This window comes from Ursus arctos, unplaced genomic scaffold (genome assembly GCF_023065955.2).
Source record: "Ursus arctos isolate Adak ecotype North America unplaced genomic scaffold, UrsArc2.0 scaffold_10, whole genome shotgun sequence".
NCBI classification, from domain to species: Eukaryota; Metazoa; Chordata; class Mammalia; order Carnivora; family Ursidae; genus Ursus; species Ursus arctos.
Window position 1 is genome coordinate 362060 of NW_026622764.1, and position 237820 is coordinate 599879.

At 55.4% G+C, this 237820-nt stretch overlaps 5 protein-coding genes and 2 long non-coding RNA genes across 10 annotated transcripts; 3 read left to right on the top strand and 4 right to left on the bottom strand.

Moving 5' to 3' along the window:
• The first annotated feature begins 41209 nt into the window (after positions 1 to 41209).
• On the top strand, positions 41210 to 47143 carry LOC130542694 (uncharacterized). Its single transcript, XR_008957410.1, has 2 exons — positions 41210 to 41444; positions 41551 to 47143. It is a non-coding gene; the product is annotated as an uncharacterized LOC130542694 (long non-coding RNA).
• A 7891-nt stretch (positions 47144 to 55034) lies between these two features.
• Positions 55035 to 90836, top strand: GAS6 (growth arrest specific 6). Of its 3 annotated transcripts, XM_026488745.4 has the most exons (15): positions 55036 to 55301; positions 55554 to 55720; positions 66910 to 66934; positions 68355 to 68417; positions 74202 to 74324; positions 74999 to 75121; positions 78348 to 78470; positions 79578 to 79699; positions 80114 to 80232; positions 80599 to 80788; positions 82372 to 82536; positions 83604 to 83772; positions 86975 to 87147; positions 89147 to 89375; positions 90365 to 90836. In XM_026488745.4, the coding sequence occupies exons 1-15, from the start codon at positions 55223 to 55225 to the stop codon at positions 90517 to 90519; spliced, it is 2025 nt and encodes a 674-aa protein (XP_026344530.3). In that variant the 5' UTR covers positions 55036 to 55222; the 3' UTR covers positions 90520 to 90836. The 3 variants fall into 3 exon arrangements, with proteins under 3 accessions (XP_057162908.1, XP_026344530.3, XP_044236103.3); XM_057306925.1 differs by lacking the exon at positions 74999 to 75121 and having other exon boundaries at positions 55035 to 55301; XM_044380168.3 differs by lacking the exons at positions 55036 to 55301; positions 66910 to 66934; positions 68355 to 68417 and having other exon boundaries at positions 55648 to 55720.
• LOC130542695 (uncharacterized) lies at positions 81903 to 85308 on the bottom strand. The gene is made up of 2 exons (XR_008957412.1): positions 83363 to 85308; positions 81903 to 82707 (listed from the first exon to the last, which is right to left on the bottom strand). It is a non-coding gene; the product is annotated as an uncharacterized LOC130542695 (long non-coding RNA).
• A 12520-nt stretch (positions 90837 to 103356) lies between the features above and the next one.
• Positions 103357 to 134216, bottom strand: TMEM255B (transmembrane protein 255B). Its single transcript, XM_044380190.3, has 9 exons — positions 134139 to 134216; positions 130279 to 130421; positions 126394 to 126456; positions 116655 to 116744; positions 108768 to 108848; positions 107913 to 107998; positions 106568 to 106727; positions 103805 to 103948; positions 103357 to 103500 (listed from the first exon to the last, which is right to left on the bottom strand). Exons 1-9 carry the CDS (start codon positions 134182 to 134184, stop codon positions 103357 to 103359), a joined length of 957 nt encoding a protein of 318 aa, XP_044236125.3. The 5' UTR covers positions 134185 to 134216.
• An 8027-nt stretch (positions 134217 to 142243) lies between these two features.
• Positions 142244 to 157272, bottom strand: GRK1 (G protein-coupled receptor kinase 1). The gene is made up of 7 exons (XM_026488698.4): positions 156574 to 157272; positions 154764 to 154891; positions 152117 to 152274; positions 151506 to 151589; positions 148806 to 148930; positions 146556 to 146757; positions 142244 to 145517 (listed from the first exon to the last, which is right to left on the bottom strand). Exons 1-7 carry the CDS (start codon positions 157270 to 157272, stop codon positions 145219 to 145221), a joined length of 1695 nt encoding a protein of 564 aa, XP_026344483.3. The 3' UTR covers positions 142244 to 145218.
• Positions 157273 to 164859: 7587 nt separating this feature from the next.
• Positions 164860 to 171751, top strand: ATP4B (ATPase H+/K+ transporting subunit beta). Its single transcript, XM_026488717.3, has 7 exons — positions 164860 to 165018; positions 165420 to 165548; positions 167490 to 167603; positions 167737 to 167936; positions 168905 to 168961; positions 169559 to 169657; positions 170176 to 171751. Exons 1-7 carry the CDS (start codon positions 164907 to 164909, stop codon positions 170335 to 170337), a joined length of 873 nt encoding a protein of 290 aa, XP_026344502.1. The 5' UTR covers positions 164860 to 164906; the 3' UTR covers positions 170338 to 171751.
• A 13-nt stretch (positions 171752 to 171764) lies between these two features.
• On the bottom strand, positions 171765 to 214850 carry TFDP1 (transcription factor Dp-1). Of its 2 annotated transcripts, none has more exons than XM_048215656.2 (12): positions 214800 to 214850; positions 213994 to 214067; positions 195192 to 195258; positions 185927 to 186033; positions 182847 to 182968; positions 181610 to 181775; positions 181087 to 181230; positions 180605 to 180673; positions 178654 to 178805; positions 177993 to 178159; positions 176980 to 177058; positions 171765 to 173043 (listed from the first exon to the last, which is right to left on the bottom strand). In XM_048215656.2, the coding sequence occupies exons 2-12, from the start codon at positions 214003 to 214005 to the stop codon at positions 172896 to 172898; spliced, it is 1233 nt and encodes a 410-aa protein (XP_048071613.1). In that variant the 5' UTR covers positions 214006 to 214067; positions 214800 to 214850; the 3' UTR covers positions 171765 to 172895. The 2 variants fall into 2 exon arrangements, with proteins under 2 accessions (XP_048071613.1, XP_048071612.1); XM_048215655.2 differs by lacking the exon at positions 214800 to 214850 and adding an exon at positions 214705 to 214793.
• Between the last annotated feature and the right edge of the window lie 22970 nt (positions 214851 to 237820).

Here is a 237820-nt window from a genome sequence, read left to right on the forward strand (position 1 = left end):
CACAAAACTGTTGACCACAGCAGCGGCTCCCTTTTGCGTTCCCACGAGTCGTGTCTGAGGGTTCCAGCTTCTGCACATGTTACTTTTCTCACTAAAAATAATTATAGCTAACCTCAAGGGTGTAAAGTAGTATCTCGTTGCGGTTTTGATTACATTTCCTTAATGACTAATGGTGTTAAATTTTTTTTTATGTGCTTATTGGCCATTTGTGTATCTTCTTTGGAGAAACGTCTGTTCCAGTCCTTGCTTATTTTAAAAATCAAATTGCTTGCTGATGAGTTGTCAGAGCCCTTTATACACCCTGAACACTAAACCTGGAACAAATCTACAGTTTGCAGATTTTCCACTGTCCTATAGGTTGTCTTTCTACTTTCTTAATAATGCCTTTTGATTCACAAGTTTTTAATTTTTAGGAAATCTGCATATCAATTTTTTGTTGTCTCTGCCTGTGCTTTGGTGTCAAATGTAAGAATCCACTGACGGGAGGCCTGGATGGCTCAGTCGGTTAAGCGTCTGCCTTCAGCTCAGAGGGTCATGGTCTCAGGGTCCTGGGATCGAGCTCTGTGTCCGCCTCCCTGCTCAGCAAGGAGCCTGCTTCTCCCTCTCCCTCTGCTGCTCCCCCTGCTTGTGCTCTCTCTCTGTCAAATAAATAAATAAAATCTAAAAAAAAAAATCTGACAAATTCCAGGTTATGAAGTTGACTTCTGCTTCTTTCTAAAAGTTTTGCAAGTTTTAGCTCTTATATTTAAGTCATTGACCCATTTCAAGTTACTTTTTTTTTATATAGAGTAAGACAGGGGCCCAAATTCATTCTTTTGCATGTGATTATCCAGTTGTCCCAGCACCACTGATTGAAGAGACTGTATCCCCAGTTGAATGGTCTTAGCACCCTCACTGTAAATCAATAGGTCCTCGGTGTTCAGGCTTCTCTCTGGGCTCTCAGTTCTATTCCCTTGGTCCATAGATCTGCTCTTATGCTGGTACCACACAGTTTTCATGACTGTAGCTTTGTAATCAGCTCTGATATTGGGAAGCGTGAGTGCTCCAACAATACTGTTTTGGATATTTGGGACCCTTATTATTCCATATGAATTTGAGAGTTAGCTTTTCCATTTCTGCAAAAAAAAGACACTGAAATGTTTATAATCTGTGTGTGCCATAGGATTGCATTGTGCCTGTAAATCACTTTGGGAAGTGTCCTTCTTTACAATATTTTCTTCCAGTCCATCGACATGATGTCTTCTTTAGTTCTTTCAGCAGTGTATTTTAGTTTTCAGCCTACAGATCTTTCAAGTCCCGGGTTAAATTTATTCCTAGGTATTTTATTCTTTTGGGTGGTACCACAAGTGGTATCATTTTCTTAATTTTTGTTTTGGGTTATTCATTGATGGTCTGTAGAGATACAAAGTTTGCTGAATCTGTTAATTAGCTCTAGTAGCTTTTTGTGGATTATTTGGGATTTTCTATATATATGGAATCATGTCATCTGAAAATAGAAATAGTTTCACTTTTTCCTTCCCAATTTTGATAACTTTATTTCTTTTTCTTGCTTAATTGCTCTGGCTAGGACTTCCAGTACAATGTTGAATAGCAGTGGTGGAAGTGGGCATCCTTGTCTTGTTTCTGATCTTCAGGGGAAGGTTTCAATCTTTACCATTGAGTATGATGTTAGCAGTGGGGTTTTTGGTAAATACCCTCTATCATGACTTCTATTTTTAACCTGAGCGGCGTTATGGTTTTTTCCCCTTTATCCTACTAATATGGTGTATTACATTGATTGGTTTTCTTATGTTACACTTCCCTTATGTTCCTGATAAGTTCCACTTGGTCATGGAGTTTAATCCTTTTTACGTACTGTTGAATTTGGTTTGCTAGTATTTTGTTGAGGAGTTTTACCCCTATATTCATAAGGGACATTAAAAACTGTAGTTTTCTTGGGGTGTCTTTGTCTGGCTTTGTTTTCAAGGTAATATTGGCCTCATGAAATGTGTTAAGAAGTAGCCCCTCTTCCATTTTTTGGAAGAGTTTGAGAGGAATCGGTGTTAATTCCTTTTTGCAAGGCAGGCACAGTGCCAGCAGGCCTTGTGGAGATAATATCTGTCTATTTGGAATCACTTGAGAAAGCCTGGAGATGCCACCCGTGAACCAAGGGACAAAACACTTCAGACTAGACAGGGAGATCGCTTATCCAGTAGGGAACAGTATCAGGCTGAGAAGACCCAAGGCTGAGGATGAGGTCCATACTAACATGTGAGGACAGTGTTAATGCTGGTGCTGGGGAGGCCAGCATGTGAGCTGTGATGTGGGGGCTTCCATGCTAGCTGCACAGGCAAAGGAAAGCCGGTATGAGGACAGAAGGCTTTACCAAAGCCCTTTACCACCACCACCACCCCCATTTGCTGGCGGCTGATTAGTCAACATGCCATGCACTGGATCTTTCCTGGGACAAAAGAAAAAGAAAACCCTAGAAACATTTTCAGATGACTGCAGGCTTCCTGGCGACAGCAGCTTTGCATGCAGCATGGCGGTCTGCTGTGGACTCCAGGCAACTGGGGAGAACTGACAGGTGGAGTTGCTCAGACAGGGAGCGGCCTCTGTCTGCAAAAGTGCACCTGGCACAGGTGTGGGCTAATGAATTCTCAGCTGGCCCTCAGGTCCTTCCTGCCATCCCGTGGATGCACCACCTACTCTCTACTTCCTTTGCTCCCCAGCTCTCCCTGCTTCAAGGTCGGGTCAATGGTGAGTTCTTTAGCAGCCCGCCAGGTAGGGAGAGAGCAGTCAGCCACATGTCTCTGAGTCGTGACCCCCAGACACTGAAGAGCATCTATACAGTAGGAATGGCAGTGCGCTCTTTGGCAACGGCAGGTTCTCACTGCAGAGCTACTTTGAGTCAGGTGGGTGTATAATAGCGCAGGACAGAATCAGGTTAACAAAGGACCCAGTGTCCGCGAGGAATCAGGTGAGTTAATCTGCCAGGAGATTAGTCCTTGCACTGCAGGAAGGAGTGAACACCGTGAGACCATGAAAGGATGTGTTTGTTTCTCAACGAGTAATAACTGATCTTGGAGAACTCTGTCACTGATATGAGAGCAAGATCAACGGCATGTTCTGAACTTGACTGCGGAATGTAGGCTGAAGTTACATACTCACCCTGTGAAGAGCCTTAAGAAAAATCTCTAAGCCTATTTTAAGACTTCTGCCGTTAGAAGGACATTGACCGGACCTCCTGTCTGAGCAGGAGGGTCAGGTGGTGGCACCTGATGCAGAAGCAAGCGCAGGCCGAGTCCCCACAGGGCCTGGGGGTTCAGGGCTCAGAGTGAGCTGTGAGGGCATGGTCAGTTCTTGTCACTGTCTTTCCCCAGACCAGAGCTATGCCGGCCCACAGCAGACACAGGACAGTGAGGACTGTCAGCTGTCAAACAGACCCAGAACCTCAAGTAGGAGTGAATGAGAGAAACACCACCCCTGCTTTTGAGAGCTTGCTGCTGGAGACCGAACTGTGTCCTCCGAGTTCACACGCTGGAGCCCTCACCCGGTGTGATGCTGCTGGGGCGTGGGGCCTCAGGGACAGCATTAGATGAGGCCATGGGCGGGGAGCCCAGTGGGGACCAGGACCCTTACAGGAAGCGGGGAGACCAGAGCTTGTTTGATCTCCCACGAGGACATAGTCTTCCCTGCCAGGAGCACATCTGCCAGCACCTTTAATGTGAAATGTTGGGGTCAGGGAGCAAATGGTCGAGAAAGAATTCTTGAGATGTCTTTGGTGCAAAAAGATGTTTTTTTTAAAGCATGGGGACAGGACCTGTGGCCAGAAAGAGCTGCACCAGGGTTATGAGGGGTGACTGATTCTATACTTTCAAGTTGGGAGGGGGTTAGGGATAGTGCAAGTCTCTAAGGGATTTGGAAGCAAGGTTTCCAGGATCCTGAGGGACTAGATTGTTGGGAAAAGGTCATTTATTACCGTCTAATAAAACCTTAGTCATGAGCCCCTTCAGATGTATATCAGGGGGCCAGATGCTTGGAGGATGATTGCTGACATGTATCTTGTGGGGGCAGAGATAAAGGAGGTTTCCAAAAGAATTTCTGTATGTTAAAGAAGACTCACAGGATCTTGGAGGTCACACTAATGTCAAGCTAAGGTTACCTTTTGCCCTTAGTATTAACATAGAGACAGCTGAATTCCTGGAGGATGGTCACTCTGCCTTCCCAGGTACTTGTCAACGGGCTGTAAGTTATAAGGAAGTATAATTTTTTTCCATATTTCTTTTGCCTTTGTTCTCCACATCACCTTGGTCTTGGACTTCCATCCTCCAGGACCCTGAGAGATAAATCCCTACAGTTTAAGGCCCAGAGTGTGGTATTTTGTTCCTGGAGCAGAATGAGTCAGAACAGCGGTGTCATGAGGACCCAGGCCATCCCCAGCCAGAGACCCTCAGCCACACTGCACTTGTGGTTCTCCTCAAAGGACAGACCAGAGGCAAAGCAAACAGTTGAAAGAGAAAGCATTTCACAAAGGGAGAGTTAGATTATAAGAGGAAGCAATTTGTTGAAGGAAGAGGAGGAGAAGGAGGAGAAGGAGAAGGAGAATAAGAAGAAGAAGAAGAAGAGGAAGAAGAGGAAGAAGGGAAGAAGAAGAAGAGGAAGAGGAAGAGGAAGAAGAAGAAGAAGAAGAAGAAGAAGAAGAAGAAGAAGAAGAGGAAGAAGAAGAAGAAGAAGAAGGAGAAGAAGAAGGAGGGGGGGGAGGGGGAAGGGGAGGGGGAGGGGGAGGAGGAGAAAGAAAAGAAAAAGAAAACACTATTTTGACTGTGAATCAAAGACTATGTTCCAAAGGATTTCTGTCAAGTTACTTGTTGGTGATAGTAATGCCCTTGGGCTTGCTTTCTCAGCCAGAGTATACCAGCAAAAACAACTCTCCTTTTTCTATCAGGCAGATTGGGTTCAATTCCCAACTCTTGAGGAATGATTTTCAACTTTGAAATTTATTCCAAAAAAATATGAGTCAAATGTGAAGATAGAATGATGTGTTCTGACACATACACTTCTTAAAGAAAGTTACTGGAGGATGTGCTCCAGATAAATGAAGGAGAAAATAAAGAAAGAGGAAGACTGGGATCCAAAAATAGTGGATCCAACTCAGAAAAACTGTGGCAGGAAGTGCAAAGAGGACAGTGGCCTCCTGAGTCTGGAGCAACAGTCCTGATGGGGGCAGCACAGGGTGCCAGGAGGGGCTTGTCCTCATGGAAAACCAGTCAGCGGGCTGCCCAGCAGAGGGGGGAAGGGGACTAGAGGCTGTATTAAGAACACACAAGCAAATATGAGAACATTTCAAGGGGAAAAGTTAAAACTATCAGAGGGACACAGCAGGGGGGCTGTGTTCACAGAAGGAAAAATAACCCCCCACTTCCCTGCACAGCTGGAAACAGTATCTATATACTCATGAAAAGGTAACAGTCCTTACGGACGTAACTAAAGATAGCGCTGTGATGGGTAGTAAGGAGGGCACGTATTGCACGGTGCACTGGGTGTTATATGCAACTAATGAATCATCAAGCCTTACATTGGAAACCAGGGATGTAGTGTATGGTGACTAACATAATATAATAAAAAAACATTAAAAAAAAAAGATAGCACTGTTGTAGTGACAGTGGGAGCACAGGAGCAGGCACAATGGAGCTAAAACATCCATCATAGCAGGGAGTAAGCAGGTGTTGTCTGGAATCGTAAATAAAGAAATAAAAACAGAAGCCTATGATTCACTGGTATAAAAGTAATTTCAGAAGCAACGCCCTTAAGTGCAGAGTAGTTGTGTCGCACGAAGAGACCTAGGACGTGATTAGGAGGGGAACACCTGAGTGTCAGCTCCAGGTACGCTTTTTGATCCTGTTTCATTCTACAGTGTGATTTGTGTTATGTATGTACAATTATATTAATTAAAATGTAGTATGATAGATAGTTAAAGTACACAAAATAAAATGAAGCGTCCAGTTCCAGCAGGAGCACAGGGAGGCGACGAGAGGCTGGGGGAGGGTCAGAGTAGCGCTCAGTGTCACCATGCATGAGCCCTGAGCATGGGGTCACGCCCAAATCACAACACAAAACCAGAAAGCAGATCAGGGAAAATATGTGCAGTAAATATGACACAAAATGTTGGTAGTTATAGATTTCACATCTGTCCAAGTATTTATGTTCAAAATCACTGTGCGAGGGTTTTGAGCACAAAGAATCACACACCCAAATAGAGGCTACCCAAGTGGGAAGCAGAGGTCCGATAAACACACCACGTGGGGGAACAGAAGACCATCACTAATACCTGAGGAAATGCAAATAAAGCAGGTTCTGCTCTATTTCCATGGCACTCTCACTGTGGGCTCAGGCCAGGGGCGAGGGCGAGGGTAGATGTGAAGGCATAACCCTCGGGATGCAAGATGACAAAATGGACAGAGACTGTAAAAAATTCATGCCTTCTGACCAACTAAACCCACAGGGAACTAATTTAAAGAACAAATAATAAAGCTATATGCATGCAAATATAAAATAGAAAACAATTCAAAATATCCAGCATTAAGACAATTCAGTAAATCAGATATACCTATTGTATGGCTTCTTATCATTGGTAAGTGGTAATATGTAAATCCGTAAAGATACAAATAAAAATTTTCTTATCTGAAAAAAACTAAGTAGTGTATGAACAATATTGAAATTATGTAAATGTACGTATACATACAATTAAATGAGAAAGAACAGGGGGAACTAAAAATACATAAGACTGGTAAGAAAGAGTAAGCAACTTTCGTGTCTCCAACATTTTATTTTATTTTATTTTATTTTATTTTATTTATTTTACAGAAAGAACGAAAGACAGAGAGTGGGGGGAGGGGCAGAGGGAGAGAGAATCTCCAGCAGACACCCCAGTGACTGCAGAGCCAGGCTCGGGGTTCAATCTCACGACCCTGAGATCATGCCCTGAGCCAAAACCAACAGTTAGATGCCCAACTGACTGAGCCACCCAGGCACCCATGTCTCCAATATTTTAAGAGTAAAATGAAATTGTCCTGTTCATTGAACTACACATGTTAAAGCTAACATATCACTTACTCAGTAACTCCATCTGTTACAAGAGGAAACTTGTGATCACAACTAACAACTGAATTAACTGGAGTAAAAATTCAAAGTTGTAATTCAACTCTGCCCAACTCATCAAGCAGAGAATTACAACCATCTCCAGATGTCCTGGTTTTTATTTTGGGGGGTATTTTAAAGATTTTATTTATTTATTGGACAGAGAGAGAGTGTGAACAAGAGAGCACGAACAGGGGGAGCAGCAGGCAGAGGGAGAAGCACACTCCCTGCTGAGCAGGGAGCCCAATGCGGGACTCGATCCTAGGACCCTGAGATCATGACCTGAGCCGAGGGCAGACATTTCACCGACTGAGCCCCCCAGGTGCCCTGAGATGCACTGTTTTTTATTCAGTTTATTTAAGCACAAACAGCTGACGCATTCTCCCAGCCCAGCACCTGCCCCTGGCAGCCGCCAGCCTGCTCGCCGTGCCAAGGAGCTTGGTTTTGCACATATATGTATTTAGGACCCACGTACATTCCACGTCAGAGAGAGCATGTGGCATCCGTCTGTCTCACTTACCTCACTGAGCGTCACACCCTTGATGTCACAAATGGCCAGACCTCATCCTTCGTGAAGACAAGGTCTCTGCCTCTGGAGTTTTATGCCCCCTCGCTAGTGCCTCATTCACCCTTGTTGTCACCCCTGCAGCAAACACTGCTTTTCACTGAGCCGCCCTCTGGGGAGGGAGCAGCCAGAGTAAGACAGGCAGCCGTGAGGCCGGCCCTGCTCAGCCCGTGTCTGGGGGCTCTTTCTAACCCCTGGTGTCCCTGCTCCTGCCCACACTCTGTGGTAGGGTCACAAGGGACGGACAGGGGTGGATGAGGGTGGACAGTTAGGTGGACTGGGTGAATGGAGTGGATGAGGCTGCAGGCTCCAGCCGGCAGCGGCTGCTCCTTCCTCTGTCCCGCTGGAGCCCCATGCCTGCATCTCCCTGAATCTCCCTTGCAGGAGGGTTACCCCCAGCACCTTCCTATGGGGTCTAGTAATTCATTAGTAAATATCTGTCAGGTTAAATCCCACATCCACCCAGGAATAAAGACAGCAACAACATTTCAAGTGGATTTTCTGCCCTAAGCCCTTCCTGTCTTGGTGGGCTCCTCCTGCAGGCCGGCTGACGGCCGGGCCCTGAGCAGTGACAGGCACATAAAGGTAGCCGCACAGGGACCTTAACGCTGGTGGCCTGAGCAGCAGGCTGTCCAGGGCAGAGCTGCAGAAGAGGGATTGGCGGGCTTCCCAGAGGAGGTGAGGGGGAGGCGCTCGCATTCCATTTACGAAATGATGTGTGTTTTTTTACAAAGCAGTAAAAACTAAAGGATGAAAACTCTCATGTCTGCATTTTAAAGTTTAATTAGATATAGCCTTTTCCTAAGCTGCCCTGCTGGGTAGCTTTGCTCTCTTGGAGCTTGGGGTGAGGCACTGATGCAGGGCAGGCCCTGGAGAATTGGGGGTCCTAATGAAGAAGAGGGAACACAGGGGGTAGGGCTCTACCAGGAGGGTCAAGTTTCACAATGAACAAAAACAGAAGCCTCCATCCTGGAGCATATGACTATTTACTTGAAGCTGGGGTGGGGGGAAGAGGGGGGCAGCAGTAGAAGAATTGAGGCATATTGCGACATACTGTATTTAAAGTGGATTTTCCTGGCATAAGAACAGTCATGCCTGCTTTCTGGCACCAGGATTGCCTTAGTCCAGAGTCTTGGACGTCGACATTTGCTAGCGCTGCGGCTTTTGTCTGGGCACCCACCCACCACTTTGGGCTGCTGGCCCCAGGGACATGGGGTGTAGGGCTCCTGGCCGGGCCCCAGAAACCAACCAGAAGATCCTGAAGCCTCTGCGGACGGCCTCACTGCGTCCTGAAGAGCCCGCGGCGGGACGGCTCCCAGGCCAGAGTTTACAACCAAGGCCGGGGGTGTGATTTGCGGTGGGCCCTCTAAGATGAACCAGATGCATTTTTAAATGCTCAGCCTCAATAGCGATAGAAATATTTGGGATGATCTTAGGAATTTATTGAGCATTTGCCACGTGCCCAGAACTAAATAAGCACTTTCCACACATTCTCTCCGTTAGGCCTCAACGACGCGGCGGAGCTGCCATTGCCATGCTCGGGTAGTTGCTCCATCCTCCAGCCCCCACGATTGTGGAAATGAGAGATAAGAGCCCCAGAGCCTCTTGCTGGGACCCACCCTTCAAAGCACTGCCCGGCTTAGGGCTCTCATGTTACACCGGGTGGAGATAGGGGATCAGCCCAGGCACACGCAGGGACCTGAGGACACTCCGGAACCTGGCTCCTTGACAAACCGCAGTGCAAAACCAGTGACCACTGGCAGGAGCTTCCAGCACCCTGGAGCCAGGCCCCAGGAACCGCCCCGTGCCCCTCCAATCAGCCTGCGCTGCAGCACTGCGGCCGGCACGGTCCCCGCCGCCACGCCACCGCACCTGCTTCCCCCACAGCCGGCCTGGGTCTCGCAGGTGAGACGAGTCAGCGGCCGACGGCGTCTCAGGACCCTCAGGGCCGAGCCAGGGACCCAGCCCTCTACACCTGCACCGAGGAGCGGACTTGTCCACCACTATGGCATACACCTGCGGCTGCAGGTGCAGTGGGATCCAGGTCATCCTGTGCGCGCCGCGTGCCCTCCCCTTGCCCGGGAGCCCGCAGAACAGCTGCCCAAGTCCCCCAATGCTCCGATTGGCCCAGCCCGCCCACCAATCGCCATGGGCAGGGGAGAGGGGTTCCCTGATTGGCCGGACCTGGGTCACGTGCCCACCTCGTCGGCAAAGATGAAGGGGAGGGGCCAACATTGCTCCAATCCTATGAAGGGATTCTCTCCAGGGGCGGGCCTTCCGGAAGCAGAAGAAGGGCCGACGCAGGAGTGGGTCACCTGGCAAATGGTGCTTTACGGTAAGCCGGGAGAATGTGTCCCCAGAGTGGGGCCCTGGGGTCAGAGGGGGTGTGGCCCGGGGCGGGGTCCCCGGTGTGGTTCTGGGGTCGGAGCAGGGGGGTCCTGGGTGGGCTCCTCGGTGCGATTCTGCGGTCGGAGCAGGGGTGGGGGGTCCTGGGTGGGCTCCACGGTGCAGCCCTGGGGTTGGAGCGGGATGGGGTCCGAGGTGGGCTCCCCGGTGCGGTTCTGGGGTCGGAGCAGGGGGCTCCTGGGTGGGCTCCCCGGTGCGATTCTGGGATTGGAGCTGGTGGGGTCCGGGATGGGCTCCACAGTGCCGTCCTGGGCTGAGTGAAGGCAGAGCGGGCAGTCGCTGCTCCAATGCATGGCTTCCTTCAGTCGGAGGCCGGTGGCCACACTTCCTTCCACACGTTTTGGGGCCTCAGGCACCGCTCTGGAGCTGGTGCAGCGGGCTTGGACCCTGGCCTTGGGTCAAAGCAGCCTGAGCTGGGTTGTGCTCGGTGACTGACAATGTGCTCGGATCAGCTGGGACTCTGTCCCCATGAAGCGGCCTCCAGCTGCAGGGAAATGGGGACCCCCTACAGAGAGGATAAGGCCCCTGGTGGGGCTCACTGTGTCCACAAAGCACCTGCTCAGATGCGACTCAATTCATCAGCTTAAACCAGTCATGCAGCCAAACCAACTTGAGTGCGGAAGCAGGGAGAAGTGAAGTCCTTTGAAGGACAGACCAACCAGCCTCCTGTATGTGCAGCCCTGTGGGCAGCTGTCCCTGGGCACTGGGGGCCAGCTCGCCTGGCGGAATCAGTGGCTGTTGGAGACCCTAAGGCTGGATTTACCAGAGGGCGGCGTGGACTCTCACCCTGCGTTTCCTGTCCAACACCATCACCGCAGGTGCGGCACGGCCGAGCCGTTCCTTCCAGACACCAGGCTTGTTATCACCATGGCTTTGGTACTTCTGCCTCCACAGAGCCCGCGCTCTGCTTGGATTTCTCCAAAGAGCCCCCACCCCAGCTCCATCCAGACCTCAGGATAGTGCAGGTCATTGCATCCCGGAGTGCCTTCCAGGGTGGGTCCTGCTGAGAAGGCTGGCAGCTGCTGTGGGGGTGCAGGTGTGACCCACACCCTGGGCCATAGATCCCGCTCACCTCCTCCACGTGGCAGGTGGAGGCCCAGCCACACAGGAGCCCTGGGCCTGGGGACTGTGTCCCTTCTGCCGCTAGACTCTGTGGTGCCTGCTTTCTTTCCTTTTTTCTTCATTCGCACACTTCTGGCTGATTTCACTTACAGTGTGAGGTTTCTTTTTACCATGGGGAGGAGAAACTGAATAAATAGCAACCCCCTGGTCCATGACATGTCTGGAAATAGCAAAATTAAGGAGTTTTCTTTATTTTCCCCCAGTGGAGGATAGTAGCCGTTTTTGTAACCTCTCTCGGAAATGACAGGTTCCTCAGGTCATTGTGTAAACATTAAGTGCTAGTTGAAACAGTTTCGACTACTGGATTCAGAAGGAAGAGAAAAGCCGAGACAGGATATAAAACCTCCGTTTGTGTAATTCACCAAGCTCAGTTGTCCCCTCTGGTGTAACTGTCCTTAAATCCTCCACTGGGTAATTGAATCCTGCTGTAAGCCTGGGCTTTGCTCAGCAGACACTTCTGAGTACTACCAAGACTTTTGTAAGCTCTGCTGTGAAGTTTCCAGATTTTACAAGCACTTTCTCCACACAATAAATAAGATGTTGAAAGAGTTGGCATTCTCCGAAGGCCTGTTGTTATTGTAGCTGCCCCAGTAACTTCACATCAGTGAGGATGGCTTAACACCATGGTGTGGACATCAAAATGTATGGCGAACCTCCCCAGTGGGGCTGTCCACCCTGTATCAACCCGGTGATGGGCCCCTGTGTTCTTTCTCCTCCTTGCTGCTTGTTTCCTAGGAAACTGCTCTGCAGTTTGAAACCACAAGTGCAAAGAAGAAAGTCACGGAAACACAGCAGGATTATCTAACTTGTTTGTCAAGGACATACTGGTCTTCCAAAATCCTTTTGTAGTTTTCTACAACCCTGTTATAGGCCAAAAACTCAGCAGCCATCCAGATAGTCTGGGGAAGATGAAGTCAGTAAGGGACTTCATTAATTGTTCCACTGGCTTTGGGTGTTCTGATGCCAGGAAAGACATCCTGATTGAAAGCATGATTAGGACATGCTTGATGTCCTTTGAGCTAGAAATTTTCTGAATTGTGCTCTCAAGGGAGCAGAGACTGTCACCAAGGAGGAAAACTTAGGTGGCTTTTTAAGTGCAAACATAATAAGTAACTGGTTTATGATCAGCCAGGAAGTAAATGCCCTTAATGGTGTGTCTGTATAAGGCTCAGCAGATACTTCTAGGACTGCTGAGCACCGGAACAGCAAGTCTGTGCTGGTCGACACTCGTGGTGTGCCAGCCTGTTCATCCTCCCACCCGGGCTGCCCAACTCCCCAAGCACTCACTCTGCATTCTTATCCACCACAGGAGAGCACATTCTTTCCAACTTAAGGATTTGTTTGAACCAAACATGAGTTCTGCTTCTATTAAACACAATTAGCACATAAACGCCATGTACAGACATGGAGAAAGGGATTAAGGAAATATGCTATGTTTACTTTGTGGATCCAACAGCAGACACCTTTAACCCTTTGATGTGCCAAGAGTCCAAATGCTTGGCAGGAAGGGAAGGAGAAACCATATTGCTCACCAGCTGCTGGTGGATAAACAGCAGCTGAAGGCCTTCCTTCTGGCAGGAACTGGCCATTCTGCTGAGGCCGGTGCTGTGTGTAGGTCCCATAGCTGAGGGCCTTCAAGGTGTTGGACTGGTCAGCACAGAGCATGGTGGCTGCAGGTCTGGGCCTGGAGTTAGACTGGCTCAGTGGGGATCCTGCACCTCATACCAAGACACAACTTCAGGCGAGGCCTGACCTTGCCATCTATGGAAACAACTTCACAGGGCACTTGAGCAGAATAACGGGCTGGTGCATCTCAGACACAGGAACTGTGTCAGCAGAGTACAAAGCTGTAATCGCTGCTGTTGTGTGTGTTATGACCATCACATGAAGATGAAGATCCTTTGTCCAAAAATGGAACATGGAGAGAAACTGTTCCTGTGAGCCTATGAGATATTTAAGGTCAGACAGAGAGCCTAACAACAATGTGTGGCTTGTCTGCATGTTAGGAGGTGGCCCATTGGGAAGGAGGGTGGAGCAACTGGGTGGGCTCCTAGGACAGCACAACATGTCTGAGGTCTGTGTGGGAAGCTGCAGCCACCAGTGGTAACCAAGGGCCCGAAAAAAGAAGGGACATCCAGAACATTCTTCAAGTTTGCATTTCCCCAGTTCTGTCTGAACATTTACTTGGTTCTAGAGCTAAAGATAGCCTTGCCAGACTCTGGCCTGAACTGAGCCAGTGAGACCCTAGTCCTGCCCTTCTGACATCTAACCACACAACACTGGTTCCTGTGACCTGTTCCAGCTGCACAAGTTGAGCTCCAGGTTGTGCCCAGACAGCTGACACTCAGCAGGCCATGTGACCAGCCAGGTAGGTAGCCCTCCTGACAAGAGGAACTGAAATTTTAAAAAACCTTAATGGATTGGCTCAACAGAAAAAAGGAAGGAGGGGACAGAGAAAAGAATCAGTGAACTAAGAGAAAACAAAACCATCAAATCTGAATAACATAGTGAAAATGGGCTTAAAAAAAAAGTTAGAGACCTATGGGACTCTAACAAAAGATGTAACATTCCTGACATCAGAGTCCTGGAAGAAGAGGAGAGAGAGGATGGGGCTGAAAAAAATACAAGTAAATAAATATATAATGGATTAAAACATCCCAAATTTGTAAATGACATAAACCTACAAAATTAAGAAGCTGATATAAATTCCCAAACAGGATAAACACTAAGAAATCTACACCAAAAGATCAACATTGTCAAACTTCTGAAAACTGAAGACAAAATGAACCAATATTTTACCCATAAGGGAAAAACAATTCAAATTACAGCCTCTCTCTCATCAGAAAGCATAGAGGCCAGAAGGAAGTAGCCCAGTATTTTCCAAACACTAAAACAACTGTCAACCTAGAAGCCTGTATCCAGCAAAAATGACCTTCAGGATTGAAGGGGAAAATCAAGTCATTCTCATTTGAGGAAAAACTAAGAAAATTTGTCACCAGCATACTTACCCTAAAAGGGTGTTTAATTTTCCCTAGACCAAAAAGAAATGATCCAAGGAAGAAACTTGAACACCAAGGAAGAAGAAAGAACATGGCAAACAAAAATACGCATAAATACAATAGGCCTTCCTTGTCCCCTTGTGTTTTCTAAATTGTGTTTGACAAGTGAAGCAAAAATTATACCACTGATGTGGAGGAATTAAGACAATGACATTGTAGACAGAAGAGGGTAAAAAGACATGGAGGGAGGTAAGATTTCTATGCTTCACCTGAACTGGTAAAATGGTGATAGTAATATGCTGCAATAAGCTAACCATCTATAAAATAGCATCTAGAGGAACCACTAAAATGGCTATACAAAGAAATATGCTTTAAAAAATTATAGATAAATCCAAGTAGAATTCTAGAAATTGTTCACATAATCCACAGGCAGGAAAAAGAAAACCGAAGTGAAAAACAGAACAAACAGAAAACAAAATAAAATATCGGGTGGGAGCACTAACATGTCAATAATTACACTAAATGTAAATGGCTTAAGGAATGAAATACACTGAAAGCTTGGAAGAATGGATTAAGTACTAGGACCTATGTGTCATCCAACAAAAGCCTCACTTCAAATATAACAATATTGGCAGATTGAAAGTTAAAAGTGGAATAAGATGTATCATACGAACATTACCTAAAGGAAAGCAGAAGTGACTATATTATATCAGATAAAACAGACTTCAGAGCAAAGGAAATTGCTGGAGAGAGGGAAAGAGAGAGACAGTATATAATGATAAAAATCTCAATCCACCAAAAAGACACAGGAATCCTATGTGTGTGTACAACAGAACTACAAAATAAGTGAAGCAAAAACTGATGGAATAAAGGGAACAAAAGGCAAAATCCACAATTCCAGTTGGAGACTTCAACATACCTCTTTCAGCAACTGGTGAAAGAACTAGACAGAAAATCACAAGGACATAGAACTCAACAACATTATCAACTAACAGAATCAACATTTATCAAACATCCTGCCAACAACGCCAAATACACTTTCTTCCCAAGTGCCCTTAAGACATATATCAAGGTAGGCCACATCCTGGGCCATAAAACAAATCCCAACAAATTTTTAAAAATTAAAATTATACAGAATGTGTTCTCTGGCCAAATGGAATCATTAATAGAAATCAGTGACAGAAAGATAACAGGAAAACCTCCAGGGGCGCCTGAGTAGCTCAGTCGTTAAGCGTCTGCCTTCAGCTCAGGGCATGATCCTGGCATTCTGGGATCGAGCCCCACATCGGGCTCCACCTCTGGAAGCCTGCTTCTTCCTCTCCCACTCGCCCTGCTTGTGTTCCCTCTCTCTCTGGCTGTCTCTATCTCTGTCAAAGAAATAAATAAAATCTTAAAAAAAAAAAACAACAACAACAGGAAAACCTCCAAACACTTGAGAACTAAACACTGAGTTTGTAGATAATCCCTGGTCACAAAGTCTCAAGAGAAATTTAAAAAATACATCAAATTGAATGACAACATGTCAAAATTTGAGTACTATAATTAAAGCAGTGTTGAGAGAAGTTAGTACTAAATACATCCTTTAGGAAAGAGGAAGTGTCTCATAGCAATAATTGGAACTCCTACCCCAAGGACCCAGAAAAGGAAGAGCAAAATAAATCAAAAAAAGGAAGAGCAAGAGAAGGAAAGAAATAATAAAGGTAAGAGCAGAAATTAATGAAATTAAAAACAGGAAAACAAGAGAAAAGCAATGAAACAGAACTAGTTCTTTGAAAAGATTTAAAAAAAACAACAAATAGACAAATCTCTAGCAAGACTGACAAAGAGTGAAGACACAAATTACCAAGATAAAAAAATGAACAGGGGCTGTCCTCACAGACCCTGCAGACAGCAACAGGAGATGAAAGGAGTACAAACAACTCTACATAAATATGACCACTTGGATGAAATGGACCAATTCATAAAAAAATACAAACTACCACAACTCACCCAATATGAAATTAGATAATTGGAATAGCTCTATAACTATTAAGGAAATTGAATTTGTAATTTAAAAACTGCCAAAAGTAAATCTCCAGACCCAGATGGTTTCACTGGAGACTTGTACCAAATGTTTAAAGAATTAACATCAGTTTTACACAATCTCTTCTGGAAAATAGAAGAGGAGGAAAAACTTGCCAACTCATTTTATGAAGCTCATATTAACCCTACATTAACACTAGACAGCAGTACAAAAAAGAAAACTGCAGACCAGTGTTTCTCATGAATCTAGATGCACAAATCCTTAACAAAACATTAGTACATAGAATTCAGCAATAAATAAAAAGAATTACATGCCAGGAATAAATGGGGTTTATTCCAGGGATGCAAGGCTTGTTCAATATTTGAAAATCATACAGTGTAACCCATCATATTAATGGACAAAAGAAAAATCACATTGAGCAGGAAAAAACATTTGAAATCAACACCTATCCATGCTTCATTGGAAGCAATTCATATGAATTTGACAGTGTTGCAGGATTCAAGCATAAAATAAAAAAGATAACTGCATCTTATCAGTAGAAATTCACCTACATATATATGGTCAATTCATTTTCAACAGAGGTGCCAAGAAAATTCAATGAAGAAAAGGGTATCTTTTCAACAAATGGTGCTAAGACAACTAGATATTCATATGGAGGGAAAAAATGCAGCATTGACCTTTAATTCACACTATACACAAAAATTAACTTAAAATATATTACAGCCCTAAATGTAAAATTAAAAACTATAGAACTTATAGAAGAAAAACCTTTGAAGCTTTGGAGTGGACAAATATTTTTTAGATAGGACACAAAAGTCATGACCCATAAAAGAAAAACTTAATAAATTATACTTTTTTGGAAAGATACCATTAAGGAAACAAAAGAGTAGATCCAAAAAAAGGAAAATTCTTTGTTTATATTTCCACCTATGCTGAAAATGCACTGATACAATTTAACAAACTTATCTGACAAAAATATTGATAAATAGGGGCGCCCTGGGTGGCTCAGTCATTTGAGCCACTGTCTTCGACTCAGGTCATGATCTCAGGGTCCTGGGATTGAGCCCCGTGTCGGGCTTCCTGCTTCTCCCTCTGCCTCTGCTGCTTATGTTCTCTCTCTCTCTCTCTCTCTCTCTCAAATAAGTAAATGGGTCTTTAAAAATAAATATTGATAAACAGAAATAGAAGGAAACATCCTTCACGTTTTTGCTTTTCTAAGTTGATGGGAACCTTTCTTGAGTATGTTCTACTTGCCAGCGGTTATTCTCCTTTCCTGGCTGTACATCTAAAGTCATAAATCCTCTCCATGAAGACAAGCCTGCCTCCACCTGGAAGCTGCCCAGATGTGTTTGCTCAACACATTTCAACATCTCTTCAGACTCTGAGATAAGCAAGGGGAAAAGGTGGAAGAGGAGCAGGTAATTCATACTGCATTATTAGGCCAACTGGCCAGAGCAGACCCTCCTCCTGGGAGACTGGGGAGGCAGGGTGGGCACCCTCAGGCAGAGAGCACCAGCAGGGGCAGCTTGCACTGTTGGAACCAGATAGGAGTCCTGGACCCTGAGCCCAGCTGGTCTGGAGACCACCCTGGACTTCTGCCACATAAGATCATTATAAGGTGCTTCAAATTGAACATCTGAACCATGCAACACTGAAAGACTCCCTGACTTTCCCTTAATAGTGCTAGACTGTGTTGGTCATAGAAGCAGTTCAGGCTCCCAAAATCTAGGAGAGGAAGCAGCCGTGAATTTTATACTTGGCAGAACTCCTGAAAGGATCATGAAGTAGGGGCAGGTGCCAGCAACCTTGGTGGTGAAGTGTTGAGCTTTCCCAGTATCATCAGGGTGATGGCAGGAAGACCCTCTATCTCTACTGTTACTCAGCATTGCAGAAGTTCTACCAAAGGTAGTAAGACCAAAAAAAGATATAGGAGATACAACATCCAAAAACAAAAAGGAAAGGAATTACCACTATTTGCACATGACATGTCTGAGAATACTGATTTACATATATTATATATATACATATATGTGCATGTATAATACATTCTGAGACACATTCTCTCATTTCACCATGACACCGTTTCAATGAGGTAAGTCTTCCCTTGCACATTTTATGAAAATGAAACCCGAGGCCTTCAGAAGATTATGACCAGTGTTGGAAAAAATATCGATGCAAAGGAATGAATTTGGAGCCCTATCTTACACCACTCACAAAAATTAACCCAAAATGGGTTATGTACATACACCTACATAGACATCATGGACATATACCTACAACGTCCATACACATCATGGATATACGCATGTACATATATAATGGATAATTATCCAGCCATAAAAAACAGAAGGAAATCCTGCATTTGCAACAACGTGGATGAACCCTGAGGAGATTATGCTAAGTGAAGTAAGCCGGAGAAAGACAAGTACTGCATGATCTCACTTATATGTGGAATCAAAAACAGTCCAGCTCACTGGGACACACTGTAAATCGGTTGTTACCAGGGGCTGGGGAGGGGGGAAATGGGGAGATGCTGGTCAAACAATACAAATTTCTGGTTATTAGATGAGTAAGTTCTAGGGATCTGACACATAGCATGTGACTGTGGTTGACGACACTATAGTACATACTTGAGATTTGCTGAGAGTAGATCTTCAATGTTCTTACCACACACACACACACACACACACACACACACACACACAGAGTAACTTTGTGAAATGATAAATGTGCTAACTAACCTTAACGTAGTCATTGCACAATATATACACACAATCGTCAAGTTGTGCACCTTAAACTTACACAGTGTTGTCAATTATATCTCAGTACAACTGAGGAGAAGAGACTATAATGACTTGTCCAAGACCCAGATCTAGCAATTGGCGCACTGGAACGCAAGCACGGGTCTGTTGATTTCCAAATCAGAGCTTGGAGCCACAAAACTTCCTCAAAACACCCAAAGAACGGACTGAAGTTAGTAAAACTAGGAGAGGAAATGACAATGACGGATAATAAAATTAATACACGAAGCCAGTGGTGCTTCCAGATGCTAGCAATAACCAGCTGGCGACAGTGCTGAGCATGAAGAAACACTGTCAAGTACGCGGATGAGTTAGGTCAAGAAATGTGCACAAAGTTTACGTTGAGGAAACAATACGTTTAATAAGGGACCGTAAGAAAAACCGAAGTTGAGAGATGTAAGCATAGTATCAAAAACAGATACCAGAGTTGGGAAGGTCCTTATATGTAAAAATATAAAATGCATAACAATATGAAACCCCACTCTGCACACATTTGTAAAGCAGATGAAAAAGCATCAAGCTTCTCTAAGGGGCATGGAGAAACACACCGCACTCTTTGGACCCTTTATTTGTTGAAATATTTGGTCAGATGAGTGAAAACACTGGTTACGGTAGGGAATTGTACCGGCGAGAATATATTTCAAATGTTTCACTGTAACCGAGTGTCCACGGGAGCTCCTGTGTAAGGGATGGCAGTGAAAAGGAGAAGCAGATCTAGAAGTCCCACCGTGGGCTACAAGCCAAATCATGAAAATTTCCAATAATGAAATGCCATGGAGCCTTTGAAATGGTACTTTAGAAATCTTAGTAAACTGGTGAAGTGCTCATAGTATTGCTAAGTAGGAAAAGCGTGTTACAGCACCTTATATTGCAGGAACACATTTTTTAATGAAAATATGTGTCTGTGTATTTATGTATTTACATATTATTAAGATATCAACATGTGTGAAGATCTTAACAGTGTATTATGTCTAGATGAATTTTATTTCCTTATTTGTGTTTTCTTGTATTTTTCGAATGATCTGCAATACACATGGATTACTTTTATAATTAGAAAAAATTATAAATATTGTTTGAATTTTATAGTGCCATCTTGTTAACTAGTTAAATATTTATACTAGTCTTATATTTTTTCAATATTAATGGAAATTATGGTGCCACCTTTCTATAAGATATAGAGAAGTCCTATAATAGTAAGAATTTACTTGAGGCAGGAGATTACCCTAGGTTTTAAGTTAGATTTTAAGGGGCTTGCCTACATTAAAAAAAAAAAATTTCCCTAATAGAATGAGTAGCCTAACATGCCAACTTGGCAGTGTTTGGGGATGGCTTTGTACGCAGATCAAGGCAGTCTGGGTGTGTGGGGGGGGCGAGAGCCGCCTCTCCATTCTGAATGTCTCTATCCACCTACTTATGTCCTTTATTTGTTGTGCTACCTGTGTTTGCATGGAAGAAGGTGTGATTCTCTCTTTTCTTAAGTTCCAAAGTGTGGAGGGGTTATGCAAAGGGTTTTAGGTGGTATATAGATAGATCATGTTTTTTTTTAAAGTTGCTAAATTATTTCCGTGCTCTGTAGGGAACAGCACAGCCAGTACAACAGATCTGTGACTTGACAGACACTGCTCCAGGTGGAGAAAAAATGTAATCTAATAAAGATGCATCAATTACATAATAGTGATTTAAATGGTATGGGTATGGCAAAACTGACACTTGCATTAAGAAGACTGATACTTGGGAAACACTGCCGCATGATACAATGCTTGGGCTTCGTGTTCTAAATGTAGTGCTTTATATTTGTGTTTTCATTGCTTTTAAATACTTTTCAGAGTGCTTTCTATATGTGTACCTTTTCTGTTTTAAGAAGTTAGTCAATTTCCCTCTGCTTAGGTATGTTTTTATCCTTCTTTTTCTTAGTTGGTTTCGATATTATTGCAATATGATACACTGAGATTTTGTTGAATTTATTAAATGCACTGTTACATCCTAGATTCGGTTATGATCACCTTCTTCTAATTGCTACCATCTTGAAATAGCATAAACTCCACTTCAAAAACATATGTGGGGTCCCCAAACTCCAAATGGGTAGGTGGGGATCACGATCTGGTGGGACTGGTGGGGCTGAGGGACTGGGGCAAGTTTGGACAATCTGCAGCCACGTCTGACACACCTGCTGGCCCCGTTGCACACTGGCTTCACGGCGATGGGGTGACTGGGTGTCAGCAACGCGCCCAGGAATTCTTGCTGCGCTGGCGCCCATGGCATTACGTTTCAGAGAGGCCGGATGGAAGAAACTCCTCCCTTGTAGAAGGAGCGGGGGAGGTGTGACACCTGGACCCCGGGGTTGAGGGAGCTCCACTTAACAGGAATGGAGGAGATGAGGGGCCAGGATAGGCCTTCAGGGCAAAATCTGGAGAGCTGTCTGAGGCGTGCTCTGCTCAAAGCAGCTATTGGGGAGATGGAGAGGAGAGGTGATATTCCAAAACTCCATTTATTTAACATTTTCCAAAGTATTCTCATTCCAGAAGTCTAAGGGACGAATTCCAGAATATTCAGACCTCAACTCTCATTTCTTCATGGTGTTTATATGATCCTTTCTCTTTTTAATCTACAAACTTGACAAGTAGGTGCCTGGTGTTGGAGATGGGGGTGGAGCCTTTCTTTTAAAATTGGTTTTGGGCAAGGCTCACTGCCTGTAGTATCAGTGCCAAGATTCACTTTCAGTCAGGAAAGTTTCTGGAATTCACTTTTGAATTATTCATTTCCACATTGCTGTAAGGGCTTGAAAGTTATATCTGGGTTGCAGCGTGGCCCTGCTTGCATGTGATGTGATCTTGTGCAAGCACTGAATCTTGCCTCAGTTTCCTTATTTGTGTGCTTGATACACGGCGCCTGCCTCCCTGGGTTCGGTGAGGTTAAATGGGACAATGTTTGCACACGCACCACGAATGGGGTTATTACTACCACGATCAGTATCGCTGCTACCGCCGCTGCCACCACGCTCCAGTCGGCAAGGGGACCTCTGTGAATCCTTTCCCCCGTGTCTTCCGGCTCCTCTGGCGTTCTCCTCATTACATGCTTCAGCCTTGCTTTTGGACTGTGATCCACATGGCGTCTTTGCTTATCTTTTAAAGTACCTATTACGATTACAAGCTTAGTATTTGAATACCAGTAACCTGTCTTGCCTTCACAGGCATTTATATTTCTCTCTCTTTTTGAAGTAGTTAGTGTAAATCCAGATATACTTGAGTAACAGTTTTTAATTGGTGTTCCAACCCCAGCTCAGTGGCCCTGTTCGTCTACCTTCCCCCACCTCCCACGGAGCAATTGTTGGTAACTGGACCAGAGATAGTTTTTTTCTCTAAATTTCCCCATTATTTTTAGAGAGTTCCTTGCTAGACTTCGTTGGCTGTCCTTTCTTTGAGATTTTACTCTCGCTTTGTCTGAGTATTTAGCCCAAGGAAAGCTATCCTTCTGCCCATCTTCCTGAAAGTCTGTCTTTCTTAAATGCTACAAAAGGGACCCACTCCAGTAAGGTCCTGAGTATTACGGACTGACAGGTCCTCTGTCTTTAACAGTATGCATATTTGGAAGAAGGTGAGTCCAAAGCTGCATGTCTGTCCCTCAGCCAGAGAGGCAGACACCAGAGACTATTGTTTGGAAATTTATGAGGACTTTGTTGTAGCGTGCAAATCCCTTGGCCACCACAGGCAATCTCATAAGGAAAGTATGCACCGAAACAATGGAGGTGTTGGAAGTGGTTTGCATTACATCCAGGAATGATATTAATAGACCAAAATATTAATTCCCCCGCTGAAGTTTATCAGGGGGACATGGGGATGATCTGGCTCCCCCCACACCACGTACTTTGGCAAGTTGAGATCTTTCTGTGTCTGCTTATCTGTGCAGAGGGGAAGTACACAGGTAAGTCATCCATCCTGCTCTGAAGACAGGAAGGGGAGGGGACCGTGTGCAGAGCCCGGTGCTCCGCTGGGGACCACAGGCCCTCACGGGTTTGTGCAGCAATTTACCATGTGGTAGAGGAGGCAATGCACATGGGAGGTGGTCGACATGCCCGCGGGCAGAAGCTACATGCAGAGAGAAGCCAACATCCTATTGGGAGTTTTCCAACATAAATTGCTCAGTATAGGAAATCAGGAAAATAAAAAACAAATGGAAAAAAAGAAGAAATCACTTGGAGTCCCATCACCCAGAGAACACCATGGTGAACATTTCTGCCATATTTTCTTTGAGGACTTCAGTATTGTAGCACAAGAAAAAAACCTGCTCTCATATGTCATGTATACGATCTTACTTGCTTTGGAACGGAGTTATCACACAGGACAGTACGGTAACTCATGGATATGCGAGTGCACGCTGTTCGCTCCTGATTAGTGTCTGCGTTTATTGTGCCCTTGGTATGAGGGCTTGCCACACAGCCCACCTAATAATCTTCTTGGACATTTGGGTTGTTTATATTTTTCACTATTACAAATAATGCTATCCAAAATGCATAATTTTGGGTATAACGATTTTTTCCACTTTTTGAATATTTTCCTTTGAATTCCTTTCCCAGAAGTAGGATTTTGGCACAAGGGATGTGGATGTCTTTAAGACTCTTGACACATATTACCTGGCTGAACTTACACCAAGTGCTTTTAGTTAAATAAAACATTCAAATGCTGGAACGTTTGTACTCTGTTGGAGGGTTGTGGGAGCAGTTTGTTCTCTGCTCTGAAGGGCTGTGCAAACAGTGCCGAGTAGTGCATAGCTTGGTGGTTCAGAGGGGTCTACTGTGAGGATGGGTTTTCCCTGTAGTTACGGAGCATCTATTTTTGCACCCAAAGTATGGGTGCTGGAAATGATGTTAAGAAAGAAAGGGTCCGAATCTTCAGTGGGCGTAGACACCCCCCCTCCCCAGGAAGTTCTGGCCCCGTGATGGCGAGGTGGGCATTCCATTCTGGAGGAGCCCTTGAGGTGCCGAGCCCCTGCCTGCCTGGTCAGACAAAGCTGGCATGGTGACAAGTTGGGAGGGATGTGCAAACCTGGAGTTCCACGGCAGGAAAGGCTCAAAGCGTGTTTACTACATTGCAACGGAACGTCAGAGAATACCCCTGAATACCTGCTGGAGTTTATCTCCATCCCATTTCATGTTGCACAGAAAACATGACTCTCCGGAAGGGTGACCATGTTCCTTATCTTTTTCCTGGACGATTGGCTCTAATTTTCCATTATTCATTACTTCTAGGTTGGATGGCTTAGAATATTTATTTCCTGAGCCGACCCCACAGGCTCCAGGGAGCAGGACGAGGGAGGGGGGTTGTTGGGGCTGCAGAGGAAGGTGGGAGGGCGAAGGGCAGTGGCCACATCACACATAGAGCTGGGTGAGACCTTTCTGCTCCCCTCAGATTTGAGATCCTGTGATCTTCAGGGCCGGGTTCCAGCTGGCCAAGCCCCTGGTGCAACTCGGCCTGTGGTCCCTAATTTCAGAGAAGAGGCTTTCATCTTCCTCCAGCCTGTGGGTGGTCCTGATGAAGCTGACTTTCACCATCTCGGAGCCTGAGGTCCAATTAATGATGATCTATTCTTATTTCAGGCCTTTTAAGTTTGGAATAAGAACCCCAAGCCCCCTCCCCCACCCTGAGGACACAACCCTCGGTTTGTTGACAGTTCGGAGTATCTGAATTCCTGCTTCTCTGGGAGGAAAAACAAGATCTCCACATCAAGAATCTAGCCCTGTCTGCATACGAGAACTCTGCACACTCTGCCGTCTCATGCCCCAGCACCGAGGCTGCCCGCCAGCCCCACACCTGAGGGTTCCACCTTCCTGCCAGCGAGAATCACACCGAATCCGACCATCTTCTCGGCACCTGCTGCAGGCAGGGCCTTAGGAACATTGCCCTGAAAAACCTCCGACCTCAGGTTCCTGGGTTTCATTTCCTCAGTCTCTCTCTGTCAGTAATTCTCAACCCCCTGGTGGGGCCTTTTGCGCAGGCAACCCTAGGGCTGCAGACAGGGTCACTGGCAGGATGGAGCAGACACTCTCGATCTAGAAGTGGCCAGGAAATTGGGGCCCCTCACTCCTGACACAAGCCCCCTCCCCACCGAAGAGGGGACTCGTCTACATTTAGCCAAACAGCTGCAATGCCACATCTCTTTCCAGGGAGGAAATGATACAGGATCCAGATCGGGCCACGCTGCCTCCCGAGGTCTACAGTGTAGGGCAGAACGGTACAGGTGACTCTCACAGCACAGCAAGGGACAGAAGCCAGACACAGAGTGCAAATGGCACGCATCCATGTCCCTGGAGTTCGAACAACACGGACTCATCAGTGATGGAGCCGTGAGCACCCTGCCTGCCTCTGGCGGGAGGTGGGGGCTGGAAAGGGGAGCAAGGGGACCTTGTGGCAGCAGGGAGATTTCCTGTGTCTTATCGAGGTGCGGGTGACACAGGACGATCAGTGTATCACCATGGCACCACACGCACACTTTACCTGCAAAGCCCTGCGTCCACCAGGCTGAACGGTCCAGGACTGGGAACTGTGACGGGACTTAAGCAACATGCCCAGACTCAGACCCTGCGAAGAATTTCTGGTATTCTTTCCTCCTGGTTGGCTTCTTTCAATCAAAACTTAATTCTACTTAAAGCTCCAAATTGTCAGAATTCTTTGGAAACAATTTCCCTCCAAACGCCTCTCTTCCTCACCTTTGCTTTATTTACTTAGGCCCATGCTTTTAATAACTGAAATGTATTATGGCCTCTAAAATAGCTTTTCCAGCCAAGTAAACCCATGAACCTTGCACCATTTTTGTTGGGTTGAAAGCTAGCAGTCTCTGCAGAGCAGGCACCGAGCAGCAGGGAGAGTGGAGTGTTTGTGTCCTGCTGTGATTTGTCTGGCCAGACACCCCTCCAGCCTCAGAGCCCCGCTCCACCTTCCAAACGTCACAGCCCCCGCTGCTGTTCTCTCTGTTGGCTTTTTACTGAAAGCACAGGGTCGACACCTCTGCCAGTCCTGAGCTCACCATGTTGGGGTGTTTTTCTAAAAGCGGGGCTCTGTGGGCAGGACCACGGGCAGTGGGTGAGACAGCTGTGTGTGTCTCCCCTCCGTCTCCCCTCCTCTGGGAGACGGCTCCTGCTTTTCTTTCGGGGGCACACCTAGTCCAAGTGATCTGAGCAAAGGCCAGAGAGCAGAGAGGCCCAGGTCCAGGCACCTGCCAGCTCTGTCCCTGGGCTTTGAGCTACACAGGCCAACTAAGAACTCACATTCCCCATAAGCCGCCCCAGGTTCCTGCACCGGCCAGCGCACAAACTCATAAAGAATTAACTGCAGCTCGGCCCTCATGCCAGCCCAGAGTGGGAACCCCCACACTAACTCCTGGCCACCACGGAGCCTTCCCCACACCTACAATTACGCCACAGGTACCACGAGTAAAGCTGCTGCCGGCTTTTGTGTGGATGTTTTCACTTCCCAGAGTAAACACCAAGGACTGTGCTGTGATCTGCTCGGCGAGTGTGTGCTCCACTGCGGAAGGGGCCCAGGGCCGTTCTCCAGAGCTCCCGTGCACCCTGACCTCCCACCCACAGCTGACAGGAGACCAGCTTCCCGTTATCCCCGCCAGCATGTGGCCTTGTCACTGTTTGGACAGGTGTGCAGCGATATCTCATTGCAGTTTTAATTTGTATTTTTCCCTCATGGTTAATGATGGTGGTGAAGTGTCTGTTCAAATCTTTTGCTCCTTTTCTGATTGGCTTGTTTGTTTCTTGCAGCTGAATTTAGAATGTATTTTGGATTTAAGTCATTTGTTAGAATTGTGATTTGCAAATACTTTCTCTCAGTCTCTAGTTTATTTTGCATCCTCTAAAGGGGTCTTCGGCAGAGCAGAACTTGTAATACTTCCCTATTTGGGTGACTTCCCCCAGACACACAGGCCTACACCTTAATCTGTGCCAGCTCCAGCCGACCCAGCTGCCACACACTCACGCTGTCCTCTGCCACGCGCCGGCAATGCCGGGCACGTGCTTCCTGCGTCCAGACGACTCCAGGGGACGAGCACATGGAAAGGACCCCTGAGTCAAGCCTGCAGGGGCTCAGAGAGGGCCCCAGCGGCTGGGACGCTGTGCGGGGCTGGTCGGATGGAACGGGGCAGCCAGGGTCCCAGGCGGGAGAGGCCGGGCGATTGCAGGTCTGAAGGACTTGGGCGCACAGAGGATGCGGCAAATCAGAGAAGGAAGACTGGCCCACACGGGGAGCACCCTGGAGGGAGGACGCTTGGGCAGGGAGCCCCGAGCCACAGGAAGAGCCCCAGCCAATCACCTCGGGGCAAGGGAGAGCCACGGACAAGCTCTGTCAGGGCTAGCAGACCTGCCGGCCAGCCACGAGTCTCTCTCCTCTGTCTGCACACATTTTGCTCATCACTGTCACCCTGGGTGAGAGCTGGTTTCCACTTAGCCTCCCGCGGCATCCTCTCAGCTCACCATGCACATCCCCTCGGGCTGCTCTGACCGGCCCGCCTGGCCGCGCTGCCCCCCATCCCAGTCCCACCTTCCCTGGCTGCCTCCACGTGTGCTGACCGTGACTCAGTGACTCCCCAAGCCCCAGTAATGTTGTGCTGCCTCCTTGTGTGCTTGGCCTCCTCACGCCACAGCCCAGCACCCCAGCCCTTGCTCCCTACTGCTCAGCACCGTGCTCCACCACTCACCCTGTGCTGTGCCCCATCATTAATCCTGCTCGTGCACACTTCTGAGATTAAAGACCCACCACAGTCCCTGGCACTCAGTAGGGATTCACGTATGTGCTTGTGTGGACTGCTCTGGAGGGCTCCAGGGGGAAGCAATGCGGTGATGACCCTGGATGTCCAGGGTTCTGCATTATGACAACCTGTGCGTGCTTTCCACATGGGTCAGGAGCCACAGAATCATTCAGCGGCTCAGAGACACGGACATGATGTCAGTGTTCCCCTGCTGATTTCCCTCTGTGGAATGCGATGGGCAAGGAGAGGAGCCAGCCCTCCCCCAGTGGGCCCCCGTTGGGAAGAATCTCTCCCGGTTCATCTGCCAAGCCAACTGCTTTTCCTCCTGCTCACCTCTCAGCAAAGCATACTTTTCCCACCACAAAAGTGTGGGATAAGGGGAAAGAATGTACCAGCCACCAGCCGACTCTCTCTGGAGCAGAAATCTTCCCATTTCTTCAGTGTTTCCATCCGAATCTAGTTGGTGCATCTCAAAGAGCGATAGTGACTCTGCAACTGACGGTAGAATCTCGTTGCTGCGCGACGAAGGCAAGTCTGGTGCGGACTGACGTGCCCTGGGTCGTCCAAGGGGGTCAGCCATCTTAGTGCCTCGGAGACACCCCTATAAAAACAACATTTCCTACAAAGCATCTCTAGGCCCCAAACCAAAGACTGTGTTGCTGGGCAGCTTGTCCAAACACCGTCTTCCAGGAGGCAGGCTCCCGTGGCCCCGTGGTGCTCTGACATTCGACAAGGTGGTTTCCAGCTGGGAAGGAGAAGGAGGGTCTGGAATTGCAAAATTGATTTGATTCTGGCTTTTCAGAGGTTTTAGCTGCATGACCTCGAATAACTTACTTAACTTGATTTTAATTATCTCATCTGTGAAATAGAGATAGAAACACTTTTATTTAAGGGTGAACACTGAGGGTTCAAAACAAAATATTTAAGAGATAAATTATTCAATAAATGATATTGATTATCCATTTGGGTAAAATAATATTCCTCCTCTTTACTCTTCATTCCAGTAGTGAAATACATTTCAAATGGACCAAGGATTTAGATGTGAAAGGACTGGGAGGAAAGCAAGCACACGGACGGGCACGTATCTTCGTAATCTTGGAACGAAGAAGGCGGCGCTAGGGAGGATCTGGACACCTTTCCGGATACAAAATCCAGAGGCGCTGAGAGAAAGGCTGATAAAAGTAGCTCTAGTAGCCTCTTTAAACTCTTCGTGGAAATAAACATGATATGTAAAGGAAAAGCTGGGGGGAAGCTTTCCATACACTTGGCGAAGAGGTAACTTTCATCACATAAAAAGCACAGAGAGAACAGCCCCCACGTCTAGCAGGGGCAGAATGGCTCCCACTGAAGCAGGCTGTCCACAGATAACAACCACAAGTGCCGGACAAAGTGTGAAGACCTGCTACCTGAGGGCCCTGGAGTGTGACTAACAAAGGTCCTTGTGCGATGGACCATCCATGCTTTGACCCTATCAACGCTGGCATCCTTCCAACGTTTGCAAACTATTACCATTGGACGGACACTAGACAAAGGGTCCATGAAATCTCTCTGATTTGAGTGTGAATCTTCAATTATCTCAAAAAGATTTAATTTAAAAAATCAAATTTTGTAATTTACAGGATTACAGAATAAAGGATTAATTCATATGATCATCTCAACAGAGGTATAGAAAGCATTTGACGAAATTCAGCAAATTCATACTTTAAAAAACAAACAAACGGCAAACTAGAAGAACGAAGCTGGAACACAACAAAGCAGGGGAATTGCCTCCGTCTGATAAAGGTCATTTAAAGATACACAGTTGATGCTTAACAGTGAAATAGCAGCTTCCTGCTGAGATAAGAAACAAGTTAAACATTGCTGCTCCAACCATTTCTTTCCAACATGTGCTGGAGGTAATAGCCAGAGGAATATGGCAAGAAAGAACACCAAATTAACAAAAACCTTTAACCCCATACACCATGTCCAACAGAAAATCACAAGGCTGTTAAAAGGCAGAAATCACAAGCGTCAGAGCCAGCTCAGGTCAGACCAGTAATTTAAAATAACCACACTTAATAAGCCAAGGGCTCTCATGGACAAAATCAACAATATGCAACAATAAATGAGTATGTAAAGAGAGAGATGGAAACTCAGAACGAATAAAAAATGCAAGAGATGAGAAACGCGGTCGTGAAAATCAAGCACACCCTGACGGACTCATTAGTACAGCGATGGGGAACGTGTCGGTGAGTTTGAAGCAGGCCCCAGAACATTTGGATAAATGGGTCGAAGAAGGAGCCTCCAGAGAAACGAAGAATTATCTTGATTAAGTGATACGATGTGTGGGGTGCAGAGGCAGTGGTGCTTGGGGGGCACTTGTAGATGTTTGCAGAAGAAGGGTCTCAAGTGCATGATCTACATTCCCACATTGTGAAACTGGAGAAAGATGAGCAAGTAAAACCCAAAGTAAGAAGAAAAAAGAAATAATAAATCAAGGGAATTGAAAACAACAACAACAAAAATACAGAAAATCAACAACACCAAAAGCTAGTTCTTTGGAAAGATTAATAAAACTGATAAATCTCCAGCAAGACTAAGGGGGGGGAAGACACAAATTACTAACATCTGAAAGGAAAGAGGGGCCATCACGCAGACTACAGATCCCATGGACATAAAGGAATATGATGGACAAGTCTAAGCCTACACGTCTGATAACCTTGATGAAATGGGCCAATTCTGTGGAAGTCACAGCCCACCAAAATGCACACAAAGAGAAACAGATGATCTCAATAGGCCATATGTATTATTAGAGAAATTGAATCAATAACTAATAAACTTCCAAATTAGCACCAGACACAGATGGAGCCACTGGTAAATTGTACCAAACATTTAAGGAACAAATGATACCAGTTCTTTGCAAATATGAGTGAGCAGAGGGAGTACTTTCTAACTCCTTCCGTAAGGCCAACGTTACCCTATTATAAAAATAAGAAAGGAAAAAGTACACACCACTATCTCTTACAAACATAGATGCAAAAATACCCAAGAAAATATTAGCAAATTGAATTCAACAATGTGTAAACGGAATATACACCATGACCAAGTGGGATTTATCCCAGGCATGCTAAGGAGGAAAAAATCATATGATCATGTACGTAGCTACGTAGAGATTTGATAACCCTCCAACTCTCGTCTATGAAAGAAAGCCTCAGCAACCTAAGAATAGAAGAGAAATTTTCAGCTTGACAAAGATCATCGACAAAAACCCTTTACTAGAGCTTCCCACCTAAAGTCAGAAGCAAGGCAAGGGTGTCCCCATCACCACTCCTAGTTAACGTCGTACTACAGGTCCTAGGTGGTGCAATTAAGACAAGGAAAGTAAGTAAAATTTATACAAATTGGGAAGGAAGAAAGAAGACTATCTTTGTCTGCAGATGACATGATTGACCAGGTGGGAACTCCCAAGCCACAAACAGTGGCTATGCAGGGTACGAGGTACGTGAATAGGTGGCCGTCTCCCTGGGTTCCTGGACGATAGTCATTGAATGGATGAGTGAACAAGAGGACCCGGAGGGAATTCAGGCTGAGGGCCAGGTCCGCGGTAGTTCTGGGTGGAGGGAGGTGGGAGGGTCTCCAGGAGCCTCAGAGGGAAGGAGGAGGGGAGTTCACATGGACTCCAGTCTCAGGGATCCAGTGGGCTGGTGGTCCAGGGTTGAGGACTGACTGTTGAATACAGGCCTGACAGCACTCCCTTCTCTAAGTGCTGCCCACCCTCAGGGAGAGGCGACGGCAACCCCACTTGTGGCCATGGCCCCCAAATTCCCCCTCCCACCCCACCCCAGCCTGGAGGCACAGAAACTTGGCCCTCAGAACTTTGGAACTGAAGCCAAGGCTGCTTCCAGCTGGCGCAGCCCTGAGCAGACCGACCACGGACAGCAGAAGCAACCGAGGACCCAGGACGTTTGTGTTCTCGCACAAACTCGCTGACAAGGAATGGTTTATCTGAGCTCCGGTTTGAAATGTGCACCAACCCACTTACCCATCTGAGAGGCAATGTGTAGAGTGGGGATGCACGTGGAGGTCTTTATGTGGCTTTTGTGGTCGGCAGAGGCATCCACACGGAATCCCCAGAGCCGTGACACCCTGCAGGCAAGATTGAGTTGAGGATTTTATTTTTCTTTCTTTCTTTATTTTTAAAGATTCTATTTATTTATTAATTTGACAGAAAGAGAGCAAGAGAGCACAAGGAAGGGGAGCAGAGGCAGAGGGAGAAGCAGGCTCCCTGCTGAGCAGGGAGCCCGACGTGAGACTCGATACCCAGACACCGGGATCAGGACCTCAGCCGAAGGCCTACGCTTCACCGACTGAGCCCCCCAGGGGCCCCCACTGAGGACTTTAAAATGGGAGGAGATCCTGGTTATCTGGGTGGGTCCTTAGGAGGGAGGGAGGGAGGCAGGAGGGCCGGAGAGGCTGCTAGTTTGAAGTTAAGGAAGGGCCACGGGCTGAGTGACACAGGTCCCCCAAGCTGGAAAAGGCAGGGAATGCAGTCTTCCCAGAGCCCCCAGAAGGAAGCAGCCACCCGATGCTCAGACTTCCGGCCTCCGGAAGCGGGAGGCAACGCGTCTGTGTTACTCTTTCGTTCTCGAGCACTTACTGCACGTCTGCTTGGTGCCAAGACAATGCCAGAGACACGAGCCACCCAGGGGAGGGCCCTGCACCCACGGGTGGTCACAGGGGGACACGTGTCTGTGGGGACAGGACAGCCTGTGCTGGACTCAGGTCCACGCTCACCGTGTGGTCTTGGGGCTGCGTGGGGGCGGGGCGGGGGTGTTGGGGGCCGAAGGCAGGAATACACAAACCTTGGGAAGAGACCTGCCGTGTAGCAGGCCCTGTCAGAACATCCCAGCACCCCGCGGCCCAGCGAGGGGTCCCAGGCCATGCGGCCCCGCTCTCCAGGTGCTGCCGCGCTCTGTGCCACCTCCTCGGCCATGGATCCCTGGGGAGAGGCGGGCGGGAACACCTTTCCTGTCCCTCTGGCTCTTCCTTCCTTTGTCAAAGGCCACCTCACCTGCAGGGTGACCAAGTCAGCCGGTGGGCTCCTGTGCACACTCCTGCCCTTCTGCCCGTGTTCACACACGCCTCCCGCAGCACTGGTGAGCCCTGATCCCGCTGCTGCCACGCTGTGCCCAGGTCGCAGGGAGGGGCCAAGGGACTGGCCAATGCAAGTTCTCCCTGCGCCCTTGCCCAGCTGCGGACACGGCTTTCCTCTGCCTTGGGGAGCGTAGCTCAGAGGGCCTCCTGCCCAGCCATAGGAAGATGAAGTCGGCAGGCTTCCCTGACTGCACTGAGCTCCTTCCTGCCCCTCGAAGCAGGTCCTGAGCACCCTTCCAGGGACCCTCCAGACAGGACCCCTGATCTCGCGACCCCGGGCTCCCTGCCCACAGCCTCATGCCTGCCGGCAGGGCCCTGCCTATCTCTCCTGGGTCCCAGGCTCACGGGCAGAGCAACTGTGACACGGTCTGTTGGGCGTGGATGGGGCTGGTGCCCATCCTGGGGCACAGGAGCCCCCCAGGGTGCAGCCACAGCAGGAGTGCATGAGAAGGACAGGCCCTGACCCTTGGGACCATGCCCAGGTTGTGGGTGTTTGAGGCTTTGCAAGGAGAGGGGCCAGAGCACAGCTGCCTCTGTGGCCCACTCCCTCTGTCCGGCCTCTGTCCCTATTCCCCTATTTTGAGCAAGTATGTTGAGCTGCAAAATGACACTTCCATGTGGGAAGAAACCATGGTCGGCAGTGGGCAAGAGAAGTTTCTCTGTTCTCCTCTCAGAGTAAAACTTTTGAGAAACGTAAGTAAGGCAGAAAGAGGAACCCTGTTCCCTTTTTAGGTAACACTGCTCATTCCATTTCTCCCATAAAAATCCCAACCAGGAAAAATCCCTAACCCTTGCAAGATGCCCATCAAAGCAACAGCACAAAATACAGACGTGAAGGGAGGCTGGGCTGTCGAGGAACGGAGACGTGCGTGGTGGACTCTTGAAAGGGAGCTCCAGCCCCTGGCCACAGGTATGGCCGTTCAAGCCTCTGCAACGGGCTGAAACAGATCAAATGCCGTGAAATCCAGGAGTTTATAACGATGCTATAACAATACCAGATGCTAAAAACTGACTCGCTTTCCTGGGAGCTGGTGAACCCAGGGGAAGAAGGAAGCATTTCCCTCACTTCCCAGAAGAACTGCCCTCCAGGGGGCCAGACAGCTGATGGAGGGCTTCTCTCCTCAGAGAAGTAGTACAAGTAATAACGAAAAAGGGGAGAATAAGATTAGAGCGCCTTCCCTTGCAGGCCCTCCAGTGAGATAGTGGGGTGGCCGCCAGGCCCGCGGCATGGAAAGGCCGGCGGCACGGAGAGGCCAGCAGCATGGAGAGGCCCACGGCACGGAGAGGCCGGCAGCCGGGGAGGCCAGCAGGCTGGGTCCTGGTGAGAGTGCAGAGCAGGAGGCCAGCGCCCGTCCAGGCCCGGCCCGCACACGGCAGCAACCCCACCCACCGCAGACAAATAAATCACAAAGGAAGGGCGAGGAAGGGAGACGGAAAGATGAAAACAGACTTGGAGGCCCTGGCTGGAAAACACAGCTACTTAAAAATGTCGCGGAGCCAGCAGGACGGGTGAGCAATGACGTCTGGTGACCTCCAGGGGTCACTGGCAATTATTCTAGGTGCAAATATGGAGTTGTGGAGCCTGGGAGTTGGGCTTAGCTCTTATCTTTCATAAATACTTTCTGAAATATTAGGGATAAAACAATATAATGTCTGGGACTGGCTTAAAATAGCCCAGTGAGGAAGTGGGTGGAGTGTAGACGAACCCAGCCACCTGGGGCTGGCATCATGGAAGGGCCAGTGGATGACAGGGCTCGCTCTACTGGTCTCTCGGCTTCCTGTGGGTTTGACTGTTTCCATAATAATCATCGAAGATGTGTGAATACCGGACTGCCCTGTGAATTAGTTCTCCCTGCAAAGATCTCTCAGCGGCCACTCCTGAGCCAAGAGGACAGGCTTCTGTGAGCAGAGCGTCCGGGGCATATCCTTCATCACCAAGAAGAGCGAGGAGGTGGTAGAAGGGACCCTGCCACTGTTTGGACCTCAGGCCTTAGCGGGACGTGAGTGTTCGGGGGTCCCCTCCGCCCGTCCGTGTAATCTTCGCTCCTCTTCCCTCCTCTCTACACTGGAGGCCAGTAGCTCTTCAGGCTCCTTGCAGTTATCTGGGGGAGTTCAGGAGGGAGCAAACGGAGGACACCGTGCACTTCAAACGACCTTGAGGGGGAGGCCGGACATACAGGTCCCAGAAACGATACAGAACCCAGTGGTGCCCAGCTCACGGTGTCCCCTCAGGCGGCGACTTCACCACCCACACCCCTACCCCACCAAGAGCAGAGAGGGTCCCCTTCCACAGCCTCCCAGGGAAGGAGCCTCCCTAAATCTGCTCCATCTGGCCCCCGCCGCGTTTATAAACACCCCTGCCCTGTTTAACAGAGGAAGTGATTTGTTATCACAAGACAGGCTGCCTGCTGGTGAAATCAGATAAGCGAGGTTGGACAAAAGCTTTTCCTTTGCCAGCATTCCCCGCTGCAGGCTTGGCCAGGGAGCCCGGGAGACCTGGGGACGCCGGGGACTCAGCAGAGAAGTCTCGGGGCTGCACCTGGAGGCCTTGCCTGGGGACAGGCTGCAGCTTTGTGCCGTGCACCCTGCAAGTGTCAGCAGGGCAGGTGGCCCCTTTGTTTACTGCCTTCTGTTGCCTTTTACTCTTATCTCAGAGCAGATTCTGGAGGCCTCAGAGACTTGGGCATGACGTGGCCCTGATTTTGCAGACTGGGTGGGCAGGCATAACCTCAAATAACCCCACAGCAGCTTCCCCGGCAAGGCCTCTGGACCGTGGATGTGGGCGGAGGCCTGGGGGCTGCCCAGCGGTCCCCACGGCCCAGAGGAGGGGCTGGGGGCCGTGTAGCACCGTGATGTGCCTTACTGTCCAAGACGCCTGAGCTCAAGCCCCACCTCCCCCACCATGTGGGTGAACCCAGGGCCAAATCCAATGACTGTCAGGAACATGGGGACCCGGCCCCCCTGCAGCAGCTCAGGGACCGGGACCCCGGACAAGTCAAGAGCCAGCATGTCCCCAGCCCAGACCTGCTCTGATGAGGGAGGAAGGGGGGAGAAAGGTCAGCAGGGAAGGGGAACAGGCTGCACCCATAACCCGTGTGCCGTCAGCCTGAATCTCAGCATGGTTTGCGCAGTTGTACGTTGCAAATGAATACAAGGAGCAAAGTGTCCCAAGGACTCTTTCGTCATCAATCCCTATGGAGCATTGAGAAGACATCCACTGTCCTAGCACACAATATTATTGTAACCGTTATTACGACGGTGATGGCTTTTTACCGCACAGGTCTACTGGACGGCGACACTGGCCCCAGGCCTCCCCCTGGGGCCCTGACACCTGGCCGTTGTGACCAGTGCCGGCCAGGCCACCTTGGGACCTGAGACAGAAGGAAAAATGTGCAGACACTTTTATGTATGTTCTAATAGTTTTCCTGGAGCATTGAAGTATTTGAGAAAGATACTGAACAACCTAAAAGGACGTATGTTAAAACTCACAATGTTACGTTTAAATATTTTATTTATTCCAAAAAGAAAATTTATTATTTAACTTTATCAGATTTATTAATTTTTTAAAATTATGTGATGTTACTCGCCATACAGTACATCTTTAGCTTTTGATGTAAAGTTCCATGATTCGTTGCGTATAACACCCAGTGCTCCACGCAATACGTGCCCTCCTTACTACCCATCACCAGCCTATCCCATTCCCACACCCCCTCCCCTCTGAAGCCCTCAGTTTGTTTCCCGGAGTCCATAGTCTCTCATGGTTCATCTCCCCCTCTGTTTACTGCCCCCCCTTCATTTTTTCCCTTCCTTCTCCTAATGTCCTCCACTGTATTCCTTATGTTCCACAAATGAGTGAAACCATATAATTGTCTTCTCTGCTTGATGTATTTCACTTAGCATAATCCCCTCCTGGTCCATCCATGTCAGTGCAAATGGTGGGTATTCATCCTTTCTGATGGCTGAGTAATATTCCATTGTATAGATGAACCACTTCTTTATCCATTCATCTGTTGAAGGACATCTTGGCTCCATCCACAGTTGGGCTATTGTGGACATTGCTGTTATGAACATTGGGGTGCAGGTGCCCCTTCTTTTCACTACACCTGTATCTTTAGGGTAAATACCCAGTAGTGCAATTGCTGGGTAGTAGGGTAGCTGTATTTTTAATGTCTTGAGGGACCTCCACACTGTTTTCCAAAGTGGCTGTACCAGCTTGCATTCCCACCAACAATGTAGGAGGGATCCCCTTTCTCCACATCCTCGCCAACATTTATTGTTTCCTGCCATGTCAGTTTTTGCCGTTCTAACTGGCATAAGGTGATATCTCAATGTGGTTTTGATTTGAATTTCCCTGATGGCTAATGATGTTGAATATTTTTTCATGTGTCTGTTAGCCAATCATATGTCTTCTTTGGAGAAGTGTCTGTTCATGTCTTCTGCCCATTTTTTGACTTGATTATTTGTTTTTTTGGGTGTTGAGTTTGAGAGGCTCTTTATAGATCTTGGATACCAGCCCTTTATCTGAAGTGTCATTTGCAAATATTTTCTCCCATTCTGTGGGTTGCCTCTTAGTTTTGTTGACTGTTTCCTTTGCTGTGCAGAAGCTTTTTACCTTGATGAAGTTTCAATAGTTCATTTTTGCTTTTGTTTCCCTTGCCTTTGGAGACGTGTCATGAAAGAGGTTGCTGTGGCCGATGTCAAAGAGATTACAGCCTATGTTCTCCTCTAGGATTTTGATGGATTCCTGTCTCACATCGAGGTCTTTCATCCATTTGGAGTCTATTTTTGTGTATGGTGTGAGAGAGTGGTCGAGGTTCATTCTTCTGTATTTAGCTGTCCAATTTTCCCAGCACTGTTTATTGAAGAGACTGTCTTTTTTCCATTGGATATTTTTTCCTGATTTGTTGAAGATTAGTTGACCATAGAGTTGAGGGTCCATATCTGGCCTCTCTATTCTGTTCCATTGGTGTGTGTGTCTGTTTTTGTGCCAGTACCATGCTGTCTTGGTGATCACAGCTTTGTAATATAGCTTGAAATCAGGCAACGTGTTGCCCCCAGCTTTGTTTTTCTTTTTCAACATTGCCTTGGTGATTCGGGATTTCCTGGTTTCATACAAATTTTAGGATTGTTTGTTCCAGCTCTTTGAAAAATGCCAGTGGTATTTGAATAGGGATTTCATTGAAAGTGTAGATTGCTCTAGGCATTATTGACATTTTAACAATGTTTATTCTTCCTATCCATGATCATGGAATGTTTTTCCATCTTTTTGTGTCTTCCTCAATGTCTTTCATAAGTGTTGTGGAGTTTCTAGAGCACAGATCCTTTACTTCTTTGGTTAGGGTTATTCCTAGGCATCCTACGGCTCTTGTTGTGACTGTGAAAGGAATCAGCTCCCTAACTTCTCTGTCTACGGTTACATTGCTCGCGTACAGGAAAGCAGCTGATTTCTGCGCATTGATTTTGTGTCCTGCACATGACTGAGGTGCTGTATGAGTTTTAACGGAATGGAAATAAAGGCACCAATAATATTTTCAAAATGGGCTTCTGGAAAAAAATTAACCATCGACTGAAAACAAGACGTGAAAACGAGCGTGTGGATGTACGCGTGGCGCGTGGGAAATGCAGCGGCGCTACTCACCACAGCCGGACAGTGGACACCAGCCAGATGTCCCTCCGTCACCGAGCAGACCAGATGTGGTCTGTCCACACAACAGAGTGCTACCCAGCCGTGAAGGGAGCACAGCTCTGGCGCAGTCGGCACCATGGGAGCATCTGGGCAACGTCGGCCGCGCGCAACAAGCCACCCAAGAGCCACACACCGCTGAATGCTGTTCCGAGAAGGCCCAGGAGAGGTGAGTCTGCAGACGGGACACAGACGTGGGGCTGCCAGGCGCTGGGCGGGGGCAGGGAGTGGCTGCTCGTGATGGAATGTTCCCGAACTAGGGAGAGGTGCCTTGTGGATTCACTAAATGCCCTGAACTGTTCATAGTGCAATGACTGATTCTATGGGACTCCACCTGAATGAGTTATTTTTTTAAGATGTCTCACACACAAACAGGGAGTTGAGTTAGGATTGGCTGGCTGGTCGGCCCGACGGCCGACCCGGCAGGGACAGGACACAGTCCCAGCGGCAGGGTGGAGATGCCGGTCCATGCACAAGGTGGCGGTGCCCCCGCTCCACCACCTGTGGCAGGAGGGACTAGAGAGGGACGGCAGACCCCACAGAACTGGATTCCCATTCTGTTCAGCTGCTTCAGCACCGAGTCGGGCCTCTGACCCACACTTGTGCCATGAAATCAACAGAAGCAAAGTGCGACTGAAGCCCCGGACGCACAGCAGACGGTGGAGTCACAAACACAGTGGTGGGGGAGCCCCCGCGGCCCTCTGACCCCACGGTTCCTGCGTCCAGTGCCCTGCCCAACGCTGGGCACGTAGTCCCCTCACGACTTTATCAGGACTCATCGTTTCCTGGGCCTGCACGCAGAGAAAGGCAAATGAGCAGGGCAGTAGCGGAGAGACAATGTGTTCAGCCCCGGCCCAGAAAATCCAGACAGCTCGGTGGGCGTGGCCACACCCCTACTTGACAGGGGCGCACAGGGGAAGCGCTCCTCCTGCGTTTCACACGCGCTCCAAGAGCCTGCCATGCGCGGAGCACGGTTTCTTGCAGAATCTCTCTGCATCTTTTGACCTTCGCGCAGCCCAGAGGGGCGTCAGCCCCCCAGGGAGGGAAGCGGCCAGCGGCAGGGCACCGGCACAGGAGGAGGGGAGGGGGGAGGGGGAGGAGGAGGGGGGAGGGGAGGGGGGAGAAGGAAGCAGCAGCAGCTGGCGTTTGTCGCCTTGGCTCCAGCCTCTGCGCCCTCACACACACGAGCAGATTGAACATCCCGAACCGGCACGGCCTGTGGCCGCAGCGGATCCAACGTCAGCCAGTGTGTTTGGTGAAGTCCCCGGACATCACTAGCTGATTCCCGTCCCCAGGATGGGCAGCTGTCGGTGCTTGCCCCAGTCCCGCTGCGCCCTGCGCTCTGCCCGACCCTGACTCACTGGCCGCGTCCCAAACCCTGCGCACCTGGAAGGGGGGCAGGCCTGCTGCGCGCCGAGGACGAGGGGACCTCCGCGCGGCCTCTGAAGGAAACGGGAGGCGCTGGCCTCTAGGATCGAGTCGCTGCCGCTTGTAAGTAACAGACTCCAGGGGGTGAGGTGGACCCTGGGACGTGCTGCTGTCCTTCCGCAGGAGCCGGGCCGCGGGAGCCCGGAGGCAGGGGCCGGGGGGCCTGCACCTGCTCGCAGCCCTGGGGCAGCCCAGCTGCAGGTCTGAGGGGCCCCGAGCACTGAACAGGAGCAAATTCCACCTGCACATCGTCCATGACGGGGTCACGGGTCACGGGTCACGGGGGTAGGGTGGGGGCGGGGTCCTCACTGTAAATTCTAAGAATTGGACCACGCTCTTTGGTCCCATCTGGAGTGTCTTGCAGACGCCATGGTCCACACATCTATTCTCGCGGACTCTCGAAACTGCAACAAGAGTCCCCTTATTTTCTGTTCAGCCTCAAGTAAAGAATTGTCCGGCAGACAGACCCTCTGTGGAAATGAGGGGTCTCGGCGTCTCCACGCTCACGGCCGTGAAGTCGCTACCTGGTGACGTGTCAACTCCTCGTGAGGGCATTCGGCCTGTAAGCGGACTCTCCTGTTGGCTGAATCACGATTTGGCCGCTGGTACGGGGTCCCCACGATGCGTTCCGACGTGTGCGCTGGACGAGGGTCACTGTCCACGTCAAGAAGAGGATCTGGCCTCCCTGTCACGCTGGGGTCCCCTCCCGAGCTCACCCCCAGGCCTAGGTCACCAGCCGAGCCAAGTGCCCTGTCACACATTCACTACTGGACATGAATCGCGGACTCGGACCCTAGGTTACATGTGGACTCACAGACCTTGTCCAGCGAAGAGGCAAGTAATTTCTGCCACCAGAAAAGATAACTTCTATAAATATGGATGTATCTGTACAGTTACTCCTAGACGTTTATTAAATAGATATTGAAAATATAATAGTAAAAAGTATGTAGATATTTAAAACACCTTATTATTTAGTCATATAACTAATAATGAATAAATGGAATTAGCTAATATCAAATAAATAAATAATTAAATAAATTAGTATTAAATAAATATTTATGGTGGGGGTTTTTATAAATAACTATTTAATAATCATTAATAAATTAAACTTTATTATTTAAATATTAATATAAATATATCAAATATAAATTTATATATATTTAATCTTTTTTTTTATTTGAGAGAGAGAGAGAGAACACAAGCAGGGAGAGCTGCAGAGGGAGAAGAAGGAGAAGCACACTCCTCACTGAGCAGGGAGCCTGAGCAGGACTCGATCCCAAGACCCTGGGATCACGACCTGAGCTAAAGGCAGACGCGTCACCGACGGAGCCCCCCAGGAGCCCTGTGTTTAATATCTGTAATGGCCTTGAAGGACATCACCCAGTTTGTGTCCGACCCAGCAGCCTCGCTCCGACAGGTGAGCACCCACTTTCCTGAAAGCCTGTTCCAACCAGCTGTGCCGACTTGCTGGTCCCTCATTAGTGAGCTGACAGATCTCTGACACTTCTCATTGTCTGTGTCAGGTTGTGACACTTGGAAACCACACTTGGTCACGGACCCGTGAGACGGAAGGACAGACCATGACCCGAAGGCAGCTTGGGCCGGAGCATCCAGAGATGGGTCCACTCCTGGCTCTGCTGTCCTCGGGACGTGCCCGGACTGTCCCTGCTCTGTATCCTGCCAACCAGTGGGACAGGCTGCATGTGCCCCCACGGGACATGCTGAGACCCTGACCCTCCGCAGCTCAGGTGCAGGGGGTGTGCTCACTGGAGCGGGTGAGCGGGGTGGGTGCTAACCCGCCAGGACAGGCGTCCTGAAAGAGGGCAGAGACACCAGAGGGAGCCTGAAGTTACGTGCCTCCAAGCCAAGGGCTCCAGCAAGCTGCAGGAGCTGGAGGAGTCAGGCAGAGCCCCTCGAGCCTCTGGAGGGAGGACAGCCCTGCAACACCTTGATTTGGGACGGGTGGCCTCCACCACCGGAAACGCACGCTCCTGCTGTTTTAGGCACCCTGCCCTCCCGCCCGCGGCTGTGGTCCTTGGCTGCGGCGGCCCTGAGACGCTGGCGGGTCCCGTGTGCACGACCTTCCTGAGGTCATGGTCCGGCTGGCTGTGGAGGGGGGTTGCAGGTCACCGAGGAGCCTGGAACATCACTGCCGGGTGGCCGGCCTCAGAGACGACAAACCAGGTCTGGGGGGGGCACAGCTGGGTCAATGTCAAAGCTCATACAGCTGCTGTCCAAAGTTATATTTTCAGATCTTTTCAGCTCTACGCCAAAGCAGTTTTTAAATTTAATTAAAGCAACCTCAGCAGGCTGGGCCCGTGTCAGCACTTGTGGGAGACACGCCCCTCTGTTCGCTCTGTCTCTGTTGGAGCGAAGTGACCGGGACTTATACCCACGGTGCACTGCTGTCACGAGTGTCCTCAAAGCTGAGGTCATGACACGCTCTGGCCCTCCCGGATGGCCTGCTCACCGCTGTGCAGTGGTTGGAAGGGTGCTGCCCCCGCAGGGCTGTGCCAGGTTCTTCCCCCTGGAAAGATGCGCCGGGTGATGTGCAGGAGGGAGGCACGAGCTGACTTCATCCCACCGGACGCCCGCACCTCCCTCCCACATGGACTCTGACCCCGGCCCCGCACAGGCCCGTCTACTTGGTTCCGCTCCCTCATCAAAGAAGGGAGGCTTCTGAGAGTTTCGGGGACTTGGAAATTCTCTCGTGAATGCTGCTCTCCCTTGTTTCTATCAGGGAAACTGCGGGAGAGAGAGCTTCATGGCCCCAAGTGCTCCCAGGGAGACCGACAGGCGCCCTCTGGAAGCCCACCGTCCCAGAGACGACGGAGGACGACAAAGCCCCAGACGCTTGGGCGGCCTCGTGCGCTGGGCTGGGGCTCAGAACTCACTCAGGGCTTTCTGCAGAAAATCCAAATCACCTCCTGATTTTGGAAAGTCAATGAGCCAACTCTGCGTCCAGAGGCAGTTGTCCTACCGGCCTAATTTCCTAGATGAATAAACGGAGTCACATGACTTTCAAAGACCCTCACGGCTCTTGCAGACAGAAGATGGAACAATCCGAAAAGTAACCAGTAATTCTCGCCAGCAAAGAAAACATCCTAATCACCTTTGCAAGTAGGGCTTTTCAGCCTGAGACATCTACCGTGTCCCACGTGCCCCACACGGGACGGAACTCAGGAGGGACGGCCCAGGGGAGGCGTTCCGTGGAGCCAGGGCAGCGCTCCGGGGGCAGGGCCTCCTCACGGCCGTGCCCTTCCTGTGTCCTAGAAGTCCCTCTCCAGGCCAGAGCCAGTGCTCGCCCTCGGAGGGCTAGCGGACACGTGTAAGCGGTGCTTATGATTACTGTGACACAAAACACGGCAAGTGCAGACACCGCTGCACATCCCAGGCCCGTCTGCAGCCTGCAGGCCCGAGGGCCAGGGTCTCTGCACACAGGGCTCACGAGTGGGTCCCAAGACTCCGGCCCCTCCCTCCCTCTTACAGCTTTGCCCCAGGCCCTGCGTTCTGAGGCTACAGTTCCGACTCCCCCAGAAACACCTGCTCACGGCTTTCCGCCAGGAGGACACTTCCCGAGATACAGCCTCTCTGTCAGGCCTGTGAACCCGAGTCCCCACAAGAGTCCAGGCGTGCCCTGCCCTGGCCCGTCTTGGTGGACTGCACAACCCTTCACTGCCCCCTCAGGCCTTGGTTTCCCACACTTCCCACGGGCTCTCCCACCCAGTGGGTGTTCTGTCTCCTTCCTTCTGGTGCCTCAAAGAAACTTGAACTGTAAATTCCTGAGGGGATGGCACTTGTGTTTTGCACGTGGAGAACTCCGTCACAGTCAGCTGGGGGCTGGAAGGATCTGCCCGTCCAAACCAACACAGTCCCCTTGGTGCTTCTGTTCCCTATGGTGGGCTGGATGGGTCCCACCTGCCATCCAAGAAGGTCCAAATGCCCCCGCTGGGAACACCACCCCTCTCCCTTCCTTCCCTGCTTCTTCTCCTGGTCAGACGCACTCGGGACGCTCTCTGTGGGACAGTCTGTGAGTGGGCTCGTCTGTGTCGGGCGGGGCGTTCAGCACCCCCGGCTCTGTCCTCAACGTGCCAGTGATGGTCCCGAATCACAGCGATACCGAGTGACGCCCCCAGGGTCCCCTCTGGGCGCCTCCACGAGGACTCTGCCAGCACACGTGCCCTTCCTTCTGCTCTCTCCCCGATCTTCCCCTGACCCCCAGAGGAAAACCATGTGGAATGGGAAGGGGGTCCAGAGGAGGGAGGCCAGGCGTGAAGGGAGGGCCGGCAGTCGGAGGAGCCCAGGAGGCCCAGCAAACCGGTCTTAAGACAAATCCAGCTCATGTGGGTGTGTGTCTGTTCTGGTTTGCCCAGCCTGGGAGGCCTGGGTCACAGGCCACACACCCTAACACCGACCGGCAGCCGTGAGCGCGTCAGGCTCGGAGTCCATCCCCTTGGGCTGCAGACTCGGGTTAGCAGTGGTCTGACTTTCGTCTGGGGCAACCCGAGGTCATCTTTTCCAGGAGCCACAGGAGCGGAGCACCTTGTCCTCAGAACATTATCAAGAAGCCTCTTGAGCTGTCGTGTGCCCAGAATGACGGGCTTTGCGTCTTACTGGGACGAGCGCAGCCCCCTTCTCAGCTCAGGTAAGAGGACTCGAGCGAAGCCGACCCGAGCCCACCCGTGAGCACAGTCTCCGAGTCCTGAGCGTGGTGGCAGCACTCCCGGCGTCCTGTCCTGACAGACAGCACCTGACTCCCCGAGATTCCACGGCTCCATGTCCCAGCTGTGAGCCCAGCTGTGGCGCGTCCCTGCTCTCAGCATGGCCCTGGCCCGTCGCTGGCCCGAGAAAAGGAAGGCAGGTACGTGGCCACGCTGGCTGAGCCCCATCTCTGCGTTGGGGAGGCCTCATGTGGCCCCACGGAGTTCTCTTGGCCTCAGTGTCTTCCAGCTGCGTTCCACCAGCCAGCACGTCCACGTCAGAGCAGATGCAGCCTCGGGGGCGAGGAGTCTGGCGCGTCCACGCCGGAGCAGCCGCGCCGGGTGCAGAATCCACTCCTGCTGAGAGACGAGAAAGGCTCATGGGAGGGACACGCTCCTGAGGGCTGTCGGCACAGACGTAAGCCCTTCACTCGTGGAAAGAACCGGCAAGATGGGCACGTAGAGAAAGTTACTGAGTCGCACTGAATGTAACACAGAAAACACAAGAAGCGGATGGTCGCGCTGTGCCCGCGGAGACGCAGGAAACACCACGTGACACCGGTGCCCCCACCCCAGCCCACGGCTCCGGCACCGCAGTGCAAGGCCTGCCCTGCGGGCTCGTTCTCCTCTGGGGTGGGCCGTTCCGGCTGCTGGAGGCGTGTTTGCAGCACCGGGCCCCACTCAGCACCCCGCCAGGCATGACTCCCAAAACCACCTGCAGACATCTCCCTGTGGCCCCCGGGCTGCCCGCACTGAGATCCCTGCACTGACGCTGCGGGGCGTGAGCAGACGCGTGGGGCGTGAAGAGTGCGCTCCCGCCTCGGGGCTCCGCGAGTTAGATGCCGGACACTGACTTCGGCCGCGGTGGTGATTGCAGGGTCGTGGGACCAGCTCCCCCACCCCACAGGGCTCTGCGCCGAGCGTGGAGCCTGCTTAGGGTTCTCTCTCTCCCTCTCCTCTGCCCCTCCCGGGTCACGGTTAGGGTAACAGGAAGGGTTTCTGCCGGAGCAGAGACTGACGTCTACTCTGAAACCTGGCATTCGACGACTGGTTACTTCGTTACCACAGTAGCCCAGTCCCCAAGACTCTCACTCTTCACAAGCCTGCCCAGCAGGGCAGTGTGACGAGAACAGTAAGAACGGCGGTCACCGAACGGGTAACGTGGCTGAATGCTGACGATGCCCAGGCCCTCGACCAAGGGCTCCACCTGCATTCACGGTTCCCGTTCTCAGGACAGCGCTATTGGCCCCTTTTATGGACGGAGAGACTGAGGCAGGGAGAGACGGGGTCTCACAGACACAGGACCTCTGCCCCCCACCCCCGACCCACCAGCACACAGACCTTTGATGAGGCAGGAAGGAGGCTGATTGTGCATCACGGGAACCGTGAGATAAAACAACACACACTAGAGAAAGCTGTCGGGGTCATCGCCCAAAGAACGGGGTCGCCGGAGATCAAGAATCTAGCTTGCCACCGAGCTGGCGGGTTGCTAATGACACCGGCAAGTGTGTGTGCGTGTGGCCCCGGGCCACGGGTCTCTCATCTGTCGGCTGGGGAGAATCCCACGTCTTCCTGCCTCCTGCCCATGTCGTCAAGGTCAACAGCAGGATGCATAAATCAGGGGACGTGGAGATCTGCACAAATGTAAGGCATCACGTTGCTGAGGAACCAAGCACTCCCAGGGCTCAAGGGGCCCGACCCGCCCACACTGCGGCCTGCCTCTGCCCCAGGCAGGCAAGAGCGGCCGGGTTCAGTGGGGCGACCGGCAGCCACGTCTCAAACATTCTAGGACAGCACAGGCTCCAAGTGTTGGCACCCGGCACCCTGGAAAGTCCCGGAAATGTCAGTATTTCAACAAAGAGCGACCGGACAGATCACACTGCAATACTGGGGGCCACAGGAAGGGGGGGCCGAAGGGGGTGAGGCAAACCCCGGATGCGCAGACAGGTGTGCGAGCTTGCCCCACGGGCGGGGTCCGGGCGTCCACAGGCCCTGCGCGTCCTCTCCACACCAGCAAACAGTGAACGGCTGCTCTGAGCCCCCGGGCGCCTCCCAACCGCCTTCCCGGCTTTCCTGCAGGCTGATGTCCCAGGCCGCCCACTGCGGTCTGCCACCGGCCCTCTCTGCGCCTCCTCTGGGGCCAGGTTGCCTTGATGCCGAGGAGACAAGGGCAGATCCCTCCTGGACCCTTCCTACAGTCAGACGTGAGGGACCCGCAGCAGAGCCAGACCGAGAAGGGCCCACAGCAGCAGGGTCGAGCTACTTTCCCTCAATCTAAGATCTGCTGCAGTGTACTCAGTTACTTCCCTAACTGTAATTACTGGAGATGCTAACTGGGTACGGAAAGGTGACCATTTTCGAGTGGGCCTTGCGAAGTGTATCTTTGTCACAGTAATAAAAGTGAAAGTGTACACAAGGTTGTGTGGGGCTCGGAGGGAGAGCAGAAGCCGGACGAGGAAGCTCGCGTGAACCGTCATTCCGTCAGACGGTCACTGCAGCAAAGGGCAGAGCAAACCCCACAAAATCACGCTTGCATTTCCAGCCATTAAAACACACATCCAAGCCAACTTACATACTTTTCCAACAAATATTTTTATCAGCCAGAGGGGAACATTTTTCTGAAAAAGTTATTGTTCTGGAAGCTCTAAAAATGTAAACTTTCATATTACGGTGCACTTACCTGCACCTCCAATACAAACCACTTTTCTTCTAGGTAAGGGGCACCCATTGCAGTTTGCCTGCCGGCACTTTCCCTTTAGGAGCTCTTCCCTGCCCTGAAGGGCTGTTGGTCAAACAGCACGACCCAGTTGGAGCTGGACAGATGCAGCCAGGAGTGGGAGCGCGGCAGTGATCGCAGCAGGAGGCCTGCCCGAGGAGCCTCTGGGTGCAAGGGTGTGGCCAGCCTCAGCAGCCGCACGGTCCCTACCACTCACACAGGAAACAACAACTGCAGGACAGCGAGAAGCTGGGCCATGATGTCGCCAGAACCCTGAGGTCAGCACAGGCCTGGGCTGGTCAGTGACCCAAACCAGCACATTCCCATTTGCAGCGTAAGCACATCTGTGTTGGGTTTGTGTACATGTGGGACTGGCCCTGATACACGTGTCACTGAAATGCTCCAGTCTCAGGGCAGCTACCCCTGGGCGCTGACATGAGAGGGCAGGCGCATTGGAACGATGCTTTTCCCCCAGACCTGCAAGTCACGGAGGGGATGCCACCTGACTGTCCTTGTCTGTCCAGCTGCACCCACTCCCTGCCCGTGGTCCTCAGCCTCCACGAGGTCCCCTGTGCGGGCTACTTACTATAGCAGTTCTCCTGTGCTGACCTGAAGATAGGAATGTCTTTGGATTGGTTGGCAGGAGCCCCTCCAGCTACCATCTACGTTGTTAGACCAACAGAGACGCTGTCGCTCCTCTCTTCTCTCATGAGACCAGCAGGGAGTCAGGAGTGGGAGCTGCATGGCTATAGCTGGGCCAGGGGAGCACAGACAGGGAGCTCCCATCCACCATCATTTCATTGTCACACCATGCCCCAAGAGTCAGGAAGCGTATGCTATTTTGTAGATAAGGGAATTTTTTTAAGTCATCTCTACACCCAACATGGGGCGCAAACTCATGACCCTGAGATCAAAAGTCATAAGCTCTACAGGCCGAGCCAGCCAGGCGCGTGACAGGTAAGGAAATCTGGGGTGAGGAAAAGTGCTTTGCCAGAGATCACTGGAGTGGAGGCGGTACTCTATCCATCCAGCTGAAGGTCCCTCTCCTCCCACCGTGCACCTCCTTCCTGCCGTCTTTGCTGCGCACTCACCAGGACCAGGCCTGGGCCTCAGGCGAGTCTGAGGCTGTATGCTTCAGATGAAGGAGGAGCTGACCAGGCTACAGTAGGCCACCTTGCCTGGAAACAGATGTTGCTTCTACACGAAGATCCCTATGGCATTCCATAAAACCACTGACGTGGGAACATTCGGCACAAAATCCCTTGTAAGTCACAGGCTGCAAAGGGATCCCCAAGGGGACAGTGTGGGGAGTAACCTTCTTGGGATACTCCAAGCTGAGGGGGTCTGGGACCTAGGACTTTTGACGTTAAAACTGGAAACTTCCCTGAAAAACTGGCACAAGTCAGTCCCCATCAGGGAAGACCCCGGAGGACTTATCCATGAAAGGACTTTCATCTTCATGAGGTCTGACCGTCTTCGTTCACTACGGGAAGTAGCGTTTTCCAGACTCTGACCACAACCCACAGTAATAAGTATACTTTACATCTGATCCAGCCCACAGTACATATTGTAGAAATGAAGGACTCCTATCCAATAAAACTCTGATACCCTCTGTGCTAAAACCACTGCTTAACAAAACACTAAACTCTGTTAAATTAAAAACTCACCAGGGGTGCCTGGGTGGCTTAGTCAGTTGGGCATCCAACTCTTTATTTCAGCTTGGGTCGTGGTCTCAGGGTCATAGGATCGAGCCCCACGTTGGGCTCCACGCTCAGCAGGGAGTCTGCTTGGGATGCTCTCTCTCCCTCTCCCTCTGCCCCTCCCCCTGCTCTTGCTCTCTCTAGAAATAAATAAATAAATAAATAAATAAATAAATAAATAAATATAGTAAGTAAGTCTTAAAAAAACCCCACTAAACTGGGGGGTTGCAAAACATGCTTTAAAAAAAAAAAACCTTCATTAACATATGATGGGGACCTCTGCTTCTGGACAAGACAGAGTAACAGAGAGTAGACTTACCTTCCTGCCTGGAACAACTGAACCACCAGACACGTGCACTGGAAATTAGATAACAAAGGAGTGAAGCCTGGGGGACAGGAGATAGATGAGGTGGACCCTGGGAGTGCCCAGGTCACTACCTAGATGGAGAGGTGAGGTTGCTGGGCATCAAGAAGCCACCCGTGCAGAGCCGCCAACTGCCTGAGAAGGACGGGGTCGTGCAGAGAGCACTGCAGAGACCCCCCAGGTCTTCAGCTGATCATCACGAGGAGATGAAGGTGGGCCGGACTAAGCTATGATGTTCAGTACGTTGGGCGTATTACATGCATTTTTAACTTTTATGTTCAATTTATGCTGGGTTTATCAGGCTATAACCCCATTGTAAGTTGAGGAAGATTTGTATTAGAAAAGATGTAAGACTTCAACTTGATGACCTCAGCTTCTATCTTAAGAAACTAGATGAAGAAAATAAAATAAAATGCAGTGTAAACAGAAGAAAGAAAACTATTAAAATTAGATTGGATAATGATAAAATAGAAAACAAAAATAATAGAGAAATAACATTAAACCAAGAGCTGGTTATTTGAGATCGATACAGTTGTTGAAACTCTAGCCAGAATGATGCAGACAAAAAGATAAAAGACACGAATTATCAATATTGAGAATGAGAGAGGTATTGTCACTACAGATCTACAAATATTAAAAGAATATTATGACTAAGTTTATGCCAATATATGCAACAACTTAGAAGAAATAGCAAATGTCTTCAACGGCACAAACTACCAAAGCTCACTCATGAAGAAACAGGTAACCCAAACAACCTTAGGTCTGTGAAAGAAATTGAATTTATACCTTCCCACAAAGAAAATTCCAGGTATGCATGGCATTACTGATAAATTTTGTCAGTCATTTAAGGAACAAGTAACACAAATTGTACACAAACTCTTCCCATTAAACTGAATAGGAAGAAGCACTTAACAACTTATTCTATGAGGCCAGCGTTTGTTGGGTGCCAAACCAGACAAAGACAAGACAAGACAAGAAAATACTGTTGGGATGCATGGGTGGATTAGTTGGTTGGGCGTCTGCCTTCGGCTCAGGTCACGATCCCCGGGTCCTGGGTTTGAGTCCCACGTCGGGCTCCTTGCTCTGTGGGGAGCCTGCTTCTCCCCCTGCCTGCTGTTCTCCCTGCTTGTGCCTTCTCTCTCACGGCATCAAATAAATGATAAAACCTCAGAAAGAAAGAAAGAAAGAAAGAAAGAAAGAAAGAAAGAAAGAAAAAGAAAGAAAGAAAATACTCTCACAAACTCTCAAATATTGACAAAACAATACATCATAACGAGGTGAAGTTCTTGCCAGGGATGCAAGGTTGACTTAACATTTGAAAATCAATCAAGGTAATTCGCATATTAATGAGTGGAAAAACAAAAAAATATGATTGTCTCAACAGATGCAGAAAAAGCATTTGCCAAAATCCAATATCCATTTCTTTATATTTCTTTATTTATTTTTCCAATATCCATTTCTAATGAAAAAACTCAGAAAATTAGAAACGGAACCTCATCTTCATGAAAAGCACCTATGAAATTCCTACAGCTGACGTCATACTTATGGTGAAAGACTGAATTGGGTCCACCTAGCATCAGGATCCACTGTCACCATTTCTAGTCAACGTCGTAGCAGAGGTTGCTGGACAGCCAATAAGGCAAGAAAAGAAGTAAAAAGCATCCAGACTTGAAAGGAGATTTGCTATATTTATAGACAATGTGATCATCAATATAAAAAATTCTACTGAATCTACCAGAAAACATTGAAGCTAATAGTTTAGTTAAGCAAAGTTGTAGGATAAAAGATAAATATACAAAAAGCAAATATTTAAACTATCAGAAATTGAAATTGTAAAATCCCATTTACAATAGGATGGAAAAATGTGAAATATGTGGGATTGAATTCAAAGTGGATCATAGTTCTAAATGTAAAATTTAAATCTATAAAACTTCTTGGGACGCCTGGGTAGCACAGTCGTTAGGCGTCTGCCTTCGGCTCAGGGCGTGATCCCGGTGTTCCGGGATCGAGTCCCACATCGGGCTCCTCCGCTGGGAGCCTGCTTCTTCCTCTCCCACTCCCCTGCTGTGTTCCCTCTCTCGCTGGCTCTCTCTATCTCTGTCAAATAAATAAATAAAAAATCTTTAAAAATAATCTATAAAACTTCTTGAAGAAAATATTTGTGACCTTGGGCTAGGCAAATACAATATGAAAAGCAGTATTCATTTAAAAAATAATAACCTGTACTTCAAAATTAAGAAGAGAAAGAGCAGAGTTTCATTGTTTAATAGAATGAAAAACCAAGTCACAGACTGGAATAAATATTTGCAAATCACAATCTGACACAGAACTTGTGTCTGGAAGATGTACAGAACTCTCAAAACTCAGGAAAACACGTCAATGATTGGAAAAGCAAAGAGCCCAAGTAAAAGACAAGACAATAAAATTAAAATGGACATTTCACCAAAGAATGTATTTGGATGGCAATAAGCATGTTAAAATTTGCTCAGCATCCTTAGTTATTACAAAAATGCAAATTCAAGTCACAAGGGAATACCACTGCAGACCTGCTAGGATGGCTAGAATTAAAAAGACCAAGCTCGGCAAGTGTGGGTGGGGTAGGGAGCGACTCAAATACCTGCATAGTGCTGGTGGAAACATTAAATGGTAATTCACTTTGAAAAAGTTTGTCAGTTTCTTAAAAAGTTAAATACCTACCACAGTCCAATGTTACGTCCTCTACATTTCCTCAAGAGAAATAAGAGCTTATGTGTATACAATAACTTATACACAAATGCTCACAGCCGCTTTGTCGATAATAATCAATACCTGGAAACGAGCCAATGTCCAGCAGCAGGCAGGTGCTAAACAAGTTATGGCATATCCATACAACAGAATACTACTGACCAAAAATAAAAGGGGGGGGGGATAAACTATCAATACAGGCAACAAAGCAGGTGAATCTGAGAATAGATACGCCAGTGAAAAGCCGGGAAAAAAGTGCATGCTGTATGATTCCTTTTATGTAAAATTCCGGAAAATGCAAACTCTTCTACGGTGACAGGAAGTGGGCCAGTGATTTTGCCTAGGAGTGGAGGTGAGGGGGGCAGGGACTCGCAGGAGGGAAGAATTACCACCTTTGGAATTACCACGAGGAAATGTTTTTGAGTGATGGCAACGTTCCTATCTTGAGTGTGGGGGGTGGTTTTACAGATATATACCTTCATCCCAGGTAGTCAAAACTTGTTACACTTTATCATATTTCCGTATGCCTCAGTAAAGCTGCTTTAAAAACAAAGAAAACCTAACACGATTGATCTGGTCAGCACCCAGCGCACTCCCTTTTAAGACAAACTGGCAAGCGCTCAACTCAATTTATTGAGTGGAGACATCAGTGAATGGTCCCAGTGCTTTGAAACCATCATCACCCACAGATGTGATGGTGGACGGGAGAACGCAGAGCTTTCATTTCCCTACAAACACGTCTTTCCCATACCCCCACTTTGACCCCACCTCCACACTTCCATCCCACTTTATCCCTGGCTAGAGGACCCACTGGCTTTCCATCTCTGACCACAGACGGGTTGGTGGTCCATACAGAGCGTCTATCGCCCTGGGTCTAACCTGCCCCTTGTGGAGGTGAGCTCCCTCGTCATTGATATTTCAGGGTATATAATATAGGGCCTGACAACTCTTTCCAGTTTTGTTTTTATTTATTTATGTATTTATTTATTTATTTATTTGACAGAGAGAGACAGCCAGCGAGAGAGGGAACACAAGCAGGGGGAGTGGGAGAGGAAGAAGCAGGCTCATAGCAGAGGAGCCTGACGTGGGGCTCGATCCCAGAACGCCGGGATCACGCCCTGAGCCGAAGGCAGACGCTTAACAGCTGTGCCACCCAGGCGCCCCAACCAGTTTTGGAGATCATTATCCAAATTGTTCCTTGTCTATTTTCTATTTCCGCCTTAGAGCGAATTTTCTGCATTGGTAACAGAGTTAGCTTGGGTCAGACACTTCCCTTGCTCCCTGCACTTGCTTTCTGCGTCCTGCAGTGATCCAAATGGGCCAGTGAGTGTGAAGGCGTTTTATTAAACCAAGTCTCTACATTATGGGAGGTGCTGGGGTTACTGAGATACCAACTCAGTACAGGGGGGGAATGGGGAAGAGGGAGGAGGGGCTCGAGGGCCAGGCCAACAGGTCAAGGCCCCTTCTGGTAGGGATCACGCTAATGCGTGGTCACCTGAAGCAGTGAGTCCACGCCCAGCGTCCCTCCCAGAGGGACACAGAGAGGCCATAACACTCACTCTTACTGGGATCAAACTCAGAATTCCAAGAACTCTATAAACTCTCTTCACCAAACACACACAAGTGAGAAATGATTGCACACACTTCCTGAAATCTATCCACAGGCCAAGGGTCTGGAACCCTAACAGAAGTGCAATTAATTAGTTAGAGATCTGTGTAAATACACACTCCAGAATGCATCGTCCCTCCCAGATTTTTGAAACCAGCGCTTCTCCTTAAGAACAGCAGGAAAATTAGCGTACTGCTCTGAGCTCACGGCTTTGCAGGCTGCTTTCATCCCTTGCTGGCGGAGGGATCACAGGTGCAGATGACTTACCTATTAAATTGTTAATGCTCTTTGAAGAGCGCCCTCATCAAAGTTCACCTCCCCAATTTAACACATTAATGCTCATTAACCCCACCTTCAAACCTTGACCTCAAAGAATCCACAGCAAGGACATTCATTCTCCCACCACAGAAGGTGAGGAGAAACTGAGGTCCGGACTCTCCACGTTGAGCCCACAAGAACCATGAGCGCGCATTCCGGGGTGCGGGGGAGGGGTCAGCTCCGCAGCGGGCGCTGCGCAGGGCGGGGTCCAGGCCGCTGGGCTCCCTGCCCGCGTGGGTCCCCCGAGCGGGCTGCTGTGTTTTGGTTTTGTTTGTGTGTGTGTTTTGCCCGTGACTTTGCGAAACATCCCGGAGGAGAGACAGAAAGTCTTGGTCTCTGAGAACGAGCACAATGTTGCTCTCAGCTTAAGTATCTCCTGGGAAACCTCAAGGTTTTCAATGTCATCATTATGGGAAACAGATTACAAAAGGAAATAACTTCATCTCACGCCCTGGGCCTCGCTGGGATTCGGTGTGACCGAAGTTTGTCTTTTCTTCGGTGGTTTTGAGCCTTGAGAAAACGTGCTCAAGGATGAAGAATCCAAAAACGATGCGGTGGATTTGGGTTGGGGGTGGCGATGGTGGGGCGAGACCGGGCTTTGAATCTGGCACCTGCCCGGTCACCTCGTACCTGGCCGTGACTTCTTTCCGCTGACCCCAGCCCCGATTAAACACCCCAGGCGCGGATCTGGGAGCAGCTCTGGGTCCTGGACGCACCGCTCCAAGCAGCCACGTCCGGGGGACCCGTTCCCCCGGGATCTCTGATCTCCGGGGCGAAAACCTGCTCCCGCGCCGGGCGCGGGGGGGAACCGGCGCGCCCCGCCCCCGCGCGGCCCCGAGGCCGGTCCTGCCCGCGCGCCCCGCCCCGGCCCCGGCCGCGAGCGCCGAGGTGCCGCCGCCGCCGGGATGTGACCTTCAGAGCCGCCTGCACGGGATGACCGGAGCCACCGCCCCGCGGCGCCCGCGGCTCGCCACGGCCTCCCGGGTGCTCTGAGCGCGCGCGCTCCCGGCCCGGTCCTCGTCCCCCCGGCCCTCGCCCCGCGCTCGCCCCGGCCCGGCCCCGCCATGCCGCCGCCGCCCGGGCCCGCCGCCGCCCTGGGCGCCGCGCTGCTGCTGCTGCTGCTGGCCTCCGAGTCCGCGCACAGTGAGTACCAAGCGGGGCCGGACCGGGAGCCCCCCTCCCCCCCGCAGAGGACCCCGCCGCCCCCAGGTGCCGGGGCAGCGCCGGTGCCTGCTCCCCGCGTCCCCCAGGCCCCGCGTCCCCGGGCCCGCGCGCTGCAGCAGCATCCCCGGGCAGGCGGCTGGGAGGACGGAGCGTACGGGGCGGGGTTGACGGCGTGTCCCCGTTCCGTCCCCGCTCTCTCCCGGCGCCGTCCTCCCGCCCGCGTTCGGGCAGCCGTGATGCTACGGGCGCGCGAGGCGGCGCAGTTCCTGCGGCCCCGGCAGCGACGCGCCTACCAGGTCTTCGAGGAGGCCAAGCAGGGCCACCTGGAGAGGGAGTGCATTGAGGAGCTGTGCAGCCAGGAGGAGGCCCGGGAAGTGTTCGAGAACGACCCCGAGACGGTGAGCGCGCGGGCGCCTTGGGATTCGGGGCTGTTTGGGACCGTGGTGCGGCGCGTTAAGGCCGCCAGAGTACCTGGAGCGCTGTCCCCGCAGCGCTGCACTGGGAACACCTGATCCATGCGCATTGCTGGGGAGCCCCGGGTTGCCTCCCACGCAGACTTGCCTTCCAGACTGCGCAGTGAGCCACTCATGCTGGGGGGACCGTGCTGAGGTCATGTCTCACACCTAGAATCCTTGAACACCATTCAGAAGTGGTGGAAGCACAGGGTCATAGGGGACCCCCAGCCCCACCCTCAAGCTTCCTCCACACCTTTTGAGCCCCGTTCGTCCTGGTGACGCCAGGTGCCCCCACAGCTGTTAGCAGATGTGTAAGTGGGTCCTCTTGAGACCTTCAGTTATCTTCCCTCAGCAGGCCTCTGGAGGCAGCCACTTTATTTATTTATTTAAAGATTTATTTATTTGAGAGAGAGAAAGAGAGAGAAAGAATCTCAAGCAGACTCCCAGCTGAGCCCTGAGCCCTTTGCGGGGCTGGATCTCAGGACCCTGAGATCTCCACTCTAAGGGAAACCAAGAGTCAGGTGCTCAACCAACTGCCCCACCCAGGCCCCCTGAAGGCAGCCCTTTAAAGGAAATACAGAATATACAACGCCTCTATGTTTTTAGGATGTAAAAGAAATACGATGTTTAAAAACCCAAACAGCTTCTTACCCCTCCCCCCCATGGACTGGAAGTGAGATGTGGACCCCCCACAGCCCCTTGACCCTCCTCGAGGGGGGATGGAGTGTGTGCTTGAAAGAGGAACTGAGAGATGTGGAGTGTGGAACTGCTTGCCACAGCAGGTCCCAAAATACCACTACAGGAATAGGACCGGAGCGTATGAGGGGGGTGGGCAGGGGGGCTGGGGTCAGGGGCCCGGCCAGGGTGACCCGTGTATGGGGCCTTTCAGCAAGGTGCTCTTTGGAAGCAGCTGGTGACTCCAGGAGCCTGGCTGTGCTGGCTCAGGACACATTTCTATTAATAATGTCCTTGGGGAATGTGGGGCGGCAGGCAGCCAGCTGCAGGGAGCAGCCCGTGTGCACTCAGCATCTGTGCAGGGACCTGCCCTCCTGCAGGAGGGGACCCAGGGGACCCTGCATGGGTATCTGTCCTGGGGCAAATGCCTTTGGAAAGTGGAGTGTGGAAATTGGATGGACTCTGTACCATGAGGTCAGGGTGATTTCACAGCTGTTTTTTGTTCTACCAGAATTTTTCTTTTAAAGAATTCTGGGATGAGATAAACCTTGCATGCAGTAAACGGATGGCTCTGTGTGGCCCACATAGGCTTTTATTTTCACTTGTATTTCTCATCAGTGGGCATGACAACCCCTTTTCGGCCCTTTCTGAAGCAAGCTTGAACAGGTTGGCCAGCCCCGAGCGGTTCTCCTTGGGCAAGTCATTGCCATGGGGCCGCTTCCGGAAGGTTGTTTTCCCCAGGGCCACTGCCCTCCGAGTTCCCAGCAGAACGGTTTCAGTGCTGCTGTAAGGAACAGGGTTACTGATCTTCTCTGGCCTGTTTTCCAGTTTCTTTAATGATGAATCCTGGTGGCCCAATGAGTCATTCACTGCAGAGGATTGCTGAGGGCCTAGCAGCAGGGCCGAGTGCCTGGCCACCAGGCAACTGTGGGATGGTGTGATGGGGGCAGGGCGCTCCCCCAACCCAGACCTGTACAGAGACCATGGGATAGGGCTCACAGGGGACAAGAGTTTGGGCCAACGAGGCTACCACCCACCCCTACCAGCCCCTGCCCAGCCAGGCACACTCGCCCAGGACAGCAAGGCCCTGACCTGGCTTTTCCTTGTTGGATGGACATACTGTGCAGTAACCACAGTGTCCTTCTTCCCAGAGCTTTAATCCCCTCTCTGGTTTTAACGGCTTTTATGTTTTAATTATAACTTTATTTATAAATGTCTGCTACAAAAGCAAGAAAGGGAAAGCACGCTCATGATCCCGTGGTTTTAATGCAAACCCATGCTCTCTGGGCGAGTTCCTGCCCGGGACGTCACGGCCACCCTTGCGACCTCGGCCTGTCATCCCTACAGCCAGCCCAGCGTGGACTTGTCAACCTCTCTCCTAGCAAAGCCATCCATAACTTTCCAGGATTCTGTCCTCCTTACCAGCTCCTAGCTGCAGTAGTCCCTGCGTCTTCCCCTTTATTTACCAGTTTCCTAGGTCCTTTGGTGTCTTTCCCCAAGGTCAGTTGGGTTGCAGACCCTTCATTTCAACCTGTTCTTGAATAGACTGTAGTGAAGACCGTTTGCTCTGTTGTCTGGATTTGGCCCTTTGGCATGTGGAATGCTGGGAGAAGCTGGGCTAGGGATAGGGGTCACCCTCACCACCATGGGGGGGGGGGGGCTCTGGAAGCAGCCAGCCTGTCTCCAGTGCCCGGCTCAGCGGGAGCCATCCACGACCCCCAGCCATGGCTCTGGCTTTGGTGGAGTTCATAACACCGCTCTTTCCTGCTGATTTCCTGCTGATGGTGAAGGCAGTGCTGCCCCCCTGGTCCATTCCCAGGGTTCTGGGGGCACACTGGTGAGTGACCCCAGGGAGGGAAAGGGGGGGAGCTGAGCCCTGCCCCCCAGGCTGGGCGGGCTTGAGCACCTGGAGCCAACTCTGGGCTGCAAACGCACGTTCCAGGGTTCGGAGGCTTCTGCGAGAGCTCTGATTGCGTGCTGGGTGTTCCTGCCGGCTCTGGATTATTCCAGACTAGGCTCTCCTCCTCTTTGGGAAGGGATGTGACCCTCACAGCAGGTAGCTTCTAGCACAATGGCTCCTTCCTGGTTCCAGGGTTATCACACACCTATGCTGGAAAGGAAGGGGACCTGGGGGGCCTTCCTGACTCCCAGGCATCCTGGCCACCCGCCCGCTTCCCTCCTGGGGGCAGATGTCCCGGGGGAGTGTCCCAGGCGCCCCATTGTTGCCACCACCAGCCCTCCTCTGCAGGGCTCCGGCGGAGTTAGGTTCCCTGCTTATCTGTTTCCTCTCACGCGGTTACTCTCCCTGCCTGGCATTTCCCTCTCGCTCGCTTGTCTGTGGTCCAGCTTTCCACACAAGACCCCAGCTGTCTCTCCGGGCTTCTTCTAAGCTCACCGGAGGCTAGCCCAGCGGAGTCACCTTCTACTTAAAGCCTTTAAGGCAGGCAGGTGCCAGACGCCGAATGCCATCGCCGTAATCAGGCTTTGCTTCCGGAAAGGGTTCTGGACAAAAGGCTTAGCCAGCCCCGCCTGACCTGCCGCCCAGATGCGTTTCTCTACCTCACAGCGCCTGGGTGTCTGGCCCTCGCAGCCAGCTGCGGCCTGCTGGTACAAGAAAAACTCCAGGCCCTAGTTCGGACCCACCACCTCGTTCAACTGGAGCTACAGGCAGTAGGCCGGAGGCATACCTGGAGGGCCTCACAGCTCGGTGACCGCTGGCCTGTGCTTGAGCTCCCGCGAGTCCACCCCCAGTCTCTCTCCATGTCTGTCTCTGTCTCTGGGGGGGGACCCGGTGGTGGTGGTGGAGGGCTTTAGGGGCACAGTCAGCTTCAAAGTGCTGCAGCCCTGGCCTCCAAGGACACCTGTCTTCCTGAGACGCCACGTTCTTTAGGGACAGCTTGGGGACAGGCGTCCCTATGGAGACGAAAGCCTCTCCCTCAAGTCCCCTTGCTGGGGTGGCCTATGGCTGTGACCTCCAGGATAGCCTCTAGCTGCCCCCTTGCCCCCATGCCCCACCACTGCCTTGAGAGCAGCCCCCAGTGTGCACAGCCCCCCCCACACACACTCTTCCCTATGCAACCTTGGGGGTGCCCTGCGCAGGCCCGGCCCATCTCCTTCCTTGGGGTTCTCAGGGGAAGCAGCTCCTGCTCCCACCGACCCCTGTGGATTGAGGCCTTCCCTCCTGGCCCCTCTCCTTCTTGGGCGTCTGCCCCTGGAAGGCCCTGGGGAAGCCAGTCCCAGGGACTGGTTTTGCTTTTTCTGAGCTGGCTCCTGCTTCGCCCAGAAGCCGGTGGACAGGCTGGTGAGACAGGACCGGCACCCGCAGGCCTGCCGCCCCACTTTGTTGCCCCATACTCCTTTGACTCCCAGGAGCCTGTAGGGACTTACTGGGGTCTCCAGCCCTAATAACAGACCAGGCCCTGTGGATGGCACGTCGTCCTTGCCAGTGGGCCCAACATCTGCAGAAAAGCAATTAAAGACATTTTTGGAAAACACTGAACGTCTGCCTTTGTTATTTAGGAACAAAACAGCCTTTTGAGAATCCGGTACTTATGGCCTGTTCCTTGAGATTCCAAGTAGCTGGGGCCAGGCCATTGCAAACACTTCCCAGGCCGTCCATCTGCTCCGGCACCGCTGGCAGGCCCCCCTTGCTCTCCTCTTCCCTAAGGCCCGAAGTGGGGGCTGTTTCTTGATGCAGCCTCTGTCGCGGCCCAGGGGGTGGTGTCCGACGTCGGCAACGCTCGGTGCCCCCGCGGTGCGCGTCCAGGGGCCCCGTGCAAACCCGGTTTTGACCCTGACCCAGTACAGTTCGTTGAAAGTGTTATAACTTTTAGAAGTGGAGGAATTCGGGAACCACATCACAAATGATTTATCGTTCAGATGAGATATGACCTGTGACTAGTATTTGTTTTCTCAGACTTCGTTTTTCAAACTTGAGAATTGTTTGTTCCTGGTGTTAGTGCCCATGGTAATAACACACATTTTTTCCACATCTGTCCCCCAAACCTGCCATCTGACCTGGTTTGTGAGGGCCTGTTCTTGGAACGTTGAGCTCTGTGGAAATCAGACAGCAGGAATCTGCCAGGCCCTGGGGGCGGCCCGTGCCGACCACCGCTGCAGCCGCACGCGTGCACACGGGGGCCGCTGAGGCTGGGCCGCCGCGCGGCTGGCATGACTGACGGCTGCAGGTGCAGCCCTGGGCGACCCGGAACCTGTTAGGACGTTGCTGTTGGAGGATGTCGGGAGCCAGGGGTGTGAGTGTGTGCTTCCCCTGCCCTGTTGTGTAGCGGACCCTAGGTTCCAAGGCAGACCCGCCGTTTGTGACAGAAGAATCACCTTGGTCTGAGCTGAGTGCGTGCGGCCGCTGCGTTCCTGCGATGAGTGATCGGGGCTGCTCCGCGTACGCGCCGCGCTTCTCCGGTGCCAGACGCATAGTGAAACACCATGAGTTCGCGTGAATCCAGACAGGCACCAAAATGCACTTAAACTTCCCTTTCCTAAGCCAGGAACAAACTTCGCAGTAGCGTCTGTCACAGAATCATAGGCCGTGGTGGTGGGCCCTCATCCCAGATGCTCCTGAAACGGAGGCCCCAGAATTTATGTGGGGACTTACCCAAGTTAGCTCTTCAGTGGGAGGACGCAGATGGAAACTCAGGTCCCTGGGCTCCAAGGTCAGCATGTTAGCACTGAAGTGGCTGACCTTCAGAGGTGAGAAGTGTCTGCACGGCCTGCTACTCGGTGACTCCCACGTGGTTACATTTCATCCTAGAACTGATTATGAAAAGGGCCCCCAAACCCCAGCTTTCTAGCAGGCTGTAGCCACTCCCGGGGCCCCACTGGCTCAGGCCCCTGTCCTTGTCGTGCCAGTGTGTGTTGGGCACCAGGGGACGGTCCTGGGGGCTGTGGGGGCGTATGCAGCTGCAGGCCTCAACTTTCAGCCCTGCAACTGAGTGGTAATGCCCAGGATTTTGTCCCCACAGGAATTCCCAACAACAAGCATGCACATTAGCGTCTGAGGAGGGAGGAGGAACACCACGGCCTTGTGGAGTGTTTCCGGGGCCTACCCCCTTGCAGGGCGGGCCCAGAGGTGCTCTGGGCTCAACAGGGGCTGGGGAGCTGCCCAGCAAGGGCAGGGGTGCCGTGTTTCCTTCTGTCCTGTGGAATGCTTAAGCAGGCACGCGGTTTAGAGAATCTTAGGAGATGAATTTGGGAGGAAGAAAGGAAAGAAGGATTTTGCTTAGAAAAACATGCACAGACTGAGAGGTTCTGGCCTAGGGGATTGAGAACCCTTTGGGGTCATGCAGGCTGAGGGCCTGAGCTCGCCCGCTGATAGCAGGAATCTCTCTGAGAGCCGTCACAAACACAGCGAGACCTCGGCTGCGAGTTCCTCCAGGAAGGGCAAAAGCCGGAAAGCAAAAGCCTCAGTAAGAGCAATTCAAGTTGTCGTGACTTTGACAAGTTCTTCCCTTAGAAGTCAAGTTTGCTAGCAAGACAACACTAAGGTCAAAGGATTAGTCAGTTTTTCTCTCCCTTTCTCATGGAAAACGCCTTATATTTGTATCATGTAAATAAGCAAAGTTAATGTGACACACAAGTCTCAGCCTGCTTTGTTAAGTAGTTTAAAGATTTTTGGAAGCAAAAGGCCGTTATTTATTAAAGGAAGTAATACATTCTTAATTTACTGAAAACGAGCGGCCGCTGTTATGCTGTAACGTGTAACTGCTGTTACGTTGTGCAAATCCAGATAGAAGTCCTAGTAAGAGTCACGCTGAGCTGACGCAGGCGTGTTTCAGCCGCGCTGGCCGCAAGCGGCCCCTAAGTCCCCGACGCTTCTCAGGGCGGGAATCTGGGGGAGCCGCGTGCAGGGCGCCCCGCAGCATCAGTGCCAGAAGCTGTCTCGGTTCCCCTGGTTCACCGCGTCCCTGCAAGGACCTCACTGGCCTCTGAGGAGCTCAAAGAGTTAAAGGAGATTTGGACATGAAGGTATTTACGAGCTGTCAGTTGCCAACTTCTAGAATCTTCCCAGCTGCACGCGGTCCTGTTCATAAGCTACATCAGGGTGACCGTGCTCAGTCCACGCTCTGAGCCCAGGTAATGTTTCTGTCTTGATAATGTACATTTTGACCGACTAGGCTTGTGTGGTTTTTGACCATTTTTGGAAGGCAGCTCTGCTCTCCAAGTGTGGGGTTGGGTAGAGAGACCAGCACGAACCCCACCGAGCCTCAGAGAAGGCGTCGGGGAAGAAGTGCGCAGGATGGCCCTCGGAGGGGATTCCGGAGCTGTGGGCTGGGCAGGTCACAGTGTTTGTGGAGCTGGGATTCCAGAAAGGACTGTGCTGAGGTAGGGGAGGAGGGGGCAGGTCGACAGCCCACAGGTGACTGCCCCAGGGGGAGGGAGGGTGGGCAGCTCCCTGCTGCGCTTGACTTTTGCCCCATGGAGGGCTCTGGGGGCGCAGACCCTGCCAGGCAGACTGGGGTCCCAGTGGTCATGCAGGGCAGAGGCTGAGGGAAGGTTCTGTGCACAAATGGGAATTCTCAAGGATTTCACCAGCCACCTCTCTGCTGTGCTTTCCTGCGGTCCCCTTCTTAGTGAAGGGGCGATCCGGGTGACGACATAATTAAGGAGCAGAGACGGGGGAGGTCCTGTCACGGAAACACTGTCCTATGGTTTCAGCTCACATTAGAGGAAAGTGGACAGAACGTGTCCTTGGGCACAGGCTCCCGTGTTTATAACCCTCAGGGAACAGGAGCGTGGGAGAATGGCGTCTGACGGGAAGGCTGGGTTCGTTGGAGCGCTCCACTGTTTACACGGGGATGAGCTCTCGCAGGTGGGCTCTCGGCCAGGACCAGCGTGCTGAACCTCCTGGAGCCAGGCGCTCTCCCATAGATGGGGAGCGAGCACCACACAGGGCTGCTTCACTCACGGGCGGTCCTTGCCAGTGGTGGTGACGACTCAGTCGTTGAGTCTCACATGCACCGTGGCTCATCGCCCTCTGGGAGGGTAGGGCCCTTGGGATGAATAGCAGAAAGAAACCTAGGCAAGTGGCAGTTAATCTAAGGGTCTACGTTTTAAAAAATGCACTGGCAGTTTGGAAGCTTAAGGAACCATAGTACCGATACTTCCAAGTTTTGAAAGAGACAAGCTAAGAGCACTGATTTACATTTTTCTCCCAATGTGGTTATCTATGTTATAAATAAAATTAAGAATCTGGTGCCTTGTCCAAGTCAGTGAAAATTGTAGGACTCTGTTTTCCTATTCATTCATTCGTCCACCCATCCGTCCACACAGTCTTCTATCCCCCCATCCACCCAAGCAACCATCCATCCAGTCTTCCATCCATCCATCCATCCATCCGTCCACACAGTCTTCTATCCCCCCATCCACCCAAGCAACCATCCATCCAGTCTTCCATCCATCCATCCATCCATCCATCCGTCCACACAGTCTTCTATCCCCCCATCCACCCAAGCAACCATCCATCCAGTCTTCCATCCATCCACCCATCCGTCCACACAGTCTTCTATCCCCCCATCCACCCAAGCAACCATCCATCCAGTCTTCCATCCATCCACCCATCCGTCCACACAGTCTTCTATCCCCCCATCCACCCAAGCAACCATCCATCCAGTCTTCCATCCATCCACCCATCCGTCCACACAGTCTTCTATCCCCCCATCCACCCAAGCAACCATCCATCCAGTCTTCCATCCATCCATCCACGCACTCTTCTATCCACCCATCCAGCCACCCATCCAGTCACCTATACAGCCACCCATCCATCCATTCTTCCATCTATCCACCCACCCACCCGTCCATCCACCCATTCACTCATTCTTCCATTCAGCTAGCATTCATTCACCTGTTTGGCAATGGGTCCTGGGGGCCTTCAGGGGAACAGTCAACACCAGGCCAGTTACTGGGCAGACAGATGTTGTCCTTCCCCTCGGGGAGCTTCAGCTCCTAGCTCAGTGGCCTGCAGTTTTGCTCACTCCCTTCTATGTTTAACTGTTTAAGTAAAGCAGAAGCAAGACGCTGACAAAAATGATTGCCAGGTGACAAACGGCCCCATTTCCAACCCCGGTGGTCCTGGCTACTCCCTGCTCCTGACCCGCCCCAGCCCTCATGCAGCCCCATGCCAGGCCTTGCTCCTTATGTGGCCAAAAAGAAAGAGGGTAAGTTTGTAGGTCACTGATCCCTGGTTTTGAATCTGGCTGTCTGAACTGTGGCCTGTGCTCCGTGGATCGCTGTGGGGTAATGCTCATGAGAGTCAACCCTGCTCCTAACCTCAGGCCACAGTCCACGTGTGGCAAATTTGTGGTGCAGGTGGGGCCAGCTCTGCGTTCTGTGTTTGGGGCCCTTCACTCACGGAGATTTCCATAGGTCCTGCTCTCTGGTCAGAACTTTGGAGGACGATTGGAAATGTGTCTTTCTCTCGGGAGAGCGCGTAGAGGTTTCAGGTGTATCTATCCCAGCTTTGGGTTATTCGGGGTTAACCAGCTCTGCCCTAGGTTAGCAGCCACACTAGCTCCTCCCCACGCCAGATAAGTCAAGCACACAAACTAGGGTAAATTGTCACCAGGTTATGGCCCCGTGGTTTCAGAGCCCGCGTCCCCGTGGGTGGGGCTAACGGAAGGGACCCAGGTGCACGTGGTTTTTCTATCAGTGATGCTTTTCCACAGCAATAGAACTCATTATTAAACATATGACACATGACTAGTAATAGTCATGGTTTAGAAAAATATAATAGAGCTTTCTGGAAAGCTGTGATAATGCCACCATTTATGACAGCTGGGTGCTCTGCTCACGGTTCCTCGTTGTTTCCAGTCTGATTCTTGGTTTTCTGAGTGGACACATCATGCATCCGTCCTAATCTTTCCTTCAGAACCAGAGCCGTTCCCTTTGTGACAAAGTCTGTGGCCTTTGTTGTCCCTCCAAACCCAGAAGATGTCACTGCCTGCTTGCTCTCAGCTCCAGGGTCTTGGTCGGAGCACCCCTCCTCTCCTGCCTTTCCTGTCGGGGAGTTGCCAGTCCGTGACTGGAACAACACAAAGAAGCGAGACCGGGCGGTCGGGGCCTCTGACTGCTGGTGTGGAGGGTGCCCCCGCCCTGGCCAGACCTGGCCTCTGTCACATCTGCCTGAACGGGACCTTCACAACCTTCACACAAGCTGAAATAACAGACTTGGTCTGACCGTGACTTTTCTTTTAAAGGAGTTACGAGTCTTTTTAAACCACATCTTTACCAGAACGTTACTTTCTGAAACACATCTGAGGGCGTCTTAGCAAAGTGTCCCCGGCAGCACTGCCCAGGCTGTGGTGACCAGGGAGGGAAGGGGACACGGGGGGTTGTGCCAGACCAGCGCACGAGGCCGGCCAGCGTGCGGGCAGCCCTGGGATCCCCACTGCCTGTCACTGCGAATGCAACACCAGCTCTCGTCGGCGTGGTTTCGGGGGACTGTGCGCCGTCCCGAGCGCGTCCTGGCTTCCTGACCTTGGTCACAGGCCACAACATGTTGTGGACATCCGTCCCCTCATCTCTGATAACAGGGTTCACTTCACTGACCCTGCCGTGGTGACGTGGGTCGGCTGGAGCAACGTACACTCGCAGCCTCGCACCGTGTGCGGCTGACAGCCAGCAGCTGGTGGGGTCCGCTCGTGCGTCCCTCGGTTCCATCAGGGGTGCCTCTAGGGCCAAGCTGCTCCAGGATGGACCCTAAGCGGGAGACGACAGTGGACAGGTGGGGGCGGCTTCAACCAGCCCGTGGCCTGGCGTCTGAGGCTGGGGCCACGGACCCCGGCGACAGTCCCAGCTGCTCCCTGCTGCTGGCCGACACAGGGCAGGTGTTCCTAGTATTTGACACCAGCTTGTATAGTGCAGACCTCTTAATTTGCATTCATGGACAGAGAGACCCCCGCCGACACCCGCCATCCCTCATCCAGCACCAGTTTCTTTTACAAATCCAGTAAATGCAAATCAGTGCCCGTGTGCTGACGGTCCCACCGACGTCTGCACAGCCCTGGGAGGAGCCTGGTGTCAGTGAGGCTCTCGACGATTGTACTCACGGCGCTCCTCGTCCCAGGAGACCCTTCGCGCGGCACCACCTAGGTCCCTTAGGTGACGTCACTGTCGCTGCTTCCAGAAGGGCTAATCACATCTGCGGTTTTGCAGACACGATTCTGAAGAGGCCGTGTCAGCAGCCTGGGCTCTGCCCTCCCACTTCCTCTCCTCATGCCATGGTCTTTGTGGCAGAAAGTGGCTTTCTGGGTGGTTCTCTCCCACTGTTACTGGGCCAGCTGTGGAGAATTCCCCGCCTTCCTCAGACACCTGCCTCTCTGGGCGTCTGGTTCCGCCCTCTGGGGAAGAAGGTGAGGTCCCACTGCCCAGCTGGGCCGGGGGCTGTTTGGGGAGCCTCGTGCCCTGCCAGTAAACTGTTGCCCCTTTTTCTTCTTTTTCCACAGGACTATTTTTATCCAAGATACTTAGGTAAGTTCGCATCCCTGCTTCGTAGTTATCATAAAAGACTAGAGGGGGTGTGTGTGGCGTGTCAGAGACAGCTGGGCCGGCTCAGTACCGCTGCTCCTGGAGGGGAGGCTGTTTGATCACGCAGTGAGTTTGGGACTGCCTGGGGCATGCTGGTCACAACACCTGTTTGTGTCTTTCACACCATACGATCCAGTGCCATTGCTTGCAAACGGCTCCTCTGCTCTGACTCCAGGCTTAATTTACTGTTGGGAATGTGATTGACTTAGTGGGTCTCAGACATTTTGGTCTCAGGGTCTCTGCACTTCCAAACTTACTGAAGACCCCAAGGAACTTTTGTTCATGTGGGCTACATATGTTGATATTTGCCGTATTATTAATCAGAACTGAGAACAGTAAAAAACGTTTTTGTCTAATTTGAACAAGAGGAATGTATGAGCAGATACCCCTGGCCACCGAGCAGGGATGTCACCGTGCAGGTGGCCTCTGGACAGCTCCCCTGTGCACTTGGGAGAGAAAGTAAAAGCAAAAATGATAGCCCAGTCTAACCTGGACCATCAGAAAGAGACCCTGATTTCCCTGAGAACTGCTCCTTTAATTAATACCATTTTAAGAAATGTTTGGATGCATATCACTTATAACAAGATAAATCTACTCCAGGGTCTTCATTTTTAATTTTGTAAAGTGCATTTTGGTAAATTTTCCGCTGGCTTTATATCCTCTTAGAGGTTCCTTTTCTGGGTCTATATCTGGCAACAAGCAAAGTGGACCCATAATTGACCCTGAAAAGCCAGGAACCTGCCCACGTCCAGGCTCCCTGTTGGCCTGCACAGGCCTGGCTCCTGGGTACTGGGGGTTTGCTTCCAGAAGCAAAGGGGACCCCTCCCGGTTGCCCGGCCCCTCCTCCTCCTGGGCACGATGTAGTACCGGGGACCCTTACTGAAGGACGAGACATGGCCCAACACTGTTGCGTGCTATTTCAAGTTTCCGGGCCCATCCCCCGCTCCCGTGTGCACACCTGCTCCTCGGATGGGGTGGGTGCGGAACGTCCCCAAAGCAGAATGAAGTTCAGATTATGGGCAGTGTTTCCAAATGGGGGTCCACTTGAAGTTGAAGTTTAACTCTCTGGTCGTGGTCAGAAAACTCCAAGTGTTATCAGTGAACCTTCGGTGCTGTAGCGGAAGGGCCCACTGGAGAGGCGGCGGACGGACCTTTGGGCAGAGTTCTGCCTTTCCGGTGAAGGCATTTGCTTGCTCGCCAGTGTTAAGATGGTGTAATAACTAAAGCTGAACCGTGGTCCTGCTTCAGCGCCCAGTAAACGTGAATAATCTTTTCCAAACGTGTCTCAGAGACGAGTACTAGCTCTAGGCTCTGTCCTGTCTCCTGTGACAAGAAGGACGTGCTTTCTGTCTCTCTCTTGCAGACTGCATTAATAAATATGGATCTCCCTACACGAAGAGCCCAGATTTTGTTTCATGCGTTCAAAGTAAGTTTGTCTCCTTCCTGTTTTTCTCAAAGTCCTGTGGGTTTGGGTAACTTCAGGCTTTCCTGTGGTTTTCAGGGGTCTTGAATATTTCCATCATCCCAAGGAGTTGTAGCACCGGCCTGAGCTCTGCTCCTTTTCCACTGAACTTTCTCTCTTAAGCAAGTGAGGTTTGGTTTTTTAAATAGCAAGAAGCACGTGCAGTATGACATCTAACCCTTTCACAGGTGTGAAGCCCGAGCACGTCTCTGGCTGTGCTTCCTAGACAACCGGTTAGGCTCCCAGAATGTCCTTAGACCTGTCGACTCACACGCACAATCTCCTGGTTTTGCACAAACACTAGCTTACGATAGCTGTGCTCCCAGCTCACTCTGCCGCGTGCGGGGTGTCTACCAGCTCAGTGCCTAGAGTGCGCACGTCCGTGGCGCTCTGCCCTGGGTAACCAAGGTGCATTGGGGGACTTCCAGGCTACTTCCAGTTTTTTATTATTGCAAACCGATCTCACACACGTCCAAGTGTGTCTGCGGGCAGGTTCCCAGCAGTGGGACTGCGGCCCCCAGCCTGCCGGCAGCATTCACTTCAGTGCGGATCCAGCGGGATGATCGGCCCCGTCCCCAGGTCTTTGCCAGGCTGCCGTGTGGTTTTGCTTTTTGGTCTCTTTCAATATCAACAGTGAAGGGTGATGGCTGGTCTTTCTGTTTATGTTTTTCTCGCTAATGAGTGAAGCTGAGCTTTACGTGGTTCAGAGAACCTCGTGTTCTTTTCCTGCAAGTGATTTGTTCATATTCTTTGCCTGTTTTTCTCAATTTGTAGGAGCCCTTGATTTGCCGTTTGTCCTAAAAGTAGCACAGTTTTCCTCAGCTCATCTTGCATCTTTTTTTTCAGTAGTAATGTTATTTTAAACGATCATACAGTAAAACGGACTTTTTGCCTGTTGTCCTGTCGCATTTAAGCCATGTTGGACCGCCGTAGCCACTGAGCTGGACGGACTCTGGGCCTGGCTCGGGTCTGAGCGCCTCGCAGGGCGAGCTGCCGGGTGGGCCCCAAGCCCAGGGTCAGTATGCGCACCGCGTGGGTGGGGCGGCCGGGCTCTGAGCGCACAGCCCCTGCTGCAGAAGCAGGGCTCTTCTGCGTTCCACGTGGGGCCTGCCCCCTCCGGGTAGCCCAGAAGGCAGGGGAGGACCCAGAGCTGCTCACAGGGCCTGGATGGCCTGGCTGGGTGATGCTGCTGTGTCTGGACACCACCCGTCCGGTGCTGGCCACAGGCCGCGTCTGACTCGTCTCAGTCACAGGCCCAGGCCCCGGCCCAGACGAGCAGAGGAGATGATTGATTTACCTCAGGAAGGGCAGGGGAAGGTGGCGCTGCCGTGCGGCCCCCTGCTCCCCTCTGACCCCGTAGCAGGTGCAGAGCAGACTGGCCTCTGTGATTTTGGGTAGCAGTGCCTGTTAACTCAGGGTGGCCAGAACCCATGCCAATGCATCATGGGCAGCCAGAGTAAGCCCCCTCCCTCAGCCTCCCTGGGATCAACCTGTGACCTCGGCCTCCATGGGGTCAGCTTGTGACCTCGGACTCCCTGGGGTCAACCCGTGACCTCAGTCTCGGTGGGGTCAACCTGTGACCTCAACCTCTGTGGGGTCAACTTGTGACCTCAGCCTCCATGGGGTCAACCCATGACCTCGGCCTCCCTGGGGTCAACCTGTGACCTGGGCCTCCCTGGGGTCAACCTGTGACCTCGGCCTCCGCAGGGTTAACCCGTGACCTCAGCCTCCCTGGGGTCAACCTGTGACCTCGGCCTCTCCAAGGGCTGAAGAGACCTCACTGGGGACTTGGGCAGACATTAGGGAGTGGGGTCATAACAGTTTTAGCTTTGTGTCATTTCGGGTTTGTTTTTAGAAATTTTTTTATTGTTGTCAATTTGCTAAACCAATTTCTTCCTTTAAATTATGTATCCAAGTTGATTAGATTGTTTTAGTTCCTGGGTTTTAGACTGTGCTTTTCCAGAGATTATGAAGTTACCTAGTGCTTCACGCCTCCTGACAGCATGAGGACCGTTGTCTTCCAGACAGCAGCTCCTTGTTCCATCAGCACTTATGTAAAATCATCGAGGTCTTGCTCAAAGGGAGGCTGCAGCAATCCTGGGCCACGTCATGCCCACGTGAGACATCTCGTGGCATGAGAGGGACTCGAATCTGAACAGCAAAGATTGGCTCTGAATGGGCTTGAGCTCTCTGCTCCGGTGGCGGGCGGCCAGGGGTGCGGAAGGGGAGTTCCTGAGCTGGCGTTAGAGGACAGATCTCGTGCCATTGCCACGCTACGTGAGTTCCCGGCTGATTGGGATGCTGTCTCCCATGCTCGGCCTCTCCGTCCTGCCCCCTGGGTCAGGTGCGTCGTCCTCCACGGGTGTGTGACCACGTGCTGTCTGTGCCTGTCAATTCTCCAAAGCCTGAGGCACCCCACAAATACAGCGCCATCCTTACTGGGGACAAGCCCCGAGGCCTGCCACTCAGGAAGGACGCAGACCCTGCCCTTCCCCCCGCCCCCGGAGCCAGACCCCCAGGCCTCGGGACAGTGCTGGCAACTTCACGCTGTTTTCATTGGTTCCCTCCTGAAAACCGTCCAGTTCAGTGGCCATGAGGCAGCATGGCGTCGCTGAGGCCCGACTGTCCGATATAGTTAAAGTCGACACGACAGCCTCAAAGAGCCCACCTCTCAGTGCTCAGCCCGATGGGCTCCAGGGCTGGGGCTTCCTTCCCGCCGCCGTCCCCACCTTCTGCTGGTAAACCTCATGGCCCGGCCCCTTCCCTTTGGTGCCACGGGCCCTGTACCGGAGCCTGTTGTCCAGGTTAGAACCGGCCGTTACCCTTGAACTTCGAGGGTGGGGAGCAACAGCAGCTGAGAGCGGCGTCCTGTCGGGGGCAGTCCCGTGCCCGCTCTGAGCAGCACAGCCGCCTCAGGCTGAGATGAACCCTGTGTCCGGAGGCCCGGCCGGGCGGGGAAGCGCGTGGTTTGTCCTCACCTGCGCCTCCCCAGTGTGTCGACTCAGGCTGCAGGAGTGTGCCGGGCACTGCCGAGTGTCGGACACTCGGATGCGGCCCTTCCTCCCTCCTTCGGTCCTGCAGGGAAACACCCCACAAGTACGCGCCCCGGTGCAGTTCTTCTAGGGGTGGGTGTCGCGCGGGAACCTCACAGCAGTGCTGTCCCTGAATGCAGGGACCCCGAGGTTTTATGAAAGGAAGGTAGGCATTGTAGGCAGATTCCAAAGTTAACCAGGCCTCACGCAAATGCACGATTATGCACTTCTGAAATAACTCTTCAACCAAATATGTCAAGTGGGGACACACACCATCCCCTGCCCTCCCCCCTCGGGGGCCTCTCTAGGCTGATACTGTGAGCAAGCTGGCCAGGCCCCGGCACATGACCCCTCCTGCCCTGACAGTCCTTCATCTCTGGTGCTGGCGCTGGGCTTGACCTCACCCTCCCCGGCCCTTCCTCGCTAAAGAGCGTCACCTGCGGTGCAGCCAGTCGGCGGCCTGGGGACCGCAGGGCTGACCTGCCGGCTCCTGGCCGCTGTGGGACACTCTGTTCCCAGACCCCGTTTCCTCATTCCTGCACCCAATTCCTACTTGCTGACGGGTAGAAGGCATTTCCCTCGCTCTGCCAAAAACAGCTGTGCAAGTGTCACAAAGCCCTCAGGGACACTGTGTTTGGTCAGCACTTGCCACAGAAGGAGCCAGTTGACGGACGCGGTCCCAGTTGTTTGGACGCACGCCATTGCACAGAGTCCCCGAGACGTGGGGCCCTCGTGACAGGCCCGCAGACCTGTGTGGGACGAGGGGACACAGCACGGCGGAGCGTTGTGTCACGCCGACAAAGGCAGACAGGAGACCCGGGGGGCTGGGATTGCAGGGCCGGTGAGGCCAGGACGTGGCTCTGCTGGGAATCGGCTGCCGTGGACCGGGAGGGAGGGAGCCCTGTGGCAGAAGCGCGGAGCCGAAACCTGGCGTTAGGCTGGAGATGTCAGTCATTTTAAGAAAGAAGAGATAAATCAGCGGAGTGCCCACCTAGCCAGCCTCCCCGCAGGACAGACACAGGCCCGAGCTCAGCTCTCAGTGGCCCTGTTGGTTCGGGCAGAGAGAAAAGCTGGAGCACCGTCCCATCCCAGTCACCGGGGCGCCCACCCACTGCACGGTTTGCCATGGGCCAGTCACTTCGTAAATATAACGGAAGTGATTGTACCCGACGAGCGTCCTGTAGGACTTGCGGCCCTGGAGAGGGGGACGCGAGGTGAGAATGTCCTGCAGCTGGTCTGAGCCAGTCCCGGGTGGCGCGCCGGGCGTCGCCTGCCCTCCACGGCCTGGCCGGCCCCCATCCGTGCCTGGGGATGTGTGTCAGCCAGTTGGCCTGGGAAGCCACGGTCCACAGGGCTGCTGGGGAAGTGACCTAGTTGCCCTGCTCTGACAACAACCCAGAGTAGCGGAATTTGCCACGATTGTCCCTGCAGCTGAAGGGTGCCTGCCTCAGGATTGCGGTGGCCGAGGGCGCTCGGCGTGTCGCCTTCCCCTTTGCGCTGGCCCTCGGTTTGGACCTCAGCCACGGGCCCTGTGCTGTCCGGGGGCTGGACGAGGCACGTGTCCATGCTGAAGGACAGGACAGAAACGGGAACCCGCAGAGCCGCTGGGAGCTGTTTACTGTCCACACGGGCGTGACAGGAAGGCCGGGCACGGCTTGTCAAGCAACGAAGGCACGAGCAGACCCGCACGGGGCTGGGAGGGACAAGGAGCCGGAAATCTCGTGGGCCTGCCGTGTGAACGGCGCGGTGGGCGTGGTGGAGGCCGGTCTGCGCCCAAGGGCATCAGCTTCCTTGTTGAGGTTCCCTGGAGACCTGGGGTTGGGCGGGGGGGGGGGGGGGTGAGCTGCGGAGCCTCAGGGCTGGCCCTCTCCCTGTGACCTGTCGCTCCTCCGCCCGGCCGGCCTGGGGTTCTCTGCCCCTGTGGCTTCCGGCTGAGCGGCCCTGGGACAGAGGCGTCCCTCCCTGCCAGGCCCACCGGGCGCGGCCCTAGCCCGGCAGAGGATTCTCGGAGCCCTGCTGCCCTCCGCCAGCACCCTGGAGCGTGCCGCTGCCCGTGGGTGGGGCTCGGCCTCAGCCTCTGTGGTCAGCGATGGTCCCTGGGAGCTGGAGCCTCGGCGGCCCGTGAGAAGCTCTTCACACACCAAGCCCCGGCAGGCGCTCCACGTGACAGTCTCATCCATAGTCCCTGAAGCAGGTGGAAGTTGTTCAGTGATTGACCCTCTGGGCCGGGTACACCGACCCCGAGCAAGCGGGTCAGAGCAAGCCAGCTGGCGCCCCTCTCTGGAAGGGCCAGGGCAGCCCCCCATCCAGTGACAGGGGTGGGGGTGCTCCTGCAGCGGCCAAGCCCTGGCCGGGGTGGGTGTTGGCGGAGGTCAATGGTAGGGTTTGAGTGGACAGGGCGCCTGGCCTGGGAAGGTGGGGGCGTGTTCCTCATGCGACCCCTCGGGTTAGCGGGGGGTCTGTGGGTCTGCTCCCTGGGAGGTCAGAGCGTGTGGGGCCTGGGCAGGCCCAGTCCTCTCCTCCGCTGCGCCTGGCCCGATGGGCAGGTGACCACTCTCTCCGAGCTGACTTGGATTTCCTGGAACTGGGCGAGGGTCTGGCCAGCCTGTTCCACGACCGCCCTCCTGCCCGGAGGAGGCAGCCTGGGCCGCCTCATTGTGCTCGCCCCTGAGCTGCTCCCTCCCAGCCGACTGTTTGCTCCCTTCTTTTGATGCAGACCTGCCTGACCAGTGTTCCCCGAACCCCTGCGACAAGGTGGGGACCCACGTCTGCCAAGATCTCATGGGCAACTTCTACTGCCAGTGCAGGGCCGGCTGGGGCGGACGGCTCTGTGACAGAGGTGAGGGGGCCCAGCAGCTGTGGGAGCAGGAGGGGGGGGTCCTGGGGGAGTGGCTGTGGCCCATCCCTCTGTTGCCAGCCATCCACACCCCCGGGGACACAGGGGCCCTGTTCCAGCTGAGGCAGGAACCCCGGGCTGTCCAGGCTGGTGGCTCAGGGGCAGAGGGACAGGAGGGGGAGGCACACCCCCGGCCCCTCCAGTCCCCGAGAGCAGGATTACTTAGTGTGGGAAGGCGCTGCTTCCGCCTCCAAGCACTGGGTGCTGTCCAGCTGGAGACGCGTCGGGTGCTGGAGGCGGCCTGGCTCAGGCAGAACTGGAACGTAGGAGCCGCCATAGGGCCCCCCCGGGGGCTCAGCCTGTGGGGATGAGTTTCACAGCCAGCCTCCCTGTCTGCAGTGGGGGGGTGGGGATCAGGAAAAATGCCCCAGGACCTGGTTCACTGTGGTGCCGGCCGCCTCGGGGCGGGGGGGGCCCCGTGTGTGGGGCTTGGCCAAGCCGAGTCCGGCCAGATCCGTCGTCCGTCAGCACTCGCTCTCCTCCCGTGCGCACTGGCCGCCGCGGAGCGGGCACCATGGACCGTCACCGCCCACAGCGTAGCGGTGTCTCCCTCTGCCCTTGGGCCCACGGCGCGCGCCCTGTGGGCACTCCCCAGTCTCTCCGTGTCCTGTGCCCAGATGTCAACGAGTGTGGCCAGCAGAACGGGGGCTGCAACCACATATGCTCCAACAAGCCTGGCAGCTTTCACTGTGCCTGCCACAGCGGCTACGCGCTCTCCCCCGACGGCAGAACCTGCCAAGGTAACGCCCGGCCGCGAGCCTCTCCCTTGCCTCCCTGCCCCCCCCCCCCACTCTGCCCCCGTTTTGTTTGTGCAGTTGCCAAATTGCCAGAGTCAGCCCGATGGCCAGATTGCTGAATTTGGCAGTCACATCCATGCCTCTGCGAGAGGCCGCGGGCGCTGGAGGGGCGGGAAGAGGGTGGAGGGGCGCCCTGCAGAGCACATGTCCGGGCATGTCAGCAGCCCCGGGAGCTGCCCCAGCGCTCGACACAGGATGATTCACTGGATCTGTGGACCGGTCAGCCCAGCTGACGAGACCTCCCCCGTCCCCCAGGAAGGGGAGGCCGCTGCACACGTCTGTGTGACCCGCGCCCAGGACGGAGCCTCGGACGGAGCCCCGCACCGTGGGGCTGAGGCGGCAGTGCAGGGGCTTCCTCTGACCCAGCGGTGGCTGCCTGGGCGCCTGTCCACACTCACCCAACTTGCTTCCCCAGGGCCCCGCCGCCCGCTTCCCTCTGGCAGATGGCCACTGAACTAGGCAGAAGGCCCCACACCCCTTCTTCCGTCTGGGGACCCCCGAGGCCCCATGCCCTGACCACCCCAGAACGTCTTTAAGCTATGGCCGGCCGGGAGGCAACAGAGGGGCAGCCCACTTTACCGGGGGCTCTCTGCCTCCCTCCCCGCCCTCCGACACAGACCTGCTGACATGCACCACTGGTGTGTCCCTGAGAATCTGGGACCTTTCTTCAGGGCTACCCGCCACCTGGGGGTAGGACAGAGGTGCTGAGGGAGCAAGGGTCGTGCAGTGGCTGGGACCACGGGTGAAGCTCTGAGTTGGACAGGACGAGGAGCCCCTTTCCCAGAGCTGCCGGCCGTCACCGAGGCCAGAGCCTGTGCGGCCATGGCCGGAGGAAGGGGCATCTTTGAGAGCCGCCGAGGGCACCCCATATTGGGTGCATGTACTGAACACCGCGCCCAGAGGCATCCGATCCCCTCCCTGTTCTCTGCAGCCCATGGTTTGCATGTGGGGCGCCTGTGGCTGCCAGCAGAGTTCTTGGGGCCACCAGCCGGTGGTGCCAAGTGCCCACGGGAAGTCCTGCTCTAGCCTCCTCGGAAGCCCCTGAGTGACAGGAGTCTACTTCCCACCTGCTCACCGAATCTGTGATGTGTGAGACAGCCTGAGGGGTCCCCTGCACCTCGGTGCCCTTCCCCCAGCACTGCGTGCAGGACAACGGGGTGGGGTTCTGCACCTGCCGGTCCAGCAGGCCGAGAGGTGCTCTCCATAGCGTGATTGATTCACGATGAGCATGATGGCAGGTGCCCCACCTCCGCTGCCAGCTTTCAGGGTTTGCCTGCTGATACCTGCTCACACACACCCTTTCTCTTGACCGTCACCTATTTCTTTGGGGACCTTGGGACCCCAGACCCAGCCAAGGGAGGCTGTGGGGCATGAGGACCTTGTCACCGTGGTGCAGAAGAGCCTGGACTTCCCACTTTGTCCTCCTCGATCAGACCCTGAGATGCTGGGAAGGAGGGAGTGGGGTCACTGCACCCCATGTCTACAGCCCCCCAGCATCCTGAGACTAGGGGCTCGGGCCTCCCCATCATCTCTCCTTGGCTGGGAGGAGGGATCTCCATGCACATGGCAGGCAGGTGGACCGGCTGGGGCCCTCTTCTCGGAGGAGAGCAGATGAGGGCCCGGGGTTGGGGGGAGACAGGGAACAGGGCCTGTTTGGGGGCCAAGGGCTTCTTGGCCGCAGTGCACACAGTAGGATTGGGTCCAGGCTCTCTGTGCCCCGTGCCAGTGCCCTGTCTGCCACATCGGCTCTCCCGGTCACCATGCTCTGTGACGAACGGTCAGCAGCGTCTTCAGTGGGCGACGTGCTGGCAGGATGCAGGGTGGAAGGGCAAAGAGGCTGGGGTCATGGAGGCCCTCGGACGGTTGCTCCGTGGCCGCGGCTGATGGCCGGTGTGGGAGACAGGGTGGCATGGGGCTACGTGAGCAAGGGGGGTCCAGAGCTTTGTGTGCTGTTTCCTGTGGGGAGGGGGCGGCCTTGGTGGAACAAGGCAAGGACGGGAGGCCTCCCTGGTGCTGACGCAGGCCATCCTGCCGCGCCCGGGGATTGGGGAAGCGCGGGCTCTCGGGCCCTCCCGCCACAGCCTCTCCGCCATCACAAGCGCTGCAGGGGCTTTGGTGAGCTGCGGAGCCGCAGAGGCTGGCGGAGGCCGAGGGTGTCCCTGCTGCCGCCGTAGCGCCTCGCGGGCTGTGATCAGAGAGCTTGACGCTCACGAGGCATCCTTTGTGCGGGGCGGCTCATGTCCTGCAGCCCAAGTGTGAGCGCGGTGCCTGCCCAGAAGGACGGTGTCCCCCCTGGTGTGGCCAGTGCCGGTCTGGACCCCGCGCCCCACCTGCTGACGGGAGCGAGGTTCCCGAGCTCCTGGACGTGGGGCTGGCTCAGCCTGGCTCTGGGGCTGAGGTACAGGGTCAGCGGTGTTCACACGGGGCGGACGGATAAGTGAACCCAGTGGCGTTGCACACTGCCTCTGGGGGGACACGGGTTGTTGCCCTGGCTTTTTCCTATGGCCAGGCAGTAACATTTTATGGTTTTCACGTGTGAAAGTCCGTGTGTGCTGGTAAGATGCCCTTGTAACGAGTTAGGGTTAGTTGTGAGGCTCCGTGAGCAGGTGTTGGGTCGCCGTCTGAAGAATCCATGTTTTTTGAAGTAATAATTGCATTTTATAAATACTCCTGTCCCTGGAGGAAATGGGTCTTTAACTGCAGAGGTTTGGGGCTTGTGGTTGGAGCCTCAGAAGAGCCTCGGTGATTGACCGCTACTGTGGCGTTTGATCCCCATCGGAGAGACCGGGTGTGGGGGTGCAGTGGAGGTGGAGCCCAGAGAGCGATCGCATGGGGCTCCAGGGACACAGGGGGCACCTCCATTTGGAAGGCCCCCGGGGGTTCCTCCTTCACCTTCCTGTGCTCCAGTGCTCAGCCCTGGACAAGCACGGCCCTGTCCAGTGGTCTGAGATCAACCTTGTCACCTGGGACCCCGGTCAGAAATGCCCCTCACACCCCCCAAGCCTGAGCCTGGGGCTGCAGAGCAGAGGACGGAAGGAGCGGAGGAGGCCCTAGTCAGCCCAGGAGCTGCGCTAAGCGCTGCCCAAGTCAGGGGCTCACACTGCAGCACCTCTGTGACCGTGGCGACTGGGGAGACAGCCCTGGTCAAGGGCTCTGCTTTCTCTTGCAGATGTGGACGAGTGTGCAAATGGAGATGCCTGCGGGGAGGCACGCTGCAGGAACCTGCCAGGCTCCTATTCCTGCCTCTGTGACGAGGGTTATGCGTTCAGCTCCCAGGAGAAGACCTGCCAAGGTACCCCTGCACTGCTGCCCACGGGCACCGGCACGCGCACGCACACCATATGCCGCACTCACACCTGTGGACATGCGTGTGCTCGTGTACGCACCCATGCACACACAGCACATGCTCATGTCACACACGTGGATAACACACACGTGCGCACAGCTGCGAACATGTGTGCTTGTGCACACATCCATGTACATGTTACACACGTGGGTAACACATGCACGTGCACACTCACACCTGTGAACACATGTGTGCTCGTGTACACATCCATGTGCACACACCACATGTACATGTCACACACGTGGTAACACATGCGCGTGCACACTCGCACTTGCGAACACGTGTGTGCACGTGCACGCATCCATGCACACGTCACGTGCGCGGGTAGCACACACATGCACGTGCACACACCTGTGGACACACATGAGCTCATGTACATGTATGTGCATGCCCACGCATGTGCACACACATCACCCATGTGTGCATACCGTACACACATGCATCCCCAGGTGCCTCTTCATGCGATGAGGCACCTTCTCCAAACTGCTGCGGACACAGTAAAGATTTGAAGAGAAGGGGCCCCTGTGCCGCTGTGGCAGATGGACCTCCCGCCAACCCTCAGGTCAACCTGCTGTGTTTGGAGACAGCTGACGAGCACCCCGTGTCCGGGGGGCACCAAGAGGGCATGTTCTCTTACCAGTCTTCCTGCCCTTCCCTTCCAAGAGGGAGGTGGGGTGGCCGCAGCCTCCACACACTCCACACCCTCCTCCATCTCCCTGCAGGGTGTCCCTGGGCCCCTGAAGCAGCCCCAGGGACACCTGCCAACAGCACTAGACCCTTCAGACCCTCAAGCCAAGCACCGCGTAGACATGGTTTGTGCACTGACTTGGGAGCTTGTTCCTCCAACCCAACCAGAAGCAGAGGAGGAGACCGCCGAGCAGCCCTGCATGTGGCCGCAGAGCTGGGGGAGTGCAGGGTGGGCCCTGGGGTGGGTGCCTCCTGAGTCACATGCTCTGGAGCTCAGTTTCACGGCGAGCTTGCCACGAGCGTGATCGGAGAGATGGTGTGGGCGCTGCACGTGGTGAAGTTTGCCCGTCTCCCTTGTGGTGGCAGACGTGGACGAGTGTGTGGAGGGGCGCTGTGAGCAGACTTGCGTCAACTCCCCGGGGGGCTACACTTGCCACTGTGACGGACGTGGAGGCCTCAAGCTTTCCCCGGACATGAACACCTGCGAGGTAATGTCCTCAGGGCAGCCACCCTCTCAGGAAGACGGTGCCGCGAGAAGGCCTGGTGTCTGTGGGGCCGGTGACGGGACGGGAGGCGTGCCTGTCCCACGCATGAAATCTTGAGGGCGGCTCCCTACCCACAGCCGACCAGGTGGCCTGAGCCCAGAGCCCACGTTGCCCTCCCTGTCCTCGTGATCAGGCTCCAGGACACGTGCACAGAGCCTCCTGACTCCGGCCGGCCGACCAGCGCTCGGCTCGCACCTGCGGGTCTCCGGGCTGTAACAGACTCTCTGGGTTGTGGTCAGAGCCTGGCCAGCACAGCGGCGGAGGGAGGGCTCAACTGCGTCCACGTAGACCCTGTGGGACTAGGAGGGGCTGAGCCCGGGTACACCCCACCTGACACCCCTCACTCCCGTTCCACAGGATATCCTGCCCTGCGTGCCTTTCAACATGGCCAAAAGCATGAAGTCCTTGTACCTGGGCCGCATGTTCAGCGGGACGCCGGTGATCAGACTGCGCTTCAAGAGGCTGCAGCCCACCAGGTGAGAGGCGGCTTACGCAGAGCAGAGCAGAGCAGAGCAGACGGGAGCCGGACGGACGCTGGCCTGATGCTCCCTGGGACCGCAGACCCCCCGGCCATGCCCCGGGTAGCGCCCCAGCGGTCCTGGCAGTCGGACCAGTCCCTGCCCAGCAACGGCAGCACAGCTCCAGCTCTGGACCTCCGGCTCAGCATGGGTGCCCGCGTGGGGTGCCCGCCACTGCGGGGTGCTGCTTCTGGCTTCCAGGAAAGAGTCCCGGGCTTCCCGCGTACCTGTTTCTCTGCCCCTGCTGGTCTGGGTCTCCTGGGGCAGGAGTCCGCGAGCTGCCAGCCGGTGTCTCACCTGTTTGTTTCTCGTGTTGGCACTCAGGCTGGTCGCGGAATTCGACTTCAGGACCTTTGACCCCGAAGGTGTCCTCTTCTTTGCTGGAGGCCATCAAGACAGCGCCTGGATCGTGCTGGGCCTGCGGGCTGGCCGGCTGGAACTGCAGCTCCGCTACCTCGGCGTTGGCCGCGTCACCAGCAGCGGGCCCGTCATCAACCACGGCATGTGGCAGACAGTGAGTGTGGCCACCACTGCCCCCCAGGTGGACCGGTGTCGGGGGCTCCTGGAGAAGGGCCCGGCATTTGCTTGTGTGTTTGCACGCAGTTAGTGGACCCCGCTCAGGCCCCTGCTCCCGGGAAGTTCGCGACTGATGGGGCAAGAGCTGCGGTCTCAGCAGGGCCACTCCCCCAGTGACACGGGGCTGTGTCCCAAAACATTTCTGTTGGTCACAGCTGCCAAGAGCTGTGGGGGCTGCTGGTCACCCTGGAGCACACAGGATGCCCCACCGCAGAAAACTGTCCAGTTCAGAATGTCCATGGCGCTGAGGCTGGGGCCCCTGGGCTGAGGTCTGGGCATGGCGCCTGTCTCCGTGCGTCCGCGCCATCCCAGGACCCAGCTCCTGGGGCCTGGGCCCTTCCTGTAGAAACCCAGGCATGCTCACATGCAGGCGCCTCCTTCTGGAGAACGCCCTGCCCACCCAGAGCCTGACCTGTAGGTCTTGCTGAGACCCCTGCCCTGCCCTGCACTCCAATGCCCAGAACACAGCAGCTTGTGACACACAGGAACCTTCCAGAAGTTCAGAGGCCCCTGGTTGGAAATGGGCTTTTAGAAGTAAGCACTTGAGAGAGAAGAGCATTCTTTTTCTCTTTGGACGTTCAGATAAAATGGGAAATTCTGAATAATGTGGACGTTTGCTAATTTCCCTCCTGTGAGTCAGGCCCACTGCCTTCTTTCCTGGGCTCCTGAAACACAAGTATTTCCAGACCAGCGGGAGGGACACCAGCAGCAAAGCTCAGATAACACAGTAGAGCCGGAGGGACGCGGCCTCCCTCGGGGTCAGGGGCAGGCGCTCTGCATGGGCAGCAGGAGGGGCCCCGGGTGGTGCTGGAGGCAGTGCCCAGGTGAGAAAGCTGGGGACACATGACCTGCGGTCGGCACAGATGCCCACCCGAGGCATGAACCGGCCGCCCAGGGCGAGGTCAGCTCAGAGGCAGCCCTCCATCCTCCCTCTCCCCACCCCCTCCTTCTCCTACGGCCCCAACACAGACACCGTGTCCTCTTGACCACACTTTGACCCGAGCACCTCCACGTTCCCCACGTTAACCAAAGAGGAAAGTCATAGACTTCTGGAGGGTTGAGAGGACACACACACAGCGTGGAGACATGGGTTTTTTAATTCTCCTGCACGGAAAGGAGGAAAAAGTGCAAACTTCTAGAGTGAATCCACAGGCCCACGCAGCATCCGGTCTGTGCCAGGCACCAAATTACCTGCTGGGTTCAGAAACGTGCCCTCCTCCTGCCTTCAGCGGGGCACCCCAGCGCGTAGGGGAAGCGGAGCACGAAAGCGGGAGGCAGTGACGTCAGGTGGAAGCAGCTCCCGGCGGGGCTTAGAGAAGCCCCAGGACGGGGCCAGAGAAGTGGCCCCACAGGGCTTCACTTGGAGGAGGAGGGGTGAAGGAGAAGCCAGTGCTGGGGGCCCATCAGGGCCTGGAGGGGGTGCGCTAGCTGAGGGGAGAGCGAGGTGTGCAGGTGATGAACGTTGGTCCCTGAGCCTTCCTTCTGGAAGGCCACTCCCCTCACAGCACTGGTCTTCTCCAGATCTCTGTGGAGGAGCTGGACCGGAATCTGGTCATCAAGGTGAACAAGGACGCCGTTATGAAGATCGCGGTGGCCGGGGATCTGTTTCAGCTGGACAGAGGGCTGTACCATCTGAACCTTACCGTGGGAGGCATTCCCTTCAAGGAGAAAGACCTGGTCCAGCCCGTGAGTACCGTCGCTAGCCGCGGCCTCGGAGCCCAGGCTCCCGCGGAGGATAGGCGTGGCCTCGAGATGCCACGTTTAGCGCTCGCCGTGCTTAGGCAGCGGCTCCCCAGACGCACCACGGCTCCCTGTGAGACTCGCTTGCGTTTTCCTCTGAAGCGATAGTAAAAATGCCTATTTTGCAGTGGAGTAAAGCACAACGAAGTTATTCTTTAACAAAAGGAACAGTGAACTTTTTTGGACATTCCCTAGATCACTTGGGTGGGTAACCCTGCCGGGATTTCCACAGGGAGAAAGCCTGACGGGGAGGTCAGTACTAGTGGTCCCTCGCAGCCCTGCCTGGCCTCGGCCCCACCACCCCCGGATCCCTGTCACCCAGCATGTGGGTGGCGGGGGCCAGACTCCTCCACCCTGTGAGGGTGATTCCCACACAAATGGGAGAAACGGGCCATGGGCACGTTGAGGGTCCTCTGGTGGGAGGTGTGGGCCCAGTGCTCCCTGCAGGGGTGGAGGAGGACGTCTTGCACATGACCTGGGGTGTCAGACCCCATTGCGGGGGCCCCGTGGCTGCTGTTTACACCTCCTCGTTTTACAGATCCAGGCAGGGGGGATCCGGTTTGCTCCAAACCACGTAGCAAGGGCATGGCGTGCTGGAATTAAGCTGCCCAGCCCCCAGACTCACGTTTCTGGACATACCGGGCACCACCGTGCACCCTCGTCCACACCCTCGTCCACAGCCACAGTGGACGGTCAGCACTCTGCTCTGAGTGGGCAAACCCAATGCAGTCAGAAAAGGGGGGTGTCCATACAGGCTGCACAACATCCCTACCTTGCTCGGGACGAGGATCCACGTGAGTGCTGGGTATCCCGCAAGGACTCGTTCTGTCCAGCGAGGAGCTCGTCTCCACAGTAGAACTCGTGTATTTTGCAGATTGCCACATGCCTGAGCCATGCATCCTGTCCCTCTGACGGGGGTGGCAACAGCCACGTGGCCTCCCATCATGGTGTCTGGGAGCCCTTTACGTGGCTTTGTGGTCCCAGGAAGCCACTGGGATTTCCTGTCCTTCCAGATAAACCCCCGTCTGGACGGCTGTATGAGGAGCTGGAACTGGCTGAACGGTGAAGACACCACCATCCAGGAGACGGTGAAAGCAAACCCCAAGATGCAGTGCTTCTCTGTGACGGAGAAGGGGTCCTTCTACCCCGGCAGCGGGTTTGCCTTCTTCAGCCTGGATTACAGTAAGTCTCGGCTCCAGCGTGGGCATGGCCGTGGTCGTGCTTTCACGCAGGGCGTGGCGCAAACAGACACAGCAGGAAACAGCTTCCTCGGACAGCGGTGTCCGGGATGAGCTGATGACCCCACAGCCCTGGGGCCGCCGCTCAGGGGGCTGCTCCCAGTCAGGGTTTCCAGGGAGCCAGCGAGGAAGAAATGGCGGACGGGAGCAGACGTCCTCCCCGCTTGCTGGGACAGCTGGGTGGGTAGGCAGGCGGAACGTGAAGGATCTGAGGGGTGCTTGCCGATGTCCTCGGACAAGATGGGCTTAGGTTTGTCCGAGCTGGCGGAGCAGCTGTCGAGAACGTGCTTGACGTTGCAGTCACTAGAGCCTTGTGAGCAGTGGACAGGGGGGCAGCGTCCAGAGACGGCAGACGACGGCCTCGCGGACTCCAGTGAGCTCCGGTGTTGCAGGGAGAGAAGGACCGGAGGCCGACGGCCGTCCAGGAGGAGTAGGCGTGGTGCCGGCCCTGCAGTGCTGTCAGGAAGCCGGGGCTCTCAGCAGAGCTGGGTCTGGCCAGGCCGGCGTCGAGGGCCATGCGGGAGAAAAAGGACAAACCTGCAGGAACGGACCTTCTTGAAGTTCCCATGACGTCCACGCACAGCAGACAGGAGGTGGGGCAGGCAGTCGAGGGCCCCCGGCCCTGAGCCCACACCCAGCAAACGTCTGGCCACGCAGCTGTCGGCGAGAAGAGCTGCGGGGGCAGGGGGCTGGCCGAGGCCCTCCCACCTCTGGAACGCAGGGCCTGTCCTTTCTTAACACGAAACACAAGTCTCTTTTATTATCAAATTCACTTTACGGTAAAAACTAATAATGCTAACGGCTCATAAAGGAGCAGTCACTTAAACATAAACTTTACGTGGCATGAATTCATGTTCCAAATCCCCAGGCTGTGGGAACGCGGCTCTTGGATGCCGGCGTGAACAGCACGTGTCCGCGGTGACGGCTGAGCAGTTCTGTGGTTTGACTCTGGGCTCAAGGGGTTCTCCCTACTCTCTCCCGTAGTTAGGGTTAAAATTAACCCTGTCTCCTGAGCACTCACGAGCTGGAGCCCATAATTGTCACTCTGTCTGGAGAGCCAGGAGAGCCGTGTACCTGGCCCAGGAAGATGCCCAGGTGCACGGCCATGCGGGGTCTCTGGCGGGTTCAGTGGCCCAGGTGCCTGCCACGCAGCCCGCGTCCAGAGCCTGTCTGTCTGGTGGCTCTTGAGGGGCCTCCCTGCCCCCCGCCTCTGGCCGACGCCCTGGTGCAGGTAGGCTCCCATCTCTGGCTCTGCCCTGCCTCTCTCCACGTGGTGCTTGCAGCCCCTCTCTTCCCAAATGGCGAGCTGCTGATGTTAAATTAAGCACCCACACTCCCTCTCCTTGGGCTCATTGGCCAAGAGGGCAGAGGCCACAGCACCCCCTGCCACAGCCCCCACTGCACGCATCCCCTCCAGCACCTGTGGACCCCCCAGCTCGGAGGACATGGGGCCTGCTCCTCCTTCCTTCCTGAGACGGCCGTCCTCTCAAGACCTGGGACCGCCACCCCCCCTTCTATCTTTGCTTTGATCGTCAAAAGCATCACTGTGCCATTGAAGGTATTTCTGAGAGAAGAGCCGCCCAGTACAACACAGGTGTTAGTCCTTTAGTCTTCATGGGTTTGCAGGAAAACCTAGAGCATCGCCACAACGTTAACATAAAATCTCATCCTGTAAAACACGTGTGGCCTCTTCTCGAAGCATCATCCACGCTTCCTGTCCTGGAACACAGGCCTGGGCAGGATTCGCCGTGGCCGTGGCCCTTTACTGTGCACACCACGGTCTGCGTACGTGTCTGTGGGCTGGCTTTGGTCAGTCCTATGACAGCAAAGGCCAAAGGGTATTCAGAACCCTGTGCATTTTTAATACACCTCCAACGATACCATTTTATAACTCAGAAGAGCCTCATTGGGGTGTCACAGGGTCTGCACCCAGCAGCAGTTGGAGGTGGGAGACTCCACTCCCCACCGAGAGGCCCCCCCCCAGCACAGCCGAGGCCCTGGCGCCTTGAAGCACTTCCGACCACACCGTGCACCTGGTCCCATCACGGGAAAACTCAGTGCCAGGAACACTCCTCTCCTCTGTCGGAAATAAAGGCAAACCTTGGCCACAGAGAAGATCGCTGGTTTCTTTGGTTTTGTTTTTGGTTTTCTGGCTGCTTTTTCCAGTTCTACGTGCATTCAATTGAGCGGACAATTATCAGGAATGGACTGTAGCAGACCCCACTCAGGGTCGGGGGACCCGCAGATGATTCAGGGTGCTTGCAGTCTGGTGGAAAGTGCCAGGAACCCAGGTCATGGTTCATCTCGGCGCCAACCCACCTGCAGCAAGGGTGTCTGAGCTCCAACGGACGCAGCCCTGCTCCGGCATCACCAGCCCCAACGGGCTCCTTCGTCAGGATGTTGATGGTCTCTGAGGCCCAAGCTGTGGGGCAGAGGGAGTCTTCGAGCGTTGCTGTCAGCAGACGATTCAAGTGTATGGAGGAAATGTGCTTGTATTTGCCCCAGAGAACCACGATCCAGCCCTTTCTGCCGAAATGTGTTTTCTGGAACTCTCCGCGCGAGATCCGTAGGGACATTCTACACATCTTTCCCTCGGACGCTCCCACATCATATTGCATTACGTCACGTATGTATACATAAAGTGCCTAAATGAGGAGCTGCTCCATTGAGGCGGTAGAATGGCAGCAGTGCTGCGCCCGCGGCATGAAGCCGTGAGGTCTGAGAATGGCGCTCCTGCAGCTTGCCTTCTAAGGTCTTCCAAGCACGTCCAACTTTGTCGAGCCGCCCGAAGGGCGCAGGTGAGATGCAGTGGGGTCGAGGGCCGGGTGCCCCAGTGTGTCCTGTGGAAGAGGAAGGGGGGATGCCAGGGACGGGCACCGCGGCCCACGGGGCACACCTGCCTTTGCTCCCGCAGGCTTGTGTGGCCCGGTGGTCACACCAGGGGCACCAGGTGGGGCAGGCGCTGGGACAGCCAGCAAGGACGGGGGCCCACGCGTCCCCCAGTGTCAGCTCCCTGGGACAGGCTCTAGCGCTCAGCCCTGGTTCTCCCGGGGCCTCTGCAGCCAGGCGGGGCCGAGGGCTGCCACCCCCACTCACCGCGGCCTGCCCCGCCTGGATCGCCTTCTGATGTGCCGCCCTCATCGCAGCTCGGACATCCCCGGACGTCGGCACGGAAGCAACCTGGCAGATAGAGGTCGTGGCTCGGATCCGCCCTGCCACGGACACAGGGGTGCTGCTCGCGCTGGTGGGCGGTGACCACGTGGTGGCCCTCTCCGTGGCCCTGGTTGACTACCACTCCACCAAGAAGCTCAAAAAGCAGGTACCACTCGCCGCTGCCCCAGGCCTCCCCTCCTGGGCGGGTCCCCAGAGTCTGCCTCGGGGAGCTCTGCCCCAGCGCCGCACGGCCCTCGCGAGTCCAACAGCCACGTGGCTGAGGACACTGTGGACCTGAGGTCACCCGGCAGCCTGGGGGCAGAGCCGTGTGGGCGTGGCCTGGGAGCAGTTACACGGTCCGAGACTTCCCGCCAGACAGTAGCGGTTTGGAACAACGGGCGTCAGTCGCTCACGTCTGTTGTCAGACCGCTTCACTAACAAATTCAAATTTCTGGTTTTTCCTGCACACTCGATGTGCAGGCCTGGCCCGAACCCCGGGGTGATGCAGGCCAAGCCCTGAGTGCAGCTGCCCCGTGTCCAGCCGGCCCTTCACACCCAACCAGGTTGACCACCGCTGTGTGGGAACAGCCAAGGGGCAGAGGAAGGAGCTTCCATCCGCTCACCTCTGTCCAGAGTGGGTGGACCTGGCTGACCGGGAGGGTGCTTGCGCTTGGAGCCAGCCTTCCCCGCCAGCCCATCCAGCACTAGGCAGCCCAGACAGGGCAGTAGCAGGGCCGCAGCAGACCCCCCCGCCACCAAGCACCGGTCCACACACTGTCTGGACCTGCCCCAGCTGCAGACAAGCAGCAGAAATCCCACAGGGCGCTGCCGACCCTCCCGGGGCACGGAGAGCGAACGACGCTGTGTCCGTGCCCTGCTATCACACTGTCTGTCCTGTGCTGTCGGGCTGTGTGTCTGTCCTGTGCTGCGTGTCTGTCCCATGCTGTCAGGCTGTGTGTCTGTCCTGTGCTGCGTGTCTGTCCCATGCTGTCAGGCTGTGTGTCTGTCCCTTGCTGTGTATCTGTCCCATGCTGTCGGGCTGTGTGTCTGTCCTGTGCTGCGTGTCTGTCCCATGCTGTCAGGCTGTGTGTCTGTCCTGTGCTGCGTGTCTGTCCCATGCTGTCGGGCTGTGTGTCTGTCCTGTGCTGTGTGTCTGTCCCATGCTGTCAGGCTGTGTGTCTGTCCTGTGCTGTGTGTCTGTCCCATGCTGTCAGGCTGTGTGTCTGTCCTGTGCTGTGTGTCTGTCCCATGCTGTCAGGCTGTGTGTCTGTCCTGTGCTGTGTGTCTGTCCCATGCTGTCAGGCTGTGTGTCTGTCCTGTGCTGTGTGTCTGTCCCTTGCTGTCGGGCTGTGTGTCCGTCCCCTGCTGTCAGACTGTGTGTCTGTCCCATGCTGTTGGGCTGTGTGTCTGTCCCCTGCTGTGTATCTGTCCCATGCTGTCAGGCTGTGTGTCTGTCCCTTGCTGTCGGGCTGTGTGTCCGTCCCCTGCTATCAGACTCTATGTCTATCCTGTGCTGTCAGGCTGTGTGTCTGTCCCTTGCTGTCGGGCTGTGTGTCTGTCCCATGCTGTCAGGCTGTGTGTCCGTCCCCTGCTGTCAGACTGTATGTCTGTCCCATGCTGTCAGGCTGTGTGTCCGTCCCCTGCTATCAGACTGTATGTCTATCCTGTGCTGTCAGGCTGTGTGTCTGTCCCCTGCTATTGGGCTGTATGTCTGTTCCCTGCTGTCGGGCTGTGTGTCTGTCCCCTGCTGCGTGTCCGTCCCCTGCTGTCAGAGTGTTTCTGGTCCACGTTATGAGAGGCGAGTTTTGCTTGGTATGAACACCCAGTGCACGTGGGCCAGCACGGTCTCCTGGGGTATTTGCCTTTCTGCCCCAGCACCTCTGGCCCCTCCATTGTGGCTTATGTGGCATTTTCATGTTGAAGTAGTGGCCATGTCCTGTGTTCTGGATTACGGACACTCGGGCAGCACGTGCACTTAGATGGCTGGGGAGTATGGTGCCCCCGATGCCTGGCCTGGGATGGTGTTGCTGTCCCTGTCTGTCCTCTGTCCACCTCTCACACGTGGAAACTGAGTCCCACACCAGTGCGCACAGAACGCAGAGCCCGGCTGCAGGAGACCCCGCCCCCACGGAGGCCCTCGTGCTCAGGTGTGCGTCTCCCCGCAGCTGGTCATCCTGGCTGTGGAGGGTGTCACCTTGGCCCTGATGGAGATCAAGGTCTGTGACGGCCAGGAGCACCGAGTGGCCGTCTCCGTGCGGAAGGATGAGGCCACCCTGGAGGTCGACGGCACCAAGGGCCAGAGCGAAGTGAACGCGGCGGGGCTGCAGGAGCGCCTGGCTGTGCTCGCGAGGCACCTGCAAGGCTCTGTGCTCACCTTCGTGGGCGGGCTGCCAGGTAGGGCTCCTGCGGCTGCGCCCTTGGGGTGGGGGCACCCGCGGTTCTGACCACCCCCAACGTGCTGGCTCCAGACTGAGCCTGGGCGTGGCTGTAGAGGAAGAACTTGTATTTTAGCGGAAGAGACAATGCGGGGGCGTTTCTTGGCTGCCATCATGCTGCCTTAGTGTCTGTCGGTGCCAACTGAGTGGTTCAGGGGTTGAGGCTGTGGCCACACTTCCTGGGGACGAGCAGTGGCCCGAGCCTGCTGTCCCTGCGTCTTCCAAGAGCACCCGCCCAAGCGTGCATCAGACAGAGGCTCTGGCTGAGCCCGTGGGGAAGGCCTAGCAGCCGGGCCCGCGCTGGAGTCCAGGTGCCCTGGTCCCGAGGACAGAGTCACCTCCAGCCGCCGTGCTGCCCAGGAAGGGGCGACATACAGCCACCTCCAGAGACCGGGGACCCGTGTCTGAGCAGGTGGAGGGCGCTTGTCCGTGGCTGCGAGCGATCGGGGCAAAGTGGTAGAGAGGGGGTCAAGAGCAGCCGCTGACTTCAGCCCCACGGCCCCCACGGCTCAGAGCAGGTCTCCACTTGCCGCACAGGCCAGGGTTCCCGTCTTGGCCAGCAGACACAAGCTCCATTCAGTGTCAACAAACAAACCTTTGAAGACGAGGGGCTGGGAGGGTGGGAGCCCTGCTGCGTGAGTGACTCATCTGGGCCAAGAAGGAGATCAGGTTGATTTAACTGATTCGACTGTCTGCCTGAGCTTCCTGGGGGCCGGGCAGGTGTTCAGGGCCGGCCTGCGGGCACACGGCTGAGCTGCTGCTGTTCTGGGCAGAAAGGAATCCGTGTCCCCGAGGAGAAAGGCCAGGGCCGGAGAGAGAGGGATGGAGAGGGCCCTCGGGAGCCCGGGAGCCCTGTGCTGGGGGCCTTGGAGGATGGGGAGCCCTGTCTCCGGACGGACAGGGTGGCTCGCCTGCTAAGATGGTGTTTGTTCTTTCCCCACCGCCCAGATGTGCCTGTGACCTCAGCGCCAGTCACGGCCTTCTACCGCGGCTGTATGACACTGGAGGTCAACCAGAAGGCGCTGGACCTGGACGAGGCCGCCTACAAGCACAGTGACATCACATCCCACTCCTGCCCCCCGGTCGAGCAGGCCACCCCCTAGGCCAGCATGAAGAGCGCCGGTCACCCCCAGCCGCCCGCGAGAGCAGCTCTGGACGCTGGGCCCCCCACAGGCTGAGTTTCCTCTGAGACTGTTCCTTGCCTTGTAACATATATGTATATAGTTGAGGGACTGATGTTAGCCCCCCAAAGCCTCAGCCACGAGCCCCCGCGCGTCCAGCACGCCCAGCGCGTGGAGGCCAGGGGCTGGCACATGCCAGAGCAGACCCAGGAAAATAATTCTCTGTTATTTTTATTACCGAATGCTTCTTTCTGGCTTAAAAATATGGAAAAATAAAATATTTACAGAACCCTTTTTAACTGTGCTGTGGGCTCTGCTCCTTGCTCGCGGGTGCCCAGCAGCTGGTGTTGGCTGCGTGGGGCCCTGAGCGCTAGCCTCAGCTCCAGGCACCCTCCCCTGCACCCCTACCCAGCTCCTGGCTCTGGTAGCCGCTGCCCTGCTCTCTGTGTTGTGGACACGACTCAGGCAGAGGCAGGGGGCCTGGTCACCCCTCCTGGCACAAGGCAGGTGGGCACCGGCTCCTTTCTCCCAGACAAACCCATTCACCTCGCAGGCCCCAGTTTCTCTGTATGAAAAGGAAATCCCTGTTCTCTCTCTTCTGGGAGGCACTTCCGGCTGGAGCCCCTGGAATGGGCACACGCAGGTCACAGGGTGGGGCAGACCCTCAGCCCTCTGACCGCAGGAAGACCACCCTACGAAAACGCACAGAGGTCACATAGGCCTGGGCAGGGGTGGGGGGAGACCAGTGTCGAGGTTGGAGCCACAGCCAGGCACGTCCATCTGCCTGATGCAACAGTCACAGGAGGGCGGGTGGCCACCATCGCGGCAGGCGTCCATGCCCAACGCGCCAGAGAAGTTTCCGGGACCCACTGGGGGTTGTGCTCAATGACTGAGCGGCTCCTCCGAGACGGAGATTCTTGTTTCATAGACACCAAACCCCAGAGAATGTTCTGAGGCTGTGGGGCAGGTCTGGGTGTGTTTCCTCTCAGATGTTGCTCCGCGGGTGGTGGCCAAGTATCCCATAGTGCTGCCATTTCCCAGTACAGAGTGATCTCTGAAAGCTGCCTTGCAAGCACGGAGCCGTCTGGGTTTCGGTGCCTTGGGGCCCTCCAGGCAGCGGAACATGAGTCAAGAAGTCACAACCTGACCCAGAGGTGAGCCGGAAGGACAGAAGCCTGAGGAGAGCACCCAGAGCTAAGGAACACGCATACAAGTATCAAAGCGAGCCCTGCAGCGTGGAGGAGGAGAAACTCCCTTCCGGATTTCTAGAAAGCAGGGTATGGCTTCGAGGACTGCACGAGGGGCCCTGCCTGGCTGGATCGGCAAGTAGAACGGCCCGGAATGTGCCCTGGTGGGAGTAGGTGAGCAACCGTCCTCAGCCATGGCTGGCCCACCCTTCAAGGGGTCTCCAGGATTCTGGAGGGGCTGGCCATCTCAGACACCCACCAGGAGGGACCCCTCCCCAGGCCTGCTCACCTTGGAGACAATGGCAGCAGGCTGCAGATGCCGTGGCAAGGACACAGGAAGTCCCACAGGCCCCGGCAGACCTGGCCACTGAGGCCGACCAGGGGTCCCCGACACATTCACTGTGTCCTCGGCTCTTCCGGGCCTGCCCACGGCCACCTGTGCATCTGGACACCACCACCGCCTGCCTGGCTGTGTCCTTTCTATCGTTTCCCTAAACGTTTGGCGGCGTCTTACGGAAGTTCTGTTGACTCGGGACTTGAGAAAACTAGTCTAAGAGGGTCTTCAGCTGGTTCTCCACACTGGTGCATGAGAAACAAGGGACACCCACAGCCCTGTGGCTTCCCCACTCTCACTCTGCAGCCAGGGCCGATGTGTGTGCCTCCTTGTACCCTGGGGACCCCAAACCCAGGCCCCTTCCTTTGGTTCTGGGGTGGGCAGGCAGCTGGGTTGGAGCTGCAGGACACAGCCTCAGGTCTCCATGGGAGAGTGAAAGCTCGGTTCCTGGGGGCTCTGGTGTTGACCAGGAGGACCACGGCCTGCACGCCATCTGCCCAAGAAGCAGGAAGCCTCACCCCAACCCAGACAGCCTCCAGCAGCAGCTGATTACAGGTCCAAGAAGTGTGGGATGCGAGTTCTGCCTGTGGCCTCCAGGAGAGCCCCATGCTGCCCACCAGCTACCCTCATGAGACTTCAGGAGCCCAATGCAGCTTTAGGGCCTGATCCGTTTCTCAGCTTGTCACCGTACCATTCCCCGTGGTGTTGTCTGGTTTCCCTCACTGTGGAGGCAGCTCTGGAATGTTCCTGTGGAATGTTCCCCTGGCCAGCCCCCATCTCTCGAGGCCAGGACTGCTGGAGCTGAGAGCACACACACTGAGCTCCAGGTCCCCGTGGGCACACACAACAGAGGTCATGGCTCAAGGGCCTTCTGACCACCATGGGTTCGTCTTCCGTCCAGGGAAGCTAGGCACAAATGTGTTTCCTGCTGCGGTTTCCTCAGACTTCCACTGGGCGCCAGGGGTCATTCTAACGACTGCCAAGAAAAAGCTCACGGCCTGTAAAGAGCTGAATACCGCAGTCCATTCCCCAGTGGAGCCAGGCAGGAAGGCACCCTCACCACTGGCCAACCAGGCAGGGCTGGCTGCAGAGGGGTCTGTGACAGATGAAGCTCCATCCTGTCTGACTGTACACCACAGAGCTGGGGCTGGGTGACTCTGTGCGCCACGGAGCTGGGGCTGGATGATTCTGACTGTGCGCCACGGAGATGGGGTTGGAGTGATTCTGACTGTGCACCACGGAGATGGGGTTGGAGTATTTCTGACTGTGCACCACGGAGCTGGGGCTGGATGATTCTGACTGTGCGCCCTGGAAATGGGGCTGGATGATTCTGACTGTGCGCCCTGGAGCTGGGGCTGGATGATTCTGTGCGCCCTGGAGATAAATTTGGGGTGATTCTGACTGTGTGCCACGGAGCTGGGGCTGGATGATTCTGACTGTGCGCCCTGGAGCTGGGGCTGGATGATTCTGACTGTGCACCATGGAGATGGGGTTGGATGATTCTGACTGTGCACCCTGGAGATGGGGCTGGATGATTCTGACTGTGCGCCCTGGAGATGGGGCTGGATGATTCTGACTGTGCACCCTGGAGATGGGGCTGGATGATTCTGACTATGAGCCCTGGAGATGAATTTGGGGTGATTCTGACTGTGTGCCACGGAGCTGGGGCTGGATGATTCTGACTGTGCGCCCTGGAGCTGGGGCTGGATGATTCTGACTGTGCGCCACAGAGATGGGGCTGGATGATTCTGACTGTGCACCACGGAGCTGGGGTTGGAGTGATTCTGACTGTGCGCTATGGAGCTGAGGCTGGGGTGATTCTGACTGTGTGCCCTGGTGATGGGACTGGATGATTCTGACTGTGCGCCACGGAGCTGGGGCTGGATGATTCTGACTGTGCACCCTGGAGATGAATTTGGGGTGATTCTGACTGTACGCTGTGCTGGAGGAGCTGGCGGATCCTGATTCTGCCTCATGGAGGAGGACAGTAGACCATGTGATTTTGTGCTATGGAGGTGGAGTGGGGAATAGAACACGCTGTAGAGAAGAGCCACAGTACCTGTGTTTGTTTTTAGGGTACTATTGATAGGGAATGTGCGTTTTATGAAAAAGGCTCTTCTGGGTCATTTAGTAGCATCCCTGCCGTCTGGGGACTCAGGCCAGCAGTATCCATACCCCAATCCCCACAGCACTCATGACAATCAAAAATGTCTCCAGACGTTGCCAGATGTCCCCCAGATGCAAAATCATCACTGTTGAATGCCACTGCGTTACAGATAAAGGAAATTTGGCCTTACCTCACCTGACACAAGTAGAGTATTTATTTAAATCTGAAAGTCATCTACAAAGCACCAGATCATGTGGAACCACAGCCTGTGGGCCCCGTGGATCCACCCCCCTTCTGTTAGTAAAGCACACTGGCACACAGCCACACCCATTAATGACCTGTTGTCTACACCTGCACTGCTCCACAACGTCAGAGTTAAGTAGTTGCTACACACTTACTGGCCCTCTAAACGAATTATATTTACTATCTGGCCCTTCACACACCAGCATTGCTGACCCTTGTGACGGAGGAGTTACCATGACCTAAGGTAGAGAACTATTTCTTAAATAAAACACAAAATGCTCCGATGATGAAGGAAAAGATTTAAAAATTCAGTGGCATTAAAATCAAGAACTTCAAGAACAGAGTTAGAAGACAGACAATATCTGACTTCAAGACCCACTGCAAAGCTACCACGGTCAACACAGACCGTTATCACCAAAAGAACAGACAGATCAGTGGGGCAAACAGCCCAGAAACAGGCCCACATAAATGCAGTGACTGGTCTTTGACAAAGGAGCAAAGGCAATACAATGGAGCAAAGATCATCTCTTCGACAAATGGTGCTGGAGAAACTGGACATCCAGACGCAGACCTCACACCTTCACTAGAGCAACTGGACATCCAGACGCGGACCTCACACCTTCACAAGTAACCCAGAACGGATCATGGTGATGACGTGGTAGACACTGTACCAAAGACAGAATGGACAAGCTGGACCTCAGCAAAGTGAAAGCTTCTGCTCTGCAAAAGACAGTGTCAGAAGAAGGAGAAGACAAGCCATAGACAAGGAGAAAGTATCTACAAAAGACACATCTGTCAAGGCACTGGTACCCAAAATATACAAAGAACTCTTAAAACTCAACAACAAGAAAACAAGCAGCCCAAATAAAAATGGGCAAAAGACCTGAACAGACACGTCACCAAAGCAGCTGCACAGCTGGCCAATAAGCATGTGACAATGCTCCTCGCATCGTCATCGGGGAACTGCAGATGAGCACGACAGCGGGGCGTGCTGGCTGGCAATCCTGGTCTCCCACGTGCCCAGCGCTGGGGAGCAGAGCAGCAGTAGTGCTCACGCACGGCCGGAGGCGCGTAGAGAACCGTGCGGCTGCCCAGAGGCCGGTCTGGTGGTTTCTCACAAAGCCAAGCACACTCTTACCATCCGATCCAGCAATCACGCTCCCTGGTATCGACCGAAAGGAGAGGAAAACATATCCACACAAAATCCCGCACTGTGGCAGAGGTGGGAGGGCGGGCCTCTCGTCCTGGCCAGCCTCACCTTCTCTTCTCTGTCAGTAGCACCACCTTATACCTTTGCTTTAAACATTCTTTCTGCGTGTGTATTAAATTTCATAATTAAATCCCTTTAGGGCACGAGAAAAGGAAATACATACATTTATAACTGTTGCCACCTGGGAAGCCACTAGTTGAGTAAGGGCCTTGCCTCCTGGACTTTCTCTTCTTCCTGTAGGTCAGACATGTGCCCTAAAGTTCATGGGGCATCTCCACTCAGCGAGGGGTCATTCTTCACGGTGGTGGTGATGGTCTTATTCTTGTTAACTGGACACGTGCTATACTCCTGGTTCTCCTTTACACGCATGGTATCATGGTATTCTGCCCCCCTTTCATTGAGAGCCAAGTCACACACCACAATATTCACTCTTAAACAACGGACAGTTCAGGGGTTTTGTACATTAACAAGGCTGCGCAAGCATCACCACCATCTGTTTCTAGAACATTGCCTTCCACCAACAGGGAGCCCTGTCCCCTTAGCAGCCTCCAGCCCGGGTCTGCTGAGTGCCAACCACACTCAGTGATCGAGACAGAGGTGTGGTAGCTGAGCCAAGGGAGGGGTGAGGGAGAGCCCCCACGAGACCCACTCGGCGTGGTGCCCATCAGAGCTGCCAGCCAGGCCCTCAAAGCATCTACACTCAGGCACAGACTGGCCAGCGTCTGTCACTGTGAAGGCAAAGGCTTTGGCAGAGATTTTTTCCCTCAGGGAATAGTACCCAGAACACACTGCAGGCCCGGCATGGGCAGGCGCCATGTGCCAGGGGAGGTGGCGCTGCCCTGGGGACTGGGGGGTCAGCTGTGGTCACATGGAGCATGCAGGGTGTGGGGGGCTGTCCTGGGGACTGGGGGGTCAGGTGTGGTCACATGCAGAGTGTGGGGGGTTGCCCTGGGGACTGGGGGGTCAGGTGTGGTCACATGCAGCATGCAGGGTGTGGGGGGCTGTCCTGGGGACTGGGGGGTCAGATGTGGTCACACGGAGCATGCAGAGTGTGGGGAGCTGCCCCGGGGACTGGGGGGAGGGGACCTGGAGCCACCACCAGGCTGGGAGTTGAATTGTTCACATTCTTTGTGGCTGGGGCAAGGGATAAAGACATTCTTGTGGGCGAGAGCAAAAGTGTTGGCCTGGGAGTTTAATATTTTTTATCAGCTCTTGGGCTCCCAGGAAAGATAGAAGTGGGTTTGGGTGATGTGGTGTGAACAGTCTTGGGAAACATGGACGCCACTGCGTGGCTCTGACCCCGGTTGAGTGTGGAGGTCAGGAGCTGTCCTTGTGCTTTGGCGCCCGGCTGCCGTCCAGGGTTGGTGGCGCGGTTTGTCGGCCCAGGCCGCCAGGCAGCTCAGCGGCTCTCGGGCAGGACGGACCCCGATGAGGCGGGAGCCCCAGGCCCAGGAGACAGGACCTGGCTCCCTGCAGGCCCGCGGTGCTTGGGACCCACCCTGGAGGCCGTGGAGCCGGCCCTTCTTCCGTCTCCAGACCCCCACAGGACAGCAAGCTCACAAAACAGATCCGAGCCCTTGGATTGCCCAAACCACCTATCTTGGCCAGACTGTGCTGGTTCCTGAGCTCCGGACAGAGGAGCGATTGCTGGGGACTCAGGGCGCGGCCTGGGGTCCAGCCCTCGGTGCCCAGACAGTCGCCTTCACGCTCCCTGACCCCAGCCCTGCACGAAGAGGAGGGATTTCCTCTGAAGGACAAGGCGTGTTGTTGTTTCCCGTGTGCAAACCCACAGGGTGGGCACCGCCCACGTCTGCAAAGAGGAAGTCGTGCGCAGGCCAGGGCTTGGCCGGGAGTGACCCGGTCAGGGCTCCGGAGTCCAAGTTTAACTTGATCCCACTCCTAGTGACTGAACCGGAGACCAGGCTTTGCGTCCTTGTCTGTGACAAACAGCCTTCCTAAGGTCAGTTAGCGGGGCCGCACAGCTGACCCACCGCCTGCCCTATGTCCCAGTACAGCCTCCTCGTGCGAATGTGTGTTCAGCTCTTCAGAGAAAGCTCTCGATGTGCTCAGACAGCAGCGTGAGGTGTCAGCACTGCGCTGAGAATATGGCTGTTGGGCCTTCCTTGGCGCCAGCAGGGGGAGCAGGAGACCGCGTCTCCTTACCGGGTCTTTTTTTTTTTTTTTTTTTTTCCCCTCCCCTCTCTTCCCCTCCCCTCCCCTCTTCTCTCCTCCCCACTTCTCCTCCCCTCTTCCCTCCTCCCCACTTCCCCTCTCCTCTTCCCCTCCCGGCCCCACCTCTCCTTATCTCTTTTCCCCAGTGATGCAGGACAGTAAGTTAGGACTCTGGCCTGTCACTCAACCAGGATTTGGTCATCGCCCAGGTGGGTGCCCACCTGCTGCCCCAGGTGTGTCTCGGTCAATGGCAGTTGGTCTGCAGGAGGCAGAGCTGCGCCCCAGGCTCTGGCTGAAGGGCCTCAGAAGCCACCCGCCCCTGTGGTCTCTTGGAGCAGAGAGATTGGGTCTTACAGGTGTCTGCTCTGCAGGCAAGGGGGGCCCCATATGGGGCTCCCTGCACAGCTGACTGGGCAGCCTCTAAAGCAATCCTTGGAAGATGGCAGCTCGTAGCCCAGACACCTTGAACGGGAAGCACGTAGCCTCAGGGGGCAAGTCTTTTTGCAGGTGTGACGGCAGATTTGGAAAAGAAGCACACACAGACCTCAGTGAAAGCACACGCCCTACAAGCAGCATTTGATATTTGAGCCAAAGTGTCTTTCATCCCCGGCAAGTGCATGCGGAGGGAGCACAGCACTGAGCACAGAGCCCCTGTGCTTCCCTGGGACACACATATAAATGCGTCCACATACAACACATCCCCTTAAAACATGACCCTCACGCGGGCATGCAGGGCCAGATTCCCTTTGCAAAGTCATAACAATGAGCTCATTAGGGAGATAGGAAGACAGCAAATTTTGTCTAGTACTTGGTGACAGAATACCAGCGCAGGGAGGCTGGGAATATGGGATCTGTCTGGGGTCTGGCTTACACTCTGGGCAGCCGAGCCGAGGTGCTGCCGGGGGGCCTCGGCCACCTGGGGATCTGTCCCCACCACTGGTCTTGGCCTCTGCTGGCAGATGTGCCCAGGAGGGGAAAGAAGGCACAGAATTCAGGAACATTTCCCTGATGTCTCTAGGAGGTTGGCCACAGAAGCAGGGTTTATAGAGGCTGCTTTGTTTTTTAACAAACCAAAACTAAATTAATTTTCCATCTACCCCCGTGTGTCATGGAGCATAGGGGGGAGGCTTCTCCCCCGGGAGGAAGTGGGCTGGAGCACAGAGAGGTGGGGCGCGGGGAGGCTGCACATCCTCGGACAGAGGGGGGTCCCCAGGAGTTGAGGCTGGGAAGTGGCCACAGTGCTGCAAGGGAACAGAAAGGTGTCCTCAGTTCGTGGAAGGGCCAGCCCCACACGCAGTCCACATGGAGCACGACAGCATGCCAAGCACCACCAGCAGCCCAGAAAGAGCCCTCCTGGGGCCCGGGCTCCCTCCACACCCAGGGCCACCCGCCTGACCCAGGCTTCTTGATCAGAGTCCACCACCAAGGAGGCCGGAGGGAGGGCCCCATATGGGCCGCGGGGGCCCCCTCTGCACATGCCCTGCACCTGCAGCCACCTGCAGAGCCACCAGCCCCGGAATTCGTGGCTTCCCAGCCGTGCCCTTGCTGTGGGTGAGTCTTGCACCAAGGTGCAAACACGTCCAAGGACAAGGCTGCCCGAGCGTCTGTGGGTGCTCTGGGTTCCCCCAGCACTTCGTGTTTTCAGGGAAAATGAAAGCATCAACATTTTCGGTATAGTTCAGTGGTTAATTTTATGTGTCCACTTGTCCAGGCCTTGGTGCCCAGATGCTCAAACACTAGGCTGGTTGTTGCTATGAGGGTGTTTTCTAGATGCCATTGACAAATAAATCAGCCCAACCATTTGAAGGCCTTAAGAGGAGAAGACCGCGTTCCCGGGGAAGAGGGACACTGCCTCTGTACTGACTGAACCTGCAAGACCCATTCTTTCCTGGTCTGCAGACTATGTCTGTCCTACCTGGAGGTTCTGGGCTCTGTCTGCCTGTCTGTCTCTGTCTGTCTGTCTCTGTCTCTGTGTAGCAATATCTGTGTCATCTATATATGCACACATGTCCTAGGGGTTCTACTTCCCTGGGGAACCCTGACTAACACACAGAGACTCGAGTAAAAGTGATTCTGAGAAAAAAAATGTTGGGTATGGCACATATTTTAAGTCAATAAAATTTCCAGTTTTTCTCCACCTCCCAACAAACCTCTTAAATTTTCCCCCTTAAATTCTAATGGTTAAAAATACCTACTTAAAAGCAATATTTAGGGGCGCCTGGGTGGCTCAGTCATTAAGCGTCTGCCTTCGGCTCAGGGTGTGATCCCGGCGTTATGGGATCGAGCCCCGCATCAGGCTCCTCCGCTGCGAGCCTGCTTCTTCCTCTCCTACTCCCCCTGCTTGTGTTCCCTTTCTAGCTGGCTGTCTCTATGTCAAATAAATAAATAAAAATCTTTATAAATAAATAAATAAATAAAAACAATATTTAAATAAATAAGATAAACAGTCCCCTCTATGAAACACACAGGTTGTTTAAGAGCTCTGATGTCCTGGTGGTGCTGTGGTCCCTTTGCTCTCCACCTGCCAGGTGTCCAGGGCCTGTGAGAGGCCAGCGCCTCTGTCCTCTGTGGCTCCTCCTGGACCCTTCCCCACCGAGGAGGCCAGGGGCCCCAGGGCCTTAGCATTCTGAAAGATGAATTTCCTCACAAGCCATAGCTAAGCCCAAGAGTATGGCCAGAGTCATCAGCATGGGCTTCAGAATCCAATGGTTGGGGCTCTACCCACCTCTGTTTCTCCCTTCTGACCATGGGGGACAAACCAAACCTCCAGAGAACATTCTCTCTGGTCTGCTGGGCTCCCAGTCTTTACCATGAATGTTTCCACTAGCTCTCTACTGGAAACGAGCAGCTGAGAGACCACGGAGTAAACTACCACAGACCACGGAGTAAACCACCACAGACCACGGAGTAAACCATGGACCGTGGAGTAAACCACCACGAACCATGGACTAAACCACCACAGGCCATGGAGTAAACTATCACAGACCACAGAGTAAACCACCACGAACCATGGACTAAACCACCATAGACCACGGACTAAACCACCACAGACCACGGAGTAAACCATGGACCGTGGAGTAAACCACCATAGACCATGGACTAAACCACCACAGACCACGGAGTAAACCACCACGAACCATGGACTAAACCACCATAGACCATGGACTAAACCACCACAGACCACGGAGTAAACCACCACGAACCATGGACTAAACCACCACAGGCCATGGAGTAAACTATCACAGACCATGGAGTAAACCACCACGAACCATGGACTAAACCACCACAGACCATGGAGTAAACTATCACAGACCACGGAGTAAACCACCATGAACCATGGACTAAACCACCACAGACCATGGAGTAAACCACCACAAACCCCAGACTAACCACCACAGACCACGGAGTAAACCACCACAGACCACGGAGCAAACCACCACGGACCACGGAGTAAACCACCACAGACCACAGACTAAACCACCACGGACCACGGAGTAAACCACCACGGACCACGGAGTAAACCACCACGGACCACGGACTAAACCACCACGGACCACGGACTAAACCACCACGGACCACGGACTAAACCACCACGGACCACAGAGTAAACCACCACGGACCACGGACTAAACCACCATGGACCACGGACTAAACCACCATGGACCATGGACTAAACTACCATGGACCATGGAGTAAACCACTCCAGACCACAAAGAAAACTGCTGTGAATCATGAGGAAAGCCTGTGGCGGGCAGAGCCTCACTGGGACAGCTTTGCTCACACAGGGGCCCCATCAGAAAAGCAGACAGACACTCTTGGTTCTGGAATGCAGCAAAACCTCTGCCTCCCCTTTGTTTGCACACATCATGACACCGAGCCTCCTGCACATCCTGGCCAGGTGACCCCTAGAAGCAGGGAAGGTGGGTCCCCTTTAAGGTCTGCCTTTCAGTGAACGGCTCAACACAGCCCCCACCTGCTATCCACTCCCTGTTATGCAGGGGGTACTTTGCTGCTAATGACAGCACTTGGAACACTCCCTTTCCCTCTCTGTTGGTCATGGAAACAGAGCATCGGTTCCCCTTCTCTCCCCAGGAGACACATGGAGCCCCCCAATCAGTCATCTCCTTGAAATCTGATTGTTGGTGTGTTCCTGCCCGTGCTGGTGATGGAGGCCGACGAGGCAAGGGGAGGAAAGCCCAGGCCTCCCCCAGGGCCAAAGAGGGAGCATCTGTGTCCGGACGAGCCAGAGGCCCCGACGGTGGCTGAGGATGGAAGGGGGTGGACCCGTTTGCCAGCGCCATGGCGGAGGCAGGAAGTCCCCTGACACAGCCCATGCTCCTACAAGGAGACGCATCATGACCTGCAAGGGCAGGACACCCACCCAGGGCCCTGAGCTCAGGACCCAGAGCAGAAGGGCCCCCAGTAGCTGCCCGCCTCCAAGGACTGGCGGGTGCCCAGGACGAGTCAGGGCTGGCCCTTGGGGCGCGCCCAGGGCCTCACAGCCAAGCTTGTGGGAGGCATCAGATGGGAGCAGGAGCCCTGACAGGGTTGGGGGCCCAGCGCTTGGGGGCACGCCTCCCCCCACCCCGGAGTGGATGAGTGACAACCTGGGCAATCCAGCCTGTGCTTGGGTCCAAGTTTCTGCACTGGGGTTTGTCCCCAAAGGTGGCCCAGCAGCCAAGGATCCAGTCTCCCTAAGGCTGTGGATCTCCCGCTCTGGGCTTGGCAAACTAGAGGGATGCAGAGCAGAGCCCTCAGGACACAGGCCACGTCAAGGAACGTGGCCTTCACTGTGGTGGGCACTGAAGGGGAAGCCCGGAGGCAGGTGTGGGTGACGCTCCAGGGAAGATGAGGCTGCTGAGTGTGGCTGCCGGCGTGACGTGGGGTGCACCTGCCGTCCAGGGTCAGCGCTACGGGGCTTGCGGGCAAACACTCTCATTTCCTGACCCTTGGCATCATTCCACCCACGTCACAGGGGCAGAGAGGACACTCTCAAGCCAGGCCTCACACCCGTGGACCCCATGGGACCAGGACCTGCTGATGGCTACTGGCCGACGCTTCCTGGGAAGGGGAGGCGTCCCATGCCACAGCCTTGTGGAGACTTTGGGTAGACTTCTGTGTCAGGTCCCCTCCTGGAGATCAAAGGCCCCCCCACACACACCCAGGATGCTCAGCTACTAGCCGCATCTTCAGGGTGAGTGGGGACAGCACCCGGCCAGGAGGCCAGGATGTGCTCTGCCCTGCCAGCTGTCCTCCCTCGGCCGACCACAGGCCACAGCCGTCCTTGGCACGCTGCGACCCCTGTCCTGGGCTCCGGAGAGCCTCCTGCACCTGTCCCAGCCGCTCGTGCCACTGGACTGGGGAGCCCTCTCTGGACCTCACGGACACCCCAGGGCAGCCAGCCGGGCTGGCGTATGGGCTTCCCCAGGCCACACATGGAGCTGTGCAGAGACGGAGAAGCCAAACCCAGGACTGGAGGGCAAACTAGGCACGTGCCGCTTCAGGAACGAGGTCTCAGCCCCATCAAACAGCCCCCTTCCCACAAGAGTCCCCAGGCCCTCGTGTCTTACTGGGTTTGCCCTATGAGGCGGCCGCTTCTGTGGGTAAAGGCGTGGCTGGAGGGCAAGCTCCCACGGTTACCCTTGAAGAATGGCTCACAGGCCCCGGGCGGCAGGCCAGGACTCTGAGCGAACTTCCGCAGGGCCCAGACCTGGGAGAAAAGGCTCAAGGTCTGGACGACCCCAAAGGCCGGGTCACCAAAGCCACACAGAGCAAAGGAGGCTCGAAAAGTGGAGGGGTCGGGGGCTGTCTGCCATGATTCCCTCACATTGTCCCCAACCCCCTTGCCACGCTGGTCTGCTACCCTGTAACTGAATGGGGGGAGGGGAGGCCGTGGGCCCCCCTCTTCCCTCCACCTGAGCCCCCATTCGTGTCCCGTCTGACTAGGGCTGTCCTGGGCAACCACTGCCCGTGACGGGAGCACAGTGGCTTCCCCAGGGCGACACCGGGCCTACCTGGAGAGGCAGAGGGTAGGACGAGCAGGCGGGGAGGGTCGCAGGCGCCGGGCAGAAGCCCGTGTAGGCCAGGATCTGCTGGGCTGGGTTGTAGAGGATCTGGGGTGGAGCGGACGGGCCGTAGGCCAGCTGGGACAGGGGCACCTGCCGCGAGAATGGACATGCGTCAGCCGGCCACCCTGGGCTTCAAGTTGAAGGCCTGCAGAGCCCTGTCCTCCCACCACCCCCCTCTGATGCCTGCAAGGGGGAGGTCACTCTCTCGGGCCAGAACTAAACCCCTCAAAGCACGGCTTATTTTTGCTTTTTATTTTTCTATTTGTCTCAGGGACCTGCCAACATGCCAGGCTAGGCCAGGCTCTCTTTGGTGTTGTATTTGAAGAAGCAAGGAAACCGCTGGTTCCGGGGCGCCTGGTGGTGCTGCCGGCTAAGCGTCTGACTCTGGATTTGGGCTCAGGTCATGATCTCGGGGTCATGAGATTGAGCCCCACGTCAGGCTCCGCGCTCAGAGGGGGGTCCGCTTGAGATTCTCTCTCCCTCCGCCCCTCCCCACGTGCACGTGCTTCCCCGCTCCACTAAAATAAATCTAAAAACCTTTAAAAACCCACCACCGGTTCCTCCCCTCCAGGGGCGTCTGTTCTGGGGTGTCTCTCAGCCCGCCTGTGGCAGCAGGAGGGGCTGACTCCCCACAGGTGCTGCCCCAGAAAGCACAGCACAGGGCTGGGCCGCCTGGTCACAGGGATTTCTGGAGAAGTGCAAATAACACCGAAGACCCCAACCCCTCCGGGCCACGCTCGTGAGCTCACCGGGGGACTCCAACTCTCCAAAGAAAACAGGACGTGGGCCAGCCACCTGTCGCCCCACGAGGGGGCCGCGGGATGGAGCCCTCCCCAGAGGGAGGCTTGGGGGTCCCAGACCAGAGGTGCGTCCCTCCCCACGATGACAGACCTGGATCCCCTGACAGCATGGGGCAGGCCCCGCTGCATCAGGGAGGGGCCTCGGTAGCAGAGAGGGGGTCTCTGAAAACTCGTGGCTGCCCACTGAAGTAAGTGGAGGCAGGTGTTGAGCAGTGGGGGTGGGAGGGGACCAGCAGAGGGGGTGGCAGCAGAGAAAGCAGAGAGCACACCCATGTCTACCCGCATGGCTTGGCCTCGGAGTGAGGAGTTTGCTAACCCACTGTCACCTCCTTGGTCCCGCCCTGCCCGGGGTGGCCTCTGCACACTCTGACGGGCAGCTAAGGACGCCGGAAGAAAGAACGGGAAACTGGGGGCGAGACCCACAGCTTGACTGCCGCTTCATGACCACACGTGCCCAGCACCTACTATGCGCTGGCTATCCTGGGGGACTAGAGCCACGCCCACGGAGGGGTGCAGGGAGCATCTCGGGACTTGAGACCTGCTTTGTGGGGGAGCACCCCGGCTGGAGGAAACAGCTGCATCCCGCGGCCTGGGGGCTGGGCCCAAGCAGGGCTGGCGGCGGGGTGTTGTGGGCTAGAGAGGGGCTGCCGGACCTGACTCTGTGTTTGTGCCATTTCGGGGTTTGGAGAGATGAGCGGGGCTGGCAGTCTCCCATGAGGGAGCAAAACGTGTCGGCCTCGGCGGCCCCGCTCTGCTGGGGACACTGGGAGTCCAGCGTGGCTCAGGCCTCTCTCCCCGCACCTGCCCACCTGGCCCTGACTTGGCCCGGGGCCCAGCCGCGTGCATGAGGACTCGCGGCCCACATTTCTCACCCAGCCTGGGTTAACCGTGCTGCCACGTTCCCGAGGCCACCCCGTCCCCGGAGACCCTCCTGCAGCCCCAAGGCCTCACACTCTGCCTCTTAGCGCCCGCCGCGGGCAGGCATCTGGCGGCAACCCTGGGGGCCTAACGAAGTGCCTTCGTTCCTGAACATAGTCTTTAGATTATAAAATCCGTTGAACTTACAAGACTACCTGCTCAGTGGGTGTAAAAGTTTAAGGCATCTCCTTCCTTCTCTCTTAGAATACCCCAGAGCTTTGGGTTTGAGAAAGACAGCCTCCCAGAGTGGCACTTTGACACGGCTCTGTGGCCTCTGCTGACCGGGGGCCCTTCTGGGGCATCGCTCCGTTCCCAATAGGACGCTCCAGCAATTCTGGGGGGGACTCGGTTCCTAAACATGGCCGGTGACCAGCGTCTCCCGAGCCCTCGGGAAGTGCCAGCTGTGGACACTAGTTTGAGGTGGCCTGTGGGGACCGGTGTGCCTGTGTGTCCACACTCGCCTGTCCCAACTTAACCGGGTGCCCCGCTGTCTGGAGTCCGCGGCCGGCTTCAGGAGGGTGGTGCGGGCCACGCGGGAAATCTAGCTCGGAGCAAGCGGGTCCCAGGGAGAAGACAGGACAAGGGCGAGCGGCTCCCTGTGCAGAGGGAAGCAGCGAGGGCGCTGCCCAGGGAGGCTCGAGGGTGGGGAGGCTCCGCGGGCCCGGGGACTGCCGCAGCGCCCAGCCCTAAGGCTCCCGTTCACCCGTTGGCACGTCGGGATCACCCCTAATGTGGGCACGCGTGGACCCAAGCCCTGGATCCAAGACAGGAGGCTCGGGGGATCCCTGCGCAGCGGCGGGGGGGGGGGGGGGGGGGGGAGCGGCCGCAACTCAGAGGAGCTGCTTCTGCGACAGCGGCGACGGCTGGCCGTGGCACGAACGCCCTGCTGGTGGTCCTCGAGAGCCTCTGTTTCCCCACTTGTAGGTGAGGATGAGGAGGCCCACCCTGCCCACCTCGGCGGACGGGGCCCCCAGCACCCGGGGCCGCTCACCATGTCCTTGAAGGCCCCCAGGACGGCGGCCGTGAGGATGCCCAGGAGCACGCCCAGCACGTTGAGCGCCGCCGAGGCCCAGAGCAGCCGGTGGAGGTGAAGCACGTCCTGACAGCCGCGCACGCCCACGAACTCGTAGTAGGTGGGAGGGGGTTCCGTGCTGCCCAAGGACAGGCAAGTGTCACCCACGCGGCAAGGGGGTGACAGGGCAGGGCACAGCGCACCAGTGCTCAAGCCAGTGCTCCGACGCGGGCAAGCTATGGCGTCTGCCGTGAAGGCCCTGCAGACCCTGTTGGGGGGGCGCCCTGGGGCCATGGTGGCAAGGCTGTCCCCCACGGCATCTGGAAATCCCCCGGGGAAAGAGTCCAGGCCTCTGAGCAGGAAGAACCATCCGAGCCCGCCCCCCAAACCCAGGCCCAGGCAGAAGGGTGATGACTGGGTCCCCTCAGAGCAAGCAGCACTCATGAGCACGGGAGGGTGAGCCCCCGCGGGTCTCCGTCCTGCCCTCCCAACACAGGCCTGTGGGGCTCCATGCACAGGTGCCGGGGCCGGGGGCCTGCAGCCACGACCCACGCACGTGCTGCTTCTCCCGTTTGGGCTTGGAAATGGGATGGAACCCTCATTTGGGGGAAGGGGGCTGCTGCTAAAAGCCCTGGGGTTTTCAACAATTCAGGGGAGGGGTCCCCAAGAAGCAATCGCTAAAGTCCCTGCTGGTTTTAATGTCGGCGTGCCCGCTATTCACACAAAGCCGGTGCCCCAGGGCCTGTCCTGGGGAGGCCCCCACAGCGCTGTGAGCTTGCCGGCCGCCTGGGCATGTACTCCCAGCCCGTGTCAGAGAAGTGTGCCCTCCGCTGTCCACAGAGGACGGGAAGGGAAGCCTTCTAGAGCCAGCCGTGCGCCGTGTTCTCACCGGCCGGCCAGGCCCGGGGAAGGGAGCCCCAGCTGCAGCCGCTCCAGCCAGGCCCTGCTAACCCGGGAGAGATCCCTGGGAAACTCGGGACACTCACATCCAGAGACTCAGGCTCCCACAGAGCCACGGCCAGGGGGTGGGAGGCCATGCCCTCCCCCATCCCATACCACCTCGCTGAGCCTCAGTTTCTCATCTGTGACATGGCGTCAGCTCCCCTTCCTCACAGAGGAGATGGCGGGGTGTGGGGCCAGGGCCGGGGGCTGGGGGACCGGGGCTGGGGGCCCAGGGGGTCAGGAGGCCGGGGGGCTGGGGGCCGGGGGACTAGGGCTGGGGGCCTGGGAGTCAGGGGGCCGGGGCTGGGGGACAAGGGCCGGGGGCCCAGGGGGTCAGGGGTCGGGGGACCGGGGGGCCGGGGCCGGGGGCAGGGAGCCCCACCTCTGGCAGTCGTAGAGCTCACAGCAGTAGCAGGTGCTGCTCCTCACCTTCAGCAGGCATGTACCGCTCAAGGAGGGACAGGTGACCTACAAGCAGAGAGACCTTGTCAGGCGCCTGCCTGTCCTCACCCCAGAGTGGGCAGGGCTGCCGCCCTGGGAGCCAGGACCCGGCCACAGCTCCTGGGTCAGTCAGGCAGCTCCTCTTCCTGAGCCTTGTCTCCTGACCTTCCCCTCCCTCCACCCATTCCAGGTGTAGTGGATGGGGGGTGGCAGGGCCCTTCCCTGCTGGAGGGGTTCAGGACCCTGCTTGGCCTAGCCAGGGGGTCCAGGCAGCCATCGTTTAGTTGTTTAGTCGACAAGGAGAGGGAGGGGGTTCCAGACACGAAGGCTGCGGGCAGGGACTGATGGGGGTGTCTCCAGGAGGGACAGGTGGGGATGCCTCCAGGAGGGACAGGTGGGGATGCCTCCAGGAGGGACAGGTGGGGGTGTCTCCAGGAGGGACAGGTGGGGATGCCTCCAGGAGGGACAGGTGGGGGTGTCTCCAGGAGGGACAGGTGGGGATGCCTCCAGGAGGGACAGGTGGGGATGCCTCCAGGAGGGGGCAGTGATCAGGGTCAGATGGGGTCATGAGGACAGTGAACAGTGCTGCACCCAACCCAGAGGCGGGCTGCAGGATAGCTGGGTGTCACCAGAGGCATCTGGCAGCTGCCACACCACAGTGCCACGAGGCGTGGTGTGTCCGTGGGTCAGGAAACATGCTGGAAGCAAAGCATTCAGATTCTGACAGGGGCACAGAGAGCCTCTGGGGCCTGGATTAGCAGAATGAAGCCACCCACGCCACGCATGTCCCGCGTACCTCGGTCTGGTAGGTGTCGTGCACGTACCCCGCCTCGCTGGCGAAAAACTGGCATCTTCCCGTGGTGAGGGGCCTGGGCTCCTGGGCACAAAACACGCGCGTGGAATGCCGTGGTTTCAGCCCCAGTCAGGAGGCCCGGGGCACTGTCAGACCCTTCCACCCGCATAAGCCCCCCTTCCTTCCTCCCTCCCCTCCCTCCTGCCGTCCCCCCACCAACCACTCAGCACACATGCACCACGGCCCTATTCAGTTCTCCCTCCGCAAGCCTGTCCCCAGCGTTCATGGAGACTCGCGGGGCCAGACTGCAAAGGTATCAGGTTAGACACAGGCCGCCCCGCGGGGACACAGCAGTAACAAGGAGTTTGGGCCCCATCACTGTGTGTTTCTCCGTTAGCCGTTTTTCTCAGAGCACTCCCATCTCTGACTGAAGAAGAGCACAGGAAACCACCCGTGACAGCAGCGTCCGGACCGTACAGGAGCGGGGCTGAGCAGCCGCGTGGGTCCACCTTCCCGCAGGAGACGGCCGGCGCTTAGGAAATGGGAAGGATGGACGGAGGCGGACGACAACAGGGCTGTGCAGGGCCCGGGGCCGGGAGGCTGGTGTCCCCACCGTGCAGGTGCCCTGAGGCCCCACAGTGACCACCCCTGAGCCCTCACCAGACGCTCACTGATACCGCTCTGCCTCTCCCTCCGGGGTGCTATCCCTACAGGGCCTTGATCCAGCAGCACCAGCTCAGTGTCCCACCGACTGCGGGCGCTGGCGGCCCAGGTGACGGACGGCAGCATCCTGCGGACAATGGGGTTCCCGTCCTGCTGGATCGGCGCCCTTCCTCACGCCAAGAACCGCGTGGAAACACTCTTTCTGACTCTACATCATGGCCTTGCTGTAAGGGTCCAGACACACAGGTCACCCTGTCCCGGGCTGAGTCCAGCCCCGTAGGAGTGGCGGCCACCGGTCTGGGACAGCACATCTCACGACTGTTTCTGCTTCGGTCCGCCGGGCCACCATAATACATGCCACGGACGGGGCGGCCTGAATCACGGACCCCTGTTCCCGCAGCCCTAGCGGCGGCCCGAGACCAGGGTGCCAGCCTCTTCCTGCCTTTCCTCCCACGGCAGACAGAGGGCTCCGGTCTCTTTTTGTCCAGACACTAATCCCACCACGGGGGCCCCGTCCTCATGACCCCGTCTGACCCTCATCACTTCCCAGTGGCCCGCCTCCTGATGCCACCACATGGGTTCTGGGGACACGGACGTTCAGCCAGCTGGGCACCACCTTCAGTCAGAGACCAAGAATTGGTGTAAGACTCGGACTTTTCAGTAAATTCCTTCCTCGCACAGAAGCACTGGTAGCTTGGTTTCATTTTCTGTCTAATCTTCAGGGTCCAATCAGGACGAAATAGTTCTTAATAGTTTGAATTAAATAAAATCGTGACCTATTTTAGTCCCAGCTGTCACACAAACTTGGCTTTCGAATGTCTGCTGACCCTGGAGATTGAGTTTCTCTGTGGATAAGCCCCATCTCTGCTGGGGCTGGAGAGAGCCCAGAGTCCCAGTCCTTCTGGTCTAGGAAAGTGGGCGGTGGGTGTGCAGAAAGACCATTGACAGGGTTTTTATTCCTGTTCCACATAGATTAACATCAAGACACCATACTTACTAATATCAGACTCTAAGTCCCTAAAGCTCAGTTAAAACCCTGTGTGTCTCCCGCAGGATCCGGTCCCTACAGCCCTCGGGCCACATCTGGCTCATCGCCTGATTTTGTAAATAAAGTTTTATTGGCACAAAGCCATGTTCATTTGTCCACATATGGTCTGTGGCTGCTTTTGTGCTGCGACGGCGGAACTAAGTAGTTGTGGCCAAGGCCACGTGGCCATAGGCCTGGTGCCCTGACCCTGACCCTTTCCAGAGAGGGCGGCTGCCCCTGGCCCGTTGCACATGTGGAGGGCAGCTGTGAACGAGGAGCCGGGGCCCCCGGGAGGAAGAGGACACCGTGACCCCGCCGTCAGTGCAGCGTGGCCAGTGCCAACCGCAAGGCTGGTCTGCAGGCCACAAGTCTGTCCTGACCCCATCACTTCCCGTGTCCTGTGATGAAGCAGCACCACGAGTCCCACAGCCCAGGAGGTCCGCTTGACGGCCCCGCTGCGTCGAAATCAGTGATTCCTGACAAATCTGCCGGCGACCACCTTGCGAGTCCCGGGGGCGGGTGTTCCGCTCTACGAGGCACCCAGCCAGTTTGGAAGGGGGGAGCCCGGAATGATAGCGGGTGACATTCACGCCTCGCTGCAAAGACAGACCACGTCAACAGATCCCACTCATCCACGAAAGGGGACGGGGCGGAGGGAGCGCACGCCTTCCCTTGTCACTCCCGCAGCGCGGTGTGGAGATCCCCGCTTCACAACGAGTGGTTTTGAAGAAATTTCTCTCCGACATGTGCTGCGTGGGAGGCGGGGCTGGCAAACACCCGTGCACAGGGCTAACCTCCAAACCCAGGGTTCCCCAGGCTGTCTGCCCGACCCAAGGCCTCCGGGCTCTGCTCAGAAGCCACGGCAAGCACGGCCGGCAGCGGGGAGAGAGGAGCCCGAAGCGGAGGCCGTGAGCAGACTGAAGGCCTGAGGCTGGGACTGACCCGGGAGGGGAGCTGACGCCCGGCGGGCACTGGCGCAGTCCTCAAGGTCCAGCCACATTGTCACCATTCCTAGGGTGCCGGTCAGGCCGGCCGCAGGCGGGCGCAGAGGGGCCGCGGCACAGGAAGGGGCGTCCACCCTGCAGGCCCAGTGGTCCGGAGGCGACTGGCCTGAGCTCTGCAGGCCTGCGTGCTGGGGCCTGTGCTCCCCACATCCTGGTGTCCCCACGTTTTGTCCCCCAGTTGTTGGCATCTTAAAATCATAATTTAGGGAAGCGGTAAAAGCTGGTGACGAGTTTGTAGGAAAGAGCCTTCGGTCAGTTGATTTTATCATCTGTTGGACGATCACCCCCAGCCCCCGAGTCAGCTGCCCACGTTCAACCTGAAACTCAGCTCCTTCGGACCCACGTCCACATCTTCCCCAACGCATACGCCCTGCACGGGAGGACGGGCCAGCCCTGCGGACACCGGCCACGTGCAGCCAGCGGAAAGCAGACAACCAAGCCGAGGAATAAAGGAAGGTGCCAGGATGTGAGGAGTGGGCAGTGCGGCGGGCTCAGCCTGCGGTCTCCGGGGGGGGGCGGCAGCCCTCACTTCCAACCCCCAGCCGGGGGGAATGGAGCCGTGCACGTGGTCCTAGCTTTTTTACAGACTTTTATTTGGAAATGATTTCAAACTTACAGAAGAGTGGACAGAAGAAGAAGAGGTTACTATAAGGCAAACCGGATGAGGCTAAGATTAACACCGGGTGCCAGCACTTCCTGAAGACCTGAGAAGTGCTCACGTTTATGCAGGACACGATGGAGCCTCAGGGAAGGGCTGACGGCTTTGCCTTCTCGGGGCAGAGATGGGGCACCAGGTCGGGACCACCGTGGACTGACAATGGGGCCGGGCCCCTGCTCCCCCCTCCGACTCTGCCCCCAGGGGGCTGGGCCTCACACACCGTCCCTGAGCTGGGAACCCAGAGCCGCCGTGTACACTCCCGCAGCTCCCTGCGCCCAACCACCTTACCATGCTCCCCCAGCCCCTTCCTCTCCCCGGTCACCAGCCAAGCAGGACCTGGGGTCGAGCAAAGACGCTCATCTTCAAACACCATGTCACCACTTCTCACGAAAACCCAGCCATTTCTGGCTCTGTAGTTAACAGAGGAAAAAGAGGGTCTCATGAAACCCTCTGACCAGACTGTGGGTTCCCAAAAGTCCACATCTCGTTTCAGCTGGAAGAACAGGGTCTGCCCGGGAAAGGGTGGTCTTCCTCGATTTGGCAGACCCTGAAAGGCACACGACTCTAGGTCACCCTCAACCGCACCCTGGGAGAAGAGCGTCACCCCATTGCAAGTAGGAACGGGTCCGAGCCCACAGCTGGCACCTGGGTTTCTCTGACTGAAAAGCCTGCACCTTTTTATCCGAACTTCCCCGGACTCCCTAGTCGGTGGCCCTCTCGGCATGGGCTCCGGGCGGCGGTGTGCCGCTTGCTGGCCACCCGGCTGAGTCCAGGCTGCCTCTTCCGACGGCTCCGTGCCTGAGGCAGGAAGGCTAAGGCCAAGCGGGTCCTCCCTGCAGGAAAACTGTCTCAGGGAAACAGACACCCTCGGACGCCCCGTCTCACAGGACATGCGGAGACGAAGTTTCCCTGGCCTCGACCTCAGGTGGGAACGTGCCGCCCGCCGTCAATGTCAATGCTGAAGAGAGTCCTTCCTTGGGAAGGGGGCAAGTCCTGCGTGGTGGGGTGACTCAGGTGAGCCAGGGTCCCCCAGCTGGGAGCCATGGCTCAGACGGCTCACTCCCAGATTTCCACTTCATTTGCATTTATGGTTAAGCATTTGCCTCTGTGTCTCGGTGTCACGTGCAGACGTGTTTGAAGGTGCGTGTGGGGCGGTGATGCTGACGACACATTCCCGTTCTCACGCAGGCCGGTGACTTGAGTCATTGCTTGCCATGATTCGACATCTCACCGCTGTCAGACCTTTCTCTCGTGCTGCGGGACTCCGGGCCTGTCCCCGCGTGGGGTGAGTGCAGGTCTCCTGCCGGCAGGGTGGGTCACAGGACCAGGCGACGGCCTCTGAGGACTGCCCGTCCTTGCCCGCACGACGGGAGCCTCCAGAATGCCGAGGGGGCGCTCACAGCACAGCCGGCTCACCACAGTTTCTTCTCAGAATGTGTCAAGTGTGCACTTTTAGAAGGAAAAGAACACACACGTTGAGAAGGGCACATCTACACTCAGAAGCTTTCCACACACATGCTCTGAGGCCTCAAGGATGGCGGTGCCCGGCTCAGTGGGCAGAGAGGCCCGCTGACCCGCGAAGGTCCGTGGACCGGACTGCTGGGCCCCAGTGGAAAGGGTGTCCTTCCACCCACCCAGGCTCTGCTCAAAGACCCCCCCCGAAAAGCCTGCCTGCCCTCCGCCCCACGAGGGACACTGTTCTCCACCGCGTCAGCCGCGACCACCCCATCCTGGCACCCTCGGGGCCTGAGCGGAATGAACACCGCCGCCCCCTCCCCGGCCCGCTGACACTCAAGAGAAACCATCATTCACCCTTTCTACAGTAGGGTGACACTCCGAACAGGGCTCCCTAATCCAGGAGACGCTTCCCGGGACCAGAGTGACCAGCTGGCCCCAAAGCGCGGCCAGGCCAGACACAGCTCACCACCCCGTCTGCCTGCGGCGGAGCCCCCGCGGGAGGAGTACAGGCTTGTCCACGACGGGCTTGTCGCTGAGCGGACGGGCAGGAGACTGAGGCGGCTAACTTCTGGGAAGCCGGTTTCCCGCACCCGGGGGACTGTCTACTCAGCTTGGCGGGAAAGTGAGAATGTTAGCGACTAGCTCATTCTGACAAGCGTCATCAGGAATTTCCCTGAGGGGCTGGGCTCGGTCTCTGCTGGGAGAGGAATGGCTTTGTGCAGCAGACACGCGGCCTGGAGCTCTAGCAGTGCTGTTCTCACCCAGTCCCCGGCGGCCCCACACCAGGCTTCACACGGGGCCTCACGGGGTCTTGCGGGGTCGCACACGCACCCCGTCTGCCGACCTCCAGGTCCGTCCGCTAACACCGCACCCGCACGGACATCCGTCCCGGGCGCTCCTCCAGAGCGGCACCCTGAGGGCGCACGGGGGGGGGGGGTTCTCTTTAGAAGGCCCTGGAATAAGCACCCCCAGCCAGCATGGTCTGAGCCCCGAGACCTTGCTGTTCCACCTCTGTGCCCGGCTCGGGGAGCCCTCGGTCAGGCTCCAGATGGGAAATCAGATTCGGATCAAAGGACACGCTTTCTGTTCTAACCAAGGGAAATGCCCCAGAACCACGAGAGCAAATACTGGCCGGGGACTCGTAGCTCAAACGATCTTTCCAAAAATAAAAACTGAGAAACAGAAGTGTGCGACAAAGTCTAGAGAAACACGGAAAACGTGCTAGTAACGTAAATACGTGAAAACAATGAACACCGAGAGGGACAGCCATGGGACTCTGGCTGGGTTCCGGCCTCTGCCGCTTCCAGGCACCAGCTGGCCGGCACGGCTCGGGGCAGCACGGGAGCCCTGCAGGCGCCCGGCCACCCCACAGGCCAGGGCTCTCCTGGGAGGCTCTTCCTCACCTGCATCTGTCGGCAGAGGCCACATGACACAGAAGCGGAGGAGGGGTCGCCTCCCCCACCCCCAGGGGCTTGGCTCGGCCCTGGGAACCCGAGGCAGTACCCACGGTTGGTACCAATTTCCCAGTCCGTGTGGGCTGCTGCCACGAAGGTACCATGAACTGGGGTTAGTGAGCAACAGACATGTGTTCCTGGTGGTCCGGCAGCTGGAAGTCCAAGGTCGGGGGCCGCCAGATCCGGCATCTCGTGGGAAGCCAGCTCTGGGCTCAGGGACAGCGTGGCTGAACCACGGCAAGGTTTCAACAAGAGGATTTGTGGGCACAGAGCATTCCGTGGGAGGTGCCCCCCGACGCCGTTGCTGAGCGGTGTGCTCGCTGGCGAACTCGGAGGCCACGGGGCAGCAGGGACACGCTGTCCATTTGCTCCCGGCCCAGCGCTCCTCAGGCTGCAGGCGTCTGTCACGGGGTCTCAGGAAACAACCAGCAGCTGCTGTCCTTTAGCAGGACAGGACGCTGGGGAGGTCGCCACGGCTCACCCGGCACACAGCATAGGCCGAGCCAACACCGGCCCCTCCGGCTCTTATGTCCAGCATCCAAGGTCAAAGGCAGCCACACATGACGGGCATCTTGTTTCAGAATAAATGTGGGCCAAGGACGGGTCAGAAACAAGAGCCATTTCCTGACATCACAGTAAAGCTTTTCTAAACATACAAAAAATTTTTTAAATATCCTACCTAATTTGACCATGGATGTTACATTTGCTTTGACTGGTCGCCTTGACCGATTGTAGCGGACGTCAATACCTTTATGCTCGTCATCCTCGTCACTCTCATTTCTCCTTCACTTGGAACCCGCTTGCCGCAACAACACGAGCCAGCGCTCTGAGCCGTGGCCACGGGAGAGCCGCGGTTCCACAGCGCGGGGCTGGGGCGGCTCCACCGCGAGGGCCCACGGAGGCACGCGTCATCTCGGGTTCACACCGTGAGATGAGACAGAGATAAAGGGTCTCCCAGCGACAGCGTCAGCGAGAAAACGCCGTCACAAGCTCCCAAGACGCGAATTTGACCTAAGTGCTCGGGCAGAGGGTTCAGAGCCGTGAGCCAGGAAAGTCACGCAGGAAGCCGAGCATTCGGATGCAGCCAGATGCCGATGCTGGTGCCTGTGCGTGTCGGCGTGCACGTGTGCACGCAAGTGTGTGTCTGCGTGTCAGTGTACATGCATGCCCACGAGTGTGTGCACTGCGTGTGCCCACGTGTGTGCTGAGTGTGTGCGTGCACTGGTATGTATGCGAGTGTGTGCACGTGCGTGTGTGTGCTCAGCGTGTACATGCAGATGAACGTGTGCCTGTGCCCATGAGTGTGCACACAGTATGCACGCGTGTGCACGTGCGTGTGCGTGCCTGTACACGTGTGATGCACACAGGTGTGTGAGTGTACCGTGTGTGCATGTGAGTTGTCCGAATGTGACTGTGCATGTGCACACGTGTGCGTGGGTGTGCACGTGTGCTGGGCCAGTTTTGCAGGGAATGAGGAAAAGCCAGGGGAGAGACAGCATTTGGCAAACGGTGGAGAGAGGAACCGGGAAGGTCAGGGAGCTCAATTCTGCAAAACGAGTTTTGTTTGTGTAGATGTTTTTAAACCCCCGCCAGCAACGAGAACCAAATGGAGGAGAAGGAACTCACTATGTGCCGAGCTGCGAACACGCCGTCCACAATGGCACAGCAGAAGGCCGCCGCCACGCCGAAGCTGATGAACACGATGGCCGCGACCAGCTGGGGCAGAGGGCAGAGAAGCGAGTGGGCGTTACGTGCTCCCGACACCCGTCCTCCCAACACAAACCGTGCAAAACCCCCTTGCTACCCGGGCTCGAGGCCTCTCCCCCGCCCCCCCCGCCCCAACTCAGCCGCCCCGGGCGGGCTGCGTTCCTGCTGGGCCTTCCACACTGCAGACTGGGGGCTTCTGACCCCCGGGGCCTCCGCAGGCCCCGTGAATAAGCGGATTATTAAACAGTCTGCAGTTTCCTGCTATTGCAAACTCTGCGACAAAGACCCTGCATGTGTTCTGTGTACAAACCTGGCTTTCTGTGTGGGAATCTCTGCAGGGCGGGCCCTGGAGCCCACAGGACCCCACACGTTAAGCAGGACACGTCTGGGTCTCTGCACCTTAGCGTCAGAAAGTGCCACATTGTCCCGTAAAGAGGCTCTGCCGGTTTTTACTCCATCTAGCGCCCATCTCCTTAGACCCAAAACATGCTTCCTATTAATAATTAGATGTTTACACGCTGCCGTCTGATGGGCAAAACAGGCTCGTCAGTATTTACAGCCGCATTTCTATTAGGTTAAGAAATTTTCTTGCATTTATTGGACATTTCTTTAAATTTTTAAAACTTTTTTTGTGAAATAATTTTAAATGTACCAAAACAAGTAGCAAAATTCCCCTATGTCATCCCCTGAGATTCCCTGCGTGTTAACACCATGAAAACCGCAGCCACAACTTCTTGCCTGGAACCCTCTGTAGCAGAAGCCCCCGCCCGCATGACCCACAACATGTGTATTTATTTACTGGGTCCGGGACGCTGCATACAGCAACTTGGCACAGCAAACTGCAACCAGGACACGGTGCTGGTGAGCAGCTGTCTGGGTCTCCAGTCTTGGAAACGTGCTCCAGACTGTTTCCCCGGTTGTCCAGGTTGGTTTCCCCGTGTTTGAGCTGCTTCTGACAGCAGTCAGGCTCACCGGCTACTGTTCCAAGGGGCCCGCTCCCTCTCCATCCTTGTTAACCTGAATTATTTATTTGTTCAGCAAAGCACAGGGAGCTCGTATGAAATGCCACCTGCTTGACACTCCAGGGGACAGAGTGGGCCGGGCTCTCTGGCTCACCCTGGACCCCCGCCCAGCCAGTGCCCAGTGGAAACTGTCCCCTGACTTCACAAGTCAGCGTTTTGCCCAGGTCCTTGGGGGCCCCTGAACTGGGACTGTCTGGTCCTCAGTTTCCCCCTCTGGAGACAGAGGTGCTGGCCCCAACCATTCTTGCATTGAATAGAATCTTCCAGAGCGCCTCCTTGGAGCCTGCCTCTCTGGGGCCGGGGGCCCATGTGACAAAGCCAACAGAGGTCCTCGGCTCTTCCGCACGGTTGTTCAGACAACAAAGAACAATCATCCCGTGGCACGTGGCAGTTCCCAAACCAACTGTTCCAAAAACAGCTCAGGCGCGTTGACTCCGCCACAACCAGACTGTCGGCGCGCGGGAGGGAATCACGCCCAGCAGGCGCCCACGGAGGGCCGTGGCACTGGGAGGGGCCGCCCACCCACCGCGCTGACCGTGGAGGTGGCCAAAGGCACAAGCGCTTCCTTCATTCTGGTGGGGACGGAGAAGCCACATGGCTTCGTTCTCGGGAAGCTTCTGCACACGGTGGAAGGATCAGGACGGGAAGAGTCACGGGAACGTCGTCTGCAGAAATTACGGGATCAAGCTGCCCTGTGTTTGTATTGCCGTTGTGAGAAATGCATTAAAACATCTATAAAAGATTCAGCCGGCAGTTTTTCAAAATAAATAAACGAATGAATGAAAATCCTGCATGTAATTAGACTGCTGAGCCCTCGAGCTTCCCCTGCTGACTGTTCTGTCGGCCCCAGAGCTGTGTGGCTTGGCCTCGCCCGGCTCAGGCCTTTCGGGAGGAAATGCTGAGCCCCTCCTACTGGCCCGAACCCCACGGCGGCACCACACTGCTTAGCATCAGGCCCCATCATGCCACCTGCTCCCGGGAGCAGCCTCATAGCCCATAGGGAAGGGCCCTGTCTGCAGAGGGGCCACCATGTCCGCTGGGGCTCGTCCTGGCCAGAGGAGCTGAAGCACATGAACAGAACCACCCTGGAGTACAGAGTCCGTTAGCTCACGTGTCCCTCCCAGGTGGGGCCCTCCCGGGACGGCCGGACGCCCTGCAACTTCAGGAGGTCAGAATGCAGCCCCGCGCCCCTCCGCCAGGCCTCCCAAGCAGCCCGTGGTCTCAGGAAGGGGGGCAGACTCTCTGGCACGAATCCAACGTGAGGGAGAGCCCCCTCCTCCGGCGAACACCCCCGAGCACCTGCTTTGTCTCAGACGCCATGCTCACGCCGGCCCACCGTGCTCTAGATCCCCTGGCACCCTGGGCGGCGGACAGGCCTCACCACCCACGGCATGAACTCTCTTTCCGTGGCACCCCCCACTTCTATGTCCGCCTCCCTTGTCCCCAGCCACCTCCCCGGGCCACTTCTGGTGTCCTCAAGGAGCAGGACTGTCCCCAGTGATGGCTCTGCTAGAGCCCGGTGGGGCCTGGGGCAGCCTGGCTATCAGGCCCTCGTCAGAAGTGGGGGTCCCCCGCCCTGTGCGTTGTGCACCCACACCCCGGCTCAGGTGCTGGCCAGGATATCCGCCAAGCGCTTGCCACTTGCCTGAGAAGCTTCTAGAAGTCGCCCTGCCCCTGATGTGCTGACGGCCTGCTACTTCTCTCACCACGAGTGTGCAAGCAGGGCGTTGTCAGGACCTGCTGCCCCAGCGAGCTCATCGTGCACGGACTCGACGGCCCTCAGAGAAGGCCACACTCCACGTCCTGGCCACGCGATCAGCTCTGACCCAGCAGTGGCCAAGAGACCTCCCGTGACACCTCCATCCGATTTCACCCAGAATGTGGGCAGTACCCTCTGCCGTTGCCCGGCTGCCCGCAGCTCTCTCCACCTACAGACATGCTCTGGTTTGATCTTATGCAAACTGTCCCACCACTTGAACGTTCTCATCAGCTTTCGACAGACCCTGCATTTCTGCCCACCACCCTCGAAAAGTAAAGTTCAGTGCTAGCATCACGCTCCACACTGCGTGGGGCTGCTGCACACGCGCACTCAGCGTGGAGGCCATGAGCCCACAAGGACGGACGTAACCGCTGGGCGCGGAGGCCATGAGCCCACAAGGACAGGGGTAACAGGCCTCACCGCCCAGTCCCCCCTCCCGGGATGAGGGGAAGGGCACCTTCAGATCTCCACTGGGCTTACAGAGTTCACATTGCAACAGGGAAGCCAGATTAAAAACCGAATACCGATAGATAAGGTCATGTTGATAACGCAGGAAAGAGAGAAAAATGTGGGTGAAAGCTTGTCACCTGGTGGGAACACTGACACCTGGTGGACAGGCCTCTTGTCTGGGGCATTAGACACACCCAGTGACTCAGGGTCACCAAAGGGGTCTGGGTCTTACTGGGAAGGTGGTGCTCTCAGGAGGGTCTGTGAAGACCTGCCCTGGGGCTTGAGAGCCCTCTGGCTGCAGGGGGTGGACGGGGGCAGGTGGAAAGGGGACAGTTAACTCCTGGGGACGATGACTCAGGTAAGTGATGACCAGGTGGGAACTGATGCAGAGCAAGGGGCTGGTCTGCCGGTGGTACCTGGAGGGGACACGGGAGAGGCAGAGCGGTCAGGCCACAGGCCTCGGGAGAGACATCAGCACTGGTGGAGGGGGCGTTAATCAAAACAGGCGGGTGGAGGGAGGCCCCCAGCACAGGTGGAGGGGCTCAGTCTGCAGCCCAGGGGCATCGCGTGGACAAGGCTGGCGGGGATGCCGTCAAGGAGATCACCAGGCCCTCACCAGGGATCCCGCGGGCGGTCCCGACACCCCGAAGCAGGGGGCCAGGACTCTCGGGCCATCCCTCACCAGGTGTCCCTCAGTCCCCTTTGTACCATCTGCCCCCGGCTGTGATTGGGGTCCTTTGCCGGGGGACACTGAGGGCTCTGAGCCTCACTCTGATGTGATCGCCACACAGACCACCCTGCCTCCCCCCACAACCCCAGGCTGGAGTCCGTGTGTCTTCCCTCCACACTCCCGCCATCCCCAGCTTCTGCTCCCCAACCACAAGGATGGGGCTAGAAATTAATCACGGGTGGAAAAATGGAAAACCCACACGTCCGTGGAAACCAAGCAGCACAACAGACAACAGGTCACAGAAGACGTCAGCAGGGAGGCCGCACCCCGGGTGGAGGTGAACGGGATGACATGAGAGCCTAAGGGGGCCCCGTTCAGGGGAGCGGCTGCAGCTTGGTGGGTCTCACCCCTGTAAACACACCGATAAAGCCGAGGGATCTCCGATCAACCTCCAAACGCCCTAAAGAACCGGAAAAAAAGAGCAAACTAAACCCAAACCAGCAGAGAAAAGGGAAGGACGAAGGTTAACGCGGAGATAAGAGACCCCGGGGAAGAGAAGTAAAGACAACCCGCGCTCCTGGAGGCTGGTTCTTCGAAACACCAACAAAGCTGACAAGTCTGTAGCTGAACTCAGAGAACAGGAGAGAAAAACCAGATGACTGAAGTCAGGGATGGATTTAGGAACATTATTATCAACTTGACAGAAATTAAAAGGATTATAAGAAGAGGCTGTGAGCCCTTGTGCCCCAACAAACGTGAGCACGGAGATGAACCAATTCCTCGGAAACACGAATCACCAACACAGACTCGTGAAGAAACAGTGGATTCCCACAAACCCACATAAGGTAAGACTGATTCAGTAACCAAAACCCCCAAACACAGGACCAGACGGCTTCCCTGGCAGTGTGCAGGGAGAGACATGAGCGGGTCTGCAGACGGGGGCCGAGGTGAGACCAAGGGGACCCTCGGTGGAGCGCCCCCCGCCCCCCGCAGCTGCAGGGACAGCGCCCAGGCCCACACTGCCACAGGGGATGAGGCCACACGGGTGAGCTCACATTTCGACCTCCCCGTCCCAGCCTTGGGACAGGTCCTTCTGGGCCTCCCCTGTCTCGAATGCCGCTCCCTGTCCTCCCCAAAGTCCCTCCCAGGCGCCCTGTGCGGGGCTCCCTACACATGTGCTGCAGGAGACCAGAGCCCGCCCGGTGCCCAGCCCGCCGTGCACAGGGTATTGCACGTCTGTGTGTGTGTGTGTGTGTGTGTCTCACACGTACAGAGGCAGACTGGCAGTTCGCACTCTGCTCTCGGCCCCTGGCGTCTCCCGCCTGCCTCTGGGGCCGCCTGGACGCTGAGCTGGTAGTGAAACTGACAACTCGTGCATCCGTCTGGGTGAGGAGAAGCCAGTAACTCCCCATTAATAGAAAAATGTGGAAAGCTGACTCACTGGGCCTTCTTAGGCCATCACAGGAGACTGACATAGAGATGGGCAGAGATAAGCGTGAAGCCACCTGTAGTAGTCGGATTCTACCCCGTAAATTTTAACAGAGTGAACTATTTACAGATGAAATGGTACTATGTCTGGTATTTGCTTCAAAATAACATGGCAACAGAAGAAACGGGTGGGAGGTAAGCCGGCCGTGAGGTTCATCGGTCCCCTGCCTATTTCTGAGGGTGCTTAAGTTTTCCATCAGAGGAAATTAAAAAGAAATCAAGACAGAAGAAAACATTCTTACATATCTGGACACCCTGGAAGTGCATTCTCTCCGTTTGCTGTTTACTGACGTGTGAAGCAACCCCAATGTCCTGACGCCTGGGTGCTGAAGAACGGTGTCTGACAGCGGCTACCATTGCCGGACAGCCGCTCGAGGCCAGCGCGGTGCTGGGTGCCCTCACACAGGTGCTCCCAGCAGCCCTGGAGATGAGGAAACCGAGGTCCAAAAGGGTCGAGTGAGTTTCCCGAGATCACATCGCTGCTCGCAGGGGAATATAGGCTTCAGTCTCCATCAACGTTAAGTAAAATGTTAGTGAATACATTCATCCCACAAAGTTAGCCTGGAGAGCACCTTCCTGACAAGAACTGAGACAGTGCAGGAGTCACAGACAGCTCCTGTCTGAAGGCTCTGGCCTGGCACACAGGGAAGCCTGCAGGCGGGCCGGGCCGCACATTGTCTCCTCTCACTAGAGCCTCCAAACCAGACCTCCAGCATCCAGATTGGAAAGGAAGAAGCACAACTATCTCTGTTTGCAGGTGACATGATCTTATGGGTGCAGAATCTTAAAGAATCCACTGAAGACTATCAGAACAAAAGAATGAGTTCAACAGATCCACAGGATACAAGATCAACACAGAAAAATCTATTGCCTTTTTCACACATGCAATGGACAATCCAAAAATGAAGTCAGGGAGACAATTCCATTCATAGTGCCCTCCAAAAGAATAAAATACTTAGGAATAAACTTAGCAGGAGAAGCACACCACAGAGTCAACACCACAAAATATCACTGAGGGAAATGAAAGTAGGTCTAGAAAACATAGCAACACATCCCATGTTCATGGGTCAGGATACGTCACATCGCCAAGCCAACAACACCCTCTAAACGGACTCATAGATGGAACAGAACCCCCAACAGAATCCCAGCTCACCTCACTGCAGAAATTGACAAGCTGATTCGAAAATGCATATGAAATTGCAAAGACAGAGAATAACCAGAACAATCCTGAAAAAGAGGAATGAAGTGAGAAGACTCGTGTTGATTTCAGAACTCACACAGAGCAACAGTAATTGAGACACTATGCGCGGACACAAAGACAGACCTGTGGTCGAAAAGGACAGAACTGAGAGCCCCAGAGCAGACGCACACATGTGTGGCTAAGTGGCGCCCAACCAGGGCATCGAGACCATTCCGTGGGGAAAAGCCTGACCTCCCACCAAGTGAGGGGCCACATGGAGAAGATGGAATGTGGACCCTACCTCACACAAACATTCACTCAAAATGGACCGAAGACTTACACGTAAGTGATGAAACTCAGAGAACAGAGGGGTGAATCTTCATGACCTTGGAGCTGGCGTGGGGTTCTTAGAAATGGCACCAAAGGGGGCGCCTGGGAGGCACAGTCCGTTAAGCATCTGACTCTTGGTTTCAGCTCAGGTCCTGATCTTCCCAGTTGGGAGATCGAGTCCTGCGTCAGGCTCCGCGCTCAGCACACAGTCTGCTGGAGATTCTCTCTGCCTCTCCCTCTGCCCCCCCACTCATGCTCTCACTCTCGCTCTCTCTCAAATAAATAAATAAATAAATCTTTAAAAAAAGAGAGAGAGAAAGAAATGGCACCAACAGCAGGAACAACAAAAGAGACAATGCACAAATTGGTCTTCATTGAAACTGTAAACGTCTGGGCCTCAAAGGGCTGCCGTCAAGAAGGTGAAGAAAGCCCAGAGACAGGAGAGGGTATTTGCAAGTCATGACTCTGACGAAGGGCTCGGCTGGGGACTGTGTAAAGGACTCTGACAAGTCAGGGATGCAAAGATCAGTTACCCAACTTGAAAATCCGCAGAGGATTTAAACGGACATTTGTCTACAAAAAGAGACGGAAAAGACCAATAAGCCCATGAAGAGAAGCCCAAGGTCACTAGTGATCAAAGAAACGACGAGATTCGTGTCACGCCCCCAGACATGAGCACGAGCGGTGGCCGGCTTGGAGACGCTGGGAACCCAGCGCGGCTGTAGTCTGCGGCTCTGCCAGAGACTGCCGTAGGACTCGGCAGCCCATCCCAGCAACAGAAACCTGTGTCTTCCAATGTCGATAGCGGAACTGTGCGTGAACGCCCAAGGTGGCAACGACCCCAGTGACCGTCTCCGATGAATGATACACAAACAGCGGCCCATCCATTCGCCAGAACTCGACTTGGCCATAAAACAATGGCGTCCCGAACTGGGCCACAGCGTGGGCGAACCAGAGTGACAGTAGCCAGGCACACCACAGTCCAGACCCAAAGTCGATCAGCGGTCACCTGGGGCTGGAAATGGGCATGGAGACCCGAGGGCTGACTGCACAGGTTTCTGGCTGAAAGGATGGAAACATTCTCAAATTGGCTATGGTGATGGTTGCACATACCCGTTTTATGCTAAAAGTCACTGAATTTTATGCATTAAGTGGGTGAATTATATCCCAATAACGCTTCTTTAAAAGGGGGAAAGAAATAGGTGTCCGTGGACCCGAGTGGGTCTGCACCGCCCGCGAGGGTGCCGGCCTGCCGCCCACCGGGCACGTGGCCTATCCCCCCGCATCACAGGCTGCTCTGCCCCCCCTCCCCGGGGGAAATCGCGTAGAGAAGCATGTCGGGAGGCTGTGAATGCCACAGCCGCCTGGGCAGGAAGGGAGAGCGGAGAGGCGGGAGCCTCGGGGGACAGAGGCCCGGGGAATTGGAGAGTGGGGTTCTCCCCATGCAGCTGCAGCTGGGAGCCCTCTCTCCACGCTTCGTGCCTTACCGCCTTCATGCAGCTTTAAATCACTGACCTCCGCCGGGACAGTTACATTTTAATGTGGTCAAGCATGGAAGGAAATCGGTTTCTCCCACTGAAGATCCTTAAATATGGCTCAGCTGAGGGCCCGGAAGGAGCTCTGTAAGAATCTTTAAAGGCACCCCCTCCAGGGCGTCCTCGGGGCAGATGCAGGAGCAAGGGCTGCTTCTGTTTCCCAAGTGCTGCCCCCACCTCCCTCCTGCAAGAGCCTCCGGGAAGAGGGGGCCTTCAGGAGCCGAGTGTGAGGAGGGTGAAGAGGGTGGGTCCCGCGCAGAAGCCCCGGGTCCTCTGTCCACCTCTTTACGGCCAGCGGCCCAGAGCAGGTGCCCACCCTGCCAACACTTGGGACAAAACACTTGTCTCTGCCAGAACCGAAACCTTTGACCTGCTCCTTCCCCGGCCCCATCTCAGGACCTGCCCCTCACTCAGCCAGGCACCTTCTGCCCCAGGGGCCATCTTCTCAGTGTGAGGTGTGACAGTGGCCCCCACAGCCAAGCCACAGACCTTCGCTGTCAGCCGGGCAAGGGGGACCCGTGGGGTCATGTACTGCAGCCCCTCGCACACAGTGAAATCCCGGGGCGAGTGGCTGCAAACGTGGGAATAACGCAGGGTGAGAGCCCGAGAGGCTGGAGCTGGAGACCAGTCCGAAACGGCCGAGTGTCTCCAAATCCCCTCTGAAAACCTCTCAGAATTCAACACTCACCGTCACCATGAATTGGAAAATTAACTGACTCTTCTTGGAGCTCCATCCCCAAAACAGTGCATCAGCAAACAGATGCCAAATTGAAATCATTAATAAAGATACCACGTTCGGAAAACTGATCGAGGCTGGCCTTCATACACCCAGTGTGTGCATTTCCTCACTGTAAAGCCCAGGGAGCCACGGGTCCCCTGCTTTCCCATCCACTTCCCCTCTCTCCTCAGCTTGGGAGAGCCTAACCCCCAACCCACCCCCACACCCTAAACTTTTCTTCCTGTGCCTCAACTTCAGCTGCGAGGTTGTAGGACACACCCTACGATCCTAGAAGCCAGCCTCACTTAGACTAATTGTGAAGGGCACCCACTAAGCCCCAGGTCCAGAGTTGTGCAGTGCACAGACTGGGGAACCTGGGCCCTGATCCTAGGTTGCTGGACTGGAGTGGGGGGCTCTCCTAGGAACACCAGCTGTAGCTGTAACACACTGTTGAGGGACAACACTCTTACGACTCCGCATTTGAAAGAAACAATGTGCATTCTCACCATTTGCCTTCTATTCTCCACCAGGTTGATGCCAATAATTCCTAAGAAAGCTCCGAAGCCCAGCTGGATGGAAGGAAAAACAAGGGAGAAAGCACTCCGGTTAGCATCCCTGAGGCTTAATGCTGGCCTTTAACATCGAATAATGCACCGGACATTCCCACGCTTAAAAGCATTTTAAAGGGACAAGGCCGGCCAGTTCCCCCTCCGCCTACCACCTTACCCACCAGTGGCAGACAAGCTCATACCCATTTGGGTGGGCTCCTCGGGCTCGATCAAAGCCAGTGATTGGAATAGAAGTTGCAGAAACGTGGCCCGTCTCAACCTCCGTGTTCCAATATTTAACTCTTGATCACAGAAGAGGGTATCATGCGCCCCTCTCCTCCGGCACGGAGGGACAGCACCTTCCCGGTACTCAGAGCACTCACAGCCCATCTTCTCCACCTGCTCGTCAGGTGAGGGGCCACCTGACGTTTCTCCTGGACCAGTCTGAAGGCCGAGTCAGAGGATGGCTCCTCGGGTGAGATATTGGGGAACCAGGACCAAGGTTACTTGGAAGAAGAGTTGCCAGTGGCCCACGGATGTGGCTGATGCCAATCACAGGTGAGCTTTGGATTCAGGTCACCTTGGGGAGGGGAGGAGAGGTAGGAAGGAGGCTCCAGCAGTGGGAGGACGCCGAGGGGGGTCTTCCTGTCCTCAAGGAAGCCTCAGCTCCCGCCCCCGAGCTGCTGGAGAAATGTATCCTGACTGTGCTCGCCTCAAAACGAGGGATCCAGGGCAGGGCACCGGGACCCTCCACTGAGTGTGTCCCCCTGGCGGGAGACTCTGTGCAGTAACGTCTGTCAGCTCGACCGGCGCCCCGGGAAGACGCTGCACGCGGCACGTGGCTCGCGGCAGGGGCAGGGGGGCGCCGCCCACGGGTCGGGCTTCCGTCGGAGTCTGGGGTGCTGACCCTCTGGCCCCGCGGCGGGGGCTCAGGGCCACAGCGTCACACTCAGTGCACCGCAAGTCAGACCCGCTGTGGCTACAGAACCCTCGTCTGTGGAGATGGACTCGCGAGCACAGGCGACGTTTTCACCGATAACTGAAGAATTCTCAAGGAGGAAAGATGAACGTTTCCTTCTTGTGCAGCTTCAAAATAGCACCGCCAGCTCCTCAGTTCCAAAGCCTCAGAAGCCCACTCCCCTTAAACGTATGAGAACGTGTCTGTGCGGCTGCAACGACTCCCACCCTCGATCAACAGCTGGAGGCACTCGAACCCCCAGCCCCGGCTTCCTCCCCAGCGCGCCCTCCGTCATGTCCGCAGACGCCGCATTCCCACGCAGGTGACTCCCCAGCGCGCCCTCCGTCGTGTGCGCAGACGCCGCATTCCCACGCAGGTGACTTCCCAGCGCGCCCTCCGTCGTGTGCGCGGACACCGCATTCCCACGCAGGTGACTCCCCAGCGCGCCCTCCGTCCTGTCCGCAGACGCCGCATTCTCACGCAGGTGACTCCCCAGCGCGCCCTCCGTCGTGTGCGCAGACGCCGCATTCCCACGCAGGTGACTCCCCAGCGCGCCCTCCGTCGTGTGCGCAGACGCCGTATTCCCACGCAGGTGACTCCCCAGCGCGCCCTCCGTCGTGTGCGCAGACGCCACATTCCCACGCAGGTGACTTCCCAGCGCGCCCTCCCTCGTGTGCGCAGACGCCGCATTCCCACGCAGGTGACTCCCCAGCGCGCCCTCCGTCCTGTCCGCAGACGCCGCATTCTCACGCAGGTGACTTCCCAGCGCGCCCTCCGTCGTGTGCGCAGACGCCGCATTCCCACGCAGGTGACTCCCCAGCGCGCCCTCCGTCCTGTCCGCAGACGCCGCATTCTCACGCAGGTGACTCCCCAGCGCGCCCTCCGTCGTGTCCGCAGATGCCGCATTCCCACGCAGGTGACTCCCCAGCGCGCCCTCCGTCGTGTGCGCAGACGCCGCTTTCCCACGCAGGTGACTCCCCAGCGCGCCCTCCGTCGTGTGCGCAGACGCCCCATTCCCACGCAGGTGACTTCCCAGCGCGCCCTCCGTCGTGTGCGCAGACGCCGCATTCCCACGCAGGTGACTCCCCAGCGCGCTCTCCGTCGTGTGCGCAGACGCCGCATTCCCACGCAGGTGACTTCCCAGCGCGCCCTCCGTCGTGTGCGCAGACGCCGCATTCCCACGCAGGTGACTTCCCAGCGTGCCCTCCGTCGTGTGCGCAGACGCCGCATTCCCACGCAGGTGACTCCCCAGCGCGCCCTCCGTCCTGTCCGCAGACGCCGCATTCTCACGCAGGTGACTTCCCAGCGCGCCCTCCGTCGTGTGCGCAGACGCCGCATTCCCACGCAGGTGACTCCCCAGCGCGCCCTCCGTCCTGTCCGCAGACGCCGCATTCTCACGCAGGTGACTCCCCAGCGCGCCCTCCGTCGTGTCCGTAGACGCCGCATTCCCACGCAGGTGACTCCCCAGCGCGCCCTCCGTCGTGTGCGCAGACGCCGCATTCCCACGCAGGTGACTCCCCAGCGCGCCCTCCGTCGTGTGCGCAGACGCCGCATTCCCACGCAGGTGACTCCCCAGCGCGCTCTCCGTCGTGTGCGCAGACGCTGCATTCTCACGCAGGTGACTTTCACCCATTTCCTTGTGCATCTCATCGGACCTCCGCAGCTCACCTTCTGAACCGGCGGACTGACGCGGGGCCCACCTGGCCTGCTCCCCGAACCTGGCTCCCTCAGAGCAGATGCCCTGGACACCTCGACGCCGTGTCGGGGGTCCCCTCCTCACCCAGCACCCACGGCAGAAAGGCGGGGCCCCCAGGATATTGGCAGCTCTTAAGACTTCACTGATAAAACTTTTTCTGCACGCTATACATTTACTCATAAATAATACACAGGTAGATACTGTAGGTTTATGGCACAGAAACAGAAAATAAAAATAAAGTATTAATAAAAAGATGAAGCGAACAATATATGTGAAATATTTTTAAATATTTAATGCCACCTTTTCATCCTTGCTAAAAATGTTACCAATAATATTGCTAATCTTGATAATACTTTTAGTAAGAGTAACAGGATTAAATGAGCTTCCTTTAAAAAGCAGATCTGATTTAGCATCTATGACAGCCACTCGGGGGTCCGGTGCATTTTAAGGGCGTCCCCGCTGACAAGAGCAGATCCCACGGACTCCTTGTGCTCAGTGTGGGCCCTTGGAGCAAATTCTGTTGCTAACAACAGTGGACGTGAATTCACACATCAGAAAGTCCCCTCAGTAATTCCGGATCCGGGCGGCATTTCTTGCCAGATCTCAGTGGGCTGTCCCCGGTGTACCGTGCCGCATTCCTGCCCAAACTCTGAGATGACGAGCGGAGGACGCCCTTTCCTGCTGCCCCCGTGAGACTCACTGATTATTGCAACCACAGTTGGGGCTCCGTTGCAGGGCTCCGTTAAAGCCGCATATCTCTTCCCCCAGGCTCGGTGCAGTCAGCGTGCTCTCGCGGGGCTGGTTGTGTCCGGAGGCCCTGGGCCGAGTCTGGGCTGGTGTCTGTCCTGCTCCAGGGCTGGCACACTCGCTGGCATGGGCGTCCTCCACCTCCAACATCTTCCCCCATCACAGCTCTCCCTGCTCCCACCCTTCCGTCCTTGCTTGTAAGGGCCCTGGGCTCACGCCGGCCCAGCTGCACGAGGCAGGATGCTGGCACCGCTCCAGGCTGACCAACCAGAGTCCAACACAGCCATGGGGCCCAGGAGAGACAGGGGTGACCCTGGGGGCAGAGTCTGAGCACAGCCACCCACAGCAGCTCCCGTGCCCTACCCTCCAACCCCACGAGCTGGGCGGAGTGTGTCAGCACCCCGCAGCCCTCCCAGCAGACCCCGAGGAGAGCAGTACTCACGGTGATCCCTGGGTAGTAGCCCCCCACTGTCACGTTCTCCGTCCTGGTGGTGGCGGCGAGGCCGACGGTCAGGATGGAGACAGACACCACGAGCAGAGACCCCACAAACCAAAGGGAGGTCTTCTTTCTCCTCGCAAACCCTTCTGGAAGGAGGGCAAATGAGGAAACATTAGTAAGGGATTGGGTTCAGAGCGGGGTCCCAGCAGATGCGCTTCCCACCCCAGCCACTCCCTCCTCAGGTGACCGAAGCAGCCCCTGGAAGACCCCAGACTACCCACGTGCATGGACCCTTCTTTCTCGGGGCAGGAAATCAGGGTCTCCCTCCTCACCCACCAGCCACCTGAAAGGTTGCCACTGGCTCCTCGATGTCCTTCCTGAAGGACACTTGTGTGCACCTGCACAGCCTTGCCCGCACCTCCATGTCCCCACGGTGAGAAGCAGGAACCCCTGGCCGCCTGCTCCCCTGCAGAGGGGACCCCCCACCTAATATCAGACCCCCCATGATGAGTCCCATGAGGGCAGGTGAGGATCTGTGTTTTCCCTGCTCCAGCCTTCTTGCCTGAGATGTCGGTGCCACTGGGGCTCATCCCCAAAACCAGTGCCCACCCTGGTCTGTGCGTCCTCCGAAGCCTTCATCCTGGCAACCCACAGCAGAGGTCACGCCAGACCATTTATCATCCATTGAAGCAAAGAATGTTCAGTAGGCCCTGCAGGAAATCTCTTAGAGGAGCCTGTCCCTCTGCCTTTCTCCCTGTCATCCTTTCTGCTGCCTGGAATGTGAGCATAAAGGCAGAACCCCAGCAGCCATTTTGGGCCATGAGGGAACCTTGCAAGTGGAAACCACTTTTGCAGAATGGCAGAGCAGAAAGACAGGCCTGGGTTGTCTACCTCCAAATTAAGTAGCAGAATAAAGTCTCTGGATGACAGCCGCTACTTTGGATACCCAGTATTTGTGGGCAAACCTAATTCTAGGTGTCACAGAACTCAAGAAAGCAACCAGAAAGGAGACCTTCCCATTGTCTCTCCTTCCTCAAGTCTTGACTTCTGAGTTTCTCATTCGTGTGACTTCCTTCCCTGTGCTGTGGCTCGGGGAAGGCAGTCTTCATTGCAGGACTGTTTGCACAGAGACACCCACTCCCACCTCAGAGCAGCAGCCACACCGCTGAGGTCACGGCAAGAGGCCACGCTGAGTCCAACCAGGCTGTTGGGATTTGCTTTTTTGGAAGCTTAACCATCTTGATCCCTGTGACTCCAAAACAAACTCGGGATGAAAGAAAAACGGGGTCTTCATCCTGCACCGAAGCTCTTCAGTCAACACTACGTGTGTTTGGTGGGCAAGGCAGCCGCACACGACACGGCCACCTCCAGGCTCAGTCGCTGCACGCACTGGTTTTCGAGGTCCGGACATTTGTGACTGAATTTACAGGTCTGCGGTCCTTCGGCAAAGCTCAACGGCAGGTCAAGTTACAGCACCTGCGATGGGGACCCTTACACACTCAGAAATAAGTCGCCCGCGAGCTCAGACAAACGCGCTCCTCCTCAAAGACTTTGTGGCTACTTTTCCTCATTTACTGCATCGCACATCTTATGCCCAAACCATCAGCCAGATGTCTCGGCGTCCACGTCCTCCGGAGCACAGCCTCCCGTGGGCCTGTCTCTCGGCCCCTCGGGGGCACCTGCCTGGCAGAACGCCCTCATCAGATCCCTCAGCAACGCTCCCACATGCTGGTCACAGAGCCAAAAACTAAGCACATCTCCTTTGGGGTCACATAAATCTTCCCGTGTCCCAGTCCGTCACCTTCTCCCGGTCTGGCCTTCCCTCTGAGGCCCCGGCTCAAGGAGAGGCCGCCGCTCTGTCAGCGTTTCCGTGATGGGTCTCAAGGTTAACCGGAGGCCCAGAAGGACAGCAGCGGCGCCTACACACGGCTCTGGGAAGCACGGCGCTGGCCCCCTGCGGGGTCTTGACTCCAAGCCCAACACAGGTAACAAGGAGAAGACTCCTGACCTTAAATACTCTTCATAAACACAGGACATGGCATAAAAATAAGGGAACAAGAAAGAAACCCAAGGAAGGAAGGTAGCATATCTTTATGATTACCCTAAGACATGCGTTTTCGATCAGGTTTTGTAGACAAAAGGGTCCTGCCCTGGAGGAAGGCCCCCAGAGCCCTCTGGACCGTCCCCCCATCCTCCTATCCATACGCAGGACCGTTAGCATGTGTGTCGTTACAAATGATGTGTCCTGAGTGTTAACTAAAACTCTGCTGTCGGGTTTATACAATACAGGCGGCTGCCTGGACTGGCCGTGTGGTCTCCAGCCACCTGGAGAGGAGGCCCGTAGAGCAGGCCTGTCTGCCCTGTTTGCCTCTGGACCCCACACTTGGCTCAGATCGACGGGCAGATTTCCTGGTGCTGCCTGGATGCACAGACCTCAGTTTCCCAATCTGGACGGTGGAGGCAGTGACAGCCGGCTGCATTACCAGCCTCTTAACTGCTGTAAGGGTCCGCCGGAGAGCACGTGTGAGTTCTGAGCAGAGCAAGCATAGTGAATCTATCCGTCGTGGGTGGACGGGTAGCAGGTGCTTTTAACTGGCTTTCCTCCCACTGGGAGAGGAGTTTGAGGGGCGACGCTGCAGGCCACCAGCGGCATCGACCCCTTACCCCTGCGCCCCTGCCCCAGCCCCAGCCCTCTCCCTGCCGCAGCTCCTGGGGAAGCCTGGCCACATCCGGACGGAGAAGATCCCATCCCCGAGATGGTGGTGCCGCTTGGAAGCGTCCCAGCGACAGCCTCCCTGCCAGCAGGGCCTTGGCCTCCCAGATAGAAGAATGTGCTCATTTCATCACGTGGGGACCCTGGTCCCAGAGGCAAAGTGACGGCCCCCGGGGAAAGAACCCGAGGCAGCACTGTGCGACTCAGCCAATTGCTTCCTGTGTCCTGATTTTACAGGTGACACATGCTGATGCAGAAACGTAAAGTAGAAAGTACCCAACAGGCTGCCCGGCTACACTAATGTTTATACTTTTAAATAAGAGACCAACTCCTGGTTTAATTCCTCATCAGAAGGAAAAACAAAGTGCTTTCTAAACCACCAGTCATCGCAGTATAATAACGTGATAACAGCCAGTTAGTAACAGACCTCATTCTCATGGTAAGTAATCCGTTTCTGGAGGACGAAAACACGGGTGTGCAGAGCACTGTGCTTTAGAGAGGGGGAGGTGTGCGTCAGTTTCTTTCAAGGAAGAAGCCAGATTCTCTGATCGTCATTTAAAAATAAAACATTAACTCATCTGGTTTTTAATCGGAGACTTTCCAAAGATGGTGCAGGCCGCCGAGAGGCCGCACATGCACGTTTGGTGGGCTCCCCCGGCAGGGAGTGCAGGAGATGCAGTGGTCCCCTCCCAGCAGCGGAGGGCTCACGCTGGGAAGCTCGCCTCTCTGTTCCTTTCAAAGTCTTCCCTGAGCCCCTTCAGGAAAACACACCTCATCATTCTGGCCCACGAGGAGGCTGCATCTGCTCTGGCCAAAGAACCCGGGGTCCCGGGAGCTTGTGGGGCAGAAGGATGTGGGGGTTTGGAACAGAGCTGCGCCCAAACTACGGGATGAAGCCACCATCCTTTGAAACAAGGTCTAGAAATGTCCGAGCTAAGGCAGGGGAGGTGAGGGCGGTGTCTGTGGTAACAGACGGGGAGACACGGAGTCAGAGAGGCGTGCAGGGAGACCACCCGTGTCAGAACAAAGGGTCCCAAAGGTGCAGCCGTAGGGCTGCAGGAGGGAGCTGCAGACCCTGCCCGTGACCCTGGCCCAGGACTGCAGCCCACGGCAGTCCCTGGGCACTGCCAGGATGCTGGCGCCGGCTCACCTGTTGTGTCCAGCAGGGCCAGGGGCCCGGGCACCGGTGGCTGCATCCCCGGGGGCGGGCCGGCTCTCCCTGTGCACCAGCTGCCCTCTAGCAGCTCTGGCGGTGGGTCCCCCAGATCCGCGCCGCTAGCCCCGCCCCTTCCCTGTGGCCCGCCTCCTTCCCACCTGCACTCCCTCCTCCTCCTTCCCCCCGCCCCCTGCTGGTCCAGCTCTGCACCTGCGCAGGAGCTGAGGGCCAGGAGGCAGACCAGCTGCCAAGTCCTGCGGGGTTTCTGCGGAGAGGTGGGGTGCGGGGAGGCTGCACGCAGCTCCCTGTTGCCTTGCATGGCAGCAAAGAGAGGGTCTTGCGAAGACCATTAGCGCCGGTTTTAAATTGTCCGAGCAGGTACCTGGCGGCAGAGCACCCGAACCCGCAGCCGGCGGGAAGAGCACCCAGCCTCCCTGGTGCTTAGGCGGTGTCATCAGAATCAGTGCTGGGCCTTTCTGCCCCCATGGGGCTGGCGAATGGTTAGCGGTGAGGCCCCGGCCCTCGCTGCTGCCACCTGCTAGAGCCAGCCCGCCCTCCTGAAGGACGGGCCCAAGAGCCGCTGTCCGAACCCAGGCTGTCCGCTCCCGTCATCGAACGCTGTGTTTTAATTCCTGGGACCTGGCTGGACCTAGACACTGGACTCCGAATCTGTGGGGTACAGCGATCGTGACGAAGGCCACCACTCTACGGGGCCGTGGCTGCGACAGCCCCCTGCTGCCGCGTACAGCCGAGCACTGGGCACAGCCGAACGCTCACATCGGGACAGGCGTGCGCCCCACGTCGGTGTGCCAAAGTGTTCCAAGCGACGTGGGGCGGGGAGCCTGGTGCTGCTTTGGGAAAAGGGAATGCACAGACCAAACAGGGAGGAAGCGGTGCGGGAGTGAGTCACCAAGTGGGTCTCCCTGAGAAGGTGAGGGCTGCGAGGCAGGCCGTCATTTGGACGCCCGTGCCCGGGGAAGCTGACCGGGCCTGGGGAGCCAGCGCAGGTGACGGAGGGCCCCCGGGCCCGCTGGAGGGGGCAGCAGCACTCAGACGGCCCTCCCCGTCCACATCATGGCAGCCTCAGGCAATCCCCGTGCTGATCCCCTTTCACAGATGGGGAAACCGAGGTCCCAGGAGGCTAACTGAGTGGCCAAGAGCAGATCCAGAATTCTCCCAAAGCCTGCGTGTGTCAGTGCAGGGAGGGACCCTGCTTGGGATTCATTCCTTAGACCCCCTCCCCACCCAGTGTGACCCGTGCATCACCTCTTGTGCCGATGGAGCCAACGGACCGCAGATGTACCCGCCTCCACCTGACACGGACCTGTAGAAGCCGACCTCTGCAGAAAGCAACAGTCTGGGATCTGGGATTTTTTAAATGTACTTTAATTTAGCTCTTGCTAAGACAATTAAGAGGAAATCTGTCCCCTTCCGGTGTGAAGATAATCGGAGGGACTGGACAAATCAGTATTGACATTAAGAAGATAATGTAGACACACGCTCACACCCAGCGGGGCTCTGAGTGCGCGCAGTCCGCAGAAGACCCGCTGGGAAGGCGAGGACGGGGACACCAAGAGCAGCTGGGGTGACGAGGACGGGAGGGTAAGGGGGCGAGCTGCTGAAGAGAGTGCAGGAAGAGTCCGGCCGTGAGCGAGCAGACACGTTTGCAGTTAACAGCACGTTTAGGGGAGAGACGGGAGAGACGCTGTGAACGCATCCTGGAGACAACGCACAGTCTGGAAAGTCACCAAAGGATAAACCACGCAACAGGAAAAGGCGCTGCACCGCGCCAGGGTTAGGCCGCCTCAGTCCCAGACGCGTAGATTTGGGGACAGATCGCCTTCACCGGCAGGAACACCACAGCAAGGCAAAGCCCGAAGGAAGGAAGGGGGGGTCCCCGTCGGGGGGTGCGTGGGGGCACGCAGGATCTGGGGGTGTCACGGGGTATGCATGGGGGGCATGCAGGATCTGGGGGGTGTCCGTGGGGGGTGCGTGGGGGCACGCAGGATCTGGGGGTGTCCGCGGGGGGTGCGTGGGGTTCCTGTCACTTCAGTGTCTTTTTCGCTGGGGACTAAAGCCTGACCCTGAGCTGCTAATGTGTGAATGAGGGGACTCAGATGAAGATGGGGAACCACACAGGACACCTGGGGGCCCAGTCGGGGAAGCCTCTGCCTTCTGCTCAGGTCATGATCTCGGGGTCCTGGGATCGAGTCCCACAGGATGCTCCCCTGCTCAGCCAGGAGCCTGCTGCTCCCCCTGCCTCTGCTGCTTCCCCGCTTGGGCTGTCTCTCTCGCTGTGTCAAATAAACAAATAAAATCTTAAAAAAAAAAAAAAAAAAAAAGACCGGGAACCTCCATGGCTAGTAAGTCAGGCTTTGAAGGCTCAAAGCTGCTAACATTGTGGCTGTTGCCACTGAGTCGGAACAAGGCCCCACGCGGCACAGACTGTAGCGTGCGGACGTTAGACCCTCAGCGAGAAGAGGCCACGTGTGTTAGGTACGGCGGCGGGAAGCACGAGCCTGGTGTTGGACCGCGTCGACGCGGGGGCTGGAGAGGGGGGAGCCCCTCCAGGGCGGCGGCCCCAGTCGCGGACTCCAGTTTCGACACATCAGATGGATCGGCCCACGGTCAGGGAATGAGATGCGGGTTTCCTGACCCCAATGACCAGTCTCCTGGGCGCTCCGGGGCCGCAAAGGAACAGCGTTAACAGGGTTTGGCATTTCCCTTCCTTTGTAAACTAGCTTAGCAAAGCTCACCAGTTGACCACAGTTTGGTAAATTGTTACGTCAACAATTATGACATCTGCGGTGTTTTCTAAAGCACCTAATTTAATAAGATCACTGTTGGGAGGGAAAACAGATCATGCATGAAAACACCCGTGATAGCAGCTGCCCACGTCCTGCTTCGGGCAACACGCCCTCAGCCTTCCCACCCCAACCTCCCCTACGGAACACGGGTCCCAGCGTGCCCCCAGAAACAACGGAGCCCCGCCCCCGCCCCCGAGCACCGCGCCTGGAGCCACCGTGGCCCCCGCGCAAGTCCCTTCAGCCGGGCGGGTGAGCTGGGGGGCGGCTAACCCACTGAGCGCCAGCCACACGCCTCCCTGGTCATCGCTTTTCACACACGGTCTTATTTAATCTCCACAATATCATTTCACAGATGAAGACACCGGCCCCGAGAATTTGAATATTTCCAAAGTCAAGTATCTACTCAAAGGCAGACACAAAGTCTAAAGCCGTTCAGCCCCATTTCATCTTCCACACGGGAGAGCACGTGTTGACCTGACTGCAGACATTAAGTTCAATCTTTCACGCACACAATGCATTTCTTGAAGTCCCTCTGTGCACAAGACGGGGGGAGCCGTGCTGTCGAGCGCCATCAGAGCACTGCAGCTACCCGTGAGCAGCAGGAATAAAGGGTGGCGTCAGCCCAAAAAGCGGTCGGAGCAATCGCCAGGCTGCAGCACTAACAGAGGGCCCGCGGACGAGCCCAGCCGAGGGACACCCAGGCCTCCCCGACGGCCAGCACAGCCTGGCCCCCCGTGGGCACCCAGGCCTGGGGCACTGAGCTCCAGGACAGACAGGAGGCTGGTGCTCCCCAGGGCGCACGTGATGCTGGGAGGGGGCGGGGTGTGTGTCAGGCCTGAGGACTGAGCTGGGCCGGGAGAGCTTCGGAGGCACAGAGTGAGGCCATGTTGGAGGGCGGGAGGCGCCCCAATTCTGGACCGCATAACACCTCCCCTCCATCTCCTGACTTCCCAGCAGGAGCCCTGGACCTGGAGGCGCCAGCGTGCACACGCGTGCAGATGGGAGACTGTGTGGCTGCGGCGTGTCTGGCCATCAGCCCTCGAGACTGTCCCTGAGACCCACCTCCTCCCTGCCCGGTGGGAGGGTGGGTGCTCGCAGTGGGGCTATGCCTGTCCTGCTGGGGGGACTGGCCCACCTCCCCTAACTCCTCTCTTACTGCCTCTCCGTTTTCTGGGTCAGGCTCTGGAGAAACCAAGATGGAAAAGACGTGGGGATTTCTGCCCGTCCCTCCTACCACAGGCCCCCCTCCCTGACGCCACTGACCCTGATCAAGGGAGCGAGGAGAAGAAGAATTCAGAATTGAGTATCTTGACTTATGGTCAGGTGAGTTAAAAATACATGACCAGGCCGCCCGAGGAGGAAATGCCCACGGGAGGCCCCGCATTGCAGCTGTGGAGCCTGGCCGGGCAGCCAGGGGCAGAAGCCAGGGAACCAGCCTTCCGTGGGCTCCAAGAACCAAAAGCTTTGATTCTTTTGGGCAAAAGCAGGTGCGAAGCAGTGGGGGGCAGGGGTGACCCTAGTACATGCTGGTTCTACCAGGAAATACGTTCACGTGGGACAAGCGTTTGCTCAGAGTGGCGCCCATCTCGAGGCAGGCACTCGATAAACGCATGTTGAGGGAAGGCTGCAGACACCTGACTTCCAAACGGCGCTTAGCAGCGGCTTCCTGCCAGGTCGGGGTGCATGCTGGTCACGTAGTTCCTCCCCTCACTGCACCTCACTGTCGGGGCCCATCTTCCGCAGCAAAACTTGTTGGACACCTGTCACCTCGGTCTGACTGGCAGGAAAACCAGTTTATTTAAGCTGATAGGGGTCGGCAGGCTGGGGGGACCATCAGGGGTCGGAGGGCAGGGAGGACAGCAGGGGGCCTGCGGGCATCGGTGGGCTGGGAGTATGAGGATGTGGGCGCTTCCAGCTCTAAAAAGAGCAGGATTAGAAGAAACATAAAAATTAGCCAGGATCCACGTGAGTCTTCCACAGACATAGTCTGTTTCCTCGGGTTTGTTCCAGAGCCACGTGTCTCCTAGTCCCTGCACGGGTGGCAGGCGTGCGTCCCTGGGCAAGGCGCGTGCGTGTGCACGCAGCCTGGCTCTCGAGCTCCAGGGAGTGGAGAGCAGACAGCAAAACACGACTCCCTCCTGTAACCAAATGACCTTGAAATGAAGCTCAGGGAATAAATAATGTAGACGGGGAACTGGAGAGATGGCCGGTGGCAGTCCCTGCCTGTCTGTCCTCACCGGTGAGGTGGGACGGGACAGGAGATGTGCTCAGAGACATGAATTTTTTAGATTAAAAACACTGTCCAGGTCTTGCCAGAAGGGCTTGTAACCACGATCTCTCTAACAAGCCCAAGCAGGAAGGCTCAGCTGCGTGCCCGACATCTCCGATTCCAAGGTCCTTGTGCTCACACACGGCCCACCCCCAGAAGCTTGAAGCCCCCCATGATTCCCTGGAGCAGGAGCACCTTCCCCACTACAGGCTCGCCCGGTGTCTCTTGTTTCAGCCAAACAACCCCCAAAGTGCACGTCTGTGCAGCCTGGACGCCGGCCCACGCACACACTCAGTACTCAGTCGTGGCACGCAGGGAAAGACGGCGGCCCCCAGGCTTCCCCGGAGTCAAGGCTGCGCCAAGGGACCGGCAGGATGGGCCCAGGCCAGGCCCGAACGCAGGCCACCATGCCCCACACGCCCCTCTCATTACACCGTGCATCACGCCCTGGCCCCTGACACCATTTATGCTCTTACCCGCTGATCCTGGAGGAAGAAGGCTGCCCTTGGAAACACCTTTTTTCCACTATAACTGGGGCACTGAGGTTGGTTTTCACAAACTCAGAGCCAGCCTCTTGTCTTCATTTTACGTGGTGTGGGTAGTGCCGGCAAGCCCGACTCATAGTTATGTGTAATTCCATGTTTTCAAATTGAGGTCTGCCTTGCAAACCATTCTGCTGTCCGCTGGCCTGGCCCGTGGTCCCTCCGTCTCTTCCAGACGAGCTCGCCTGCACGGGCGCCCACCCTGAGGGTGAGGAGGGAGCCCGGGAGGCTGGGCTCATGGGCTGAGCGCTCGTAATCCAGGAGGCTGATCCAGGAAGACCGTAGACAAGAGCACACCCGCTGACCGTGAGCACGGCGTAGGAAGCCCAGCACAGGCGTCGGCGAGACGTTCTGAGCAGGCGTCGAATGGCACCCCAGCTGTCCCGAGAGCACTCTTGGCCGTGCACTTCAAGCCCTGCCAGGTCATCTTAGCGTCCACGCCACGTGGTGCCAGCTCCAGACGTCCTTCCTGTATCTGGTGTGCAGGTGACTGTCCACTGTGCCCGGGGCCTGTGGGGCCATGTTCATGACACTGGGTCTCCCTGCAGGAACCTATCTGGGCAGCTGTCCCCCAACACAGTGACCACGAGAGGAGCACCAGCTCACTGCTTTCCTCACCTCTGTCCACACCAGGGGGATACGGGGAGAAGGGATGGGGAGGGACTCATTTCCACAGGACACTGCCCTGTGTGGGGGACACAGAGCCTTGGCACATCTGAGGGAGGGTGGCCCAGGACCCACTCTGCCTTACTGGTGTGCTGGGGCCGGGCTGTGGGTGTCCCTTGCTGTTGATGGGCCCTGCCTCACTGGACTGGTTCCCTTGTGGCCCTCCTGGGGGGCCATTCCTCCCGGGGTTCTTCCCTTTGAGCCTGTGGCACCCCCCCCCAGTGCCTGGTGCGGGTCCCAGGAGGCAGAGGTGTCCTCCTCAGTCCGGGGCCAGCCGGCTGCCTCCTCCTCCCCACCCTCAGCCTTCCTAGGTGTGTCCTGTGTGCTGCGTGGGCTTCAGCTGCCCTCACAGGTGGGTCGGGGGGAGGACCACCATGCCCGGTACCGGAGCTGGCTTCATGCTGTCCTGAGATGGGAAGGTGGCTTATGTCCTGGCCTCTGGGTGACGGCAGTCCCACTCTGGGCTGCCTTGCAAGGGCTTGGGAAGAGTGACCATCAAGAACACTGTTGCCAGTGGGACCCACAGGAGTAAGGACAGCCAGACCTACTGCCAAGAGCCCCCACAACAGCTCCACCGACCCCCCGTCCTCCCCACTGATCTGAGGCCCTGTGCATCCCAGGCTCCTAGGGCCCTGCATGGGGATGAGCAGAAAAAAGCTCTAGGCTAATTTACGATGGGTGCTGGGTCAACCACGGCCGTGGAGGATGTATCTACTCACCCAGGTGGATGGGCGTCTCAGCACCTGGCCCAGACGTGGGCACAGTGGGGATGCGAGGGCCGCGCAACAGGTGGACAGCAGAGCACAGACAGGAAAAAGACAGCCCCCGTGCTTCCCTGCAGCGTCGGATACAACGCCCAGCGCCTGCACTTCCCTGCCACGCACAGCAGCGCGTCCTGCCCTGGCCTCTGTCAGCCACGGTGTCCACCAGCACCGCCCCACGCGGCCTCTAGTCCACCTCTGTCCAAGGCGGCCACAACGCCACTCACTTCGGCTGTGTCTCAGACAGCTGTGTGGAAAAGAAGGGAACACCTGTAAACACCTCTAACTACTGTGAGTAGCAGAATAAACCACACAGGTCACCGTGCTAGAGGCCCAGGTGGAGGTGAGCAAATCCAGGTACCTTGGAATTCGAAGTCTGACAAAGAGGGGCACTGCAAGCAGATTTAAAATCTGATAGTCATGAATAGACGAGAAGAGATGCAGATCGTGTGTGTGCATGTTTGTATTTGCATGTGTGCAAGTGTTATGCACATGTGTGCGTGTCTGCGTGTGTGCAAGTGTATACACGTGTGCGTGTTTGCACGTGTGTAAGTGTATGTGCACGTGTGTGCGTGTCTGCGTGTGTGCAAGTGTTATGCACGTGTGTGCGTGTCTGCACGTGTAAGTGTATATGCACATATGTGCGTGTCTGCGTGTGTGCAAGTGTATACACGTGTGTGTGTTTGCATGTGTAAGTGTATATGCACGTGTGTGTGCGTGTCTGCACGTGAGTGTATATGCACGTGTGCGTGCATGTCTGCGCGTGTGTGTCTGCGTGTGCAAGTGTATACACGTGTGTGCGTGTCTGCACGTGTAAGTGTATATGTGCGTGTGTGCAAGTGTATATGCATGTGTGTATTTGCACGTGTGTAAGTGTATGTGCATGTGTGTGCGTATCTCTGTTCGTGCATTGCGTGTGTGTGCGTGTATATACACGTGTGCACACATGCATGTCTACACAGCTATGTGTGCATGCATGTGCATAGACATGTGTGTGACTTTGAAAGAAAGAATATAACTACCATTCACATCATAATCCAGAATCCATCCTCTGTTTTACCTTTTATTTTTGCCTTTTCTGGTTGAATAGAAACTGCATTTTTTGTTTCTTACAAACAAAAAGCCACACTGAGTCCTTCTGATCCCAGTATCTCCAGGGTCCCTCTGCTGCCCAGCCTCCCCCAGGGAGAAACACCATGGGTACCGTCCCCACCACGGTGCATGTCTGGACACCCCCGGCCCACAAAGGTGATTCTTGCCAGGCTGCGGTCAGGGCAGTAGACGCCCAAGTGGCTGACGCCAGCCACCCTGTGGGGTGTCGAGGCCAGTTTCTGAAGGCCGTTGGCGGCTGGGGTGTGCAGGACAGTAGGGGCAGCGATGAAGGCTTCTCTGCAGGGGATGCCCCCTAGTGTGGGCAGCCCCTGAGCCAGAGACAAGCCTGCAGGTGACCCACAGGCCCTGACGGCCACCCGAGGCCGAGCGTCCAGGACGGGCGGCGTGTCCCCTAGACCCAGGCCACAGCCGAGGGGAGGACCGCCCTACGTGTGGGACTGCCAGACCCCTGGGACTGTGCCAGGTTGGGGGCTGTGCCTGGAAGACCACCACAGCAGAGATCCCCTGAGACCGTGAAGAAACCCCCAGGCACCGGCCTCCCCCCACCAGACCCCAGGAGCGCTCGGGGGAGGGTGGGAGCATCCTGCAGCGTCCGCACACACGGGGCGTCTCACATTAGTGCCTTGAGCCCACGGTTCAAGTGTGTGCAGGGGTCGCCTCTAGACGGAAGCAGGGGTAGGGGCGCGGGGGCAAAGACCCCTTCCGGACAGAGAGACGGCTGAAGTCGCGGTTACGTCCACCAGACCTGCTAGTGCAGTGGGTCATACCTACTTACGGACATGTAACGTCTGTCGTCTGCAAAGGCGTGGTAGGTCCAGCTAACAACGCTGAGCACGGGGAGTGTGAGCGCAGCCCCACACTATGTGGACACACTCTAGAAACAGTACTTGCTGTCCACGTGAAATTGAAGTGCAGCCGGTGTCCCGTGTCTTATCTGGCAGTCCAGGAAGACAGGGCCCCTGCCGGACGCCGGTGCACACGGGGGGCCTCCAGGTCCAGGCCGCGGGGCCCGGGCCAGGCCTCCATCCACACAGCCTCTGAACTCACTCTTTGTTCAGGGCCGTGGGGACCTAGAACAGATTAAATGGGTTTAGAAAAGCCAGAAACAGGTCTTTCTTGTGCCAAAATGTAGTGGAGTGACACGTTTGGCCATTACCTAGTCGGTGTGCACCGTCCTGGTTTAGGGAGGGCACAGTGGCTTGTCCCTGGTCCTGGGCCGCCCTCAGGGACATGCCAGGGGGCAGCTCACATGCCAGAAAGCACTGGACGCCTCTCCAGGCCCGTCAGAGCAGACTCTGCCTCTCGTGGGCCGCGTGCACGCCCAGGAGACAAGGCTCTTCCTGGTCCAAGGGTGCTTTCAAGGGTTCATGTGCCTAACGTCTTCTGAAGAACACACGTGATTTCCTCCACCACCTGCTGGCCTCTGCACCCCGAATCACCGTGTGCCACACGCGAGTGCTGGCGACGTCACCTGCCCAGCCCTGCACCAAGCAGGAGGTGGGTCCCAAGCAGTGACCCTCCAGAGCTGTGGGCTGCAGACCCCTGTTCCCCGAGGGTGGGGGGAGCAGACCGCATGGGGACGTCTGCAGGCAACGGCCCCTGCACACTCGGCACTGACGGTCTGAAGATGGGGCCCACACTTGGGGTTGGCTCCCCTGAGGCAGCTGGGAAAGGACGCAGTGAGCCTGGCACAGGTGCTAAGACTAGGCAAGACCCCGTCTTTTGCTCTCCCTCACAGGTCCCAACGTCAGCTCCCCCAGATAGTGAAATGCCAGGGCACCTTCTGACACCCGTGGGGGGAGCCTTCCCACGTGATCCCCACACGCAATCGGGCGTCTCACAGCCACATCACGTAGCTCTCTGCCTGGACCGGCACGGAACAGGAGAGGAAGAGCCAATGCCACCAAATCCCAACTTGGGTGTGAACGTCGTCTAGAGGCCGCTGCCACAGAAACCACATTCTTCCTGCTCGAAAGCGTAAAGCATTTGGGGAGACTTGAGGTGAAAGCTGGAAACATGGGAGCCGCTGACAATGCTGCCGTGGGCCCGAGGCCAGAGGGGGCACGTCTGGGCTCATGCGGGTTCGGACCCCACCCGCAGGTGCTGTTGCCTGTGGGGATCCGGAGACGGCCTGTCCCCGGCCATCAGCCCGCCTGCCCCCAGCTTGCCCAGGCGAGGAGCTTGAGAAAGGGCTTTGCCGGGAGGCAGAGTGTGGTGGTCAGCAGGTGCTCGGATTGGGGAGAGAAGATTCCTGCACACCTGTCTGCCCAGGGGGCGGGCAACTTTGGGCACAGGGGCCATCAGCTGGAGATGTTCTCAGGACACAAAGAGGCCAAGGGGGGGGCTGCTGCAGTCGCTCTCACCCCCCCCAGCCCCACGCACTCCTCTCCTCCGGGACACCTGGGCCCCAACCTGGGCAAGGCGACCCCTTGGAGTCTGCAGCATTCGGCACCTGGCAGATGCCAGCATCACCAACACGCAGGTGGTGAGCGGCTCCGGGGGCCAGAAGCCCGGCACAACCCAGGCCTCTCTGCTAGTGCCCAGGAGCCCGTGGGCCAACCAGGAGAAGGCCTCCCACCGAGGGCAGGGCTCTGGGGAGTTGCAGTGAAGGTGCCAGGAAACACGCCCTGAGCGCCGTCTGGTATGAGCAGCCCTTTGCCCCGGCGGCTGACACCGCGGCTGCAGGACGTCCACAGGGGTCCTGGGTTACGCGTTGCGGCTATTCCATCTGGGAGCCGCTGTTGTGTCTCCTGAGTGCGATGGGGTAAAGGAAATAGACTATTCACAGGCTGGGCTCCTGAACCGGCCGCACGTCTGTCCACTCCTTGCCTTTCTCCGGACAGCACAGCGGGCGCCCGGAGGCTCACAGAGGTGTTTTCGCCCCCGCAGGCTTCAGAGCTCCCTTTTTCTGCACACTTAGGAAACGACACACATCCCTGACTTGGACGCCGGGGCTGCCTCCTCCACGGCGACCCCCTTCATGTCATCGGGCATCTGCCCATCAGAGCGCCACACGTTCAGCTCCGCAAACACGCCTGTCTCGATCATCTCCTCCTGCCAGGGAATGGAGCAGCTGCCGGTCGCAAACTCCTGGAAGAACTCTGCATCGGCTTTGTCGAAGGCCACGCCCTTGACCGTGGAGAAGGCGCCCACGTCCTGGATGTTCTTGGCATAGACTGTCCTGGAGTCTGGGACAAAGGGGGGCGTCAGCATCCCTGTGGGGAGAGAGAGCGAGCATGGCATGTAAAGTACCATAAATGGAAGGGAACGGCTATGTGCTCAGTGAGCAGGGCCGCCCTGCCAGGTGTCCCGGTGGCTCAAGGCAGGTCTCCGGGTGCCCCACGGCCCGTTGAGCACGACGCGAGGGCCTTAGCGACGAGTCTGGATGTGCTTCCCTGGGCGCCCATCGCGAAGGATGGTGTGCTCTGTCCCGCGTCCTCACGCCAGCCTGCCCAGGGGCTTCGCGTCTGCGGGTGGGACGTCCCGAACCCAGCACACCTCTGGACTGAGCTCCCTGTCTTCTTTCCAAAGCTGGCTTCTCTCCCAGCCTGCTCAGGAGCTGTGGTGCCCTAGTCGCCAGATACAGAATGCCGGCCGCGTGACCCCCATTGGCCCCACTGCCCTTCCCTTCTGCGTGGCCCTTGGGCTAAGCACCCTGCCAGACCCGTGCAGTGGCCCTGGGACCCACCCTGGCCCCAGCCTCTCCCGGCCCCCGGCTTCCCCAGCAGAGCTCCTTCCCTGCAAAAGTAACTTCTCTTCTCAGGCCCCTGCGGGGAGTCCTGTGTTCACAGAGCCCCCTGTAGGCTCTGGGGGTCAGGCCGCGTCCACACGCATGTGTCTGTGTGCAGCGTCCCGCACGCGACACCTGACAACACACACTGGCTGAACGAACGAGTTTCTCCCGAGCAGACGGCTTGAGGAACCCTGCACTGTCTCAGGCCAGGGGCTCCTTAAAAGTACGGGCGTCAAAATCCACAGCAGCAGCTTTGGGTCCTTAGTTCAAAGGTAAGCAGCACGGCCCCTCCAGCCTCCACCAACCCAGGAAACCTATGTGTTAACACCCAGGTCTGGGGCGTGGGGTGATAGGAGGTGCAGACGGGGGTCACCCGGGGGCAGGAGGCTGGCTGGGGGCGAGCTCTACTGGCCTCGCCCCGGAGCCCGGGAGATGCCAACGGGCGGGGCCAGGCAAGCAAGGACCTCCCGACGGACCCTCCCTCCCAAAGCCCCCCAGGTCCAAAGACACGCGGTCGTACCAGCCTCGAGCTGTCTCCAGTTAATGTCCTTAAAGAGGGGGTTGGCGCGGAGCCCATCACACGTTCCGTCTCGGAACCCCAGGCGCTTCTCGGGGTCCTTCTCCAGCAGCGCCTCGCAGAAGTCCTTGCTGGCCTGGCTGAACTTGTCTGGGTACTTGACAGCCTCGGAGAGGACCCTCTGCTTCAGCTCCTTGTTCTCCACCTGCACAGCGGGACACACCACGTCACGTGAAGCCTGCCGAGCCACGGAGCTCTGCCCAGCTCCGCCGGGACGGCCAGGATGCCTCCCGGGAAGACACCAGGCACAGGTGACGCCGGGCGGAGGTAAGGAGCGGCCCTGAGTGTGCTCCCCCCTGCGCGTGAGCATGTAAAGGGCTCAGGATCTCCTCGGAGGAGCAAAGCCCTAACCGTGGTGGTCCAGGTTGGGGTGTGGTGCTCGGGGAGCTCTGGTTGTGCCTGGGCGCATTTATGGAACCATCCCTCACCCCCCGGAGAAACTGAGAACTGTAACGAAGAGCCAGCTTTACAGAGCGAGCCGGCACAGGTCTCCCGACTGGGGAGAACGGGCCAGCCTGTGGGGCCTGGTTCTGAGTCCGCTTTACGGAGTATAATCTACACACCACAGACCCCCATTCCCAGTGATGGGGGTGAAAGGCCTGGACGGTCAGCAGGGAGCCCCACAAGGACCCCAGAGGCGCCCTGTGCCCCTCGCAGCCCGTCTCCACCCCGGCTCGGGCAAACGCTGGCCGTGCATTCTCACCACACGTTAGATTCGCCTTTCCGAAAACTGCACAGCAAGGGCTCACCCACAGCTCCTCTCTGCGTCTGACACTCGCGCGCCCACGGGCGTGAGACGAGAAGCCAAGGTGGGCCGCTGTGCACTCTTTGCCTGAGTCCATCAGCCTCATTTACACACAGAAAACCGAGGTTCTGGTCAGGGCCGTGGGGTCAGGGAGCGCTCTGAGCGGTGGCCGGAGGCCAGGCCCCTACGCGTGGACCCCACACCACGTTGCCTCATCTTGTTCTTCTGAGAGGTTGCAAGTCAGGAGAGAACACGGGTCAGTAGAGTTCAGGGCGGACATGCAGAGACACGTGTGTGAGCCGCGTGAGACTCTCCGCTCTGGGAAGACCGGGGACAAGGCTTGTTCCCATAACGGTCCCAGGACTGGAGTGGGCCTGCGGACGGACACACCAGGAGGTCCCACGGAAGAAAGTGCAGGGCGTGAACCTCTGGGCACGTCTAAAGACTACTGTTTGCACGGCCCCGTGATGCCTCCTTGGCCCTGGTTCCCGTGGCCCGGCCGACCGCGGCCACCACGCCTCAGAGCCGCCCACACCTGACGGGCGAGAAGAGGCTGGCTTTGCTCCGTCCGATCTGAACAAGTGACGAGGCCCCCAGATCCCATCTCTGGGCACACCTCTTCCCTGTGCTGCAGAGAAACCTTACAAATGGAAGTTTGCGGCAACGCTGCCTCGAGCGAGTCTGTGCTATTTTTCCACAGCGTGTGCTCACTTCGTGTCTCTGCACATTTTGGCGACTCTCACAATATTTCAATCTTGGTCATTACTATCCTATTTGTTACGGCAATCTGCGATCAGTGATCACGACTCGCTGAAATTCAACCCTGAGGACAGTTAGCTATAACGTATTTGTTAATTAAGGAACATGGACGATTTTTAGACATAACGCCACTGCTCGCTCAGGAGACCACAGCACACTGTAAACATCACGGGAAACCGAGAAGTTCGTTTGACTCCCTTTACCGTGGAACCTGCTTTGTTAGTTACGGTGGTCTGAGCTGGACCCGAGAGGTCTCGAGGTGAGCCTGTGTTTGTGGTTCTGGGGGCCGTAGCCAGAGCACCCCGCAGACCCTGGGGCAGACGGGGCAGGAGAAGGGCGTGCGATGCGATGCCCACTGCCCCCCATTCTGAATGGTTGCCGTGCCAGATGGAGAGCCCGTGGGTCTACAGTAGAATCACGAAGTGGGGAGCCTGTGCCCCTGTCCTCCCAGGACTGCCTTGGCCTGGGGGTGTTGAGGGCTGCTCGTGGGGGTGGGCTTGGGGAGGCCCAGGCACGGCTGGTCCTGAAGCACATCTTAGTGTGGGGAGCTCCATGAGATGAGGTCACCTGGCCCCTCTCCTGCCCAGGAAGTGTTTATGATGAGAAAACTCGTGCTCAAGGTCTGAACAGTACCCCCCCCGACAGTGGTCACAGGGCGGCTGCAGGACAGGCGCTGCGTGGCCTCCTACCTTCTCTCCTCGGGCACGGAAGGGTCCTCTGGCTGCGATCATCTCATACAGTGTGACCCCCAGGGCAAAGTAGTCCACAGAAAAGTCATACTCCTCGCCCCGCAAGAGCTCGGGGGCCATGAAACCTGCGGGGCAAGAACCACGCCCGGACTCAGACACAGGGCATGGTGGTGAGCACGATGGCCCCACGTGCGCGACCGCAGGCTCCTGGCCCTGCCCCTTCTGTGGCAGGGCTGCCCTGTGCCCCACGCGGTGGGGAGCCGCGTCCCTGCCCACTCCGATAGTTGGAGCCCCCCAGGTGTCGCAACCAAAAATGTCTCCAGACGTTGCTGAGCGTCTCCTTCGGGCACAACCGCCCCTGGTTAAGCATCACTGCCCTCACATAAGCTGTGAAGCCCCATCCCCCCTGTGGCACGCCACGGCAGACAGAGCGGCGGTCCTTGCTTGCCACTCAAGCACAAGTGTGACCCGTGGCGTCACGGGTGCGTGGGGTCAGGCACCATTGGCTCCTTCCTGAAAGGGCACAGAAGGACCGATATAAGCCAACACATCCCAAAGAACAATGCAGACGCCCACTGCTGCCAGGCCTGTGCCCCATTCAGGGCGTTGGGCCACATGGGGAGCCCTGCATCCCTGAAAGCACGTTCTGGGCCTCCACTCCCTAACTGCCACTGTTCGGGAACCAGCCGGCATGTAGGCAAGGTGGACGGGCCAGTCTCTGGGGCCCACGGTCCACTCCCCTGGGACCAGGGGTAGGTGTTATGGGCACAGGTGGCCTCTGTGCCTGATGGCTTCAGGCATTCCGAGGGAAGCAACACTAATGTGTCTGTTGATTTCTGGCCCCTCCTGCCCAATGCACCATGCTCACAGCCAGTCTCCATGAGGGGATGTGCTCAACGGCAGTGGGCGAGCCAGTGGGACCAGACTCCCTTCTCCCGTACAGGTTGCAGGTGGAAATTCCATAGGCCCTCCCGGCCCTGCCGCCCCTGCACCCCTGTAGGCCCCGCTTCCCAGGAACTGCTCTATTGTTCAGACAGTTCAGCTGCTGTGAGACATGTCTCCAGACCACTTCTCGATTAAAACAGGGGCTGGGACAAAGGCACGCAGGCCGCAGGGAGGGGATCGATTTCTGCAGCAAACACCCCGTGGCACCCCTCGTCTGCTCCCCAACTCACACCGCGTGACACCACGTTTGTATCCCAGAGGACCTACATGGCACCTGGGACATAGTGAGCACCGGTAAACACCTGTCACCTGGACGAGCAGGTGAGTGAGTGAGCCAGTGAGTGAGCACTCCTCAGTCTCGTTATTAATTCCTCCTCACGGTGACCCAGGCCTGTCTCCGGGCTGGAAGGCCTGTGGGTTCAGAGGGCGCACTCACAGCTCCTCTGGCCCCGGTCACGGCTCGCTGACTGCGTCCAGAGGCTTGGCTCCAGGGGCTCCAGCAGGCAGGGTGCAGAGAGGCCAGGGAGAGGGACACAGGACGCTGCACCCCAACTGACACCCTAACCTCCCTATCTGCCGTGCCTCTTTGGAGGTCACGCCTTGCACCTGACCCCAAATCCTTGAATATGCGTCCCCTGCTCAGAGAAAGGCAGCGGCCACAGCACAGCCTGGGGGGCCCTCTGGCGGCCGGCAGGGCCCTCACACCCGCAGTCGGACCGCTTGAAACACAGCCTGTTTCTCTGGGGTTTTCTCCTAATGATCTGATCACCCTAAAACAGTAGTGTTTCCACTCACGTGGTCGCACTCAGAGCTGGAACTTCACAGATTCTGGCCAAGGATCTGGAAAACTCAAGATAGGAAGGACCTCCCCGAAATGAAGCCACAGAAGAGGACAGAGCCGCCGTGGCATCAGGGACAAACCCAAAAGGAGCCCAGAGCACAGGACAGGAGGGTCCGGGGACACAAAACAAGGTCCAAGTGCCCCCAAATCCCAGGGGCAGCAGTTTCTACTCAAAGTCAAATCAATCCAGGAAAGGATTTGCTGAGAATCCCTGGACCTTTCGGAACACAGGGGCAGGGAGACTGACCCCCAGGTGCCCGCAGACCAGAGGTGGCACCGTGGCACTGAGCTCCCCCTGCAGTCTGGGCTGACTGCTGCGCCTGCCGGACTCTGGAGGGGCCCCTCTGTTGTCTGTGGGCTCTGCTTCCCTCCCCACCTGGGCTGAGTGGAGGTGGGGGGTCAGCAGAATGCGTTGTGCACGTGCACACATGCAAACACTGACACACGTGTGCACACACACACACTTACTGGACACGGGCAGCCCCCTCCCCTGCAGGGCCAACCCCACCTGCCTCACACCCCACCCTACACTCCCTTGGACGGCGAAGGCCCTGGCCACACAGCAGTGGGGGCTGGGTACCCTCGTGGCTCTCAGTCTGCCCGCCTTGTGGGGGGTGTTATACCATTGACGGCACAGCTGGTGATCCGCTGCAGACCCTCGGGGCTCCGAGCAGCAGGGCTGAGCACTCCGGACAAACACACTCTCCTAATGTCCAGGAGCTCCCATCGCAGGGTGCAGCGCGCCAGAACCAACAGGGGGGAGGGATCACCCCTGCAGCAGGTGCCAGCTGCCAGGCACACCCATGGGCCACAGCCAGTGGTTCTACTATTTGCTATCAGGGATACAGACCCCTACGGCCTCACTCCCCACCTCTGCAAAGAAGCTGCCCCCACTCTTGATCGCAGGTGCTAACCTGGGGTCCCTGCATAGCCCTTGGTCTTGGTCTGCCCGTCCTTCAGCTCCACAGCCAGCCCAAGGTCAGAAATTCGGATATTGCCTGAAAGCAAACATGGGCTGAGGTCACACGCGGCCCCACAGAACAAAGGCACCTGGTGCTCCCTGAGCCTGCAGGAGCCAAGGGCAGGCTCTGTACACACGCACACACGCACACAAGGGCACGCATGGGCCCACGAGCACGTATGCGCCACACACACCCCCAGCAGGGCCCTGAGGCCTCTGCTCCCACAGCCAGACTGCAGAGATGGAGGGACCCCAGCAGCACCTGCAGCTTTGATTGGGGCTTAATCCACCCAAAACTGTTTCAAGAATACCCCCATTTGCATGACTTAGTGACACAAAGGGAGGGTGTCTAAGAGACATAAAGGAAACCTAGATCTCTGTTACCTTCTGCTGAGAGTCCCATAAAAGGCAGAAAGAGTAACCAGCCTATCTTCTTACTGATGTTCCCTTGGGCCACAGAGGAGAGCCTGGCGAGGGGAGGTTGGAAGGGGAGGCTGGGAGGAGGAGAAATGGGGAGGGGGGGAAGACGGGGCAAGGGGAACCTGAGAGGGGAGGCCACCACACCGTCATCATCTAGAAGTACGTTCTCAGGCTTGAGGTCTCGGTAGACAATGGCCCTCTGATGCAGGTGCTCCAGGCCACTGATGATCTGGGCTGTGTAGAAGACCGCGCGGGGCTCCTGGAAGCCAGGGTTCTCCTCGTTCATGTTGTAGATGTGGTACCTGGGGTCAGACCACACAGAGGCCCATGCTTCTCTGGAACGGAGAGCACGGTGCCCACCGTGTCCATGGGAAATAAAATCTCAGGAGACAGTGAGAGCCTCAGAACCCTGTGCTGCGTCAGTGGAATGTCCCATCATCGTGGGGCCCCAGCATCAGCCTCAAGAGCCTGCAACGGTGCCAGCTGGTGCCCATGCCCTCACAGACCCTCCACCACAACCATCAGGAGAGGAGCAAGAGGGAAGAGCGCACGCTCTCCCCACCTCCCCCACACTCGCCTGCACAGCCTAAATGGACCCAGAAGCCATCTCGCCATCGCTAGCCAAAGGAGGAAGGGCGGAGGGCGGTGAAGAAGCCCAGGCAAGCAGCCAAGTCACCTCAACCATAAGCAGTCAATACACGGTCTGTGTAAGCATATGGGCTATTTCACCAAGGCGAGCACACAGACTCCTGGGTGGGTCTGCTGCGGGTTTCCTTCCAGTTTCCCTCCTCCCCTAGGGCTGCGGTTTCTCATCTTTTCCACTATTACATTCTACAGAAAAGCAAAACCTAATGAATAAAAGGAAACAGACTATTTACAGCAGAGCAACCAACAAGAGGCAGGCCAAGAAACGAGAGAGAAAACCTCAATTCAGCCATGATGACAAGATAAATGGCTTTTGTGTTATGTTCATATTATACTATAGTGTAGTGTGATGTATTTAGTACAGTGTAGTAGAGTGTAAGATAGTACAGAACAGCATAGTGTCATGTAGTACGGTGTGACATAGTGTGCTATACCAGTGTAATAGAGTATAGCGCAGTGTAGTACGCGGTGGTATAGTATAGCATGCTGTAGTATGGTGCGGTACAGGACAGCGGGGTGTAGTTGGTGTCGTACAGGACAGCGGGGTGTAGTACGGTGTGGTACAGACAGCAAGGTGTAGTACGGTGCGGTACAGGACAGCAGGTGTAGTACGGTGCGGTACAGGACAGTGGGGTGTAGTACGGTGTGGTACAGGACAGCGGGGTGTAGTTGGTGTCGTACAGGACAGCGGGGTGTAGTACGGTGCGGTACAGACAGCGGGGTGTAGTACGGTGCGGTACAGACAGCAAGGTGTAGTACGGTGCGGTACAGACAGCGAGATATAGTAAGTACAGTGCGGTACAGGACAGCGGGTGTAGTACGGTGCGGTACAGGACAGTGGGGTGTAGTATGGTGCGGTACAGGACAGCGGGTGTAGTACCGTGTGGTACAGGACAGTGGGGTGTAGTACGGTGTGGTACAGGACAGCGGGTGTAGTACGGTGCGGTACAGGACAGCGGGTGTAGTACGGTGCGGTACAGGACAGCAGGTGTAGTACGGTGCGGTACAGACAGCGAGGTATAGTAAGTACAGTGCGGTACAGGCAGCAGGTGTAGTACGGTGTGGTACAGGACAGCGGGTGTAGTACGGTGCGGTACAGGACAGTGGGGTGTATTACCGTGTGGGACAGGACAGCGGGGTGTAGTTGGTGTCGTACAGGACAAGGGTGTGGTATGCTGTGGGACGGGACAGTGTCTGCTCAGCGTACTGCAGTGTATGGTCGTGTAGGACGGTGCAGTTCAAGAGTGTCATGACCATCTCTGCTCTCTTTAAGTCACATTGTGTGCACTTCCTAGTCTCTTCTCTCCTCTTCCACATGGCCTCTCATGGGTTCCTTAGTCAAGGCCTCAGAATTCCTACCTGGAAAATGGGCCCAGAAACACCTGACAGAGATTCAGTGGAGATCAATCCAGCGGGGAGAATGGAGGCAGAAGGCTTACACGTAACACCAACAGCAGCAGCCCCGTCTGTGTGATGTGTGACACTCGTTCAGCTGTCGTACACGTATTAACGTATCCCCCACAACGCCCCGAGAACACTGGTATTATTCTTTATCCCCGTCTTACAGACCAGCACATGGAGGCAAGAGTGGTCCGATCGCCTAGGTTTCCCCATGGAGAGCCAGTGATCTGACCTCCCCCAGGAGCCCCAGGCAGGGCCCTCAGACCTCCAGCAAATCCAGGCACCAGATCCACTGACAGCAAAGCCACAGTTCACAAAGTTGGCGACGTTGCGTTTCCAGCTCTGCCGTCACCCCCGAGAGCAGGTTGTAATGCAATGTCCCCAACTGGGCCCCCACCACCCTTCATTCATCTGCCCACCCACCTGGCACTGGCCCCTGGCACCTCGGGCTCCTGCCACCTCCACCCCCGCACGGCCACACAAACCCCAGGTCTGCAGGGACTCGAGGTCCACCAGCACCTAGAGAGCCACGGGCCACCTCCCCTCCCCGTGGCCCTGCATTTCAGTAGGACTAGGGACACACCAGCTCGAGTGTCAGGATCCCGGGGACAGAGGGGTGTGTGGATGGGGGCCCAGGGCTTCTCCTTGGTGTCACCATGTTCTCTGCACACATGGGCAGCCCCTGGGCCCCGGAGACCGTCTCCAAGCTTGACGGCTCGACTCCCCAGCCCCAGCCCCCGTGTACCTTATGTCGCCTCCATTCATGACGGTCATCACCAGACAGAGGTCAGTTTTGGTTTCAAAGGCGTAGGCCAGAGAGACTATGAACCTGCTGTGTACCTTCGCTAGAATCTTCTTCTCTACCATAGCACCCTGAAAAGCAAGATGTCACGTGAGTACCCAGGTTTAAGCAGGACAGCGATGCCACCGAAAAGACCAAGTCCCACACACCAGAAAACAGAAACAGAGTTGCAAAGGTACTTGAAGCAGCTTGCCTAGAGCAGCTGCAAATAACTTCCATCCCAGAGACCAAACCAGTCGTGCAACGGTGTGCGTGTGCAGAGGACTCCAGGCTTCCTGGGGCCTCCAGCAAGGGGGCAGGAGTCAGGCCGCCAGCCGTAACGAGACCGCGGGAGGATCCCGCACATCCCTGTTCGGAGCCGACCCTCCTTCCGGTCCCTCCTAACACCTGACCAGCTCACCCACTGCAACCCCAGACCAGGTCCTCCTGCCAGGCCCCTGGACAGCGGACAGCCAGGGACCTGCCCGCATCTGTCCATTTTCTGTCTTTAACACCTCCTGATGTCCATTTAACCCGTGTTTAAAGCTGTGTTTGGGTAAGGACGGTACAACTCCTTTGCGAAGGAGGGACTCCTGGCGCTGCGGAAGGCCCTTCTGCACCCATGCCGTGGGGCAGATGCCAGGTCTTCCTGAGTCTGAAGTTCAGCGAGGACCCTGAACTAGGGCAGAAGACACTGTGGGTCAAGACGACACGTGGACCGCTGCAAGGGACGCCTGCTTGCCCCCACAGCCCCAAGGCGACAGCACTATCGAGAAACCCTGGGGTGGGCACGCTTGACGCTGCTGTTTACCCCAAAAGCGGCATTTGCGTGTGTGGCAGGAAAGGACGGAGCCACGTGGGAGGGGGGAGCCCCTATGATATAGCAGCTTTTGCTGTCTTGCCTAATGGGAGTCTGACCCCGGCTGGGGAGAGCAGACCCCACCAGTAGCGCTCCAGGCCTCAGCTCACCCCGGCCCAGGGAAAACATGGCGGATGCTGCCAGGCCTGGCTAGACCCCCAGTGTGCCCTCCATCACAGAACAAGCCAGCGCCTGGAGAGGTCCAGAAAGCCGCAGTAAAGAATCAGCAGCTCCCCCAACCCGCCCCCTTATTCCACGGTGGGTGTGATAACACAAAGGAGGCTGGTGGGAGGAGCTCCTGGGGGCTCAGTCGGTTGAGCGACCCAGTCAGCTCATGATCTCAGGGTCGTGGGATTGAGCCCCGCGTCGGGCTCTGTGCTCAGCGTGGAGACCGCTTCAGGCTCTCCCTTGCTCTGCCCCCTCCCCTGCTCGCGCGCGCGCCTGCACGCGCGCGCGCTCTTTCTCTCTCTCCAATAAATCTTCAGGGGCACCTGGGCGGCTCAGTCAGTGAAGTGTCTGCTTCAGCTCAGGTCATGGCCCCGGGGTCCTGGGATGGAGCCCCGCGTCTAAACCTGCTCCCCCCTCTGCCCCTCCCCCACTCAAGCGCGCTCTCTCTGAAATGTTTAAAAATTAAAAAATAAAATACGTCTCTAAAAAAAAAAAAGCTAGTGGCTGGCGGGTCGTGCGGTCCTGCCCACGGCAACAAACACAGAGGCCGCCTCCGAGGAGGGGTCACGGCAAACCCCGCGTGCGCGCAGAGACCGGCAGGGGCAGCAGAGCTGCAGACTGCCCCCTCGATGCCCCTCGGGCCGGACCGTCGGCTCAGGACGAGGAGCCAGCCCATGACGGGCGCCGTGCGGGGCTGGACCTGGCCCCCAACGGTCCTCCCCGCACCGTGAGTGGCCCGCTGCCCACCTGGTACCCCTTCCTTTTCTTGAGTCTCTTCTTGTTGAGCTTTTTGCATGCGTACAGCTTGCCGGTGGCCTTCATCTGGCAGGCAGACACCTCCCCGAAGCCACCTTTCCCCAGGACCCTGAAGTCCAGGAACCAGTCCTCCCCCGTAGGCCGGGCCTCCAGCCACTTCCACTGCAGGAACCGCAGGAAGTACAGACTGTCCAGGTACTCCCGGAAGGGCGCCTGGCTCAGGTGCGCCAGGGTGGCTTGCAGCAGGGGCTGGAAGAGCCCGTCCCCGCTCGCCACGGGCCCCTCCCGGGCCTTCGCCACCGTCCCCTCGTCCAGGAAGCTGCAGAAGAGCTTGGCCTGGGGGTCCAGGTACTCGGCCAGGATGGCCCGGGCCTTCTGTGGCCGGAGGTCATCCTCCGCCGTGTCGTAGTCCTCGATGTCCTTCCAGAGCTCCAGAGCCGGCACGTGCCTCTCGTCAGCCCCCAGGAACTGCTGGAACAGCCGCTTGCCGATGGGCTGCTCTGAGCACACACTCGGGAACGCCAGGTCCAGGCTCTCCCGGAGGCCCTCGCACTTGGACAGCGGGGGCAACTTGAGCTTGGCCAGGTACTTCCTGTCCCGAGAAGATGGGCCACTGCTCCCGTCGAAGCTGCCCCGGGCGGCGATGAAGGCCGAGTTGGCCACCACCGTCTCCAGGGAACCGAAATCCATCCCGGCACTGGCCTCCTGCCGCGTCAGTCACGAGAGGCCTGACCCGCCACCCCAGACCCGTGCCCCCTGCCCTCCCCAGACAGCAGGCGTCCCAGCAGGTGTGAGGGTGACTGGGGCCGCACCGGGAGCCCAGGGAATCCAGCTGACACAGCTCTGGCCAAATCCCCGCCCGGGGCACAGAGCAGGTGCCAGAAAAAGACAATCCCCTAAGCTGCTTCCAGGAGGATTAGACGGCCCCTCCTCCCCGCCACTTCTTCCTCAGGGCCCGGCAGGAAGGACAAACTCCAGACCCCAAAGCATCTCAAGGACGCTGCCCCCTGTCGGGCCCCCAGCCCCCGCACACAGGCCACCTGCTTGTTCCCTTGCAGGAGTTGGAGGCCAGACGGAAGGGAGAGGGGCCAGGGAGAAACCCCGACCCCATAAAGGTGGCCGGGGGCTTTCCCACAATATTTCATTTTGTCTTAAATAGCAAGTGGGAGGAAAAACAGTTGATAACAGGAATTCAGAGAGAAAAAAAACCCACAGTGAGCAGTATCCTGGGGTGTCTGAGGGTGAAACCACTGGCAGGGGACTGGTTAGTATGTGGGGACCTGGCCTGACACTGACGGTAGCCTGCCCTCAGGTCACCTGCCCGCACTGGGGACCTAAGGTAACCCCGGCACCTGCCAAGGGATCAGCTCCACATCAGCTCCCTCCCCTCTCCTGGGCTGTGCCAGCAAAGCAGAAATGCCCTAGAGAAGCTTCAGGTGAGGTTGAGACTAAAGCAGGAGACCCCCAGCTACACCCAGGGCAGAGGCCCCAAATAGACAGAAACAGGACTGAGAGGGAGTGAGGAGGCCAGGGACCTGGGAGACACACCTAGGGGACCTAGGTGGGGACACACCTGGGGGACCCACCTGGGAGGCATACCTGGGGGACCCACCTGGGGGACACACACCTGGGGTGCACATCTGGGGGGACACACCTGGGGGACACACCTGGGGATGCCAGGACCAACAGAAATGTCAGATTCACACACACATGGTCCTGTCTAGTAGACAGCAGGTACTCAGTAAATGTGTGGGGAAGAGAAGGAAGTGAAGGAGCTTGGCTATAGTTTAAAGAGAGGAGGAAGTGAGAGGTTACAGAAACAAGAACGTGGGAGCCAGAAACGGGGGGAGGACCAGCCCACCCCGTGCTGGGAGGCAGGGAGGTTCTGCAAGCGGGTGCGAGCAGAAGGCAGGGCAGCCCGAGGGAGAACTTGCACGAGCCGCCACCGTCCCCTCCTTACGCCCTTCCTGCCTACCTGTCCGGGGTCACAGGACAGCGGCTGGGGTTCGCTGCAGCCTCTACGGCGCTTCGTCGGTGTGCCCTCAGCCCGTGCTCCCCAGCCGCGCCCGCCACCACAGTCACGCAGAGATCTTGCCGAAACAAAGACTGCTTCAGCGGCGGGCCGCGACTGTGCGTCTGTCCTGAGCTGCCTGGGGACGCGGTGGGCACGTCGCTGTGGTCGGTGCTGGTCCGGTCCCTCCACCAACACCACTGTCTCCATTACTGTATGTAACACCTGCAACAGATGACGGGCCTCAGCACCGAGTGGATGGCGTCGTCAACTTTACTGCTCTTTTTCAAAAATAATTTTCAAAACACAGTTTTCAAAACTATTCAGAGTATGGAAGAAAATATTCCACTTCCTTTGCCTTCCTGTATAAATGTTACGGAAGTCTTGTCATATCTACACAGAAACATCTTGCTGGACCTGTGCGCCAGCCTGGGGAGAACCGGCATCTTCAGGACGCTGAGTCTTGCAGCCTGTGAACACAACCGGTCTTCCTCTCCTGGGACCCCCACTGCTGTCCTCACCCACACGCAGCCTTCAGCAGACGATGTTCTGTCTCAGTAACACCTAAATAGTCCTTTTTGTTCTGAGCGATTGCCAGTGGTGCTGGTATGCATGTGTTCGTTGCTAGTGAATGAGAGCGTTGACTTGGGGGCCTTAACCTTGCGTCCTCTGCCGGACTCACTCGTTCCAGATGTTCTGCAGTCTTGGGCATTGTACACACGTAGAACCCTGTCATCTGAAAACGGGGGGCTTCGTTTCTTCCTTTCTGGTCTGTATGCCTTTTCTTTCCTAGCTTTTTCCGCTAGCTGGGAAGTCCAGCGCGAGGTTGACTCAGAGAGGTGAGAGCAGAAATCCATGCCTCGTTCTCAGGCGTGGGGTAGACACACCCATCCTTTGGCGCTGGATGGGATGCTGGCTTGTAGCGATTCCGCCAACGCTTTTAATCAAGTTTCTGTCTATTCCTAGCCTGCTGAGAACTTTTATCATAAATGGATTTTGAATTTTATCAAGTGCTTTTTCTTCATCAGCTGATATGATCCCATAATTTTTCTTCTTTAGCCTGTTTAAGTCGGGTATTTACACGGATTGATTTTTGAATATTCAACCAGCTCTGCGTCTCTAGAACATATCCCTCTCGGTCATGGTGTTTAATGCTTTTTATTTTTTTTAATTTATTCGTTTATTAGAGAGAGAGAGAGAGAGAGAGCACGATGGGGAGAGGGAGAGAGACTGTCAAGCAGACTCCCCGATGAGTGCAGAACTGACGCGGGGCTCAACCCCAGGACCATGAGATCAGGACCGGGGCCAAAACCAAGTCCCAGACGCCCAGCTGACTCCACCACCCGGCCAGACGCCCGGCTGACTCCACCACCCGGCTGCCCATTTAATGCTTTTTATACATTCTTGGACTCAATTTGCCAATCGTTGGTTAAGGATTTTTGTGGCTATATTTGTGAGGGATTTGATCTGTAGGTTTTGTTGCTGCTTTTGTGCTGTCTTTGTCTGGTTTGGTGAAAGGTGTCCTGGCCTCATAAATCAGTCGGGGAAGTTCCCTTCTATTTCCCGAAGGACACAGGGCACAATTCGTGCTCTTCATGACATGTTTGGTAGAATTCTCCGGTGAAACCATCAGGGCCTGGAGGGTTTTTTTGGGAAGATTTTAAATTACAAATTCAATTTCCTTAATATTTATAAGGCTATTCAAACTATCTATTTCAAACTGGACAAGTTGTGTTTTTTGAGGAAGAAGCCAATTTCATCGAAGTTGTCGAGTTTATGTGTATAAAACTGTGTGTGGCATTTCCCTTTTTTATGTCTGGAGGGTCTGTAGTGATATTTCATTTTTAATTTGATTGTGTCTTGTCTCTTGCTATAGGTGTGTCAATTTTATTGACTTTTCAAAGAACCAGCTCTTTCATGGATTTTCCCTTTTGCTTTTGTTTTTAATTTCATTGATTTCTGTTATCTTTTTTCCTTCTACTTGCTACCCCCCCCCCCCACTTTTTCTAAGTTTTCCAAGTGGGAACTTAGATTATTAACTTGAGACTTTCTCTTGGAATGCACTTAGAACTGCAAACTCTCCTTCGAACTGGCTCTGGCTACATCCCATGAACTGTGATGTTTTCTGTTTTTCATCGTCCTCCGTAGTTCTTTTCTAATTACCCTCAAGACTCCCTTTTGACTTACGAATTATTTGAAGTGTGTTGTTTAGTTTTCACGCGTTTGGAGATCCTCCTGTTGTCTGTTCTTAGTTTCTAGTTGGATTGCGTCGTGGTTGGAGACCACACTCTGCATGATTTCGACTCCCTTGAATTTGTTGGGCTTCATTTTATGGCCCAGGATATGGTCCACCCTGGTATATGTTCCAAGGTCACTTAAAAAGAAATCGTACTCTGCTGTGCTCGGGTGGGGTGCTCAACAAATGTCGACGGCATCCTGCTGGTGGACAGTACTGTTGATGCTTCTATACCCACGCTGGTGTTCTAGTCAGCTCTTCTACCAGCTGCTGAGAGAGAAGCGTCGGCGTCCATCACCAAGCTCGTGCATTTGTCTCTACTTTCACTTTTACTCGTCTGCTCCACGCACTTTGCAGCTCTGCTGTTCGGTGCACACACTGAGGGCTGCTTCATCTCCTTGGTGGATGGACCCTTTATCATGACACAATCTCTGTCTCTTGTAATTTCTCTGCTTGAAGTCTCTATGATATTAATTTAACCATACATGCTTCATTTGATTAGGATTTGCATGACGCATCTCTTTCCATTCTTTCCTATTCACCTGCCTAATCACCCTATTGGAGACGAGGCTCTTGTAGATGGCTTAGAGCTGGCTCATGTTTTTAAATCTAGTGTCCGTTTTGTGATTGGTGTATTTATAGCATTTACATTTAATGTTATTGTTGCTCAAGTCTGCCATTTTTGTCTTTCATTTGTTTTCTTTTTCCACTTTTCCCATGGGTCACTTGAACATTTTTTAGAATTCAATTTTGATTTATCTATAGTATTTTTGAGTGTATCTCTTTACGCAGATTTTTATTGGTTGCTGTTGGTATCATATATACATGACCTATCACATTCTATTGCTATCATCTTTTTAAAGATTTATTCAGGGGCGCCTGGGTGGCTCAGTCGTTAAGCATCTGCCTTCGGCTCAGGGCGTGATCCCGGGGTTCTGGGATTGAGCCCCACATCAGCGGGGAGTCTGCTTCTGCCTCTCCCACTCCCCCTGCTTGTGTTCCCCCTCTTGCTGGCTGTCTCTCTGTCAAAAAAATAAATAAAATCTTAAAAAATAATAAAAAATAAAGATTTATTTATTTGAGACAGCACATGCGCATGAGTGGGGGGAGGGACAGAGGGAGAGAATCATCAGGCAGACGCCCCACCGAGCACTGAGCCCTCCCTACGTGGGGCTCACTTGCTATCATTTTATCAGTTCAAGTAAAGTGCAGAAATATACCTCCTTTTATCCTTCCTTGTTTATAATATAATTACATTATTTCACTTACTTACATTTAGAATATCAGGCAATGCTATGGTTTTTCCTTCAACCATCAAACATCGTTTAGAAAATTCAAGAAGAAAAGGAAGCTTATAGCCTTTACCCATATTTTGCTTACCGTATTATTTCTTCCTTCCTGATCCTCCAATGTTCCTTCTTTTAACATTGTCTTTCTGTTTTGAGCACTTCCTTTAGACATCCTTTTAGGATAAATCTACTGGTGACAAATTACCTTCTTTCCTTGTCCTTCGTCTGAGAATGTTGGGACCCCCTTTGTTCCTGAAGGATATTTGTGCTGGATTCGGGATCTGGTGACTGGTCTCTTCTTTCAGCATTTAAATACATTCTGCAGCTCCTTCTGATTCTGGCTCCTGATGAATCATCTTCTGTAACTCAAATGGTATTTCTCTGGACGCTTTCTCGATTTGGGGTGTATGTTTTCAATTTTCAAAAGTTTAATGATGATGCATCTTGGATTTTGGAAGAGTTATATTGTTTGGGTTTCAATCAACTTCTTGAACTTGCAGGTTTATGTCATTTGCCAAGTTTGGGGAGTTTCCAGCCCTGCCCTTTCTTCTCTCCTCGCAGAATTCTGACAACACGGATGTCATGTCTTCCTTACAGTCGTCCAGACCCCTGAGGCACTGCACAGTTTTTTCTGAATCTACTTCCTACTGTTTAGATCAGGTCTACTGCTTTTTTTTCCATGTCACTGACTCCTTCCCCTGTCCCCTCCCTTATGCCGTTGAATCCATTTGCTGAGCTTCTCATTTTCATCATGTTTTTTGAATCTAAAATTTCCATCGGGTCTTCTCTGTATCTTCTATTTCTTTCCTTAAACTTTCTCTTTGTTGAGCCTTTTTTTTCTTCCTTTTGTTTCAAGCATGTTTATAATTGCTCACTCAAGTATTTTGATCATAACTGCCTTAAAATCTCTGATTTCAACAACCTGCCACCTTGATATCAGTGTCTCTTGTCTTAATTCATTTTGAAATCTTCCTGGCTCTTGGTCTGATGCATGATAATCAGCTGAAACCTGGACATTTTCCTATTATATAACCCTTCCGGTTTAGCTGGCTTCTCTGACTCTACTCCAGCAGCAGGAGGGGGTGGGCCCCACCTCATTACTGCCAGGCTGGGGAGAAGCCCGGGCTCCCCACATTGCCTGGAGCCTGCTCCTTACGGGGCATCTGTCCTCCGTCCTCAGAGCACGCTGCGCAGGAGGCCGCCCTCTCCCGGCCTCTCCTCCCCACAGGGAGGTCATTTTGATAACGTGTGTGCAGTTCAGCACACATACTTTCACGTGCTTCCACGAAATGTGGAAGATTTCATTCAATGACTTTCAGAAAGAATTCACATCGTATTCATTTCGAGGGCATCTAGACTTTCCAGACAAGGGTGGCATTCATTCTGCGGGCAACATTCGCTGCACTGTATCTTCAGGCCCCAGCAACTGGGGTCCAAGGCCCACAGACTGTGGGCAATTAGACCGCAGCCTCATGCCACTCTGTGTCTTACCGACCCAAAATTCCAAAGTTGTGAATGAAAACTGTTACAGAAAACACACAGAATTGGCTCATTAAAGACTTACAAGTCCAAACTAAAATGGACTATTCCCTCTGAATCTCCAGGTGCCTGTTTTGTTAAAAACTCTAAATCATCCTAAAGAAAATAAGGCAGAACAATTACAAGAGCATTGTCCCTTTTCCTTCTTCCCAAAGAAATCTTCGAATTTGGCTACACGGTCCTTCAGAGGGAAAACCCGGATGTGACAAAAAATTAAGTTCTAGGTCTCTGTCTACAACACCCGTATTTTCATCAGGCTTTGACTCAGATCTTTGTGAAAAGGCTGTGGCACGTTCCATTCACCTAACTGCAGAGCTAGGCGCCCTGGCGAGCAGACGTCGCGGGCCCAGCTACGTGAGCTGCCGAGGTCTCTTGGATCTCGTCACGCACCAGGATGGTCTGGGGGCTTGCAGCTGTCTGGGCACTCAGGCCATCTGGCAGGTCAGCTCTCTCAGAAGCTTGGCGGTGAGACAGGTGTCGGAAGTATCCAAGGAGACCCAGCAGACGCGGATGTGCTGCCAGGCCAAGCGTGCCACGCCTGGACACTGCTGCGGCCCTAAAGCCAGCGGCACAGCTCACCAGGAGCCCCTGGGCCCAGTGGGTCTCCACTGGGTCAGAACTGCATTTCAAGAAGATGCCAGGCACTGGCGTGCTTTCAATTTTAGAAAGTACCTCTAGGCTGTATGATTTGTGAATTCCTCATAGACGCAAAGCAGTCCCAAAGGGCCCAGCCCCACCCCAACAACAGATCTCAGAGGACTGCACCCTCATCACCTAAGCATCAGGAGTGATGGGAGGTGAAGGTGGGAACCCTCTGAACCCTCTCGTCTACAACAGAGCCTCTGGCCCCTTTCACACGTGGCCTCGTCGTCACTGCCAGATGTGTTGCCCAGCAAGTGATAACCGCAGGAATGACAGTGGCGGGAGCCCCCTGGGTCGCCACCCCCATCAGCTCAGACCAGGTCCATCTCGGGCACAGAGCCAGGGTCCTCACTCACCCTGCACTCCTGAGGAACTGCCCCTGCGGCAAAGTCCTTCTCCTTGGTCGGTATCAGGACAGACAAGGACGTGGCCAAGGGCATCCCGCGAGGAGGGGCGTCTGATAGCCACTGTGTTTGGATAGCAAGGTGTGATCAACGACGCCTGGAGCCAGTCCCCACAGTGCCTTTGCCCTCCAGAGGAGGGGACTATAAAACCCAGAAGCAGCTCTCTCCTCTCGGGCTGGGTGTGGGCAGCACCATTCCGCAGGATGGCAGCACTGCAGGAGAAGAAGTCGTGCAGCCAGCGGATGGAGGAATTCCAACGCTACTGCTGGAACCCGGACACGGGGCAGATGCTGGGCCGGACGTTGTCCCGCTGGGGTACGTGCCTGGGGGTGGGGGGGCGGGGAGGCAGGGATGGGCTGCTCGGAGGACACACACAGACCAGCCACCAGCAGTCCAGGCCCCAGGACCCAGATCCTGCCAGGGCTTCTGGCTAGGCTGCACCTCCCTCACCAGATGACCCCAAAAGCCTCTAATCCCCATTGACAGCAGACGCCTACAAAGTGGGCACATCTGAGGGGCAGCCCCGAAGTTTCAGCCTTAGATTTGAGAAGAGCATTTTTTAAGCTATGTTCCTATAAATTAGGATTTTTAAGGACTTTTAAGTTAAGGGGTACAGAGCCTCTCTTGGGTGATGAGAACACTCTGGAACTTGAGAAGCGAGGGTTGCCCAACGCTGGTCCCACAGGCCGGCCGCCTCCCCCCGCCTCTCCCCACAGTGTGGATCAGCCTCTACTACGTGGGTTTCTACGTGGTGATGACCGGAATCTTCGCCCTGTGCATTTACACGCTGATGTGCACGCTCGACCCCTACACGCCCGACTACCAGGACCAGCTAAAGTCACCAGGTAACGTGGCCGGTGTCTCACGCCTGGACGCCAGGACCCCACGCATCGGGGCCGCTCCCGCTGGTGGCCCCAGGGTTCTGAAGGGGCACACCCGGGTGGGGACAGCCCCTCAGCTTCTTTTGAGGATGGTGGCCCCAGATGATAGTGTGATGTAGGGTTAGTTTTAATTGTTAAAACAGACTTGGTATAGAGACCGTCTTCCCCTCACCTACCTTACACGCGGATACGCAGAGGACACGTCTGGGAGGGTGCACGCGTCACCGGGGAGATGAGCAGCGGAGCGTCTGCGGGAAGGAGGGGGCTTCTGCTTCCTACTGGACGTCCCTTGGCACTGAGGCTTCTCTGTGGGAGGCTCAAGTCCGTAACCACAAGTTCTTCAGAACGCGGTGTTCTCTGAGCAGCTTGTCTACCGTCCTGTTCGAGGGCGGAGGCTCGGATCAAAGGCTGAACACCCTCTGCCCCCGAGTCAGCACCGAGGGGAGAGAGGGTCCCTGGAGACAACAGGACTCCACGCCTGCGACAGGCCGCACCTCCTCGGCCCTGGGGGCCACTCACCCCCGCTGTGTGCACAAACCAAATAAGGAAGTGCAGGAGGGAGCTGGGGTGAAGGGAGGGACAGAGGGGTCAAGGGAGAAGACACAGTGTCCAGCACAGTGACTCAGAACGTTCGTCAGCCACACGTCCTTCACACGTTCTCAGGAAGCAATAACCCCGGAAATGCCCGTCAGCGGCTCCCGCACTTCCCCGGGAGAGGACAGGAAACGCAAGTCTCCAAGAGACGGCGGGCTCAGACACCAGAGCTGGGGGGGTCGTGTTTCCCTCGGGCAGGTCCAGCTCTTCCGCTGGGGTCTTCGGTGAATCCCTTGATCAGTGATCACGACGCCAAAGTGCTTTATTGGGTGTCATTTTTAGAGCCAACCAACAGTCCGCCATGGGGGTTTTCAGCACAGTTTCAGAGCAGAGCACAGGACGTTACCAACCTCAGGGCGCAACCGTAATATAATTGTGGACAACACCATTCTTTTAATCAGGCTTGGACTCAGGATATGTGTGAGAAGACATCTGTGGTCCAAAACCCAGTGGGTGGAAGGGCCAGGGAAGGCAGGAGAGGGCGACAGCTGCCACTGACGTGGATGAGCGAGCCGTGAGACCACGGGAAGCTGCTGTGGCGCACGCACGGAGTGGGCCCTCGTCAGGGGTACCCACTTCCTCTTCTTGGTCAGATCCTCTCGAGGTCTTGATTTTAAACCTCGTACAGACGTTACTCCACAGCATCCACGGAACAAGAGAAGACTAGCTTACATACACGTGAGAGGTCACACCCAGCGGGACTGTCTTCGTAAACTGTGGAACATTCACACGGCAAAGCACGACGGTATTTGTGGACGGGAGGTGAGTCGGCGTGACCGTGATGGCACTGGAAAATGGAAGATCACATAGGACCTGAGTGCTAGGATCCCACTTACCTAATTTATGACACACACGGGTTTGTGTGTCTTTGCGTGAACAGAAGTGACGGTGCCCACTAGGCACACAACTGTTCCGACTCCACGCATGGGGCATCTTTTCCTGTTGTACAATTAACACGTTGTCCACGTTGCTTTCGGACCGACCGAAACCACTGAAGAGTTTCAAATGTGCATTCAAACAGCTTCATCTAGCAACACAGTCCCGGCCACGCAGCCAGGCAGGCCTGGCACTGACGGTGCGGCTCCCAGGAGGGCGGGTCCCTCCTGAGCTGCTTCTGCAGAGGAACCTGGCCGCAGCCTCCTCACCCAGGGGCCCTCGAGGACCCAGGCCCAGCCAGGACTGCAGCATCCCACTCTTGGCCGCCGGGCTGGGCCAGCTCTTCATGTGACCCACCATCTCCACAGCAAGTGGCTGGGGTGTGACCAATACTTTAGGGGGAACGGACTAAGATGTGTCGTGCTCTCTCTCCAGGGGTGACCTTGAGGCCGGATGTCTATGGGGAGAAAGGCCTGGACATTTCCTACAACGTCTCTGACAACAGGACCTGGGTGGACCTCGTGCACACACTCCACAACTTCCTGGCAGGTGACATAATGCGCTTCCCGCCCATTTTTCCCTAAGACAATTTCACGGAGGGGTGTGGGCTTTGCCACCCCCCCGCCAGCCCCAGGTGGCTGTGGTTGGAGGTCGGCGCCCACAGGCACGTCTGTCCTGGCAGGCTACTCGCCAGCATCCCAGGAGGACAGCATCAACTGCACCTCCGAGAAGTACTTCTTCCAGGAAAGCTTCCAGGCCCCAAACCACACCAAGTTCTCCTGCAAGTTCACAGCAGACATGCTGCAAAACTGCTCAGGCCTGATGGACCCCAACTTCGGCTTTGCGGAAGGAAAGCCGTGCTTTATCATTAAGATGAACAGGGTGAGTGCAGAGGGGCTGCAGACCCCAGACCCACGTGAGGTGGAGAGAGCCGTGGCCTGGAGGGGCCAGGGTGCCCAGCCCTTGCGTGACCCTGTGCGTTCCTGCACAGGGGCCCAGGCTGGCAGGGCCACGGCCCCTCCTACTCTGCACCTTCACTCAGCATGCACCTGTCGCGTTGGCTCAGGAGCTGACCTTCCCCCAAATACAACCCGAACGTGCTCAGACACAGCCCTGACGTCACGCTCTGCAGCATCTGGACTCTGAGAGGCAGAGTCGGGGCTGCTCAGGGTGGCCGTGTGCACACCACAGCTTCACAGCAGCCCGGCTGCGTACAGGTGACTCAAGGACAGCTGGGACCCATCCCGAGCAGAGGTTCTCAATCTGGGCCAGGGACCCTCTGCCGGGCACACGGGAAGCTGAACAGGCCAGGGCAAGCACACCACAGGAGGGCATGGTTCACCCAGCCTTGGAGTGCAGGGCGGGGGACACGCCACGGGAAGCCAAGGAAGGCAGGAGGGCTGGGGGTCTCTGCTCCGGGCCGGCCAACACGCATGCAGCCCCTCAGCTTCCTTCCAGAGAGACCCAGGGAAGCCACGCATTTGTGAATGGCCCACACTCCTGGGTCCCCGCTGGGTCTCAGTGCTGCCTGGCGGGGGAAGCCATGCACACCAGGGCAGGTGTGTGGGGAGGGCACCAGGCACGAGCAGGCGGACACAGGCTTGGGACCCAGGAGGCCAAGACAGTGTGACGTGGGAGCAGCACAGGCGGGCACCCCAGGGCACTGCGGAGCACCGGAGAGGGGCAGCCATGGCTCAGGCCCCTCCGTCCACCTCTGCCACGTGCCGGCAGCCAAGACCACCCTGGGGCAGGGTTGTGGCTGAAGGAGGTGCCGGCAGGAGCCCCAGCTTGGACAAGCCGCTCACGCGCGCACGCGGTGGAAGAGCCACAAGGATGCCCTTTCCTTCCAGATCGTGAACTTCCTCCCCAGCAACAGCACAGCACCCAGAGTGGACTGCGCCTTTCTGGTGAGTGCGCGGCCCCACCACAGCCGCGTTCCCCTAGGTGCCCCGCAGCAGCCGGCCCGACCATCCAGACCCACGGTCACACGAACCATCACTCAGAGCAGCGTTACTGCAGGGCACAGAAACCCAGCCAGAATAACGGTGTATCTCTGTTACTGACTTGCTTCAAGCAGCACCTGGGACAGCGCGTCACCAACGACTTCCAAGCGTTTGGTAGCAATCTGGAAAAACCTGCTCAGAGTTGGCACTAATTTACTCCCGTTTTTCTCAAAACCAGTCTTTGAGCACAACACCAAAAAAACAAATGTGTCGTCATGAAATACTTTCTAACGCTTGTTTTCCCGGTGGGGGCCTCGACCCAAGGCTCCCTGCTGTTAGCGGCAGCGCCCCACCCTCCACAGCCCGCCTCGCTGCAGGGCAAGGCTCTGTCTCGGTGTGTGTCCACACGCGTGGGCTGCCTGGAGCTTTTAACAGACACGAGTGTCCTCCACCTGCGTTTGGACGAGCTCCAGCTGCCCGCCGGGCAGTGCGCATGTGCTGATACACGCAGACACGCACAGAAGTGCGTGCCGCACTCAGGCAGTGCCCTCTCTGCCCCAGGACCCGCACAAGGACGCCCGGCCCCTGCAGGTGCAGTACTACCCACCCAACGGCACCTTCAGCCTCCACTACTTCCCTTACTACGGGAAGAAGGCGCAGGTAGGTTTGCTTCTCGGGTCGCGGACGACAGCCGCAGAATCTTCCCAAATCTAGCAATCACTGGCAAAAGGAAAGCCATCAACATTTTACATACGCAAATGAAACAAAGGTGACCGTGTAGCCCTCTGGGTGTTTCCCTACCTGAAAACACAGCTCACGTGCGAAACACAAATACCAAACCTAGCGCTTTCCCAGTTTCCCAAATCCTTTCAGACAACCATATACCCATTATAAAGCATGTCCTCCAAATCTCTCGATTTTTCCTGTTTTATTTTTATACTAATTTTCATCAAATACAATTTGAACTTGAACTTGTCACTGGTGTTGTCTCCCTACCCAGAATGGCTCTCCTCGTTCCTAAACGGAGAGAGCGAATCCCACACGTGGCAGAGAGCGCAAGCTGTGCACAGCTGCCGCAGGCCGCACGCAGACCGAGCAGGCAGGCTTGCTGCCTGACGGGACAGCTGCCACGTGGTTTCTAACGCTCTCGTCCTCCCATCTTCCCACACGTGTTCCAGCCCCACTACAGCAACCCTCTGGTTGCCGCGAAGCTTCTCAACATCCCCAGAAACACAGAAGTCCTCGTCGTGTGCAAGATCCTGGCGGAGCATGTGACGTTCGACAACCCGCACGACCCCTACGAAGGGAAAGTGGAGTTCAAGCTCAACATTCAGCAGTAGAGAGGGGAAGCCGGCCTGCCCGCGGGCCCGTGTGGACCGCGACCCAGCTGCCCACTGCTCCCCACCAGGCCTCCCCACGCTGTGCAGCCAGCCAGGGAACGGCAGGCAGACACCTGTGCACCGAGCACTCAGTGTAGAGTCAATGGCCTCTCGCGAAACCCTTTCTGTTGACCCCGAATTTGTAGCTATGACAAAAACGCTGGGCTGACATGGTAACCCTGAGGCAGCAGCTACCCGACCAGCATGACCCTAAATATCGTTCCAGGCAGACCTCATGCTCCTCCCTAACCCTTAATTTTTCTAAAGTCGATGAAATCCGGGTACCTGTGCGCACGCTCTCAGAGAAACATGCCTTACGAGAACGGACATTCTGAAGGTTTGCTCTTAAAGAACGGAATTCCTAAACTGTTTTATTTTATTCCTAAAATAAAACATTAAAATCACTCTTATTCTATGTAAAACAACCATGTCTTTTCTGATAAGGGGAAAATATAACAAAAAAATCACCTTCTCTTTAAAAATCTTCTTCTTAAAGTTTCAATCCCCTGTCAGGGAAATTCAGACGAGGCTGGAGCAGGGTCGCCCCAGAGAACACACAGAGCTGCAGGAGGAGAGCAGGTGAGGCGTGAGGGCGTCACACATACGGTGGGATCTAACCCCAGAGGAAGCCACAGACTCAAGAACGCCCTCCAACACCCAGGGACGTGCAGGTGGCTCACGCCAGTCCCTGTGCAAAATCCCAGAATGACAGCATTCTCATCAAACGAAACTGCTCTCTTGGAGCACCCCCCGAGACCAGCCACGACACGTGACCTGGTTACCTAATCCGACGCAAGCACCAGGCACAACGTCACCGGCCACAGAGCGACACGGCCCCACACAGCTGAGGGTAGGAAACCTGTCAGACACCCGAGGACAGGTGGAGTCTGTGAGCTGCTGGCCCGTGCTCCCGAGAGCCGGCTGCCCCGCACGCGTCACCTCAACGGGGCACGCAGCAGCCAGTGAGCGCCAGAACTCGCTGGCCGCACATTCACCTCCCCCCCCCCCCGGGTCCTGCTGCCCTTGAGATAGTGGAAGGAAGTCACGACTGGCAAGAAAACACCAGCTGCCACTTCCTCCACGGCACCTCGGACGCCCCTCTGAGGCCTCTGGTCTTCCGCACATTCGTACGACACTTCGCTATCCTTTCTTACCTTACGACCTTACTCCTGAAGGTCAAACCCCCAGAATCTGTCTCAACTCCGAGGACTCAGGAGAAAGACGGGGGCCGATGTCCGCGTCGCAGGCACGGGAGGACAGATGCACTTCGGCGTGTCCACCGGGCCCCCCTCTGGCCTGGCAACCACCCCTCGCTTGGTGAGAAGCAAGACTGACACAGAAGAGAAGTAACTTGTGGACAAGAACCCTGAATTAGAGGAACACAGAGCTTGTTTAAAATGCCCATGCGCGTTTTATTAATAAAAACTAACAGTGCCAAGTTAAACAAGTCAAACAATTAAAGTCTCTTTATATTCCATAAAATATTACAGAAAAGTTTATTTGTGTTTCAATAAAAAGACTATTGTTGAGAACAGGCAGCTGACGGCGACTGTGCGGTTAATGGTTCTTTGTGAATAAATTTTAAAAGGGGCCACTGCCTGTCCTGAAATTCCTTTTTCTTTTTATAAAAAAAGAACTATTAAAAATGATTGACAAATTTTGAGTTAAAAAACTGTTAGAACATTCTCTCTATTTAATGTCAACTTCATCATAGATACAGGAAGATGCTCACGAAACAGAGACGGTGCTTGTTTCAGTCTGTGTCCTTAGATGACAGATGTGCAGGCCTGTAAACAACGACACAAGAGTTCACGCCCGCCTGTGGAAATCAGGCGGACTGTCCACGAGCACACGCCCGAGCCTTCCACCGCCGTCGCGGCTGCACCAGCACGGCAGGAAACTTTAGCCAAACAAAACAAAAACAAAGAAACTTCGCAATTTGCTGCAACATAGAGAAAAAAAATATATAAACTTGATGGAATCACACAGTCAATATAATTTAAGGGAAAATAAAGTCACGATACAGTCGATGGCGCCGAACGGTGAAGAGCAGAGCCCACCACTCGCTGGGCCCCCAGACGCGGACGGCATTGGGAGGGGGCCGCACGCCCCCAGCAGCTGCGCCGTTCCCAACACGCTGAGGACACACGGCGCTCGGGCGCACCGGCCGCGGCAACACGACGTCTCACTCTGCGACGTGGATGGAGTGTCGCCGCTTCCGTGCAGGCAGCAAGGAGGGAGCAAAGTGAACTCTGAATGAGAAACAGACAATGAAAACAAAATCCTAGACAGTGAAGAGAGGCCCTGCGTCGCCGCTGGCGTGGAAGCGCACCACAGCTCACCCCAAGACCCCGCGGGACACAGCCCTCGCCTGCTCATCGGAGCCGCACGGCCAGTCGACGGCTCACCGCCGGCTCCCGTGGAGGAGGCCAAAAAGAAACAAACGCCCACGGCAGAAGCAGTCTCTCCCGAAACCAGCGCTCCCGACGCAGACCACGAGGGCGGGCCGCGGGCGGGCGTCAGTCCTCCTCCTCGTTCTCATTGAAGTCGTCGTCCTCCTCCTCGTCCTCCCCGACGTAAGACACGGGGGTCTCCACCCGGGAGCCGCTGTACTGGGACCCGCTGGAGCTCGTGGCCAGCATGCCGTCCGCACCATTGGTCAGGTCACTGTCAGGATGAGGCAAGACGAGGCAGTGAGGCAGGGCGGGGAGCCCCCACGTCTGTACCAACCGAACCCAACACTCCACCTAAGCCCACTCTCCACAACACAGGACCGAAGCTAAGCAGCACCGGCAGCGGTGGTGTTGGTGATTACGTCACACACAAAACCCCAATGTGCTCAAGAGCTGGAAAACCGCGGCTCCTTCCAGGCTGTGTGCTTGTGACCCCCTTGATCTCCGGGGGGGGCGCTTAGGGAAAAGGGGCCCCAGGAAAGGAGAGGGGTCCCTCCAAAGCAAGGCTCCCCGGATGGCAGTGCCTGGGAGGTGCTAAGCGAGGTGGTGTGCATGTGTGTGCACATGCTGTGTAAGTGTGCCTGTGTGCACGTGTACTGTGACTGTGCACGTCGTGCACGTGTGTGTGCGTGGTGGTGTGCATGCATATACACATGTACACGTGTGCACGTGTCGGGTCTGTGGCGCTTGTGTGCACATGTACGCACGTGTGTGTGCGTGGTTGGGTTGCACGTGTATGTACATGTTGGGCCTGTGGCGTGTGGCTGAGTGTGTGCATGTGTATGCATATGTGTACGTGGTTGTGTGTGCACACGTATGCACATGTGTGTGGTTGGGTGTGCACATGTATGCATGTGTTGGGTCTATGTCGTGTACATGTGTGTGCACATGTTGGGTGTGGTGCACATGTACGCACGTGTGTGGTTGTGTGCTCACACGCATGCACATGTGTGGTTGTGTGTGCATGTGTGTGTGGTTGTGTGCACATGTGTGGTTGTGCATGTGTATGTGTATGCACGTTACGAGTGTGCGCGTGTTGGGTCTGTGGTGCTTGTGTGCATGCACATGTTGGGTGTGGTACACATCTGTGCACGTGTGGCACGTGTGTGTGGCTGTGTACACGCACGCACATGTATGTGTGGTTGTGCATGTGTGTGCACGTATTGGTCTGTGTTGTGTGCACATGTTGGGTGTGGTGCGCACATGTGCACATGTGCGCACGTGTGTGTGTGCACACGTATGTGTGGTTGGGTATACGTGCGTGTGTGTCCATGTATTGGGTCTGTGTGGTGTGTGTACATGTGTGCACGTGTTGGGTCTGTGGCGTGTGCTGGGTCTGTGCGTGTGGCTGCGTGATGCTGCATGCATGCACACGTCGACGACACCCCAGGCCCCACCCTCAGCTCCTGGGGCACCAATGCAGGGCCCAGGAAGCTGAGCTGTGACAGGGGAGTCTCACGCTGATGCTCTCTCTGCAATCTCAACTTCCAGAAACAACTCCAAGGACCCACAGCTGTCGACCAGCTCATGAAACAGCACTTGCTGAAAGGCAGTGGGGCTGGCAGGGCGGAGCTCAGGGGCGTGGGGGGTTGGAGCTGCAGGGCTGCCTGGCCCTACACTCTGTCCTCAGACAGGTGTCTGGAACCCGTCTACGCCGCCACTGAGCCCCTGGGAGTCTCAACAGGGGACATCTAACCATCTCCGCTGTCACGACTGGGGGGCCTCCTGGCATCTGAGCGCCAGGGTGCCGCTAAACAGCTCACGAGGCACAGGGCAGCACGCACGACAGTCATCTGGCCCAAATGTCAACAGCACCCCAGGCAAGGCACTGGCCTAGAACAGAGATTCTAAAAGCCAGGATCCTGAGGAAAGACTTCTGGGTTCAGGCACCTCCCAGCACCTGGCAGAGTGGGTCAGACACTGAGCATTGACACCGTCTTGGGGCACCGGCAGGTGACAGCCCACGGAGGTGACAAGCGGCACACGTCTACCCGACACGGAATCTGCTCAGAGAGCTGTCATCAAAAGTCATTGTGACTTCTTAGTGTCTGAGCAGCAAGAAAACGTATTCTAAGGAACACGAGATACTAAAGGGAGGCCAGTGTAGGATTTAAGCTCCACGGAGACCCTCCAGATTCCAGCCGGACACTTCCCGCAAGCACCGGGGGTTTGAGATCACCCGCAGAGAAGCCCCACGCTCAGCATCCTCTCTGCCTCCAGCCGCCTGCCTCAGTGTGACAGGACACAGGGGCAGAGCTACACAGGAGATGTGGCTATTGTACACTCGAAAAACAGGGGGTTTGGGGCGTGGGTGACCAACGAGCACAGCTCTCATCTGGCAGCGCACAGGGGAGCCCGAAGTGCAGAGTGCCCCACACCCACCACAGGCCAGAGCCGATGCGCCGAGGAACAGTCTTCTGTAACATACAACCATACACACACGTTAATGCTTCATACTAGTATTTAGTAACAACGTACGATAAAAACTATTAAATGTTATGCTCTTTGACAAAGGAACTCCACACCTGTGAAATCCAGCCTAGCAAAAAAGTCAGAAAGGGTAAAAAATTTAGCCATAAAGCTGCTTCAAATTGCATCTTTTCTTATAAACGGGAACCACCTAACTGCCCAAGAAATTACTGTGCCTTCATAAAATAATGCCAATTTCTACAGAGGTTTTTGTTCTGAAATGGTAGTGGCTCTACCGGCCTTGTTATAAACCTGAGGTGAGTCTTCGAAACTTGAATCAATACCCAAATCCTGCCTCTTGGAATAACCAGTGCTCAGCATCCCACAGACCGACCGCCGCACACACACACAGGGAGGGTCACAGTCAAAAACTGAGCTGAAACTGAGGGCCTCAGAGGGGAGGAGAGGGGGAATGGGATAGACGGGTGATGGGTAGTAAGGAGGGCACGTATTGCATGGTGCACTGGGTGTTATACGCAACTAATGAATCATCGAGCCTTACATCGGAAACCGGGGTTGTACTGTATGGTGACTAACATAATAAAAAATCATTAAAATAAATAAATAAATAAATAAACAAACAAACAAACAAACAAACTGAGCTGATCTCCGCCGAAACCTGACCCGGGCCAGACACCCCACAAAGGACTTCAGTGACGACCCCACGGCCAGTCCATCTCACGGCACAGGCCGGAGCCTCACCCACGTCACAGAACCGTGGCGTGCAAGACGGCCGCAGAGCACCGCATCACCCTTTAGCAGATCGATCCATTTTGTTGAATCTACAAACTGCCAATCTATCTCATATTTCAAGAAATTAAACATCTAATAATATTTAGGATTGATATAAGATAATATGTATAAAATAAAACATGACAGACATGAAAGTTAATAAAACCATTGTTTTGTCAATACTTAATGCAGAAATTACCTTATACTAACCTTAAAAAAACTAAGATAAATACCCAGGGACGATACAATTCTGCTTTGTGGGATGGCTAGGTCAAAGACTAATACACGTTGATTTGAGTGATAAAACTCCATCAGTAACACAGAAACAAGACACACGATAAATAGTAAAGTGAAAAAAAGGGGCGCCTGGGTAGCTCAGGGCATGATCCCAGGGTCCTGAGATCGAGTCCCACATCGGGCTCCCTGTTCAGCGGGGAGCCTGCTTCTCCCTCTGCCTCTGCCGCTCCCCACCTCATGCTCGCTCTCTCTCTTGCTCAAATAAATAAAATCTTTAAAAATAAATAAATAAATAAATAAAGCAGAGAACAAAATTTTACGTACAGTGTGAACTGAAGTGTGTTAAATGGAAATAGGAAACACAGATGGAGAAATACCCCATCCCCCAGGCTGTCTGCAGGGCCTCAGGCAGTTTGGGCCCCACTTCACTGCAGGCTACTTTTTAAAACAAAAGTCATGAGTCACTTTGAAGTTTTAGGGGGAAGAAACCATAAGAAAAAGGCTCTTGTCCACCCAGGGTATGAGCCAGAGGGGGCCTTCAGGGCGCACAGCTCGAGAGGAGCCCTGGCCAGTGGCCGACGCCGACACTGCGGCCAACACGTGGGGTCCCTCCATCCACACAAGGAGCCAGGTCGGAGCCGTGGAGGAGGAAGGGCTGTCTGCAGGAGAGCCAGGGGCTCCGCCCACCCGCTGGGCCCAGAGCCGCAGTCACCTGGCAGAAAGCCTTGTGCCATTTGAGGTCGAAACTGATGATGTCACGAACACCCCTCCAACTGATCCCTGAGCCATCTCTGCAAAGAGAAGAAAACAAAGCAAAGGTCACAAGACAGGCTCACGCTGCCACAAGGCGGGTACAGGCCAGAGAGCTGACCCTCCAGTGGTTTCTGTGCCGGGATACCGGCCATCCTCCCCAGGAGGCGCCCAGTCCTTACTTTACGTGATCACTGATGACCACACAGCTGTGCCGTGAAACACGCACTGTAAGAAAGTGGTAAGTGGGGCCGAGGAGGACCCCAACCCCCTGTCCAAGGAGACGGCACGCACCAGGAGCGCGGCCAGCATCAGGGGCTTCTATGGTGCGCAGCTGCTGCAGTCTGGGGGGGCAGTGGGAGCCCTGCAGTCTGGTCCAGCCCAGCGGCTTTGGCGGGGGGACACACATCACCAAGTGGGGCAGGCCCAGCAGCTTTCTCACCACAAAGCACCTGCCCTCTGTGGCCACGACCGTGCCACTCAGCAAAGGAGTCCCCAGCAGGGAAGGGCAGCAGGAGAACCACAGCACAGCTCCCCAGGCAAACACCTCCTCACCCCTACGTAAGAAGGAGGCGCAGAGCACAACATCCCTTGGAGCCTTTTCTGGGTTACCCGGCCACAGAGGACAAACGCCCACCTCGGGGGAGCCGTCCACGGCTTCCGAGAATTCCAGTCTCTCCCGACTTGAACCCAGAAGGTGAAACCCTAACTTAACACCTTCACCACATAAACTACACTGGCAAATCCCCAAAATGCCAACGTGGCCTCCACGCACCACAGTCCCGGCAGGCATCCTGCCCGCCACTCCTGGCCCCCCCATTCCCACGTCCCCCCATCCCTGCGGCCCCCGGCCCCTCCCATCCGGCTGTCTCCACTCGCGATGCCGAGTGCAGATCCAGCCTCAGCAAAGGCGGGCCACGCTTCCAGAGCTGGGGTCTGGCTCCACGGCCCCCAAGGGAACCGGACGTGACGGACCTGTCACGTAGGGTTCCAGCGCTTTCGGCACCAAACTCCTCGCCATCTTCAGGTCTTCGGCGGAGCAGCTCCCCGACTCCAGCCCGCAGGCCATGCCCATGCGCTTCAGCACCTCGATGTCATCGTGGATCTCAAACGTGTTGTCGAAGTTGAACAGATACTCGAACCTGGGGGACAGACTCGCCGTCAGAAGAGGAGTCACTTGCCGTGGTCATCACGGTGCGGGGCCCTGCATGGAGATGCCCCACTCAGCCCAACCTCCCTCGGACCCGCTTTCCATCTGGCATCCTCCAAAACCCATCCACTCAGAAACCGTGAACACAGAGCTCCGTGGCCCGGGCGGCCCCCGAGCGTGGGCACCCCACCTGCGCCCCCGGCCAACAGTGAACGCTGGCCGCTGTTTGTACAAGGTTTCAACGGCTATACTACTAACAACCCTGATGGATTTTATGTTTTCCTTTTACAAGATAAACACAAAACCAGGGATGCAAGAAATAAGTCTATAACTTCATTGTGCTAAACGACTACTTAATGATTACAAATTAGATGCTTCTATGAAGAAGTAAGCGGACGTGCCGCTGGCGGAGACAGTGGCATTCTCCACTGACCTGAGGCTCGGCTGGGACCTCAGGGCGGAGGGCCCACCAGTCGCTGGACCTACTTGTCATTGGAAATGCTGCAGTCAATCACAGTCTTCTTGCTGGTGTTGACGATGATGAAGGGCAGGTGGATGACAGAGTTGGGAGGGGGCGGCCGGCTGGCCTGCTGCTCCGCCTGGCGGTTCCTCTGCACCAGATTCTTGAAGGCAATTTGCTAAAAAAAAATAAGCCACCAGCACGCTGCTCACACCAGCTGCCACCAGTCTGAGGCCTTGTCCATGGATGTCCCAGATGACCCCGCCCATCCCCACAGGGCAGCAGCAAGGGTCAGGCCCCTTGAGAGGTCAGAGCAATTCGCTCAGGGATGCAGGGCCTCGTGTGGGCCCAGCAGAGAGAGCGCACCCTGAGAAGCTAACACCCCGAGGGGAATGGAGGCAGGCACTCACACCACTAGGAAAGAAGCCTCTCCCAGGAGGGTTACAAGAAATGCTATCAGTGCTGGAAGTTACATTCCTCCTGCCCCTTCCGTGTCCCAAGAAGGCGGACATTCGGCTGAGCACCCAGAGCGGCAAAGAGCAGCAGACCGCTGGTACGGGGCTCTCTCGGGTGCCTAGGCTGTAACCCCTGCGGTTAAAGCTGCAAGCACCCCTCCTGCCCCAGCTTGCCCTGTGCCACGGTGCCCCACAAGGGGACTTGGGGCTCACGGCTTAGCAGGAGAGGCAGTGACTGGATTTTTTCAAGTAGCTTCGTGTGCTGCAGATGCCGCAGGGAACTGACTGGAAGGAAGGACCGCTGCCCGGAAGACGTGTGCCTGCCCCTCTCCTGCGTCCCTGACCCTGAGGCTGCTGCCCGCCCACTGAAGCAGTCCCTGCACTGGATGCCTCTGCTCGGGCGGAGTGACCACGGTGCCCCTGTCCTGAGCACACCCAGAGGGGCAAGATGTACGCCCTCCACCGTGGTCTGTGGGTGCTGGGCCAGCAGGTCCCCCAAGCCCCTCGCCGACCCCTCCTGGCCTTTCCGTATGTTCAAAGATCTCCCAACATCAGCCACTAGGCCTGTCCTCAGACCCCGCTACACATCCCCCCCGGGTCCCAGGGCTCCCCCATGCTCCCTCCAACATGACCACAGAGCCTGTGGCCTCGCCACCCTTGGTGTCCACGGGCACCTCAATAAATCTCTGCTGAGCCATGCTCCCTTCCTTGGCCAACCAGCACTTCCACGGCAGCTGACCCCCACACCCCAGGCCCCACCACACGGCCTCCGTCCAGGGACCAGCCACCCTCTCCAGGAAGCTCCCGGTGCGCATCTGGAATTTTACCTCCGACCCCAAATGGGCATCTCCAGGACCCTACAGGGATGGGGGTCATATGTGAGGACATCTCTGCGGTGCAAGTGATGGCGACACATGCCCACGACCCACGCATGCTGACCTCTGACCCACAGCTGCCATCTCACACCCCCAGCCTGGGGTCTGGTACTCAGAACGTACTTCACACCTCTCCCGGGGAAGCTTCACGCGCTACCTTCCCAGGGCCGTCCCTCCCGCCATGCAGACTCTGTGACAGCACACGCGGCATGTTCGCTTACTCATGCACGCACTCTCCCTGGGAATAAGGCCCATGTCTGCAAGAGTTCACGTTGACGACGCCTGCACAGCTCGGGGCACTTGTGAATCTGCAAACTCTCCAAGTACAGATTCTCCACGGCGGATATGCGCCAAGGCCGCAGACAGGACTGAACCCTCCTTACCCACGTTTCCTCCTATCCCTGACTCTAGGACAGAGCTCGTCGGCGAGGTGCAGTAAGAGATGAGTGTTAGCGCACAACGGTTAGGACGACACCCTGGGAAAAGCCGTGCGGGTCTGCCCTCCGACCGCACATAAGGCGGCACAGGCGCAGGACGCGGTGCCAGCCCCCTACTCTGGGCCTTCGGGCACGTCCAGGCGGCAGATCAAGGGGCACAGGGACACCGCGACGGGAGGGACCAGACCGGCAGACAGAGCAGCGCCTTACCTGCAGAATGAGCTCCTGAAGCTGAGACTGTTTCTGCTTGATCCTTTCAAGTCTCCTCTGCCTCTCCACCTTCAAAACAAGGACGGCAGCGTCACGAAGCATCTAGCTGCGCCCCCTAGAGACGTGCTCGCCGAACCCGTTTGCCCAAATCTTAACAGTGGCCTAGAGCCGACCGGCATGCGGGACACATGGGGGTTTCTTCAATCTCAAACTTCCCTACGCTGGGGTTTGCTGCCCACGGCTGGGCCAGACGCCTCCTCACCGGGGCCCACAGAGCGCAGGCAGGTTGGACGGGTGGCACACCACCGTCTGGTGGGCAAGCATGGGGCAAGGGGAAGCAGCTGACCCCCCGTCCAGGCCAGGCACACACAGGACCAGACCCTAAGCAGGCACGCCCGGACACACAACAGAAACGCCCGCTCCAAACACCTGCTCCAGGGCGAACCTACAGGGGCACGATGGGAAACAGGTGAGCTGCGTACCTCTAAATTCTGACATTCCTGAGCCGAGTTGGTGGGCAGACCAATCCACTTGATCTCCTTCTTCTCCTTAGAGATGATGTTCATGGCCATCAGCACATTTAAGGCATCATAGACTCTCCGTCTTATGTTCTTCTGGTCGTAAGCCTGGGGGGGACGGAGCGTGAGTTTTCCAAACCATCCAGAACAGCTCACAGGTGAAGACTCACACACCAGACCCGGCACACTCAGGGAAACGCATCGCCAACCTGCCTCATGCCCCGTGAACCCGCCAGCAGCAGCAACTTCAGTCCAGCACATCCCCTCTGGGCCCCAAGACAGAAGGGGTTTCTCTAGGGAGCTGGCCTGACAGGAGCCAGAGCCCTACATGACAGCATAGGGGGAGGGTAAGCTGTCAGCCACGAACAGGTCCGGAAAATTCTTTTGTGTTGTTCTCTCAACTATGTGTGTCTGCAGTTGTTTCAGAGAAACCCAGAGTGAGCCGTACGACGCTGGTGCGTGTCCCTGCCACACGGCACATACTCACGGACTCGTTTGGTAGGATGTGGTTGTCGGCAGCACTGAACTCTGCGACCAGCTCGTCGGCCACCTCGTTGTAGGACGTGGTGCCCTTCCTCTGCACCTTCTCGCAGACCTTCATGGAGAAGTGCCTCAGGCCCTTCCCGTTCTTCTCCCCTTTCCTGTGGCGCTTCCTTCAAAAATACAAAGAAACAGCAGCGCCCTCAGCACCCTCCGCGCCAGCCCCAGGGGAGACACACGTTCACCCACAAGGCTAGCAAGATGGGCATGAGCCGAGACCCCGGGCACAGCTCCAGGGACCCGGCTTGTCTGCACAGCGCACTGGGCGCAGCCATGGGGCCAAGGCTCCCTTGCTTTCTTTCAGGGCCAGGAAACAAACTTAAGTGGCCAGGCCTCACATCTGCATCAGCTCCCAGGAAACACGGGGCAGACACCCGCAAGGGGAGGAGCCGGTGCGTATCTACTGCATCCTGACACGCCAATACTGCTTCTTAAAAACATGTCCTCGGACACAGGAATTATGCAAGTTTTACTGCAAATTTAAGAACTTCTGGGAAAATTTGAGTAGGCTACGAGCCAAGGCGGTGTGGAGACCATGACAGCCACATGGCGACGGGCACCCGACACCGAAGACCGCGGTGCGCTTCAGATCTCGGGGAAACCCAACGTCTCAACTGTTTAAGTCACCACGTCAAGGAAAGGGGGGCTCCGAGTTTCTCACTGGATGATGTGGGGCATCGTGATTTTTGCTTTAGAACATTGCAATACAGACATAATTCCGAAAAGCTTTGTTTTTGTTTTTAAGGAAAGTCACAGAGCTGACCTCTGAGTAAAATCGTTTTCTTACTAGGCTGCTTTACGGGAAGACAGGGTCAAGGTGACAGTGTGGCAGGACCGTCCCGCGGGTGTCACCCGTGGAACAGCAGTTACAGAGCTGCCGCGGGTGAAGCTGCTGGGGCCCGTCACAGGTGCACACTGGTCCCTACACGCTACTTTCCGGTGCAGACAACGGAAAAAGCGCCAAAGTCACCGCAGCGCTGAGAAGCCAGTTTCCTCCTCTTCTTCCACCACAAACTCCCCACCCTTCACGGTGCCGCCACCCCCGAGCTGCAGAGGGCAGCTCCCCCGCAGACCGACTTCTCCTTTACGAGGAAAAGTGCACCTGGACTACGTCTACTCCGGGCGCGACGGCCGGCCCACGTGGCACAGAGAGCTGGGGTTACAATTCTAGGCAATGTGCTCACCCGGCAGACCAAGGTGAGGGGTCTGAAGGCTGGTTCTGTGAGACAAAGTGAGTGTTAGGGGTGTGTGGGCTTCCTACCACGATAGTGTTGGGCGCTGCAGGTCTCTGAGGCGTACCAATTACCTACAGTCAAAAGAGACAATTCAGAACACAATCAGCAATCTCCCGCATACGACCCTGCCATTTTACCATTTCCCATCCTGTGCAGGCACTGCCGAGTTCCGTTAGCTACGAAGATCAGAGAACACGGTCGCGTGAGCACCAGGGGCTGACACTGCTGAGCTAGAGACGCCACCGACCGGCACTTCTGTTCTGAACGGGCCGTTTCCCTCACCGACTTCAGGTGTCTTCCCCAGTTCAACAAAAGCAGCAGGGAACGGCCCGCCCCGGCAAGCCTGGCCCGACGGAACAGCGAGCCCTGGGGAGGTCGCCTGGGGGGTCCTGGTTAGCTGAGCAGCCTGCGAAGCGAGCCTCAGGGCACATTCCCGCTGTTCCTCTTGCCCTAGTTTACTTTCCCTTCCTTCTAGTGACTTGGAGGAGGATGAAATCCTCTCTTCCAGGGGTGCTAAAGTAAGGCCAAAACACCATCAGAAAAACTCTCACAACAAAGGGATCACACACCAGCCCATCCGCATGTGGGAGCCTCATCCCAAAGGCGGCTTCGCGGGGGACCCGACACCCCGAACAGTGCAGCGTTGGTGGGGGCGGGGGGGCCATCAGCACTGCGAGAAACGACACACACCCCCGGGTGAGGGCAGCTCCGGGGACGGCAGTGCGACCCACCCCGCATGTGGCTAAGTCCGAGCAACCCACACCATCTCTTCACCGAAGGAAGGGAAAGCCCGGTTTGTCTTCGACAAGGACTTCGGATTTGGCCCCACTGATTAATATGCAAACGTTTACATGGGGGTCACACAGACACGGCTGTGCAGTCAAGTCAAATCCCAGTTTTCAGGATCTTGTACGTGACTCCACCCACACCAAAAAGCTAATCCAGGAGACGGTTCAGAAACATGACTTCCCAGGTTCTGCACAGCCAAGTGGCCTGACATGACGACGCTGTGGGACGAGTCACCGTCGGGCGCCAGGTGCTGGGGCAGCCCTTCGCAGCGGGGGGGGGGGGGGGGGGGGGCAGCCTCAGGGACTGACCGTGCCCACTGGGCGGGCCCCTTCTTAGCAGGATGAGTGTGCTGCCTGCTGTGGTCGGGGGACAGCTGACCGGGCACTTTGTTCTAGGTCAGGTTACCTGTCAGGGCTAATGACCCACAAACCATAGAAAGAAAAAACACTCGCAATTTCATTCTTTAAATTCACATTTCCAATGATCAAAGTTTCATCACAGAGTTTTCCAAACTGTGGATCACCCTCATTCAAAGCCATGAAATCAAATAGCAAGCTTTCCGAAAAAAAGAAAGGACTGAAAAGAAAACAAATCCCCAGAGAGGAGACGTGCCTCCGGAACCTTGTTTCTGTTGAATGAGCACGTGCGTTCTTGGGGCCCAGCTCACGCGGACAACGCACTTTAGCCGAGGCTCAGGGCTGACTGTCTGGGACACACGGAGGCCTGGGAGTCACGGCATTTACTGAACATGTTTTACATGGACTGGATTGGTGCCGTTCTCAGGAAAGTGGGTTTAGGACGCTAGCACCCACGCCGACGGGCAGGAGAGTCACCAGAGGGCTGCCTGACATGCGGTCTGGGCCCCCACGGCCAGCACCCTCGCTCCTGTCCTCTCCCTTAACTGGACCTCTTGGCACAACTGGTCCACAACAAGAATGAAAGTCAGAGGGCCAGGCACACAGCAGGTGCTCAATAACTGCTCACTGGATGACAGGGAGCTGTTTTCTCTCTGCTCCTCCCCCGTCTTAACTGCCCTCCTGGAAACCGTGCCCATGGGAACCGACTCAGGCTCAGGACCGGGGCTCGAGCCCCTCAAGAGCCCAAGCCACGCTCACATCCCACAAAGACAAGGCTCTCAGGTCACAATGCACCAGTCCTCCTGTCCTCAACCCTCTGGCGGACAAGTCGAGAGACACCCGCGACATGTAAGCTATAGGTCACAGTGCCGAGGTTTGCGAAGGGTGAGTTACCATCACTAGCTGCCCGGAAACAACCAGAGTCAGACCAGGGCCATAACTTTCAGGCTGATAAAGTTTAAGGTACTGACACAAATCTTCGTGTTAATTTTCCTCCCTACTATTTATAACCATAAAAACAGAACTACTCCTATAATTAAGGAGGTATTCCCAAGCTAAATCTGCTGTGATACATAGTAGCTAAAAATAATAAGACTTACAGAATAAAACATAAAATGGAATATTTAACTTGTATCAAAAAGACATTTACTAAAAAGCTGTGATGAGCCAAATACAGTGTAGGACTTCGACATAGCATTGCTTTGAAAAAATTCACAGCCCCTCTGCTAGAAAAAGCAGTCACATCCCCTGACGGGGACAAGGTGACGGGGCACATGCACAGTTGCCCAGGGTGCTCACCCACAAGTGGGAGCTCAGGTCTGAACAAGAACAGCTGGGCAGCCAACATCCTTCTCTCGATGCTACGCATGGCCCAGGAGTAGGGGCGGTTTCAGTCTGACAAGAGTTCCATCAGGAAGGGCCCACTGAACCCCACAGGTGATGAGGAAGCAGGGGCACTCAGCACGGTCCCAGGAGCACACCACCTCTGACCCCTCCGAGTGGGTGGGCCACAGCACAGACACACCTGTCCCAGCACCCTGACGGCCTATACAGCCCTAAGCCCACTGTGTGCCTTGCAAGGGCACCACCCTCATTTCCCAGGCAAGTAACACCCACGCTGAGGAGGGTCAAGGCCAGGTGCTGCACCCCCACACAAGTCCACGCTCTGGGGCAGACTCAGGGTCAGCGGACACACGTAGCAGGAGGGGAAGGTGCCGGGCCTGAGCCTGCAGGCAGGTCTGAGCCAAGGGAGTGCACACTCGTCCCAGCACCGCAAGCATTCGAGAGGGCACTGCAGAAGGCAGACCTCACACCCCAACCTCCGCACCAGAGCTACGGGCCACCGTCCAGAATCGGCAAGCCCACCTGCCCAGGGCCCCTTACCACTTGCTGTGCAATGTTGACATTGGACTGTCCGAATGTTTTTGGCAAGAGCTGCTTCCCCAGCGTGTTCACTGTGGAGGGGTGGACAGCTACCAAGGACACCACGCCTGCAACGTAAGGAGGTAACAGGTTAGTTCCGTTCTGGATTAAGGCTAAATGGGACAGCTTCAGGAGGACGATGCTTCTAACTAGAGACTCTTACTTTACCCACCTTAGGTTTGTGGGTCAGCTGCAAATACTTCTAAGTTCAACTCTCATCTCAAGGCGTCCACGTGGAACAACCGCCTGCTCTCCCACCCGTCAGCCCCTCCTGGGTGCTTCCGTGTCCGGGTGGGTGGGGGCTCAGGCGCCCCAGGTGCACCACCGACCTGCCCCGAACCCCTGTGAGGCTACCTGCCCACCTACAGGGTCTGGGGAGAGCAGCTCTTGAAATCCTACAATTCTGTGACAATTAGAGTCTTCTGAATGCTCCAGCATTTCTCTGTTTGCAAAACTAGAAATCCAACACTCTTGCGGCTCAGCAGGCTAAGCATCTGACTCTTGGTTTCAGCTGAGATCTCAGGGTGGTGGGACTGAGCCCCATGGCAGGCTCTGCACTCAGCGTGGAGTCGGCTTGAGATCCTCTCTCTCTCTCTCTGCCTCTCCCCAACCCCACCCCCACGCACGCTCACACTCTCTCCAGGAAAAAAAAACATTTAACACTCTTCTTCCTTGAGAAGTAGAATCACATCTCTGTTTCCAGGAGGAGAAATGCCTGGTGAGGAAGCTGCCCCCTCTTTGAACACACGCAGATGATCTTATCACAACACAAAGGGGAAGGATACACGTGGAACAGAGGTGCTCATTCCTTCAGTGTTTGCTAAGAGTTCTATGTGCCTGGCTCTGTCCTTGGTGCTAGGCATATAACAACAAATAAAAATGGTAAAACAATTTTATTTTACACATTAAATAAAATCAAATGAAGTACAAATGATAAAAACTCAAAATATAGAAACAAAGCCGTTGCCCTAACCCTCAAAAGGCAGAGAGAAAATAAAGGGAGTGTGTAGAGTGATGGTGGTGCCCGGAGACCCGGGAGGGCGAGCAGCGTGTGCCCCATCCACGCCTTACTGAGAAGGGCCTCAGCACCCTGGGGAAGAAGCAGACCCACCCGCGGTCTCCCAGTCACTGCCGCGCAGGGAGTGGGGAAATCCTGCTCGGGTCACCACGCCTCGCATCCCGTGGCTCCTGGAGCACACCAGCCTCCTGCGGCCACCTGGGCGAGCACAGGACCCTGCCAGGTTGGTGGGGGGCGGGACTCGAGCTCAGTGGACACAGATGGCATCTTCCTCGCTTCACAGACTCTGCCTCGTGATGGCCTCCCCAATAAGCAGTCCAACACTGTCCTCCTCTAGCCTGGCCTGAAGGCTCATTTCCGACCCCTTTACAGCCCGTGCACTGTAAGCAAGAGACTTGAGAACTGAAGAACCGTGAACCTTACTGCTGCACACAAGCACTGAATAACTTAACAGCACAAATCGACCAAACCAACTGGCTAAATATTAGTATTCTTACCAACCAACACCAACAGATATTTATTTTCTACATGTATCTGCTTTGAGTTTTTATTTTCCTCTAAACATAGAGATCTGTATCTTAGCAAAAGCAAATTTCTAACAACGTTTTTAGATACGTAAAAGATGTTTTAAAAGACAAAAAATAAAGTTATTCTATTTCTCACAGAGATTTAAAACATACCACTTTTCAGATTCATGTATAGATTAGTAATTAGGTTTCTAGGAATACTGAACTGATTCACTAAAAAACAAATTTTTTTTTGTTTTGCAAATGACGCCCTGTCAACATCAGCACTCCAGGCGGTTCTTACAGTTCTTATGACACTGTGTCTGAAAGCTTATTTTGCACGTCAAATAAATGACATCGAAAGACAGGGGCCGACAGGACAGGGCGCTCGTCTCTGGGGCTAAGCTGCAGATTAGGAGAACAGAAACCACCCAGAACCCCAGGAACGTCTTTCTATAAGTAACGAGCTTAGAGCCCCAATCTGGAATTCCCAAGCCCCGCCCCCAGCTGGGGGAATGAGGAGAGGGACAGTTTGGGCAAGGGCAGGGCTGAGGCAGAAGTGGATCGGGTCCAGGGACCCTTTCCTGGACAACACCACCTGTCCTTCTCACCAGGGTCTCTGCCTTGTTTTACTGGGTGAGAAACTCTTCAATACAAAGAATCACTTTGCAGGCAATCTTGCTCCAGAACAACCTAGAATTAACCACGACCGTTTACCCTATCTGCTGGAGATGCGAGGAGCAGAGCTACCCCTGCCGTCCACAGACCCACCCCATCCCTGCCCACAGCCACCAGGGCTTGACGGATGCGCCCCGTGTTTCATACTTTTCCATACTCATCCACGACTCCGAGAAAATACAAGTATGACCTGTGTGGGCCTCTGAAATCTAGAAAAGGGTAGTCTGCAGCTATGCTTACACTGTTGCTGGGACTTTCCACAGAAGGACCTGGCTGGTTCCTTTAATGCTGTACCGCGATTCCCTGATAACAGGCTGACTGTGCGAATGCACAGACGCTCCTACTGAAACACGGCACTAAGGTCGGGCGGGCCTCCTTCTGCTGAGTCTCCCTGAGTCCAGGGAGTCCAGTCAGCTTCCATCAGAGTCGAGGTGACCATCTGTGTCATGGGCTGAACACGCACACACGCACACAAACACACGCACGCATGGGCGCACACCCTGGCAGACGCACACGCACACGTGTCCACATAAGTGCACATATCATGAGCACACAACCTAGCAGACGCATGCGTACTCAAACACGTGCACCCACACACACATGTGTGGGCAGGCGCACACACACACTCATGCACGTACACGTGCACACATGCATGGGAACACGCTCCAGCAGACACGCACAGACGCAAACACACACGAGTGCGCGTCCCGGCAGACATGCACACATGCACGTGCACGCACACATGGGCGCACGCCCCGGCAGACACACACACACATATGCACACGCACACATGGGCGCACACCCCAGCAGACACACACACACATATGCACACGCACACATGGGCGCACACCCCAGCAGACACACACACACATATGCACACGCGGACGCACGCCCCGGCAGACACACACACACATATGCACACGCACACATGGGCGCACACCCCGGCAGACACACACACACATATGCACACGCACACATGGGCGCACGCCCCGGCAGACACACACACACATATGCACACGCACACGCGGGTGCACGCCCCAGCAGACACACACACACATATGCACACGCACACATGGGCGCACACCCCAGCAGACACACACACACATATGCACACGCACACATGGGCGCACACCCCGGCAGACACACACTCACATATGCACATGCACACATGGGCGCACGCCCCGGCAGACACACACACACATATGCACACGCACACATGGGCGCACGCCCCGGCAGACACACACACATGCACACGCACACGCGGACGCACGCCCCGGCAGACACACACACACATATGCACACGCACACATGGGTGCACGCCCCGGCAGACACACACACACATATGCACACGCACACATGGGCGCACGCCCCGGCAGACACATACACACATATGCACACGCACACATGGACGCACACCCCGGCAGACGCACACACACATATGCACACGCACACGCGGGTGCACGCCCCGGCAGCCAGTGTCCCTCTCCCAGGTTCCCGCCAACTGCTGACTCAGGAAGACATGTCCCTTTTTGTCAATCTCAAGGATGTGATTTTTTTTTTTTTTAAAGATTTTATTTATTTATTTGACAGAGATAGAGACAGCCAGTGAGAGAGGGAACACAAGCAGGGGGAGTGGGAGAGGAAGAAGCAGGCTCATAGCGGAAGAGCCTGATGTGGGGCTCGATCCCAGAACGCCGGGATCACGCCCTGAGCCGAAGGCAGACGCTTAACCGCTGCGCCACCCAGGCGCCCCAAGGATGCAATTTCATTTCTGGTTTAATCTGGCCACAGAAATGAGAATGTTCAACATACCCCTTCTGAGAAAGACCGTCACACACACACACGTGCTTACAGGCTCAGGAACTAACACTTCCGTTACAAGACGGCGAAATTATAACAGCCCAGAAATCTACTCACTAGAAACAGTATTATTGTAACTGTAAAAGGTACTTACAGCCTTTTATTAAGGGAACTATATAACACGATATTTTCAAATAAAACATCATGAAATGGAGGATTCCTTACCTCCCAAGAAAACGCGTTAGGGATATATGTGGTCTGAATTGCTATAACCACTAACAGAAAAAGGGTTCTAAAAATATTACGTAAGAATGTCGTAATTAGTCAACACAATCCATTAATATCCATAGGTTTTAAGATATCTTAAATTATGAAATCATAAGGTTTAATGTTTTCTTGACAACAATTTTAGCCACTTTTAAGTTCTGAGAACCTAACCCTTAAGAGAGAATACTTTGCCCACCACGCTACAGACACTGTGTGCTGATACGGCCGAGGGCCGCTGGACTGTGCCGCGGTGCGCGTGGCTCTGCCCAGGCAACAGCAGAAGCTGCCCCACTCAGCAGGCACAGGAGAAGCAGCAACGTGGCCCTTCTCAGCTCTCCGGCTCCAGCAGAGGCTCGCTCCTGGGGCTACTGTGGCGGCCACGTCACCCCACGTGCTTGCTGTTCGCCAGCCAAGCACCCTGAAAGGGGAAACGGGCTCTGCACGGGCTCCCCCGGTCCGAGCGGAGGTGCACCCCCTCTCAGCATGCCCACTCTGACTGAGGCGCGTTGACGACGCCCTCACCCCCCATCTGCGCAGCGTGCACTCTTCTGGGCACTGTGGCCGGTCATCATCGCAAGCCCAGCAGCAGGGTTCGGAGGCTGGGACATCCCTCCGCGCTCTAGGCATCCTCTGGGTTCCCGGGGCTGGGAGGAGAGAACAAGCCGATGCCTCTGCTCCACGTTCCCCGGGAGGGCAGCCTCTGAGGGGCTGAGTGAGCCCTGCCATGTCCTCCTGCAGCAGGCCCCCCTCCCAACCGCCGCACAAACACCAGCCTGAACTGACCCACCGTGCGTACAGGTGCGTGTGGGAGGGCGCAGTCACCACATCTCAAGAATGACACAGTGATGCCAGGTTTCTGGCCACACGGCACGCCCCAAATTTCATCTCTCCTGCCTCAGAACCCTTCTACGGGGAGAAGCAACCCTGAAACAGAAGGAAAGCGCCGCACGTCACCCCCCGCACGGAGCACATGCCGGCTTGGAGCTCTTCAGGGAGAAGACAGGTCTCTGTCAACAATCAACAGGCATCACAGCTCTCCAGCAGAAAGGTGCCAGGCGACAAAAGGCAGCACTAGAAACTCCAGGAATGGCCCAGCGACAGCCAAGTGTTGGCTCGCACGACTGCAGGAACAGGACGAGCAGGCCCACAGACATGACACGCCCAAACACCGTGTCAGGAAAGTGTTTACAGAACGGCGAACACACACTTTGACTTTACTCTGAGGTACACTCGGGGTTTCTTCAGAGACCACGTGTTGTTTGTCTAATAAAGAAAAACTTCTTTGAAAAGGTGCGAGAGGACAAAGTGCAGACAGATAACCCGATGAGAGGAAGAAGGCCGCACGCGAGCTGTGGCCCCAGGCTGCCTGTGCACGAAGGGCAGGCAGGCAGCAGGTGCATGGGGGGGGTGCACACATGGCGGGGGAGGGCGGCCTGAGCCCCAAGGCAGCAGCCAGATGGCTGGAAGAGGAAAACCAGGTAGGAACAGCAGAGAGAAACTGGGCCAGAGAAGCATGTGGACAGACCCCTACTAGCAAGGCAGGCCCAGGAGGGGCTCAGATCCACTGGGGCCACCAGAACCCAAAACATGGCAAGGGGAGACGCTGCTGCGGGTGTGCAGGGCCTGGGCGCTCACGTGTTTGGTGCAGCCACGCACACGTGCCACGTGATCCAGTTCCCACTCCTGAGCATCTGCCCAAAACACAGGAACAAACATACGTGCAAAGGTTCACACCCATTACAGCCATTGGCAAAACACTGGAAGCGACCCAACGCCATCACAGCTAGGACTGCACACGTAACACTTTCCCGCCTCTGACTGTCGGGGGCTCTGTCTTCAGGGCCGGTGGGTACAGACAGCTGTGATGACCGGCTTGATATGCCCACTTGCCAAGGTGTCCATCCCCAGCTATCCAATCACAGGCCAGCTGGACGCCACTCTGGAGCCAGTGAACAGACGTCAGGTAAAGGAGACCACCCTCCGGAACCACCTAACCAGACAAAGGCTTGCAGAGCAGAACCCGGGTTTCCTCAAGGAGGAAGGAGTGCTGCCTGCGTCTAGCCTGCCAGCTTGCCCTGCACATTTCAAACCTGCCAACCCCTTTGTCACATGGGCCAGTTCCACGACACGAGCCTCTCTCTCACTTGCAACATGCCCCCCACAGGCTCTGCCTCTGGAGAAGCCTGTAGACACTGGGATCTGGAAACGTGCCCATCAGCAGCAGGAAGAGGCAGGCAGAGCAGAGTCGCGGTCAGGACCCGAGGAACAGGGCAAGAGCAGCAAGGCCCGCCTGGGAGTGCACGGGAGCCTCACGTGATGGGGCATCATAGCCAGAGCTTGGGCAGGAGCAGACAAGGGGGAGGCCTCATCTCAGGAGGGGCTCACTGACACCAGCCGAGGGCAGCAGGGTCCCCGTGAGCGCCCAGGCCCAGCACAATGCAGATGCTGGCCCATTCCCAAATTCTTGGTGGGTGGAACTGGGACTGGCGGCAAGCTGGCCCTGCAGGTGCAGCACGCAGGTGGTGCAGGGGTGGGGGCAAAAAGTGAGACCAGCCCCTGCCCCTCAATGCCCAGCCTGCACCGGGCCTGGGCCGCAGCCCTCCTTGTGACCGCCCTCTGCCCCACTGTTGAACCCCCACAGTGAGCGCCAGCTCCTGACCCTCACGGTCACTCCAGAGAGAGGGCTCTCCGGCACACATTGCCGGCCACATCCCTGGACTCCTGGACAAGCTTGTGCCACAGGGTCTGGGCCTCACTCACCACGACCCTGGCTGAGCCTTTACCAGACCTCTTCGGGAAGTGACTACAGTGACCGCTGAATCAGACAACACAGTCTGACCCCCACGAGCTCCTCAACCTCATGAAACACCAGTGAATAACCCGAAGTGAAGAGCTCGAGTCAGCACCACACTGCCCAAAATTATCCTTCAAACTCCTGAGCCCGAAGCAAAGAGATGGAAACGGTCTCGACGGGCAGACGGGATGGGTCAGAGCCTATGCCGTCAAACAGCCTGGTCCTGCTCCGTCCACAGCCAGAACAGCCCCGGGCTGCCCGTCCAACAACAAACGTCTCTGTTGATTAGAAACAACTTCTCTGAAGTGCAGAGAAGTCTGGCGGCACTCAGCCTGCACGGGCAGGGCCAGAGCTGGCGAGCAGGGTGCAGAAATGTGGTCATGGGCCTTCTCGTACCCAGAACATCCCCGAGTGCAGGGGCAGGAGCCCCAGAAGAAGGCAAGGAGTCCAAGCACCTGGGAGGCCGCGCTGGTCCCAGCAGAGGCGCAGAAGCAGAGGCAGAAGCCAGGAGAGCCTCAAGGGGCAGCTCTTCTGCATCCAGCCATGAGTGGGAGCATGGAACCCACTGGGGGAGCAGCCCAGGCAAGAGAAGGGGGCTGCAGAGCGGCCAAACCACACCCAACAAGGACATGAAACACTTTGAACAGTGCAGGCAGCTAACACCAGAATATTCTACTGAATTCAGGAAGCTGTTTTCTGGTCCCTCCAGTCCAACCCCCTGACTCACCACCAAACTCCATAGGACTCAAGCTGTTCGTAAGAAGGAAAAGGAGACAAGCAGCACGTGATAATAAGAGAGGCTCTCAGAGTATCCAAACAATAGAGGTATTCAAGATAAACACCAGAACGAAAGATTTCCATCATTTCCAAGGGAGCAAAGTTTGTAGATTTTCTTCACGATTATTTCTGCTTCATCAGTTTAACAAAACACGTCATGCCTACAACTCCTGAGATTCTAAGGGTCTTGTTAGTTACACTACAGCGTCTCACTCGAGCAGTTTGTGAACGGTGAAAGCCATCGAGAGAAATAAACCACCTGCACACGCCGAACCCCTCAGCACGCTCTCCATCCTTGTACAGAAAGCGAAAGAGCAAGGGATCCTCAGAAAAGCAGGATGCTGCCTACGACCTTCCAAAAACAGAGAAACCAGGAGAGCCCGTGCGGGCCCACAGCCCATCCTGGGGGAGAGCGGCCAGTGGGACAAGGAAGACCGGCGGAGCCTGGATGGGATGTAGGCAGGGGGCCCTGCAGGGCACGAGAGCCTCCGTGGGTAACTGAAGGTGACGTCCCAAAGCAACAGAGGGATGGGGCGTGAGCCCGCCACCCCAAGCCACGCCGGCCTGTTGAGCCACACAGGGAAGGGCCCCACGGGGCAGGAGATGGCTGGGCTCCTATCCCACCAGCCAGCAACAGACGGACGGGAAGGGGCTGGGACACAGCACCCGCTTCAGGAGCCACGAGGTCCCGTGTTCGGGCGTCTGTCTGGCTGATGCAGACAGAGCAGAGGTGGCAGAAGCGACCCTGCCACTATGAGTGCCACAGGGTCACAGTGCTACGGGCAGCTGGCAGTCGCCCATCGTCTCCTCTGATCTGGCACTTCCACGGCAAGTCTACCCAAGGAAACAAGCAGAGGGCTCAAACATGCTGGCAGACATTCCTCATGGTCACTCTGCGAGGGGAACCGTGGGGCCTCGGGGGGAGGAGGGGCTCCGGCAATCCACGCCCACCCCTGAACACACTCACGGCTTCCTGACCAGGAGGACGGGTCTGCACACGAGGTGTGCACCACAAGCCTCGGATTCGAGTCTGTTCTAGTCGGCGCCTGTGTCCAGAGCAGACACCACCGCCCCCCCCACCGCCAAGGGCTCACAGCGGCCTTGAGCACACGACCTGGGTTCTCCACACTTCTTCACATTCCCGAACTTCCGCAAACCGTACGTGACTTACAAACCAAGATGAACTCCGCTGCTGTGTGCCTGCAGGTGGCGTGTCCGGCTGAGCTCCGAACAGTGTGCCACCCCTTCTGTTAGGGGCCCCAGGCCGGAGCACTCCTGCAGCAGGGTCCCCACTGCTGACCAGACTCTCACACCGGAGAAATTCACAAACACACCAAACCGAACACTCTTACCAACAGTATTGTATTTCAGAAAGAGGCGCCTTACCTTTTCCAGGACTAAGGTTCTGGTCTATGAAGACCTTGAGTTCCCCGTTGGCTTCAATTAGACCGGCCTGCAGAAAGCAACAAGGACAATAAATAGCCAGCCCGTCTGAAGGACGTGTAAAATACAGCACTAAAAAGACACAATGGTCACTATTACGCAAACAAGGGCAGGACCCCATGCAGGGAGCGCAGGGCCTCCTGCCACTGAGCTCTCTGGCTGCACACTCAGCAGAGAAAAGATGATTTGAAGATTTCTGCCTTCAAAGCTTAGCCCCTGACATAGTAACGAAACACAGCTTTTGTGGACGAAGTCAGCATATGCACTAACCGGCGAGCCTGAGATTAGCAGGGGCACACCTTGGGTGGGTGTGAAAACTCATCTGACCAGCTTGAGAGCAGCCTAGTAACGGGGCCTGAGAAAAGGCCTTGGTCAGAGCCCCGGGCGTAGCAGGAGGAGTGTGGGCCTGGGGCCAGGCAGCACATGGGAACCACAGGGTGTGCCTGACGTCCTCGGCACCCCCGCGTCATGAGCAGGGCGCCTGCACAGCAGTGCCCGCCGACAGCACAGGCACGCAGGGGGCACCAGGGAAGCAACATCACAACACACGTGTGCACATGCACAGAAAGGGCCGGCAGGGCCCCCGGGACGCCACAAGCCGTCGTGTCCAGCACTAGGAATGACTGCTGCCTTGCATTCTGCTTTCGTTGGCCTGGACTTTCCGCCGGAAGGAGTGCGTCGTGGGCACCCTGTGCTGGCAGTGTCCAGAGCGCGCCTCGTCCCCAGGCACCAGCAGAGGGCGTCTGCAGGCCACACGGGGCCAGCACAGGTCCTGGAAAACCAAGCCTCTGGGCGCCGGCCCTGCTGCAGGCACATGCTTACACACACTCATTCACTCACACATACATGTATGTGCACACGCATCCACAGACACAGGCATCTGCACCCACACATGTACACGCATGTGCATAAATACACACACATGCACACAGACCATAACACAGGTCAGTCGATCCCAGCAGACAAGCCCCTCCCTCCTGCCCGGGGCCTCTGACCACCAACGACCAGGGCAGTGGAATTCCTGGCCTAGCGCGAGCAACCCCGAGAACGTCCAGGAGACTCCATGGCCCAGGTGTTCGAGTACTCACGCCTGTGTCCACAGTCACCTCACACACACCCACAGAAGCTCACGTGTCTGTGTGCCGGGACTTTCTTCATGGGATGCGTGAGCACGGGCCAGCCTGTGGAGGGATCCGAGCACAGCTTCTGGCGCCGTCCTGCTTCTCCAGGAAGCCCCACTGCCCACCTGAGCAATGCAGTCCCCAGGGGCATGGCGGAGGCCGGAGCCTCGATCCTGGGAGGAGCCTGAGGTCTGCAACCTCCAGAGGGACACCTCCCAAACGCGCCTGGGGCAGCGACAAGCCCGGAGTGCACACACGCACAGCTCGCCTGAGCCTGGCACGGGAGACCGCCCACCTCGGGCCCTACCACATTCCAGGCATGGGCTCGCTGTCTCCCTTTGTGCACAGTGAACGAACCAAACGCACCCAAATGCACAATCCACGCAAGAGTTCAGAGCGTACATCCGAGCCGCTGAATCCGCCGGAGATGGAAGTCAGGCCTGCACAGTGAGGGGCCACCTGCACGGCCTCAGAGCCGGGCAACACCCCATGGGCCACATTCCCCGGACTCTCCAAAACCCCACCTTCCCACAGAAACTGAGGGAGCCAAGCACACGCCCACGAGGACAATCATAGGCTGAGGCCTGGCTGGGCTAGAAGATCACTGGCCAGGAGGTGGGTGAAGAGGACCTTCCACGTGCTGGGGGAGCAGAGCGACTCACTCCGGCCAGGGAGCCTGCACCAGGCTGGTCCCAGCAAACAGGCTCCAAGTGCCCAGAGCCACAGGACACCAAATGCCACAGAGCAAGGGGCTGGCCGTGGCAGGAGACCCGCAGGCCGCACACTGACAGCAGCACCTGTCGACGGCCCCAGGCTCCCTGCACATCACTGGTGCTGCCAGCTCCTCCCTCCCACGGCCAAGGGCTCCTCCCTCCCACGGCCAAGGGCTCCTCAATCCCACGGACAGTGGCCCTGACCTCCTTGTCCACTATCCACCCACACCAGAGCAGATGCACGAGTGGATGCCGGAGCCGGCAAGCCACAAAGACCCAACGAGAGCAGGGCCTGTCACTGCCTGCCTGGGTCTGCCTCGGTGGGACCGGTGGGACCCGGCATCTGCCCCGACCTGCTGCCACTGGATGCGCTACTCAGACGCGGCAGTCACTGGTCACGGCGCTCCTGGCCGCTCACGGGAATGCCAAGAATGCTGCCATCCCCTTCCCACAGAGATGGCGGTCACGGTCAGCACAGCAGGGGCACAACCCTGGCAACCAACACCTCACAACCCAAACTGGGAACGAAACCGGGCTTGGTGGACCTGGAAGACACCCCGTCCGACTCACGCGATCAGTCAAAGCAGCCCATCCTCCCTGGAGCAGAGGGCTTCATCTTTCCCCGCCAAACACTGCCTGCAGGAGCCACTCAGTGAGCAGCCTGGGTCAGGAACAGACCAGCACAGTCCTTTCCGGCAAAGTCTGGGAACCAACAAAGAGGCCGGTCCCTCCCTACCATCTCGATGTCATGAGCCAGAGCTGAGATGTCACTGGAGAACAGGGACAGGAACATAAAGGAAGACGCTGGCCAAGCGAAAAGGATGAAGGGAGCCACCCAAGTGCTGGACGAGAGACAGGTCCATCCGCAAGCATCATGTCTGCTCGCCGACACCAGGAAAACCCTAACGTGAATCCGCATACCCCTGCTCGGTAAGACACGTTTCTGTCTCTTGCACTCCACAAGAGCTCCTGCAAGAGGGGGGCTGGACTTCTACAATGGGCAGCCGCGGTCAGCAAAGCCCTCCCACCATGTGTGCAGCAGGCAGGCCTGGCCCCCAGTCTGGTCCCGTGAGAGCCCAGTGATGCGCGGTGGTCCAGCACAAAGTGGCTGTCCCAGCAGCACGAGTCCAGACACCGGGCTGGGAAGACTCTGTCCGACGGGGTTGCCGTTCCCGCTAGGGCGGCAGCACACGGGCCACACCAGCAGACGCTGGCAGTCCCCCAGCGGCGACACCGCCTGGATGCTACGGACCCAGGGGCCGCTTCTGGAACTGCCGCCTCCGACGGGACCATCTTCCCAGAGAAGCTGCCAGGTCAGTAAATACGCACCTGCCTTATTCCCAAGCCAGTAAATCTGACCTAGGAAGAAGTCGAGCAGCTGGCCACTGGCTCCTGTGGACGCCTGTGCTGTCCGCACTCGAGATAGCGACCAGTTACCCCAAGGCAAGTCTTCCAGGCACAGAAATGATCTGTTTTGTGACACAACGTGTCAGAATCACAAGAGGCGCAAGCTTGCTTCTCACTAAGGAAATCAGGAAACAATACTACTTTCAATGCTCCTGCTCACAGGTGATGTGGAGAACACAAAGCTGAACGCCTACAGACCAAGCCTGGAGGACAGTGACCTTGTCACGGTGCAGATGTGGGAGCCCAAAGGCCCCACGTGCTCCAGCTGGGGAGGGAAGGCAGGCTCTGGGAGGGTCCACGCCGCCCGGCAGCCCTGTCCTGGGGCTGTGGTGGCAGCAGAGACGGCGGGACGGTGGGAGGTGAGAGGCACGTGGGGCAGCCACCGTGCAAACGCTCTGGGCGCACGCCTGCTGGCTGCTGCAGATCGGGCAGCGTATCCACCGCGACCCAGCCAGTCCCAAATTCTGAGCCCCAGAAACCGTGCGGGAGAAGAAACGTTTACTGTTACTTTAACCACTGAGCTCTGGGGTTTCACAGCAACAGAGGACAGTGGTCAATGATTTTTCTCTAGAACATAAGAGAAAGTGCTTCTTTTATTCAACAGGGAAGTCACTGAATGTATTTTTGAAGCAGACTCTAACAGTTGCACGCAGATTTGGCCCAAATTTCCTGGTGTAACATGACTAACTGCCAATTATCAAAGACAAAAGCCATAACCAAATTAACATATCTAGGTTTCCTGACCTCAGACAAAGACAGACAGCAGCACTTCACAAGTCCATCTGTACGGAGCGGCAGTCTAGCAGCAAGCGGGCCCTGTGGCGCCCGGCCAGGCTGGATCGCCCCCGACGGCCCATCCAGCAAAAGCTGGCAGCCGGTGACACCACGGCCGGACAGACTCTCGAGGTCAACCAGCGTCCACGCAGGGACGACCTAAACCGGCCCTGGTGCTGGCTCACCCAGCCGACTGCCCACACACCCTCCACACAACCCCGTTCCCAAATGAAGCCAGAATCCAGGCCCCGCCCAGCTCGTCCCCCTGATTCTGCTGTCTGTGAAGATGACAGAAATCACTTCTGGGCTTAATGACCAACTCAGGGGACACACTCACCGGCTCCAGGCTGTGTGTCTACCTCGTCTGCGGGGGCACAGCCCCCCAGGGCTGCTCCCCTCCCGCGCAGCAGCTGGTACAGCGGACCACGGGGGCACCAGGCATCACACGGCAGAAGCTGAGGACGGAGTGGACTTCAGGAGAGAAGCAGGTCTCTCTGAACCACACAGACTAATTCAGGAACGAATGGAAAGGTCACCAGCATCTCACCCAGACCCCCCCCCTCCACCCCTGGGTCCCAGTCTCAGCCTTCCTCTAATGGTGCTTTTCTGAAACACCTCCCCCTTCACGGGGTGTGAGTCGAAAAAGACACAGAACATCTGATAAAGACCTCTGTGGCTGACCGTGGACCTAGTACAACAGGAAATTACTATCACCTCCCCAGAAAAGAGCTCACTACTGTGGATCTGATCCCTGCGTCAGCTGTAAGACACACCCCGCCCCGCCCCCGGCTTAGGGGCTGAGGCCTGGCACTCCTCCCTCGCGGCGGTGCTGCCGTGCCCCCGTGGAGCGGCCGCCCACCCTGCGCTGCGCTCTGCTCCCTTCCCAGACGCCCACCCTGGGCTCTCCTGCGGGGGGACCCCAGGCAAGTCCCCACCTGCAGGACGAGGAGAGCAGTGCAAGCCCACCTCCCTCACGGCCTCACAATCACAGCATGAGGTGCAAACCTTTAAAATCTGCACCTGGGGGACGTGGCGTCTCCATCTGCCCGCGACTATGGGGTTCCGAGCACAGGACCGCCAGGGCTCCACACGGGAAGGCCAGTGCAACGTGGTCCCTGTGAGTGGTCGTCAGCAGCACCCCAAAGCGCTGCCCGCTACCGATGGTGCTGGTGGACGAGGTCTACTAGGGGTGCACAGCAGACACGTAGCGAGACTCCCTCTCCGAGGACGTGGGTAACGCGGGCTCAGACCATACTCGACAAAGTCAACACTGACGTCTGTGTTCAATATGTGCAGTGGGGCTCGGAAAAGGTTCCCCTCGCGGAGTTCCTTCATGACTGCTCCGTGATCTCACGCTTGCCTTCTGTCTGTGAGGAGGAACACGGGCCTTCCTGCGACTCCTGCCGGGGGACGGCACACCTGGACACCCGCGCCATGCCCAGGTGCTCAGCTCCAGCCCCGGAGCCGCGAGCGAAGCCCCCGCCCCTTGCCTTCCACATAAGGAAGTGCTAACGCGTCCGTGACAGCCTCCCAGAGATGTTCCAACACGAACCCGTTGTTACAGGTTTAGTTAGTAAATATGACAGAGCCTCAGTTACACAACCACAGACACGGACCCAGGAAAATACCGCGGCCACACGGCCTACATCCCTCCCATCTTCTGCCCAGAGACGAGACCCGCGCGGACGCGACAAACATCAGAACACAGGCTGTGCTTTGTACTGTAAAAGCTATTCCTGAAACTTCAGCTAATTTTAAGGTAAGTGCATAGGATGTATTTTTCTGCAAAATCTTTACACTTAAGGTGCAAACCTACCCTCCAGTAAACACCAAAACGCTAAATTTGTGTTAACACGTAAACCAGAAGCAGAAGCACCGTTTGCCACAACTCCCCTAGTGTTTCTCACAAACATGATTCCTCCTGTCGCATTTGTACTTAATGGAAACACAGCTGGGTGCTCTGCTCTCGCGGTAGCTCCAAGGACCCTGCTCACAGCCCAGAGCTCAGCGCGCACGGCAAGCTGAGCTGTGGAGCCCCGACTGAAATGGCACTGGGATGCTTTAGGGAATTCAGCAGAACCAGCTGGGAGTCACCAAGCTCCAGGCTTCATCCCAGGGCCCTCCAGCCTCCACAGGCCACGAGGGCCGTGGCCAGGCCCTGCCTCCGCCTGCCGCCCACCCTGAGTCCCCTCCACCCCTTCTCTAAAACAACCCCGCCAAGACAAGACTTCCTCTGGGGGCCCGCAGGATGAAGTGCAGACCCCTCAGCAGACAGAGCCCTGGAGCTGAGGGACCACGGGGCACGTCAGAGATGAAGCCGGTGACCGGCTGCGGGGTGCAGCCTCGCTGCCCTCCTCCATGGACGGGCAGGCCCCATGCTTCGGGCTGCCTCTCTGAGCACTTTCTACTCCCGTACCAGTGACTTCCTGCTGCCCCTGGCCCCTCACTGGACAGAGGCCCTGTGAGGCAGGGCACCAGCCCGGGGGAGGCTGGAAGTGCTGAGCGGCACCGAAGGCCACGGGAGGTCTGACACAAACAGCAAGACCGCTCCAACAGAACTGTACTTCCCAGAGGAGGCAGTGGGCCCGGCAGTTTGCCAGTGGAATGCAGACATAATTCCAAGACAGGAGGACGAAACCACCAAGACAGGCCAATGAGAGCATGAGGAGTCGAGGTTTCAACCGCGTCATGAGGATGGGGAAACCTGGGAAAGCCAGCACAGAAAGAGAAACCTACACACCCACGTCCTTACTGATACCCACACAGAACACCAGCAGGTGCCGTCATCCGGGCGCCTCGAAAGAGTCCACGAGGACCTGGGGAGAGGACCCTCCCTCCTCTGCGGACCTCGCCCTCAGCGACGCTCCCGACTCTGCTCCTTCCAGAAGGCCCCTTCCAAGTCCGCACACGCGGCACACAGTGGCGGCCGGCACCCAACCACAGCATCAGAAGCACGCGTGTGCCTGAGGGAGCACAGAGGGCATGGGTGCTGCTGGGGGCACCTGCATGAGGCCGACAGGGTGACGGCAAGAATGAGAAGATCCACCCAGTCCTCTCACAGAGGCAACAAAGACACCAAGTACCCAGGGCCGACCCCGCTACAGAAGCACGCAGCGCCACAGAGGAGATCCTGAGCTTCCCTGAGGGATACACGGCACGGCACTGAGCGGAAACGTCCACACTGCGCATCACACCGCAGTATGCCGGACTCTCCTGAACGCCACAAGCTCTAGGGGCGACGATCTAAGGAAGCAGCTGCATCCAGAGCTATCTGGACGGCCTGGGGACCCGCAGTGGGACCCGCCCCTCACTTCACCCTGTGGGTCCCATGCAGACCCTCCCTTGACTTCAGAGCACACAGGACCAGAGCCTCCCGCACCACCATCCTCCCAGCCGCAGACACCCCTTAAGGACCGGCCAGGTCCAGCAGACAGCCTGGGGGCACCCCGCATGTGTCCAATGCGGGAGGGGGGCCTCCCACCCCGGAACTTCGTGGCCCTGCCCAACCCCCTCCCCTTGAGTGTGGCCTGACCTAGTGACAAGATCTGCCAAGGCCAGGTTAGGTTTCAGGAGGCCTGTCCTGCTGACGCGTCTCTCGCTCCGTGTGTGTGTGTGTGTGTGTGTGTGTGTGTGTGTGCGCGCACCTCGCTCCATCCCCTCCCTCCCCTCCCTGGCTGCTGCCTCACTCTGGCCACATTAGCTACCCTGCAGAGGACCCACAAGGCCAGAAACTGAGGGCCGCCTCCCAACCAACAGCCCAGAAGTGAACGCGTCCCGTGGACCAGGTGAGTGAGCTCAGGCATGGTCCTGCCCACAGGGACCCGGAGCTGTCAGGCTGCCTCCGGGTGCTGGACTGGGAGCCAGCACAGCTGCAGCCGAACTCTGGGCCCCAGGAAACCACAGGGTAACAATGTCACCGCAAGCCGTGACAACACTGACAGGGCACCTGAGGACGCACCGAAGCCCGCACTGGGCACTTTCCTGCCTTCCCCGCCTGCCGCCTATTCTGTCCTTGCACAGAAACGGCACCACAGTGACCTCACAAAGCAATCGGATGTGGCGCATTATGCGAAAAAGTCTAAGGCAGAGTTCAGTTTCATCACGCAAAAAACAGGTTCCAAGTGGACAAAAGAACAAAGTGGAAACAATATGGCAGGAGCGCTACTTTCAGCGGCGGGCTTCGGACTGAGCCCGTGCCCTAAACAGCACACAGTGAGCGAGCGCTCCTGCCTCTCCCCAACCCGCCCGCCCTGCGGGACCGGCGCACTCCCAAGGCAGGGAGGGCACTCTGGGCCACCGGCCACTGCAAGAGCCCGCGAGCAAGGGTGCGTGTCCCAATTCCGCTTACAGGGAAGGAAGCTCCCGGAAACAACCTAAATGCCCATCAGCAGGACCAAATACACGAGGACACAACCAAACAAAACACCAGCTCTACCCTGACGCAAACCGATCAAATTCCCAGACACCAGCTCTCAGATGATACTAACAAACTCTCGTTCGTTATTTTGGGCATTTCAGGAGATACACGCTAGAATATTTAATGGGAGGACAACGTGTTTGTAACCAGCTCTACGATCACCCGGCAGACAGAGAAGTGTGGACAAACAGCCGCGAGCAGGGCTGCTCAGGACGGTGACGGGGTGCAGGGTGTCAGCACCATGTTCTCTCTGCACTTGCATAGAACTCAAATGTTCCATAAAAGTGACTTTTCAGGTATTTATGTTTATAGTTACCAATGTACCTACAAGCTGTGGAGTTAAACAGCAGGAAGAGAACGTGGAAGTCCGTTTATGTAAAGCTGTACGATAGCGCTGTATGTTAAACACTCACAGCTAGGGAGTTATCCCCAAAATCATCACCAGCACATTAATAATAGAATCACCCTGGACTATGATTTTCAATAACTGTTAGCTTTCTGATATCCTTTGAATTCTTACTAAAACGCTGTGCTTTGTAACTGGATAAAGCATAGCCTGGATAAAACAAAGGATATAGGGTCCCAAGGATAACAAAATCTAGTGATGATGGGGGACGGGTCAGGATGCAGGCTAGAGGCTGTGGATCGGAGGGGCAACCACAGGAAACAGACCAAGGTAGCGGCAAGAGCCAATGGAGCAGAGGCCCATGTCCACAGACCAGACAGAGCAGGACGGAAGGTCATGGAGAGCTGGCTCTGAGCCACAGGCAGGGCAGTGGTGGCTGAAGAGCAGAAGGGCAAGTCTGGAAAGGAAACGCACAGGCTCACGCCACGAGCGCACTCCAGCCAGCAACCATAAGAAATCCACATCCTCGGGAGAGAGCCTCAAGTCCATCGGTGAGGGGAGACCTGGGAGGTAGGAGTCAAATTCGCAAATCCCAACGAGTTGAGGAGAAAGGGGGAGGAGGTGAGGCACAGGGTCAGGGGAGCGGGCGGTACTGCCACCAGGGTTTCTGAAATTTAGGTGAGAACCTGGGTTCTCTGCCAGGGGCCACGACACCAGCAGCTACAAACAGGTACAGTTGTTCCTGCCATCCCCTCCCCCACCAATGGTCAGCAAAACGACGCAGAGCCTAGGCCAACCTCTCCAGCACTCTCCTCTCCTCACACTCCACGACGTGCAGTCTCTCCCGGCGCAGAAATGCCCGCAGCCCTTGGCTCCCGCGACCGCCACCAGACATTCGGTATAAATCAGCGTCTCCATCTGCCTCTGCCTGACTCCACCTACCAGGCTGGACCTAAATGTCCACCAAACGCAGAATCATTACACTACTATCCCCCAGCCCACTTCAACAAGCACAGGCAGCAGCAGCCTCCTACTCACACCAAGCACAAGGTTCTGTATTTCTCCTTGGATCGGTTTCCCTCGTGCCCCAGAGTTACCGCCCTTCCTAGACAGACGCAGCCTGAACCACAGCATCTGCTTTTCTTCCATATCTGACTGTGCTCTGCACTTCAACCTTTGCCTTTTTGCCAGAAAAATATCAGATTTATTCTAGAGCACGTAGAAATGCAAAACTGCCTGGAAGAAAATATAACAGGGCTCCAAAACACTGTTTAAGTATTTGCCCACGTCTCACTTTCTGGCGTTTCTACGGCCAATGTACGCTGAAGTGGCTCTGTATGCTGAGTCCTGCATTTTCACAGCTGCTGAGCAGTGGAGGGAGACGGCTCATGGGACCTGGCGGGGACTCGTAAGGCGGGACATAGAGCAACAGACTAGGATGTGATTTATCAGGAAGTCATTCCCCCATAGACAGGAGTCCACCTTCTTTATAATGACAAAGCCTGAACCCACCAGATGGCCACACCGAGTGCATTTCTCCTTAACCAAAGTCCATGCTATTTAACTGCCCCACACCTACCCTCCTGACGGCCAAGCCCCAGCCTCAACCCCTAAAGGGGGACCCCCAGGGTTCAGAGGCTCCATCCACCCAGGACAAGTTCCTGGGGCCCACCTCCACGCAACTTGTCCAAACTACAGTCAGGGCAAGCTGGAGGAGGCAGGGCAGAGAGCTGTCTGCAGAGAGACTGGGGTTGAGGTGAGGAACGGGGCTAAAATGGGCCTGGGGAACCTGGACTCCTGACAGAGAGTCCCTACACCCTGTCTCCAGGAGCCTGCTGCCCCTTGCACCCCAACTCGGTTCCCGAGCTCAGGCCCTAACAAGGAGCCGATTCCCTCACCAGGAGTGGAGTCCTCCCCCAGAGCTCTGATTAGACCAACCACTCACAGCCTCGAAGCATGTCTACAAGGCCCGGGCCTGCGATGAGCTCCTAAGTTCTTCAAAGCCGTACGCCTTGCTCTCAGAATCCACCCAAGGGTTGCCAGGCTAGGCGGGACATGTGATGATGCGCCTGGCCCTTTAATCATCACTGCCCCGAGAGGAAGGGACAGGACAGTTGTCACCTTCATTCTCCCAACGAGTCACCAAGCCCCAGAGAAAACTCAGCAAGAGGGACAGCTGAACTCAAGCCCACAGTGTGGGTCCACTCGGAATCACTGCGTCTGTCCTGACATAGAAATCCTTTCCAGGAAATGCCCATGGTCCCGTGGCTTCAAGTGGAGGGTGGTGGGGTCCAGGCCTATAGGCCTCTCCTGGGAGTAACAGAGCCAAAGGTGGAGATGTTTCTGCTCAAGCAGTGTCTTTATTTTACTGGCTAATTTAAAAACACGCTACTCTGACTTCTATTCTGGAAAAGTTACTGCAGAGCACTTTCTCCCTTTCAGAAAGACCCTGACTTCCCTTTCAACAAAAACCAAGTCGCCAAGGCCAGGAGCTTGCACGAGGACCACAGTCCTTCACAACCTCCAGGGCAGCTCCCTGGGGCCCAGTGGGCCCTCTCCCTGCCCAGGGGAAGGACTGCTCCAAAATGCAGAATGAGCACAGTGTCTAGCCAGACGTCACTGCAACGACGACCTAGGACGCACGAGACGGCGGGGCCTCGGGCATCAGACAAACTGACCTGCACACTGACCACCTCCTCACCCCTCCCGCCCCCAAAGTGAGACGTGGCCGTGCAGCTCCGTGGGGCCACTGCTCAGTTTGTTAAGGAAAGAGGAGCTACGTCCACAGGAGGAAGGTGCCCCGGGAGCCCCTGTCCTGCTGGGAAGTGCTCCAGCACCCAGGTCTACAGGCCTGGTTTCAAAGCTCTCTGCAGTTGCAAAACCCCACGAGATTGTTTAATTTTGCCACTTCCCTCCTGCCCAAGCTGGTGCTTGTGCTGGGGGAGGGCACACCAGGGCACCCTAAAACAAGGACAGGTCACCTCATAACCCACAGCCGTCCTACTGTGAGCCACTTACTTAGACCATATTAAAGCAAACATTCGTCTTTTATGCTGTGTTTCATTACACGTGAGGTACCTAAATTTCACAAAGCAAAGGGCTTCAGCAGTGCAGAAGTGCTGGCGACCCCCAGGAGTGAGCAACTTCTGCAAAGTGCTCTGCATCAAAGCCGCGTACGACTTCATAACTGACCCCCACACTCAGCCTCGGGACAAGTTTGCAGGTTGAACTCCCACCTAAACACCTCCCTCTTCCTCCTCCTTCCCTGCAAACTAGGACTTAGGTTGTGTCAATACAGGAGGGTAAAAAACTGTCACTCAAACCCTCATTTTTCAGAAAAGCAAATAAAATGAGAAACATAAGACCCCTTCAAGGTAGAGTCCAAGTCATTATTACTTCCAAGCGGAGGAAGGAAGACATTGCACAAGGCTGAGCAGACCCGATGGGCTTTGCTTCTGCTGCACTGTCATTACTCAGGAAGTTACGCGAACACTGGCCACTGTCCTGAACGTGGGCCTCGGAGTCCTAAGGGTCCCGCTAAATGAAGATGAACAAATACCTACTAACCCATCAAACCCAACACAAACATTTAAACTACCTAAAACTACCTGTATTTAACATGAAAACTCAGGGTATGAATTCAAGGTATAAACCACAGGTTTTCAATGAAATCATTTTACATTTACAACGCTTGCCAGAATGACAAAGGCAAACCTAATGTTAACATTTTGCTACGAAATGATGAATAAAGGGTTAACAACCTCAATTTATAAAGAGTGAGTGCAAACCAACAGGAATCTGACACTAGACTAGGAAAATGAGCACAGGGCACGCCATCAATTCAGAGAAACACGTTTTAAAAGGAAAATATTCAACTTCTGTGTCAAGACATAACTAACACAAAACACAACTTAAAATTTTACCTACCAAAGGGAGCAAGTTTTCTGGGCTTTTAAACTGAATTTCAAACTGAACGCCGTTACAATGAGTTCTCTGCTACAACCCGATGAAACCACACACCGGCACAATTGTTCTCAAAGACAGTGCGCGTCTGCGTCCACACAGTTCCACGCCCGAGGACTTACCCCTGGACGCCATCGCAGTCGGCACAAGGTTGAGAAGAGCTGGCCAGAGAGCATGAGAACCCCCAGCGCTGGAGACGGGGGACCTAGGGCGCGTCCATACGGTGGGACGCCATTTGTCAAACCAGTGGGCATTCGGCCCTTCCTGGGGAATCTCAGGCAACCTGCACGGCTGCACTCCCGGGAGCTCGGTCAAGTGCTGGGGGACGCTCGCCATGTGCATTCCTAAATGCCTCCCTGCTTTGCTTCACCTGTTATTAAAACCCTGGAAAACCTGAGACAACCTAGAAGGCTGCGTGTGATGTCTTTAAACGACACACCGACATCACATGTCAGCTTAGGCAAGACTCTCAAACACGTGGGCTAAGAAAGGGCTTTCACTCTAAAGCAAGGACTGGGGAGTGAATAAATACTTGAATTTAAAATGACGTGTTGGGGGGCGCCTGGGTGGCACAGCAGTTAGGCGTCTGCCTTCAGCTCAGGGCGTGATCCCGGCGTTATGGGATCGAGTCCCACATCAGGCTCCTCCACTATGAACCTGCTTCTTCCTCTCCCACTCCCCCTGCTTGTGTTCCCTCTCTCGCTGGCTGTCTCTATCTCTGTCGAATAAATAAATAAAAAATCTTAAAAAAAAAAAAAATAAAATAAAATAAAATAAAATAAAATAAAATAAAATGACGTGTTGAGGTTTGTATCCATTTTGATTTTTCAACAACCGACCATCTACAACTCCCCAACGTGCCGAATAAACGTACAGCTGCTAAACCCACGCTGGACCACGTCTGGGACGGGCAGCACACACGCCCTCTCGCGTGTCACACGACACTAAGTCGGAAGGTGTCTGGGGGTCCCACCTCTCGTTCGGCCAGTGCCGACACCCCACAGCCCAGACAATACGCCCTCAGCAAGCACCTGCTGGGTGACCCCTCCCTGCCCACAGACAGTGCGAAGTTCAACGCAGGAGAAGCCAGGTATGGATTCCGAATGAGAATTTCCTAACTGTTCTACGCTGAAAAGTAATAAGGTGTTTTAAACATTTAAAGGGAAGAGCTTTTCAGAAAGGTGGCTCTGTGCTCTGGGAGGAAAGTGTCCCCTAGAAGTCACACCATCAGCCACGGTGTGCAGAAACACCACAGGCCCATTGCCCAATGGTCCGAGACAAACCAAAAGCACGGAACTGATTCTAGGAGAAGGACAGCCTTTTATCTTTCGAGTTTTATACCAGGAATTCATTCGTCCAACACTGTTTGACACCGAGATGCTCCGGGTTGACACTCTCAATTGAGCTGCAGATTTCTGCTTGGGACCCCATCCCAGAGTTTCCCCAGTGCATCCCACACAGAAAAACGTGAATTCTGAACCATGAGAAGCCCGGGTAAGAGCAAGCCCACCACCACAGCCCTCCTCACTTGGTAACCTGCGTGCGAGCCACCGACACCCCTCTCCACGTCCAACGTGACGTCTCTGCGGCACAAGTTAGCATCGGATCCCACCACTCACTCCGGCCGAGACCGAAGGAAACCGCATGCCACTGCTTTACCGCGTTTATTTCTTCAGCCCTCATTTCGCCATCGAGGTCTGGGTCTGAAAAATGATACTCAGTACGTGTATTTTTAGATAAGCTCATTAGTCTCCTAGTGGTATTAAAGCAGGCCTCATTATATCAGCCCTCCAAAGCTTAGATGGGGTGCATTCTTCCTTGGTCTCCAGCTCTCGATAACACCATTCAGAGAATTTTCCATAAACTCACAGAACACAAAGTGGAGTCCCAGACCCGCTTTCAAGCCAGAGGCCATACACGCTGCACAAGGACTTACAGACCACCTCCTCCAGCAGGAGCTGCCGCGGCACTGCCCTCCACCGTGGACCAGGCTCCCCGCAGGCAGGCCGGCCTTCTGGCTCCCACGCCTGCAGCCTGCAGGGGCAGGGAAGGCCCCGGGAAGGGCCACGGCCGCCTAGTGACATCCCCCCGCAAAAGCATCTCTGTAATGTTACAGCCAGCCAGCTACCTCCCTGTTCTTTACAAACCTTCACAGCACTAGACGAGGACAAGAACACAGACTTCCCACCGGGGCTCACGAGGGGCTCGGGCGTGGGCTCTGCTTGTGACCTTGACGAAATCCGCAAAGCCCTGTGGGGCCGCACCGCGCGCGCACGCGCGCACACACACGCGCGCACACACACACAGCAATGCACACAGCTCGCATGTGGGCACACTATCACGTCAGATGCCTTCCCCTTCCTACTTCACCCAAGGGCAATTTCTAACACAATGAGCACATTTAAGCAATTACAATTTCTGTATTTTCTCTGAGGTCGACGTTTACCTCTGGGGCCCTTCTCAGTGCTGAAAATGTGACTGTCTTCTCAGCCTGGCGAACCTCCCCAGTCGTGATCTATGTCCACGGGAGCCTCGATTGGCACAAAACCAAAATCACAGATCCCTAGCTTCATTAATCAGTACATAATCTCCATTTTTCACCTCCGAGGGTGATGAGACCCCATGACAGAGGGACAGGTCCATGGCTGTACCCACAAGGTCCGAGGGTGGCAACTGAAATGTCACCGTGTGCCTTGCCCAGCTGAGACGCTCTCCACAGGACTGTAGAAACACTGGCCACGGTGCTCAACTAAGGAGGGCCCCAAGCTTCCAGCTGAGCATGGAGAGGCAGCCCGCACGCGGCCAGAGGGTCCCATGTGGGCGCTGGTGGGAGGCCCTGAGGCAGTTCTCTGCTGGCTGCACTGACCCCCAGGTGTTGGCTTCCAAAAGTGTTCCAGACTGCAGGAGGGACCGCTGGAACTGTGTGGCCTGTCTCTACAGCCAGAGAACTCCCGCCCCAGATACCAGTACCTGCCGATATTCTTATATTAAATTCCGGAAGTGAACCCCAAAACTGCTGCTCAGGGTCGGCCACTTCTGGGAATGACGGAGGTGGGGTCTCGGTCACTTTCACATTGTGCTTTGTGCCACCTGAGCTTTCTCCCCTCCACGCCAGGTATGAATACGGAATTTGGATTTTTACCATTTGAATTTTTCATCGCCAGCTTACACCAACATACTTTCAGTAAAAGAATGTCGAAGGCCTATGGCCCACTCAGCCCCCGCTGCCCAGCCAGCTTCCTAGAGACAGGCACCCGCAGGCCTCCATCCTGACACGCTGCCCCAGGCCACATGGCCGTCTGTGTCAGGCCGGAGTAAAGACAGAGAAGCAGGAGGGCACAGGGTCCTGCCCCCAGGACACCTGACGGCAGCCCACTCGCTCCTGTCACGCACACCTCCAGGTGAAGACACACGCCTGCAAAATGCAACGCTTGCAACAAATCACCAAGGAATCAGGCTTATTTTCACACGTTGCTAGAAAATGCAAGGGTTTTTTCAAGCAAAGGAATTACAGTGTTTTGTCTAGATACCCTTTTTAAAAACACAGAAATATTTATTTGTGTTCTAGAAACAGAAAACACGAGGTGCAGTGAGCGCCAGAGCAGCTGGGCTCTCGGTCTAGCCTCTTGCAGGTCCCACACACCCACCTCCACACTCTTCCTGTCCCCCCATTCCTGTGAAAACAGCACTGCTTCCTCGGGGGCCTCCACCCCCAGCCACCCCAGCCCTGCCTTCCCATACCTCCGGGTTCCCCCCCATGCCCTCCTGCCCCTGGGGCAAACCCCATTTCTCCATCCACCCTCTACCCCCCAACCCCTGGTCCCTCCACGTCCCAGCCTCCCCATTACCCCTGCCCCCCCTCCAGCTCCCTGCTCCAGGGCCCCCTCATACCGTGCAGCCACTCCATGCCCCGGCTCCCCTCCTGCCCCAACACCCCCACTGCTCTAGGCCCCCCCAGCCCCTGCAAGCTTCATGGGAGCAGGCAAATGGTACACCTTGCTCTCTCTGCCAGGCACGGGCACTCGTCAAACAGCAAATGATGGACAGGATGGACACATGAACAAAACAGGCAGGTCGCCCTCGACTCGGGCATTTCCCCCTCGTCCCCCACATGCTGAGAACTGAGGTAGACACACCGCACACAGGAGCCAAGGGCCTGGCTTGTGTCAATTCTAAACTGAGACACGCCCACCACAGGATGAGTGAAAAGATACAGGTCTTCCCGGAAGATGACATCAGGCCCCTCCACCAGAGACACAGTTCGGGGGGTTAGCCTACGACAGTGGTCTGCGTGCCTAGATGCCCGCCAGGGCCAGTGTGGCCCACAGATAACCGGTCAGGATGGCCAACACGGCCCCGAGCCTGCTGCCCCTCCCTAGGCCCCCTCCAGCTGGCGCCCCTCTCCTTCAAGGGGTGGCTCCTACCCTTTAAAACCTGCCCATGCCCCACCACTCCATCACCCCTCAGTCAACGCGCTCAACTGTCTAGCGTTCCCAAAACCTGCCATGCCATTTTCCTGTACCCTCTTCGCTAAAATCTGCCTGGCTGACCCTTACCTGTCCCCTAAATTTGTCCTCTTTCACTGTGACCCCCAGCACCCAACTCCAGCCCCCTCCAGCCCTCCACAGAGACCCTGGAGCTCTGTAAAGCTGGGGTCCCAGCCCACCCCCTGTGCTCTGATCTTACGTTAGCTCAAACTGCAGCGCTACTGCCTCAATTAACCCTTGCTGCTTCCAACACCGGCTGCCGGAGTCACCGCCCCAGACTCAGATGTCACACCCCTACTTCAAAACAGCAAGGCAGCTAGAGAAATAGCCGAACGCCTTCCTGGGGACCACACAGCCCATCCCAGCCCATCCACCAGCCCTGGTGACACCTGGTTCCAGCCACACCCGACGTCCCCAGCTCTCAGGACATGAAGGCACTCACCTCTGCTTCTCCTCAGGCTGCCTATCAGCCTCCACTACCCCACTCTACCCTCCAGAGGGTCACCCACCGTCAGCTCCAGGGACACCCAGCCAGGGGGAGCCCGAGGCTGCCCTGCACTTTGCGGAGGCTGCTTCTGTGGAGCTGCCCATTGCAGGAGATGGCAGAGGCCACGATGGGCTCCAAGAGGGCCTCCCGACACGCAGTCATTCAGCCTCCGAACACAGTAAAGTCAACAAACGTGGCTCGCTGGAGCACACAGGCTCCCTGAGACCCCTCCTTTGCTACTGCGCACACACCACCTGTCGGGCAGCTCTGGGGGGTAAACACCAGGGAACCGGGCATGGCCATCCACAAACGCACCTGGAGGTGATAACCGCAAGCTGACATAGCGCGCAGAGGCAACTTCAGCTTACACCACACCACGCAGGTGCGAGCGCGGATTCTCACTCTCTGCCACACTAAGCCCCGCGCTGCAGGGCGGGAGCCTAACAGCGGTGCGTGCCCAGAGGCGACCGAGCGCGGCATGCCTTCAGCGAGGCTGCGGTCCGGCACATGCCGCGCTCTGGGCCGGGTCTCCAGCTCTGCGCAACAACTACTGGGCGGCCGGCTGCACTGACCCCCACAGGGCGCAGCAAAGCACACGGCCCGGGGAACACACTGCTGCGAGACCTAAAGGCCTGTTTCCTGGAACAAAGTTTAAAAAAGTATTCAACGTATTCTATAGTTTCGTGACAAACACGGAAAAAGCTAAAGTAGGATTTTTCACATTTCATTAGTCACTAAATTTCATTTTTCTGAGGCAAAAAAAACAAAAAACAAAAAAAACCACCCCACAACAACGTAGCCAAAGCAAGTGCTTAGGCCTGCCGTCCACACGCAGGTGCTCGGGGTCCCTGCGCGCATGACCGGCCGCAGCCGCAGCGCTTGGCCTCACTTAACCCAAATATCCAGAACGGGAGGGCGACCCAGCCTGCAGGACGGGCGGCGCGGGCACCCGCGGGCCCCCCGCGCACCGCCGCGGCCGAGCCACGGACGGAGAGCGAGGACGTGTCCGCGGACGGAGCAGATAACTTACATCTTTTGCCATGTTACCAGATCCGTGAAATCGATGCTATAAGGTTCACCCTCCAGAGAAGAAAACTGATTTTTCTGGTAAGAAAGACGGAAAGACAAGAAATGAGTAAGAATGAAAACCCCGGCGGCCCCGGCACCCCCCTCCCCCGGAGCGGCCCTCCCTCCTCTCCAGACCCGCGGCCCGGCCTGGGGGCAGCTGCCCACCGGCGCCCGCCCCCCCCCCGACAGCGGGTACAGCCCACCGGCCCACACAAAGACCCGGCCGCCTGCAGCCACCCGCGGCCACCGTGACAGGTGGGCTTCCGGCCCGGCGGGCCTGTCACCCGGCCTCCGCCGCCGCCGCGCGCGCGCCTCCCGCGCCGGAACCGGCAGTCAGGTCAGCGCCGCCCCCACCCCGCGCGGCGCCCGCGGGGGCCCCCAGAACCCCGCGCTCGGGCCGACCCCGGCGCCCCGGCCCCCCGGCCTCCGCCGGCGCGAGCGCCGCTGCTCCGCGGGAGCCCCGCCCGCAGGGCCCCCGCGCGCCCTGGGCCCCGGCGCCCGACCCGCCCGCGACCCCGCCGGGCCGGGCCACCCGGGCGCCCCCGACGGCGGCGAGGACGCGGGGGGCCCGGGGCCCAGGGCGCGGGAGCCGCGGAGCCGGCGCGCACACGCGGCGGGACCGGGGCGGGCGCCCGCGCGTCCGCGCCCCCCGCGGGACCCCGGCCCGCCGCACCTGGCTCGCTCCGGCGCGCGGGCACGGGCGGGGTCCCGGCGGCGCGCTCGGCCCCGGGGTCCCTGCCCTGCGAGGCGCCGGCGCGCGGGGCTCACCCTGCGAGCGGGCGTCGGGCGGCGTGACGTGCGCGGCGCGGCGACGTGACGTGGGCGGCGGGCCGGCTCCCGCAGCGCGCCTGCGCGCCTTTTCGCGCCTTCGCCTCCCTCCTCCTCCTCCCGCCGGTGCGGCCCGCGCGCTCCGAGGGGGATGGGCTGCGCGCGCGCGGGTGCGGGTGCATGTGCGCGTGCGCGCCGGGCGGGGACAGAGACGAAAAAGTCTGGTGCCGAGAAGCCGTGGTGCGCGCGCACTTGGAGAGGGCCCGGAGGTGTGCGCATACCTGGAAAGGAGCCGCAGGTGTGCAACGTGCCAATGTGCGCGCACACTTGGAGAAGGGCAGGCGGTGTGTACGTGTTGGTGTGTGTGCGCGCACTCGGAGAGGGACCGGAGGTGTGCGCGCACCTGGAGAAGGGCCGGGAGTGTGCTTGTGCTGCCGGGAGAGGGGCCAGGTGTGTGCAGAGGTGCAGAGGGGGGCAAGTGTGTGTGCACGGATGTATGCAAGGGAGAGAGGAGGCCAGGTGTGTGCATGTGCACATGAGTGTATTTCTGGGTGTGTGTTCATGCAGGCGGAAGGAGGGTAGATCTCGCGCGCACAGGCGCTTATGCGGAGAGGGGGTTGGGGGTGCGCACAGGCAGGCGTGGTATCTTTGGAGGAGAGGGCAGAGGTGTGTGCGCGCTTGGATAGAGGCCAGCTGCATGCATGTGTGGCTGTACACACGGAGGAAGAAAGGCCGGTGTGTGCACACGTGGAGAAGAGGTGATGAGTGTATGTGCACATGTGTCCAAGTGTACTTGTGGAAGAGAAGGGCAGGCTGGGTTTGTTTAGTGTGCATATGTGCCCGTGTGCAAGTGTAGGTGCACGGGGAAGATAGCGTGTGCGTGCACACAGTGCAGCAGGCCCTGTGCACCTGCAGGGCGAGCGGTCTCCATGCCTAAACCCAGCCTACACCCGATTCCCGCATCCTGGTGTGGTGCTCAGGAGGGAAATCAGGCAGCCTGTTTGCTCCCCCAGCACCAGGTAGGCCCGGTGGACCCTGAGCCCTGGAGACTGGTCCTCCTTGGAGCCCACCACCTGCAGGGCGGCATTGCCCACCCCACCCGATATCCCCCCACCCCCCAGGCTAGAGACCCAGCAGAGGCCGGGCTCGAGTCCAAAGTTCAGGGCTGCATGGCTCTGTGCAGTGAGGAGCAGAGCAAAGGCCTCTCTCCACTGTGGGGGCAGCTGCTATTCCATTACACCCCAACACGTTTCATGTCCACTCCTGCTTCCCTGCCAACAGGCCGCTTCTGCTAACACTGGGCGCAGCACTGGTTTCTTGAAGACAGCAGAAATATGCACCTTCTTTGTGCAGATTAGCACAGATGGGCACCAAAGATAGGTGGATGGTGAGGGTGATGGGGCAGAGGCAAAGTCCTGCATATTCCTGCCTGCAGAATGGTCTTAATTCTCTGCTGGTGCAGTTTATACCGCTCTTGGCCCCTTAGCAGGTCCCCCGGGGTGTCGGAACCTGCAGCCTCCATGTTGTCCCTCTAGGGTCATGTGTCCTAGCTCCCTTTTTCTTGCACAGTATCTCTTTATTTTTGACTGTATTTGAACATGCGCCCCCCAGGCAGCAGCTGGATGCTCCACTCCGAGCCCTCAGACCCAAGTACACAGGACAGCAAGCTTCTCAGTAAGAGCCGGGGGCTCAGGAAGAAAGGGGATCGGAGTACAGAATCTTAAACCTCTCCCCGCGAACTCAAGATTCCAGTAATTCAACAACATTCCCACGGGATAACGACCCCTAATATTCTCCGTAATGTCTGCACAGAAATCACTGTAGTGAAATACGCCGATCTCGCAAGAGCTACCACAGCAGGGACCGCTCAAGAGGCTCTGGTTTACTTGGGAAAAGGGCAAAAAGTTGGTTGGGGTTTTTATTTTTTGACTCCATAGTCAAATATACCACAGAACCCCCATTTCTGTGTTAAAAGGTATCAGAATTTCTAAAAGTTTTGGTTGAAGATCCAAATATTTTCGGCCGCTGCCCTGCCTTGAAGTCTCTAGACTGGATCACAGACATGCAACCTTCTTGAAGAGTAATGAGCCTGCAGGTGCCTGCGTCCACCTGACCCTCCAGTATCCACTCTGTCTGCAGCATGGGCTCGGGAAGCATGACTTTTGGTGATGCTTTCGTTCGGGTGTTGACCTGTCCCCATCTCCGTGGCTGGCATTCAATCCTGTGTCATCATCCACGGTACTGTTCTGTGTTGATTAGAATAAAGTGATCAGACCCTTCCCGGGGAAAGTCCGCATCTCCCAAAAGCTCCCTCTTTCTTTGTTGGCCTGCTCTGTTGAGTCTCAGGGGGTCCCCCAACATCATCACCCCATTAAACTGTCCTTTAAAGAGAACGTGTTCTAATCCCTTGAAAATTGAAATTCTAAGTGTGTGTTAAATATCCGATTTGGTTCCCTCCTTGACGACACTGGTCCTGTCCAGCCTTTCTTTTTTCCACCTTCTTGGGTCATAATATGGTGACATCAAGATGTGGGAAGACAGGGATGAGGACAGGGGCTTGTGGAAGTTATATAGGGGAATGTTCCTAATGTGGACAAGGGACATTTTCTCATTCTTTGCTAAAATATACAGCCATTTTTGGAAAACTTTGTCCTGCTTATGTGTGGGTATCATAAAATATCAGTAAATCAGTATGTTTGCTCAACCTCAGGATAAATCCTCTAGCCCTCTCCAGGGAGGTCACCGCTTCAAGCCCCATTGACAGAGAAATTCTGCAGTCCCCACCCCACCACCGAGACACGTGGAGATATCCTTACTCTTCCTTACGTCATGATTCATTTTGAACATTTCTGGTCAAATTTCTTGGGAAGAGGCCAGTCCTGGCCCGTCTTGTGTATTAGGCTCCCAGCATTTACTCGCATCTTAAAAGACTTGCATGATCATTTGCAGGCTGAAGCCGTGGTCCTTTGGGAAGTACTTCTCAGATCTGACAAATTCTGGACTGTGGCACCCAGTTCACTCAAGCTGACCTCACCAGCCTGTTTACTGTTCAGACCCTCTTCACTTACCCTTTGCCTGCAGTGCTCTCTGGCTTCTGCGATGCAAGAAATCGTCCCGGTCTTGGCCATTTAACCCCACAGCCCTTCTAAAGGGCTCTCCTGGGAGGCCACACTGCCCTAGCTGGGATGGCAACAAGATTATTTTCTACAGAACCCTACAGTGTGAGGCGGAAATACCCACGTTGTCCTTACATCAGGTCCTTCCGCCATAGAATCCGGTTCTGTCACGGGGAGGGAGAGCAGCCCCGGAGCCTACAGCAGGTGTTGGGGACTTGACTTTACGTACAACCGAACGCTTTGGTCATTTCTCCACTACCTGTCTGCTGATCTTACAGATTTGGGGAGGGGCCTTACAGCCCACCTGCTACAGTGAAGCTGACACGAAGGGAAGTCAAATGGCCTCGGATAAGTCATCTCAGCCTCTCCGATGCTCAGATTCCTTTAGCTGAGAAATAGATAACAATAGAGTTCTTTGGTAAGAAGACAAACCACACTTTCGTAAGTTTTGCCTTTCCTGCATTCCTCCCCAAACTCTGAGTGCTGATATTGTACAGATGAATAAGATAGAGGATTGCTAAAATAGGACGGCAGATTTGCAGTCAGTCGGCTCAGCAGCAACACGCAGGGGCCAGGGAAGCTGGGCTTGCCCCCTCGACCTGGCTGGGGCAGCGGCACCAACATGCAAACTGTGCCTCGGAGACCAGAATGGTTTAAACCGGTCCAAATGCGATTACCGTTCTGGAGCACACCACTGTGGACTGAAGCCTGGGCATGGGCAGGCTTCCTCCACTGCTCTAGCTTCTGGTAGTGGTGACATTTCCCCAGGGGGCGAGGAGTGGGGGAGGGTGGCACCTGCCTCCTGCCAATAGTTAACGAGAGCAGATTTCTTAAACGTAAGGGGTTCCTTCAGACACCAGCTTCCAAAATGCAAGTGTTGGCTACAGAGAGCGTTACTAGAACATGCTGAGGATGCATAGGGGCAGGGAAGAGCAGGGGTCAGACCCAGGAGCCCACATCCAGGCTGTTGGGCCAGGACAAGGAAGAGGCTGGTGTGGGCGGGTGTGGGGCAGCTGGGGCAGGAGGACTGGACACAGGGCAGTTTTGGGAAAGGTTTCTGGCAGTGGCACTCCAGGCCGGGCAGCAGAAAGCAAGACATCGATAGGCCACTTCGAGAGTGCATTCTTCCTCTCCACACTCCCTAAAACCTCCAGCACAGCACACACCGAGTCTTTCTCCAGTCTAGGTTTGCCGTCCTATAACCAGGCTACAGATTCCTTTGGGGAAAACCATTTAAATTCCTGGCTTCGGGGCACCTGGGGGGCTTAGGCAGTGAAGCATCTGCCTTTGGTTCAGGTCACGGTCCCAGGGTCCTGCGATCGAGTTCCGCATTGGGCTCCCTGCTCAGCGGGGAGTCTGCTTGTTCCTCTCCCTCTGCCTCCCACTCCCCCTGCTTGTGCTCTCTCTCTCTCTCTCTCTCTCTTGCTCTATCTCAAATAAATAAATAAAATCTTTAAAAAAATAAAAATAAATTCTTGGCCTCACGGACACCATCATAAGCCGTTGATGCGAGGTTGGAAGAGCACGACTTCTCAGTAGACAACTGGGTGATATGACGAACCCTTACCACGTCATCTGCAACAACAACCGTAAACTCATGCCTCTTCCGCCAATCCTGCGCCTTTGTCCAGCATCCCCCAGTGCAGGAAAGGAACTCTGTCCGCCCAGTTATTCGTACTAGAAACCTGGATGGAAGTCAAACGCCTCATGTGCTCTTGGTACCTAAAACCAGTCAGCAACTTGAAATACCTTGAGCTCTTCTCTTTCCCATCTCCTCCGCCACCCCCTTGTCCTCTACTGCCCTCTTCACTGAGGACGACGAACGACTCCTCTGCTCCCTCCTGCAGTCGTCCCACTCGGATCGCTTGCCTATCCAGCAGCCAGAGTGGTATTTTAAAAATGGACAATCATGCTACGTCCTGCTTCAAATTTCTCAGTTTGCACCCTGCTTTGGGGCTGGTAAGAAGCCAGGGCACTGAGATGAGCAGACTCCAAGCGAGGCTCTTCTTCAACGCACTGCTGGCTCACACCGGGTCGGCCGTGTCTCCGGGACCTAACCCTGGAGAAGGCTGCGTGCGTGCTGGAGACAAATGTGTGTGCTGATGTCGGCAGGCTGAGTTAGGTCCAATCGGTGTGTAGTGTGGTGCAGGGCCTCTGAGTTCCTGATGGCCTTCTGTCTTGGTATTGTGCCCATGGCTGGAGGTGGGGCATTGAGGTCCCCTATGTTGTTCTAGAATGGCCTTTTTCTCCCTTAACCTGTCAGTGCTCGCTTCCTTTATTTAGAAACACTGATGTTTAGTGTGTATATACATGTATTTATTTTTTTAAGTTTTATTTAAGTAGTGTCTACACCCCACGTGGGGCTTGAACTCAAGTGCTCTTTGACTGAGCCACCTGGGTGCCCCTAGTGTGTATGTATGTATTTCTAATTGGTATATCTTCTTGTGAACTCACCCTTTATCACAGTCACATTATGTCGTTGTTATTATTACAGAATGTCCTTTGTCTCGTGTAACAATTTTTTAAAGATGGTGCATGTGCGTGTGTGCAAGCTTGGGGAGGGGCAGAGGGAGAGGGGCAGAATCTCAAGCAGACTCCCCGTTGAGTATGGAGCCAGATGCACGCCCAGAGCATGACCTGAGCCAAAACCCAGGGCCAGCTTAACCAACTGAGCCACCCAGGCACCCCTCTTATGACAATGTTTTACTTAAAATCTATGTTGTCTGATATTAGCATAGCCACTTCAGTCTCTTTTGGTCACTATTTGGTCACAACTCAAAATTGTGAGTAAAATCTTTTTGCAACCTCTCACTTTCAACTTGTGTGTCCTCAGATCAAGAGCAAGTCTTCCAGGCAGCATGTAGTTGGAGCCTGCTTGTTATCCATTCTGCCAATCTATGTTTTTTGATCCATCTACACAAATATACCTTATTTGCCCAATATGTAGAGTTCTAAGTATTTTATGCATTTGTCTATTAAATCAGGTAGGAAATTAAAAGTATAGCTACGAACCAAGAATACAATAATTTGCCCCTGTATTCACCCTTACTACAGGTCTTTGTTTCTTCATATGGCCTCTGGCTGTGTCTAGTGTCCTTCTGTCCCAACCGAAAGGATTCTCTATAGCGTCTCTTGTACGACAGCTCTAGTGGACATAAACTCTTTCTGCTTTTGTCTCTCTGGAAATGTCTTACTTTCTCCCTTATTTTTGAAGTACAGGTTTTCTGGATACAGAATCCTTGATTGGCAGGTTGGAGGGTTTTCCCTCAACATTTTAAATATGTCATCCTCCTGCCTTCTGGCATCCATGGCTTCTGATAAGAAACCGGCTGTTCGTCTTACTCAGGATCTCAGTGAGTCACATCTCTTTGCTTTAGAGATTCCCTGTGTCTTTGAGTTTGATTACAAGGTGTTTCGGTGCCGGTCTCTTTAAGTTTACTCGACTTTGAGTTCATCCTACTTTGAATTCATTGAGCTTCTTGGATTTATAGTCATATCTTTCATCCAATTACACACTATGACCAAGTGGGATTTATTCCAAGGATGCAAGTGTTTTTCAACATAAGAGAACCAATCAATGTTAACACATCACATTAACAGAACTCCGCGCGCACACACACACACACACACACACACACACACAAGTAATCTGTTAGATGCTTCTATGCCAACGTTCACTGCAGCATTATTCACAGTAGGCAAAAGGCGGAAACAACCTAAGTGCCGTCAGCGGGTGAATGGATAAACAAAATGTGGTATAAATATACAGAATGGAATATTATTCAGCCATATAAAGGAATGAAATTCTAACACATGCTACAACGTGAATGAACCTTGAAAATACTATAGTGAGTGAAGTGAGTCAGACACAAAAGGGCAAACGGGGTGTGGTTCTATTTACGTGAAATAGCTAAGCTAGGCAGCTGAGTGGATACGTAAAGCACACGCGTGGTGACCAGTGAGCAAGGCTAGTAGAGGATGGGGAGCGGTATTACTTAATAGTCACAGAGTTTCTGTTTAGGGTGATTCAAAAGTTTTGAAATAGAAAGTGGTAATGGGTGCACAACATGGTGAGTTTAATTAACACCACTGAATTGTACACTTAAAAATAGGCAAAGTGGCAAATTTTATGAAGTGTATTTTACCACAATTTTAGAAATTAGTAACCAAAAAACATTGAATTGTACATTTTAAATGGGTGAATTGATGGCACATGAATTATAGCTCAATGGAACTATTTTCTTTTAAAAAAAAAAAGAAGCTAGAAAGGACAATTGGGGAAGATTATCTATGTTCCAAAAAATAGATAAGAGAAGACCTTGCTATTTGGTAGGTATGACAATGGTAGTGTGACAGTGCAGATGACTGTCTTTTTTCTTAGAAGAGGCATGGTGATGAACTGAGTTTCTAAGCATCATGATGCCAATACTTTACTTTTGAATGGTTGGGGGAGAGATGTATGTGTGTCTTTGAGATGGGAGAGGAGGAGAGAGAGAAAGAGTGGGGAGAACAAATATAGCAAAATGATAACAGCCGTTTAGGTATGAGTGTGTATTTTACTATTTGCTCAACCTCACTGTATTTTCTTAAAAGATTTTATTTATTTGAGAGAGAGAGAGAGAACATGAGTAGGGGGAAGAGTAGAGGAAGGAGAGGGACAAGCAGACTCCCCACTCGTGGGGAGCCCAACGCAGGGCTGAGATCATGACCTGAGCCAAAGTCAGATGCTTCCCCAGCTGAGCCACCCAGGTGCCCCACCAACCTCACAGTATTTTGAAACTTTCAAAACAGTTGGAAGAAAATCCCCTTCTGTTCAACATTAATCAGAAGGTTCTAACCAGTGCAATAAGGAAAAAAGAAATTGAGGCATAAATATTGAATAGGAAGAACTTAAACTGTCTCTATTCCTCGAAATGATTGTGTATGTGGAGTACCACAAGAATCTACCAAAACTAACCACTAAATCCAGCAGATTCTCTAGATATAAGACCTGTGCGATAAAAACAGTATGTTTCTGTATAACAACAAACTACTGGAAAACAATTTTAAATATTGTTTAAAATAGCATAAAAAATATCAGCTTATTGGGAATTAATTTAGATGTGCAAAGATCTATAGAAAAAATACAAAACACTGTTTTAAAAATCTAAAGTAGACCCAACACTTTGGAGATATATCATATTTTTGGATTGGGAGACTCAGTATTGTCAAGGTGCCCATTCTTTCCAAACTAACCTATAGACAATGCCGTCTCGATCAAAATCTCAGCATTATTTTGGAAGAAATTAGAAACCTGGTTTGGGGGGAAAAATAGACTTCACTTTTATAGCAATTTGAGGTTCAGAACAAAACTGAGCAGAAAGTACAGAAACTTCTCATATACCCCCTGCCGTGCCTCTACACACAGCCTCCCCCACTATCCAAGTTCTGCATCAGAGTGGCACATTTGCTAAGATCAGTGAACACACATTGACACAGCATAATCACCCGAAGTCCATGGTTTACACTGGGGTCCACTCTTGGTCTTGCACATTCTATATTTTGGCAAATGTATAATGACATGTATGGAATCACACTGATCCTGCCCTAGAAGCTTCTGTATTCCACTTCTTCATCCTCCCTCCCTACTAACTCCTGGCAACTATTGACCGTTACACTGTCTCTGCAGTTTTGCCTTTTCCAGAATGTCATATACTTGGAACCGCACAGTATGTACTCTCAGACTGGTTTCGTTCACTTAGCAACAAGTAAGTTTCCTCCAGGGCTTTTCATGGCTTGATAGCCTATGTAATATTTAGGACTAAATAATATTCAATTGTCTGGATATACCACAATCTATTTATACATTCATCTACTTTTTTTTTTAAAGATTGTTTTAAGTAATCTCTACACCCAACATGGGGTTCGAACTTACAACCCTGAGGTCAAGAGTCACATGATCCACCGACTGAGCCAGCCAGGCGCCCCTATACATTCATCTACTGAAGGACATCTTAGTTGCTTCCACCGTTTGGCAATTACGAACAAAGCTGCTATAAGCACGTATGTGCAGGACACGTTTTCAGCTCATTTGGGTGAATATCAAAGAGCATGATTGCTGGGTCTTATAGCGAGAGTATGTTTAGTTTAGTCGGTGACTGCCGCACTGTCTTCTGAAGGGGATGGATCTTGCACTCCCAGCAGCAATGGATGAGCGTTCCCGTTTATCAGCACGGGTGTTGTCACTGTTGAATTTTGGCCATTCTAACAGGTGTGTGGTGGAATTTCATTGTTGTTTTGATTTGCAATTTCCTAATGACATATGGTGTGGAACATCTTTTCATTATGCTTATTTGCCACGTATGTATTTATGTGGGTCTATTTCTGGGCGCTCTGTTCTGTTCCGTTGATCTACTTGTCTGTTCTTCTGCTAATAACACACAATCTTGATTACTATAGCTTTACAGTAGGTCTTGAAGTTGGATAGTGTCAGTCCTCAAACTCTGTTCTTGTCCTTCAGCACTGTTTTGGCTCTTCTGAGTCTTTTGCCTCTACCTATAAACGTTAGAATCGGTTTGCCAATATCTACACAAAAACTTGCTGGGATTTTGATTGGGATTGCACTGAATGTATAGATAAAGTTGGGAAGAGCTGACACCCCGACATTATGAATGAGGCTTCGGATTCATGGACATAGAATATCTCTCCATTTATTTATAGTTCTTTGGTATCTTTCATCAGAATTTTATAGTTTTTCTCATGTAGAGTTTATACAGATTTTGTTCTGTTTATACCTAAGTATTTCATTTTGGGGGTACTAACATAAGTGGTATTAAGTTTTTTTATTTCAAACTCTACTTGTTCATTGCTGGCATATAAGCAACTGACTTTTGTATACTCACCCTGTACCCTGTAACTTTGTTATAATTGCTTATTAACTCCAGAGTTTCTCGGCAACTCTTCTGGATTTGCTACACAGACAGTCGTGTCATCAGCAAACAAAGATAGTTTTCTTTCTTTCTTACCAATCTTTGCACCTTTTCTTTTTCTTCTTCTTCCTCTTTTTTTTTTTTTTTTTTTTTTGGTCTTTTTGCATTAGCTAGGACTTCCAGTAAAATGTTGAAAAGGAGGGGTGAGAGAGAACATTCTTCCCTTGTTCTTTTTTTTTTTTTTTTTTTACGATTTTATTTATTTATGAGAGAGCGAGAAAGAGAGAGAGAGCATGAGAGGGTGGAGGGGCAGAAGCAGAGGGAGAAGCAGGCTCCCCTGTGAGCAGGGAGCCCAACACAGGGCTTGATCCCAAGACCCCAAGATCATGACCTGAGCCAAAAGCAGATGCTTAACTGACTGAGCCCCCCAGGGGCCCCTCTCGTCTTGTTCTTGATCTTAGTGGGAAAGCTTTGAGTTTCTCACTATTAACTGTGATGCTAGCTGTAGGTTTTTTGTAGGTGTTTACTATCAATTTGAGTAAATTCTCTTCTATCGCTAGTTTGCTAAGAGTATTTTAAAATCATGAATGAGTATTGGAGTTTGTCAAATGTTTCTTCTGTGTGTATTGAGAGGATAATGTGATTTTCCTCTTTAGCCTATTGTAGATTTTAGTACTATTTCTTTCTTAAATGTTTGGTAGAATTCACTGTGAACCTACACGAACTTGGTGCTTTCTGTTTGGGAAGGTTATTAATTATCGGGACTAGGAATGCCTGAGGCACTCATCCGGGCTCATTTATTCATAGTGAGCCCACAGACATTCCCCGCCAGGGCCAATATGAGGACTGACCCTTGTATTCTTATGGCCACAGGATGCACTTCCACAAAAGCCATCAGTTGGTTTGAGGAACAAGATTTATTACTCACAATTCCTGGAGGATACACGGAACACCCAAGGACCACCCAGTGAGATCACAGGTAAAGAGAGAGCACATGCATCTGGGGCTCTGCCTTTAGTAGGACCCAAGGACAGGGTGTCTAGGGTTTTTCTGCTTCTTTTCTGGCTAACTTAACACATAAGAGTGGGAATTAGGGCACTGAAGGGAGATATGGAGTCCTTCACACCGTTACCTAGGTTACCCAGAGCTTTCTGAAAGAGGGACCTTCATGTCTGGGGCTGACCTCGTTCCTTATCTGGTTTTTGTTTTGTTTTGGCTGGAAGCTGTGTCATACAGGGGGAGATATGTTTATTCAAGACAGATGTCTTTTGAAATGGATGCCTCAGTAATCAAAAGCTTCATGTCAGATGACTGGATAAAGAAGATGTTGTGTATATATACAATGGAATATTACTCAGCCATCAAAAAAAGTGAAATCTTGGGATGTCTGGGTGGCTCAGTCAGTGAAGCATCTGCCTTCGGCTCAGGTATTGCTCCCAGGGTCCTGGGATCAAGTCCTATATCAGGGTCCTTGCTCAGCGGGGAGCCTGCTTATCCTTCTGCCTGCCACTCCCCCTGCTTGTGCTCTCTCTCTGACAAATAAATAAAATTTTAAAAAATCTTTAAAAAAAAAGAATGAAATCTTGCCCTTTGCAACAATGTGGATGGAACTAGAACATATTAGGCTAAGTGAAATAAGTCAGTCAGAGAAAGACAAATACCATATGATTTCATTCATACGTGGAATTTGAGAAAAAAACCAGATAAACATAGGGAAAAGGAAGGAAAAATAAAATGAGACGAAATCAGAGAGGGAGACAAACCATAAGAGACTCTTAACTCTAGGAAACAAACTGAGGGCTGCTGGAAGGGAGGTAGGTGGGGGGATGGGGTAACTGGGCGATGGGCATTAAAGAGGGCACATGATGGAGTGAGCACTGGGTGTTGTATGCAACTGATGAATCATTGAACTCTACCTCTAAAACTAATAATACACTATATGTTAATTAAATTGATTTTTAATTTAAAAGAAGAGAAAAAATAGCTTAATGTCACTTAACACTACAGTGTCTTTTAAGGAATTAGTTCATTTCATCTGGGTTATCACATCTGTGGGTTTGTGGGCAAGGAGTTTTTCATAACTTTTTTTTTTTTAAGATTTTATTTATTTACTTGACACGGAGAGAGAGAGCACAATCAGGGGGAACGACAGAGAGAGAGAGGGAGAAGCAGACTCTCTGCTGAGCAGGGAGCCCAATGTGGGACTTGATCCCAGGACCCCAAGATCATGACCGGAAGGCAGACACTCAACCGACTGAGCCACCCAGGCGCCCCCATAATAGTCCTTTCTTATCCTTTTAATGTCCATGGGATCTGTAGTAATGTCCCTTCTTTTGTTTCTGATATTAGTAATTTGTGTCTTCTCTTTTTTTTTTTCTTAGCCCAGCTAGAATTTTATGATTTTATTGATATTTTCAAAGAAAGAGCTTTTGGTTTCATTGATTTTCTCTATTGATGTCCTCCTGTTTTCAATTGCATTGACATCTGGTCTAGGTTTGTAATTTACTTTCTTCTGCTTACTTTGGATTTAATTTGCTCTTCTTTTTTCAGCTTCCCAGGGTGGAAGCTTTGGTGACCGGTTTTAAATCTTTCTTCTTCTTGACTGTGTGCACTCAGTGCTGTCAGTTCCCCTCTAAGCACTGCTTTCACTGCATACCACAAATGAGGTAAGTCATGTTTTCATTTTCATTTTGTTCAAAATACTTTTAAATTTCTCTTGAGATTTCTTCCTTATCCATGTGTTTTTTAGAAATGTGTTGTTTAATCTCCATGTATTTTCAGATTTTCCAGTGACAATCTGATTTCAAAATTTATATTTAATACCAACATCTTACAATATCAAGACAATCTGAAGAACAGTACTGTTGAAGGATTTGCACTACCAGATTTTGATGCCACATTTAGACAATGTGATGTGACAAAGGATAAACAGATCAAGGAGACGGAATAGAAAATCCCAACAGACCCACATGTTTACAGTTACTTGATTTTCAAAAAAGGCATTGATGTAATTCAACAGGGAAAAGAAAGTCTTTCCAATAAATGGTGCTGAATCTACTGGATTTCCATATGGAAAAAAATAAACTTTGATCTGTACTCATACCAAACTCAAAAAAATAATTTCTGAAAGCTTAATTTAAATTTTCTAGAAGAAAACAGGACCTTGGAATAGGCAAGGGTTTTAAAAATAGGACAAATATGGCACTAAAAACAAAAGAAAAAAATGTGTAAATTAAACTTTATCAAAAGTTAAAACTCTTGTTCATCAAAAGCAAGTTTAGAAGACATCCATAGACTAGGGAATGTATTCACAATCAGTATGTCTGATAAAAACTCCTATGCAAAGAACAACTACAAATCAATAAATAAAACGTAAAGAACTCTGTTAATTGTCAAAAACTTGAACTATTATATTAAAGAAGAAATCTGAATAACTAAGAAGCATGTGAAAATGTTCCCAACTTCCTTAGCAATCAGGAAAATGCAAATTAAAACCACTGTAGGATACCATCTCACACCCAAAAACAAGGGGTTGATAATAAAAACTGTTGATAAAAATGTGGTACACCTGGAACTGTCATACCTTGCTGCTAGGAATAACATGTTCAAATCGCTTTGGAAAACTGCTTGATATTTCCTAATCAAGTCAAGCATACAAGTGCTCTGTGACCCAGCAACGGCATTCCAAGAGTAGATCCAAGAAAAGTAAGTGCATACGTCTACCAAAGACTCTTCTAGAGCACTTCCAGGAGCACTATGTGTAATGGCCCCAGGGGCACCTCCCTGCTGCCCCTTTGTAGAAGGAAAAGCTGTGATACAGATACACTTGGAAGGAATGTCCATGACCACAGGCAACACTTGGGTCAACTTCCTCACACCACTTTGAGCAAAAGTTGCCTGACCCAAAAGACTACATTTTGTGTGAGTCCATTATTACAAAGTACCAAGTAAGCAAAAGTAAGCCAGGTCACCTGTGATTACTTGTGGGGGTAGAAATGAATGGAAGAGAATACCCCTCTATGCAGGGTCGTTGGGTGCGGATAAGGTTCTTGAGCTGGGCACAGGTTACATAGGTGTGTTCGGTGAAAGTTCCTGAAGCTGTAAATTTGTGATATTTGCACCTTTATGTAGGTACGTTATATGGCAATAGACAGCTTTTTAAAATGCCATTGAGCAATGGATCCAAAATGTAAAATACCTAGGAATAAAGGTAATGAAAAAAATACATAAGACCTCTGCACAGAAGTCTACAAAAACTAAAGAAGAATTAAGTAAATGGAAGGATCTGCTACGCTCATGGATTGGCAGAGTCAGTATTATAAATTGGCCAACATATATACATTTGAATTGATTCTTAGTCTTATTAATTATCAGGGGAATGCAAATGAAGAGCTCAAGCAGAAATCGGTTTATACCCACTTGCTGTGCAAGTCTGACAACAGCAAGTATTGGAAAGGCTGTGGATCAGTCATATCCCTTACACACAGCTAGTAGGGATGTAAACTGATGTCATCACTTTTGAGAATAATTTGGCATTATCTTATTAGGTTGAGTATTCCCACACCCTACTGCCCAGCCATGCTGCTTCTAGGGTGTATCCGGGGGCACACTCAGCATCAGGGTTTACACTACCAAAAAGTGAACCACAGTTCAAGGTCCAACAGCAGGAGACCCAACAGGGACGTGTACCCACAACAGGATCAGAAGCAGCACCGAACACGAATGAGGTAGATCGTCCCTCACGCCCACGTACCCACCCCACTGACAGCTGACAGACAACAGACTCAGAGCGCACGCGCACGTCATATGTGTAAGAGAAAACAAAAAGGAAGCAGCTAGAGAGGCTGGTAAGCACCAAATCTGGGTTAGTAGTCACTTCTCTTGAGGAGTGTTTATCCTCCGCTGGGTGAGGCTGCACGAGGATTTATGCTCAGCGGACAAACACACTGAACCAAGCACGCACCAGCATGTGGGAACAGAGGTCCCGACGGCCCTGGTCATTCCACCTGAGGTCCAACTGTTACTTCAGTTCCCGCTGATGAGGGAGCCACAGGCTGGCTGAGGACAAAGCACAGGCTGACACCCTGCTACCCCACCCCCACTCCGGGGTGAGCCAGTGTGACATTCTCCCAGGAAGCCGCCAACTCTCTGCTCATTAAAGCCTTGCTAGAGGGAGAAACCACCTGTACTTGACAAAGGCAAGGCCTCCGGGGTCTTGTAGGTCCTCTTTAGTGTATGAAAGTTCCTCTGAAACCTCCCTTTTCCTCACCTCCCCCAGCCCCATGGTATATAATCAGCCACCCTCACAACCCGGGGCAGCAGCTCTTTCTGCCCACGGGGCCTGTCCCCGTGCTGTAATAAACCACCTTTTTTGCACCAAAGTTGCCTCAAGAATTCCTTCTTGGCCATCGGCTCCAGACCTCACCCCACCGAACCTCACCTATATTCCAAAACTATATCACCCACCTCTGCCCACTTGGCCCTGCACATTCTGGCCCGAGGACCACTCCAGCCCACGTTGGCCCAGTTCCCCTTTGGTGACCAGACTCCGGTCAGACCAGAGACTGGAGATCTTGGGACTGCTTTCCCTTCTCACTTTATATAGTTATTTTTAGCAGTGAAATACAAGCACTCTTTCTTTTGTCTGGCATTTTCTACTTTTCTGTATAAATATATAAAACAAAATCTTAGTTTAAAAAACCCAGGAAACATCTCTTGGTATGAAAGCTGCAAACGGACGGTTTGCCCTATCCAAGATTAAAAAGGAAAAATAAAAGTAAAAAATGTTGCCGACATTCACAGCTCACAGGATTCTACACAGAGTTCCAGATTTCTGGCTTCTTTCAAGGAATGGGCCATCTGGCCCCAGGGGCGGTGCACCCCTGCAGTGTGGAAGCCAGCCGAGGCTCAGAGCCCACCCCACGGCCCCATCTGCCTCCGGCTCCTCTCGCCCCTCCCGCCGCCTGCCCTCCAGCTGCGGGGGCGTGTCTGTGATTTCTTTCTGCTCTGGCCGCTTTCCTTCCTCCGAGTGCTCTTCTTGCTCCTTGGTGTCCTTACAGGAAAAAAGATTCCCCACGGCAGCCGTCCTGTCTAACCACCTCCTCTGACTGATGGACGAAGGAAATGGGCCATAAAGTGGCCTGGAGTCTGTCGGGGTGGGTGGGTGGGGGCCTGGGACCCACGGGGTCAGGGAGGGGAGCCGTGTGGGTGTCAGTGGGGGCTGCTGGCTGGAGGAGTTGAGATCTGTTCTGCTGAGGACACAGGAAAATAGGTCCAGATGGAACTAAACTGGAAACCAAGGAGGAAATCGACACCAGACCCATTTCGGGGGCCAGTCCAGTTGGCGATGAGCAAGCCGCAGGGTCAGCCAGTGCTCAGCCTTTCAAGGAGACACCAAAGGGATGTTTAAAGGAAATTCTCACTTGCTACCTGCCCCCCCCCACACCCAGGTGTCTGGCCCAAACCACAGGTGGGTGGTGGAGGAAGGCTAGGGAGTGGAGCTGGAGCCGGGGTCAAGGTCGGGGGTGCTGCCGGCAGGGGTGGGGTGCCCTGCGTCAGCTTCCGTGGTGCCTCGGACAACACCAGGCAGAGCCCAGTGTACTCTTCCTCTCTGATTTAGAACGGTCCCACGGCAACAAGACAGTGTGAGTGTTAACATGACCCACCCAACCCCCACCCAGCCTCCCAGGCAAAAGGCTTCTGCACGACCACCTGGGGCTGCAGGATCATTAGCCAGGGGACCTCAAACTCACCCATCTGCTCCATGTCCTTTTCACATCGCATCTGGTAGATGATGTCACTAGAGGCTCCGGACCCAGCAGGGCCGGTGGCTGGGGCTGCCGCACCCCCTCTCCCGCCAGCTCCTGCTGACCATGGTCTCGGAGCCTCAGGCTGTGGGGAAGAGGTCCCCGTGCCTTTTCGGCAGCTTTCCCTCGAGAGCCAGCCACAGAACCAGACCCGGCTGGTGACCTGAGCAGGGGCTTGCACCCGCCCACATGTGGCTGGCGACGGCCGCTTCCGTGGCGGGGAGAGAGAATGAGATGTGTGCTGGACAGAGCTGAGGGCCTCGACCTCAACTCTAGACTGACCAGAACCCTGGCCAGGGATCAGGATTGGAGCAGCAGGTGGCCGAACCCTACAGCCGTCGACACCCGCGAGCCGACCCCAGAAGAGAAGATGCTTGGGAGGGGGGTGCTCTCCAGTGGCCCATGTGGGCAGCAGCTTCCCCCCACCCCCACCTTTTATCTCAAAGTGAAAATCCCTCGCCTGGGACCAGCGAAGAGCAGAGGTCGCTAGAGTTCAGTGGAGGACTCCGGAGGTTCCGAAGGTGCCCTGGGCATTCAGCCATGAAGGGAAGTAAAGGTGCCTTTTAAAACCCACACGTACAATCATAGGATAAGATGCTTTCACTCATATATTCTCACTGGAATGGCTGTCGGAGTGTCCGTGCCTGTGGGGAGAGTGCTGGGGTTGGTTCCTGTGTCCCACACCCACTCTGTGCAGCCACGCAGAGCCTCGGCTTCTAATCAGTGTTCCATGATTTTTATTTGTAATCCCAAGAGGTTTAATTTATGCCTGTAGTGCACAATCCCAGCCTTGCACGGAAGCCAGAGTCAGGGCCCCGTTCCCCGCGGTCCCGCCCACCTGCCTGCTCACAGCCCGCTTGGCCCCCGCACCGGGCAGGTCTCTGAGAGGATGGAGACCCAGCGCCTTCATCACGGGTAGGGGCCCTCTCCACTCATACGGCCCAGCTCCCGCACACCAACACTACCACGGGCACCTGCACCCCAACCTCCCACTGACCCCCCACCCGCACCGCGACCCATTTTAAAACAAGAAATGTGAAAATTTCTTTTTTTTTTTTTAAGACTTTTATTTATTTATTTATTTGACAGAGAGAGACAGCCAGCGAGAGAGGGAACACAAGCAGGGGGAGTGGGAGAGGAAGAAGCAGGCTCATAGCGGAGGAGCCTGATATGGGGCTCGATCTCAGGACTTCGGGATCACGCCCTGAGCCGAAGGCAGATGCTTAACGACTGAGCCACCCAGGCGCCCCAATGTGAAAATTTCTAATGCCAGGTCTTAAAAGTAGTGTTGGCCGTCTGAGCCCAAGGCCACGCTGGGTCAGGGTGGGAAATGCCGTGTGCTTTGACGGCGTTCCCGTAGTCCCTGTCTGAATGGTGCAGAGGGGCCCCCAGCCGCCAGCTGGTGGGCGTTCCGGTGCTGCGAGCCAGGGGGCTGCTGGCTGCCTCTCCACCTGTCACCTACCATCTGTCTCTCCATCTGCCCGTGTGTCTACTTCTATACCCACCTATCATGTCCATCACTCGTCTACACTCACCTATGTACCTACCTGTCCATACACACGCACACACTTGTACTCGCAGAAACTTAGTCCTTTACGTTCTGTCACTTGGTATAACTTCTCCTAGAGCACCTGCCTGATGGAGGAAAGCCCACCCCAAGCTGGGAGGACTCTGTGAACTGACCGAATGACAGGCTGGGCAGCCCGAGCTCATGTGTCACCTATGGGAAAGGGGCAGCAACTCCCACGTGCAGCCAGGGGAACCCAATGGGACAGAGTCGCACCAACCTTCGGGCTCTGGGTCTGCAGGGCGGCAGGTGGAGGGGCCCCAAGGAGGCCCACGCCCACAAGCTGCAGGGACTTGGGGTCCCTTTGTCCCGCCCCCCCCGCGGCCCCGCCCCACACCTTGGAGCCCCCTCTGAAGCCCCGCCCACTCCAGCCTGCGGCGCCCCCCCTCCCCCACCCCGCATTCATCCAAAGCCCTGCCCCCGCTGAGGCCCCCACCCCACCATGAAGTCCTGCTACACCCATGCCCGGAGCCGCACCTGGGGCCGCTCCTGTGCAGACCCTCGGGGCCCTTGTTCCAGCTGAGCCTGCAGGTGTCTGGCCCCAGGGCTGGCCCCGGTCGTCCTACACACCCACCGGGTCTCCCAAGTCCTGTAGCCACGAGGATGCAGGGCCGAAGAGGGAAGCAAGTCCTCATTCCTGAACAGGCACAGGAAGCCTGTGTCAGTGTCCTGGGGTCTCTGTAACAAGGCAGGTTCACTGGGTGGCGAGCCAAGCTCCAGTCCTTCCGGTGGGAGGAGGGGAGGGTCCACACCTAACGACGTCCACAGTCCTCAAACTAGGCCAGTGACATGTACACACAGTTGCCACTCAGTGCTGGTAGGAGCCTCAGTGGCCTGGCACCCCAGCCTCGTCTCCCTCTCTGGGGGGTTAAATTCTCTGCGAGTTAGTTCAACGTGGATGTTGGACCAGAATAAACACAGACAATCAAGAGCCGTCAGCATGACGGGGACGACAGCAGAGTTAGATGGCCACAAACGGCAGGTGAAGTGTATTTTGGATCCTATAAGTGGGTCAGACGCGCCGGGGAGCAGTCAAAAACGGAGTGTCGGTTTTCAGTGCTTGCCAAGCACTCGTTCCTGGTGCAACGAGGTGTCTCGGGAACGCGTGCGATGGAAACACAGAAGAGACCGTCGTGGGACAGAAGGCAGATGTCAGCTCGCAGGAACGGCCGGCTTGTGCCCGTTATTCAGGGAAAGCTGAGGAGCAGGCGTGAATCTGGAAACCTGCAAGTGGGAGTTGATGGTCCTTCATTCAGCCCGGAAAGTTCCTTCTTGCCGGGCGGCCTTAGCTAATTTCTGGAAGCCCGTGACCTGGACCACAGTGTGCAGCGCGGTCAGGACGGCGAGCGCGGCAAAAGTGCAGGCACCCGACGACCCCAGCGGAGTGCGCCCCTGTCCGCTTCCCCGAGGCCTGGCTTCTGCCCCCGCAGCGGTGGCACCAGGGCTGACGGGGTTCCCAGCGTCAGGGATGGAGGACCGGTGGCCTTGCAGAGCGGCCTACAAGGAAGGCGGACCGACCTTCCTGCTTTACAATCTCAGATCGTGAGGCCCGACCTCTTGCTGACTTGCTGACCTCCAAACTGTCATTTCAGAGTACCCTCCACTTTTCAGTTCTCCTGGGTTTGTGTCCACCCTCTTTCTCTAATCTTCACATTTCAAGGAAAGGTTTGCGGGAAAACGGCAGCTATCAAAAGGAATTTGGAACCGTGCGTGAACCTGGAAAGGGTCCAGGCCGCGTGCTGGAGCTGGCGGCCGAGCGGCGGACACCAGCGTGGCTGAGCGAGCGGCCTGCTGCCCGTGCGGGAGCCCGGTGCACAGTCCCGGGGCTGACGGACGGCACCCTTGGACAGCCGGCCTATGTTCAGGCTCAGTGTCCGTCCACTGGGCTCCTGCGAGCTTTCCTCTTGTTCTTGGGGTTTTCTCTGCCCAGGATGCGCACGGTCATGGCCGGTGTCCCGAGTCAGACGCCACGGGCGCATGGGGTCCTTCGTGAGACTGCTGGGTCCCGTCCTTAGCCCACATGGACGGCCCCCCGGCCTCCATCTCGATGTGCAAATTCACCCTCCTTCTACCTTCTCGGTCGAGCCTCTAAACTTTGGAGGGCTTTTGTAAAACGCCCGGAAGACCGGCAAGCTAGCTCTGTCCTCGGGACCGTTGTGATCCACCCTGAGACACTGGAGTCCACTTTGAGGGAAGAAAAGGGAATTTAGGGGAGGAAACACATCTCAAAACGTCGCCCGACCCCCATGTGAGGGATCCATGCTGAGGCGGCACTTTGATCCCTGAAGCGGGTTTGAGGTAACAGCAAGCCCATAAAAGCACCTCCCGCGGGTCGTCCCCCCAGGGGACGCAGGCAGAGTGCAGAGCTCGATGTGCTCCCCTCCCTCTCGAACACCCCTTGTTTTGAAATAATGGTGCCCCTTTGCTTACAAATGCTCCCTTCTGTCCTCGCGCCCGCCTCGCCTGTGTGCACGCCAAGTTCTTGGCTCATTTCTCCACACTTGATTTCATTCATAAATCGGGAAATAAGAAGAGATTCCAGTGACTTGCTTCGTACGGACAACTGGTGCTCCCCCGGCGTGCAGCCTGCACCCCGGCTCCCCCTGTCCGGGCGGGACACACGGCCGCTCCCTGAGAAGCACCTGAGCACGCCGGCCGCACGCGGCCTCCCTCTGTGCGCTGGACGCCATGGTGGTGCCCACCTGGCGCCTGGTCAGGGCAGAAGGTGCTGGAAGCCAGGGTCTCCTGAGCGCCCCCCCCAAGCCACTCCCGAGGCCCCACGGCCCCCTCAGCCCCAGGAAGCACCTGCGTTCTGCCCTCCCCGACCTTCCTCCCTTATGCCAGCAGCTTCAAACTCTCTGACTGGCCAACACGCGCACGTGACGCGCATGTGTGACGGAGCCAGAGACGGCAACAGCACTTGCCTGGCTGGGTGGCTGTGCTCCCGCAGCCACAATCCACTCCAGGGAACGCCTCTTCCACCAGAGTCCGCTGTTGGAGAGACGCTGCGCAGTGGTCCTCGGAGCCCAGTGCCGCGGCAGCTCTGTTCCAGACTCCGTTCCTGGCTCGGAGGCCTTTGTCTTCGCATCTGGGTCCACGTGTTCAGTCAGCAAAGGCCCAGCTAGGGCCACCATGAGCTGGACGGCTGTCTCTCCTGTGTGCTCCCAGCCCAGCCGCACCAGCACTGCCTGGAAATGCGTCAGAAACAGTCATTTTCAGGCCCCAGTCCGGACGGACGGGATCTGGGCTCCATCAGGACAGAGCCGTGCTGGCTCTGGACGACACTGGGCGTCCCCAGGGACCCGCCTGTGACGCAGCTGCATCCACCACGGGTCAGGCGTTTTCAGGTCGCTCCTTACGCCACTTCACCCCTGCCCTGGGACTAGTGCCTCAACACAGGCCAACAGAGAGTCTCTCGAGGCTCATGAGCGTCCCGTGGAGGAGGTGACAAAGGCTGACCACCGCCAGGTAGGTGCTAACGTGCCGCCTGAGAAGCACTTGGGCACCCACACCTGCGTGCACACGAACGCTGCTGTGTCTCCTTGCAGGAGTCAAAGACCCCGAGGCCATGTGTGAGGCCCCCCTGCCTCTCCCCTCGCTGAGCATTTCCAAAACTATGCCGTGGTGACAATGCTGGGACGCTGCTGGTGACAGAAGCACTTTGCAGCGTCTTCACGGAAGGGACGGTCACAGAGGGTGAGAATGTCTGTCTCAGACTCAGCATCAGGATGAGTCAGAAACACGCGGTTGAGTAAAAGACCACAGAACACAGTACTTCTGGGAAGCGTTCACGCCACTAACGGCTCCTCGGGGAAGGAAGCGAGCACCACGGTGAACGCTGAAGGGCCGGGGAGGCAGGGCTAGGGGCCGTGCAGGGGAGGGGTGTCCCAGCGCCGACACGGTTTCCTGTGGCGACCACACCCATGCCCACACGGCCTGCATGTGAGAAACAGCTCGTGACAGGGTTTCTAAAGGCAGGGAGTGTCCTCACAGCAAGCACGGGGATGTGGGCGCATTGGGCTCATCCTAATAAAGGCCTGCCCCCACCCTCCCCTAGGCATGTTCACCCCAAATCTCTAAACACGTGCATGTCACGTTTCTGGATTCCTCACGCGGCATTCAAAGTCAGGTGTCGGCAGGATCCCCAGGCAGCAGGGTCAGGGTTCAGCCCGAGCCCCCATGAGCTCCTGGAGCAGCTGGGGATGGGCCCTGCCCTCGGCCAGTGCCCTCTGGACCCCTCAGCACATTCCTCCCTAAATCAAGCAAAGCAAAGGCCTCTTCACTCCGGCCAGGACAGGGAGGCCAGAGGCCTGCGGGGCACCAGGTCCTACTTGCCCTCAAGAAAGACAAGCCTCACTCTTTCTGGATGAGCTGACGGAAACAGGGCAGCCGACCTCTCCGCCTGTCTCACGTGCAGGGCGCACGGACTCTCCACAGCCAACCTCGAGGCCCCGTGCTGGCGAAGGTGCCGCTGCCACAGGCCTCCGGAAGCCGCGGACCTCGGCCTGGGCAGGCAGGGGGAGGAGGGAGCCAGTGTGTGGCCGGGAGGCGTGGGTGGGGGTTAGGCGATTCCCCAGATTAATGACACTTGCAGGGGCTGGGGCTGCCATCACGCAGGAGGAAC

Coding starts and splice junctions, on each gene's coding strand:
- GAS6 (XM_026488745.4), top strand. CDS start 55,223: ATGCCGCCGCCGCCCGGGCCCGCCGCCGCCCTGGGCGCCGCGCTGCTG. Junction 55,302..55,553: donor GGCCTCCGAGTCCGCGCACA/GTGAGTACCAAG, acceptor GCGTTCGGGCAG/CCGTGATGCTACGGGCGCGC. Junction 80,233..80,598: donor AAGAGGCTGCAGCCCACCAG/GTGAGAGGCGGC, acceptor GTTGGCACTCAG/GCTGGTCGCGGAATTCGACT.
- TMEM255B (XM_044380190.3), bottom strand. CDS start 134,184: ATGCAGCCACCGGTGCCCGGGCCCCTGGCCCTGCTGGACACAACAG. Junction 126,457..130,278: donor GCTACTACCCAGGGATCACC/GTGAGTACTGCT, acceptor CCTTCCATCCAG/CTGGGCTTCGGAGCTTTCTT. Junction 108,849..116,654: donor TGTTCGCAGCTCGGCACATA/GTGAGTTCCTTC, acceptor TTTTGTGCCCAG/GAGCCCAGGCCCCTCACCAC.
- GRK1 (XM_026488698.4), bottom strand. CDS start 157,272: ATGGATTTCGGTTCCCTGGAGACGGTGGTGGCCAACTCGGCCTTCATC. Junction 152,275..154,763: donor ATGAATGGAGGCGACATAAG/GTACACGGGGGC, acceptor GTCTGACCCCAG/GTACCACATCTACAACATGA. Junction 145,518..146,555: donor CTGGAGACAGCTCGAGGCTG/GTACGACCGCGT, acceptor CTCTCCCCACAG/GGATGCTGACGCCCCCCTTT.
- ATP4B (XM_026488717.3), top strand. CDS start 164,907: ATGGCAGCACTGCAGGAGAAGAAGTCGTGCAGCCAGCGGATGGAGGAA. Junction 167,604..167,736: donor ACTCCACAACTTCCTGGCAG/GTGACATAATGC, acceptor CTGTCCTGGCAG/GCTACTCGCCAGCATCCCAG. Junction 167,937..168,904: donor TTATCATTAAGATGAACAGG/GTGAGTGCAGAG, acceptor CTTTCCTTCCAG/ATCGTGAACTTCCTCCCCAG.
- TFDP1 (XM_048215656.2), bottom strand. Junction 181,776..182,846: donor CCCTCACCTTGGTCTGCCGG/GTGAGCACATTG, acceptor GTATTTTTGAAG/GAAGCGCCACAGGAAAGGGG. Junction 178,806..180,604: donor TTCAGGAGCTCATTCTGCAG/GTAAGGCGCTGC, acceptor ATTTTTTTTTAG/CAAATTGCCTTCAAGAATCT.